This window comes from Mustela lutreola, chromosome 7 (genome assembly GCF_030435805.1).
Source record: "Mustela lutreola isolate mMusLut2 chromosome 7, mMusLut2.pri, whole genome shotgun sequence".
In the NCBI taxonomy this organism is placed as follows: Eukaryota; Metazoa; Chordata; class Mammalia; order Carnivora; family Mustelidae; genus Mustela; species Mustela lutreola.
The window spans coordinates 122,052,354-122,299,208 of NC_081296.1; the positions used below are offsets into that span (position 1 = coordinate 122,052,354).

Sequence of the window (246,855 nt, forward strand, 5' to 3'; positions counted from 1 at the left end):
GGTCCCTGCCAGAGATCTCTCTGCTGGCAAGGATAAGATCCAATATGGGAGAACAGGAGAATGATTAAATACTCACCCTTGGAAGACTTCATTTTCTCATAGCACCGAAAGAGGAGGATAAGAAGAACCCCTTCTCCAAGCTGGAAAATCATGTAGAGGAGAGGGAAGAAGAAAAGTGGTCCAATGTCTTCAGGGCGAAATGTCACATTGAGAATGGTGGAGCAAAGTTGAACATTTTGACATCCAGTTTCCATACTGACAGTGCGGCTGCACCTGTATAGGTTGAAAAAAAAACTATTACCTCAGACGGGACGTGAGGGTGCAAATTCACTTGTTCATCTTCCTCCTTCCCAAATTACTTAAGACATTTATTAATAAGACTACTACTTTGAAGGTTGAAGTGTGGTGACTAGTAGGTTCACTGCAGGGTTACCAAATTAGAATTTGGAGGGCTGTCTGGCTGAAGAGGGAGAAGTGGGAACCAGCGTCATTCATTGGCTTGTTCTGTGGTTTACATATGGGACAGTTGCAAGGTGAACATAAAGTAGAAGATTGAAATGCCTGGGGAACCTTGTCCTGTTACCTAGTTTCTGATTTGAACATCTTTAATTCCAAACCCATAATGACAAAAAACTCGATGGGGTGCCTGGGTGGTTCCATTGCTTGAGTGTCTTGACTCTTGGTTATGGCTCAGGTCATGATCTCGGGGTCGTTAGATCGAGCCCCACGTGGCGGCCTTTGTTCAGTGGGGAGTCTGCTTGAGATATCTCCCTCTGTCCCTACCCCCATGCTTGCAGACTCCCAAATCTTTAAAAAAAAAAAAAAGTTGATTCAGCCCCATTTTCTATCTATGGTACATAGAACATACTCTTGATCTTGTTTTACGGACTAAAGAGTGGGATGTTTACATTTAGTAAATACACATTTAATTTCGTTGAGTTGTGGTAGCGTTTTAAAGTAGTGATTAGAAATTCTGAAAGCCGTCTCACCACATTTATTATGGTTTCTCGTTGCTTGATAAGAGCTGAAGGCCCAGCCAGTCAGTCAGGATGACTGACCCTTGATTGGGCATTTATCGCTGAAAATTGACATCTAGGGGTCTTTGACAGTTTTAACTCTACTAAGTAGCCACATGCTACATCATATAATTTGTTCTTTATTAGTGTGATTCTTAAAATTGATAACTTTTAAAGCTGTACTTTTAAAGCAATTTAGTTTGGGTGGGGGGCAGAGGGAGGGCACTAGGGTGCTACTAATGATTAGACTCTGGCAGAAATAGTTGTCTAGCTGAAAAGAGGCCAAGTTTCTGAAACATAATGCCTGTCATACAGACTGTCAGGCTGACTGTCCCTGAAAAGAGCCCCTGAGTCTGTGAATTGGATTAAACTACAGCAGAGGTCCACAGCTGCTTTGACTCTTCCTGCCACTTAGCAGAGCTGTTACCCAGTGGTGTCCTTGTCAAGACTAAAGCCTTGGCAGCCAAGGAGGAAGCGTGGAAAAGGAAGATGATCGTCAACACTTAGCCATGATGACTTGGAGGCACTCCAGAGTTGTTTTAGCTACCAGATTTCAGCTCAGGAGGGAGCGCTTTGTCATGAGCTGTTGCTCTTTGGGTTATTAGATGCTTTTGTTCCCGAACCATTTAGTAACTTCAGTGTTTCTCACAGTCCAAAGTTTCTTGTTCAGTTGATGCATTTGTACATACTGCCAGGAAAATGCCTCCCCGGGGTTTTGGATCTTAGCCTTTTCCTGAGAGACGAAGAGGAGAATGAAGCCTGTGGGACATTGAGATCTAAAATAATACCTACCGTCCATTGAGGCGCAAGAGGGTAGAGAGGACGTAGCCCAGCAGGAAGCCGACGAAAGGCATCAGGGAGGAGGTGGCCAGCAAGTGTGGTGTCATGACAAACATGATACTCTTGCCCACGTTGATGACAGAGAGAGCTATGATGGCCACACTTAACAAGAGCATGATGATCATCCCTCCCTGTAAATGAGGACAGGAAGAAAAGGGAATTAGAAGGGTGGTAGGGGATAGGGAGGAACAAAGAGTCTGAGGAAGCATGGGTGGGTATTAAAGGTGGAAAACATGTTAATGAAAAATTGGTACTTGAAGGGAGTACAAAAAACTTTATCTCCCATCTTTTTGGAATTCTTACAGGTAGCTAGGAAGCATTTTTTTTTTTTTAAGATTTTATTTGACAGATCATAAGTAGGCAGAGGCAGGCAGGGGGCAGGGGGCGGGGGGGCGGGAAGCAGGCTCCCCGAGGAGCAGAGAGCCCAATGTGGGGCTCGATCCCAGGACTCTGAGATCATGACCTGAGCCAAAGGCAGAGGCTTAACCCACTGAGCCACTCAGGCGCCCAGCTAGGAAGCATCTTGAATGCCAAATCTAAAATTTTTGTTACTATTGACTGTTAACAAGATAGCCAGATAATTGCCAGCAAAATGAGTTTTTCTGGAAATAGAGGAAGTACAGCTTGGGACAAGTAAGCTGTGATGAACCACAGGCAAGTGCTCAGAATAGGCAACTATGTCTTTAGAGAGGACAAGCTGGGAGGGGCTGTTATACTAAGTCCTCACTGGCAGGGCTGTTGCTGGGCAAGGAGAAATTCTTCCTCCTGCTGTGTTATGTAAGGCAAACTTCTTTTGGCTATTGGTAGTGCAGGAGAGCTCTCCAGGGCTTCTGGGCTCTCCCCCGCCCCCCTTTTTTTTAAAGATTTTATTTGACAGTACAAGTAGGCAGAGCAGCAGGCAGGTAGGGTGGGAAGCAGGCTCCCCGCTGAGCAGAGAGCCCGATGCAGGGCTCAATCCCAGGATCTTAAGATCATGACCCAAGCTGAAGGCAGAGGCTTAACCCACTGAGCCACCCAGGTGCCCCCTGGACTCCATTTTAAATGAGGTTTTCTTTATTTTCACATTTCTCCCTTTTTTTTTTTTTTTTTAAGATTTTTATTTATTTGACAGAGATCACGAGTAGGCAGAGAGGCAGGCAGAGAGAGAGAGAGGAGGAAGCAGGCTCCTGCTGAGCAGAGAGCCCCATGCGGGACTCGATCCCAGGACCCTGAGATCATGACCTGAGCCGAAGGCAGTGGCTTAACCCACTGAGCCACCCAGGCACCCCACATTTCTCCCTTTTGATCAAGGTCTTTCTTCAAAAGCATTGCTGATCCAGAGTCAGGTTTTTTATATTTAGTGGCTCCATCCACTAAAGTGGTTTTCTTCCTCAGTGCCAGGAAGGACTTTCCCTGGTGGTCATGTCCCATGTTGGAAAGTGCATAGGTTGGAACTGTTGAGGCTACATTAGAGTAACAAGGAAGGGTATGCTGGAGAACTCTTCAGGCATTTTCTTTCTAAGGTCTATATCTTGCCAAGATTGTAAGCGTTGGAGATCATCTTGGAAGTCTTTGAGCTAACATCTCTCTATTGGTGTGTCATTTCTGTAGAGATTTGATAGTAAATAAGTTTGTGAATATCTAGCAGAATAATTTGTATGTGTAATAGTCCTAAACTAGGATTCCAAACCTTAAGGCATCCAACTAAAGAGGTCAAAGAATTGGGATGCCTGGGTGGTGCAGTCAGTCGGGTGCCTGCCTTCAACTCAGGTCATGATCCCAGAGTTCTGGGATCAAGTCCCACATCGGGCGCCCTGCTCAGTGGGGAGCCTGTTTCTCCCTCGGCCCGCTGCCCCCCTTGCTTGTATGCTCGCTCACTCTGACAAAATCTTGAAAAAAAGTCAAAGGATTGATGGTTATGGTTGGAGAAAGGTTGAAACAAGGTCTGAGAACATCTGGCCCTAAGAGCCTAACCTGACAAGTCTTGCAGTTATAATTTGGGATAAAAGAGAAATTGGTTACAGGTAAGGAATCTCTGACCTCATGAACAGATTGCAATTTCTGGTGACAGGTTGAACAGTTAGAAAGTTTCTCCCCTTTTACAATAGATTGAGCCAAGAAAGGGAGGAAATAAGGTTAAGAAGCAATATTGAAAAAAAGGAATACAGGCTTAATATCTTGGGAAAACTCTGCTTCAAGTGTCATCTGCTTCGATTCCTAGAAATCATTATTTTTATGTCATGAATTGGTGTGCAGGTCCAGTCAGGGTTTGATGCTTTCATTAGATGATCCAAAAGTCTGTTTGGTGGCACAAGAGTTAACAGTACCTGTTAGGGGCATTTTCAACAGGATTGAGGGGAATTCTGAGCTGTCTCTTCCAGTAGGTGAAATCTCTGGACTACAAGGTGTGATGGTTAAAGTCTTCATCTCCTGGGAGCACACTATGGAAAGATTACTAAAGCAAGTTGAGCAATAGATGATAGATTTTGAAGGATTATGGCAATGCCTTTGGCCATGGTATTTGAAAGGTCTCTACAAATTTTGCCAGTTGGGTCTTAATGATACTGTTAATGTGTTCAGCTAGCCCTGAAGATTGAGGGTGGTGAGCACAGTGAAAGTGCCGTAAAAGTAGCTGAACTCCACAGACTTGTCAAAGCCCTTGACTGGTGGAGTGAATTTCCTGATCACTATGAAGTTCCGGGGGGCATTGATGACCTTTAGTGGGATTTTAGCCGTAGAAGTAGCAGTAGCCTATCTACAAAGGAAAGCTTCAATCCAATGAAGAAGCATACAAACCATTACCAAAACACATTTATATACATGAGGTGGAGGAAGATCTATAAAATCCATTTATCAAACTTCAAATAGTCTAGTAGGTAGTTTGAGGTGTAGGGAGCAGTGTGGACACGTTTTCTTGAATTATGTTTTAGGCAGGTGGGGCAAGCAAAATAGGTACTCCCTGGGACCTTGTTAATATCTCTCCACCGGTATTGGTTCATGAAGGTTTTCCAGTTGTCAGTAATGAGAACCTTGTGTCTCGAGCAGGACTAGATTATTATTATTATTTTTTAAAATTTTAATTGACCATGCCATTTTTAAAAAAGATCTTATGTATATCTTTGTCAGAGAGATCGAATACAAGCAGGGGAGCACCAGGCAGAGGGAGAAGTAGGTAAAGGGAGAAGCAGGCTTCCCACTGAATGGGGAACCCAATGTGGGACTCGATCCTAGGACCCTGGGATCATGACCTGATCGAAGGCAGATGCTTAACCCACTGAGCCACCCAGGCTTATTATTTGGCCCAAGCCAAATAGATTTTTGGCCCAAGCCAGAGTTTTGTTTTGTTTTAAATTGACTAGCAGTTAATCGTTATTCTAATATTTTTCCTTTTGTGGGGCCAATTGTTAAGCATCTCTGGTCAGTTCTTCTAGATTATTATTTGGGGGAACATCCTTTTGAACATGACAGAGGTTTAGTTATTGGTTCCTTTGAAAGCAGCATTCTTTGCAGAAATATCCGTGAGGTGGTCTCCTTTAAGTCCCAGGGAATCAGGTTTAGGATTCCCAGGGACCTTGATAATGGCCAAGTGGCTGGCAAGAGTATGGCATCTAATAATTTCTGGACAGAAAGGCCATTTTTAGTTCTGTCCCCATTAGAAGTGAGGAAGCCTTACTGGTTCCATACCATTCCAAAGCCACAAGCTACACAAAAGGCATACCGATTCTCAGGAGAGTGGTAGTCCTTTCAGGGATTCCCAACTGCATTCTGAGTGAGATTTTCTTTATTTTCACATTACTAAGCCAGCACGGCTTCTAACTGACCTCTTTGGACTGCAGGTATTTCAGTGACTGCTGTGACTCTGAAGGCATGAGACTATTCAGTCCTCCCACAAGTGTTTATTTTCTTACAAAGTCATTATCTCTGGAGCCTGTATACACATATCTACCGTATTACCATCGCTCGCTCCACGTTATTTAGGAACTTGGAAGTTCTTGGAACCTGTCCTACTTGTCTCAAATACCTCCATTACATGTAGGGACTGCCTCTGTTTTCGGATGAATCTGATTTCTGGAAGTTGCTAAGAATCATCTGAAGTGAAGCTGGTAAAGGGTGGTGATTGAGCCAGGTAATATGATTTTAGACTCCAAATTGATTTATAACCATAAAAGGGCAAGCCTACTTTCCTGAGTGACCTGCAGATTGGATATGAAGGAAGTTACCAAAAGAAGTTTCAGGAATGTTCTGGGTAATAAGGCAACATCAGAAACGCTGCAGGTCTACCCTGCCCCAGGGGAGTGCCTACAAAAGCAATATTTGTTGGGAACAGTGGTATGTTTTCATTTATTTTAGAATTTGCTTTATTTTAAAATTTGATGATTTTATAGTTACATCTTACATATTATTTTATTTTTTATTTTTTGAAAGATTTTATTCATTTATTTGAGAGAGACCAGAGCACAAGCTGGAGTGGGGTGAGGTTGGGGAGCAGTGGGAGAGGAAGGAGCAAACTTCCCACTGAGCAGGGAGTCTGACACAGGGCTCAACCCAAGCTGGAGGCAGATGCTTAATCAGCTGAGCTCCACAGGCACCCTCATCTTACTTACCATTTTAACTTTTCAATAGGTGAATTTATGATGAAATTACAGTAGAACTTTTTAGCATGTAACATAAGAATGAAAGCTTTCAAACTGCACTCACATGTCTGTTCGTTTTGGAGAACGACACACCAAACTGATAAAATATATGCATAAATTTAAGGCTCTGTATCCCTTTAATCCTCTGGGTAAAGGAATATATAACAAACTTTTGTTGAACTTAACCATGTTATTTTCTAATATTTAGGTGTATTGCTTCCAGTTTCCAGTTCACTCATGTGACATATTTCCTAGTAATATTTAGAAAATTGTGGTAAGGGGTGCCCAGGTGGTTCAGTCAATTAAGCATTTGCCTTCGACTAAAGTCATGATCATGGCAGGGTTGGTGGTGGTGGGGGGTGCTTCTCAGCAAGAGGTCTGCTTCTCCCTCTCCCTTTGCCTCAGCCTCTGTTTGTGCTCTCACATACTCTCTGTTCTCTCAAATAAATAAAATCTTTTTTTTTTTTTTAAAGATTTTATTTTTTATTTATTTATTTGACAGAGAGAGATCACAAGTAGACAGAGAGGCAGGCAGAGAGAGAGAGAGAGGAGGAAGCAGGCTCCCTGCTGAGCAACGAGCCCGACGCGGGACTCGATCCCAGGACCCTGAGATCATGACCTGAGCCGAAGGCAGCAGCTCAACCCACTGAGCCACCCAGGCGCCCTCAAATAAATAAAATCTTTAAAAAAAAATAGAAATTGTGGTAAAATGTATGTAACACAAAAGTTGCCATTTTAACCATTTTTAAGTGTATAATCCAGTGGCATTAGTTACATTCACAAAGTTGTCTTGGTAACATTTTAACATTTATTTATATTGCTCAAATTTCAGCTGCACTGTTTTGCATTTCTGTGTTTGAATCCATATTGTAACGGATATGGCCTTTTAAAGATTTTTGTTTTTTATTTGAAAGAGAGAGTGAGTGCATGGGCAAGGGGGAGGGGCAGAGGGAGAGAGATAAGCAGACTCCCTGCTGAGCAGGGAGCCTGATGCAGGGCTGGGTCTCAGGATCCTGAGATCATGACCAGAGCCGAAGTCAGACGCTTAACCCATTGAGGCACCCAAGTCCCCTTTGATGTGAAAATTTAAATGTCAACCTGTAATGACTAGTGGTCCTACCCCAAGATAGGAAGGACTTACACAGACTTCATTGATAACCACATTTCAAGTTATATTGGAACACTTCACTGATGACCTGTTAGTTTGCATTTGGATTGACTTCTCTTTTGGACTTTTTCTTCTATTCAATGACCAAATAGATTTTGTCCCCATCAAAAGAGTGTAATGGGTAATATAGGGGTTACTGGGCTACTGAAATTGTCCATGAACCCAGATACCTTCTTCTCTGTGGGCATCTGCTCTCATTCTCTCACTCTGGTTCTCCTGGGGTTGTAGAGTGGTTTGGAGCATAGACGTTGGTGCGACCCTGGTGTGAAGGCTGACTGCCAGTCTCTAGGAGTGTAAACATTGCTCAGCCACTCCACCTTTCTGAGTCAGTGGACAGCACAGCACTAGGCATGTAAGAACTGACTCACTGAATTGTAGCCCCTCTTCTTATTCACGGGTTAAGGAGGGGAATTGAACGCCCCAGAGCTTCCTGTCCTCTTGGTCCTGCCACTTGTCCACAACCTCCTGCTGAGACAGGCCAGAGGTAGGTGCTTCTCTATATTTTCTGTACCGCCTGACTTTACTGCTCTGTTCGAGCTGACAGAAGCTGTGAGCAGCCTCCATTCATAGCCAATCCATCAGCGTGCCAGGGACGCAGGAGATGATTTGGCTTATTCTTCCCACAAAGGTGGCATACAGAGGTTGCTGAATGACCAAACTAAGATGATCCTCTCATTTAGAGGGTTTGCAGAACTACAGAGACGGAAGCAGGAGCAGAGACAGGCCTTGAAAGACAGCAACCATAAGCTGCAAGTTGGCAAACACTATCATAGGGAGGTGGGGCCATTCTCCTGTAGCAGCAGGTGGGGGAAAGCTTGGGGGAGTGGCTGAGGCACTGTAACAGCAGGACCCTTATTTAAGGGTGGTGGGTGGCTTGTGGTACAAGCAGACCAGGTCATGCTGGGGTTCATCAAACTGACCACATAGACTTGCATGGGTAATTTAGGGTATTTTACTTGAATTGCCATTCCAAATAGAGCATCCTTGAACTTGTATCTTGGCCTGTCTAGATGTGACCTCCCACAAGATAATGCAGGTGATGGAGCAGAATTTGAAAGGATACCTTCTGCCAGAGCTAGTTATCAGAAGTTGGGTAATTGTGATTTGAAAGTCTCTAGAAGGGTTACATGTGGAAAAGGGCAGGGGCGAGTATTTGCTCAAATTTCAGCTTACCACTCATTCTCTTACACAAGAGGGAGATCTCACTGGACTCCATTTCTGCTATTGAATTGAGTGGTGGGTATGCAACAACCAGCAACAGGAGACAGAGACTGGCTCTGCCAAGTAGGTTCCAGGGCTTCCGGTTATTCCATTGGAATAAGGCAGGAGACTGAACTTTATCTTGAAAGCCTTGCCAGCTCTAATATCTGAGATCATTTCTGCATCTTCAGGTGAATATTTTTAATTAAAGTTATTCTGAGTTAAAAAGACCTACATTCTAATATTAGTTGTGACTGGTACTATAGTCATTGGCTTTGTCACTTACAAAATGGGGAAGAACAGAGTTGCATTAAATGATATCAGGGTCACTTCCCATTTTTAATTTATTTATTATTATTATTTTTTTTGCATTCCTATACTTCTACAAACTATCTGGAGTAACATTAAATGATAGATGCAAACATGTCTAGGGTTTTTGCCCCTGCAAATGTGGGAAGTGTCCCAGGTGGAGGGGAGGACATGTGCGAAGAGAAAAGAGCTGGGACTGGGGAGGTTGGGGATAGCAAGTTGAGAAAGGCCTAGAAAGCCCCATTAGGGAGTTCAAAGTTTATCCTCGAGAACGTACAGAACCGATGAGGTGTTCTAAGAGTGGAGAGACACGGGAAGTGTTCGTACTGTCCATCTCCACCCTCAGGTTAAAACCGATCAGGAAGCCAGGTTAGAAGGCTGTTTCAGTTGTCCTGTGAGAGAGGACAGTGGCCCAAGTAGATGATAGTGTTCTCAGAGATGGGGTGGAGTGGATGGATCGAAGCGACACAAGGCAGAATAGACAACAGCTGGGTGGGAGAGGAGATGGAGAGGGGACCCTGAGAACGATTTGATGATTTTGTGGCTCCGGTAGCTAGGCACATGGAACGCCATGGCTTGAGATAATCACATAGGGGAAGAGCAGGCTTGGGGAGGAGATAGTTTGAGTTTAATGCATAATGAGCTTTAAATGCCTGACATATATTCAGGTAGAAATATGTGGCAGTTAATAAACGAATTCTGGAGTCAGGAGATAGTTGAGGGCTGGAGGTGGTGTTCTGGAAGTCATCAGCTTGTGGATGGTCATGGAGATGGACCAGATCTCACGGTGGGGAGATCCTGGGCTTAGGAAAATCTGGCAAGAAAAGCAGAAAGCCTGGGCTGAAGGCAGAGAAGTAACTTTTACCAGGGAAACTCACTAGGAAGTCCAAAAAGAAGTGCTCAAGAGGTGAGAGGAAAGCAGGAGTGCCTGGTCACCACAGCTGAGGGGGAAGGCTTTTGAGAGAGAAGCATCGTCAGTCATACCAAAGGTTGCTAAAAAAGTTAAGGATGAACCAAGAAATGTCTGTTGGATTTGGCAAAAAAGTAGATCATCATGCTGAGTGGATGGGAGACCAAGGAGGAGAGAAGTGAGAGATTCAAGGAGCTGAGACTAATTAGCTGAGACTAATTGTTGAGGGTCTGTCACTTGTGAGAGCTGCCCTCGTGGGTGTGGTGGGAGTGGAAGGTGTGGGGGTGACACAGGTGCAGGGAGGGGTGTTTCTTGAAGCATGGGTAGGGGAGGAAAGGCAGCTGTTGGAGCCCAGGAGGGATGGCTTTTGTTTGTGTGTGTGTGTGTGTGTGTGTGTTTTAATTTTATTTATTTATTTGACAGACAGAGATCACAGGTAGGCAGAGAGGCAGGCAGAGAGAGAGAGGGAAGCAGGCTCCCTGCCAAGCAGAGAGCCTGATGTGGAGCTCGATCCCAGGACCCTGGGATCATGACCTGAGCCGAAGGCAGAGGCTTTAACCCACTGAGCCACCCAGGCGCCCCTGTTTTTGTGTTTTAAAGAGAGGAGAGAAGCGAACCTGTATCAGTACTGATTGTGAAGAACCAACCAGCATGGAGACTTGAGAAATGAGAGCAGAGGTGCCGGAGGCTCGGGGACCGGGGGCCATAATCACTAAAAGCAGATCTCTGAGAAGCAAGAGTGGAGAGAATGGGTGGAGCCACCCAGAGCTGAGGCGGGGAAACTGAACATGGACGGAGGAGAAATGACTTTTCCAGGTCTGTCAACAGAGTGGGAAGGACAGCTGAAGCCACTGAGTTAGGACTGGGCCAGGACAAGGGCAAACCTACCCTGGGCGATGGTAGTGCGAAAACTGAAAAGTCCTGACAACTTGCAACTCCTTGGTCTCAGGCCCAAAGCTGCTGCCAAGACTTGAGCGTCTAAGCAGCAGGCCTCGCAGGCTGATCTGAGGCAGAGTCCTTCCTGAGGACAAGCACGGAGTCCAGGCCTTGGGGGGGTGAGCAGTGAGCTGGAGTGGGGAGACTTACAGGGACTGAGCTCCAGGGTTACAAAGTTGGTAGGGGTCCATCGCAGCACTCCCAAGAGTCTATGTTTCTTCTGAGGACAGGGCAGTGGCATGATGGCCTGTGTGTGACCACAATGCTCCTCCAAGCCCCCTGGGGCTAGTCATCTCTCCTTCCCATCCCACACCTGAAATGCTGGGAGTGTGCACAGTGCCTCTTCCCCTGTTCTCTTCTCCTCTGGCTTCTTGTAAAGTCAGCCAAGTTTGCCGTCATTCCCCCTGAGTTCCTCTACTCAGGCTACCCCCCGACCCAGGCTGACCCAAATCCTACCCTTCATGGTCTACCCATCCCGATCTTGCATTCAGCCAATACCTAGTTGTGCACTGAATTTGGTCTTATTTCTCATGGGTTCCTTCACTGTCTGCTAATATCAGACTCATTGACGACAATGAAGCCTCTGAGTATAGCATAAAACTTAGCATCTAGTAGGTATATGAGAAGTTTTTTATTATGAAAATAATGAAAATAAAAATTACGAGAAATAATCATCATATGATTGTGCATGTGTTCTACTTTTTTCTCCTTACTTTTCAAAAGTATTCTCACATACGTTACAACCCCACGAGGTAGGTGTACCAATAGTCGATCCTTTTACTTCTTCCAATAAGGAAGAAAACAGACACAGAGAAAGCCATGACTCTCCTCAAGCTATACACTGAGATGATCGTGGCATTCTTGCTCCCTGTGCAGGTCCCCAGGTCTTACCTTGGTGACATAGCGTACATATTGTGGCCGTTTGGCATTGAGATAGATTCCAATGGTGCAAGGAATGAGAACCAAGATTAGTGATATCACGATGCCTTTGTAGGGTACCTTGTCCTTCAGATCCCCATCATAGATCCCCCTGGAGTAGACAAACAGGAGGAGGGGCATCATTCCCAGAGCAAAGAAGGTGGAGCAGGTGGTCATCACGATGCTGGGAGGGAGAAGCAGAGAGAGTACAGAGTGAGCCCATTAACATAGACTGTTCTGTTGATTACCTGCTATGAGCCAGGCATTGTGCTAAGCATTTTACATACATATAATTTCTTTTTTTCCAGTACGCTTAGGAGATACAAGTTACAGGTTGATACTCTCAAGTTCTTTACTTTCTGTTTATCTTTACATTATTTTTAATAAGTAGAGTGTGAGTCCCAGAGCCTGAATAATATATCTCTGCTCTAATCTGTATCCTAATTGTACTATTACCGTTTCCATTTGGACTCCACTACCTGTTAGCCCTGTATAGGGAGAGGCCTTTTGGAAAGGCTGGTTGAAAGAATAAAGAAGCTAGAAAATATTGTTGGATTTGTGGATATTCATGTGACCATATATGGCTCTAGCTTCCATTCTTGTAGGAGGGTTGGGCATGAGGGGTTGGCAAGATCTCAGGAAAGCCCCACTAAGTGTGTGTTTCTCCTCCCCACAGCCCTATTATCTATCTACACTGGTTGTTTCCATAGAAGTGAAATACAGCTTCATTGCACATCAAGCATGGCCTAAGTCAAAGGGTCCAGAGTGTAGCCATCAAGGACAGCAACAGGTAGAGGTATCACTAGGAATAAGTAGCTGCCAGAGGTGAGGAGAGACCCTCAAAGCATATTGTGAACTAAATAATGGGAAAATCCTTCTTCCAGGAATATCTAAAACACTAAATACATATTTGAGCTTGTAGAAAAGTTAGGGAGTTTTCCAGATACCAGCAACAGAATGCAAAGGAGTTTGTGGGTGAGCTTATGCTGAAACGGCATGGTGTGGAGTGAGAAGGGAGTAGAGTGTTAGTCTTGGTAATCTGAAGGCTTTGGTTCTCATGATAAAGGGAGGGACCAGAACTGAGGTCATCTGGCAGATTGGGCGCCTGGGTGGCTCAGTGGGTTAAAGCCTCTGCCTACGGCTCAGGTCATGATCTCATGGTCTTGGGATCAAGACCCACATTGAGCTCTCTGCTCAGCAGGGAGCCTGCTTCCTCCTCTCTCTCTTACTGCCTCTCTGCCTACTTGTGATCTCTGTCTGTCAAATAAATAAATAATCCAAAAGAAAAATTCCAGAATTATTTTTTGTACATTGAGACCTAATCCCCCAAGCCAAATGAAGAGATAAGAGCAAGAATAGCGAACGTAATTTTCTTTTTCCCTTTCTTTCTTTTTTTTAAACAATTTTTTTATTTATTTGAGAGGCAGAGAGAGCCTGGGGAGAAGCAGAGGGAGAGGGACAAGCAGGCTCCACGCTCAGTGTGGAGCCTGAGGCAGATCTCCACCCCAGGACCCTGAGATCATGACCTGAGCTGAAACCAAGAGTTGGACGCTTCATTGACTGGGCCACCCAGGCACCAGGTATGGAGACTTAACCTTTCAGATATCAAGACTTACAAAGTCATGGTAATTAAGAAAACGTGGTATAAGGTGGCCACACAGACCAAGAGAAGAGAGATTCCTAGAAACAAACCCACACATACTGGTGAATTTTATCTACGTGAGAGATGGCATTATCAATTACTGGAGAAAAATTCATTCAGTGGTACTGGGAATTCTCTCTATTCATTTGGAAAAGATAAAATGAGATTGCACTATACATAAAAATGAGCAATTGAAAATCTCCATGTGAAAAGCATAACTTAAAAACTTTTCAGGGGCACCTGGGTGGCTCAGTGGGTTAAGCCTCTCTCTGCCTTGGGCTCAGGTCATGATCCCAGGGTCCTGGGATCGAGCCCTGCATAGGGCTCTCTGCTCGGTAGGGAGCCTGCTTCTCCCTCTCTCTGCCTGACTCTCTGCCTACTTGTGATCTCTGTGAAATAAATAAATAAAATCTTAAAAAAAAAAAAAACAAAACCCAAAAACTTTTCAAAGAAAGTGTAGGGGAATATCTTCATCATCTTGAGCATAGTGGATGATTTCTTAAAGGAACCCTCCCCAGACACAAACTGCCAAGGAAAAAGATTGGTGAATTTGAGTCCATTAAAATGAGCACTCTCTATTAAAAGACATCAACCTATGAAGACCAGTCCCAAACCGAGTTGACCGATGCAACACACAAAAACAACAAATACCTCCAATTCAGTGAGAAAAAACGTGCAAGAGGACAGTCCAAGAGAAAAAGCAGCAAAGGACATATTTCTAGCAGAGGACCGGTGGTGATCCGGTCATTGGCCAAATGGCCAATAAACATATGAAAAGGTGCTAAACCTCCCTTGAAATCACATTTAAAACCGCTGCGACCCATTCCACGTTCACCAGATGGCGCCAATAACAAAGGAGAAAAAAGGATCTTCATTACGCCGCTGGGGAAAGTGTGAAGGGCGAGGCAAGAACTACTCTGGAGACTCATTTGTAGGCGTGCGAACCCCACGACCTGGCAGTCCTGTTTTGATGTTAAGCACTTTCGCCCTGGGAGCATGGGACACAGGTACAAGACTGTTCACAGCAGCAGAACGTAAAATCCACGTAAATAAATGTCTGTCAGTAGAACAGATGCATTCCAGCAAACTACACTGTGGGTCAAGGGCCCTGGAGAAGCTGTTCTGCACATATGCCCGTATCTTAGAGAGGTGAGTTGTCAAGTGGTCTGGCCAGCAGGCTACTGTTGATATAACATTTGAGGACATGCAAGTTCAATGATGTGTCCTGCTTAGGGATCCATGCAAGGACGTAGTAAGAGTGTGTCTGGGACCGCCTCCAGCTGGGAAAGTCCCCGCCTTTACAAGATGGCGCTTGGCTCACTGCCAGCAAAATAGGCTTGGCTCACTGCCAGGATAATACTTTGGGGCACCTGCAAGTAAACAATGAACGTTCTGGTGAAGCCCGCCTAAAGGAGGACATAGTCATTGGCTGTTTCAAATTTAATCAGCATAGTAACAGGACTCTTATTGGCTCTCCCCATTGCTTGGCCCCTTATTGGTCACCCTGCCACATATAAGCTAAGGAAGTTGATGAAATAAACGGATGAAGCATTAACACCATACCAGGCTGATTGTCGGTCTTGCGGGCCGGGGTCGACAAATGGTGCCAAAACCCGGGAATCGTTAAAGAGTAGTAAACCTTGCAAGGAGAAAAACCGCAGGTAAGCGGGGAAGGGACCACGATCAAAGTGGTGGGAATCTTGTACAAGACCGCAACAAGAAGCGGGGCGGCCATAGAGCCGGGATTTTACAAGACCGCAACAAGAAGCAGGGCGGCCATAGAGCCGGGATTTTCTTATTGCTTGTGAAATTAACCTAAGCGGCCTGATGGGTTCTGAATTATCAAAATCTAGATTGGAGGGTTTTTTTTAAAGGACCTTCTCAAAGCCAACGGTGCACCTCTGAAATCAAAAACCATCAGAGCATTTCTAACTACAGTGGAAACCGTTGCACCTTGGTTTTTGGACGAGGGTTTGTTAAATATTCTGCAATGGGACCATTTAGGAGAGGATTTTAAGAAAAGAGATAAAAGCAAACCATTGCGGCCCGGAACATTAGCTATATGGACTCTGGTTAGAGGATGCCTTGGGGGACATAAGCCGAGATGTGAGTCAGCTATTCAGGAGGGAGCTGAGGCCCTTGAGGAAGTTAAAGAGGAACGGCCATCTCCTGCTTCAGAAAGAAACAGTTCTAGCAAAGAGGAAGAGGAAATGTCAGGGGAGGAGTTAGAGCAAAAACCTGAGCCCTTACAGTCTTTGCCCACAGCAACCCCTAGTGCCCCACCACCGTATAACACTTGTACGAATAGGGATATATGTGGTTATCATGCACCTACTACTGAGAGTTGGACAACTAAATGGAAAGAAGCTGGTCTCACCTCAACTTTCCCAGTTTTAGAGGACCAAAATCACCAACGATACCACCAGCCGCTTGACTTTAAGTTAGTCAAGGAATTAAAGGAAGCAGTTAGGCAGTATGGCCCTCAAGCGGCTTTTACTATCTCCTTAGTGGAGTCTATAGCAGGAATGAACTTAATTCCAGAAGACTGGGGGAATCTAGCAAGGGCCGCACTTTCCGGGGGACAATACTTGGTATGGAAGACAGCATGGCAAGAACACTCTCAAGATGTTGCTCGGCGCAACGCTGCAGCCAGTAACCCACAGTAAGTGAACAATTGCAATCAAAATATGACCTTCTCCCCAACGCCTGTTTGCATAGCTCCTCCTTTTCTTTTCCTCCTCTTTAATGGCAGCAATCTCGATGATGATCGTCTCAATTGCTCAAATGACAATTGCTCCTTATCCCAATGCTGGAACGGTACCAACTTTCGCTCTGCTGTTGTCATGCATATTCCCACTAACATTCCAGTCCCTGTTTCTATTACAGATGATTTATCCATAGTTCTTCTCTCACGACAAAAAAGAGACTTCGGAATCACTGCTGCCATAATAGCCGCTGTTGCAGCCTCCGCTGCGGCAGCTATAGCTGCCGCTGTGGCATTGGCCACTGCGGTACCAACAGCAGAGGCCTTAAATACTTTAGCTGAGGGTACCGCAGCTGCCTTACAAACGCAGTCGCAGTTGAATGCCCACCTTAAGGCTGGTTTATTAATTCTCCATCAATGAGTGGACCTACTGCAAGAACAAGTAGACATCCTGGCAGATATTATGAGTGTTGGTTGCCTCGTTCCCTACCCAGCCCTTTGTGTTACCCCTGTAAAATTCTCTCAATTTAATAAGGCCAGGAATTCCTCCCAACAGCTCTCCCAGTATTTGCAGGGTGCTTGGTCTGACGATTTTCAAAATTTCACTCGAATCCTTCTGGCTGAGATAGCTCGAGTAAATAGTACACGTGTGCAACCAGCTTCCCTCCCTGAGCTATTTCAAACATTCAGCAATGTTCCAGTTCACCAAACAATGGGCTGGCACAATTGGTCTTCTTGTCCTCCTCCTTATTGGCATTCTGCTTCTATTCAGAAAAGTTCGCCAATGGAGAACACAGCAGCGAGAGCAGAGCCGAGCTATAGCACAAGCCCCTATGTCAATAGAGGCTGGGACATCTCCCCAGATATGGCTAAGCATGCTAGATCGGTAGTCAAAGATGGGTAAGATCAGTGGAGAAACATACCAACCTAAGACGGGACAGAGATCATCGATATCTTGTGTCTGATGACGGGTAAGGATGTTTTCTGCTACTGACGACCTAAGACAGGCACGATCTCTGCCATAAAACAAAAAAAGGGGGAGATGTCGGGAATCGCCTCTGGCTGGGAAAGTCCCTGCCATTACAAGATGGCGCTTGGCTCACTACCAGGATAGTACTTTGGGGCACCTGCAAGTAAACAACGAACGTTCTGGTGAAGTCCACCTAAAGGAGGACATAGTCATTGGCTGTTTCAAATTTAATCAGCATAATAACAGGACTCTCATTGGCTCTCCCCATTGCTTGGCCCCTTATTGGTCACCCTGCCGCATGTAAGCTAAGGAAGTTGACGAAATAAACGGATGAAGCATTAACACAGTACCAGGCTGATTGTCGTTCTTGCGGGCCGAGGGCGACAAGAGTGTAAAAGGGTCTGTGCTCCCTTGGGGTGGGTAGAGCGGCCCCAGACAGGGGAGGGACACAGGGGGCTCTGGCACTAGCTATGGATCTCGTTTTGGGAGAAAAGCCACACACAACTTGTGTGCTTGTTTTGATGCCCTTGGGCAGAGGAGTCATGCTTACTCTGGCTTGGTACCATCAGAAGTTCTGGAATTTGCTCTGGAACGTGGTGTGCCTTGCGAACTCTGGTGGATGGAAACCATGCCCCAAGACCTCCGGGTACCTCCTATCTCACCAGTGTCTCTGACTGTCATGATCCTCCCTTTATCCTGAAGGATGGGGGAGGACTTGTCCAGCCTCTAGCTCTGAGATGGGGGCTTGTTTTGGCGGAGCAGTGTGGACCTGGCTGCCTCGGGGGAGGACGGGGAGCAGAGGGCCAGAGGGAAAGGAGTCGTCATTTTTTATTTCTCTTTCTTGACTCTCAGAACACTGCACATGCCCTGGTCTTGGACATCTGTACACCCTGGGTGGGGGGACAGGTTTGGAGCCCTTGTCAGTAAAGGCACTGGAGGCTGAAGCTGAGGGAGCGTGGGGGGACCCGACAGCTTCTGGGGGAGTGTGAAATTCCTGGAACACCTTCTGTCTCAGCCTGGTTAGGCTTCCTACCTCTGGGGTGGGGAGGGGAAGGCCTGCAGGCTGGTTGAAGGTGTGGGGCAGCAAAGGCAGTCCGAGGGGCTCACAGCCTAGAACGTGGCCTCTGGCCCGTGATGGCGGTGACCCCAGACTCACTCCAGCCGTGAGGAGCGGTACGAGTGGGAGAGGCTGGGACTGGCTCCAGGCGTGACTTTCCCGCACATTCTGGGAAACCTCTGGCAAGTGTCTGGACTTCAGTTCCTCATCTCTAAAGCAGAATCAGGGCCTTAAGATTAACCATAGCTCCGCGTGGGGAATCGTCCCGTGCTGGGCTTAAAGAGAGGTCCCACCTGGTAGCCTCCCAGCTGTAGTGGCTGGCTCCAAACAGGCTCCATTGGGCTTGCACAGGGTTTTAAAAAGATGTTAATGAGTTGTCAATATGGAAAACTTTGGGGCTTTCAGGTAAAAAAGGGAGATTCGACTTTTTCGGGAAAAGCAGGAAACATTCGGCGGCGGCTTCATGCTCCCATGGAACACCCATGGTGGGGACACCTGGGATGTGCCCTGTTCCGGACACCCGCACCTCACGGCTTGCAGGTCACTGCCAGTCACTGTGTTTCTTTCTATTCATGCCTGGCCCTGAAGGTATCTGAGTGAAAGGACAGCATTTGGAGCCTCGGACACATGTATTAGCCTCTCTGTGCCTCAGTTTCCTTATCTTTAAAATGGGATTCAGCCCAGCACCTCCTCCCAGGATGCTGTATGCAGGTTTCCTGCAAAGTGCTTGCCGCAGTGCCTGGCTGTGCTGTATTATCAGAATCATTTCTCTGTGATGCATGGAAGTTGTTGTCCCAGATGAACTTCGACTGTGATTTAAAGTCTGGCAGCCCATGAAGCTAGGTGATGTGGAATCCATGTTCAGCTGTGGGGGTCTGAGGCATGGTTCAATACGCAGGGAGGTCTGTCTGCGGGAATGGGCGTTATGGCAGAAGTTGGGCATCCCAGCATTTTCTTTGTGGGGTCTTGGGAGAGTTGAGGGTCCTCAGGAGCCCAGACCAAGAGGTCAAGCAGGAGAGCACAAGGGCTCATGCTCCTGTGTCTCTGGAGGCTGGGCTGAAGGCTCGAACCTCACAGAAACTTCACAGCATCCATTGGCCACTGAGGCTGGGACATCTGGTCACTCACACTTACGACACCCCTTTAACACTGGAATGAAGCTATAGTTCGGGTTTCTCGGGACACAGAGGCTGCAATGCGCCTTGTCCACAGGGCAGACTGAAGACGGAGGGCTTGCTTTGCGGCAGGAAGGATTTGGATCAGATGGAAGAATTTCCTCACAGGGAGTTGAACATTGAACATGTTCCCATGGGAGACTGTGCAAGCCAAACCCCTACTTTGTGCCTGTCTTCCCATCAACTGCCTCAGTGAGTGCTAAGTCACGTGGGTAGAGAGTCCAGAGCTCAGAAGGTAGGTCCCAGTAAAGACCCGCTCACTATTTGTTTTTCATTTAAAGTTCGGTGGCCTTCTTCTGCACCAGATTTCTTGGCTGGTGTGCTTAGTAATGTTCAGCCGGGTGCTGGCCAGCATGAGCAGCTGGACCGTCTGAGCCCACTGCCCTACCTGGCATGGAAGAGGGTCTCCACTGGGCACTGAACCTCAGAGGGGGGTTAGGCTGGACACGGAGGCTCACAGAGAGGCCGGGGCTTTTGCTGGTGATTTTCCCTCAGCCAGTGCGGGCTGCTGCTAGGGCTGGAGCAGGTCTGAAATGGCCTCACTCTGGCAGGCATTCTAGATCAGAGTCCCATTCAGCTGGCCCCTGCAGAAGTGAGCCCTGATTTCTGCTGCGATGCTTTGGGTGAGGGGATATGGCTACTCTGCCCCCTCCCAGTATGGCTCTTGCAGCCCAGCTGGGATCTGCCTAGTTGTGTCTTTGCACGGATATGTTCCTGTGCCTGGTAGGCCCAGCGGGGTTAGGAGAGGCCATCCCATAGGCCTGGATAGCTGGAAGGATCTTTTTTTTTTTTTTTTTTTTAAGATTTTATTTATCTATTTGACAGAGAGAAATCACAAGTAGATGGAGAGGCAGGCAGAGAGAGAGAGAGAGGGAAGCAGGCTCCCTGCTGAGCAGAGAGCCCGATGTGGGACTCGATCCCAGGACCCTGAGATCATGACCTGAGCTGAAGGCAGCAGCTTAACCCACTGAGCCACCCAGGCGCCCCTGGAAGGATCTTTGAAAAGATTTGTCTGTTCTACAGGGATCGGAAGGGCTCTTTGGTTCTAAGCCAACTTGATCTCCCTGAAGAAGTCTGGAACCCATGTGCACTCCCTTTCAGATCCCTGGCCTCAAGGCAGACAACTTGCCCACCATGGTTAGGGGGCAGAGCTCCCCAGAGGCCTCTCGGGTTTAAATAGTACTCCTATAAGTTGGTTTCTGTGGCCCATCTGAGACACCTCTGGAAGTAAGGGGGTCTTCAGGAGGACTCTGGACCAGCTGGTCCCCTTTGACTTGATGCTTAAACAAGGATGTATCCCAACTCCTGTCTGCAGCCCAGTGTAAGCCCTGACAGCAGTCTCACGCACTCTACCCTAGCCTCCACCTGGCCCCAACTCACTGCCTATCCTGACTTTGACCTTGACTGGGACATCTCCCATGCAGCTTCCATTCCCCAGGCAGCTCCCTCCTCACCTCCAGTCCTACCTGAGGTTCATGTCCCCCTTCATGGCCAGACTGAAGATGTTGGACAGGGTCCCGCCAGGGGAGCAGCCGCAGACGAGGATGGCCAGGGCCTCAATGTTGTTGAGCCGGAAGACCTTGCCCAGAGTAAAGGCAGTGAGAGGCATGATACCATACTGGGCCATCAGGGCGATGGCCAGTCCCTTGGGCTTCCAGAAGTGGGCCTTGATCTTGCTGAATTCCATGGTGCAGCCCAGCGAGAGCATGATAATGAGCAGCAGGAACACCAGGATGACACTCAGGGCCGTGTCGGTGGGGCGCTTTCCGAAGTGGGGCGGGAGGGTGAAGTTGAGAGGGGCCGTCCCGTTGTGAGCCTCCATCCTCCTGGGCAGCTGCAGAAGGCCGCGGGACCCAGCGCAGCTCTTGTTCGCTGAGGACTCCCTTCCCTGTCCAGTCTTTGCTATGTGCCTTCTTCAGTCCCCTCTAGAGCAGGACTGTGGCTCCGGGCAAATAGAAGGATTATGCAACTGGCAGAGCTGCTTCTCTGGAGGCGGTCCAAAGGGGAGAGAACCCAGAGCCTTCTCTGCCTGCTCCAACTCTGCCTCTGCAGCCTTCCCAGGGGGCCCTTACGCTTCCCTCTCAACACTTTGGCTACCCCTGGGACAAGAGAGCCGTGTCTCTCCTTCGCTGCCCACTGAGTGCACCCCACGGGCGTTCTGCCCCTGGGGACCTGTCCAGGGCCTGCACCGATCAGGTCTGGTCCTCCCTGTTCTCTGCTCAGTCCCTGATAGTTCCGCTCTCATTCAGGGGGAGACGCCCTTTTCATTCCCCCAAATCTGGGTGGTGAAACAGCTGAGTGACTCGTTTCCTTGTGGGACTGATGAGGGAGCAGGAGGCTGGCTGAGGACAAAGCAAGAGCTGGCGCCTTGCAACCCCCCCTTCATCCGCTCCCCTCCATAGGTGTAGCATTCCTCAGGCACCCCTGACTGCCATAAAATGATAAATAGTTAACTTGCTGAGATCACAATCCTGCAAGGCAGGAGTCTCCCTTGGTTTGCAAATGTCCTTGAGATTACAACAAAGAAGTTACCTTATCAATAGCCCAATTTCCAAAGACACAGAACTCAGTTCCTCAAGCCTAATGTCACCCTCCCCTCCATAAAAAACCGAAGGAGGTGGAAGTAGAAGGAAAAGTAAATAAAGTTAAATTTCTTCTAAACCTAAATCTCATTAACAAGGATGCTTGATAGCAGGAATGTAACATTCCACCAGACTTCCAATTGTCTTTACTTGATAGTAACCAAGGCTTCAATATCCTGATAGTATTCTTTGCCCCAATAGCCCTTCTGAACACCCCTTTGTCCTCACCTACCCAACTCCTGTGTATATAACCAACCACTCCTCACAACCCGGGGCGGCCGCAGCTCTTCCTGCCCATGGGTCCTGTCCCCGTGCTTTAATAAACCACCATTTTGCACCAAAGATGTCTTAAGAATTCTTTCTTTAGTCATCAGCTCCGAACCTCACCCCACCAAACCTGACTTAGGTTCTGGGACTTCATCAGGACCAGGACCGAGGTAGCAGATCTCAAGGGGCTGTGGGACAGGGGAGGGACAGGCGTGCAGCTGGCTTCCAGGAAGCGATTTGTCCGTGGCTCTTCTCCTGCAAGATGATAGGGCCCCATGTCCTTCTCGCCTGTTCTGGGAAAACTCTTATCTTATTCCCGCCTGGACAGAGCAGATCCTGAGAAGTGACTATGCTCTGCAGAGGGTAAAGCTTGCTGGGAGACGGTGAGGGCCTCTCAGGAAGGTGGGGAGGCTTTTTCCTTGAAAGGCAGCTCTCAGGGAAACCCTGCAGCAGAGATGGTTGTGCCCCGATTTCCCAGCCAGCAGCAGCAGGAGTGGACCCATCGCTTGGGAAACTTGCAGAGAAGGAAGCAGGAGCGCACAGGCTTTCTTCTCTGATGTCCTGACTGTTCTACTTGCTCTCTGCGCGTGTGTCTGAGGCTGGGAGTCAGGTTCTGCGTGGCCGCAGAAGGGCGGAAGGAGAAAGAGGTGGGGACCTGGGGCAGGGCGCAACGTGTGTGTGTGTGTGGGTGGGGGGCAGCCCTGAGCCTCCTCCGATGAGGGAACAGCAGGCTGGCTGCAGCCAGAACGCAAGCTGACACCCCACAACCTCCTCCCCTCCCCCGCCCCCCACTCCTGGGTGGAACCCCTGTGATGTTTTTCTCCCAACTACCTTAATGTTAATACCTTGCTAGAGGGGAAAACAACTTCAACAATGGCAAGACCTCATTATCTCGCATGTCCTCTTTAGCATATGAAAGTTCTTTTGAAACCTCCCTTTTCCTTACTTCCCTCCAACTCCCCAGTATATAATCAGCCACTCCACAGGCCCCCCCCAGTGCCTCAGCTCTTTCTGCCCATGGGCCCTGTCCCCAAGCGGTAATAAGACCACCATTTTGCACCAAAGATGTCTCAAGAATTCTTTCTTGGATTTTGGTTCTGGACCTCACCCCATGAAACCTCACCTGTATTCTAAAACCAAATCACCTCCGTCCCAGTGGCAGGGGTAGGACAGAACAGACCTCTTGGGTGGGTTGGAGCCCACAAGGCTTGGGCGGTGTCTCACAGTTTCATATTTGCAGAAATGGGATGTTAGGCTTTGGCGGGGGGGGGGGGGGAGACTCGAGAACAGGACAGGGACGGGTTGTGAACCCCTGCGGGTTGGGGGTGGGAACAGATTTTGGTTCGGTGGAATGAGGAACCACTTAAAAATGGTCGGGGGTGGGGGGGGGCCCTGATAAAGGCTGGGGGATCCATCCATGCCTTTTCCACCAGGAAGTTGCTGCTCCCTGAAGCAGTCTGTAGGCTGAATACCGTGACCTTGGGACAAGAGCTCGAAGCTGAAAGAGGATTTCATCCACCATCACTTTGACCTCAAATTTTCTAACTGATTAAGATCTTCCTTCCACCTAACGATTCACACACCTGTACCCCTGGGGCTAATAATACATTATATGTTAATAAAAAAATAATAATAATAAAAAAGATCTTCCTTTCAGCTCATCTCAGGCAAAAGACCCTGGAGTCAAGGCATCCCCAGATTACCCCCTCAAGCAGTAAGAGCTGCTCTCTGAGCCCCCAGGATCCCACCCGTGAGGCTGACGACCTGACCTTTCCTGCACTCCTGAACATACCCACCAACCTTGGCCCCGCCTTTTCCTTGTATAAACCTGGACAGATTTTCAGCCCTTCAGAGACCATCTTTAAGACGCTGGTCTGTGGTCCTCCCGGTGTTGCCTCACTGAAATAAACTCCTTTCTTGATTCACCACCACTACTCTCTCTGCCTTGGGATTTTGTCAAGGGCAGGTGGCCTAACCTGGTCTCTTTGGGACCCCTCTCGTGCCCCTGTGTCCGGGGCAGGATGTGGAGAATAAAGGCAAAGTAAATGTAGATAAAATTAAATTTCCTTATAACCTGCAGCCTGTTGACAAATACTTGAGGCAGACGTAGTATGACATTCCTCCAGAAACTCCCAACTGTCTCAGTCTTAATGCCTTGCTGGAGGGAAAAACAACCTCAGGGTGACAATACTAGGCCTCCAGGATCCTGTAAATCTTCTTTAGCATATGAAAATCCTTCTGGAAACTTCCCAGGTCTTTCCATCCCCCCAACTCCAAAGTATATAATCAACCCTCCTGTCCCTGTGCTTTAATAAAACCACCTTTTTGCACCAAAAATGTTTAAAGAATTCTTTCTTGACTCAGGAACCCTGCTTGCTACATCAGCTACAGAGCTCCTTTCCCTCTCAATGTAGGAAAGATATTAACGTTTGAAGCTGAGAGCCAAGAAAGAATTCTTTTTTTTTTTTCCCCCCAAGAAAGACATCTTTGGTGCAAAAAGGTAGTTTTATTAAGGATCGGGGACAGGACCTGTGGGCAGAGAGAGCTGCACAGGTTTCTAGGACCTCGAGGGGGCTAGCTGTTGTTGGGAAAAAGTCATTTGTTACCGTCTCATAAAACCGCAGTTGTGAGACCCTTCAGATGTGTATCAGTGGGCCACATGCTTGGGGGATGATTGCCAGTATGTACCTTGGGGGGTTTAGAGACAAAGGAAGTTTCCAAAGGAATTTTTATTTGTTAAAGTAGGCTTAGGATCCTGGGGTTCAGACCAAGATTGCCTTTTGCCCTTGGCAAAGTATTAACATTGAGGCAGCTGAGTTCCTAGAGGAATGTCACTCTGCCTGCTTCAGGGACTTGTCAGTGGGCTGTGGGTAGTAAGGAAATTTAATCATTTTTCTTCTGCCTTTGTTTCCCACATGACTTGGATTGAGTGTACCTGGAGGGTCAGAAACAGACCAAGAGAAGGCTGCTTCCTCTCATGGGAACAGGTCAGAAGAGGCCCCTAACAGAGTACTAGGGCAGAATGATCACAGGCACTCTGGGAATATAAAACACTCTAATACATGTTTTTGCCCTCAGGGACTTTTTAGTCCATAGAAGACCATACGTGACCAGATGATTACAATGCAAAGCAGAAAGCAAAAAAATGTCCCAGGCCCAAAATGTCACTTGGGGCCGGCCAAGTCAGGAGAATGGGGCTTCCTATCTAATCTAACTGCAGTTCCAACCTCCCCTCCAAATGTAGCCTTAAATGGTCAGTCAGGAATTTTCTGATAAGCATCAGTGAGGTCATCCATCACACCGGCCTTCTCCATCCCCACCCCCCTCCACAAGCAAAGGAAGATGATGTAATCTTCATAAAAAGACACCCCGCCCCCATCAAGGAAAGGTCATCTTGTAGGAACCAGTCTTTTGCTGATAACTCTCTCGTCTCGCTTTCCTTCCTATATAAACCTTCCATTCTGTACAACTTTTCGAAGTCACCACCACAGGGTGGTGCCTGATTCATGAATCACTTAATAATGCCAGTTAGATCTTCAAATTCACTTGGTTGAATTTTGTTTTGTTTCGTTTTTAACATGTGCAACCATACCTGGGACCCTGATGCCAAAACATTACTTTTTACACATCTGTCTGATGCCCAAGGCCGTGAGAGCTCATCAGTCAGGACCTGTTAGAAGATTGGTTAAAAGCTCCCCAGGGTGTGGGGAGTCATCTACTGATGGATTACACACCGAGAAAGGGCAGAGCTCCCACAAGCGCTGTAAACAGGATACTAATTCAGCTACTCCACATTTCTCAGGAACCTGAACTTCTGCCTCCCACTGTGGACTCTTCCCTTTGGGAGAACACACTTTATTGCCCTCCCCTCCCCCCAGCTCCATTCTGTTCTGTTTGTTCCCAGTTATGTGCCTTTGCACCGAAAGGAAAAAATCTAGGAAGCTAACAACCTCCATCCTTTTATCTATGTCTTCCCTGTACTTCCTCTGATGCCGTACCATTTGGGGGATGGAAGGGTCTTCTGTGTTACATTAATGACATTGGACAGTCTCCTCACATGCGCTCTGCAACAGACACTGTGACTGAAATCACGTTTCTTCTTCGGTTCTCACAATAACCTTGGACCTGTTAGGTACGGTTGCTATCCTCTCCCAGATTAGGAAAGCCTGGCTCAGAGAGGTTAAGCAATCTGCCCAGTTTGTGTTGCTATGGGTGGGATTCCTGTGCAGACCCCCGTCTGAGAAGCTCATCTTCCCAGCAGCCTGGCTCTAGGCCCCTAAGTGCTCTCTCATGTTGCTTTGTGCTGCTCCTTTCTTCCACCTCTGCCTTCTGAGATCTCCAATGTTTGAATGGAAAAACTCATTGATGACATAGTTTTTCCAAACTGAACTGGACCAGTTCTTTCACAGGCTGGTTGGAGCCAGCAGCGCAGCACCAGAACGACTTATGAGGGGTAGTGGAAGCCAGGAGAATCTGCTTAAGGGGCAATGTTGCTTCAGTTCCAGCAAAATGGAGCTGTTGCCCCATATTCTGCTGTAGCATTAAAAACCCTCCATCAATCATTGCCCTTGCCCGCCAAATCCTGCTTGCAGAGAATTCTCCTGCAGAAATACTTTTTCGAGTGCATAAAGGATCTAGGTAAAGGGATCCTCCCTGCAGCATTGCTTGAAACAGCGAACTGTTGGAAGCAACCCGAGTGTTAGCAGGTGAGCGGTGATGGTGATGGGCGCCTCGGTGGCTCAGTCAGTTAAGTGTCTGACCTTGGCTCCGGTCATGATCCTGGGGTCCTGAGATCGAGCCCCATATTGGGCTCCCTGCTCAGTGGGAAGCGACTTTCCCTTTCCCACTCCCCCTGCTTGTGTTCCTGCTCTCGTTGTCTCTCTGACAAATAAACAAAATCTTAAAAACTATATATATGGGCATTGAAAATCTAGTAGGGACTCATGATATGAAAGTGTTTGTGGAATATGGTGCCTAACAGGGATGTCTTTCGATCGGATGGGAGCCCCCATATGTGGGGTAATGATGGGATGGAGGCTAGTGGCCCTAGAGGTGAAAGAATTCACCTGAGGCAGAACAAAGGAGATAGAAGTTGATTCAATCCACCAGGGAGTGTGGGCAGGACAGCAGAGGCAGTGGGTGGGAGCTGTTTCTTTTTTTTTTAAAAGATTTTATTTATTTGAGAGAGAGACAGTGAGAGAGAACATGAGCGAGGAGAAGGTCAGAGAGAGAAGCGGACTCCCCGTGGAGCTGGGAGCCCTATGCAGGACTCAATCCCGGGACTCCGGGATCATGACCTGAGCCGAAGGCAGTCGTCCAACCAACTGAGCCACCCAGGCGTCCCTTGGGAGCTGTTCTTAAAGGGGGAAGATAAGGTGCCCTATGGAATCTTCCTTGTTCGGGACCCAGCCCATTGGTCACTTAGGGTCTGTGGCTATTTTGAGGTGTGTGGCCTGCTGGCCCCTGTGTATTCAGCCGGGGAGTGGGGGTGGGGAGATCACGGTGGCCCTTTCTATATTCCATTGCTCAAGCCTATTTGCCTAAAAGCGGCCTCTACACAGAAACCAATGTTTTCTTCTCTTTTCTTGGAAATCATTCAAAAGCAACAAGAAAAATAGAGGGAAAATCCCACAGACTATATATATACTTAAAGTTTTTATTCATTCATTTATTTTTAAGTAATCTCAACACCCAGCATGGGGCTTGAACTTACAACCTTGAGATCGAGCGTCTCATGCTATTCTGACTGAGCCAGACTGGCGTTCCCCCTCCAGACAATAGTTTTTTCATTTTTTTGGGGGGGTGCTAGATTTTATTCATTTATTTGAGAGGGAGAGAGAGAACGTGAGCAGGGTGGGGTGCAGCTGAGAAACAGTAGAGGAAGAGGGAGGGAGAAGCAGACTCCCCTCTGAACAGGGAGCCCGATGTGGGACTCAATCCCAGGACCCCGGGATCATGACCTGAGCAGAAGGCAGACACTTAATCCACGTGCCCTCAGACAATAGTTTTTAATGAAAGTAGGGGACAAATACAATTTGCAGGCTCCAAAATATGGGAAAAGGCTGCCCAAGTGCCTGAAAGCAGGCAGAAGTCATAAAAGAAAACATAACAGGAAGAGGAATGAAGAGGAACAGACAGGAAGGCTCAAAGAAGATAGATGTGAGAAAGTTCCAGAAATATATGTGCCCCCTGAAAGAGAAGAAGGCAATTTCAAGGGATATCCCTTCTTTGTAACAGCAGTTCTGGGGACCGGGTGAGCAAGTCTGACAGCAGAAGACATTTTAGAGCCCAGTGAGTTCCCAGCAACCAGTAGAATGTTTCTGTTATTCATTGCTGTGTAACAAACTCCCTCTGAACTTCATGCCTTAAAACACCAACTTAGAATCTTTCATAATTCTGAGATGTGGCAGTCTCAGCTGGTTGGGCTTCCTTATTATAATTGCTGTCAGAGGGGGCTAAGGTGAGCCACGGGCGCCTCCTTCGCTCACGTATCTGCTGCCTCGATTTGTCCCACTCCTTGCTCCATGCGGCCAGGATGGGTCTCCTCAGAGCTTTGTGGTCTCAGGATAGTCCGACTGCTTATGTGGTCGCTGACTTCCATCAGAGCAATTGCTCCAAGGGGCCTGAGCCAAAGCGACAAGGTATCTGTGACCCAGTTTGGGGAAACCCCACGCTGTCACTTTCACCACATCCTATCTGTGGTAGAGTAGCAAAGGATCTGCGGCCATCTTGAATCCTTCACGTAAAGGTATATAAAGCAACAGGCAGAAGAGCAGTAATTGTAGGCAACAGCCTGTGTCTCTAGTTGACGATGGTGGGGAAAACCAGCTAGCCTGGAAGGCTCCCCGGCCTCTTCTGCAGGAGCCTCAAGCAAATTACGAGCCCATTCAAAGATGAGTACTACCCAGCAGCAAATTAAATCCACCATAAAATGAAAGACGAAGAGAGTAGGAAAAATTCCCAACAACTGAAGAATACTCATCAGGAAAACATGGCCGCAGAGCAGAAGAAAGCAGACCAAACCTTACGCTGTTGAATTCTAAAAAGTGAATGCAGTCATTGCTATGAAGGAAAACCACAAACTAGAAATATGAGAACAAAGTTTTTTTGAGTCCCCATTCTGGAACCCTTAATGTAATAAGCTGATTCAGGTAAGAATTCTCAAGAGATGGGGCGCCTGGCAGCAAGGCAGAGGGAGAAGGTGGCTCAGTGGGTTAAGCTTCTGCCTTCAGCTCAGGTCATGATCTCAGGGTCCTGGGATCCAGTCCTACATCGGACTCCCTGCTCAGTGGGGAGCCTGCTTCCCCCGTTCTCTCTGTCTACTTGTGATCTCTCTCTGTCAGATAAATAAATAAAAATTAAAAAAAAAAAAAAAAGAATTCTCAAGAGGTGCCAAACCCTTTGGGTAAGAGGTAACTGGGGAATAAGATATTCATATGTGATAAAGTATCATCATACAGATTAATTAATAATTATATAGAGAAGATATGTCCTTTTACCTTGGTGAAACTTGGCAATTACCCACCTTAACCAAGTGATCAAACTGTGAATTACTAATAATGAGACAAGCTGAAGTCATATGTCTCCTGACAGAATGCAGTATGAAATGCACAATGTAATTACAGCAAATATGTTTAATATGAATCTAATTAAATCTTTAGACCTAGCTCATAGCTCATTGAAAATATAAGTGCTATAAAACAAATGAAATATAAAGAACTAACAAGACAAATCTAGAATATGGGACACTAGAATATGGGTGTATGTTTAAAAAAGTAAATGTAATGGAAGTAGGGGACCTGTTCTACATTAAAAGAGAATGAAGACACAGAACAACCAAATGCAATGTATGATTGGATACTGCTTAAAAAATATCTAACATGGGGCACCTGGGTGGCTCAGTGGGTTAAAGCCTCTGCTTTCAGCTCTGGTCATGATCCCAGGGTCCTGGGATCGAGCCCCGCATCTGGCTCTCAGCTTGGTGGGGAGCCTGCTTCCCCCTCTCTCTCTCTGCCTGCCTCTCTGCCTACTTGTGATCTCTGTCTGTCAAATAAATGAAAATATTTTTTAAAAAATCTAACATTTGGGGGCGCCTGGGTGGCTCAGTGGGTTAAGCCTCTGCCTTTAGCTCAGGTCATGATCTCAGGGTCCTGGGATCGAGCCCCATATCGGGTTCTCTGCTCAGTGGGGAGCCTGCTTCCTCCTCTCTCTCTCTGCCTGCTTCTGATCTCTGTCTGTTAAATAAATAAATAAAATCTTAAAAAAAAAATAAAAAAAATAAAAAATCCAACATTTGGAGGGTGATTGAGGACATTTTAATATGGATTACATATTAGATGATATTATGGGATTATTGTTATTTTTAAAAAAGATTTTATTTATTTTTTTGTCAGAGAGAGAGAGAGAGAGAGAGCACAAGCAGGGGCGGCAGCAAGGCAGAGGGAGAAGCAGGCTCCCTGCTGAGCAAGGAGCCAGACACAGGATTCCTTCCCAGGACCCTGACCATGACCCAAGCTGAAGGCAAATGCTTAACTGACTGAGCCACCCAGGCGCCCTTATGTCTGCAGTTCATTTTGAAATGGTTTGGAAAAATGTGTTTGTAAAGAGAGGGCAAAAGTTCAGAAAGATATGGGGCAACGCTGACAGCCGGTGAATCTATGAGAAGAATCTATGGATGCTCATTGTAGTGTTTTTCTAACACGTTGTCCGTTTGCAATTATTCAAAATAAAAAGTTGAAGAGAGAAAGAACACAGAAATGTTGAGATAACAGGAGGAGAGGAAGCATGGGCAGGTAGAACCCACAAAAAACAAAGTACCAGAGAAATAGTGATGAAATGGAAGGAGGCACAGGGCACCTGGGTGGCCCAGTCAGTTAAGCATCTGCCTTTGGCTCAGGTCATGATTCTGGGGTCCTGGGATCGAGCCCCACATCGGGCTCCCTGCTAAGCCGGGAGTCTGCTTCTCCCTCTCCTGCTGCCCCTCCAACCTGCTCATTCTCTCTCTCTCTCTCTCTCAAATAAATAAAATATTTTAAAAAATTTGTTTAGAAATGGAAGGAGATACAAATAAGGGGCAATTAAAAAAACCATAGTAAGGGATGTGGAGGAGAGACACCAGAAAGGCAATAAAATTGAGTGGAAATAGAGGATTTAAAAAAGATGAGAGAAAAAATTTTAAAAAGAGAGAAGACGATAGATCTAGAATACAGGCAAACAAGAGTCAAGACACATAATCACAGCCTCCAAAGAAGAACACCAGAACAGTGGAACAGATTGAATAGAACTATGATTTTCTGAAGTAAAGGAGACTTCAGTTTTTACCGTCTGAAAGGAGAAATTAGCCCAGGAGAGTCACCCTAGAGATACAAAGTAGTAAAGGTGTTAGACCTTTAAAGATGATTAAACAAAACCATCAAGATGCTTAGAGGGAAAAAAATTGGGCTGGCCTCCAGTCCTCTCCAGCAATGGTCAAGGCCAGAAATGATTTCTCAATACTTACAAAGGGAAAGAAAAGTGTTACCTAGGGATTTTATATCCAGCCAAATTACCCTTCAACCATAAAGCCTACAGATAGTCTTGAACTTGAAAAAAAATCAGAAAATATTGATTCTGTGGACCTGTCTTGAGAAAACTCCCAGAGGATGAATGTCAGCCAAGTCAGAGATAATCAGGGAAAATATGGAAGGAAGATTGGCAACAAGCCTTGAACACATTTACTGGAGACCACGCTAACATAATCCTACACATTACAGTGATTGAAAAGGGTGTAAGAATTATGCGTCCTGACAATATCAAATCATGTAACAAATGTTGGCAGAGGAAGGGGGAAAATAGGTGAGAGGTCAACTCTGTTTCCCTGATTGCTAGGTCTCTAACAACTGGGAGCCAAAGAACATTCCTCAAAGCTAAAAATAACAAAACAAAACAAAACAAAACAAAAAAACCAATCTCTGGGAAAGATACTATGGACTAAAATTGGATAGAAGAGGAGAAAAGGGGAAGAAGAGCAACGTGCTCATTTTTTTCATTGTTTATAGAAAGGTAATTGTTAGATAATAGAAAACAAGAGGTGTTACTAAAATTGTCATTATAAAAGTAAACGCTAGGGGGCGCCTGGGTGGCTCAGTTGGTGAAGCGTCTGTCTGTGGCCCAGGCCGTGTTCCCGGAGTCCTGGGATCAAGCCCTGCCTGACCGGCTCCCTGCTCAGCATCTCTCTCTGCTCAACAACTCCCAAACCCCCTCCACCACCTGTGCTCTCTCTCTCTCTCTCTCAAATAAATAAGTAAAATCTTTAAAAACTAATAAAAGTAAAAACTAGAGCAAAAATGAAAACCTGGAATTTGAGAGGAAATTAGTCATAGCAACAAAGGCGACAGATTAGTTAGTGAAAGCTTTTTAAAAACTTGAAGTATAATATTTTAATATGATAGAACTAAGGCTAACATGTGGCATATCAATAAATGTTGAAACAGGCTTCACTCATCTACAAAAAAAGAAAAAAGATTCAGACTGTTCTTTAGGCAAAATCCACCTTTTTTTTTTTTTTTTTAAGTTTCTTTTATTTATGAGAGAGGGAGAGATAGCATGAGCAGCAGGGAGGGTCGGAGGCAGAGGGAGAAGCAGGCTCCCTGCTGAGCAGGGATTCCCAATGCAGGGCTTGAACCCTGAGACCATGACCTGAGCCAAAGGCAGATGCTTAACCGACCGAGCCATCCAGGCACCCCAAGACCCACCTTTATACTGTAAGTCAAACAAATGACCCATCTAGGACACAGTGTCTTCTGAAAGGTCGAAAAAGAAAGTATGTAAAAGGTATATGAGGCATATACAAAGAAAACAGAGCACAGGTCACAATTATTTATTTTTTTAAAAGATTTTACTTATTTATTAGAGAAAGAATGAACATGAGAGGGGAGAGGGGAGGGGGAGAGGGAGAAACAGACTCTCCACTGAGCAGGAAGCCTGACTCAGGACTCAATTCTAGGACCCTGAGATCATGATCTGAGCAGAAGGCAGGTGCTTAACTGATTGAGTCACTGAGGTCCTATAGGTCATCATCTTAACACCAAGTAAAGTGAAGATGAAGAAAGGTACTTTATATGCTCAAAGATGCAATTCACGGTGACTACAGGGATTGTAGATATGTACCAGATAACAAAGCACAATATGCATAAAGCTACAATTACAGGAGACACAAGTCAGAAATGAAGAAGCAGACAAGTAGCAGGGGACTTGAACTCATCCCTCTCAATCATTTCTAAATCATCTAGAAAAAATTAATTGGGCTATAGAAGACCAAGTATTATATTTAGAGAAGCAGATTCAGGTCCATAATTTCTTATGAAATTTCCCACGACTTCTCAAAGTTTGCAGAGATGAGGTAGGGCACTGAGTGCAGCTATGTGACATCCCGACTGGGGTCTGGGGGCAATATCATAACCCAACACATCAATAGTCCTGATATTCTAGTATTTCTGCCATGAATCATACAATGGGACAACTAAAGGTCATAAACAGCTTCACAGCAGTTCAGAATAGGGTTTGCTGTTAAATGAATCACAAAACGAGCTTCTAGGTGGCAGAGCATTTTGGATTTGGAAATTGCAGCTTTGGGAGGGTGAATCTGTATTTGATACTAAGCTATAACTGTCATCTAAAAAAGGATCGAAGGACATTGAAAGTGCCTGTCCCTGGGGCTACGGTGGGTGGGGAAGTTTCAAGCAGAGAGGGCTTTTTCAGGGGACTCACATATCAAGCATCAATCTGACCTGAGACTCCAGGGTTAAGACCAGTTGGGAGGAGACAGACAGGTTAGCAGGGGCGGGGAATGAATGAAAGGTGTTCACAGTCCTCAGCATGGTTTGTTATACATCTACTGAGATTAAACCAAAATGGTACTGTCCAATGTTCTAGCCTGTGGTTGGGAAATGTGTGTACAAGCTACTAAATCAGCAAAGATGACAAACACCCTCTTTCCCACACTTTTAGAGAACTGAACCCAGTCCAAAATAAATATAAAACGTACCGAAATGGGGGATAGCAAAGCGGGCATTGACACACTGCCTGGCTTGTCCTGGAGCTTCCCGTGGCCAGAGATGCTGACCCACCCCTGGAGTTTTTTTTTTTTAACTCTTTCTGTTCCATGAGACACTTCTGTCAATGCCCGAATTGGATACTGCGAAGCTGGAGGCCTCAGCAGGTTGGCAGGTGGTTCCGAGGAGACCAGTAACGGAGAACTCGGTCCACCTCGAAGAGCTGAGAGGTCAGGTGGACGCTGAGCGGATGTGGCGTGGGCAGAGGGCATTAGCATGCTCCGCTGACCTGATAATGATGAGCTGATGCTGGGGGCTGGGGAGACGCATCCCAGGGTGTTAACCCTTTTCTTTTTTTTTTTTTTTAGATTTTATTTATTTATCAGAGAGAGAGAGGGAGAGCGAGCACAGGCAGACAGAATGGCAGGCAGAGGCAGAAGCAGGCTCCCTGCTGAGCAAGGAGCCCGATGTGGGACTCGATCCCAGGACGCTGGGATCATGACCTGAGCCTAAGGCAGCTGCTTAACCAACTGAGCCACCCAGGCGTCCCTGTTAACCCTTTCCTGAAGAAGTTCTTCCATCATCCTCCGGAATCACTCTGGCTGCGATTCCTGCCACGCCCCCTATTGTCTCTATACCGCTCAGCCTGGAAAATGGTGAGACTGGCCGAGGGGTGAGCCTCACCCCTGAAGCATTTCTTAACTGCCTGTAGATGTGAGCAAATATACTCATTCCGTGGCTGGGAGAGAGCGAGATGCACGGGAGGCTAAAGTCCCAGGGGCAGGGAGCTGCGGGACCCACAGGGTCAGGGGTCCTTTATAACATTGATTTCTTTTTGGCTTAAACAAAATTACACAAGCCACCTGGGCATATTTTAGAGGAGGGATAAAATAAAGATAAGCAAAAAGGACAAAACAAAAATCTCACCACCCAGAGATAAGTGTGGTTAATTTTTTAGCAGCTTCCATCTGGGTTCCTAGAGGACCCGAGACTCTGCGGAGGTGCTTCTAAGACTCCACAAACACTTGTTGGAATGTGATTAAGAAAGTGGACACCATCTGGGCCAGAAAAACTGTAGGGAGCAAGTGGGCTGATGAGCTTGGATGAGCCGTCCCCACCAGCAGGACCTTGCCTCTCTGGCCAGCTTCGCACACAGCCTCACCCGCTGTCCCTGGGCGCTTACTTGTGCCTGTCCTCCCTGTGCCTCGTGGGCAGGCTGGAGCCCTGCAGTCCTGCAGGCAGACCCACGGGAAATCCTATAGGAGCCACACAAGGGCAGCCTCCAGTGCAGTTCTGCATTAAAGGCCCAGAAGGCTCACGGCCTTCCGTTATGTACCCCTCACAGGGGAGTCACGGGCTGTGCTAACAAGAGGGACGTCCGTAACACACGGGGGTGGTGTTACATCACCCAGCGGGTCAGTTTAGCACTGGTCTTTTACTACTAGGTACAGCAAGGATCTTTCCATTGAAATACCTTTTTTTGTTTGTTTGTTTTTTAAAGATTTTATTTATTTGACAGAGAGAGAGAGAGAGGCAGGCAGAGGGAGATGGAGAAGCAGGCTCCCTACTAAGCAGAGAGTCCCATGTAGGGATGTAGGGCTTGGTCCCAGAACCCTGGGATCATGACCTGAGCCAAAGGCAGACGCTTAATGGACTTGCCACTCAGGTGCCCCTAGAAATATCTTTTAATAAGTGGCAAGATGATAATGCTGAATATTAACGTCCCCCATTCCTAAACACGACCGGCTGGCCCCTGGTCTGCCTGGCTGGTGAGTTCTCAGGCTTTTAGAGGAGGAGTTCAGAAATGCGAGAGAAACAAACATGTGGATACTCAGCTGTTTATTTGAAACTCAAAACAGAGAGAAGGGTCTTGATCACTTTCAAGACCAAGGTCTAAGCAGTAATTTCAGAAGACCTAGGGCAGGGAGAGAGGAGAACCCGGGGGGAAGGGGGCAGTGTACCCAATGTCCTTGGTGGCAGGCCAGCCCCCGGTCTAGATGGTTCCTGCAAGTTCAAGTCTGATCTGATCTCCAGTTCCCTATGACTTCTGTGAGAACCCCTAAGTTCTTTCAGCAATTCCCGTTTTTGTTTAAGATGATCAAAGTTGATTTCTATGGTTTTCAACCATACACTCTGGCCCAACCCACGTAAGATGCCAAAACATTATTAAAGTCCCTTTTGTTGGGGGAGAGAGATACAGCATACAGGCACTCAGAAGTCACTATCAGTGTTCTCTTTCTTGATCTGGGTGATCTGTACTTAGGTATATATGTTTATTTTTGGTGACATATATATATGTACATAGGCACATGTATGTGTTATTTAGATATAGAAGATACGTCATAATAAATATAAGCATTAAAATGATCACTGGAGGGGCGCCTGGGTGGCTCAGTGGGTTAAGCCGCTGCCTTCGGCTCAGGTCATGATCTCAGAGTCCTGGGATCGAGTCCCGCATCGGGCTCTCTGCTCAGCAGGGAGCCTGCTTTCCTCTCTCTCTCTGCCTGCCTCTCCATCTACTTGTGATTTCTCTCTGTCAAATAAATAAATAAAATCTTTAAAAAAAAAAAAAAAATAAAATAAAATGATCACTGGAATGAATTGGAAATCGAGTGCTAGCTAACTCAGGTGTCTACCTGTAACTCTATTCATATCTGGGGAAAATTAAACAGGTCCCGTTTTCATTGATTTAGTGTTCTAGGTCAGGAATAAATCACAGTTGTTGGCATGTTTGTACCCTCGAAGTGCAATCTGTTGGGGGCAGTGCTGGGTCAGACTACCAGCCCGAGAGCCACGGGGAGTCAGCTGGAATTCTGAAATAAATCAGTAGCAGTGTTATCAACGAGGGACGATTCATTATCTACATTTTAGAGCCTTGAATTTGCCTTTCAGAAAGTAGCCCCCGTAGGAAAACAGTGAAAGAAAACAAGAAAGAGAAGAAGAAACACAGGAAAGTTGAAAACATTTTGCTGATAGAGTCAGAAAAAGAATTTTTTAAGCACTTTTGGATGTTGTTTTCTATCTATATCATTACAAACGATCTCTTTTATTTAAGTGTGAATGATTAAAGCTTTATATGAGCACATGTAAGAAATTCCTTATTTGAACATGAGAAATTATATAATTTCTATATAATAGTTTGTATATATAATAATAATTTCTATGTATAATTTCTATTAGGTAATAGTTTTTTAATAACTAGAGCATCCCTACTCCAACTAAACATGTTAAAACAGATTTGAAGGGGTCTCAAGTTATCATCAGCTCCCCCAAAACCCAAATGTCTCTATCTAATTCTGGGAAGAGGTGAAGATTTGTCCTTCTGTACATTCTGCACAGCTCCTGGGTGCTGTTAAATAAATGGTTGCTTTGTGCGTGGTAAAATCACGTCCTGGGTTTAGTGGCAAAATCTGCGGACAAAATCCTAGCCACCCTTACCAATTCTGCCACCAGATGGCAGCAAGTCACCTCTGATGGGATTGCCCTACAACTAGGGACGGCTGCTGGGGTGGGTGCTGGGGAATAAATAGGGATGGAGAGGCCAGGGAAGGTGTAGGGATGGTGTCTTGATATGGAGAATCCTTTGCAGAAAAGGGAAAATCCTGCCAGAAGTATAACTCAGCTTTTCCTGCCCACAGCTTCATAAAACATTTTGTATGTACAATGTTCTCATTGATAAACACAATTTAAGAGTATCTTTCTACATATCTGTATTTCCTCTTGACTTTTTATCCACAGTCATTCTGAAATAATATAAGCTTATTTTGCTTTTATGGCCGGACTCCTCTTACAAACTTAGAGACTTCCAGTTGGTTCACAAAAGGCATGTAAGACTATGAAGTCGGCTTTCCTCCTCATTGAAGAAACACTTACGACATTTATTGGGGACCTACTTTGTACCAAGCATTTTACATGGCAAATTCCTTTTCTTTCTCACAATTGCCTTGGGAAATAGTTTCCATTAAACCCATTTTACAGGTGAGAAAACTGAGATACAGAGAGAAAAATAACTGGTCTCCTAATAAGTCAGTAGCAGACTATGGGTCTGAACCCTTAGACTGTTTGGGATCCACACTCATGCATGTGTCATAGGGGTTCTCAACATTGGCACTACTAACATTTTGGACCAGTTAATTTTTTGTTTGCAGGAGTGAGAAGGCCGTGGTTATCCTGTATATTGCTGGATGTTTAACAGCCAACTGGCCTCAACTCACTAGATGCCGGGACCACCCCATCTACCCTACTTGTGGGAACCAAAAATGTCTCCAGACTTTGCCAAATGACCCCGGGAGGCAAATGCATCACCACCGAGAGCCATTGATACATTGAAGCTTTGGCTGTAGACCAGTGCTTCCTCAGAGCAGGGAGATGGGGCTCTGCCCGGCATGGGCTTTTGAGAGTCCTGTTTTGCCTTCTTCCATCTTCTGTCTTCTCTACAGGGTGAGGGGTCCCCAGAGTCATGGAAATGCCCACCCAGAACAACCCTAGCCTTCCGAAACATATTCCATTTTTCCAGAGCCTGTGTGGGTTTCCCGTCAGTTCCCCCAGCTGATGGCATGTACACTCTGAAGGGTGGTTCAAGGTCTGCTGAGGTGGGAGGTAGTGGGCGGGGCTGGCCAGGCCAACTAGATTGTTTGGACCAAATCTGTGTATGAGCAACTTTGGTGAAGGGTGATGGTGTTGGAGATGGGAAGAGAAGGGTAGTGGGCTGTGGGACAGGGACCCCATGTTTTTTTTTTTTAAAGATTTTATTTCTTTCTTTGACAGAGAGAGAGAGACCAGCAGAGGGAGAGGGAAAAGCAGACACCCACTGAGCAGGGACCCTGATTTGGGACTTGATCTCAGGACCCTGGGATCATCGCTTGAACCAAAAGCAGACACTGAGCCACCCAGGCGTCCCTCCATTTGTATCTTGACTCAGTTTGCAAATTAGGACAGTCCTGCTCCAGACCCCAGCTGCTGGCATAGCTGGTGGGAGATGTGGTTGTGGGTCACACATTCTGATGTGTCTGTTTGAAGATTTTAGGCTTGCCATCTTAGGCAACATAGAAAGGCTCTTGGGGTTCCAGACTCTCCAGAATCACATTTTCTGGGGGGAAATGTTCACTTTATTTACATTTCACTTGGTGGTCACACAAAGAAACAGTTATTACCATATTTCTCCTGGAAAAGCAGCAAGAAGTCAAACCAATAGAGGCACTTGGAGAAGTGGGTGCATTCAGCTCTGCAGAGGAATAGTTAAAATCCTGGGTCCTCCCACCCCCCAAATTGAACAATCTTTACTATGTTCACATTGAAATGACTTCTTGATATACATGGTCTCAGGTGATGTAGGTGCAGAAATGTTTTAATTCATTTGCAATTACTTAAATCACAAAGTCTATCCATAATCTCTATCAATGCATATTTTAGTGTTGTTTTCAGGTTTTGTAAAAGATTTTATTTATTTATTTATCAGATAGAAAGAGGGAGAGCCGACATAAACAGGGGTAGCAGCAGGCAGAGGGAGAAGCAGACTCCCTAGCAGCAGGCAGAGGGAGAAGCAGACTCCCTGCCTAGCAGGGAGCCCGAAGCAGGACTTGATCCCAGGACCCTGGGATCAGGACCTGAGCCAAAGGCAGATGCTTAACTGGCTGAACCACCCAGGCGTCCCTGTTTTCAGTGTTTTGAACACTACAGGTAATCCATATCAGTCGGCAGAGGACCCCTTATTCATTTACGGTGGCTCTACATGCTGGAATCCAAAGCAAACATCACAATCAGGAGCAAGTTTAAAAAATGAGCCAAGATTAATTTCCTTATTTATTCATGTAACAAATATATTCTAAGCACATAGTAGGTGTTGGTGCTGGGTTAGGCACTGGGTAATAAAAATACATGTTTTGACTCGTGAAGATGTCCCTTATGGAACATCGAGCTTAAAAAACCATTTTACAGTGTACAATACAATCATAGACATGCTGTCGTGTATTTATGTAAGTGTAATAATGCTGGGACTCACTGTGCCTGAAAAATGAGGCTAAGCAGTCATACATGAGAATTTCACTTAATTCGTATGATGAGTGAGATTTAGGGAGGTTACGTCATACACACACCCTTAAGTTGCACAGTTGGCATCGACTCTAACTACAGAGTCCGAGATCGCTGTCGTTGTGCTTTATAGCTTTCTCCAAAACATAGACACACAAGGAAGAAGGGATCTGTGCTGTCAGGATTATGGAAAAATTGCACAGCTCCTTTCCCTGTTCTCTGAATTTTGAATGAACTTTGTAGTCAATTCGTCAACTTCCAGAAAAAAAAAAAAGGTGGTTTTGATTAAGATTGCATTTAATTTACAGAAGACTGGGGGTAGAATTACCTTCTCTACAATTTTCAGAATTCCTGTCTAGTAATGTGGCAAATCTTTCCATATACATTCAAGTTATCTCTGCCCTGCCCTTAAATTAAGTGTGGCGATTTCAAATGCATAGATTTCCACACCTTTCTTGTTAAGTTTAATTTCAGGTCATGGACTTTCTCTCCAGTTTCTTTTTCTAACTGAGTATTTCTGTGCTAAGTCAAGGTAATTGATTCTTGGGTGTTAATTTTTATTCAGCCACTGCATCGAGTCATCTCATTTGTTTTTAAATTGAGGTAAAATTCATACAACACTCAGTGAACCGTTTAAAAGTTCAACAATTCGGTGCCATGCAGCACGTTTATAATGCTGGGCAAGCACCGTGCCCGGGTCCAAAACACTGAATCCCTTGAAATAAAACCTCTGTCGGTTAAGCTATTGTTCCCCACAATTTTTTTTTTTTAAATTGAATTTTAGAAGCCAAGGCCGTGAAGCCCATGCGTATCTTCAGGTCAGGTGGCATTGCCACGGACTAGAAGGGGTTGGGATGACGCTGTGAGGAAGCGGGCTCCTCCCTCGTGGGAAATCCACAGATCCGGGATTTTTCCACTGCAGCTTCTCCCTCGGATTCCGCCCTTCCTTCTTTGCAGCTCACCTTCCCCACGTCCACGATCAAGAGGAGGCGTCTCGCTCAGCCGGGTTAGCTCAGTCAGTTAGGACTAACGCCTCAAATTCCCCGGATTTTGCCTGGAAAGCCCTGGATGGGTGTTTTGGGATGACCCAGGTGGGGAGATGAAACGATCTGAGGTTCCTGCGAAGGCTCGGACACCCTCTGCCTGGTCCCCAGCCTGCTTGAAAATAAATAGTCTGAGATATTGCTGCTGAAGTGACCCTCAGACCTCCGTTGGCCGGTCACAAGCCTGGCTCTGGCTGCCAAGGATAATTGGTGCTTCCGCACGGCTGGCGCCGAGCTACGTGCTGCCAGGGCGGCCAAGAAGCCCTGGGGCGTGGGGAGGGCAGCGCGGGTTGCGATCCTCCACTCGCGGGGACATTTGCATAATATATGCGTACAACCTGCATAAGCTGAAATATAGTCCCAATTCCATGTAGGTAAAATTCCCTGTTCTTAAACAAACAAACAAACAAACAAACAAAAAACCAAAGAAACAAAACAAAACAAAAACCCTTGTCTTAATAACGCAGGTCATGTATGAGCACCCTTGCGATGTTTTCACTGTTATTTTACATTTGTCTTTTGTTTTGTTTTTAAAGATTTTATTTATTTATTTGACAGAGATCACAAGTAGGCAGAGAGAGAGAGGAGGAAGCAGGCTCCCTGCTGAGCAGAGAGCCCAGTGGGGGGCTCCATCCCAAGACCTTGAGACCATGACCTGAGCTGGAGGCAGAGGCTTAACCCACTGAGCCACCTAGGTGCCCCTTACATTTGTTTTTTAATTTTATTTCTATCTCTGGGCACAGGGATGGTGTGTGTGTGTGTGTGTGTGTGTGTGTGTGTGTATCTGGGTGCCATGACCTGTGCTTGGCAATGTCTTTCATGTCTTCAATGAGCTCCCAGTAGGGATGATGAGAAACTCCCTTGGTCTCCCAGCTCCATGCCCTGTGGCTCCTCTCTCTCTTTGCTCACAGGCTGCCCCAGTGGGGTTGTAGCCCTGGGTTAGCCAGGGCGGGCGGAATGAAGTGTGGGGTGAAGTGGTCTTGGGGATGGAGAGCCAGCTCCCCCTGGGTCACAGTGGCCCGGAGACTTGGGACTTCTGCTGTGTGTGTGGAAACCCTGTGCTCTCTGAGCCTCTGCCTTGGGCTTTGGTATCTGTTGTACACTGGATGTTTGTGGTCCCCCCCACCCCCCAGAATTCCCATGTTGAAGCCCTACCCCCCCCCGTGCGCTGGTAATTCAGAGGTCCATAAACATGTCACGATCTTCTCTTGCCGTGTTCATATTTTTCCTTGCAAAACCCACAGTTTCTCCTTCCCGAAAGTGGTTGCTGGTGAATGATAAGCTTTATCATGATAAAATGCCCTTCTTTGTTTCTTTTAACATCATTTTGGGAGGTGATTAGGATTAGATGAGGTCAAGAGGGTGGAGACCCTAGCATGGAATTAGTGCCCTACAGTAGGCGGCACTAGTCCCCGGAGAGGCTGCTTCCCTCTCTGCTCTCTAGCATATGAGGAAGTCCTTACCCCGAAGAGTGCTTGCACCAGAACTCCCCAGATCTTTGTCTTCCAGCCTTCAGAGCTGTCAGAAATAAATTTCTGTGGATTGTAAATGACCTATTGCTGTGATACTAGCCCAAGTGAACTGAGCTAGGATCTAATGCTGGTGGTACTATGGGCTTGCATCTAAGCAGCAGTGGGTGAGGGCAGGAGACTGATCTAGAAGACATTCTAGATGACTCCTGGACTGGCTTATTCAGTTCTCCTTTTCATCCTCTCCCCAAGCAACCTCGGAGTCCATGCTCATGGCTCCTGCTGGTTGCACTCTCCCACCCTCCCTCTGCTATCCCCTCGCTTGCTCTCTTTTTCTGTTTCATGTTCTTCCGTGACCATTTAAATGAAAATTTCTGAAAGATCTAATGCGTTAATTAAGTATTCAACAATTTACCAAAGATCTTACTGTATTGTGGACGTAGCCATCAACAGCAATCGTGCTGCTCATAGAAAACAGAGCGCGACAAGGTTTAAAATGGGATCAAGCTACAGGGAGCTACCATGCAGGTAAGATGGTCCCTCAAGGGGAGGACTGGAACCCAGGACCCAAGTCATGAGATCTTAGACATGTTACCTCATCTTCATGTGAAGTCTAGAGCTCTACCTACATGTAAGCCAACAGGAAAATTCTGGGAACTTTTTTTTTTTTTTTTTAAGATTTTATTTATTTATTTGACAGAGAAAAAGCATGAGCAGGGGGAGCAGCAGAGGGAGAGGGAGAAGCAGATCCCCATGCGAGGCTTGATCCCAGGACCCCAGGATCATGAGCAGAGTTGAAGGCAGCCACTTAACCAACTGAGCCACCCAGGTGCACTCTCCTGGGAACCTTTTTGACCATGATTTTAACTGGAATAGATTAACCTTGTATCATAGAAGTGCGGTTGTCAAGAGATGTTGGCAGATCAATATTCTGTACTTCCCTTGCATTTGTATTCCTTTTCAAACTTTTATAATATATTTTTAAAATTTTATTTATTTATTTGACAGAGAGAGATCATGAGTAGGCAGAGAGGCAGGCAGAGAGAGAGGGAGAAGGAGGTTCCCCGCTGAGCAGAGAGCCCGATACGGGGTTTAATCCCAGGACCCTGGCCAGGATCATGACCTGAGCTGAAGGCAGAGGCCCAACCCACTGAGTCACCCAGGCGCCCCTCTTTTTAAACTTTTAAAATGAAATTCTCACCCACACTTCCCTGTAGCCTCACCAACAGAGTAGGTAGTTGTGGCAGACTGCAGGTGTCAAAGGTGGCTACAACATTGTCTAGTCACTATCCCACATGTTCTTCTGAAACCTACTCCTCCAGCAGGAGGTGAAACCTGTCTCTTTGCTAGAAACTGTGTCGGCCTTTGTCATTACCGTGGCCCATAGAGCGCGGTGCAAATGGTATAATGACTTCTGAGAATAGTTCCTAAAAATGTCATGATCTTCTATTGCCATGTTCATATTTTTCCTCGTAAAAGCTGCAGTTTTTCCTTTCTGAAAGTGGTTGCTATATATTAATAACTTTATAGCTCCACGGTAAATTATAAGCTTTACCATTATAAAATGACCTTCTTTGTTTCTTCTAATGTCACTTCTTTTTTTTTTTTTTTAATGGATTTACATAGTCCTGGTACACCTTTGTGCATTTCAAGATTGTTAACCCGTCCAAATCCCTGTTTAGGTATGTCTCTTACATAGTGTGGGTTTTCCCCTTTGCTTTGTTGACCAACCTAAACATTTTTTCTTTTATTAGGTGAAGTAAGCATATTTACACAATTGGTCACACAATGGTCAAAGTTCCGCTCAGTTCTGTTGTATATTGTATGTCATAAATCTATTTTATTGTTCACATATTTTGTCATATATCTTTAACTGCGTGGACTTTTTCATCTCTCTCTCAATATATCTTTTGGTATTTTGGAAGGTTTTACTTTTCTTCTAACAGCTATCTTTATTTATTTATTTTTCAAAAAGATTTTATTTATTTATTTGACAGACAGAGATCACAAGTAGGCAGAGAGGCAGGCAGAGAGAGAGGAGGAAGCAGGCTCCCTGCTGAGCCTGCTTCCCACCCCACCTGGGCATTATAGAAGAAATATTCTTGAGTTCTTGCATGTTATTCAAGTTTACCTGTGGCCTTGATGCCTGAAGGTCAGTTTAGCTGGATACAACAGCCACAGTGCTCATGTTCTTTTCCTGGGTGTCTTAAATATGTCATTCCATTGCATTTTGGCAAAAAAAAAAAAAAAAAAAAAAATTGCTGCTGGAATGTCCGATGACAACCTTATTTTCTTTCCCTTAAAAGTGATTTGATCTTTTTGCTCAGATATTCAAATATCCTTTTCTGTTCCTACTTTTTTAAGTGAGTGGAGTATTTTTCGAGAGAGGGTTGAGTCAAGAGTTTCTTCTTGGCTCTAGAACTCCTTCCTTGGTTGTTCTTTGCAAAATGATTAAAAAAAAAATGACCTGCTGTTTTTTGAGACTTGACTCCCTCTTCTGTTTTGATATTTTCTCTCCTTTGCTCCTTGTGTCCGGTCCTGTTCCAAACCAGGCCTTGCCAGCACTTCCGCTTCCTGGTGGGGCTTTCTCTGGAAGCGGGTGTGGCTTGTTAGTTTGGGGAGGCTGTGGGATCCCGTGCCATCAGTCACCGCTGCGCCATGGCGCCCTATCCAGACTCGTGAATTGGGTCCTCTCCATTTCAGCTACTTAGGCTTAGGTTAACTTGCTGCATTTCCAGTGAGTTTTGGGAATTTGGGAAGGGGGAGATTTCATGGTTTTTTGGGATACCTTGTCTGGTGCAGTTGCAGATGTTGTCTCTGGGTCTCTGACTTGGCTGTCTTGGTTATTACGTATGTCTCCAGGGGACTCATGGAAGTTTTGACAACTGTGGTTCTCCCATCATTTTCTCAGAAGCCCTTCTCTTACCCTCACTTTTTGTTTATTTATTTATTTATTTGACGGACAGAGATCGCAAGCAGGCAGAGAGATAGGCAGAGAGAGAGGAGGAAGCAGGCTCCCTGCTGAGCAGAGAGCCCAACGTGAGGCTCCATCCCAGGACCCTGGACCCTGGGATCATGACCTGAGTGGAAGGCAGAGGCTTTAACCCACTGAGCCACCCAGGCACCCCTTACCCTCACTTTCTAATAGTCCCCTTTATTCTTTAAGAAAGTTTCAGATTTACAGAAATATTGCAAAGAGAGTACAGAGAGTTCCCATATACTCTGCACCCTGGTTTCTCTATTAACCACATCTTACATTGGTATGGTACATTAATTATTGTTATGAAACCAACATCAGTGTATCATTATTCATTAAAGTCAATATTTTATTCAGATTTCCTCAGTTTTCCCCTAGCGTCCTTTTCCTGTTCTAGGAGTCCATCTAGGTTACTCTATGACCCATGGTCCTCACATCTCTCCAGGCTTCCCTTGGCTGTGACCCTGTCTTCCCCTGTTTTTGAGGAGAACCGGTCAGGTATTTTGTAGAATGTTCCTCACTTGGGATTTGTCTGATATTTTTCTCATGATTAGAGTGCGTCTATGGGTTTTTGGGAGGAAGACCACAGACATAAAGTGCCATTCTCCTCACATCAAGTCAAGGGTACCTGCTTCCCTGTTTCCTTGCTCATTCTGATTCCTCTGCCCCACTCAGAGAAGCCAAGACTCACCAAACTTAGATCGCAGAAGAAGAAAATGACGGAGCCAGGAGTTGAACCCAAACTCTGTCTGTCTGACCTTGGAGCCTCTACCCTTAATCACTCTACCACGCTAGGAATTGATTAATTAATTTAGCAAAGGCCCCCCCCACACCACCCTCTTCTTTCTAGTTGCACACGGTCTCCTCTCCCCAGAGCTCCTCTCACAAGGGGTCATGCATCCCTTTTATCCTTGCTTTAAATGGAAGACGTCCACTCTTCCTCCCCGTCCTGGGGCCAGGCCATTTCCCCCTTGCCCGCCTCCCCCCATCAGGTCACAAAGAGGCCCCGTGATGAATGGGAAGGGAAAGCGGAAGGAGAGGGAGGGGGGCACGCGGAGAGAGGGGGGAGGACGAGGGGGAGGAGGATGGAGCTGGGGGGGGGCGGGGGGCAGAGCGGCAGAGCCACAAACCTTAATTTAATCACAGGGCCCCATGCTCAGTTTAACAGACACAAGGGCTCAGAATGGGGTCCCTGTGTGGCGGTGGGGCAATCAGCCGGCTGCAGTTCCTGGGAAAGCATTAATTGCGGATGACAATGTGTAAACAGTGGGGATGAATGGAGTGTGCAGGTGTGAGCCGCTGGGGCCAGCTGGGGCTGTTTTCACACGAGCTGCGGCTCCTTCACTGCTGACCTGCTCCCCAGAACCAGATTAGCGGCAGCAGTCGGGAAACCGTTGAGGGTGTTGGGGTTTGGCAGGGGGCAAGTGGCCTGGAGCAGAGGGGAAGACGCGGGGGGAGGGTCTGGGAGGGCAGAGGCCCGGGAGAACCGCAGAAGGCGCGTGCGTGTCTGTGCACGTGTGCACACCCGTACGGCCTGCCTCTGGCCAAGCTCTACGCAGGCTGCCGGCTCTCTGGAAAGCCAGGCTGGACTTCTGACAGCTTATTGCGGTGGCCTTGGGTCTGGGCTTGGGGCTGCTGGCTGTCTGGGCGAGGAAGCTGGACATGTCTCCTTGAGGTTATGAGGTCCAAGGGTCCGAGGGTCCAGAGATGTTCTTGGGGGAAGGCTCTGAATCAGCATGGGATGTCCAGCCTGATTTGTGTGGGAGGGCGGTGGTTGTGGGGAACTGAAGTGATAATGAGAGGAAGATCCGGAGAAGCCTGGGCATTCCGACACCTTGCGTCTGAGCATCCCAGAGCTCCTTCCCAAAGCTGTCCCACCTGCCAGATACCAAAACAGAGGCCCCTAATGCATAGGACAGGAGTGAGGTCTCTGGGGGCCATGGCTGGCTCCTGGAATCGGCTCAAACATTGTGCCTCCATAAACCCGTGGGTCTGCTTCATAAGTGGCTTCGTGTAGCTTTCTCATCATCTCAGTTTTGTTGTGACTCTCTGGGGACAAAGGCAATGTCCCCCACCTCTCTTGTCTCTCCCATGATTCATAGAACTCAGTTGGGCCCCCAGGAATCCCAGGGGTTCAACCTTTATTCTGTAGGCAGAATAGGAGGTCCATGCCTGTTTTAGGGACTTGATTATCCCTACCCAGTGTGACAAGTCAGAGAGCAGGGGGATGGCTTGGCAGAAGGTTTGAATGGGTCATGAGAAACCAGGTGAGGCATGAGGACAGGTGAGGCAGTAGATTTGGGGAGGAGGGGGATGAGTGGGGAGACCTTGAGGAGTTGAATTTCCAGGACTTCCGGAGTGTGTCAGCCCAGGGTTCCGGTTTGAATGGCTGGCCAGGTGGTGGCAACAGTATCTGTGTCCCTGGCGGGGAATGGAAGTGGAAGAGGCTGGTAGTGGAAGATAACAAGTTGAATTTGGAATGACTTTCTTTCCGATGGTCACTGTGAACTGAAGATTGGTAAAAGTGAGGAACTAAGAGCCAAACATCAACCCCATGCTGATGTTTCCAGAAGGGCCATCAGCATGCAGCGCCCCCACGTCCAGTCTCAGCTGAGCATCCTGGGCCAGGCTGAGTCTCCAGCAGGGAGTGCTCCCGCTCTGGGGTGCTCCTGCTCAGGGGTGCCAAGCTCATTCTGAACACCTGCTGGAGCTGGGCTGGAGCCAGGGCACGGGCAGGGTAGGTTGGTGGTGCAAACTGGCGACGGGCTCAGGAGAGAGGGGAAAAAAATCAAGTTGGCATTGAAATATCTCATGCATCAGCCAAGGAAAACAGTACACAGATGCGAATTGAACTCAGAATCCTGAATCTGTGTTTTCTTCAGGTAGCCTGTTCAGTCCCTCCCTGCTGCTTGTTTTTATTGCTTTTTTGTCGCCCCTTTGATAGAGAAATTACTTTTTTCTCCTGCAAGGCCAGGCGCCTGAAGTGAGTTTGAAAAGTGAAGCAACTCTCCAACCAGAGGAAGGACAATGGTAACTATCTGTATTTTGGAGTCATTTTCCTATTTTAGTTTTAAAATAATGGTTTCTAGTATTTATTTTTTATTATTTTTTAAAGATTTTATTTATTTATTTGACAGACAGAGATCACAAGTAGGCAGAGAGGCGGGCAGAGAGAGAGGAAGGGAAGCAGGCTCCCTGCTAGGCAGAGAGCCCGATATGGAGTTTGATCCCAGGACCCTGGGATCATGACCTGAGCCGAAGGCAGAGGCTTAACCCACTGAGCCACCCAGGCACCCCAATAAACTACACTATTAAAGGCACATTAGTTAATGAATGATACTGATACATTTTCATTAAATAAAGTCCATATTTTATTAAGGTATTTCTAATTTTCCCGTTATGCCCTTTTTCTGTCCCAGGAGCCCATCCAGAACACCACATTACATTTAGTCTTCATGTGCCCTTGGGCTTCTCTTGCCTATGACATTTTCTCAGACTTTCCTTGTTTTTGGTGACCTTGACACTGGCGAGGAATACTGGTCAGGCAGTTTGGAAAATGTGCTCCCCACTTTGGGGTTTGTTTGATCTATTTCTCAAAATGAGATCAGGTTCTATGTTTTTAGAAGACCACAGAAGTAAAGTGCCTTATTGAATATAAGCAAGTGGAATTAACTTAAGCATTAAATACAATTAAAATTTAACTGATTAATGAAAGAAAAAAAAAAGAAGTAAAGTGCCATTCTCATCACAACATACCAAAAGTACTTACTGTTAACATGCCGTATCACTGTTAATGTTGACCTTGATCACCTAGCTTAGGTTGAGTTGGTCAGGTCTCTCCACTGTGAAGTTACTTTTTCAATCTCCCTTTCTATACTGTACTTTTGGAAAGGGAGTCGGCATGGGTAGCTCATGCTTAAGGAGTGGAGGTTTATGTTCCTCCCGTTTGAGGATGGACTATCTACATAAATTATCTGGAATCTTCTGTGTGGTAGATTTGTCTCTTTCCCCCATTTATTTAGTCAATTATTTATTTGTATAAATACTCTTGTATATTTACTTTATACTTTGGGATATAATCCCACACTGCATTTTGTTGCGCAAAATATTCCAACTTTGGGCATAGGGAGATCTGTCAGTTAGATCCCATCTTTGTGGTCACGTGGACTTTTTCAGGGACATGAGCTATCAATTACTTCTTAGACCAACCTTCAGTTTAGATCAGGGTTTCTGTTACTTGTAACCAAAAGATTCTTAATAAATCTTTTTTTTTAAAGATTTTATTTATTTATTAGAGAAAGTGAGAGAGAACATGAGACGGGAGAAGGTCAGAGGGAGAAGCAGACTCCCCGCAGAGCTGGAAGCCTGATTCGGGACTCGATCCTGGGACTCTAGGATCATGACCCAAGCTGAAGGCAGTTGCTTAACCAACTGAGCCACCCAGGTGCCCTAGATTCTTAACAAATCTTAAAAGAAGAGAGAGTCCTTAGGTTGCATTATGTGTTGAAAATCTCTCATGTTTCTTATGTCAGTGCAGCTAAAATGACAATATTACACTGGAAAGCACCAATCCTCCCCTGGGCTACGGCGGCCTCCTCGCTGAGCACTGTAAGAGAATCAGGAGGCTCGGGAGATTGGGGCTGTGTGTGGTTCAGGTTCCAGCCTTGTGGTCTTAGACAAGTCATGTAATCTCTGGGTTATAAAAACGGCGCAGAGATGAGAAGGGATTAAGTGACATCACATCATTGTGATTTGATCCAGAGGCCAAGACTGTGCCTCTCATCTGCTAATAAACCAGCTACTGGGGAGTATAAATGAAGCTCTCAAAGCAGGGCTGCCAGATAAAATATAGGATGCCTAGTTAATGTCATATAAATGATGAAGAATTTTTGTTTAAGTAGGTCACAAATAGTGCATGGGGATATTTTTACACTAAAAAAAAAAATTCACTGTTTATCTGAAATTCAAACTTAATTGGGTGTCCTGTAGCTTTATTTGCTAAATCTCTGGCAACCCTACCTCAAAGGCCCTCCCATTCTTAGGTTCCTCTGGGCATGGACTGCTGGAGTCTGCAACTCCAGCTCCACTGATGAAGGAACGAGAACTGCGTAGTGTGTGGGGAAGAGTAGGATTTTGCGGTCAGACCACCTCGAGTTCAAACCTCTGCTCCACTGCTTTGGGCAAGTTGCTTAACCCTTTTGAGCCCAGTTTCCATACTTCATTGTTCAGTGGGTTGATAATTCCTAGATGCCACGATAACCCTTTCCAGGAATGGAATGAGCCATGGGTCTGACACCTGTGGGCACTCCATCAAAGGTGGCTGCTACAGGTGTTACTTTTATCTGGACAAATGAGCAGAAAGTCCTGAGAGGGCAAGAGAGAAGATTCAAGGTCATGGTTATGCACCCTCACTCCCAGTCTGTGCCCTTTTCCGATACAGCAGGAATGCCAAATCCCAGAAGCAGAGGCCAGGGTGTCAATGGGATGTGGGGCTCTTTGCTAAAGATCAGCACCTCCCTGGGGTCCAGCTTTCCAATGTCTTGGGGTCCTTCAGGAGGGCCTGAGGTTGAAGGCAGGAGTCTGTTTTGGTAAGGATCTAGAAGCAGCTATCTGGGAAAACTAAAGAGAAAACTACTTCCTAGACGGGGAGGCTGGCCTTAACCATTCAGGAGCAAGGCTGGTAGGTAGAAATGATGATAGTTAAATTTATTGAGCACTTAGTATGTGCCAGGCACTGTTTTAACATACCCCCCCATTTTAAGATATAACTGGTAGATAACATGGTATTAGCTGAAATACACTTTAGCCAAATAATGACTTGATATATGTACATAGTACAAAATGATTATCACAAGTCTAGTTAACATGTATCAATTCACATAGTTACAATGTTTTTCCTTGTGTTGAGAGCTTTTAAGATTTATTCTTAACAAGGGTGCCTGGGTGGCTCCGTGGGTTAACGCCTCTGCCTTCGGCTCGGGTCAGGATCCCAGGGTGCTGGGATAGAGCCCCGAATCGGGCTCTCTGCTCAGCAGGGAGCCTGCTTCCCTTCCTCTCTCTCTGCCTGCCTCTCTGCCTACTTGTGATCTCTGTCTGTCAAATAAATAAATGAAATCTTAAAAAAAAAGATTCATTCTTAATAGGTTTCTGATATACATAGAATACCATATTAATAATGATAGTCACCATGCTGTACATAACATTGCCAGAACTTACTTATCTTATAAGCAGAAGTTTCCAGCTTTCGACCACCTTTACCCATTTTAACCCCCGCACCTTACCCTGCCTGCTGCCAGCAACCACCACTCCATTCTTCGTATCAATGAATTTTTGGTTTTCTGTAGATTCCCATGTAAATGAACTCATACAGTATTTGTCTTTCTCTGACTTCTTTCACTTAGCATAATGCCCTCAAGGTCCATGCATGATGTCACCAATGGCGGAATATCTTTTTTATGGCTGAGTAATATTCGTGTGTGTGTGTGTGTGTGTGTGTGTGTGTTTGTGTGTGTGTAAATCTTTAACAACTTAGGTTGTTTCCCATGTGTTTGTTATGGTAAATAATGCTGCAATTAACATGGGTACAGGTATCTTTTTGAGATACTCAGGCATGGAATTACTGGATCATATAGTATTTCTATTTTTAATTTTTTGAGGATACTTTTCTACTGTTTTCCACAGCGGCCGCACCAATTTACCTTCCCACCAAGAGTGTGCGAGGGCTCCCTCTTCTCTACAGCCTCGCCGGCACTGATGTCATCATTCTGATGACAGTCAGTCTGACTGAGGTGAGGTGTCACGTACTTGTCATGTGTTACTTCATGTAAATCTCACAATTTCCCCATTTTGTTGACAGGGAGACTGAGCCACAGAAGGATCAGGAAACTTGCCCAAGGTCGCACCGTAGATGGGATAGCGATGAAGTGAAGTGGTGCCCTTGCCAGGCGCTCTGCTCTGAGGGCAGGGTTTGGGAGGTCCGAGAAGGCCTACTCCTCGCCTTCCCCTTCCAGGCCCCACCAGCCTAGCAGGCCTGAAATTCACCCCAGCCTTTGGCCTCCGTCAACCAGGGGGGACTGCTGAGCACCAGGCATCAGCTAACACGCTGGGTCTCCTGTTTCACTTAGTTCCCACAATAGCCCTCTGAGGGGATGTGATTGTATCTTCATTGCACAGAAGACTGTGAGGTTTATGCAGCTTGCCCAAGGCTGTAATTTACAAGGGCCATGATTCACATGTGAATTTCCAACTTGCAGGTGCCTGGAGGTGTCAGGGAGGGAAGGAGGAGGCCAGGGATGACCTTTCCCCTCCGTGCCAGCCCTGGGAAGAGGTGGAAGTGCCTACCTTACCGCTTTTGATTTATAGTGGGGCAGGGGGTTTAGTTCTAGGGGTCAGCTTGGGAAGCCACTGGAGGATTCTATTTAAAAAAATGAATTTGTAATTTGTAATCGTGAAAACAAAACAACAAACCTCAGGCAAATAGGAAAACAACTTACATGTCCAACAATGGGGGAACCAGTTAACTCAATTATAGTACAAGCCCTTAATGGTGTATATTGCAGCTGCTTAAAAATGTTTTCAGACTTACATAGGAGAATGCTCCACATAAAGCAAGAGCAGGGGATCAAACTATTTACTAAACATGATCCCCTTCAGACAATGATAATTTTATCTACAGAGAAAAAGGCTAGAAGAACAGACTCTGGAACATTGGTAGTGGGTTACCTCCAGGCTGTGAAATTTTAGGGCAGTTTAAAATTTCTTAATTATACTATCATGTACTTGCCTCATAATTTGCAAATCAGTTCACTGACTCACAGCCCGCTGGAGTTGAAGGCCATCCAGGCGGTAGCCAACCAGGGCATTTTAACAACGGGGAAACTGAGGCCCAAGCCTGGCCAGGAGGTTCATGCTGGCGGGTGGTTCAGGGCGTCCGAGCCTCGAGTGGGGTGAAGCCCACGCCTCCACTACGCGCGAGGGGGGCTGCCGCTTGGGGGGAGCGTGGGGAGCCCCCTCCAAGGGGCACAGCTAGAGCCCAGAAGAGCAGAGAGGGGAAGGGTGAAGGTGGGTGGGGGCTGGGTGGAAGCGAAGATTGGGGACCTTTCAAAAATGGAAACCAGATGAGCCTTTCAAAGGGGAACCCATTCTCCACGGCGCGCTCCTTTGTTGCGGGCGTGTGAGGCTGCGGCAGCTGCGCCCTCGCCCCCAGCCCACGGCCCGATGGGGCGGACACGGATAACTGCATTAGATGCACTCAGCTCTTTTCAATGAAGCGCTCTTGTTGGCGGCACAATAGGGGGAACGGGGCAGCAACCCCGGGCCAGGCCGGGGGGGGGGGGGGGGCACCCTGCCCCCGCCCGCGGAGAGCCAAGAGCACTCTCATTTTTCAGGGCTGGGCTAATTGACGTTTGGCTGCCCTGTGGTTCAAACGAAAAGGCCGAGCTCCCTAAGTCCACTTCCACCGGAAATGAGTGCCCCCTCCAACGTGGGTCCGCCCCTGGGGGCACAGCCGGAAACCAAAACGCCGCTGGTCTGGGGTGGAGAGGGGGACACACGCCGCGCAGAATCCCTGCCCTGTGTTGCTTTGGCTCCTGTAGAAGGTGTCCTGAAGGTGTCTCCCGAAGGGCTTGGGCGCCCAGCCTTCAGTTTCTCTGGGAGAAATACACTTCGGGAAGGAGGCAGTTGACAGCTGCAAGTGTAAAAGACACTTTCAGGGCTGGAGGGCTCCACGCCATTAGTGATGACCAAATGCTACATTCTTTGAGTGGTTCTCCTAAAGATAGCGCAGAACGTTGTACGTTGGAGCGGTGGGAAAACAAAACAAAACAAAACAAAACGGAAAGCATGGTATTTCTTGTCCCCTACAATGATTTGTCGAGGAATGAACTTTTACAGGTGTGGAAACCAAGGTTTAGGGGGGTTATTGGTTTGCTGAAATGGCGCATATGAGAAATGTACACAGGGGAAGGCTGAGCTGGAGTTTGAACCCAGGTCTATTTGACTTAAAAGCAGGGTTTCCCAACGTGGGCACGACTGACTTTGTGGCCTTGAGAACTCTTTGCTGGGGGTGCTCTCTGGTGCATTACAGAAAGGCAGCGTCCCTTCTAGATGGGGGGTAGCACTCTCCTTCCAGTTGTAGCAACCAATGTATCTCCAGAAATTGCCAGATGTGCCCCTGGTAGGGGGCCGTTAGTCCCTGCTGAGAAACACCGATATAAAGCAACCCCTGCCTGCTTCCTGGGCTGGTCAGCTGGATTTCCTTGAGATCAGCTTTTCATCTGAGGATAAAAATTGGGGAAACCAATCCGATCAGCAATGTGGGATCCTTTTCATAAAGGTTAGCCCTGTGATTTTTAGAGAGAGTGGCAGAAGATGAGTTGGCATAATCAGACAAGGCCAAATTGCCTGGACACCAGAGCCCAAATTCACACGGAGCGCTGGAGGCATTTTGAATTGGCTGTTTGTCTGGAGTGGCCCTCAGCCCCCCTCAACTGCTCTCCTCCTTTCTTTCTGCCAAGACCGTCCCACAGAGGGGGAGCCAGTCTCCTTCCACCGTTCACTCTGCCAAAGAAGCGAGAGTAGCCTGGGTGGCTAGAAGGGCTAAACCATGAGGGAACGCAGCCAGGGAAGGCAAGAGGAAGAAAGGTGATGTCACCCATGCAAAATAGAGCCTGAGGCACATGGTGAAGTAAGACGGACCTTGTCATAGCCACCAGCTCCCCCGGTGCCCACTGTGATGAGAAGGGCCTTTGCCCTGATTTTCACAAGTAAATGATCACAGCCTTCTTAGCTGCGACTTGGGAGTGTGATGCTTCCTGGGCTTGGCGCTGCTTGAACTTACTACTAAATGGTTCAAACCCCCCACCCCCTGGGTCCCCAGAGCTACTCAGGTCTCTCAAAAGCCACTCCCCGCCTCAGGGCCACACTGAACCGAGGCCTGTTTCAGTTCAACTGCCTCCTTCTCGTTAGGTAGAGTTGATTCATAACTGGGCACCCTCCTATTTGTTTTCCTGAATCTGACCTTCCTCCTGCCCAAATGGCTGCATTGACTTTTTACTGGAAATGCCATTTGTAAATGCAATGTAAATGACCTCTGGAGGAGTGTCAGGTCCGCAGGGAAGTCAGAGGGCCTCTAGGCTTTAGGCTTGTCCCCGGCACCCTCCCGGCCTGCAGTTCCTGGGTGGCAGTGGCGGGGTGGGGGGTGGTGGGTGGCTCAGAGACTTGGGGCTTATCCTTTTTTGATTGAGCTCCATCAAGGGACTATAGAGGGTAAGGGTTTAAGGAGTTACGAGAGAAGAACAGGCATGTGGAAAGAAAGGAGGTGGGAAAGTGGGGTAGTAAAGAGCCAGCAACATTTCAGATAACAAAGGGCTGGGACTTTGGATAATTGAATTTTGTCTTTGTATCAAGTATTTGGGGTCAGCCTAAAAACACGCGTGTTTATCACCTGCATTCACACACACAGACTTAGTTTCGTTTGGCACAGGATCCACGCCCTTCTGTTTTCCTTTTTATGTTCCCAATAATACATATTTGGTGGCCACAGCTTCCTTCTAGAGGGACCATATCAAAAAAAGAAGATGGGAAAACAAGTGTGTGCGAACACGTGTGTGCGTGTCTCTACCATATGTAACCGCTTCTTTTCTTCGCATGCCGCCTCCCCCGGGTGGTTCACACTTGCCCTCCTTTTGCTGAGATAATTTGCACTCTCCAACTTCATTAGTTGCAACCCCCTCCTGCCCTGGAACAAAAAATGGGGCCAAACTGTTCAAAAGAACACATGGAGACCCCATTAATGCTGGCCCTAATTGTGCCAATTCAACCCCCTCAATAACTCTAATTAAAACCTGTCTTGTGTGGGGCGCTGAATGGCAACACAGCTGTCATTCCAAACAATTACAGAACAGAGCTATAGGAGAAAAAAAAAAAAGGTCTCTACATGCGATTTTTGGTGGTGGTTGTTATGGAAAGGGTCAATGGAGAGGATTAAGACAGGGGTGCAGAGTGGGGAACCTTGAAAAAAGTCTTCTATGTCAGGTCACAGTTTGAAATCTGAAGACCTTTAGCTTTTCCCCCAGCTCCCCCCTCCTTCTCCTCCCCGCAGGCAGGAACACCTGCAAACCGACTGGAAGGGGCCATGACCACCAGACACATGGATACCACAAGTCGACTCAAACATCTGAAAGAAAAGGAAAAAAAAAAAATCCAACCAACAAAACCGCACACCAAAAACCGAGAAGGAGTTTTTTTTCTCCGCTTTCACCCTCGTCATTTTAGTATCCAGCTGCACTTTGCTGGGCACCGTAAATAACTCTGCAATTACATTAATTGGCTGCATATTTGTTGACACTGAGGGCGAAGCCCTTGAGGTTGGGGGAGGTGGGTTTCAGCTACAACTTAACACTCCTCCACTCTGCCGTCCCTCTGAAGCTGATTTCCAACCACCCCGTTCAGTTTTTCCACATGGAGGAAAGCAGCGGGCTGACAGACCCATTTCTGAATAAGCTTTGACAGCCCCCATTGAGACTCATGTCCCCTCTGCTGGCTGTCCCAGGATCCGTTTGTTGGTGCGCGGGGTCAGAAGTTAGATCCCACTATGGGAGGACTTGAGGGACGGGTTTCTGGCAACACTTGATGGAGTTTAATTCCCTTTGGAGGCAGGGGGTGTGCTGGGTTCATTGTCAGCATGATAATATTGTTTAGATGGAATGAGAACCAGCTAGACCTTTGTCTGAGTCTGCAAACTCATCCGGGACTCTTCTAATGGGTTGTCCCACCCTATGAAAGTCTCTGGAATTCCAGTCCTTGGGAAGCAATAGGATCTTAGTTCTTTCCTTTTCTTTAGTCAGCGGGCAAGACTTGGAGAGTTCTGTTTGAAAACCTGCTCTGTGTTAGGGCTTCAGAGACCAGGATGGAGGGTGAACAGGACAAGACTGAGTCCCAGCTGGCAGCCCAGAGTTGGCTGAGGACCAGAGACTCAGAACTCATTTCCCCTCTTGCAGAGCAACAATTGAGGGAATTCCTCTGGAGTCCCAGCTGGGGGCTGGAGGGGGAGTGAGAGTGTGTCACACACCCTGATGCTGCATCTTGGAAGTGGCCCCTGGTCAGTCGGAGCCACCCTGGAGGGGAGGGGCCTTGTCTGTCTTGCTCCTCGCTGTATCCTCGGCGCCCAGCTTGAGCCGGACACACAGGAAGCCCTCCTCTCATGTCGGAGGCTGGATGAAGCCCTGAAGTTCTGGTTTCCAGGTGCTCTGAGCTCTCAAGAAGGAAGGAATTACCTCAGGCTGAAGTCATGGGCCTCACTTCTACATGGTATGGTAGAAAGCATGCAGGCTTTGGAGCCAGCAGACCATAACTTGGATACATTTACTTTTTAGAGCCATCGTAAGGATAGGTAAGCTCATGGAGGTAAACCCAACACAAGTAATTTCCTTTTCCTCTTTCTGTGAAGCCAGTCAGAAGAACTTTTTTAAAAGATTTAATTTATTTATTTGAGAGAGAGAGAGAGAGAGAGAATCAGCAAGGGGGAAAGGCAGAGAGAGAGGGGGAGAAGTAGGATTCCCACTGAGCAGAGAGCCCTATGCGGGGCTCGACCCCAGGACCCTGAGATCATGACCTGAGTGGAAGGCAGAGGCTCAACCCACTGAGCCACCCAGGTGTCTCAGGAGAAGGACTTTTGGATCAAGACCTCTGAGTTCCATATTTAAATATCAATAAAAAAAGACCCCACAAAATAAAGATAATATAGTCTTGCAAATTAGCAAAAGAGAAAGCAGGCTTGAGAACCAAAAGGCAGAACAGAACTGGCCTCCCTGGGGGTGCTTGCTCTTCCCTCTACCTGGAATGCTGTGAGTCTCTCTCCTTCAGATCCCTGCTCCGACACCCTATCCAAAACAGAAACATCCCCCTCCCATCACTCTGCATGTCCCTCACCTGTTTTGTTTTCTTTATGGGGCCTATTACCCCCTGACACATAACATAGTCATTGATTTGTTACCTATCTCCTCTTATGTCTTAAGTGTTATGAGAATAGGAACTTCTTTGTTTTGTTCATGGCTGTATCTGTAGTACTTGGAATGGTTCCTGACACGCCGTAGATGTTCCATCAGTATTTACTGAATGGTTGTATGGGGTAGTGACTCTCAGATCCCATAACAGGAAGAGACTCTCTGGCCCCAGATATTGGTTGGGTCGAGTTACTTCATGATAAATGCATTGTAGGAGGGTGGCCCCTCTCCCTCCGGTTCCCGACCTGGGGTTCCTAGAGCCGTGGTGAGGATCATGGTCATCAATCTGGATTCAAATGTTGGCTCCACTCTTCAATAGCAATGTGAACTTGGGACAATTATCCAGCACTTCTGAGCCTCAGTTTCCTCATCTGAAGATGGTCATGGTGGCTACCGCGCAGACTGTAGGGTGATTGGAGATAATGTTTGAGAAGTGTTCATGACAATTCTTGGCACCAGGTGTATGTAGGACAAATGCTGTACCGTTGGCATCGTGGTCATCACCATCTTGATTATTTTGACGCTGAGATTCCCCCATCCCCGAGAGTGGGGCTGACTTAGGCATGGCAACACCATGGGGTAATAAAATAGGGGAGAAGTGACAGAAAGGAGCGTCAACTTTTATTTTGAAATGACTCTCCCCAGCCAATCACACTCCAGGGTGGTAAGCCAAACCCCATTTTGCCGTTTTTTAAAAATTCCTTTGCTCTCTTGTTTTTAAAACTTGCACTTAGTTGCCAAGGGCATAGTCACGTAGATGTGGAAGGACCGCACATTCCTCACAGACTTTATTCTCTTGAACTTGAACAGTTGGTGCAGAAGTTCCCCACATGGTATTTGGGTCATTGTCACCTTGGCAAGGAATCTGATTCGTAGTCAAACCAGAACAGGTTTCTGTCCAAGGCCAGAGTAAATGCCATCCCTTCAACGAGGCCAAACAGAGGGGTCAGGACCAGACAAATCTGAGTCTTATTCCTCCGTTTCCCCAGGAGGTTGTGAGCAGGCACACCATCATTCTCTTACCAGCCACCAAGAGCTGATCTCATTTGTGGGCTAAGGACATTGCTTGCTCTGGGGCTCTCAGCTTTTGAACCTTTGGCTTCTCTAGGATGTAACAGCATTTCCCTTCTGTAGTTATTTATCTACCTGTTTGCCCTGTATCAATTATACCGTAGGATTGTATGTTCGTTTATGCATGCATGTGGAGACGTGGGGTACACACATAAAACCTGGACATTCCCCGCTTTGGGGGAAGTTGGAAACAATGCAGGTTTTGGAAGTATCTGGATCTCAACTTCAAATTCTAGTTTTGCCACCTGGTAGTTTGGTGACCCAGGCCAAATCATTTATTCTCTGTAGAGCATAACTGGGGAAAAGGTCCTCGTGGAAAGTCCACTCATGTTCCACCTGTGCAAACGCCTTATGCACAGCAGGAGGAGCTCTCTTTACCTTTCCTGGCTGGAGAAATGGGGTTTAAGTTTAAGCAGAAACTGTGTTGTGATGTCTTGCCCTATGTTTGGGCCTGTTTGTAATTTACAAAGCATATTGTTGAGATTTAACTAATACCTACCCTCATAAAATAATCAGGCAGCCTAAAGAGATTCCTGCAAAAAACCAAGTTTTAAAGATAGAATTAATCATATTCCATAAAAGAATCAAGCCAAAACAATGACAATGGCCAAGTGATACTGCTCTAGGTTCCACTTTTCAGCCAGCCCCATTATGAGGTAAAAACAATGATCTGGCAAGGAATCAGTGACAAAAACAAACATAAATTATCTTAAGTCTACTTGAAACGTGGATTTACAGCAACTCTCATTGAAGAGTCTTGTCTTAAGTAAATATTTTGCCTTGAAATATTAGCAAGTGATAAATTGAAGCCACGTGGTTAGTACAACATAAAAATAACAGTTATTTCATGCTTTTCCCTTTTAAAATATTCTCTGTGCTGTGTATATAATATAGCAGTGCAAATGGTACATTATAACTAGATATATAAATATATATAGTGGGGATGAATGCTCAAAACATTTTAAAAATTATTTATTTGAGAGAGAGAGTGTGCTAGTGGGGAGGTGGGAGAGGGGGGAAGAGCAGACCCCATACTGAGTGGGGTCACAGGGCTCTGTCCCACGACCTGAGGCCGCGAACTGAGTGAAAACCCAGAGTCACACATTTAAGTGACTGAGCCACCCAGGTGCTTCTCCAAACATTTTTACCGATAGAGGCATTCAGGAAAAAAAGACAGGAGCCCACCTGTGTTCCCTCGGTTGTGTATATCGCTGGAGTCACTGAGGGTGGAGGAGTAAAGGCATGTTTTCAGAGTCTGGCAGTGAGCTGGTCCGGGAGCACCACACAGCCACTGGGAAGCAGGTGTCCAGAACTTTTTAACTGTACAGGATTTTGTTGTTGTTCCCAAGGATATAGTGGTAGCACTTGCCAGCTGTTTACTATGCCTCATGGAAACAGCCTGGATGGTTTTCTCTCCCTCTGTAGTTCAGCTTAAATAAATAAGCAAATAAATAAATAAGTAAATAAATGGAGCGGTAAGGCCAAGGCCCAGATGTGTCCAGGAAGTGTTTCAGTCACCTCAAGAATGAAGGCCTCTAATGGTAACACTTGTACACTAATAACCAATACACTAATTACATTTAATTCATGTCCATTAAGGATTTTGAGTGTTAATCCTGTAACCCTCTTAGGAAGTAGTGCATATTCTAGAACCTAATAAAACTGAGTTTCTTTAGAATCATTCCACTCACCAGATATTTAGAAATATTCCATTAGTCAGGATTTTAAGAGACGAGGCTGCTTTTCCTGCAAAGTGGGGCAAGGAAGAGAAAATTGTCCCGGAGATCAGAAAGTGCCGGGCCCCCGGCGCAGCAGGCTGCTGGGGCCGAGCTGGAAGGATGGGGGGAAGCGGAGCCATGGGGGCGAGAACACCGAGAGGAAGAGAGGAAAGGCAGAGGAGGGTCTTAGGAGAGAGAGAAGCGCTGCAAAGTAGCAAGAAGGAGAAGGCGTGGGTGGAAATGGTGGTGAAGAGAGGCCTGGGCAGGAAGGGCCATGGGCTCACTGCACTCTCTGCTTCTATTAAAGCCAATTAAAGCGTTGAAAATCAGATCACATGTGAAGCTTTTAACATGAATTTTTCATTACAGCGTTGGGTGGGGGTGGGGGTGGGGGCGGGGAGGAGGGGAGGAAGGAAGCCCGCAGCAGGGAAAGCCCCAGTCTGCCCCATGTGGGGACGGGAGCCTCCTGCCTCTCCAGGACACTCGGGGCCCAGGCCTGTTTCCGTGCTGGGGCCCAGCAGAAACGCTAGCCTCCTCCCTCAATTACCTTCTATCCCGCTTTTATTTCCTTTCACCGCTGACAACCCCATTCTATGGGTAGGGAGCTTGGCAGGTGGGGTCAGAAAGAAGGGGTGGTCGCCAAAGGTCCTTTGCTGGGGTCTCAGAAGGGACACCCCTGCCAAGTCCCCCACGTTCTGCACTGGCATTGCCCATGGGAACGCAGTGTTCCAAAGCTGAAGGAGAAAATGTGTAAGATACAGGCGCTCAAGACCCCATCGTTAACTGCCATTTGCTTCAAAACTTGGTGTGAGATAAATAGCTCAGGGACCCCGAGCAGTCAAAAATGTCTCCTTTGGATCCCGAGGAAACATCACAAGGAAGAAAAAAGGTTTGCTCCGGTGGGAAGGGCAGCTCTCAAGCCCAGAGCCTCCTTCCGCCATCAATGCACCTGTTATACTTTAGTCAAAAACACTTCGGGAGCCTCAGCCTGATGCCTGGCTCTGCTCTAGTGACCATTTCTCCAGCCCAGAGCTTGTGGCTTCTGTTAGGTGATGCAGACAATAAACAAGTGAGCAAACACACTCTTTCAGGTTGTCCAGGTGGGGTGTAGGAACTACTCCGATCACACCTTTTATCTAGTTTTTGTCCTGGTTATAGCCTCCTTGACTGGAAAGCCCAGCAGCTGGCCGAGCTGTGGGCAAAGGGCCCCAGGTCACCCATCACCTGGCCCAAACTGTGACTCCTTTAACCCCCCCCCCCCCCCCCCGCCCTTGGATATCCTGCCCGGTGAAGTTCGTGGTGGAGGAAATAATTGCTTAAGTTCAAAAAGAAAGTCAAGAGGGAAGCGTGTTTGGCCGCACTGAGTACAGTGCTGATCTTTTCCCGTGGACTTGCCTTTGACCCCTCTCTTGTCTGACTGTGGGAAGGACCAGAGGCATGGCTGGAGTGTGGGGGAGCCTGGTGGGCCAGGAGGTCCCTCTCCTTGAACTGCCCTCTCCATGCTCAGCTCTCCTCCCGCCCAGAGGCCCTCCCCTGAGCCTGGGGTTTAATCTCTGCCAGGCCTCCACACACGCTGGGCCTGCTGGTGTGTGGTCTGTCACACTGATATGCCTCAGCAGCTGGAAATCCTGAGGAGGGAAGGGGGGCACCTCAAGCATAAAACCCTGGCACTTCTCAAAACAAAACGAATGACTCCGGCTTTTAATCAGTTTAGGGCCGAGACTGAGAATCGTGTTTGGTTTTGCACAGACAAAGCCCTTTTTAGGTCTCTGCTTTCAGAGGAATCTTCGATAGCCCTTTATGTAAATGGCCATGGCAGGCTGGGCAGGGGATGCTGGGAGACCAGACCGTCTGCGTGCAGGGTGTTGACTTGGTCTTCATGAACCGGACCTCAGTCTGCCGTGGCCCTTGGTATGACATATCCCCCCCCCCAACCCCCCCGCTGCCTGTCCTGGGCTCCCAGAAGCCAGAAGCCAGAACCACAGCTTTTGGGACTGTGGCCTTAAGCTTTGATGGGTGGGCTTCTTCAAAAATGGGCCACCAAATTTAAGCCTTAAGAACTAATTTCTGTGGTAAGACAGTTAAGAGAGCTTGCTATTTATAGAACCTCAACTGTGAAAGAATACATTTGCAAAGCAAAGAATCCTGTCCATCCTCTGTTCCCTAACAGCTGCCTTGACCAGATTTTCAGCTACCAGGATATCCTAGAAGCTGTAACAATCCTAAAAGTGACATAGTATGAAGGGCTGAATGCTAAGCCACGTCTCTGGCCCAGGGTTGTTAGATTTGGCAACAACAACAACAAAAAAGGACAGTTCACTGAATTTGAATATCAGATTAACAATGAATAGATTTTTAGCATAAGTATGTCCCATGCCATAATTCAGGGTTATGTGGCATTTGGGATGTACTTAAAAAAAAAAATGATTCGAGTGACGCCTGGGTGGCTCAGTGGGTTGGGCAGCTGCCTTCGGCTCAGGTCATGATCCCAGCGTCCTGGAATCGAGTCCCACATTGGGCTCCTTGCTCGGTGGGAAACCTGCTTCTCCCTCTGCCTCTGCCTGCCATTCTGTCTGCCTGGGCTCGCTCTCTCTCCCTCTCTCTCTGACAAATAAATAAAATCTTTAAAAAAAAAAAAAGATTCGTTACTTAGCTGACAGTCCAATTTTAACAGGGCCTCCTGTGTTTTCCTGACAGCCCTGCTCCAGCCCTCTTGCATAAGAGCCCCTGAAAATTCTTTTCTCTCTTGGTTTCTTCTAGGTCCGCCTCTTTTTTGTGCTGGGATGCCTTGGAGACTTAGGTCTTCTGGGGCCCTGTCGTCCTTCTACGTTTCTGCCCAGTGAGAATCCCCGGGGATCTCTGTGTGGGGCATCTCCCTGCTTTCCCTCCCTCGGTCTTACCTCTAGGTGCTGGTTTGTCAGGTCTCAGCCTCCAGTTCTGAGGACTAAAGCCAACGACGGTGTTATCCCCAATTTACTACTGCACTGCTATGCACCAGGCGCTGAGCCCCTTCCACCAATAGCCATTTTGTGCTCCCAGCGAGACTCGGACGAAGGCAGTTTTGTGTGGCAGAGAAGACAGAACATAAAAATTACCCTTTGAACCATTTCTAGGTGTACAGCTGGGCATCAAGCATACCATTGTAGTATAACCATCACCATAATTTATGTCCCAAACTCTTTATCTTTTATGTCCCAAACTCCGTAACCATCCGACGACACTAACTGCCTACCCCCGCCCCCTGCCCTCCAGCGCCTGGCAATCAGCATTCTGCTTTTTGTGCCTACGCCTTTTACTCCTCTAGATACCTCCTCTGAGTGGAATCTTGCAATCGCTGTCCTGTGCGTTAGGCTGATTTCACATAGCATCAAGTCTTCAAACTTTGTCTACGTGATAGCGTGTCAGACTCTCCTGCCTTTTTAAGGCTGAGTAACCCTCCATTACACGCATATACCACGCTTTGTGGATCCATTCATTGGATGATGAACATCTGAATTGCTTCCACCTCTTGGCTGTGGCGTGTAAGTCGGTGATGAGCATGGGTGTACAGATACCTGTTCTGGTGTCTGCTTCCCGTTCTTTTGGGTTCCTACTCAGAAGTGGAATTGCTGGGTCGCGTGGGAATTCTATGACGTTTCTGCTTTTGGCCAAAGTGCCAAGCTGTTTTCCACAGCAGTCATGCCATGTCACATCCCTCCCAGCCATGCACAAGCCTTCTAATTTCTCCACATGTTCGCCAACACGCCTTTTCTTTTATTTTCTTTTTCTTTTTTGTTGTTTTTTAGTAACATTCATCCTAATGGGCGTGAATGAGGAAGGCATTTTTAAAAAGATTTTATTATTTATTTATTTATTTGAGAGAGAGCGAGAGCAGGTGAGAGAGTGAGTGAGAGTGGTGGGGAGGTGCAGAGGGAGAGGTACCAGCAGACTCTGTGCTTAGCATGGAGCCCAACACGGGACTCGAAAACACGGCCCTGAGATCAGGACCTGAGCTGAAATCAAGAACTGGAGGCTTAACTGACAGAGCCACCCAGGTGCCCTAAGGAAGGCACTTTTAATTACTATTTCACAAATGAGAACACGGAGGCCCAGATAGGTGGAGGGGCTCCTCCATGGTCAGCCACTCACAGAGATGGAATTTGAATCAAGGCCTAACTCCCAAGTTGGAACGCTTAACTCGATGTTAAATTTCCTGCCTCTCATACACGCATCCAAATGCAAGTTTTTCTGTCTGTGCACAGATGTCTAATTGTGCAAGACATCTGGTAAAGGCACAAGTGTAGGAATGAAATATGTCCAAGGACTTTGACATGTTCTTATTAAAAATACATCTCTCCCGTGGGAACATAGCAATAACACTTAATCTGCATTTCATCCTACTTAATTTTAAAATAATTTATTCAGTTGGGCTCTCCCATAGTCCCTTACTTCGGCGTCCTCTAGCCTTTTATTTTATTTTTATTATTTTTTAAGATCTTATTTATTTTAAAAAAAGATTTTATTTATTTGAGAGAGCGAGAGCATTAGCTGCGGGAGAGACAGAGGGAGAAAGACTCCGACTTCCTGCTGAGCTGGGAGCCTGGTGCAGGGCTCGATTCCAGGGTCCTGGGATCATGACCTGAGCTGAAGGCAGAGGCTTAACTGACTGAGCCACTCAGGTGCCCCTCATCTGGTCATTTAAATGGCCGAACTAACAAGTGTGATTGAGCATGGATTTTGACCTAGTGGGGGAGGGTAGAGAAGCCACAAAATAGAAGCTATGAGTCGCAGCTTCCAGACGTCTGTGGTCTCACTGGTCCAAGAGCTGTGGTTGTCTGAGAGGCATCGTGCAGCAGCACAGACACAGGACCACAGCAGGCAGCAGGCTATCGGGAAGACACAATTCGGAAAGGGTAGGCCAATGGCAATGCCCCCATGGATGGTCAGGGGTGTGCCTGCCTGAGGGCGGCCTGCCTCCTTGGCTGGCTGCAAAACCTGGAATGCCTCCGTCCAGTGCCCCCGAGGGAAGGGGGCTGTGGTTGATGTTGCCCTACCTCTCAGACGCAGGCTGTGCCTGAGTACCTTTTTGTTCAGCAGCCAGAGCCCTCCTGCTGCACCATTATCCTTAAACATAGGCCCCACGGAGACCACCTGCCTCCTGCCTCCTGTGCCAGCCGAGCCCTCACTCAGTGTCATAGGAACAGTCCCATCGAGTCACCCAGCTCTCACAGGCTAGTGGGGAAGAGCATGGGTGGTGGGGTTAGATGTGCTCAGGGTTGGAAACGACTCTGCCACTGATGTCTGTTTAACCTCAGTATAGTGCCTTAGCCCCTCTGTACTCAGCTTCCTGATCTGAAAAAGGGGAATAATATTAGGGACAATGAGCTTGTCATAAAGATGGAATGAGGTGTGTTTTTGAAGTGCTTTGGATGATGTAAATGCTCAGTAAACACTAGCCATGAAAATACATATACAAGTAGGGCTTGTGGAAAAAACCCACCAGATTTATGTGTGTATCTTGTTGTTGGACCATTGTGCCAGTGACATCAGCACGGCCGAACTCTGTGGGAAGCCACCGGCTGGTGTGCTGGAGAGCAGAGAAGGCCGTGGGTGAGGATACTGTCTGAACGGGGAGGCGCGTGCCTTCAGGAGTGGTGCTCCCTGAGTGTTTGTTGGGCTGGGGTTCCAGATGCAAGGGGCCATGGGAGTGAGAGGCATGGAAGCATGTGCATTGGTGGGCAGTGAGGAGAGAGAGGACTGTATCGGATCTTGTCTTTTTGTATTATAAACACTTGCCCCTTATCACAGATACAAAGTTCATTGTAGAAGAAAGAGAAAAGGGACACCTGGGTGGCTCAGTCGGTTAAGTGGCTGCCTTCGTTTTAGGTCATGATTCCAGGGTCCTGGGATCGAGTCTCGTATAGGGCTCCCTGCTTGGTGGGGAGTCTGCTTGTCCCTCTCCTTCCGCCTGCCTTTGCTTACCTGTGCTCTCTCTCTGTCAAACAAATAAATAAAATCTTTAAAAAAAGACAAAAGAGAAAATACAGATAGCCAGGGGTCTTTGGACAGGTGTGTGTGATGGGGGTGGGGGGATGGTGGCTTGTTTTCTGGAAACGCACTACAGCTTGGGAAAATCAGACAGCCGTGTGATCGCTGCAGAGCTGTGGGTAAGCAGCGGGGTTGGGGGGAGGGAATTTGAGCCTGCAGGGCCAGGTGTCTGGAGGTGCCGTGGGTGGCAGCCCAGGCGTGGGCACCAGGTGGCTCTCAGGGTGATGAGGAGATCATGCCCCCTGTTTATGACAAGCAGGTGAGGTGCGTGGCCCGAGGCAGTCGTCTGAGTCACCAAAGCGGGAAGTCAGCCCTGAGGCTGTGACAGTAAACACACCCCACAGTGCAGGGACTGAACGCTGGGAGGCATGAACAGACGCCCTGGAGTTAGGGACACGTTGGTTAAAGAAGAGGTGTTCGGGAATCCGAGGGAAATGCGGTGTGTGGGAAGGGAGCAGCCTCAGTAATAACTGACCCCCAAAGATGTCCACATTCAAGTCCCCGAGACCTGTGAATATGTTGCTTTATATGGCAAAAGGGACCTTGCAGATATGATTGAATGAATCTCTTGACATAGAGAGACTATTCTGGATTATCTGGGAAGGCTCCTTGACAACACAGGGGAGTTTGTAAGAGGGACGGAGGAGAGTCTCTCTTCCGGGAGCGGTCGGAAGATGCTATGCTATGGCTCTTCTGGATAGAGGCTGGGGCCAAAGCCAGCACGCGCAGGCAGCCTCCAGAAAAAGGCGAGGTAGCAGACTCTTCCCTAGAGCCTCTAAAACGAGCAGAGCCCTGAGGATGCTTTGGTTTTAGCTCACGGAGCCTGCTTTTGGACTTCTGAGCTCTGTAACTGTCAGATAGTAAATTCGGGTTGTGCTTCAACACTGGTAACTTGTGACAGCGGCAATAGGAACCTGGTCCAGGGAGGGAACCAACATACTGAACAGACCCAGGCACTGTGCACGGCTTCTGCTAGACGCCTGGCACACGTGTCTTAGCACAGCCTGGGGTCTGGAGAGGATTCTCGAGATGGTGCTGCACACGCCTTCACTGCCCAGAAGCAGAACCGGCTTCCTTCTCTCCCCAGCGACCAGATTCCTCTAAAGGAGCAGAGCTCACAGCGCAAGAAAGGGCCTGTTGGACTCCTCTCCCAGGACACCAGTGCCTATTGACCCTTCATTTACATGACTAAAGGGACTCAGGTAGCTTTTCCAAAATAAGGCCATGTGCCAGAGGCAAGTGTCTGCTTCAGCCTGCACTCCAGGGTAAATGGCAAATATCTTGCTGAAGAAGACAAAAACAGAGAACGTGCTACTACACCCCATGGTTTCATTCATTCCTCCCAACGACTCTGTGCAGGCCTTGCTACCTACCTTTGGTGGTGGGAATGGCCAGAGAGGCCTGGATTGGAACCCTAGCCCTCCATCTCCGTGCCCAGGGATGATCCACTGCCTCAGGATGTTTCTTAAATGAGATCAGACTGTCCATCTGCCACCCCTGGGAGCCCATTCCAAGTTTTTGTCAAATGGATAAAACATTTCTGATGGTTTTAGACAGCTTCTTATTCGAATGACCTCTGAAGGCATTATTTCTCCTACACTGCCATCTGCCACCAGGAGCTAGTCTCCTCTCTGTTTGGCCTGTTTGGATCAGCCCACTCTTCTCATTTTGGGTAGGTAGCATCCAGGTTCTGGTGGAGCAAGGGTAGCCCTCCCAGTGCGTTCTGGGGCCACGGCTGCTCTACCGTGATGTGGTTTCACCCCGTGTCCTGGTTCCGGTTTGCTCAATGGCAGATTCTGAGACAAGGAATTTTTGGTCCAATAGTTTATCTGGAGATGATCTAAGGAAACACAGTAAGGGGATGTGGAAATGCAACAGGGAAGGGAGAGAGGCCAACTAATGGTTCATTAATGAGAGAGTCACCGCTGCAGGCAGCTGGGTCTTAATCCTGTTAGGGACCCACTAAAAGACTGTGGGATGCACCTCAGAATTGCCTTGCTGGGCAGTAAGGAAGGGGAGGAATGCGCCTACTAATTCTTGTTCTCCACTGGGTGAGGCTTGCTCCTGGTGGCATTACCTTCCAAGACACTTCTGGCTGCCCTCTGCATGGGACGAGCCGCCACCTGGAGCCAAAGGAAGTCCTCAGGCAGAAAGAAGAGGTACCTGAGGTTAGCTGCTGCATGGTGACTCAGTGTCTGAAAGGATGCGGATGGGACATGAAGAGCGTCTGCTTCAAGTCATGTCACTGGTGCCGCTTCTCCCAAATCCACTAGCTGGGTTGTGTTAATACCATACAGGGACCCCAGGACCCAATTTTAGCTGATTTTTAAAAGCACTTGAAACTTTGGTAAAGCATTGATATTTCTTGGCTTTGATGGCTTTGATGCTTTTTTCGATGTCTCCCAGAACACAAAGGTAAAATTTACCGATTTTTTTCAATATAGACTAAAACTCATTCAATCTTGCTGTTATGATTTGGGTACACAGGAACACTTTTATAAATGTAAGATGCATTGCAAGAGCCTCGTGGGCTTCATTTTTCCTGTGTCTTGAAACATTTATTTTGTCCTCCTAGGAATTATTTCTCATTACTCATCATTTATTCCCAGCGATGTTGAAAAAGACTAAAATAAGGAAACCGAAGGACGGCAGAGTTACCTAGAAGGACGGTGTAGCAGCATCATCAATCATTAGTTGTTTGTCATCCTTCAGTTTTCTTAATTCATTGCCTAAAGTGTTATATCATTTTTCAAGAAGATATAAAAGAGGCCTGGAGATACCATCTTTGTGATCTGCTTTTAGTTTTATTGTGTGCAATGGAAAACTCTGAATTTTTAATTTTCTACCTTTAGTGGCAAAGAGAAGTAAATTGATAGCAAGAGAGGTTTCACGATTACTGCATAAATCAGAAAATGAATGCAAAGAGTCAGTAGCACTCCAGAACATAAGCAAATGATGGTGAAATTATGTAAAAGAAATCTTAGCCTATGAATATTTGGATGATGATATCTTAGGGGATTTTCCTCCAGCTTGAATATCAATGAACTAAGAATATGGTTTTTAAAAAGATTTATTTATTTTAGAGAGAGAGAGTGTGTGTGGGGGGTGGGGGTGAGGAGAAGAGGGAGGGGGAGATGGAGAATCTCAAGAAGACTCCTGCTCAGAGTAGAGCCTGATTTTGTGGGTTCAGTCTTAGGAGCCTGAGATCATGACCTGAGCTGAAATCAAGAGCCACCCAGGCTCTGACTGAGCCACCCAGGTGCACCAAGAATATGTTTTAAGGACAAAAAGGAAATAATGTTATTTTCATAGAAATCAAGATGAACTTGATTTCATATTATTTCATGGGAAAAGCCTGAACCTTCCTATTTTGCTAAAAATATTGACAATATTCTTTAATATCTTAGACTTTTTGAGCCCCAAAATTTACTTAAGGTGGTTTGTGAGTAGACAAATATTGAAAGTAGGTAGACATGTGAAAAGGAAATAGATGCAGAAATGAAAATATTAGATTGAAGATTTTATTTTATTTTTTTAAAGATTTTATTTATTTATTTGGCAGACAGAGACCACAAGTAGACAGCAGGCTCCCCGATGCGGGGCTCGATCCCAGGACCTGGGATCAGAACCTGAGCTGAAGGCAGAGGCTTAAACCACTGAGCCACCCGGGTGCCCCAGATTGAAGATTTTAAATTAGGTTTGTAGACCTGGAAATGAAAATGTTTTGTAATTACAGAACAAAGAAGATGGCTATACTCTCTTCAACAAAATTATGCGTCATTGAGAATGAATGAATGAATGAATGAATGAATAAATTATGAGCCACCAAAACTTTCAAAAGTGTTGTGTTTTGTTGATGCAAATGCAAACAGAAGAATCATAAAGCATGGCAAGCTAGACCATTTAGAGATACAGTTGAAATCTGGAATCAGTATTTACATGATGAATGTGTTCCATGTTCATGACATTTGATACGTGGATATTTTCAGTCAAATTTATTTATTTCAGGTATGTTACTTTCAAAACTAGGAAAATATGAAATAAGATTTTGGGCTTGTTATATTTAAGTTCTTATTAACATTCCTAACAAAGTTGCTTTTAGCTCTCTGTGGTAGCCAGCATCCAAGATGGCTCCCATTGTTCCCCGTCTCCCGGTATTCAAACCCCTGTGTAGTCCCTTCCCACATTGCACTGGGGTTGATCTGTGTGACCAAAGAATATGGCAGAAGTGATGGTATGTCACTACTGAGATTAGGTTATCGAAGACTGCAGCTTCCATCTTGGGCTCTTGTTCTGATCATTTGTTCTGGAGAAAGCAAGCTATCCTGCTGTGAGGACTCATGTGGAGAAGAACCAACATATCTGTCAATGGTCAGCAAAAAACTGACGCTTGCTAACTACGATGAGATGAGCTAGAAAGTGGGTCTTCTAACCCTAGATCCTAGATGACTGTAGTCCTGGCTGGTAGGTTGACTTCAACTAGGACTGGCTACATAATTTATGCAGCATTAAAATGGAATTCCCTGGGGCACCTGGGTGGCTCAGTGGGTTAAAGCCTCTGCTTTCAGCTCAGGTCATGATCCCAGGGTCCTGGCATCAAGCCCCACATTGGGCTCTCTGCTCAGCAGGGAGTCTGCTTCCTCCTCTCTCTCTCTGCCTACTTGTGATCTCTGTCTGTCAAATAAATAAATAAAATGTTTAAAAAAATGGAATTCCCTGACCAAAAATTACTAAAAATTCCAAGACAGCAGCAGCAGACTCCTAGGTCAAGCCTGGGACTTCTCATTGTTGCCCAGGTCGTGTGCATGCCTGTGAAGCTAGCCCTCACTGCCACCTAATGAGAGACAATGAACCAGAACCACCCAGCAAGCCCCTCCCAGATTCCTGACTCATAGGAACTGTCAGATGTTTGTTGTTTAAGTTTGGATAGTTATTTCTAGGTAGCAATAGCTAACTAACACATTCTCCATTTGTTCCTACTTCTGTAAATTCTTTGTAAAATGACTTGGAAATATAAAAACATTAAATGAGTCTATCAGACCCAGATGATTAGTCTATGGTGATAATTATTTTTCCTGGGCTACTGAGAGTTGAAGAGATAAGAATGATCCAGTTAGTTCCAAACTTATTTCCATGGGGTTCCCTGCCTTGGTGTCTTTGCATGTGCTGTTCACTATGCCGAGAACATTCTCCCCCCTCTCTTGTCTAGCTTAAACTGGACATCCTTTGGATTGAGTTAGACGCTCTTTTATTATTATTTTTTTAATATTATTATTCATTTGAGAGAGAGTATGAGTGAAGGGTGGGGGATGGAGGGAAAAGCAGATTCCCCGCTGAGCAGGGAACCTGATGAGGGGCTCCATCCCAGGGCCCTAAGATCAAGACCTGAGCCGAAGGCAGACACTTAACCATCTGAGCCATCCAGATGCTTCTAGACACTCTTTTTAATGACTCCCCAAATCCCCTGTGCCTCTTTGCAGTACTGTAGACACTTGGAATTTGTAGACACTGCAGACACTTGGAAGAAACTGTCGATAATTAGACATTAGCAACAATTGGTTGCTTAATGTCAGTCTTTCTACTAAACTGTGGGCTCTGTGAGGTCAGTTACTTTCTTTGTTCTCACTGTATACCAGTGCCTAGTGCAGGACTTGGCACACTAGAGGGAAGCAAGGAAATTTGTCTGATTGAGTGGTTCAGCTCTTTGTCAATGGACTGGGAGTGCACGGCAGTGATCTGCAATGGAGTCGGAAACTCCCGTCTAAATGGGGTTTGTAACAATGCTTTCTCTGGGGTCCCCCAGGCATGGTGGATTATGGGTTCAAAGATATTGGAAAGGCTCCTTGCTTCATGGGCTCCAATACAAAAAACACAGACCAATAAAGCAGGCAAGTGAAAGATGAAGTAGGTGAGTGGAGAACCCATACCTGTGGACATAAGAGTCAGTCTTCAGTAATACACAAAATAGCACGTTGAATGTAGCATGTGCTTCTGACTCTTAGTACTGAGTAGTTAGTACTGACAGATTTAAGAGGATGCCAAAACTTAAAAAAAAAAAATTTTATCTATTTCTTTAACAGAGAGATAGCACACAAGCAGGGGGAGTGGCAGGCGGAGGGAGAGGGAGAAGCAGGTTTCCTTCGCAGCTGGGAGCCTGATATGAGGCTTGATCCCAGGACCCTGGGATCATGACCTAAGACGAAGGCGGACACCCGACCGACTGAACCCCCAGGTGCCCCAAGAATGCCAAAAGTTTTGAAGTTCATGCAAAATATAAGGACCACCTTTGGTGAAGTTAATCTTAGTGGTTAAGCCTCAATTCTTGATCTGCATAATGAGACTACTAATGCTATATTATATTTTTGAAGGTTGCTGAGAGTAGATATTAAAAGTTCTTATAAGAAAAAACTATAACTATTTGAGGAGACAGATGTTAACTTATTGTGGTAATAATTTCACAAATATACATATACCAAATCTTTGTTATAGATATACATATACCAAAACATTGTTAATACAATGTTATATGCCAATTCTATCTTAAAAAAAAAAAAAAAGAGTCTGGGTGTCTGGACCTAAGCCTATTAATGTTTTTGAGCATGAGGGAATTGGCCATGCAGAGGTAGAGAAAAGCCACAATTTAACATTCTGAACTCTATTGCATTGTTTATGGTTCTTTTGTTTGGCAACTCTAGGCATAATGATGATAGCCCCTACTGCTAGTTGTCTTCCAGGATTTTATTCTTCTTGGTAACATAAAACCTGATTTTTATCTGGACACCTGTTGCCACCTCCAATTAAGATGAAAATTTTTCAATCTTTTTTTTGTAGCTAGATGTGGTCATACAGATACAATGAAATGTGACTTCTTGGGAGATGTCTTTAAAGAGAGAGGCATGCTCCTTTTTGACCCTTTTCTCTCCCTGCTGATGAGAAAAGAGATGTGATGTCTAGAGTTTGAGCCGCAATCTTGGACTTTGAGGTAGAAGCTGCTTATGAAGAATGATACAGTATGGGGTGCCTGAGTGGCTCAGTCATTTAGACATATGACTCTTGGTTTCAGCTCAAGTCATCTCAGGTTTGTGGGATGGAGTCCCCAGGTTCATGGGATTGAGCTCCCTCTGGGGCCCCCCACTCAGCGGGGAGTCTGCTTCTCTCCCACGCCCTTTTGGTTGCATGCTCCTTCCCCCTGGTTGCATGCTTTCTCTGTCTCTCTCAAATAAATAAATAAATAAATCTTAAAGAAAGAAAGAAAGGAAGAAAGGAAGAAAGAAAGAAAATGAAATGACAGGGCGATACTAGAAGAAGTCTGGGTTAGAGGGAGCTACCCTTGACTTTGAAGGGAGTCTGTGTATAAAAGAGAAATATAACCTTTAACTTGCTCACTCTAATTATTTTTGACATGCATATTTTTTCAGCTTCATTGAGGTACAATTGACAAATAAAATTGTAAAATACTTGAGGTGCATGCCATGATGATTTGATATATGTATACATTATGAAAGGTTTTCCCCATCAAGTCAATGAACATATCCATCACCCCACATATTTTTCTTTTTTTTAAACCCAAGATTCTTGGTGTTCCAGGTTTCTGGGTGCAGGAGTATATTAGAAGGGAATCCAGGACCTTGGACACAACTCACCCTTTTCTGTTGGTAGCTGTTGTCACAAGTGAAGCAAACATAAATCAAAACATATTTATATTATAGAAGGACTTTTCTCCAAAGCCTCATTCTAGATCTACCTTCTTTATGAGGCCTTCCCTGGTCATTAGGTCTATAGTGGATCCCTGCTCTCTGAGTCCCCAAAATACATTGCTTTTAAGTAACAGTCTCCAAGAATCTGTGTCTTAGATTATAACCACTCAGAGGGCAGGGTGTGCACCCCAAATTCCTCATAATAGTGAGCATTGTGCCGGGCACAGAGGAGATGCATCAAAGTGCTTGTTAAAATAAATGGAAAGGTTCTATTTGTAATATGAGATGAGGCAAGTCTCCTTTGGATTATACAGAAACATATTCTTGAAACGGGCATTCCAAGCTAATACTAAATATTTGAGGCCCTCAGGCCTCAATATGGGATATAAAGTATTATTTTTCTTCTACTGAAATATCCCCTTGCAAATAGAAGTCCCACAGGGCAAGGAGTATGGCTGGAACTGGACAGACCAGATGCCAGAATAGCTAAATTTATTTTTGGACCATAAGCCTGGCCTCCAGGGAAAGAAGGAACTTGTCAATTTCACTTTTTGCTTGGATCAGAGGATTGAGCCTGGCAGAGACACGCTGTTTGGGACTAGTAGTTCTCTGGAATTTCTAACCTTCTCTGGGGTTGGGAGGAGTCGGGAGAAGAAAATGCATCATTTGAATGATGGCCATGGTTACGACAGGCCCTGCATGCCAACCAGAGGGAAAGAAAATACTTGCTGAGCAAAGTAACTGGAAAGCAGTTGCTCATATTTTAAACTAAGCTACATGGTCGAAATCCAGAAAATGTAGACTTTTGGACCAGCAACCAGTTGGAAATAGGCTTTTTGGCTAGAAAACAGCATGCAGTGTTATGGATGGAAAGGACGATTGCAATGCCTTTTCCCTGGGTGCGCGGAACTGCCAGATACTGGGGGGCCATCGCAAGCATATTTACTTACTCCAGCAGATTTCTCAATAATTCCAGCAACAGGAAGAAGTTGACCAGCTTGACCATGTGTACATGGCCAGGTGGTGGAGTCAGGACAGACCTGTCAGGCTGCGGAGCTCGGTGATAACATTTCCATCCTGCCTACCCCTGGTGCGTGAACACACAGGGCACACGGAAATTAATCTAAGTGCTGCATGAGGCGCAGTAGTATTGGGCCAGTGTCACAAGTCCAGCTGGGCGAATTCCCAGCATGCCAGATCATAGGGGCTGTTTCCACGCTCTTCCCCTGAAGCTCGGTGCCGCTCCCAAGTCTCAGTTCTTTTGCAGGTCACGGCTGAGATTCTCTGTGCACCTCACAGGGAGCATCTAACCCAATGGCATTTGAGATTGGACACTGTGGTCATCACACGACAGAGGCAGAATTAGAATCTGAAAACCTAGCCTTGAATCTCGGATGTCCTTTACCAGCCAGATGAGGAAAAGAAGTCAATCTCCTGGACTATCTGTTCACTTACCTGTAAAGGTGGATCTAACTCTCTACTTCACAGGATCATTCTGAGGATAAAATGAGATGAGCCATTTGCCTTGCCCTCTACTTAGCCAGAGGTGGTATTTCTAACTTAACCATCTCCTTGAATCCTGACCACTCATGAAGTAGAGACTATTTTTATCCCCATTTTACAGAGGGAAAGACTGGACCCCAGAGGAGTAAAGTGACTTGTGCAAAGTTATGCCACTAGGTGGCAGACCCAGGATTTGAACCCATCCTGTCTAGTTCCAGAAAGCAGCCTGTCCACTGTGTTACTTCTCAGCAGAGGAAGACAGGCACTCCCCTTAGAGATGGTCTTTGTTTTTGTCTGGAGAACGACAAGTACTTTTGTTATTGTACCAGCATCCAGTCTGGGCTCTCTTATCGGAGAGCACCGGGCAGAGTTTAAGTCTATTAAGTAGGGAGCAGTACATTCAGGTTTGCTCTTTTGGAAGGATGTAGGGTGGAGGCTGGATGAGGCAGGCAAGGGGAGTAGGCAAAGCTGAATGCAGGAGTTGGGTGGGAAGTATGTTCACACAGTCCAGAGGAGAAGGCATAAGGGAGCAGAGCTAACCTTTGGTAGGACCTCTCAGGCACAGACACGGGGGAGGAATTAAGTGCTGGTGCTGATGCTTCCTATCTGGTTGGAGAAAGGATTCCCTCCTCGTGTAGTGAGGGGTCCATTCAATGGAAGTAAACCCTAAGGGTTATAATCCACACAAAAAGGGAAGCCATGGTTCTCTTGGGTTGAATGCAGTGGATGGTGCTCTGGCCCAGGAGCTGGTGTGATGCAGCTGTGACCATTCCCAAGATGGCCCTTTGGAGACTATCCTGCACAGAGACCTTCAACATCCCGCTGGACCTTTTGTGGTGTTATCGTCTCCAGGTGGGTTGGGCACCTAGGAGAGGTCTCCTCTCCCTACTCTGACCCAACTGTGGGGTCTTTGCACCCACAGACCATCCCTCCCCATCAATATTTTTCTTCCACTCCCCCAGGTGTAGAACAGGTCCCCTCTGACCTCTCCCAGAACTCCTAGGCCACAGAGTGGCTGCCCCTTGGCCCTCCAGTCCAAGGCAGGGAGCCAGGATGCCCGGGTCCCAATCCTGGATTCCCACCCCCACCCCCTGCAGGGTTCCAGGTGGGCATTACCCCATAGCCACAGGGTCCCTCCCCAGCAGGTGGATAACTAGGACGTGCTTCACCTTATCTCCTAGCACTTCTCCCGTGGGAAATGCTTTAGGACTTGGGTTGTTATTCCCTGGAAGCTTCTTTACTAGAAGTGAACGCATGCACTCCCCACTCCCAAGGCCATTCACAGCCTGTCTGGCATGGGTCCCCCTTCTCAGTCGTGTTTGGTGTCGATGCGATGAGGAAACAGATTTCTTAACTCCATTGAGCCCTAGTATCCTCTTCAGAAAAATGGGGCTACAAATATTTTTCCTGCTTATTTTACAGGACTGTTGGGACAACTCGTGGAATTCTGTCGAAAATTACCCACGCTTAAGGAAGGCCTGATTTTTTAGCCGGGTGGGCGTTCCAGGAGTTAGGGCCGCTGGAGCTCTTCGAGGCTTCCTCAGACAGAAGGACCGCGAGAAAGTTCTTCTTCCTCCCAGGCTCTCCGGGAGCCCACTCCCGCTGAGCAAGCGGGTGTCTCTCCTCGGTGGGGTTGACCGCGAGCCGCCCCTCTGTCCGCTCTCCGATTGGCTTTCACCTGCCAGAGGGTCGGCTGCTACGGGCCCCTCGGCCTGTCAATCAGGGCCGCCCGGCTCCGCCCCGCCCCTCCCAGGGGTTTATAACGGGAATTCCCATGGCCTGGGCTCTGGCGTCCAACCTGCTGCAGCCGCGGCCCGGCCGATCCGAGCGAGCAAGCGAGCGAGCGAGCGAGCGAGCGCCGCGCGCAGAGCACACGCTCGCGCTCCAGCTCCCCTCCCTGGCGGTTCATGACCGCGCGCTCTGAGCGCAGCGCCGCCGCCCCCGCCGCCCCGCCGCCCGGCCGCAGCGAGGGCCCCCGAGGGAAGGAAGGCAGGAAGGCAGGCGCAGCCGTGAGCCCCGCGGAATCCGCGCCCCCCGCCCGCAGCCCGGCTGGCACCATGCTGCCCGCGCGCTGCGCCCGCCTGCTCACGCCCCACTTGCTGCTCGTGTTGGTGCAGCTGTCCCTAGTTCGCGGCCACCGCACCACGGGCCCCAGGGTAAGTGCGCCCCCGGCCGCGCGCCCACCTGCGGAGGGAGCCTGAGCTCGCCAGCCCCCATCCCTCGGGACGGGGGCGGGGGTGGGGGTGGGGGTGAAGGGGGAAGGGAGGTGTCAGACCTCGTCCCCCCCACCCCGCACCTACCGCCCGGTCCTCGTAGGCTTCTGGGCGAATAAAAATTTCTCCCGTTCTTCCCCCCTACCTCCCTCCTTTCTTGCAGTGCCGATCTGCCTCCCGCCTTCCCCCTCGAACTGTCACTGGGGTTTCTTTCCCTGTCTCTTCTCCTAGAGTATTTTGCTCCGAGCGGGTGCCTCCAGCGTCCGAAAAAGGCTCGCTCTCCGCTCGAGTGGGCTGCCCTGTGGTCTCACGCCGCGCCCGGTCCGGGTCCCGGAGCGACGGCGTTCTTGGCAAGCGGCGAGGGGGTGGGGGGCAGCTCTGCCTCCAGAGTTTTAGGTTACCTGAGAGCCACACAAGGACCTTGTGTTGTTGTTGTTTTAAAAAGTGATTGCTGCTCGTAAAACCCACGGCAGATAATTTTAATGCTCTCTCCTGCTGGGCACAGCCCCGGAGCAGGGGTGGAGGTGGGGGGCTGCGGAGAGGCGCTGCGCAGTGCTCAAGAGTCTCTTCCCCCTGACTTAGGGGCTGGGATGTTGAACTACTTGTTGAACCTTGGTCTGATTGGAGTTTCTGAACGATATGCGAACGTGCCAATTCTGTGCACAGGACAGGCTGTCCAGAGCGTTGTAAAATCTCCTGGAACTGAAGGCATTGTGTTCGTTGCTGGTCTAAATTATTGCTCCTCCCACCCCAATTGGTCTAAATGAAGGATTCCACTGCCTTAAAAAAAATGTGCTATTAAACCACCTGGTGGTTCATTTGACCGAACTTAATCCAGAGGATCTCTGGCCAAGAATCAGCTTATGTCAGGGCAGTCTCTCCGGATAGCTGCTTGCCTCGACTGGCAGCCTGAGAGTCCGTGTGAAGCAGCTGGAATCTTTGTGAAAACAAGGTCGGCTCCCTAAGCGCCGGGGGCTTTCCTGGGTATCTGCGGGCCTAGCCCCATTACCACCTGTTCAGACCGCAGGTTCTTTATTCGGAGCTCTTGCTCTAGGAGAGTCCTCTTTATAGCTGTCGTGTGTGGAGGAAAAGCCTTGCAAAGGCTGGCCAGCCTTCCCGACCGCCCAGATACTGGCTGCTGCTGACGTGGGAGCCCAGCTATCACTGGGAGATCAGATTTGCAGCCACTTAGGAAAGAAAAGTGTTTGTCCCCGTGTTGTGCCGGCCCTTGCTTTTATGACCAGATGTGCCACAAAAAGCAGTTAAGGTGCCGCAGATTAGATCCAGGGCGTGTCGTAAATCCTCGACAGCAGGCGTTCTAGAAGCTGGGGCAAGTGTGGGCTCCGGGAGGGACTTTTATGGATGCAGATGAGGATGCCTTTTAAATGAAGCTGCTTGGTTTGATATTAGGACTCCGCAGCTCTTAAACTCCGAGGTCAGGAGAGCCACAGCGTTCCCTCCAATAATTAGGAACAGTCAAGACAGAGATGCAGACCAGAGCACCCCGACTGAAATCTGGATGCCCGCCCACACGAGAGGCCCGGAGACAAATGGTGGGGGGCTCATTTGCTGCTGGGCATGTCTAGCATCTCAAGCCATATGGCTTTCCTTCTCTGCCTCCTGAAATTGGAGGAAGCAACTTTAGGGGAAGGCTAGAGGCTTTAGGGGAAAATCGGGACATTGGTTAGGTTTCCCTCTAGCTTCTTTAGTTTAATCATTTGATAGATCTGATGAAATAAAACAGGAGCTGTAAATAGGCTTGTGTGGATCTCAGCTGCATTCTCTCTTTCACACACACACACACACACACACACACACACACACACAATGAAAGTACCAAGGGAAAGCTGCTGTCTTGAGCATGTGCTTACTTGGGTGCATTTACAGGCTACAAGAAGAGCTGCCATTCAGGGACATGGGGGCTGGGCCGTTTCCATGACCACTTATGCATAGAACAACAAGGAAGGGGGTCTTGTTAGTGCCATTTTGCAAGTGAGACCCTGGGAAGCTAACTGGCTTGCTTGAAACACTCATGGTGCACATGTAGCTGTGAGACCCACGTCCCAGTTTATATGGATTTACAGGTGGTGTGCTCTCCCTGCCACCAAGCCGCGGCAGGGAGCGCTCATTCTATTAGTGGCGCTGTCCCTCTCACAGGAAGAGATGGCTCCTTGAGACAATACTGAACCTGGACGCATTAGGGGAGGCTGTAAGAAAGGGTTGATAATATTTTTTGGTGTCTGAATCGCTAAAGGGTGAGTTTGAGTTTCAGGCAATCCCCAAAGATTCCAGCTCTCTTCTGTGGCTTCTTGGTGGCCTGAGGAGTGTGGCTCTGGTGGCCAGTGGCCAGTGTCAGTGTCAGAGAAGCAGAAACATCTGGTTTGTTGCAGTATTCCCTTGGGCACCCTGGGTCTCTTCTGTTAATCTTTTGAGTGACAGAGGCTTAAGGATTGGCATCTTTTCCAGCTGGCTTTCTAGGAAACCGAGAGCATGCCCTTTTGGTTTAACTTTATCTGGCCCACTAATTGAGCTCCCCCGAGGCCTAGACCCCAATCCTCGCTCCCTTATTTGCTTCCTGCCTTCATAAAATTCCTAACATCTGTTTGACTCTGGAAACCCACAGCTATCAAGTATCAGATTGGAGGCTATTTTGTAGGAAGCACCTGATTTTTTGGTCTCCGAGCTCTGAGCAGCCACTTGGCTACCTGGGATGCTGGTCAAGGTCCTTTTAATTACTGAGGAGGCAGCCATTTCTTTAATTCTGTACAATTTACCAAAAATGTTTCAGGGAAGGGTGGGGTGGTGGAGGGGCTATCCCAGGCTGATGGAGTCTGGCTGACGGTCAGGCCAAGTCAACTGCCTGTCTTTGTCTAAAGCTATCTGCCCAGGAGCCGGGTAATGGCGGGAACTGACCCATCTTCTCTACTGGTGCATCCTCAGAGCTCAACACGGAGCCAGGTGCTGGGTGGGGAAGGACTGTGTTGTTGTTTATGGAAAAAATAAATTAAGGCAGACAACGCATGTTTAACAGCATTCTACGGGTTCCACTTTCTTAATGCTTTTTGCGACTGGAGGCCGGAAATAGATTTAAGAAATTTGAAAAGAGGCGAAAATGGGAAGGTCAAGAAGTCTGAGTAAGGAATTGGGTTTTTTGTTTTATGTCTGTTCTTTATTGGTTCTCTCTCCTCTTGCTGGCTGGGTTTGCCCTTCAAAACCCAGGTCCTGCACCACTCCCCAGGAGCTCTCCTGCAGAACACCCTTTGGGGGTGTTCTTTCTCCTTTGGGGAAGAATTGGTCACTCTTACCTTTGACCAGCTCCTGTATTTGGCTCACTTGCATTCTAACTTCAGCTGATCTTTCCACAATGAGCGTCTCGAGATCAGGCTAGCATCTCCCACCTTCTCTGCGCTAACGCTGGTGGCACATCATGTACAACCCTGTCTTGGGAAATGAACAAACTCACACCACCTTGAGGGCAGAATAGAGGGCTTATTTGTCCGTGTGCTGGGTTACACTGCAAAGCGTTCTTTGAATGTTTACTGAAATGGGTCAGAATCTGCAGTGATGTCCAAGCTAGACCCCTTGCTCTCATTTGAACCTGAAATTGGTTATTTCATAAATAATGTTCCCCCCACGTACAGGCTTTTGTTCTTTGTTTAAAAATTAGTATGTGTGGTGGTTATGGGAGGTGTGGGGGAGGTGGGACAGAATGAGCAAACTGGGATGGGGAACAGGTGTGAAACAGCTTCTAGACAGCTCTCTTTCTTTTGGCTAGTCTGCATCAGTGTCTAGACTGGGGTGGGTCCTTGAGTCTGTGTAGAAACTCTTCCTATTACCTGTGGGCCTGACAAGACCCTTCTTTTCCACCCCGGGAGATTTATCTGAAATGCTCTTCAGGTGTTATAGGCAAAGAACTTGGTTTAAACATTTTCATGGAACTGACATGTGAAATTTAGAGGAGCGAAACTGAGAAGGCCAAGAAGAGGAAATGATCATCTTAGAAGCTGTAGGAAATGCTATCAAATGGAAAACACTTGGATGTTATTTCATTTTCTCCCAAAGTTGAAATTCACATTTCTTATGGCCCAGCAATTACAGTCCTAAGTACATATGCCCAAGAGAAACTCATGTCCAGAAGGAGACCCATGCAACCATGTTCGTAATGCTGGAAGCCTGGAAAAAGCCCAAATACCTGCTAGTTGGAGGGCAGATTAGTTGATGTTTTCACACGGTGGAGGATCATACTAAGGCAAAACAAATGAGCAACACTGACATGCAAAAATATGGATAAATCTTTGTAATAGGATATTAAGTAAAAGAAATGTACTGGAAGACAGAGCATGGCATCTTACAAACTTAAAAAGAGCTAAAAATAAAGAAAGTATCTTCTAGGAATACATATAACTATAATAATGCTCTATGAGAAAAAAAGCAAAGTAATGTTAGAGGATTTAGGGCGAAGTTATGGGGGAGCAGATGGTTGGAACCACATGGTGGGGTAAACCATATGGTTAGTGTAAGTTAATGTCAATACTTTACCTTTTGGGGGAGGGAAGGATGGGTTGGAAAGTAGTTGTCCGTTAATAAAGATTAGTGGCTGATTAAATGAAAAATGAAAATGGGGCCTGGATAGACCCATGTTGAGTATCAGGAACCAAAGTTTATGATTAGTTCAATTCTTGGCACCCCATGCTCAGATAAATAAAAGTTCCCAGAGCAGGAACTCCTGTCTTGCCTCCTTCTGCTCCCCCTCTTCCAGATGTGCACGTGGTCCTACCTAAAATACCACGCTGCGGAGTGATTATTGGCTTTTGTTTCAGTTCTTGGCCGGTTCGACCCAGAGCAGGCCCAGGCCCTGGCATCAGTATCTACATCAGCTGGCCAAAGGGCTCATTTGTAAGGCTGAGTGGGCGGTGGGCTGTCTTCCCTCTCCCTTGCTCAGGGGGACCTATCCTGCACATCTGGGTCCCCTGCCCTGCAGAGTAGAAAAGTTCACTAGCTGATGCTTGGGTCATAAGACTTACTAGCCTGTTGGGGGTGGGCTGGGGGAGGGAGAACGGAGTACATCTGGTGTGATGCCTTTCTTCATCCTGGCCTCCTCCCTCACCACCCTGGCAGAGCCTGGGGGAAGGGAGCATGGCCTTCCTTAGCAGGTACAGGGCACCCTTTCTCTCCCAACCACATAGAGATCTATTGTTTAAGCAGCCAAGTTCCTGGCATCGCTGGTGGTGGAGGTGGTGGGGGAGAATGTCTGTGAGGAGGCCCCCCCCTTCCCCGTTTGTCACCGCAGAGCTGTTTGGGAGAGGACAAGGGTTGAGTTGCGGATGAGAAATCGATCGGAGCTGTTTGTGAGGCCTGCCAAACAGGGTTAGCATTGTACATATGTGCTCTGCACACATCCAGAGTTACTGAGGGGATAGAGAATTGGATCTCCAAGAACATTCCCAACAGCGCCATAAAGACCCCCAAAGCAACATGGGTCATTATAGCTATTAATTGGATTTCATTTTGCATCTGACATCATTCTAAACTCAATTGCTAGATCACAAAATAATCTTACCTTTGGCAGAAATCTAAGCTTGTTAGGTGTGGAGCCCTGCGCACTTCCCAGACATTGATTTCAGCCTCCTTCTTTTGGGAGCCAGGGTTGGGCAGCCTCTGCCGAGCGAGGGGAAAAGGTACTTAGGAGAGCTGGAATTCCAGGACAGCCCCCCCGCCCCGACCCCCCAGCTGGGAGGACCACACTGAGCGAGGTTCCAGGAGACAATGTGGCAGATGCTTTGAAACCTGACAGATACTCTACAGATGTGAGCAGCTCTGCCTTTCCTCTTTAATATCCGTTTCACAGGGCAGCGTCGATCTGGTTCAGATAAGGACTGAATGCTCTTCTCCTTCCTTTTTTATTTTAAAGTATTGATGGTGGAAGAAAACTGGACCTACTTCCCAGCATAGTTCATTTTTAGGACCAGATAAGCATCTCTAGGACACTGCTGGGAGTTTTAGGTATTTTGGTTGGGTGTTTAGTGTGTATGTGTTCCTGGAGAACCCGGCAAAGCCAGGAAAAGGACACGGAAGTAGATCATAAGAATGAGGGTGAGGTGGAGAGAGTTGCCAAAGCCCACGGACCGCTCCCTGCTCCTCGGGTGCCCAGAGCCACTGACCAGGTGGAACACAGGGCTTCACTTTGTCCACAGCATTGTCCGCTGGACCTTTTTTGGGGATGGTAATATTCTACATTGGCACTGTCTGATGGTAAACACATATGACTATTGAAGTTTTAAATGTGCTTAGCACAACCGAGGAACTGAATTTTTAATTAATTTGATTTCACTTAATTTAAATGTTAATGTTAAAATAGTCACATATAGCTAGGGGCTATCACACAGCCGTGTGCCCAGCCCTACCCCGTGGCAGATGCCTCCACCATGTGCCCCAGACTGTAGCCATGCTAAACCACATCACATTTCCTAACCTGTCTTTTCCTTCCCATCTCTGTCTCTCAAAATTCTGCCTGTCATTTGGATGGCTCCACACAGTCTCCCCAGACTTGCCCCAAGCAGAGTTCTCTCTGCACCCTGGGCTTTGCTCACCCTGGCGTCAGTGCATGTCTCATCTGCCCGGTGTCGCAGCCGACCATACGTAGGAAGGTGCTGGGGCAGCCTCAGCACAGGCTCTGGAGAGAGACAGACCCAGGTTTGACTCTGGCTTGGCTTCTGTGGTCCTGGGCTAGTAATTTAACTTCACGGACCCTCAGTTCCCTAATTTGTCCAATAGAGGTCATAAGCCTCTATGTCCAGGGTGGTGGGGAGGATGCACCTGGGATGTCTTAGCTTCCCATTCCTGCCATAGCCATTGACTTAAGTACCACAACCATTGGCTTAAAGAACACTCATTTCTGGAGATTGGAAGTCTGACACGGTGTCCATGGGTTAAAACATCAGCAGGGCTCAGTAGGGGAGAATCCATTTTATTGCCTTTTCCTGCTTCTAGAAACTGCCTACCTTCCTTGGTTGGTAGTCCCCTTCCACCTTCAAATCCAGCAGAAGCTGGTTAAGTCTTTTTCATGCTGCCATCTCTCTGGTTCCAGCTCTCCTGCTGCCCACCTTCTCCCTAAGGACTCTTGTGATTGATGAGCTCAGATGTTCTCCTTATCTTATGGTTAGCTGATCCATGGTTAGCAATCCTATGGTTAGCAATCTTGATTCCTCCTTGCCATGTAACATAGCATTATTAGGATTAGGACATGGGCATCTTTGAAGGGCCATTGTTCTGCTTACCATATTCACTAAGGGTCGAATATAGTGCCTGGCTCATAGAGGGTGCTTGATAAACAGGGGCCATTATAATGACCCACATCTATTAGTTTCTTTCCTTTCAGAGTGGGAGTCTCCTAATGGTGGAAATATTTAATTTTCTTTATAGACTTATCCTGGCCAAGAACAGGTGCTTAGTAAATGTTCACTGAACAATAGAATTTTTGAAACATAGATTGTTTCCTCCCTTATAAAGATATATTGAACAGTAAAAAAAAAAAAAAAGTTAACTGCAAATAAGAATATATGATCCTATTTTCTCAAAGCAAAAAAATCTGGTTTATGTACAGAAAAATGGGGTGGGTTATAAGTCATGTCATTAATGGTAATCAGCATGGGTGTTCCACCTCTATGGGATGTGTTTTAGTAAATATTCAACTAATTTTATGATGAGCATTTTTAAATCTTAGAGGACAATAATAAAGATTAAAATACACGTGATTTAGGGGCTCTTGGGTGGCTCAGTGGGTTAAGCCTCTGCCTTCGGCTCAGGTCATGATCTCAGGGTCCTGGGATCAAGCCCCATATTGGACTCTGCTCAGCGGGGAGCCCCCACCCTCTCTGCCTGCCTTTCTGCCTGCTTGGATCTCTGTCTGTCAAATAAATAAATAAAATCTTAAAACACACACATACACACACACACACATGTGATTTAAAAAAAAAGTTCCAAACCTGTCTGAATCCAGCCTGAATACCCTTGGATTCTGTCTACCTCTGACAGTTAGCCTGTCTCATGTTAGGCTGGGTTTCAGGTTTAGTAACTGTTAGCACCAGGCCTCCTACTCATTTCCAGCGTGCTTTGAACTTAGTTTGCTTTGAACTTTTAAAAAAGATTTTATTTATTTATTTAATGGAGAGAGAGAGAGCACAAGCAGGGAAAGCAACAGGCAGGGCGAGAGGGAGAAGCAGGCTTCCCATGCAGCAGGGAGCCCGATGTGGTGCCCGATCCCAGAACCCTGGGATCATGACCTGAGCGGAAGGCACTCGGTCAACTGACTGAGGCACACAGGCTCCCCAAACTCAGTTTGCCTTAAAGGAGAGTTTCCAATTAACCTTAGCAGGATATAAATGTAAAAATGTACTTATTGCTGCTGGTGGAAATATAAATTAGCACGATCACTTTGTAGGATTGACTTTTACTTTCACTCTGCTATATGCCCTAGAGAAATGTGCTTAAATATGTGCCAAGACACATGTTTAAGGATGCTCATAGCAGCATTTTTTGGTAGCAAAACTGTAAACCACCTATGTGCCCATCAGCAGGTGACTAGAAATATGAATTATGGCATATACAAAAGTGGAATACTACACAGCACCAAAAATGGCTAATCTAAAGCTATACCCATTATTATGGAGGAATTTCATTGTCAGAAAGTTGAGTGAAAGAAGGCAAAATGTACAAAAACACATACATTATGCCATTTATATAAAGGTTGAAAGCATGCAAGAGCAATGATTGTTTAGGAATGCCTGCATACGTAAAGAGTGCATGAGAAAATGAAGGGTAATGATAACTCTGAACCTCAGGTTAGTGGTTAATTAGGTGAGAGGGCAGGAAGGCCAGTGACAAGCTGGAGGGGACACAGAAGGTTTGCCTTGAATTGGTAATGTTTTATGTTTTTAAAGCAGGAGCATTTTTAAATTGTATTTTGTATGCACTACATAATAGATCATACAGTTTTCCGGAAAAGATAAAAATGGATTTGGGTAGGGGTGCCTGGGTGGCTCAGTGGGTTAAGCCTCTGCCTTCAGCTCAAGTCATGATCTCAGGGTCCCGGGATCAAGCCCTGCATCAGACTCTCTGCTTGGCGGGGAGCCTGCTTCCTCCTCTCTCTCTCTGCCTGCCTCTCTGCCTACTTGTGATCTTTCTCTGTGTTAAGTAAATAGAATCTTAAAAAAAATGGACTTGAATATATCACAACAGAGTTTTAAGAGCAAGCAATAAAAGTGATGCTTCTTTGAGGGGTCTGTACTGTTGATCACACTTTTCCTTTCCCCAGAAGGACACGTTCAGGGACATTTAGCCAAACATATGGCCTCCCCGCTTCCTTGCATTGCTGGCCACGTCTCTCCTGCCCTCCTGAGGCCCTGAGGCCATGCCTCCCCCCAGCTCAGGGCCAGGTGCAGGTATGGTACCGTCTCCCACATCTGCCTGGCAGTGCTGGGGCTCCTCTCTGCTCTCCTGGGCCTCTGCTTTTCTCCCTGTATTTGCTCTTGTTGCATGATTAGGAATGAGCTTGATTTATTGATCATTAATTTAGGGTTGTCAGAACTGGCAAATAAAAATACTACTATAAGATCGCCTAAATTGTAAATCGCATACATTTGAAGGATGTAAGTGAATAACATAATGTAGAAGAATGTAAATTACAGAAATTTGAATTCAGATAAATAACATGGTCTTAGTGTAAATATGGCCTAAATAAAAACTTGTTTGTCATTTATCTAAAATTATTTGTTAATCATCTGAAATTCAAATTTAACTGGGTGTCTTGTATTGTATCTGGCCATCCTATGTTAGCTCTTTTTCTTTTAGGAATCATCTATCCAGGTTTTTTGTCAATTTGTAAAGTAAGTGTGCTAGTTTTTTCTCCCTGGCTCACTGGCTGACTTGGAGGACTTTTTTGTTTGTTTGTTTGTTTGTTTTAATACTAAGGATATTAATCTGTTTTTTCTGTCATGTCTGGCAGGTGCCTTTCATTATAAAAAGACAATGGCCTCAGTCTAGTAAATTTTACATCTGTATGTAGTTAATACGTTATTATGGTTTCTCTCTTCAGTAACAGGGTGAGAAAGGTCTCCCCCTGCTAAGATGGTAGAAATTAAGGTGAATACATTTCTAAAGTTGCACAAGCTGGGTGACATATATCACACCGGCCATCCATTTCATGTTTGATGGGAATTTGTATAGTATTTTCTGTGAACTGAACTTCTTAATGTAACCCCATTGAATGAGTACTTGCCCTGTATTTAAGAAATTCCTGATAATATTTGGAAAGAAGATGTGTCAACTGAAAAATATTCCATTAAAGGTAATTACTTGGGGAGATTTATATAAAAAGTGTCACTTTGGGTAAGCAGGCTATCCTGGAAGAGATACTAGGACTTTGGCAAAGAATGTAGACTCTCCTTCATCTTTGGCTCTCTTCCATTAATCGAAAAAAACTTCCTTATTATGAAAACTTCCAAATACACACACAAAAAGAGAGAGTGGTGTAACAGATTTCCATGGAACCCTTGCACAGCTTCAATAATGGACAACTCCTGGCCAATCTCACTCCTTCCACCCATCCCCCAGGCCCCTGTTCAGATTATTTTGCAAGTCCAGACATTATATTTTATCATCTGTAAATATTTTCAAATATATCTCTAAAAGATAAAGACATTAAAAGAAACCTAACCACAATACCATATCACAACCAAGGAATACTGGTAAGTGCTTAATACAGGTATTTTGAAAGTTGGCATTCAGCCAGTTGGCTTTTATGAAAGATCTACAGTAGAACCAGTGTTTGCTACCCGACAGACATCCCAGGAGGAGTTTTGCCTTTACAAAAGGAGGGCAAAAAGCAAAAATCACATTCAGTGTTCACTCTGAAGTGAGCCCTTATGGGGCTGGGGGTGCAGCTCCTTCCCTAGGAACCACACTCAGCAGCATCTCAGCCTCAAGCCACCAGACCTTTGAGCTGTGTCTGTGAGCATCTCGCTTTCTCTTGATTTATTTTGTGCACCCATTAGCAAGCTGTGTCCTAAGGTATCAGAAAAGCCCACGAGGTTATATTTTGCACCTGGGAGTGCTAAAAAAATGCTTCCATATAAATTCATGGTAATTGCTTCTTCACTTTGTGCCTTTTCTGCTGATGAGATGTTTCATAGGACGGCTGTACTTTCAGACAACAGGGGATACCTCTATAATATAATGCAATCAACATTCAGATCTCCCTGATTATCTCTTAGATGTGGTTTTATGTGAGTTTGAAACAAGACCCAAATAAGGTCCACATATTGGTTAATCTGTATCTTAAATCTCTTTGAGTCTATGAATTTCCCCTCCACCTCCTTTTTACTTAGTGATTTATTTTTGAATAAACAGGTGGTTCTAGGGTTTTCTGCACTAGGTGTTATTGACTACATTCCTGTAACGTTGTGTACCACATTCCTCTGCCCTTCATATTTCTTGTAAAATGAGAGGTGGATCTAGAGACTTGATCAGATACAGATTTCATGTATATATATATATTTCCATTTATTTATTTGACAGAGAGAGCACAAGGAGGGGGAGTGGCAGTTAGAGAGAGAGGGAGAAGCAGGGTCCCTGCTGAGCAGGGAGCCCAGCACGGAGCTCGATTCTAGGACCTTGAGATCATGACCTGAACCAAAGGCACATGCTTAACGGACTGAGCCACTCCCGTGCCCCTAGATACAATATTTTCTTGGCAAGTATATTTCGTGGGATTCGGTCTGTTCTTCCACCAGGAGGCATGTAACATCTGTGCTATCAGCATCATTTGGGGATCCATTCGTTTTCTAGGAGTTGTCAATGATTTTTAAAAAATAATTTATTTGAGAGAGAGTGCACACTCAAGAAAGAGCACGAGTGAGGGGAGGGGTGGAGGGAGAGGCAGACTGCCCGCTGAGCTGGGAGTGCATCATGGGGCTCAGTCCCTGAACCTCAAGATTGTGACCTGAGCCGAGGGCAGACACTTAACAGGCTGAGCCACGCAGGCGCCCCTGTCAGTGATTTTTAAACAAGTAACAGGTTAAACTGAAAAGAGCTTCTACGCTTTGTGTGGCATTGCCATCTTTCTCGTCTCTGGTGTTTCCTCCAGAGGGCTTAGTTGCCAATGTTCTCTTTTCAGCAATGGCTTCCTGAGGGGGAGGCTGTGTGTGACTGCAGAGCTCTGAGAGGGAGACATGCTCCAAGTTCTTGGTGGGTGGCTGAGGAAGGAGGATCTCCTTGATTTCTGGGGGAAGCAGTAAGAACGTGAGCTGGTTTTACTCTCAAGTGCTAACCAAAAGGCCTCTAAAGTGTAATTGTAGATCGGCTTTGAGTGTGATCTTTGGTATGTACACATCAATTTATATCATGAGAGCAGAGACCACGTTTTGAACTGGCTTAGCCAATGAAGATACAAGGTGGGTTTCAGGTTTGGTTGGACTCAGCATCTTATTAATGCCATCAACAGTTTCCCTCTGCCTCTGTTTGTGTGGTCTTTATGTTTCTCCCTTTCTGCCTTTTGTGTTGTGTGTTTAATTTCAAGCCTAGCTTTTCATGGTGGTAGGGTTGTTGCAATGATTCCATACTTCTCATACCAACATCTTACTTTCTAGAATACAGAAGAGAGGTGACTTGAAGTTGTCTTTTCAGAGAAGCGACAACCTTCATTCCTAGATGATGTCAGAAAACTTTGGCATTTAGCTCATTGATCTAAACTGGATCAAATGCCCATTCTTTGGGCCAATCCCTTGGCCAGGAGAGTGCCATGCTGTGAGTGACTTAGGTCTGGATGCCTTAGGATGGTCACTGTGGCAGGGTTGGAGACAGGGTACCCATTTCTGGAGCTGTGGGTCAGGTGGTTCCTCCTCCCTCTGCTGACTGCATGGCCACACATGGTGGGGGAGAGAAAGGGAGAGGGTCTCCTCCTCTGTGTTTTGGGATTTGCAGTGTCTGTTTTGGGATTTGGAGCATCGTTTTTTTTTTTTGTTTGTTTGTTTGTTTTTGTTTTTGTTTTTGTTTTGTTGTTGTTTTAAATCAGTAGAGTGGTGGGGTAGGCTGTGTGGTAAGAAGTGTGCTGGACACTGATGGTCACAGTCTGGTGAAGAGGGAGCTCTCCTGTTACTGTGTGATCAGTTCCCTCCTGTACTAAAGGGAGAACAGATGACCTCCAAGGTTACTATCGGTGCAGATGTTCTGAGATTAAGAGCTGATGGGAAAAAAGGAACATGGGAAAAATTTGTACCCTTTCCAGGCAGAATAAATAAGCCAAATGAGGATGATTCCAGAAGGTCCCCCAAATGAGATAAGCATGAGGCATTATCCCACAGTGGGAAGCAATCTCAGGGACGTCTTCCTTGTATGCATGAGGTCAGATCTGTCTTCACTCCACCCAGTCAGGATCCAGAGCCCTGCCTCCTTGCTCTGTCTGTGACTTTCACATTTAAAGGTGCCCTGGAGAACTTTGGGAAAGGGGTAAAAGTCCTGCCAAGGGGAGGAACTAGCTTGAATTCTAGTAGAGGATCATATTTCTGAGTTGCTTTTGGCCAATTCACCAGTTTCCATGTGGCCCCAAAGTCAGGCCTTGTGGAATCCTGACCCTCCACGACACCTGACTACTGGTATTCTTTTACCTTCTGTTTCATAGGGTTCTGGTTTCTCAATCCCTAAAAGAGGTGAATTCCTGGTTTCTGCAAATGCTGAAAGCTTTCAGGTGGGAACGTGCAACAGAGCAGACACAACAAGTAGCCAGTGATACAGTTGGAAGTAGTAAAGGCTGATCTTGTCAGACGCTTAATGCTTGTTCATAGCAAGGCAGTGAGCGCAGATGTTCACAGAGTCAGATGACGAATGGTCTGGAGCACAGGGTGCATGTTTTATGGTTGGCGCAATCTTTTCCTGGAAGGCCTTTTAAAAAATCAATACCCAATTGGAGGGTTGAAGCAGAAACCCTTTGTATTTGTTGAAGAGGGTTTGAAAGTGTCCAGGACACTTGGATGGACACATTCTCCCTGCCTCCCTGGAAGTGACTTCAGAAAACCCGAGGGCAGGTCCAGGCCTGCGCTGGACCAGGCATTCTGAAGGCAGAGGCCGAATAGAGAAGTGGATGCTTCGTTTCTGTCTGTCTTGACTTCTCTTTGGCTTTGAGGGTCACGTACCCTCTCATGTACCTTCTCCCCATCCACGGAGAGGCCTAGAAAAAGATAGCACCCACTGCTGATCTCGGTTTCTAGCTTTTCTTTCCTGAAAGCCACAGCTACCTTGAGAATGAAATCCAGCTCCCCTGTATCATTGCTAGGAGGTGAGAGAGGTCAGAGCCAGAGCCATCTGACAAACTGTTTGCTTTCTTGCCCCTCCGGAACGCAGTGTGGCGTAGTGCTTTGGGACCAACGAGACCTGGGTTGAGTTCTAGTTCTAGTGCTTCCTCACCACGTGCTCCTGGGCAGATGGACTCTGAGTTTCCCCCTATCATCTGCAAATGGAAGATTTTATTTACCTCATTGGGTCACTGCAGAGCTTAAATGAAATAACATCAGGATGCTCAGTAAATGTTAACTACTCATACAAATAACGGATATAACAGGAAAACCTGAGAGATTCCTAGAAGAACCCGAAGTTCTTTTGTTTCCCTTAGTTTTCCTCCTTGGAATTAAGGCTATAAAGCCCATCAGTATGTGGAAGATTTTTAATGTGTTGTTCTGTTACCTATTACTTAAAATGAAGCTAGTTCCTGTGTGTGTGCTCAATCACATTCCTCCCCTTTCCCAACCAGATCCAGGTCAGGACGACTCTCTTAAATGGAGGAAAGATGTTCTTCAGTGTGATCTTCCTCCATTTGCTGTTTGACCATGTCTTCTCCAGGCAACACTCTGCTTCCTGAAATCTTCCTTCACTTTCTCTTTCCCAGGATGAGAGTTTGTCTTCCTGAGTTTAGCATCTGAAGGAAGCTTGAGTGAGCCTTCTCACCTTCGCTTTTTCCTCTAAGACGGTGGGAAGCAGTCTTGCTTTTAGGAGGCAACCAGAGGGCCATGTGACTCCATGCTGATATGCCTCCTCCTAACTTCTGGGCTCAGGGGTCAGGTGACTGCCCAGTATGTTCCCAGATCAGGTCACCAGGCCACTGCCCCCAGGAGGCGGGAGGAACAGTGCCTGAATCTCTGGTGCTCCTCCCCCTCCGATCAGCCTTCCCTTGGCCTTGTTTGGAAAGCCCATCCCAGCAGGTCCTGTGGGTGGGCCCAAACCCAATCTTCTAAGCTGCTTTTAGAACCACATTTCAGAAAGGAAAACTCCTGGCTCTTAGCATGGCTTCCTGAGGGATAGTTCTAGATAGGGTGACTTAGGCAACCGTATCCACATCTTCTTCCTTCCAGGTAGTTTACATTGGTAAATTTGGACCATTGACGTTTAAAGTGATTACTGGTGTAGTTGGATCCATTTCAGTCATATTTGTGTAGTTTTCTATTCCTTGTTCATATTCTTGGTTCCTATGCTTGTCTTCCACTTTTTCCCCATCTTCATGCTTGTAACTGAGCATTCTATGGAACTCAATTTCACTCCTTTCTTAGCGTATCAATCATACTTCTTTTTTTTTTTTTTTAAAGATTTTATTTATTTATTTGACAGAGAGAAATCACAAGTACACTGAGAGGCAGGCAGAGAGAGAGAGAAGGAAGCAGGCTCCCTGCTGAGCAGAGAGCCCGATGCGGGACTTGATCCCAGGACCCTGAGATCATGACCTGAGCCGAAGGCAGCGGCCTAACCCACTGAGCCACCCAGGCGCCCCTCAATCATACTTCTTTTTAAAAACTTTTTTTTAGTAATTGTCTTAGAATTTGCAATATACATTTACAATGAATTCAACTTCACTTTCTTTTTTTAAGAAAGCCTCTTTACTTATTGATTTTTAAAATTCCAGTATAATTAACATGCGGTATTATATTAGTTTCAGATGTACAACATAATGGTTCAACAATTCTTTACATTACTTAGTGCTCACCATGGTAACTGTAGTCCCCATCCATCACCAAACAACCTTATTACAAAAGTATTGATTATATTCTCTATGTTGTACTTTTCCATTTCTGTGACTTATTTATTTTGTAACTGGAAGTTTGTCCCTCTTAATCCATCTTATCCAAACCCCCTACCTGCCTCCCTGCTCTGTTAACTATCAGTTTTTTAAATTAATTTTTAAAATTTTTATTAATATAAAATGTATTATTAGTCCCAGGGGTACAGGTCTGTGACTTGCTATGTTTACATACTTCACAGCACTCACCATAGCACATACCCTCCCCAATGTCCATAACCGAACCACTCTCTCCCTAGCCTCCTCCCCCCAGCAACCCTCAGTTTGTTTTGTGAGATTAAGAGTCTCTTATGGGGGCACCTGGGTGGCTCAGTGGGTTAAGCCGCTGCCTTCGGCTCAGGTCATGATCTCAGGGTCCTGGGATCGAGTCCCGCATCGGGCTCTCTGCTCAGCGGGGAGCCCGTTTCCCTTCCTCTCTCTCTGCCTGCCTCTCTGCTTACTTGTGATCTCTCTCTGTCAAATAAATAAATTAAAAAAAAAAAAAAGAGTCTCTTATGGTTTGTCTCCTTCCCGATATCATCTTGTTTCATTTTTTCCTTCCATGTTGCCTCTCAAATTCCTCATATCAGGTATATCATATGATAATTGTCTTTCTCTGATTGACTTATTTCGCTCAGCATAATACCCTCTAGTTCCATCCACATTGTTGCAAATTGCAGAATTTCAGTATTCCATTGTGTGTGTGTGTGTGTGTGTGTGTATACACCACATCTTCTTCATCCATTCATCTGTTGATGGACATCTGGCTTCTTTCCATAGTTTGTCTATTGTGGACATTGTTGCTATAAACATTTGCATTCACGTGCCCCTTTGGATCACTACATTTGTATCTTTAGGGTAAATACCTAGGAGTGCAATTGCTGGGTCATAGGGTAGCTCTATTTTCAACTTTTTGAGGAAACTCCGTGCTGTTTTCCAGAGTGGCTGCACCAACTTGCATTCCCACCAACAGTGCAGGAGGGTTCCCCTTCCTCCACATCCTCGCCAGTATCTGTTGTTTACTGACCAGTTAATTTTAACATTCTAACTAGTGTGAGGTGGTATCTTACTGTGGTTTTGATTTGTATTTCCCTGATGCTGAGTGACGTGGAGCAATTTTTCATGTGTCTGTTGTCCATCTGGATGTCTTCTTCACAGAAATGTCTGTTCATGTTGGTAACTACCAGTTCTCTGTATATAAGAATCCATTTTCTTGGATTGACTCTTTTATTCTTTGTTCATTTGTTTTGTTTCTTAAATGCTGCATATGAGTGAAATCACATGGTATTTGTCTTTCTCTGTCTGACTAGTTTCACTTAGCATAGTACTCTGTAGCTCCATCCATGTTGTTGCAAATGGCAGATTCTCATTCTCTCTTTTGGCTGAGTAATATTGCATCATATATATATATGTATATGTGTATATATGTATATATGTGTATATGTGTACATATATATATACACACATATGTGTGTGTGTGTGTATACACACACATACATACATACCACTTCTTTATCCCTTTATCAACTGATGGACACTTGGGTTGCTTCCATATCTTGGCTCTTGTAAATAATGTTGCTGTAAACTCAATACTGTTTTTCACAGTGGCTTCAACAATTTGCATTCCAGCCAACAGTGTGTGAGGGTTCCCTTTTCGCCACATCCTCGATGACACTTGTTATTTCTTATCTGTTTGATTCTAGTGTACAGTGTACGGTGATACCTCATTGCGGTTTTGATTTGCATTTCCCTGGTGATGAGTGATGTTGACCATCTTTTCATGTGTTGGTTGAACATTTGTAGGTCTTCTTTGGCAGAATGTCTATTCAGGCCCTCTGCCCATTTTTAACTGGATTATTATTATTTTTTAAAATATTGAGCTGTATAAGGTCTTTACATATTTTGGATATTAACCCCTTATTGGATATGTCCTTTGCAAATAGCTTTCATTCCATAGGTTGCCTTTCTGTTTTGTTGATGGTTTCTTGTGCTGTGCAAAAGCTTTTTATTTTGATGTCATTCCAGTAGTTTATTTTCAACTTTTGTTTCCCTTGCCTCAGGAGACATATCTAGAAAAATGTTTCTATAGCCCATGTCAAAGGCATTACTGCCTATGTTTTCTTCTAGGAGTTTTATGGTTTTAGGTCCTATATCGAGGTCTTTAATAGATTTTGGATTTTTTTTTTTTTTTTTAACAGAGAGAGACAGTGAGAGAGAGAACACAAGCAGGGGGAATGAGAGAGGGAGTAGCATGCTTCCCACCAAGTAGGGAGCCTGATGTGGGGCTTGATCCCAGGACCTTGGGATCATGACCTGAGCCAAAGGCAGATGCTTAATGACTGACCAACCCAGGTGCCCCTTTAATCCATTTTGAGTTTATTTTTGTGTATGGTGTAAGAAAGTGATCCAGTTTCCCCAGCACCTAAGTCCACTTTGAAATACTACTCTACTGCTTCATGCATAGGGTAAGTACCTTATAATAACAAAACAGTCTTAATTCCTAGTCCTTCCATCCTGGTTTTGTTCCATCAAAGTAATTCATCTCACTTAAAAATAAGTTATAATCATTGAATGCATTGTTGTTATTATTGCTTTGAACAAACTTACATGTTAGATCAATTAAGAATAAGAAAAAAAGTCTTCCTTCATCAGCACTCTTGCTTTTTTTAGGTAGGTCTGTGTTTCTGACCTGTATCATTTTTCTTCTCCGTGAAGAACTTTTTTTTTTTTCTTATAAGGCATGCCTACTGGCAACAAATTCCCTTAATTTTTAATTCATCTGAGAAAGTCTTTATTTCTCCTTTGCTTTTGAAAGATAATTTATCAGGATACGGAATTCTTGGTTGGTGGGTTTTTCCCCCTCTCAACAACACCTGGAATATCCCAGCCTGCTGTCTTCTTGCTTGTGTGGTTACTGATGAGAACCCCAATGCAGTTCCCACTTTTGCCTTTTTACAGGTGAGGGTCCCCCCCTACCCGCCCCGCTTCTTTCAAGATTTTTTCTTTGTCTTTGATTTTCTGCAGTTCGAGTATGACATGCCCATGTATAGTTTTGGGGCATTTATTCTGCTTGCTGTTCTTTGAATTTCCCAGATCTGTGGTTTAATATCCGACATTAATTTTGGAGAGAATTCTCAGTTATTATCACTTGAGACATTTCTTTTCTTCCTTTCCTTTTTGTTCTTGAAATCCTGCAACATGTATATTACACCATTTGTACTTGTCCCACAGACCTTGGATATTCTGTTCTGTTATCCCTCGCCCACCCTATCTTTTTTCTCTTTGCTTTTCAGTTTGGAAGTTTCTGTCAACATATCCTCATGTTTATTTTTTTTAAGACATTATTTACTTAGAGAGAGAGAGAGAGCACAAGAGGGTCAGAGGGAGAAGGAGAAGCAGATTTCCTGCTGAGCAGGGAGCCCGAATTGGGACTGGATCCCGGGACTCCAGGATCATGACCTGAGCCAAAGGCTGTCACTTAACCAACTGAGCGACCCAGGTGTACCTACATCCTCATGTTTAGAGATTGTTTCCTCAGCTGTGTCCCGTCTACTAATGAGCCCATTAAAGGCATGCTTTGTAGTATACCTAAACCAATATAAACCAATTGTATGTCAATTATAGTTTAATAATAATGATGATGATGATGATGATAATAATAATAGAAGCATTCTTCATTTCTGTTGCAGTGTTTTTGACCTCTAACATTTCTTTTGGATTCTAAGAATTTCTGCCTCTCTGCTCACATTACCCATCTGTTCTTGCATGTTGTCTACTTTTTCCATTAGTGGTCTTAGCATGTTAAACATAGTGCTTTAAAATTACTGATCTGCTGAATCAGACATCTCTCCTTTATCTAAATCTGGTTCTGTTGGTAGCTCTGTCTCATCAAATTATGTTTTTTGATTTTTAGTAAGCTTTGTAATTTTTTGTTGAAATCAGACGTGATGTATTACATAGAATTGTGATGAAAAGGACTTCAGTGATGTTGTGGGGAGGTGTGGGGAGTGAGGAAGCATCCTATTGTCCTGTGATTAGGTCTCAGTCTTTTGGACTGTGAGCTTTCTAAGTATGTCTCAGTGCTTCCTTCCCTTAAATGGGATAGGATGGTTAGGGTGGGCCAGACTCAGGAATTTCTCTTCCAAGTCAGATTGACTAGCTTGGATAAAACCCCAATAAGTTAGGCTCTAATTAAATGGTTTCTTTTGATGGTAGGCCTTGTTAAAAAGAACTGAGTGCCCTGGTTGTTTCTCCCTCCCCCTGCTGGAAGCATGAGGAGACTTTTCTTTGATATTCCCTGTAGGACCCTGATACATTGTTCTTGCCTATCCCCAACACCCAAAAGCTCTCCCCTCACGTTAATGATGAAAAAACCAATAATCAGGTGCTCCCCAGTGCTGTGGTGAGTGAGTTAATGCATCACAGTGAAGAGTGTTTGCATGTTCCTGTGCTCACCATATGACTGGGCTAATAACCAAATATCACAATAACCTGGTTCAGCTCATGGAAACTTTAGTCATATCAGCCTATAACTGGGTGTCATTAACAAATTCTTGGCCTCTTCTCTGAGGAGTAAGACCCAGCAGTTAAGAATCTGTTACAGGGACACCTGGGTGGCTCAGTCGGTTAAGAGTCTGTCTTCAGCTCAGATCATGATCGGGTCCTGGGATCGAGTCCTATATTGGCCTTCCTGCTTGGCATGGAGTCTGCTTCTCTCTCTACCCATCCACTCTGCTCCTGATCGCTCTCTCTCTCTCTCTTTCAAACAAATAAATGAAATCTTTAAAAAAGTTTTTTGTTACATCCTATAGCTATGTGTTTTTCAAAGTGTGTTTCCTAAAGCATTGTGTGTAGCTCACCTGAGATGCCAAAGGGTCCAGCAACGTGCATTTCTCAAAAAGTAGTGCAGGTGATTCTCATGCATTCTGTAGAATGACACTTCTTTAGGCTAAAATTGTAGAAAGGAATACAATCTCCCAGGCAAGGCTTGGACCCAGGGCTTATGCAACTTTTGACTTAACATAAATGAATGCAAATTCATTTTGCTTTCACTAATACATATGTACATACATTAAGACTAGCTCCCTTGGAAGGAAGGGAGCCCCTTATAGCCTCTGGCTTCTGCTTTCCCAGATGTTATGTTCATGTTTGAGGGTAGAAGAGCATCTTGGTTTTGAGTTGGAGCCATTCATGCACTGGGTAGCTGCAGTTCTAAAAGGGTGATGTCCAGTTCTGTGGAAGACCAAGTCTTTAGGGCTACAGGAAACTGCTATGCGATGAGATGAAATTTAAGATGAAAATTTCTTAGGGTGCCTGGGTGGCTCAATTGGTTGAGCATCTGACTCTTGGTTTTGGCTCAGGTCATAATCTCATGAGTTACGGGATTGAGCTCTGTGTTGGGCTCTGCACTCAGGAGGGAGCCCGTCTGAAGATTCTTTCCCTTTGCTCCTCCCCCGACTAGCTCACATGTGCAGACTCTTTCTCTTTCTCAAAATATAAATAAATAAATAAATAAATAAATAAATAAATAGATTTTTTAAAAAGTTGAAGATTTCTTTTTCCAGCCCCTTGTCCCATACTCAGGAGATGTCCAGTAAGATGAAAATAAGTGCTCCAATGTAAATTAGTACATTGGAGTCCAAGAGCTTCCAAAAAGTTGGATTCCCACTTGGATTGTTCCATTGACCATCTTTGCCTCCTGTACTGCGGGGGAGGTTTGGACCTGAGCACAGCTCTAGTTAGGGACGGGCATTGTGGTTCATTCTCTAGTGCATTTATTCAGCGATGAGTTGGCCTTTGATAGGGCTGTAGGAGGTAAGAAGGAAATTGTTTGCATCTGATCTAGAGAAACCACTAAGTTAAAAGACAAAGCATTCTGATTCCTGTTACAGAGGCGTGTCTTCAGAAGCAATGTGACAGACGTCCGAGAAGGGACAGCTTTTGCCAGATGGAAGAATTGTGCAAGTGCTTGTTGCAAAAGGCTTTGTCCTATGTCTTTGTTTTTCAAATGCACAACAAGCTATTCAGTGGTGCACATAACACCCCACTGGGAAGCTGGGACTTGTCAGCTGGCAAAGTTGTGTGATGCATTGGGAGAGGGGAGTTCAGTGCGTTCCGTGGTGGCTCTTTGCCCTGCCACCATCCTGAGAAGTCTATTATAGTAAACATCTGTTGGTTTGGTCTGCCTCGTATCTATTCTCTCTTTTCTGGTAATAAAATCTCTACTTTCTTTTGGGGACAAAGAAAGTAGAAGCATAACAAACCACTCCAAAATTTAGTGGCTTAAAATACCTCCCTTTCCTTCCCCATAACTCTGGTGGACTATCCTACCTTCTGGGCTTGGCCAGTCAGTGTGTGCTCTCTCCCAGGTCAGGAGTGCTCCTGTGACCTGAGCAGGACCAACGAATCCCACTGTGGGACTCCAAGGTACAACTAACCACTGGGGGAGAGAAACTCTGGGGTTGGGACACTGTGAGGACATAGGCCAATGGTGGTTGGATGTCCCTTGGTCACTGTGAATGAAAAGCTCACCTGACCATAAAGACAACATAGAACAAAAACAAAGCTGAGAAGGAAAGACACTGGTTTCTGATAATATATTGTGAGCATCTGGACACAGTTATGCCTGAAGCTCCCTTGTAGCTTCCATTATACATGCCAGAAACATCCTGTGGTAGATTAAATATGGCTACAGTTTCTTTGTGACTCTTTTCATTAAGAGATGGTGTCTCTTTCCTCACCTCTTGAATTTGGGCTGGTCTGTGACTTGCTTTACCTCATGGAATGTGGTCGGAGCAACCCTGTGTGAGTTCTGGACATGGGACCTCAAGGAGCCTTGAGGCTTAGGCCTTCACCCCCTTGGGCCACTGCCCCACAGCCACCATGTAAGAAAGTTAATCTGCTGGAGGACAAGAGGCCACGTGTAGGAGAACTGAAGCACCAGTCGCTTCTCCAACTGTCCTTGAGATCATTTTGGACCTTCCAGCCAAATTGATCTTCCCTTTGATGGTAGCTGAGTGGGTGAGCCCAGGTGAAGCCAGCAGAGGAAATGCTCCGTGCAGCCACAGCATCAGAAATTGGTATTTTAAGCCACTAAATTTTGGAGGGGCTTGTTATGCATCAGTCAGTGGCTGATAACACTCCTCTTTTGGCTTAAGTCAGTCTGATTTTACTTTTTGTCATTTGCCGCACAGACTGCTTTGCAATGCTTCTACCTGATATATGATATGCGAAACATTATCGAAAGTGCGCCCATGCAGAACTTTCCACCTGTGCCACTGGGGCAAGGAGACCAGCTGCCTCCACCTACGTCTCCACTTGTCAGTGTGCGCGTGTGGACTCACGTGGTGGAATCCGTTTCTTGCTCATGTTTGTGTAACTTATTTGAATGATAGTGCCACTGTGCCTGAAAGGTGGGTTTGTCCAGCACATGTACCTGTTGGGAGACCATTCAATAGCTGGGCTTTACTGGTCGCTTATGTGATTTGACACTGGACATTCCTTCACCTCACTGGAGACCGTTCTCTCCAAGATGACTTCTTGAAGTTGCAGTTCCTTTTTATAGGCTCTTACACATCGCCTCTGGGGTTCCTGGTCTGTCCTTAAAATGCTTAGGAGATGTGAAGCACGTTATTTGAGACTAAGGAATGTACTAGAGGCAATCAAATAACACCAGCCCTAGAATTGGATGTATGTGGGCTCCAAGCCTTGCTCTGACACCTGCTAGTGGAGGGCCTTTTGCATATCACTCAATCTGTTTGAAATTTTGTTTCTTTACAGGTACAATGGGAGGTAGTAATACCTGTTTCATGGGGTTATGGGGCCCGTTTTGTGAGGGAAGGCATGGGCAGTCCCTGGCAGGGGGTGTTGGCAGTCTACATTTAGTGGTGACTTTCAACATTGTTTGTCTTGTTGAAGGCAGAGTATCACAGAACATATTTTTTTCCCACTCCCTTTATTTCACTGTTAACACTAGAAGGAATCATGTATTATTTTGTTTGGAATCAAGATTGTAATGGGTCGCCTATGATAAAGAGAACTTTTTCTAATAGTGTGTCTGTTTATTTCCTTTCAAATATGACTCATGTAGAGGGGATGATGGTATCAACAAATTTTAGCATCGTGCGATAATGTTGCATGTGATAAAAATACGATGATGGGGAGACAGCGGTGCTATGGCCAAATAAAGGAAAGACTGGCTACGATTCTTTTGGGAGCAGGATCAAAGAAACCCCACTTGATCTAGGTATTTAACCCTGAGTAGGAGTTTCCAAGACAGGGACTGGAGAGGAATTTCCAGGCAAAGGTACGGAGGTATGAGAGAGTGGTATGTTCCAGAGACTGCAGGAAGTTCAGTATGCCACGATGTGGGCTAATTGTAAGGGAATGTAAGGAGGAAGGCTGGGCAGGTGGCAGCCAATCATGAGGGTCATGATACCTCTATATTGCTAGGGAGTTAGACTTGGTCCTATAGAGAGTAGGGCATTGCTGGGGGACTTTAAGCAAGAGAGTGCCATCGAAGTCCAGGCAATGAAGTGGTTGTAGGGATGCAGGAGGCTGCAGGATCAGTTATGAACTGATGACGGGAGTCCATCTAGAGCTGATGAGGATCTGAGTTAAGGTGGTCGTTGTGACCATGGGAGAGACAAAGGACTAAACCCTCAATGAGGCAGTGTTGCAAGGAGTTGGTGGCCAGTTGGATGCGGGATTGTTGAGGGTGAAAGACAAGGAGAAATCGAGGCTGCCTATTTCTTATCTCACTTAGATTTCAGAAATTAGGTGGTGCCACAAATCCCATGGGGGAACACAGGAAAAGAAGCAGACTTGGTGAGGGGCAAGGGAAGACTGTTTTGGACTTGAATTTGAGGCATCTGGGGAGGTCTAGGTGAAGCTATCAGGATAGCATCTAGATCAGCAGCAGACAGAGGAACCACCAACATGTAGAAGTGTTAAAGCCACTGGTGTGAATAAAGTTGTTCAGGGAACATGTGTGCTCAGATTCTGGAGAATGCTACCAGTAAGCTGGGCTTGGAAGAGAATGTTGGCAGACTGCGTTTTCCAAAGATGACTGCAACAGTATTCTCTAACCCACATGCCCTCTTGCCTGTGTGACTGTGCCATTCCTCCCAGAGAAGGGAGGGTCTATGTCTCTTTTCCGTGATCTGGGCAGGCTGATGACTCCAGGAGAGGTGATGTTGGGTGACTTCCAAGCTTCAGTAATAAAAGAAGATGCAACCTCCACTTGTTCCCTTAGGACATCACCTTTGGCACCCTGAAAACCTGAGGTTTCCATGTTTTTAAGAACTCAGGCCATGGCAAGAAGCTATGCGTAGGCATTTTGGCTGACCGCCCTGCCTGAGATCCCCACTGACCACCAGGGTCAATGCCGGATGTGTGAGTGAGGACACTACCCAATTTTTCCTGCCCCTGGCTGTAAATTCACCCATAGCCTTTGAGCCCTTCATGAAGCAAAGAAAAGCCATCGCTAAAGAAAAGCCCTTTCTGAATTCTGACCCACAGAATCTGTGAGTATGACAAAATTATTGCTTTAGGTTGCTAAGTTTTAGGATGTTATGACCTGAATGTTTGTGTGCCCCCACTAAATTCATATATGTTGAGATGCTAATTCCCAATGTGATGGTATTAGGAGAGGGGTTCCTTTGGGAGACGATTAGGTCGTGAAGGTGGAGTCCTCAGGGAGGGGATCAGTGCCTTTATTATAGGGAACCCAGGGAGTTCTTTTACTTCATTTACCTTGTGAGGACATGGTGAGAAGATGGTTGTCTATGAGCCAGGAAGCAGGTTCTCACCAGACACCAAATCTTCCAGCACCTTGATCTTGGACTTGCCAGCCTCCAAAACTGTGAGGAATAGATGTTTGCTGTTTAAGACATCAGGCAGGTACCTTTGTTCTAGTAACCCAAGCTGACAACAGAATGGGGCAATGTGCTATACAGTAATAGATAATGAGATAACCAGGACAAGGACAACAAGGAAAGAATCAAAGAAGTTGGAAGTTAATGGAGAGTGAGAGAGAGAGGCCTAGAAGAGGTCCAGATGACTAACACCTAGGAGGTGTCCAGTGGGTTGGCCACTGGGAAACCACTGGTCACTTCAGCAAGAGCACCTTCAGGGCATCATGAAGGCCCACGTCGGATTGCCATGGGTGGGAACTGGAAAGGGAGTGCCGGTCTCTTTTTCAATAAGTTTGGCCATGAAGCATGGGACAAGAAGGGTGGGAATTAGATGGAGACGCAGGGTCAAAGAATTTTCTTTGGAAGATGGTGGGGAGGGATTTGAGAGGAGCCAGAGGCTGGAGATAGGAAGGGTTGGATGAGAACGAACACCCTATGGAAGAAATGGTCTTGAACAGCCTTTGGCGAAGAGGGAAGGAGGCTGAAAAGATGGCGGTGGAGAGAGTATCTGAGGCTGGGAATCGTAACTGCTTTTACTTTGGTGTCTGTCATGAGGTGCGTGGTGGAACAGGCGTTGGGTTAGAATTCAGGCATTGACAGCAACAGGAGGCCGTACATTCCATTTAATGTCTTATCATTGAGGAATTATAATATTGCTTAAGTAGCAAAACTTAGGTAATTTCAGGGACTCTTTATAAAAGATGAAATCTACCCTGGGAGATCTTATGTACCTTATTTGCTTCTACTGCGATTAAGAAATTATTTCTATAACATCCTTACTGAGGATCTGTTTTCTTAAGTACGTAAGTGACTGCTTTTCCTATTAAATGAAATTCTGCCTTTCTGAGACTTCTCATTGGTCCTGGCTCTCCCTTTGGAGCTACACAAAAGGGTAGGCACTCAGATCTGGTTTCATTTTGTAATTAACTACAGGTAGAGAGAACAAAAGTAAGGACGCAGAATTTAAGATGACTCTGCTGTGTGTGTTTTTTTTTTTTTCTTTAGCTATAAGGGCAGTGTACCTCTCTAATTCAGTGACATTCAGTAAAAATGAGGGTAGACGAGACAGAAACAGAAGAGAAGAATGAACTTAAATAGAAAGTAGGTGAGTAAGTTATGGCACAAATCTGTGGCATAATCTATAAAAATGAGCTCTCTGCTCATCGGGGAGCCTGCTTCCTCCTCTCTCTCTGCCTACCTCTCTGCCTGCTTGTGATCTCTGTCAAATAAATAAATAAAATCTTAAAAAAGATGTTATTTCTTTCCCTCTGGGTGGGGGGATTACAGAGACTTTTCACTTTCCTTGTTTAAAGGGAGCGTGCATTTCTTGTGTGAATAAGTACTATTAAGAAAAATGAAGCAATGGCTGAAATCTGCATGTCTGTTCATTTCAAATGTGAAAGCTGGCCAGTAGCATCGCTCACTTAGCTACGGTAAGAAGGTAAGTCCTGGCTCTTGCCTTTCCCAACGTTCCACTCCCTTGACTGAAGCTCAGAAGGCGGTGGGAACAGGACAGACTGGCCACAGAGCAGTCTGCTTTTAAACGCAGGAAGGGAAAGAACACAGCTACATCCCTGAGAACCTGCCGGCCAGGACTGGGAGGGCCTGGGGCTCAGCATCCTCTCTCCTCTGTCTCATGGGGCCTCTGTTCCATTTCTTTGAAAAATATGCATATGTTGGAGCTCTTCTTTCAGTCCCGACGGTGCCTCTTCTGTAGGGGCCATGCTGGCTTTGTGGGGCCCTGTGATGTTCTTCCTGTGAGTGCTGGAGGTGAAGCAGGAGATGTTCTGGCATGTGGCGGTGACCTCCTCGGCACAATTAGGAGCTGGGGCAGCTGGGCTCCAGCAGTGGAGGGAAGTGGTTTTTCTGTTTTCCTTCTCTTTCCTTACCCTTTTACTGGTAGTCCTAACTATTGGGTGTGTGTGTGTGTGTGTGTGTGTGTGTGTATATTTCTTTATTTACCTATTTTTTGGGAGGATTTTATTTGGGAGAATTCTACTTTCCAGACTGTCTCTTCGGAATGTCCCTCTCTTCTCCATGTCTGTCCCCTGCCACTTTGTGCTCCTGCCTGCTAATGCCCTCTGTGGTGGCGGATTCATTTGCTCACAGCACAGTGATCTTTTTGCCCATTAGACGGTGGGCTCCTTGAGGGCAGGAACCCCCAACCGCATCCCAAGAACTCAGCAGACCCTTATTTACAGTCTCTGTATTTCCAGCCACCAACACTGCCTCAAGTGCTGAACCCACTAGTAACGGCACCAGCCGGCATTTCGTCATCCGTACGCGAGTTTGCTGGGTCTCTGATCTACAGCAGGTGTGGACTCTCTGTGGTGTGTAATTTTACTTTAACTGGTGTCTGCAGAGTGTGCAATATGCTGTGTCTGCTCCAGAGATGGGCTAGCTCCTGTCTGTCTGTGGTAAGCCTCTCTAAGCAAACACGCGTCCTCTGACAGGCTTCACTTTGACTGTATAGACGGATACATCGAATTCTGCCTTACAGAGTTCCCGCGACAGTCTCTTGGCGGTGGAAAATGTGGCTGGGGAGGAAGACAGCTTCTAGTGCAGGGTGTAGCATTGGGGAAACATGATTTCTGGCAGGGGTTTATGTAAAAGCTTTTCAGAATTGTGACTGTATCTTTAATGAATGCTCCATCTCTTATTTTTGTGAGGAGCTATTTTCCATTGGAAAACAATCTTGGGTTTTAAGTTATGCTGTGTAAAAAGTTTCCAGAAAATGTCAGGGCATTTTCCAAGAGCACCCTAGGAGGTAGGAGCAGTTAAAACACTTAAAAAAAAATCTGTATTCTGATGGACGTTGGGCATTTAATTTGTTTTTCATTGATTCTTGGGCCAAAAAGAATTCCAGCTGGGTGTAAGTCAGGATAGTATGAGTGAGAGAGCAGTGGAGTCTTGGTCCCGCTCCCTGGGGAGGGAGCCACTGGGTTACTAGTCCAGGTGACACGAGTGGAGACCAGATTTCTTTTCATCATTCACATATCAGTCACTTCTTTGAACTAGGTTTCCTAACTTGGAGCACATGGCTTCCTCCTGCTCTCTGATCATTTGCTTCTGCTCCCTTTTCAGCTGCGTTTTGGGGCTGGTGTGGGGTAACTCCAGATCGGGGGAAAGAGAGGCTTAGATGTGATGAGCATGTTTTAGGAGTAAGTCCCACGTAGGTGTTCTGTACGGACACTCATTCATTTCAGCCAGCTGTCCTACGAAGGGGACCAGTTGTTGTCCTCCACATATAAAAGAGCACACCGAGGTACAGAAGATTTAATCCCAGTGCTCAGGGACCCTGGGAGGAGACTGGATTTGCATCCGGCTCTGCCTAGTTACATAGCCCTACGCTTTCCAGGACGCGATGGTGCGTTCATGGCACGGTGGGGAAAGGTTCAGGTTACCCAGCGCAGGTGAGTGGGCAGAAACCTTTCTGAAGACATTTACTATATTGCAAGCATCGAGGGTGGAGTTCACGATGGCCAGGCAGGAGGCTAGAAGCTGGCAAAGTTACCCTGGCACCTCCTACCCACAAGACAGGCTCCATTTATTTCGTGCCAGCTAATGTGGAGGGTGCCGTTAATGAGTTATGTTGGAAGGATTTGGGGGGGGTTGTCAACAAAAATACTCCTATTGCAATGAGCTCTGGCTTCTCGATTTTTAATAAGCCAGGCACAGTAGTTGCCTAAGGTCAAGAGCAACCGACTGGGGAGGTGTCAAGTCCGACGCGTTCCCGATCAGAGTCCACCCCTGAACAGAAGGGTTTTCCATGGCCCGACTCTCGGCATTTAACCCTGGACGTTTGCAGCTTTAGGGTGTCCTCTGCCGGGGGTCATCAGGGATAACTAGTAGGAAGCCCGAAACTGAGGGCCTCAGGGTAAAGGGCTCTGTTGTCGGTACCATTACTGGCAAGTTTCCTGGGACTGAGATGGTTCTGAACTATGGGTTGAAGCCTGACACATGGGGCTGTATCCAGACACTGTGTTACCCTGGGCGGGTCCTCAAGCCGAGTGAGCTGGGCAGCTGCAAAGGCCAGTGGCCGGGAGTCACCTTGGAACTTGTTGCTAATGTTTACTCAGTGGCCCGTATGGAGCTGCGTACAGTATGGCCATTGTTCCTCACTCTAGGGGTACCTCTTAGCAGCTGGTGTGAAGATGTGTTCAGGTTGGACGGAGAGTCCTCTCTGCTCTACGGGTTCCTGGAGGAATGTCTAGATGGTGTCTGGGCCTTGGGGCTGGGGCAGATTGGGATGGACACTGACACTGAGGCAGAAGGGGGATATCCCAGGGAAGCCAAGTGACCATTTTGCCCAATGCTTGGCATTGTAACCCCCATGGTAAAGATACAGAGCACTTTGTTTCCCCCACCCCCCATAGTTTTGCCTTTTCCAGAATGTCCTGTAAATGGAATTATGTAGTCTTTTGAGTCTGGCTTCCTCTGTGTATTATAGTACATTTGAGATTCATCCGTGTTACTGCACCTATCAGTCATTTCTTCCTTTTTACTGCCGAGTATGTACTGTGGTTGGTTTACCTGCTCACCAGCTGAAGGACATTTGAGTTGTTTTCAGCTTTTAGAGATGATGAATAGAGCTGCTAGAAGCATCCACGCACAGGTTTTTGGGTGAACGTAAGTTTTCGTTTCTGGGAGTGAGGTTGCTGGGTCATAAGTAAGTGTACACCCAACTTTATGAGAAACTGCCAATTTTTTCCCCAGAGTGACTGTAATGTTTTGTATTCCTGTCATCAACGTGTGACATTCTGGCTGCTCGATGTACTTACCAGCACTTGGTCTTGGATGTGTGTCTATATCTATATTTTGAGCATAGGTACCTTGCATCTCCTGGTGGTTTTTACTTTCTTTCTTTCTTTCTTTTTTTTTTTTTTTAAAGATTTTATTTATTTATTTGACAGAAAGAGATCACAAGTAGGCAGAGAGGCAGGCAGAGAGAGAGAGGAGGAAATCGGCTCTCCGCGGAGCAGAGAGCCCGATATGGGGTTCAATCCCAGGACCCTGGGACCATGACCCGAGCCAAAGGCAGAGGCTTTAACCCACGGAGCCACCCAGGTGCCCCTTTTACTTGCTTTCTATTTAAATGTTTCAAACATTGTTTCCAAATGAGGTTACATGTCCCAATTTTCAGGATCAAAAGAATCAAATAGCACAATGATACTAAATTGTATTTTTGTATGTAGGAAACAACCATTCTTTTGTGAAGTGTGCACACTTAAAGATATAGCACAATTTTGGTAACCTTGTTTTGGTGTTTCTCTATTTTCATATACCCTTGAGCCTATAGCATTTAGGAGTAGTGTCTGGCTGCAATTAAAACCGACTCAACTGTAGTTGAGGCTTAATTATGTCTGGCTTCATTCTCTCACGTAAAGGGATTCTAGATGCACCATGCAAAAGCACGAGGGACCCAGGTTCTTTTGTCTTTCCATGCCCTCATCCTTAGATTGTGGCTTCCTTTCTTAAAGTCACAAGATGATTTTTAAAGATTTTTTTTTATTCATTTGACAGCGAGAGAGAGAGAGAACAGAAAGGGGGAGTGGGGAGAGCGACAGACAGAAGGAGAGGGAGAAGCAGGCTTCCTGCTGAGCAAGGAGCCCGATGCAGGGCTCCATCTCAGCACCCAGGGATCATGACCTGAGCCAAAGGCAGGTACTTCACTGACCAAGGCACCCAGGAGCCCCCGAAGATGGTTTTTAGAGCTCTAGCTATCACAGTAGCTTCCATGCAGGAGGGAGGGAATGGGGAACAGGGAAGGGCTCTTTCAGCTTTTTCTCATGCTAGATGAACACACATTTCTTCACTACCCTGGCTGTAACCCTGCTCAGGCTCTAGTTGGTCCATATCCCTCACATGGGACTACTTTCTGCCTAGGAGAGCGATCCAGACTTTTACTTGGAACCTGTTTATTTCCACTTTAAACACAGTTTGAACAAGTCCATTACTTGTGTTCATCTGGAAATTGGAAGACTCAACTTGGAAGCATGAGAACATTGGAGGAGGGACGGCCAACAGCTAGTCTATGGAGACCCTAATCAGGACAGTTTGACAAGGAAGGAAGAGGCAGACAAAACCCAGGGGATAGCCTAGGGCCAGCTGGGGCTGGGGCACGTAGCTGTGTGTGTGGCTTCAAAGCCTCTGGCATCTTGATTGTGTCATTCCACCTGGAGGGTTGGCTTGCTATGTAATGAAATCATTTCTGTATCTCTTTCCTTTTTATGAGACTGTATCCCCCTGAGGGCAGGAACATGGTGGCTTTTCCATCTGTATCCAGTGTTTTATATACCTATACGTGAACATTACATATTTTTTTTTGCCAGCTTTCTAGGAGGACCAAATGAAATAAGATTGGATGCTCTATGGAATGGTAGAGTTCGGGCTGCTAGAGAAAGCACAGGACACCTATCAGCTTTGAATTCCAGACAGTGGTTTTTTTTTTGGTTTGTTTGTTTTTAGTATGAGTATGTCCCAAATAGCACATGGGATATACTTATATTAAACATACATTCACTGTTTATTCGAAATTCAGATTAACTAGGAGTCATTTCTTTTGGGTTATTAAACCTGGTAACCCTACTCAGAGTGTATGGGTGTCAGGAGAAGGCCTTGATTACCTTTCAGCCTGATAGAGCTGGAGGGGTAGAATTGATTTTAATGAAACACTCATTCTTGGCACAATGGTAGAAAATTTGTTGATCTAATTTTGCTCTGAGTGTGAGACTTCTGATGCTCTTATGAAGCAGAGAAAATAAATTTCCCTTTTCATAACTGCTAATAAGCTGACTGAATATAGCAGGCTTTAGAGAAACCCTAGCTAAGGTTTAAGAGACATAGGGATATGCAGCTTGTTATCTCTTTGACTTATCCCTTGCCTGTTTAGAGTTTTGTTTTTTTTTTAAGAGTTGTGTATGCTTTCCTCAAATATCCGTTTATGCATTTGGACCTAGAATTAGAACAGGAAAGCTCAGTTCACTGCAGAGTCATGAATAAGATCTTTTTGACATGAGCACAATAGGCCCATATTGACAGATTTGGGGCTTTCTCCAAACCAGTGATTCTCCAAGTGTGGTCCCTGGACCAGGAACATCAGTGCCACCTGGGAACTTAATTAGAAATGTAAATTTGGGCCTCACCCCAGACCTGCTGGATCAGAAACTGTTTGTGGTAGGCCCAGCAATATGTTTTTAACAACTCTTGGAGGCATCTGATGCATAGTAAACTTTTGAGAACCGTGGCTCTAAATCAAAGATTGATAATTTTTTTTAAATTTTTAAAATTTATTAAAATTTATTTTTAAAAAAAACATTTTATTTATTTATTTGAGAGAGGCAGTAAGAGAGAGCATGAACGAGGAGAAGGTCAGAGGGAGAAGCAGAATCCCCATGCTGGGAGCCCGATGTGGGACTTGAGCCCGGGACTCCAGGTTCATAACCTGAGCTGAAGGCAGTCGCCCAACCAACTGAGCCACCCAGGCACCCGATAATTTTTTTTTTTTTTTAAATCAAGGACCAGGGGTGCCTGGGTGGCTCAGTGGGTTAAAGCCTCTGCCTTCGGCTCAGGTCATGATCCCAGGGTCCTGGGATCGAGTCCCGCATCGGGCTCTCTGCTCAGCAGGGAGCCTGCTTCGCTTCCTCTCTGCCTGCTTGTGATCTCTGTCTGTCAAGTAAATAAATAAAATCTTAAAAAAAAAAATAAAAATCAAGGACCAGATAGTAAATATTTTGGACTTGAGAGCCATAGGGTGTCTGCTACTCTGCGCTCCACGATTGTGCAAAAGCAGCTACAAAGGCGTGCATGAGTGGCTGTGGCTGGGTTATAAAGCAAATGCAGCTTTACATCACAGGAGCAGGAGCCAGGCCAGAGATGTCTCTCCCGAGTAGCTTCCTGATGCCTGCAGGAAGGAACGACCCTCGGAGCAGGCAGACTTGCTTGTCACTTGCCTCTTCTCGTCATTGAGAGATGTGCAGTGCTCTTTAAGAAACAATCGGCAGGGAGAGCGACCAGAAGGAGAAAACAGTAGAACAGAGTTGCTGGGTCTGGTGCAGTAGCTGCTGTCCTTCGAGAAGGCTCACTCTTCACTGGCCTGGTGACTAGGATGGCGCTTTGTCCTTCTGGGGGTTCCACCCTGTTTGCAGCTCTCGTGCTCCCTAGTGAAGCCATTCTGACCGTTCTTAGTGGGGGTTTATTCCTCTGTGTCCCAAGTGCTCCCCGGCAGTCCTGTTCTGTTTCTCTAGCCCACTCACTCTCCCTTTGTTCTAGAGGAGGAGCTTATACACCCTCCCCTCAACCCTCAGCCCACCTTCCTCCCTCCCTGCTCTCAGCTGATGGCCTTGATGCTTCATCATTGAGATCATAGAGACAAGAGAAGAGGACTTCTGCAGGGTGCCATTACTAGATCTCTGAATCGACCCCCTTCTGTCCCCAGGACTCTGTCTGTCCTCCTCTCACAGCAGATGAATGGCCCCTGCCTCTGTCCAAGGCAAACGCCCCACCCTTGCACTTGACCTCATCTCCCTGCACCTGCTTAAGGACATTGATGTAGCAACCGCCTCCCTGTCTTCTGTATCGCTGTCCTTCCCACCCCCGATCACTTCCTCAGTGTCAAAACTGCTATGATTTCTCCCAAGTATCGTTCCTGCCACCACCCCATTTCTCTGCTGGCTCTGAGAGCAAAACTCTTGGAAAGGATTGCCGCTACATGTTTGCCCATTCCTTGTCTCAGTCTTCTCTTGATCTCACACCTATCTGGCTTTCGTCTCCATCACTTCCCTGAAACAACTTGTCAGTGTCACATTGACCTTCAGACTGGCTAATCCCATGGTCAGTGTTCATTGCCTACCTTACTAGGCTTTCGAGCAGCATTCAACAGGCTTGTTCACTGCCCCTTCCACGACGTGTTTCCCTCAGTTTTCTGGGACATCACTTTTTCAGCTCTCATCCTGTTTCCTGGATGCTCCCAGCTCATCTCATTTCCTGGTTCCTCCTCCTCTACCACACGTCTAAATGTTGGAGCTCCCCAGGACCTAGCCCTTGGACCTCCTCTCTGTACTCATTCCATTTCTGATCTCATCTAGTTTTACAGTTTAAATTGCATCTCTATGCAGAGCTATCACAGGTCTATGTCTCTAGTCTGCTGGATATATTCATAGCAACACATCCAACTTCCTACTCAGCATCTCCTCCTGAAAGTGTTATAGGTATCCAAAATGACAAGTGGCTAAAACCAAACTTCATATTTTTCCCACCAACTCTACCAAACTCATTTACCCTCAATCAGTCAAAACCAAACCTCATTTCCAACTCAATCAATGATGATGCCGTCTTTACCGATGTGACAAAGCCCTTGGAGTTCTCTTTGACATTTCTTTCTCTCACATTCCCAATCACAGCCATCAGCACATCCTGTTGACTTCAGAATGTGTCCAGAACCCACCCACTTCCTAATACCTCGGCTGTATACCCTAGTCCGAGCCACTCTTACCTCTTTGCAGGGTCACTACGACAGCGGCCATTGTGGCCTCCTTTTTCCAGCGTTGGCCCACCATACTCCATTTCAACACAGCAGCAGAGTGAGTCTTTTATAATGAGGATCAGACCAGTCCCTGCTTTGCTTTCCATCCTACAGTGGCTTCCAGAGCCTTCCATGATCTGCTCTTCTACTCCCTCTCTGATCTGACCTCCTAATGGTACCCCTTATGTTTAATTTTTTTCAGACTTCTAAAAATCAGCATAATGCTTTTTCCAGACACATTTAGAAGGCACCTCAGTTTGTAGGATGGATATAAATGGTATTAGAATTCATCTAATGTTAATCTTGCTTTAGTTGTCTTTTTTGTGAAGTGTTGAGAAAGTCCCAATTTACATTGCAACAGCAGAATACTCTCAAATTAAACTGACCCAGAAGTTTAAGGGGAGGATAGTCAGATATTTTTATTTCAGAGTTGAGTTATTAGCAGCATTTAGCAACTGGTCATTCATAATTGCATGTGCATAAGTGCCCACATGTCAGTCAGGGAAGAAGTTATCCAGATTTATAATGAATGGGCTGCTTTTATGATGTGATGAGTTACACATTCATGGGTTCTTTTTCTTTCTTTCTTTCTTTCTTTTTTTTTTTTTTTTAGAGATTTATTTGTTTATTTGAGAGAGAGAGAGCATGCGAGTGGGGGGAGGAGCAGAGGGAGAGAGAGGAGTTCAAGCAGACTCCCTGCTGAGTGCAGAGCCTGATTGGGGGCTCGATCTCACGACCTGACAAAAACCAAGAATCTAGTGCCCAACCAACTGAGCCATTTAGGCACCCCACCCATTCACAGAATCTTAAACAATTAATCCACATCCATGGTGAGAATAGTTGCAGAGTATGTGCCCGAGCGTTTGAACGTAGTACACATGGGCTGTTGCAGGGACCTTGCTTCTAGAATTTCACATGAACGACACATGTGGCCTAAATTTTAAAAAGCAAAGCAAAACACATAGACCTGCAGCTTCTTTCCTAGTCAATGAATGGTGTATTTAGAAAACATTTTAATAGGGACACAAAAATGGGCTGGGAGAAGTCTTGTTATTGGGTGTCACACAAAAACTTTGGGAGCACAGGACAGTGTATTTGGGAGCATGGGGAAATGATTTGGCAGTCTTTGGTGTGTTAACATTTGGACTTTCAATATGTCAGTTGGCCATTTAAAAATGGTGTTTTTTTATTTTTTAAATTTTTTATTTTTATTTTTTAAATTTTTAAAAAAGGTTTACTTACTTGAGAGAGAGAGAGAGCATAAACAGGAGGAGAAGGGAGAGGGAGAGAGAATTTTAAGCAGACTCCATGCTGAGCACAGAGCCCGACTCGGGGCTTGATCTCACAACCCTGAGATCAACCTGAGCTTGAAACCAGTTTCAACCTGAGCTGAAACTGAGAGTCAGGTGCTTGCCTGACTGTGCCACCCAGATGCCCCTAAAAATGGTTTTAAAGCAGATTCTTCTGATTTATTCTCTTTTTAAGCTATTGGAAAAAAAAAATAGCAAGCATTGTGTTTTGGTTTCTGTGTGAACAAAATCTACGGAGGCCAGTGAACTTGGGTGTCTTTTTTCCAGAAAGTCATCAGGAATGATTCCAAAGACAACTTCTAAGCACACAGTAGACATTCAGTTCATGAATGCTAGATGTTGGATGAACACAGTGGAAGTCAGAAGGGGAGGCACTATGGAGTGTCTTCTTCAAAAAAGCAAAGCCTTGCCTCACTGCCCGCCCCCACCACCACCGCCTTCCTTCCTGTATGATGCGGTTTTGACCAGGAAGCCTAGGGTCAGACAGGCTGGATTCCATTCCTGGTGCCATCAATCACCAGGTAGTGACCTTGGCCAAGGAACAGAGCTTCCCTGTGCCTCAATTTCTTCCTCTCTAAAATCTATCAAAAAATATGTATCTCACACAACTGTGTGGAGGGTTAAATGAATTAACATGTGAAAACACCTGGAATGATGCCCAGCAAGAAGAAAAATGTTTGCCACCCTCATCATTGTCATCATTATTATTATGAGAGGTGATGCTTTTCATAGCTGCCCATCTAGCAAAGACCACAGGCTATTGACCTCAGAACAAAGATTCTCTCTCTCTCCTGAACTTGTAGCATTTTGAGGCACTTCGGGTAATTCTCAGGACATGAGATACACCCAAGCAAATGGTACAAGGATGAGGACATGTCCTCTTCCTGTTAATATGCATAAGCAACGGGACTGTGGCTGTCTCTGATGACTGCTTCTCTGGAGTTTAAGGCATGTATTTTCTTTGCTGTTGCTTCTGCGGGCACACACACTTGGGGTGGGGTAGAGAAGTGCTGATTTAGGGTTGTTTTTTGTAGAAGGAGATAGAATCTTGTTTCCCATGGGGCTGGTTTCCCACTGGGAAACCCTGTTGTGGCCTCTCACAGACAGGTCAGGCCTATGGGAAGAGCCGGACTAAGCAACCGTCTTCCATTCTGGTACAGAAAGGATGCTTAGAAACCCAGAGGTTTCCCGTGGAGGTGAAGAATTACACCCATTTTCTTGGTGCAGCCCTCCCAGCCCCTTTCTCCAGTCTGGACTCTAGCTCCCCAGAATTGTGTCTTCCCTGTCCACTTGTGTTCTGGCCAAGAGGGAAGTTACTCTACTTCCCACACAGACCCTGAACCTCTGCCTTCTCTACTTTAGAAAATAATGATTATTATTTTAACCGCAGGAATTATGCCTGCTGCTGTTTACTGAGACCGAGAAGGAGCCAGGCACATGCAGTATCATAACATACCTGTGATTATTTACACTTCACGGACATGCAGACGAAACAGGAGTATGAAATTTGACCTAAGCCCAAGATCGCTTGGCTCGGGAACATGAGGTTGGGCTTCAAGCTCGGACCGTGATTGCATATCTTGTCCTCTTAACTCATAGTTGTCAGAGCTGCACCGGGGATCTGGTAAGCCTGGGACCTGCAGGGAAACCTGCTTTGTTCATGTTCCTGCCTTTGGCAAAGTTAGCGGAAACCTGGCCGAGGTAGATTTTTCAAGAAATGTGTTTTCGTTATACAATTATTCAACTTTGATTTGGAGATGTATTATTCATATAGGAGTAATATAACCATCTGTATTAAATCATCCTATCAACGTAAATGCCGCTTGTGTGCATGTACACACACACACACACACATACACGTGCGCACGTGCTCTCCCCTGGAGCAGGGATGAGAGGCACATCACATCCTACCTTTGCAGTCCCGATGGCCGTCTTCCATATCCAGTCTCCGGGGAGGTATGGGTGGTCTCCTGTCTCTTTCCCTGGTGGCTGCCAAGGCTGTGGGCATGGATTGATTTCAGTTTAAGGGATCCCATTGGAGTGAGGCCCAGAGCCTTTAGCGGGGACTGGATCTGCAGGCGGAGGGACAGAGTGCCTTCTTGGGAGCTATGAGAGCCCCCAAGCTCCTCTATTCTGTTGTGGGAAACTCTTTTTGTGATTAGTTTCTGCAGGGCTTTGCTATGACTGACTCTTTGCAAATGAATGAGCCCTAGTGTGATGATTCTGGCTATAATTAGTGTGGTTGCTGGCTCTGCGCTTGCCACCCACCTGGCTGTTGGGTTTATGGATATGCAGATCAGGCAGGTGCAGAGGAGCTGTGGGAACCCTCACTGGGAGCCCGCATAGCATCCGCATCGTTATGGATAAAGGGCTGTGGCCGGAGCTGGGACTCAGAGTCCTCATTCCCGTGCTTACACACGGCAGCAGCTTCTGCCACATGCAGACCGACACGCCACTGCTCCATCCTTCTGACTCAGTTCCGGTGTTGGTCCCGCACATTGATGTTGAGCTTCTGCTCTGAGCCAGACACAGCCAGACCAAGTGATGAGAGCAGAATGGACACAGCCAGTGCCATGTTAGAGTTTCTGTCTACCGGGGTGGGCAGTCAAATAACCACACAGATAGAATATGGTTTTGACATGGTGAGAGCTACAAGGCAGCTTCTTGGCCCACTGCTTTGCCCCAGCCTGGAAGGCCAGAGGGGCAGAGAGGGTCTCCCTGAGGATGTGATGGTCCGTGGGCTGTGGAGGAGGAGAAGGAGGAGGATTTGCTTGGGGAGGAGGGAGGGGCCGAACACTAGGCAGAACTCACGGACTGGGATAGACTTGGTGGCTGGAGGTACGCTATGGAGATTCTCCCCATTCTTTTTTTTTTTTTTTTTTTTTCAAGACTTTATTTATTTGATAGAGGGAGAGCGAGCACATGCACAAGCAGGGAGGAGAGGGAGAAGCAGGCTCCCCACTGAGCAGGGAGTCTGGTGTGGGGCTCGATCCCAGGATCCTGAGATCATGACCTGAGCTGAAGGCAGATGCTTAACCGACGGAGCCACCCAGGCGCCCCAATTTTCCCCATTCTTTAAGCCAATTCGCAGTCACTGTTCCGATGAGGAGCCCTGCTCTGTGCTCCTGAGTCCTGGGTTTCTTAGGGTGTTTGATATATCCAGGCCCCTGTGAGGGGCTAAATTCTTCAGGGGTGAGAGCCCACCTTTGGTTGCCCAGAAGGGCCACGAACTACCCTTTCTCACCCTAGCTTCCTGCCGCTGGGCTGGCGGGATGCCTCCCAAATTCTGCCTCCTGCCTGAGTCACAGCCTGGGGAGACCAGGGAAGGGTTAGGAAGGAGTGAGCCTGACTGAGCAGCCCCCAGCCCCACAGACTTCTACCTTGGTCTTTCCATCACAGCAAGACCTGGCAGACTGCGGCGGCGAAGGAGTGGCTGGCCCGGCCACCCGTCATGCCTTGCAGAGTATGTGTGACCCTTCCCAGGGCAGGCTGTCAGGACACGAGGCTCACAGCCTACTCTGGCTTTCCTTTCCACTTACTCACAGCAAAATTTAGAGTGATGAGTCCTTCTCTGTGCTGGGCCAAGTTTCCCAGTAGAGCAGGAGACATCAGTTCATTTAGCAAACATTTATTGCACACCCTGATGTGTCATGCCCTGAGTCCCTGGGCTCTGCGGTCTGGGGCCTCTGTCCCCCGTCCACAGGGGCTCCCAGCCCGTGGTAGTGCCGGGCCCCTCCACCTCTCTGAACTAGTCTGCAAGGTGGGGGGAGGTGAGTGAAATCCCATATCACACAGGGCTTTGTATTCTGGGGAGGGAGATGCGTGGCCAACCCCAGGAAAATCTTAGTAGTTTCCTGTGTGCAACGAAAGAGCATTCCTAGGGGCTGGGCTGGGGCCCTAACTGGGGTGGTCTCATTGCATCGTCCAGCTGGACAGTGAACCAGTGCTTCTCACGTATTTCTTTCCTTATAGAGGATGGCTCTGAGGGTCTTGAAGGTGGAGTGCTTTGCGGCGGCCACCAGAAACAGAGGGCTGGGCATCACGATGGGGAAAGATGGGGACCGAGGGAAGGAGCCCTCCTCTCTACCCCAGGACCCCTGAAGTGTTCTGGGGGAGTTTGGCTGTCTGTGGTCATGGGATGCCCACCTGGGACCACTGCTCCTATCTGCTGCAACCTTGGAGGACCCCTCGATCCATTGCAGAATGAGGCAGTGCTCCTGCTCAGAGTCACTGGGCTTTACATACTCCATGAGCTCATCTAAGAGGCAGCTCAGTTGTCATGGTGCAGAGCCAGGCTCTGGAGTGGGATTGCCCGGCTCTGTCGTCCTGGGCTAGTAGCAGAGCTTCTGGAGCTTTCTTGTGGGTAAGATGGAAGTGCACATACCACACGTTGTGCGGATAGAGCAGAAAGCGCACGTAATGTCCCTTGTGGAGTGGTTGGCATAAAGTTGGTGTCAACCGGGATGAATGTTGCTACCTGCGTCTGTTACTCTTCCTGTCATGCTCTAGGCAGAAAGGTTATGCATCATTCCATGCTCAGGCAGAGTACGTGCTGCTGCTTGAAATGCTGGAATGAGGCCCAGGGCTCTCTGAACCCCTCCTGCTACAGGAACTGGCTTTTCTAGGGAAAGTCAGGTTGACCTCCTGTTGTTGCCCTTGACAACTGCTGTTGGGTGAAATGTGTTCTCTACGCCCTTCATGTTGGAACTGTGGTGTGGTCTGCCCAGCCAGCATCGTTGGCATCACTAGAAGCTTGTTAGGAATACAGCATCTGGGTGGCCGCCCCCTGCCCACCCCCAGACCCAATGCAGGAGAACCTGCATGTTAACAAGATCCCAGGTGATTCGTATGCACCTTAAAGTTCGAGAAGCTTGCTTGCCCTTATATCGGCTCATGGGAATTAAGCTCTCACTATATGTTTGGTATGGTGGGTCAAGGGTACAGATGGGCAGAAGAGGGGGGAGGAATGAGCTGATGAGACAACTGGAAAACCAATAGAACTTGACCTGGGACTTTCTGCCTCCCATCAGCTGTCACACTGAACCTCATTCACCTATTGACTCCTCCCATGGGTGAGCTCCTGGGGCAGGGTCTCTGCTGTCCCTAGCAAATGCCCTCCTTGCCAGTTCACCCCTTGGCTCACAGTAGGACTCAATAAATGTCTGAGTAAGTGCAACGAAATGATTTCCATGGAAGTGTGAGTTTTCTCCTTGGTTCTGACAGCCAGGTGCAGATGGGGAGGGCAGTGGACCGGAAGGAGCGAGAACTCACTGGGTTTCCTTCTGTGTCTCCTTGGCTACCCCCTCTCAGTATGGGATCGCCCATGCCATTGTCCTGGACTTTCTGCCTTGAGCCGTACCGTTTCGCCCAGATAGCTTTAGATCCATGCCTTCGTGGTGCATTTACATCTCCAGCCCTGACGACTAGGCTCCTAGGACAGCTGCCTATTGGACATTTTCATTTAAGAGTTGTTTTGTTGGGTACCCGGTGGCAGACAGATTCTGAGATAGGGATTCTGGTGCGTGAGATTTTCTGAGAGCATGCTCTCAGGGGAAAGCGAGTAAGGGAAACAGGATAGGGTAGGAGAGGAGACTTGCAGAGGTATGGTGCCACTCCCTTATATCTGGAATCTAAAAAAAGTCAAGCTCATAGAGATAGTAGAATGTGGTTGCCAGCAGCTGGAGGTGGGGAATAGGGAGATACTGGCTAAAGGGTATGAACTTCCAGTTATAAGAGGAATAAATTGTGGGGATCTAATGTACAGTATGGAGACTATAGTTGGCAGTAATCTAGTGTATACTTGAAAGTCACCAAGAGAGTAGATCTGAAGTGTTCCCATTATGCAAAAGAAAGTAAGTATGTGAGGTTACCTTGTTAATTAGCTTAATTATGGTAATCATTTCACACTGTATACATATATCAAAACATCATGTAGTATGCCTTAAATACAATTTTTATTTTTTAATTATGCTTCAGTAAGCTGGGGGGAAAAAAACAGGTGGTGCCAGATAATCTCTGGCCTTGGCCTGATCTTGGCCTGATCGGGAGTGGGAGAGTGGGGGGGATGGGGGAGTGGGGGGGAGTGGGGGAGTGGAGATGCTGGGTGTATGGGGAAGGCAGGCACACACCTCCCTGTGTCCGCTGGTGGAATGGCTGCCTTCATAAGGCAGTTCTGCCCTTGCAGCAAACGGGTGATGGATGCACCAGCCAGAAAACAGGATCTGCGTGGGGCGACAGTGGCAGCTACTACCGACGTCCAGTAAACATCTATGACTTAATAAGCCTCAGATTGTTCTTCCCGTGCAAGCTGACTCCTCCCCAGACTTGCTTATCTCAGTAAATGGCACTACCATTCCGTTTGCTCAAGCCCAAAATCTAGAGATCACTCTGGGTCCATTTTTTTCCCCCTTAACTACTCACATCTGGTACATCAGAAAATCCCATAGACTCTGCCTCCAGACCTTCTCCCATCTGTACTGACTTCTGTCTCTCCAGCACTCTGACCAATCCTGTCCAGTCGCTCCCAAACCACTATCCTACTCTAAGCTGCTTCCCTCATCTCTTGGGCCTGGATATCGTCAATGACCTCAACGTTGATTTCCCTGCGTTTTTCTTACCCTCTTCGAAAAGTCCCTGGGGTGGATCTTTCTTTCTTTCTTTCTTTTTTTTAAAGGACTTTAGTTTTGAGAGCAGTTTTAGATCTGCAGCAAAATGAAAAGGAAGGCACAGAAATTTCCCCTACAAGCCTCTGCCCCCACACGTGCACCGCGTCCCTCATTATCAGCTTCCCCCAGCAGAGTCGGACATTTATTACAGCTGGTGAACCTACACCGACACATCGTAATCACCCAAAGTCCGATGTCGTTTACATTAGGGCTCCCTCCTGGTGCTGTACATTCTGTGGGTTTGGACAAATGTTGAATGGCCTGATTCTACCATTGCGGTATTGTGCAGTGTGTTTTCACTGTCCCCCAGAACCCCCCAGATTCATCCCTCTCCTGCAACCCCTGATATTTTTACTGTCTCCTTAGTATTGCATTTTCCAGGACGCCCCTGAGTTGGAGCCTTAGAATACATAGTCTTTTCAGACTTCCTTCACTTAGCAATACGTATTTCGGGTTCCTCCATGTGTTTCATGATAGCTTGTTTCTTTTTGATGCTGAATAATAGTCCATTCTCTGGATGTACCCCCAGATTATCTATCCAGCCACCTACTCAAGGACATCTCGGTAGCTCCCAAGCTCTGGCAATCACGAATAAAGCTGCTCTAAGTATCCATGGGAAGGTTTCGGTGTCGACGTAAGTTTTCATTTCCTTTGGGTAAATACCAAGGAGCACGATTGCTGGGTCATAGGGGGCAAGTTGGCTTACTTTTGTGAGAAAGTGAGATTGTTTTCCAGAGTGGCTGCAGCGTTCTGCCTCCGCACGAGCAGGGGATGAGAGCGCCCTGGATTTTGTGTGGGTAACACATCTTGACCTTCGAGTCTCTGCTCAAGTGTTTCCCCACCCCCAACTGTCTCGTCTTTCTTCGACCTCATGAGCCCGTCACTTGCTACTCTGGCATCACCTGGTTCTGTTTCCTTCAGAGCACATATTACTGTCTGAAATGGTTTGTCCTTTTATTTCTGTGTGTCTGTCCCAGCCCCCTAAGATGTCAAGCCTGTGAGAGCAGGGGCCTCATGGGTCCCACTCACTGCCGCATCCCCAGTACTAAGAACAGTGCCGGGCACATAATAGGCTCAAGTGTTTGTTGACTGAATGACTGCACCCCAGGAGACTCGAGAGCTGCCAGCTCTCTGGGCCCCTCTCAGGGGCCCAGTGAAGGTCAGGCCACTCCATCCATGGTAGGTTAGAAGTTGTTCTTTTTCCAACTTTCTTCTTATCAAAATAAGCAAAGCAGGAAATGAAACCCAGTTTCTTGCTTATACCTCAGACCACCAGGAAAGACAAGTTCTGGAAAAGTCCTGAGCACACCCTGGAGTGGTGCGCTGGCTCTTCCTGACTGAAGGTGCACCTCCCTGGGGCCCTGTTAGCTGTCCTCGAGGGGGGCTCATTTCAGGAGCCTCCGGCATGGAGGCCTGTGGAGCTGGTTAGTATCACGGCCTTTCACATTTTTTTCCCCCGACTCCTGACTTGGTATTCCCAAAGCTCTGATGAGGTCTGGACATTGCGTGTCTGGGGAACAGACACAAATGCACTATGTTCTCCTGGATGACACTTTTGTTTGAAAAACAAGAAGCAGCATTTTGCTGTTGAGAGATTCTTAGGGCACAATGAAGTTAAGCCATTCAGGCCTTTGAATCCTGTTCTGGGAGATTTCGGAAGCAGGAGGCCCAGTATCCAGAACAATCGCTCCCCTGTGGAGAGCTAGGTTGAGTCTTGGCTTTTGATTTTGTGCCCCCCAGGACTGAGCCATCGTCCCTGCCTCAGGCTGCGGGTCAGGTGACGGTCCCCATAACTTTGAAAGCACCAGGAAGGGGAAGTGGAAAGAATAGGGCTCTGGGGGCCGGGCTCTTGTCCTTTCTCCCTCTCCTGGCCTCCAGTCCTAGAGGCCCTGCGGAGGATCAAATGGCCTTTTCTTCAGAGACCTCGGAACCCAACTTTTGTCCCACAGCCAGCACTCTGAGCAGTCCTGTCAAATCGCTCCCAAACCAGCTTCCTTGATTCATACTCTGCGCTCCCTGGTGGGGCACAGTCAGGGACCACGGACACCTGCCCAGCTCACAGCTGCCGCTCCTGGGGCAGAATGGCGCATAGGCACCTAGTGACTGGTCTTGGATGTCGAATGGTGGGAAGTACATCGGAGTAAGAAGAGCTCACTGAAAGCTGTGTTCTGGCCGTTCTTTATGTGGGGACCTTGAGGATGTTCCTTGGCCTCTCTGAACCTCAGGACTGCACACCCATTGCCGTGTTACGACGTGGGCGACAATAATTTGTGAGCACTCACTTGGTGCCAGGCATGATTTTGCCTTCTTTACATGCCTTCACTTTGCTTGTGCATCCTTATGTACTGGGTCTGTCATCATACCCATTTCACAGCTGCGGGAACTGAGGCACGGAGGAGTTAAACAGCACGTCCAAGGCCACAAACAAAGAGTGAGGGGTAGAAGCTCTGCACTTATTTCCCCTGGCCACTTGAGATAATATATGCAGAATGTGTTTTATGAGTGTTGGCCAACTTACATTGCTTTGGTGTTACCCCCCCAGGCAGGCTTCACAAGGTCTGGGCCCGGGGCTTGGTTTTGGAGGTCGTTGACCTCTGAGCATTTGCTGCGTGTGTGCTGGGACCCACGAACGCCAGACAGGAAGGGCCTTGCGATTGCTTGAGAATGTGAGGGGGCTGGCAGGATGGGGAGCTGAGCTCAGTAACATGGTAAGAGGAAACCTCTCACCCAGGCCAGAAAACCTCAGAGGGAGTGCAGGATTGCATGGGGCGAGGCCACTTCTCCGGCCACTTCTCCTTGCTCTGGTTTTCTGGAGGGAGACTGGATGGGGCTGGTCCTCCGTCCTCGCTCACATCCGAACCAAGCATTTGGCAGGACTGATCACCCAGCAGGACTTCCAAGCCACCTTGGCCGGGAGTAATGGAGCAGAGTTCCCCTCCATCCAGTAACGTGAAGCTAAGAGGGAGGAAACTAGAAATGGAAGAAATAGAAGGCCGGGGTCTGTGTGCGGAAGAGAAGGTGACTGGGAACTGGACAAGGAGAGCCACTGGGTTTGGATGCACTTGGCTTCCTGCCGAAGAGAAGGGATGCTTCTCATAAACCCGGAAAGCTTCAGGCCTCAGGTCCCCACTGGATAAGAGACTTGCCCAAGGCCGGGAGGAGACCATGCACTCATAGACTGTGAGTGTTTGCTGCTGGCACCCAGCCTGGGAAACGGGAGGTCGGGCTGACCAAGGAGCCCGCCTCCTCCTCCAGGAAGTGGACAGGCTTCCTCAGCTGTGCTGTACCCATGTGCAGCTCTGATTTATTTCAAGATTTTCCTTGTGTGTATCAAAGATGGTTTTTCTTGGCAAATCAAGACTTTTTCAGAAAGCAAAAATGCAGTCTCCTCATAGTTTGGGTCATCGCAATCCCCTGTTGATGCAGGCTCAGTGTGTTTGAGGCCAGAGCCAGAGGCAGCCAGGGGGGAGGGTCCAGCCCAGTCCAGAGAGCTTTGTAGCTGGACTTGCGCACTCTGGCGTGGTCCCAGCTCTGGATCTTTCTGCTCGTTGGTGCAGGTAGTATGGCTGCATGCCCTGGGTTTCTTCTGTGCCCATCTTTGGGGGCGCTCTTCAGTGGGCCCTTTGTCTGCTTCCTGGGACCTTTATTTCAGAGTGCAACTGAAATAGGAACCCATCAAACATAACAATTTGGGAGAAAATCTAGATTAATCTGTTTTGCCCAATTAATGTGCTCCTCTGGGTAGAGTTACTAATATTACATATCTTCACAACCCAAATAGTTATATCCTGCATATATACATATATATACAAATATGTACATATATATGTGTAAACACATGTACGTGTGTGTGTTCACATACATACATACATACACATACTTCCTTTGCTTATGTCTGTTCTTATTTTCTACCTTCATCATAAATTCACTAAGGATGGGTCAGGAAAACCTACCTCTTTATCTCCCAAGTGATAGAGATGGTATAGATACCTTTCTGGAGAGGAAATGACCGTCTGGAAATCTGTCTACACTGGAGTGGCAACTCTCTGGAGGGTCTGGATCTCTCTGACAGAGGATCTCTTCAAAGGACTGGAGAGACAGTGTTACAAGCTGCATAGGAAGAGACCTTCTAGAGGGTAGGGTCTGCCACAGCCAAGGTCCCCAGGGGCTCTACACCAACCCACTGGAGGAGCAAGAGGAAGCTGGGACCATTCCACATGCTGAAGTCTTTCTCCTCCATTCCTTACTTCCTCTTTCTCCCCCATCGGATTTTGGTCTGAGGGCAGTGGAGTGGTCCTAACAAAGACAGTCAGTCACCCTTTATCTAGCATTTGTAAAGTGCCGGGTGTTGTGCCAAGTGCTTTATAAGCACCCTTTCAGTAGTTCTTGTGACAAATCTATGGAATGGAATTATTCTTATTTTACCAATGAAGAAGCTAAGGCTCAGAGAGGTTAGATGACTGTCCTGAGGTCACACAGCAAGTAAGTGGTGGTGCTGGGGTTTGAAATCCTTGTCTGATTCTAAAGGTCACGGTCTTAAATACTGTGCTACCTTGGCCACAGAAATGCCTGAGAAACCAAGTGCCTTCCAGGGTGCTGGGATGAGTGTGTTAGACAGATGTTCTGGAAGCCATTTGGAAAGTTAATCCCAGGACAAAGGGTACTGAATCTTGGAGGCTTCTTTAGGCATCCAAGCCCCCAGAGAGCGGGGGGCAGAGAGCCAGCTATGTGATCTCCAGTGGAAAGTACAAGTCAATAAGGAGTTTCTTGGGGCTGGATTAAACACAGGTGGGACTTCTTAGTAGTCCCTTGGATTTTGGCCAGACTCCATGGGGCTTGTTTCTCGGTGTGGACATGGGAGGAGGCAAGACCCGGGGTGGGATGGTGGGGCGGGGGTTGCTTCAGGCTGGCAAAGGAGGAAAGAAGCCTTCCTACAAAGAAACCTCTTTGTGGTATGTGTACCAACCTGGGGATAGTCACTTTTCTGGAAGTTCAAGTAAGGGCCGGGACACGACTCCCCAGGGAACTGCTTAGCTCTACACCCACTGTGGTCTTCATCTAAGGAGGTGGGGGCAGGCCAGGAGGGTGTCACAGACCCTGAGAGCAGCCTGAGCACTAGGTCTGCTTCTGGGTCATTCCTGGCCCTATTTCATCCACTGCCTCCACCCTGTCTCCGCCCCTGGAGATGGACTCCCCTGCTGGCCCCCTTCTCATCTCTGCACGTCTCTGGCCAGGTCACCGGACCACTACAAAGTTGGTCTCATGAGTCAACTGCTGGGCCACCTCACCTAGGAGGTCTGTGTGGCATTTGTCTTGTGCCCAAGACGTTTCTGAGGGAGGCTGGGTCTGTGCTTGGGGCGAGGGTCAGGGGCTATTGAGTGTTCTGTGGAACATTAGTTTCAATCGCCTGGACTGGGCTGTGGCTTTGGGAAAGGATCTTTCCCTTTGGCAGCCGACAGGGTGCAGAGTAACACCACCCAGCCACTTCCCCATGCTCCTGGGTAGGAGCCAGCAGCCGGGTCTCTGGGTGGAGTTGGGAGGGTCAGAGGTGTGAGGAAGGAGGCTCCCTGGGACACGAGCCGGAGTCGCTGGCCTCCAGGGTCTGGGCTTGGGAAAGCTCCCTCTCCAGGGGGACCCACAGAGACGGTCCCAAGAGGAGCCTGGCCGGCGACAGAGTGCTCCTCCCACTCCCTCCCTGACAAGGACACTCATCCAGCCCCGCAGTGCCTAAAGCAGCGGCTGTTGGCCTGGAGCAGGGAATGCAGGAGGTGACCTAATTACGTCGCGTTTACTAAGGCAGGCTGGAACCAGAAGATGGGGACAGCCATTTCCAGAATCTTCCTCTAAACCACCTCCCGTATTGATTCTTTCTTTCCATCCCCACTGCCACCGGGTAGCCCAGGCCCCTGTCAGCACCTCCCGCCTGGATTTCCGCCAGGGCCTCCTCACTGCCCATTCTGCGTTTACTCTCTCGGCCGCCAGCCCTTCTCCCCGCCGCTGTCCGAGGAGCCAGCGGAAAACACCAGTTTTATGAAGGGACTTTCCTACACAGGCCTCCACGGGGGCCATCTGGCCCGGTGGAAGGGGGCACCCCGCTGCGCCTTCATGCCGACCTTCCTAGGCAGCTTCCTGCGCACGCTCTCCCTTCCTCCTCTGGGCCGTGGGCGCGCACTGATTTACCCTTAAGGACCCCACATCCTACCCCCTTCCAGGGGTCCTCTGTGGCCTCAACTCCTCCTTCTCCCAGATCTCATGTCCCACCTGCTGTCCTGCTTCAGACGACCGGTCAGGGAGGCCCTAGGGTCTCCAGTGACAATATGTGGAACTGTGGAATGCAGTTTGAAAAACCCTGATTGAGCAGATAACGGAAGTAATAATATAGTGATATCTTAAGATTTACCAAGAACCTTTCATGAGCCAACCTACTCTTTCATCTGCAGATTAACCGTTGGCAGAAACGGCTCTTTTTCCTTGTCTTGACAGATAAGGATACTAAGTCTCACAGAGGACCTCTTAAGTAAGATCCACAGTCCAAGGATGGGATCCCGGGTTTGTCTACTCCAAGTCTATGCTTTTGACACCTGCATTTTCTGCCAGGGGTAGACGACCCTCCCCAACAACACCTTCTTGGCTGTGCCCTGTGAAAGGCTCAGATCTGGTTCCTGCTAAAAACATCACAGCTGTCTGACTTGGGGTTGGGGTTTTGAGCTAGTCTGGTATGCATCTTGCCCCCTACTCATAAATGAGGACAAACCCTTTTCCTCCACATCAGAAATAGAATGGCATGGACTCTGAGCTCTGTCCCTGATGTTTTTACCTGCTGGAAACAGCTCTCAGCCAGGTGAGACGGGAAGACGGAGTGGAGCTGGACCGCAGGAACCGGAAGTGTTGGGTCCTGGGAAACTTTTTTGCTGGGGACCAGGTGCCATGGCCTGGAAAGGATCCAGAAACTTTGTTTTGTCTCACTCTTCCCCACTGCCCGCCTGTCCTATTTTTTTTTTTTTTTAAAAGGGATTGGGAGGCAGGAGGTGAGAATGTGGTAGCTGGGTCATAGGAATCTGTATTTTCTTTATTCAGTTGTGCAAGGACATAACCATGTCAGACCGAATTTTTTAAAAAACTCTGAGACTTTATGTAGCCCAAAGCTAGATCAGGTGACTCTTTTTTTTTTTTTCTTAAAGATTTTATTTATTTGTTTGAGAGAGAGACAGCACATACAGAGGAAAAGGGAAAAGCAGACTCCCTGCTGAGCAGGGAACCAGATGTGGGGCTTGATCCTAGGTTCCTGGGATCATGACCTGAGCCAAAGGCAGATGCTTAACCAATTAAGCCACCCAGGGCCCTTTTTTCTCTTCCTTCCTTCCTTCTTTCCTTCCTTCCTTTTGTAGATCAGGTAATCCTGTGGGTCCTCACATGGTGTGTTGGCCTGTGATATTGTGGAGTCATAGGTCTGTCTCTGGGTTCTGACTGTGTGAACTTGAGCAATTGCTTGGCTTTCCTGAGCTTTGGTTTTCTCATCTGCAAAGTGGAATGCAAAATATTACATCTTGGGTTGTTGTCAGGACTGATGAAAAGAATTCAAATATGATGCCCAGCACTGTACCTGGCACACAGAAGTCATACAATAAATGAGAATTCCCCCCAAATTTATTTCTCCAATGCTTCTGCCTCTCCAACTTTCTCTTTCTGCTTTGAAAATGTAGCTGGGCAATTAGGTGTTTTAGTCTAGGTTAGATAAATATAGTCTTCTTTCTTGGAACTTCTGCACTAAAATATAGTGTTTTTTGGTGGATACCAAGACTACAACAGATTTAGATCTGGCATGGAGAATCTATTTAAAGCAAAGAAGCTTCTACTTTAAGCATGTTCTTCCAATATGCTTTAAAACGCATCAGGGTTTAAGAGTATATATCTATTGAGGTAAAAAGGGGCGATTTAGAAATCGTCTTTTTCTGCTTTCCCTACAAGGATAGTTTCTTGTATAAGATCAAATGTTCCAGCACATTACCCTTAGTGCTAATCCTCTTGGAGGCCAGGCTGGGAGGCAGTTATCTCTGGATCTTTTTTTTTTTTTTTTTAAAGATTTGTTTTTATTTTGAGAGAGCAAGAGCACCTGTGCAAGCAAAGTGGGAAGGGCAGAGGGAGAGGGAGAGAGAATCTCAAGCCGACTCTGCTCTCAGTGTGGAGCCCAATGCAGGGCTCGATCTCACAACCCTGAGATCACCACCTAAGCCGAAACCAAGAGTCATATGCTTAAGTGACTGCGTCACCCAGGTGCCCCTCATCTCCGGATCTTGATGCAGCCTGAGTACTCAGGCTAGCTGGAACTACACCGTCTTCCGGTGGGTTCTCTGGGTTCTCCTTTGAGTCAGTCTGTTTTTCTGGGTCAGCTGAGGAAGAGCATCATCTTTTCTGGGGGGTGGTAGCCATGTTGTGATTCAGACCGAGAAGAACCTTCCACAAGGTATCTGCTGCACATGGGAGGTAGGTGCTGCTTTGGCCCACCCTGTCCTTGAAGTCTGCCTGCGTCCCGACTTGGTAGCCTGGCAGCCCCAAGGACTTAGAAGGACGTCATGCGTATGTGATATACGAACTGCAGGGTTGTAGAGACACAGCACACTCCCCATATGTCATGTCAGAAAGCCAAAGAAGCCCAATTCCTTGCTTGGTGCGCCCCGCGGTGCTCCCAGATAGACTCAGCCTACCCTGTGCCCTATGGTTCCAGGCTTGCTTACCAGACGCCAGCTGCTCAGCACAAAGATAGGTTCCCTCTCCATCAGATTGTCTGGCCCGGTGCTTGAGGGAAATGTGGACGTAGGATTATGAATGTCTGGACTGAAAGAAAAAGATTCCCTAAAGTAAAATACAGGCTTTATCCTTCAAAGAAAGACTTTCTCTGTGCCCGGGAACCAGAAGGGTTGGAAAGCAGAGGAACCATTCTCTCTCTCCCACAGGCGGGGGCTTGCTTGGGTTTTCCACTAATCTTCCATTCCTGCCTGTAGAATTTGACATGGTTCTATTTACTTTTCCTTGGCCCAGTTTGGGTCAACAGGATTTCTCCCCTGCCCAGAACAGCCGCACGCTTGTGTGAAGTAAGACGTGAGCCTGGGCTCTGGACAGCAGTAATTAATCCTTGTCTGAGCGACGCAGTGGGGATTTTCAGCCCAAGATGGGCTGACAGCACTGGGGGTTTTACATGGCACATGGCCGTCCTGCATGGGCCAAACTATTTCTTTTTCTCTTTTGTCTGTAAGCGACTTTACAGGCAGTGTGTGTGCACGCATGCATGCGCATGCACCTGCACGTGTGGGTGAGGGCACATGTGTGTACGTGTGTGTGTATTTGGTGATCTGGAGCCCAGCCCCAGGACAGCAGGACCTCAAGATGACCATGGAAATAGCAGCAAAATGACACACACAGTGTGAGCACACACAGTCCACACAATTCGGGGACAGAGCAAGACTGAGATTTCCTCTTGTTTGTTTCACTCTCTGCTTGCTCAGCCTTCTCCCCAGGGCTTAGTGCTGGAAGAGGGTGGATTTCCCCAAGTGCCTCTTCCTCTGTTATCTCCCTTGTCTATAGATATTGCCCCACGGCATAAGCGGATATGAAAATGAGCCTGTATATATATATGTGCCATAGTATCTTGACCGAATGAAACAGGCATTAAAATGACAGTTTCCCTTCGTGATAATCCCATGGCACTCAAAGTACACTAGTTTCTGCATTTAGTTATGAGGGAAGCATGAAATAAGTCCCAGGAGCCTGGAGGGTGTACCACTCCTGCCCCTTCCTCCCGCCATGTTTAGACTTTGCCTGGGAGCGTTTTATCTCGGGTGGGCTGCAGTGGGGCTGGTGTTGATAACAAGAGCAGCCGATGGTCCTGCAGCTTACGTGAGTGGACACATACCTTCTAAGGTCAGAAAACTACAGCAGCAGCACCAAGAATCCCAAGCCATGGTCTTGGGAGGGCTCAAGGCGGCCCTCTGGCAGGATGAGAAAGGAGACTTGGCCAGTGTCTGTTTTTCGGGTGGAGTGAGTCAGTCCTAAAGGAAGCTTGTGGGTTTCTCCACCATCAAGAATGCTGGGGAGGGGGGTGCTATTCGTGTGAGGAGTGACAGCAGGAAGCACACCACAGGGGGTTGGGCTCAAATGGCCCAACTGGCCTATTGCAGGAGGAACCAGGAGCTTCGGGGCATGACTTCCGTGGGTGGTGGCAGGGCTCACTAAATGGGGTCTCTGTTCACTTCCTCTAGGGAACGTATTGTCATGCGGAAGGACTTAGATCTGAGAGTGCGAGGCAAATCTGTGACGGGAGGGAAATAGACTTCCGGTGCTGTTGCTTTCTTAAGTCACTTAGCTGGCAGCTATCTTCGTCAATGTGCTTGACCCCAGACTCTTGAACCAAAGCTAGTGATGGTGCCCACCCTCCACCCCAGAAGATAGTTCCGAGATTGTGTGTGTTTGTACACACGCACGTGCAGGTGTCCATACTGTGGATGCACGCATACTCCTTAGTCTTGAACAGATTCAGCTGACTAGCTCTTTTTGGGGAGGACTGCCCAACTCCCACCCACCCCAAACTCTCCATCCTCCTCTGGGCCAAGTGTCGTGAGCTTTATCTCTGCCACATCGTGAGCTACTGAGGGATTTTATGGACCAGCCCGGGAGCCTGACAACCGTATGCAGTGTCACTGTTGTGGAAAACTGATCTCCAGATTTTCAGTTAGCCTTTGCAAATTCTTCCTAAGCTCGGGGCTGCCCGTTTTGACTTCCACAGCCTGCGAAGTAGACTTCACTCCCTTTTGTCTCTGTCCTTACAACGGATATTTCCAAACCTCTTCTGTCTGTGTCTCACAAAAATGGCACCACATTTACCTTTACTCCCAAATGGCAATGACTTCAAGACCCTCAACTGCTCAAACGGTATTGGGGTGCTTTAAATATTTCCACAAATTAGTCATGATTTTCCCCTTTGCCCAAAGGAACCTCATTGCTGGCAGTGCCCACCATGAGAACACCAGAGTCTGTGCCAGTGGAACTCTCTCCAGCTGCTGCCAAAGCCGTTGACTCAGTTGCCAGAGCTGGGCTGGGTTTCACGCAGAGGTGGGGAAAAGACCTGTCTCCTTTCTGTGTCTCTTTGTCACCTAAGCCCTCGAGGAGCTCTGTGCATGCCTAGAATCTCTCCAAGTGATCTAGCGTCTCTTGAACATCTTTTTCAGGTTCTATGCCTCCCACTTTGCCCAGAGCCCCATCCAGTCTCCTGTGAAAACAATTCTGTTTCTGGGACCTTGTCCTTCCAACCAGAGGTTCTTAGTTACTGCCCAGCACCCAGCTTTATTGGGACTAACCCCAGACACCCACCACCCCCATAGTCAGTAGCCCCAATCCTGACCAATCTCCTTGCTCACTCCCCGAGTTGTAAAACCCATGTCACATATCCCTAGGCATACAAGGCTACTAGGGACAGTGGGACAGAGTATGGGGGCGGGGTGGGGGGAACAGGGCCAGGGTGTACAGAAGTCATGTCTGGGTCCCACTGCCACTGGCCAGCATGTTCAGTGACACATTAGATAGTCCCACTCATAGCGATACCCAGTGAAAATTTGGAGCATATCCCTGGGCAGAGCCTGTGAGAATGCTCAGGATAACCTCGTAAGGAGCCACTAACCTGGACAGAATAAATTGTTCCTGCCAGGTGGAGGGATAGTGCTCATATCGCAGATCCTTACCACCAGATGTGTGTGTCCCTGGGATACACACACAGCTGTTTGGTTCTTGGTGCTCTTGGCTCATCCAGTAGGCCTCCCCAGCCACTTCCTCGGCTCCCGTATGCCCCTTCTTCTTCGTTGCTGCTGCATGTGGCTCTCGTAACTTCCTGATCAGGCTCTGTGGTCTTTCCTGCCCCTGACAGGGATTTCCACAGCTCGGCTCTGACCTTTTCTTTTACTTCCTTCACTGGCTTCCAGTTCTTAAAAAGGAAGGAAGGAAGGAAGGAAGGAGGGAAGGATGGAAGGAAGGAAAGAAGGGAGGAAAGAAAGAAAGAAAGAAAGAAAGAAAGAAAGAGACAACTTGGCATTTTCAAGACCCTCTGTGTTCTTGCCCCCAACCTGGCCCTAGAGCCTTATTTCTCCCTAAATGGTAATTCCTAATCTTTCATTTATTTATTTATTCATTCATTTTTAAAGATTTTTATTTGTTTATTTGACAGAGAGAGAGACAGAGAGGGAACACAAGCAGAGGGAGTGGCAGAGGGAGAAGCAGGCTTCCCGCTGATCAGGGAGCCCCACGTGGGGCTTGATCCCAGGACTCCTGGACCATGACCCGAACCAAAGGCAGATGCTCAACAACTGAGTCACTCAGGTGACCCCCTAATCTATTTTTTTAAATGAGTTTATGGGGCGCCTGGGTGGCTCAGTCAGTTAAGCATCTGCCTTTGGCTCAGGTCATGATCGCAGAGTCCTGGGATCAAGCCCCGCACGGGGCTCCCAGCTCAATGGGGAGTCTGCTTCTCCCTCTCCCTTGGCCCCTCCTGCCTGCTCTTGCTCTTTCATGCTCTCTCTCAATTAAATAAATCAAATCTAAAAAGAAAAAAGACAAGTGTGCTTCTTTACTTCTGCATACCTGCACTGTTGCTCAGGATGCCTTTCTGACATCCCTCCCTGTTGATGGCGTCTTCTCTGAGAAATCCTCCTGGATCCTTCTAATCTGAATGGACTTCTTCCTCAGACCCGAAGAACAGGGGGGCAGCTGCGCTGTCCCTAGCATGCAGCATAGCCCAGGGGCATAACAGGTGCTCAGCCATTCTTTGCTGAATGGATGCCTCTTTCGTCTTTCTTTTCTTTCCTCTCCTCTTTTCCCTCTCTCTTTTTTAAAGAGTTAGCTTTCTTGGACTTCTTGGCACCCTATTTTCAAACACGCCACCCTTTTGTCTGAGACGTGGGCTTTGCTTCCTGGTTGCTGGTGTTGCAAATTCGGTCCCTGTGGAACCAGCTGTGTACATGCTAGCCTTTGCGACTAGCTCGGCTTTGGAGGACAGGGCCTTTGTTCTTGTTTTTTTTTTTTTTTCATAATCCCCAGTGCACCTAGCAAGATGCCTGGTAATCTGAGGCAGTGGGCAGAGAAATCTCCAGAAACCTCTTTTACAGCCTATAGGAGGTCCGGTGTGCCATTCAAAGCAAACATGCTTTGGCATTATTTTTCTTTAGTTTTTATGGTTATTTTTGGTTATTGAGATATAATCTACTTACAGTACAGTTCACCCTTTTTAGGTGTACACATTTTAATGATTTTTAATGGTTATGTAGTTGTGTGACCACCAACATAACCCAGCTAGAGACCCCCACCCCCATTCTCTCACGCTTTTCCTCCTCCCTCCAATCCTGGGCGATCACTGATATCTGAATAGTTTTGCCTTTTCCAGAATGTCATATAAATGGAGCCATGCAGTATGTGGCTTTTTGAATCTGAATCTGGCTTCTTTCACTTACCATCATGCTTTTTTTTTTTTTTTTTTTTGGAAATTTGATAACGCGGACCCTAACCCATACTTTGTCTGCTCCACATTTCTCGTAGACTTTCCGGGGGCACTCATGGGGAGTGGTCAGGTCTGTGCGAACTGCCAGCGTCTGAGTCCCCACCCCCCCAACTTGCAGTGTTGTTAGTACTTCTTTGGACCCAGGGTCCCAGCTGCTTTGTCAAACCCACTGACCCTCTGTCCCCTCCTGTCCCCCACAGTGGCACCTGGCCCAAGACAACCTCTCCCCTGGGTCCTGACTGGTCATCCCCATAGCTGTGGGGGGCACAGTGGAGGGGGAAAGCTGGGTAGATGGGGTGGGGTGACCACTAAATTCCTCCCTTGGGGAGGGAGCCGGGTGACAAAGGTCAGGCCTCTCCTGGCTAAAACAACAGAAGTGGTTCCAGCTGCGGAACAGCTGGAGGGGGACGTCTGCTTTCCTTCAGCAGCGTGAAAAGCCCTTTAATCGGGGTGCGTGCTGTTGTCAAGCCCGCGGTGAAGGTGTGTCGAAGAAGAGCAGACCCTGGCGAGGCTACAGACCTCCCCTTCCCTTTGACCTCCCTTATCTCCCCTCCTCCATCTTCTCGGCCCCACTCTGAAGCCGCCAGATCGAGACCCTCCTTCGCACCTGTGTAAATGCAGTGGCTGTGGGGTCAGGGAAGGGTGAGAGCAAGCTGGCAGAAATCGGGATGTGGCTTTTCCATGCAGATGATGGATTAGATAGCGGGTGGGTGAGTGACGTTTTAATGTGAAATGGCTCTTCATTCCCAAAGACGCAAGCCCCAGGGGAAAAAAACCAAAATCCAGTTTTGCAGCTGGTGAGGCAAGTGACAAGAGGCGGATAGTCCCTGCTTAGAGAGTCAGAGGCTGAGCTACAGCTAGACATCTGGAATGCGGTTCTTTACTGTTTGTTCCAGGCACTGGCTCCAGGAGCGGCTTTTTTCTCCTTTCAGTGGCAAAGAGTTTTACCTCCCATAAATGCTTTGTGGTGCCTGAGTTCTAAACCCTTGATCTAGGTTTTGACTTACAAACATGATGGGAAAAATAGTCCTCCCTGAGGAAAGCTTGCTTTGCCTGCGACCCTTGTCCTCTCCTGCCCACCGAAGAACGCTGGAGACCCTGGGCACCACTACCAGAGCCAACAAAAGAGCCCCCGCCCCCCCACCTCCCCCACTCCCAAAGGAGGCCCCTCGAGGTGTAGTAGGAAGAGTCTGGCCCTTCCGAGGCAGACATAGAGTGTGCTCGGCCACTCACTAGCTTGACCTGGCTGGGGGCCTTGGCTTCCTCCTCATCCATCAGCTCAGCCACTATTTCTCCAGTGCCCACTTTGGGTAAGGCTCCTGCTCGGTACTAGGGATCCAGCGGTGTGGCCCCCAGATCTTGGTGCCTCGGCAAGAAACATACAGTGGAACTGCTGGTCGTTGAAGGACAGTCGTGACACAGAAAAAAACTGTCAAGGAGGCTCAAGTCAGTGCCTCAAGGAAGCAGCATTTGCGCTGAGATTGGAAGGATGAAAGGAGGTATGAGGTTGGGGTACAGTCCACAGAGAAGGACCAGTAGGTCCGGAGGCAGGAAGGAACAGTGCCAGGGGGGCTCACTGGGGGCCCGGATGTGAGGGGCCTTCACTATGCTTGTCATCTACACAGCAGGCACACAGGTAGGGATCCCTCCCCTTCCCGCTCCTTCCAAGTGGGCATCTGCAGTCTGGGCCAGGAGACTCACCATGACTTACAATCTTAATTCTGTGGAAAAGTGAATTCAGGGTGTCAAAAACCTGACATATAATAAATGAATCATTGATACCATTTTATCATCTGGTGGTTGCTCTTAGTCAAGTGCTTACATAAGGCAGAAGCAGGAAAAAGCATAGTGCTCACGACGCTGGCTGTTAAATTAACACAGCTTTCTGCCTTGACAGAGACTCCTTTCAGACACAGCCACCCTGGGCCTCTCAGATTACTGCCTACCTTATGGAGGGGACAACTGATCTGAAGGGGAGGAGGAGGGCTTCTGGGGGCCTGCATGAGAAGCATTCCCACCGGGCCAGCCTCACTTGGCTGCTTCATGATGGCATCTGCCATGGAGATGTGGGTCCTGCCTCAGCCACTCTGGTACATTCCTTTAATGTCTTTGTGATTTCCTTTAATTCGAGGGGAAAATCCTGTGTTTAATGCATGGCTTTCCTTATCTAATAGATGTTCCTTAAAAGGAAAGAAGAGAACAAGCAGCTTATATTCCTCTGTATGTTTGAGAGTTTTAAGTGTTTGGTAGTGGTTGGCCAAAGATATCTCTTTCCAGGTGCCTGGGTGGCGCAGTTGCTTCCGCTCAGGTCATGATCCTGGAGTCCCAGGATTGAGTCTGGCATAGGGCTCTCTGTTCGGCAGGGAGCCTGTTTCTCCCTCTGACTCTCACCCTTCTCATGCGTGCTCCCTCTCTCTCTAATTCTCTCTCTCTCTCTCAAATAAATACATAAAATCTTAAAAAAAAAAAAAAGAATATCTCTTTCCATGGTACCTGGTTTAAAAAAAAAAAAAAAGGAGCTTCTTTTATGCAGGATATGTTTTCGGTAAGGTTTGACAGTCACCCCATTCCCCCTCAAACTGGTATCAAACGACTCTTGTAGATCAGGCACTGTGCAAGACCCCGCACAGCCACAGAGGGCAAGGCGGTCCTTTACACACACACGGGAACACACAGATGATGGTGCAGTGTGTTGAGGGCTTGGGTGAAAGGGTGAACATGAGGCCCCAGGAGCTCCAAGGGACTAATAACAGTGGTGTTTAAACATGAAAACGTTTGCTCTTTACGATGATAACCTCTGTGGGCTATGGAATTTGGACGGGAATGGGGAGGAAAGGTTGGAGGTTCAGTCAGACCTCTAGGCAAGAGAGAAAGGACTGAATGAAACCATCATGGATGAACAAGAAAAGCCTGCTGGAGAGGGAGGCCCAACCAGCCCTGATGGAGGCACCAGTGAGGGACCCCACAGCGGCTGTTCCAGCCCCAGCCAAGCTCCCAGCAGAGTGCAGCCCAAGTGTGTTATTTCAGTTGGCACCACGTGGAGCAGAAGAACCTTCCAGCTAAGCCCCGCCAACCCATGGACTTGGGAGAAATGATTAGTTGTTTAAAGCCAATGGGTATGGGGCTGGTTTTCTTTGCAGCGACAGATAAACAAAGGAAAAATATTGAAAGTGAGTGGCAGAAGCTGTGCTATGCACACACTTGTTAAAGAGAAACCTCAGATTAGTGGAGTCTGACCTGTGATTTTTGAACCTGATATCATAAAGGGGAATGCCCCTTGCCACAGTGTGGCCCCTTGCCACTCCACATTGTGGCCTTCACATTTCTAAGCCCCAGTGGGTGGGTCACCACCCCCACTTCTACACCTGAGAAAAACTGAGACATATGCATGTTACCAGGAAAATGCTGACTTGGAATTTCAGCTACTGGTTAAATCAGCATGGTACAGGTGGAAGTTAGGACTGCAAAGCCAATTCTATATTATAAAGGACAGCACTTTAGGCTGCCTCTGCTGTTCCCTATATCGTCATGGAAACCTGGCAGTCAGTCCAACCAAACATGGCTTGTGGTACTGGCGTGACCTCTCTGTGCCAAACTGTGGCAGTGTTGGCCTGCTACGCTGCTGGAACCTGAGGGCTAAGACGGGCATGCGTGCATATCAGGGAGAAGGGCTTGTTGGTCTGACTCTGATTTCGTCTACCTCCGTCTCTATGGAGAAGATGGCCCCCAGCCGGTGGCTTACTTTTCCACCAGGAAAGATGGATTGTTTATGTGTATTTCAAGGGTTTGTCCTACTTTACAAATGTGAGCAGAATACAAACTGCCGTGTGTTTGCTTTGGAATCATTCACTCCCCAAGGAGAGAGGGTGGGAGTAGCAGAGGATCGCAAACTCACAATTGTCCTGGCCCCTTTTGTTTGGTTTCCGTATTACACAATCATATTTAGCATAATTGTTTTGTTTTTGTTGTCTTTTGGTTAGGAAGAAGGAAGGGAATGTATGTGAGGATTTTTATGAAAATATTGTGCCCTATCCCCCACCACTCCCCAAGGGAAATGGTTCATGCTTTGTCTAGCTGGGGAGACAGCTTGCACCCGCCCAACACCAAAGTCTTCCTGCAACCGTGGCTGCTTTTGAGCCCACGACAGACGTTTGTGGCTCTGGGGTTCAGGATCCCCCAGGGTGACTCAGACTCCTAAGTTTGGTCTGTGTGTCTAAAGAACTGACCCAGGCCACAGGCTGGCACTTGGGACTTATAGCCTGAGCTCCTAACTCCCGCAGAAAAGAAGAAAAAGCCACCGTTGTGACTTCAGGTAGACTGAGGAACTTCTGGGCTGTGGTGCTGTTGGTCAATAAGTTACAAACTGATTTTATGTCCAGCTTCAAAATGTGGAACGTGCCCTCAGGCTCTGCTTCTCTTTTGCCTTGGTCCAGTGAGTCTTAGCTTGGCTCAACCAGGAGAAACTCCAGGGAGGATGAGCCTTTCTCCCTCCCCCTCAGTAGCCGTGCTCTTGAACACGACAGCCCATAGCCACATGTGGCTATGCAAATTTAAGCTAACTAAAATTAAATGCAACTAAAAATTTAGTTCCTCCATGGCATTAGCTACATTTTAGTGTTTAATGGCTGCGTGTGGTTTGTGGCCACCGTGTTAGACAGCACAGATACAGAACACGTTTGTCATTGCAGAATACTCTGTTGGATTGTGTGGCTTTTTGCACTGCAGAGTCCCTAGGATTCAATGCTCTCTAGGTCCTGCAGGATCCTGTTCCCTTGCTGGACGGCCACTGCCGGTTCACTTGTCTCCACCCCAGAGTGCAAGCCCAGTAGGGGCAGGACCCGGGTGGGTGTGTTCTGCCTGCCAGGCCTCCTGCAGGGCTGGGTGCATCGTACTGGCTTACTAAAGACAAAAGTAGATGAACGGGTGGGTGAATAAGCTGAGTTTGTGGACCCAAAGTGATCCCCTTGGGCCCTGGAGCTTTGGGTGATCCATTAGGGCAGTCATCCTATTAAAAGTCCATTTTATAGAACTCCTTGCCTTTTTTTTTTTTTTTTTAAGACAACCACAAATACGCACAGTTCCTGAAACAGATGAAAATAGAACACCACAGACCATGGAAGAGTCTTTTAGCAATGGCCCCATGCCGTCGCACAACTTTTGTCCTTGGCCTCAGGGACCAGTAATTTCTAGATAGAACTTTTTGGGAGCCCCTGTGGCGGTGGGAAGGATCTCCGTGGGTTGGGGTAGGTGGGGCTTCTTCTGAAGCTCTTTAACCTGTCTATTTGCAGACAGAATGTTCCCCCAGTCGTTAAGCTGGTCTCTGGCATGGCTGCCGCAGCGTCTCTGCTGGCCCAGAGCTAGCCATTTCCAAACCAAATTTATGGCTTGTAGTTCAATGCCACGGTGACGCCCATAGCTCTCGTCTCCCGTGCGCCGAGGAAGAGAGAACGGGGCAATCTCCTTCGGTTTGAAAAGACACTTTGTCTTTTTTGATCCCTGCTTTTTTAAAGTGAACAAGGGCCCTGTGAGGAGCTTCTCCCAGGAGGCCTCAGGTGCCCAGAAAGCAGGCCTGTCTTGTCCGGATCTTTAGTGGCTGGTGGCTGGCACACAGTAGGCTCTCGGTAAATCATTTTTGATGTTGTGAATTCCGTTTTGCAACTGGCTCAGAGCTCGTACTTGCAGCCTTGCTCTGGAATAATGAAGAAGTGCCTTTGGGTGTAATTGGGAGCAGAGCTCCGAGCCAGGCTGGGGGTGTCAGATCTGACACTCACACGTACATGCTTGGAGGGGTCACTGGGCTTTGGTCTCCTCATCTGTAAAATGAGGATTGTAACTTGCCCTGCTTCATAGGGTTAAATTCGTTAATGTATCATAAGTGAGACCTAATTATCAGCTTTTATAATTATTGCTCTTGAGGCTACGCCAATCCCTTTGTGACCAAGGATGAGTTCCTTGGTTTTCCCGGACTCTAGAAGATACAGATAGTTCTGGGGCTCCTGGGTGGCTTAGTTGGTTAAGCATCAGACTCTTGGTCTCAGCTCAGGTCTTGATCTCAGGGTCATGAGTTCAAACCCTACATTGGGCTCAGTGCTCGTGAGCTTCAACTCTTCTCTCTGCGTGGTGGCCTGGGAGGCAGCAGGCTTCCTCTGGATATGGCTCTCTGCAGTGTTGGTTTCAATCCCAGAACGCTGGACTCTTTTATGAGACACTCAGGGCATTTCCCTCTGGGCTAGGGCAGGACTCAGGTTGAGCCCATGCATGTGGGAGCCCCAAGGGTCTGCAGGGAAGGCAAGTTGCACTGTCGATCCTGAGGAGGCCGGTATGGTTTTAGCCCACAGCTGCTCCCGCCCTGTGCTGAGCAGCCAACACCCAGGTGGGAGGTCAGTCTAGCAGGAGGGACTGGTTTTATAGTTGAGAGACGGTCTGAGTGCTAGTGGATGGGCTTGGACTCACTAGGAATTTGGCCAGTATGGAGGGTGAAGGTGTTCCTAGTGCTCCCTTGAAGGGAGTGATGCTGCCTCCAGTCTCCTTCCACTGTTTTGGAAAAGGATCAAGTTCTCATTTATTTGCTTTGCACAGAGGGCCTCAAGATATACCCAAAACAGGGGTCGTATTCACACCTCCCCTAAACCCTATAAGCTTGGCATGATTATTCAGTCAACTCTAGTATCACCAATGGCCAGATGTGTGCTCATGGCATTGCCTACATTATGGTGAGATATGCATTGTGTCAGCTTGTGCTGGTAGAGAGCCTTGAGTGGGCCTAGAACTCTGGTATTTAGGGATGGCTAAGAATGGATCCAGTTCTCAATGCCCATGCAGCCTAATCATGGGTTATTCAACAGAAGCTCATTATTGTAGGATCCAATTATTATTTTCCTGCTGTATCCTATAGTTGCTAATAGGGGTTCACTGATAAAAGTGTTCATGGTCAAGTAAGTGGGAGATGCGCTGTCTTACATGCCCCTTGATCTGCTTCTCTCTTGCTGTGTAACCAGCTACCATAAAACTCGGTGGCTTAGTGCAACGATGTATTACTATCCCTTATAGCTCCATGGGTTGACTGGGCTCAGCTGGGCGATTCTTTTTTTTTTTTTTTTTTTTTTTTTTTTTAATTTTTTTTTTATTTTTTATAAACATATATTTTTTATATACATATATTTTTATCCCCAGGTCTGTGAATCACCAGGTTTACACACTTCACAGCACTCACCAAATCACATACCCTCCCCAATGTCCATAATCCCACCCCCTTCTCCCCAACCCCCTCCCCCCGGCAACCCTCAGTTTGTTTTGTGAGATTAAGAGTCACTTATGGTTTGTCTCCCTCCCAATCCCATCTTGTTTCATTTATTCTTCTACCCACTTAAGCCTCCATGTTGCATCACCACTTCCTCATATCAGGGAGATCATATGATAGTTGTCTTTCTCTGCTTGACTTATTTCGCTAAGCATGATACGCTCTAGTTCCATCCATGTTGTTGCAAATGGCAAGATTTCATTTCTTTTGATGGCTGCATAGTATTCCATTGTGTATATATACCACATCTTCTTGATCCATTCATCTGTTGATGGACATCTAGGTTCTTTCCATAGTTTGGCTATTGTGGACATTGCTGCTATAAACATTCGGGTGCATGTGTCCCTTTGGATCACTACATTTGTATCTTTAGGGTAAATACCCAATAGTGCAATTGCTGGGTCATAGGGCAGTTCTATTTTCAACATTTTGAGGAACCTCCATGCTGTTTTCCAGAGTGGCTGCACCAGCTTGCATTCCCACCAACAGTGTAGGAGGGTTCCCCTTTCTCCGCATCCTCGCCATCAGCTGGGCGATTCTTATTTGGGGTGTCTCACACAAATAAGTATAATAATATAATAAGAATAATAACTTACTTCCATCTGGTAGCTGCAATCAGAGGAGAGTGGGCGTGGGGTGGACTCATCAGATGGCTTCTTCACTCACTGGGTCTCTGTGCCTGGGTTGGTGGGGCATTTCTGTCTGCCCGTGGCTCTGGCACATGCTAGCCTGGGCTTCCACATAATGTGGCGCTTTCAGGGTTGTTAGGCTTCTTGCGGTGGGTGGCTGTGTTCCCCCAGAGTGAGTGTTGCGAGAGGCCTGGGAGGAAGCTGGAAAGCTCAGAAGTCCCAAATATCATTTCTACAGCATGCTGTTGGTCAAATTACTGAGGCCAGTCCAGATTCAAGGGAAGGGAAGTAGCTCAATGGAAAGAGTAGCACACATTTGGCTGCCAGCACGGTCCGTAAGGATGTACCAAAGGTGTCTGAGAAGTCCTACAGTAAAGGAACCTGTTTAACTCAGCGTTTCCCAATCTGATTATTATGATCTTTTAAAATCAGGAAATCCCTTTCTCATAGAAAATCACTCTTATTCTGCCAAAGAGCAGTGGGCAGAAATTGAAGGGTGATTGAGTTGGGTCTCCAAGCTATTTTCTAATACATGAAACTCTCCAAAGATGGAATGTAGAGATTGCTAGTGAGTTCTGGATTTGGGAAAGTACCCAAACAGAGGTCGTGTGGCCACGTGCAAGGATGGAGAGACTGAATATCCTGGTGGTGAAAGCTTTGATTTGATTTCTGACTGATCTAGGTTCAAGCCCATCACTTATAGCTGTGTAACGTTGGACCAGTTACCTCTTTCTGGCTGGAATTTCTTTATCTACAAAACAAACAGTTCCTACTTCACAGGGCCGTTTCGAGGATTAAGGAGATCCTGCCTGTGAATAACTTAGCACAGAATGCTTTCCTTGGTTAGGCTTCATGGCTGCTCCGCTCCCCGTCCCCTTCTAGGATTTAATAACTTTCTGGGTTTATTCTGGACTTGCTCCCCCAGGCAAACCAGTGTTGTGAGACATGGACTTACCCCTACTTTCCTTGCAAAAGTAACCTGGACACCCTTTCACTTCTCTCCACCCTAGTTCCTCATAAGCGACCGTGACCCTCAGTGCAACCTCCACTGCTCCAGGACTCAGCCCAAACCCATCTGTGCCTCCGACGGCAGGTCCTATGAGTCCATGTGTGAGTACCAACGAGCCAAGTGCAGAGACCCAAACCTGGGCGTGGTGCATCGTGGCAGATGCAAAGGTGAGTGTGTGCGCCCCGGCCCAGCAGACAGGAGGCTCCCAGGCAGGCGCCACCATGCCCTGCATGGGGCGCTGTCCGTGGGGGAGGCTCAGAATGAGTCCATTCCTTGTGTTTGCTCATCTCCCTCCACCCCTCCCCTGGGGACTAGGAGAAGGAAAGCGGGCCTACCCGAAGGAATGAGCCCTATTCTGTCTTTCAGATACTGCCACCAGGCTAGGGCTTAGCGGATGTACTGCTATCTGGCTAGAGCTATTTATTTTTATTTTTTATTTTTGTAAATGGAGATGCTTAAAATGGCAAGACATTATTGTTGGCTCCTGAATAGGGAAGGCTTCCAAATTGTTGGCCAACAGATGTATTTTGTTTGGGCTGCTCACATGTTTAAAAATATTAAAAACATTTGAGACAACATTTAAACGTGGAGAGATTCAACATGAAAATCTGGATTTTTAGACTTCTCATAAATAATTGGAAGCTCTGATCATATTAGGTCTGTGTTTCCTCCCACAGGGAGACACATGGTGAGACCTGAGTGGCAGCTCCTTCCTTTAGAGGGGGGGCCTGTTCTCCAGGTGCGACATCTCCAAGCTGAGTGCCATTCTTTGCACACCCGATTCAACTCCCTAATTTATATCACTTTCCTCCGCCCTGTAGATATTTGTGTTTGTGAGCCCTGGACTGCTTAGAGCTTTTGTAGGAATTGTGTGAGACCAAGCAGGCTGCCTTAGAGCTTCTGATCTTCCAAAGAAAGCACTTGCCATTCTTTTTCTTTTCTTTCTTTCTTTTTTTTTTTTTTTAAGATTTTATTTATTTATTTGACAGAGAGAGAAATCATAAGTAAGCAGAGGCAGGCAGAGCGAGAGGAAGGGAAGCAGGCTCCCTGCTGAGCAGAGAGCCCGACATGGGACTCGATCCCAGGACCCTGGGATCATGACCTGAGCCGAAGGCAGAGGCTTAACCCACTGAGCCACCCAGGCGCCCCAACACTTGCCGTTCTTGAACTCTAAAACATCTCTGAGACCCCTTTGGCTTGCAAGATTTTCAATAAACCCAGTGAAAAATAATAGAAGTGGGACTTTTTCCCACCCCCATGAGAGGGGCTGAGGGTATTTGGGAGAAAAAAATGAGCAGAATCTGGTATAAATGCACCTCCCTAACTTTTCTAAGAATAACACTAAGGGGAAGGGGAGGCTGAGCAGCATGTACTAGCCCCTGGCTTCGTGTTGTTAGAAAAGCCAGTTGGCGGTACGGGGCTCATCCCCCTGCAGAGAGGCTCTGTCTCCGCTTTCCTAGGCCTGGGCAGCCATTTTGCCTCATGTCTCCCGTGTGGATTCAAGGGACTTACAAACCTCGCTCCTCCTCTCCTCTTATAGACGCTGGCCAGAGCAAGTGTCGCCTGGAACGGGCTCAGGCCCTGGAGCAAGCCAAGAAGCCCCAGGAGGCAGTGTTCGTCCCAGAGTGCAGCGAGGACGGCTCCTTTACCCAGGTAAGGCCTTGGCCAAGTCTCTCAGGCCCATTTCCTGGACTGCGGCCGAGGGGAGGCGCTTGCGAGTGGGAGGGCCCCTCAGAGTCTTTGCTTTCTGGGAAACTGTGGAGGGCTCTTTGACACCCCTCTGTGCTACCTTCTGGTGCCTGCGTTCCCCCTCCTGGGCCCTCCGTGCTGTCCCTTGCCAGCTGGCAGTGGCTCCTGAGAAGGGGCATGAAGTCTGAGCCAGGAAACTGGCATTGCTTGGTCCCCGTCCTCCCTGCTGGCTGTCTCCATTTTTCTCTTCTGTTAAATGCATGCTGATTATTTTTCTTATCCCTGCCAGTTTCCAAGGGCAACCCTGGTAATCCCTTCACTGTTCATTTCTACCCCTTCTGCAATCCCATTCTTCCCACCTTTAGTCCTTGAACGAAGCAGGGCTCCTTTTGAGTACACGTTGTACCATGATTCTTGGAGTGCGTGTGTCACGTCACACGGGCGTGTGCATGCACTCACTCACTCAGATTTAGAAATTGCTTTCGGGCTGTCCCCCCTCTCATCCTGCACGGTCTTCTGGTTAGTGCTTTGTGTAGAACCGATGTTGGATATGTTGGTGTTGGCACAACTCTTTCTTTCTTTTTTTTTTTTTTTAAGATTTTATTTATTTATTTGACAGAGAGAGATCACAAGTTGATGGAGAGGCAGGCAGAGAGAGAGAGGGGGGTGGGGGGAACCAGGCTCCCTGCCGAGCAGAGAGCCCGATGTGGGACTCGATCCCAGGACCCTGAGATCATGACCTGAGCCGAAGGCAGCGGCTTAACCCACTGAGCCACCCAGGCGCCCCGCACAACTCTTTCTAAAACACAGGCAGTGCGGGACAATAGGGCACTCCTTCATAAAGCTTTCCGGCTGGATGGGGGATATAGTGTGCCGGGTGTGAGAAGCTGGATGAAGGCGTGGTTCAGGTGAACATAGGGGAGGTCACACTGGACCAGCGTGCATCAGTCCTGTGATTGGGGGTGGGCCTGGTGTCTGCTTCTCCCTGTGGGGAATAGAGCAGCATTTGGAGGAGTCCCACTGCCTCAGAGCTGGAAGAAGAGGCTTCCGAGGTTTAAAAGTTTTCCTGTAATTCTGAATCAAGGGGGCAGACGGTGCAGGCTGGCCTTTGGTTTCTTTCTGGGGCCGGGCCTGGGGATTGCTGATTTCGGATAGATCACTTGTTGGCGTGGAAATGCAGAGGGGTGGCGGGGAAGGGTTTGGGCATCGTACTTTTTAAAGTTCCCAGCTGATTCAAATGTTCAGCCAGGATGGAGAGCCTCTGGGTTAAACTGACCTTGACTGCAGACAATTCGAGAAGCACTTTTATTCCTTTTCTCACTAACGCCTCACCACAAGCCTGCAAGGTACGCATTGTTATCCCCACATACAGGGACTGGGGAGGCAGGGCTGGGCTTCAGAGTCAGACCCCTCCTGCTCCCAGGCCCTCAGTCGTCCCGGTTCTGCTGTGCCCTGCCCCGGCAGCTTTCCAGAAGGCTCTGAGGCGTGGACTGCAAGAAAGCAGTCTCCTGCTGTGGTTTTCCCCCGGGATCCTGAAGGCACCCAGCCCCGACCTCAGGCGAGTCATAGAGCTCTGGGCCTCAATGTCCTTCTGTGAAAAATGGAGATTATGGTCACCACTATTATCATACATAATCACAGTCATTACGTTATGTATGTTATTATATGTTACTCTTGTTATGACTATTATTAATGAGTATCACGATAGCTTACCTCATGGGACTGTGGTGAGGATTTACATACACTCGTGCACATCCAACCCTTGGAACGCATAGATGCTATTTAAATATCCTGCATTTTCCTCAGCATCCTCCGCGGATCTATGCTGGCGCTACTGCTCACGTCTTCCCAAGATATTATGGACAATGTCGCTTAAGGAAAGGAAAACCTTCTGTTGAACCTCTCCCTCCACAATTTCTTATTTTTCATGTATCCTGGTGAAAAGAAGGCAGGTGTTTGTGTCTGTCTCTGTAACCACACTGCTGGGAATTCCCGCGTAGGGGAGAAAATCAGACCTCTCTCGACTAAGTTTGGGGCCGGGAACCGTGGTAGAGGTCGTGGGGGGGAGGGTAAGTGGATGGTCGGCATTCTCCCCTTTCTTGAAGATTGTGTCACCCCCCCATGTGTTGCTCGTGAGAAGGTTGACTCCTGCCCTCCTGGCTCTCAGGGCTTTGCTGCCTGGCCACAGGCAGCCGCTGGCCGGCTTTGGCTTTGGTGAGGCCAGGTGGTGTTTGCCGAGAGAGGAATTGCTAAACACAGGGGCCCCTGAAGTTCAGCAAATGTTGGCTAGACAGTCAAGAACCCCTTCATTTGTCTGACACGCTAAGCACTGCCATGTGTCCGCAGGCCCGAGGCCGGCTCACCGCGGTGGGCAGCCGGCGGCCCGACAGCCCGCTTGTCCCGTTACCGTGATTGAAACGGATGTGCTTTTTGCCTTGATCAAAGACGCTGCAGTAACGTCACGAAATGAGGCTGCCTCTTTGAGTGTGCTTCAGGAGCGGGGACAGGCTGCTCGACGGCTGTGAGTCAGAGCGCTTTCTGCCTCTCCCAGCCCCCTCCTTCGCTTAGCCGGACTTTGTTGTTTTGTTTTGTGAGACCGGCCTCCAGAGGGGGGCTATTACTTCGGTACTCCTTAGAATACTGATAGGCACGCATCCTGATGTTATTACCATATTTCAGCCCTGTGAATTATTACCAGTAATGGGCTCTTGAAGTTTATAGAGGGAGCAAGGGCACCCTAATAGGACTAGATTTGTTTGGCATGGGACACAGCTTGGGACCACATGAGTGGGCTGGTTTTAATGGGGTTCATGTGGGATGCGGTGGTCTCTGTTCTCTTCTTTGTTTGCCCTGTCCTTTTCCTAGCCCCCACCCCAGCCCCCACAGCAGGGGGGCTGCGCCTTAGGTCATGTGCGACTTTGAAAAACCTTGATACCCAGTCTGCACACCGCATGCCGGGAGGGGAGTGGGCCCCAGGCATGGTGTTATTTTCAGCTCCCTAGGTGACGACAGCGTTTGGTCAAATTTTTGAATGACCCGCTGTTGTCATCACTCTTGTTCTTGATTGCATCCTTGGAATGTGGAGTTCAGGCTCTCTGGGGACCCGCTGAGTCAGGTTGGGAGTTAAGTGCTTTGTCCTTTCCTATGGCCTTATCTGTTTTCTCTTCTGGGTGTCGGGAACATAATTCCTGACATCTGTTCTGCCACGTCCTCTGCCAAGCGGTTGTCTGGTGCCCAAACCGATTAACTGAAAGCTCAGCTGCAGGAGAAGGGTATTGGATTAACACCACCAGGAAATGCTGGCTGGAGCTTGTCAGGCTGGTGCATCCCTGAATCATGATGAAGCCTCCTCTGCTGAGTGCCGGTGGGCGCAAGGCACTGAGTTTTATACCCGTTAATCTTCGCAGGAACCCTTTACTAGTGCCCTTCCTTATAAAGGAAAACTCGGTTTCAGAGAGGTTGAGAACTGGTTCAAGGTCACTGACACTAAAAAGGGTTTGTACCCAGCCCTACCTAATTTTCAAGGCCTGGGCTTTTAACGTTTTTATGTTATAAAAAGTGGCCTTGATATGTGTGTAGCTCGTATTCATCACCATTGTTATTCCAGAAGGCCGCACTGTGAAGCTGGTGGCCAATCCATAAGGGGGGGGGGAGAAAAAATCCTTTTGATTACAGAACTCTTCAAATATACAACAAGAAGTAATGGTATAAAGAACCCCTTGTACCCTTTACCCAGCCAGAGTTGACAATTACTAACATGTGGCTGATTTTGTTTTGTTTCTGTCTTGTTTTCATCTCCCACCCCGAACTGGGCCGTTTCAAAGCAAATCCCAGACACAGTGCTGTTTTCATCTCCAGCATCTTGGAGTTCTGCTCTGGGCTGTGGGCTGGTTGCCGTGGAGGGTTCAAGAAATGTCGCAATGTGTGCCTTCCTTGAAAAGATATGAAAACCAATGATAAAGTAGCGAATATACAGGGTTGTATTTCAAATGGTTGCATTTCACATCCCCATTGACAAATGAGTAATTTGGAATTCCAAGTGCATTTTGTTGTTCAAAAAATTTATACCAATGAAAAGTTTCTGAGCAGGGGCTCCTGAGTGGCTCAGTCGCTCATGTGTCTGACTCTTGCTTTCAGCTCAGGTCATGATCTCAGGGTGGTGAGATGGAGCCCCACAGCAGGCTCTGTGCTAGGTGAGGAGTCGGCTTGTGATACTCCCCTGCCCCCTGCCCTTCCTCCATGCTCCTCCTCCCTACCTTCTCTCTCTCTCTCTAAAATAAGTAAATCTTTTTAAAAAAGTTTGTGAACATAAAACCTAACCAAAACTAAAAGACAAATGACATTTATTAGCCTTAATGACAAAGAGCTGATAAATGAAGAATTCTTACACACCAGAAAAAAGATCCTAGTAGAAAAGCAGGCAAGAGATACCAACCAGCAAATCACACAACTAGCTGATAAATGAATATGGAACATCTCATTTGCCTTAGTAATTAAAGAAATACAAACTAAAAAAAATGTCATTTTGCTTACCAAATTGTTAAAAATTAGAGAAAAATTGTTAAAAATTGAGAATTACTAAAGGGAAAAAACTACCCCCTCCCCCCATATTACAGTTTGGGAAGTAAATCGGCATTGACATTTTATGGGACAATTTCGCAATGTGTGTCAAGAGTCCTTAGATGTGCCCACATCTTATGCCCACCCTTCCAATTCTAGGAATTTATTCTCAGGAAACATTAAGAATACGTGCAAAGGGGTGTCTGGGTGACTCAGTGGGTTAAGCCTCTGCCTTCGGCTCAGGTCATTATCTCAGGGTCCTGGGACTGAGCCCTGCATGGGGCTCCCTGCTCAGTGGGGAGCCTGCCACCTTACCTCTCTCTCTGCCTGCCTCTCTGCCTACTTGTGATCTCTGTCAAATAAATAAAATCTTAAAAAAAAAATATGTGCAAGTACTTAGCCACATGGATTTTCATCTAAGTTCTGCTGATAGTAGCAAAAGTTTGGAAGCAATCTAAACATCCAGTAATGGAAAATCACTTAAACCGATTAGATATCATTTATACTCAATTCATTGCTGCTGCACTCTGTAGCTAGTAAAACGATGTGTTACAGAGGCTCATTTTACATACCTGCATATCTGTCTGTTAAATAAATAAATAAAATCTTTTTTTTTTTTTTTTTAAGATTTTATTTATTTACTTTACAGAGATCACAAGTAGGCAGAGACACAGGCAAAGAGAGAGAGGGGGAAGCAGGCTCCCCGCTGAACAGAGAGCCCAATGCGGGGCTCGATCCCAGGACCTCAAGATCATGACCTGAGCCGAAAGCAGAGGCTTAACCCACTGAACCACCCAGGTGCCTCAATATCTTACACCCTTAAATAACATTTTCTTTGAAAAACATATTAATAACTAATACAATGTTTTAATTTATTTATTTTAAAGATTTTATTTATGTCTTTGTCAGAGAGAGAGCAAGTGAGCACAAGCATGGGGAGTGGCAGGCAGAGGGAGAAGCAGGGTCCCCATTGAGCAGGGAGCCCAATGCAGGACTTGATCCCAGGATCACAGGATCAACACCTGAGCTGAAGGCAGATACTTAATTGAGCCACCCAGGTGCCCCTTTTTGAATAACATTTTCTTAAACTAATTACATTGTGGATTTATTTCCATGTTATATGTAAATCTACCTAATTTAAAAATTTTTATTGACGTATAACTGACATACAATGTTATGTTAGTTTCAGGTGTACAACACAGTGATTCAATTTTTGTGTACAATGTGAAATGATCAGCATCTGTCACCATACAAATGTAATACAATAACACTGATCACATTCTCTATGCTCTACATTACATCTCATGACTTACTTATTTTACAGCCGGAAGTTTGTACTTCTGGTTCCCTTGATCTTTTTCACACCTACCAACCCCTCTCCCCACTGGCAGCTACCAGTCTGTTCTCTGTACCTGGGCTTTGTTTTGTTTTTTAGATTCTACATACAAGTGAAATCATGCAGTATTTGTCTTTCTCTGACTTACTTCACTTAACCTAACACTCAAGATCCATCTGTGTTGTTACAAATGGCAAGATTTTATTCTTTTTATGGCTAATATTCCATTGCACACTCACACACACACACATATACACACGCATACACAGGCCATGTCTTCTTTTTCCATTCAACTATTGTTGGACACTTAGATTGTTTCCATATCCTGGTTATTGTAAATAATGCTGCAGTGAACATAGGGGTACTTCTGTCTCTCTGAGTTAGTGTTTCCATTTTCTTTAAATCCAGAAGTGGAATTATTGAGTCATATGGTAGTTCTATTTTTAAATTTTTGAGGAGCCCCCATATTGTTTCTGTAGTCATGGCCCAATATACGTTACAGCCAACAGTCCATGAGGTTTCCGCTTTCTTCACATCCTTTCTAACACTTGTTATTTCTTATCCTTTCGATACTAGCCATTCTGACAGGTGGAAGGTGATATCTCATTGCAGTTTTGATTTGCATTTCCCTGACGATTAGTGATACTGAACATCTTTTCATGTGCCTTTTGGCCATCTGTGTGTGTTCTGTGGGAAAATGTCTATTCAGATCCTCTGCCCGTTTTTAAACTGGATTGTTTGGTTTTTGTTTTTAAGTTGTTGTTCTTTATATATTTGGATGTTAACCCCTTGTTGAATATATAGGTTGCCATTTCATTTGGTTGATGGTTTCTTTCTCTGTGCAGAAGCTTTTTGGGTTGATGTAGTCCCATTTGTTTTGTTCATTTTTGCTTTTGTTCCCCTTGCCTTTGGTGGAATCTTTAGAGTTCTCTCCATATAATATCATGTCAACTGCAAATAGTGAATGTTTTACTTCTTCTTTTCCTATTTAGATGAACTTTATTTCTTTTCCTTGCCTAATTGCTGTGGCTAGGATTTACAATATTATGTCGACTATAAGTGGGGAGGGTGGGGCTTCTTGTCTTGTTCCCGATCTTAGAGGAAAGGTTTTCAGCTTTTCATCATTGAGAATAGTATTAGCATTGTGTCTGTCACACGTGGCCTTTATTATGTGGAAGTACATTCACTCTATATCCACTTTGTTGAGAAGTTTTAATCATAAATGGATGTTGAATTTGCCAAGTACTTTTTTGCATTTATTGAGATGATCATATCATTTTTATCTTTCATTTCGCTGATGTGATATACCACTTGATTTGTGGAGATTGACCCATCCTTGCATCCCTGGAGTAAATCCCAGTTGATCACAGTGTATGATCCTTTATTGTTGGGTTTGGTTTGCTGACATTTTGTTGAGGAGTTTTGTATCTATGTTCTTCAGGGGTATCGGCCTATAAATTTTCTTTTATTGTTGTTGTCCTTATCCAGTTTTTGATCAGGGTGATGCTGGCTTCATAAAATGAGTTTGTGAGTGTTCTCTCCTCTTCAACTTTTTGGAAGAGTTTAAGAAGAATAGGTATTAAATCTTCTTCGAATGTTTGATAGATTTCACCCATGAAGCCATATGGACTTTTGATTGTTGGGAAGATTTAGCCTCAGTATCCTTGCTAGAGATCACTCTATTCACATTTTCTAATTCTTCTTGATTCAGCTTTAGAAGATTGTATGTTTTTTGAATTTATAACCTTTCTTCTAGTTTGCTCAATTTGTTGGTATGTAGCAATTTGTTGGTATGTAAGAGACTTATAGAAGTCTCTTATAATCATTTATATCTCTATGGTATCTCTTGTAACTTCTCTTTCATTTTTTATTTTATTTCTTTGAGTTCTTTCTTTTTTATTTTCTTGGTGAGTCTAGCTGAAGGTTTGTCAATTTTATTTACCTTTTCAAAGAACCAGCTCTTAGTTTCATTGATCTTTTCTATTGTCTTTTTATTCTCTATTTTATTTATTTCTGCTCTAATTGTTTTCCTTCTACTACCCTTGGATTTCATTTGTTCTTTTTTTTAGTTCCTTTAGGTGTAAAATTAGATTTTTTATTTGAGGTTTTTCTTGATTCTTGAGGTAGACCTGTATTACTATGAACTTTCCTCTTAGAACTGCTATAATTACATCCACAGATTTTGTTATGCCATTTTTCTGTTTTAATTTGTCTCTCAGTATTTTTTAATTTCTTCTTTGATTTTGTCTGATAGTTGTTCAGTAGCATGTTGTTTAGTTTCCAAGTGTTTGTGGTTTTTCCAATTTTCTTCCTGTAATTAATTCTTAGTTTCATACCATTGTAGTCAGAAAAGATGCTTGAAATGTGTTTAATCTTCATCAGTTTATTGAGATTTGTTTTGTGGCCTAATGGAGAGTGTTCTGTGAGCACTTGAGAAGAATATGTATTCTGCTGCTTTTGGACGGACAGTTCTGTATATATCTATTAAGTCCATATGGTCTAATGTCTCATTTAAGGCTGCTGTTTCCTTACTAATTTTCTGTCTGAATGATCTATCCATTGATGTAAGTAGGTGCTAAAGTCCCCTGCTATTATCATATTGCTGTTCATTTCCCCCTTTATGTTTGTTAATATTTGCTCTATGTACTTTGGTGCTCCAATGTTGGGTACTTATATATTTATAAATGCTGTATCTTTTTGCTGGATTAACCTCTTTATCATTACATAATGGTTTTCTTTGACTTTTATTACAGTCTCTGTTTTAAAGTCTATTTTGTTGCATATAAGTATTGCTACATAAGCTTTCTGTTGGTTTCCATTTGCATGGAAGATATTTTTCCATTTCTTCACTTTCAGTCTGTTTGTGTCCTTACTTCTGAATTGAGTCTCTTCTATGTAGGCCACATATATGGGTCTTCTTGTTGGTGGTGGTGTGTGTGTGTGTGTGTGTGTGTGTGTGTGTATGTGTGTGTATGTGTGTGTTTTAATCCATTCAGCCACTCTATGTCTTTTGATTGGAGAATTTAGTTCATTGACATTTTAAAGTACTTATCGATAGGTATGTAATCATTGCCATTTTAATTGTTTTCTGGCTGTTTTTGTACTTTCTCTGTGCTTTTTTTTTTTGTCATTAGTGTTGTTTTTGGATCCTTTTCTCATTTTCTTTTATGTATGACTATAAATTTTGCTATATGGTTATCACAAGGTTTACATACAATATACTATGTATATATACCAGTCTCCTTTAGGTTGAATTTGAATTTGAAACTTGAATTTGAATACATTCCCAAACTCTACATTTTTACTGTCCCCCTCAAGGTTTTTATGTGTTTGACATTACACTTTACCTCTTTTTATTTTATATATCTTATAACTAATGTAGTTTTAGTTAATTCTACTACTTCTGTCTTTTAACCTTCACACCGGCTTCATAAGTGATTTAACCACTATCTTTACTATATATATTTATCTCTTCCAATGAAATCTTTACTTTTGCATTTTGTTGTTGTTGTTGTTGTTAATTAATTAATGCCATATTTTTTTAAATTTAGAAGAAGTACCTCTGACATTTTTTTATGAAGCTGGTTTAGTGGTGATGAATTATTTTAGCTTTGGCTTATTTGGAAAAGTTTGTCTCTTCTTCACTTCTGAATGATAACCTTGCCAGGTAGAATATTTATGGTTGGAAGTTGCAGAAAAGTCTGCTCATAGTCTTGTGGGGTTTCTCTTGTATGTAACAAGTTGCTTTTCTCTTGATGCTTTTAAGATTTTCTCTTTAACTTATGACATTTTAATTATAATGTGCCTTGGTGTGGATCTTTTTGGGTTCATTTCATTTAGAACTCTTTGGGCTTCCTGTACCTTGATGTCGGTCCCCCCCCCCCCCCTCAGGTTAGGGAGTTTTTGGCAAATAAGATTTCTGCCCCTTTCTTTTTCTCTTTTCCTTCGGGGACCCCTATAATGTGGATGTTATTCTGCCTGATGTTATCTTACAGGTCTCTTAAGTTATCTCTATTTTTACAATTCTTTTTTCTTTTTAAGATTGTATTTATTTAGGGAGAATGAGAGAGAGAGGAAGAGCAGAGGAACAGGCTGAGAATCTCAAGCAGATTCCCCACCGAGTGTGGAGCCTGATGCATGGCTTAGCACTGGGCTTGATGTGGAGCTCGATCTCACAACTGTTCGACCATGACCTGAGCCAAAATCAAGAATTGGATGCCCAACCAACTGAGCCACAAGCTGCCTCTAAAATTCTTTTTTCTTTTTATTGCTCTGTCTGGGTGAATTCCAGTGCTTTGTCTTCCAGGTTGCTGATCCATTCTTCTGGTTCATCTAGCCTGCTGTTGAACCCCTCTCGTGTATTTTCCAGCTCAGTTTTTATATTCTTTAACACTGTGACTTCTGTTTGGTACTATTTTTTTAAAGATTTTATTTATTTAAGATTTTATTTATTTTTAAGGTTTTATTTATTTATTTGACAGACAGAGATCACAGGGTGGCAGAGAGGCAGGCAGAGAGAGAGGGGGGAAGCAGGCTCCCTGCTGAGCAGAGAGCCCGATGCAGGGCTTGATCCCAGGACCCTGAGACCATGACCTGAGCCGAAGGCAGAGGCTTAGCCCACTAAGCCACCCAGGTGCCCCTTCTTTTTGGTACTTTAAAAATATTTCCTATCTCTTTGTTGAAGTTCTCACTGGGTTCTTCCATTTTTCTCCCAAATTCAGTGACCATCTTTATGATCATTTGTATTCTTCACCAGCTTGATTACATATCTCTGTATCATTACAGAGGTCCTTTTCTGAGGTTTTGTCCTGTTTTTTCTTTTGGAACATATTTCTGTTTACTCATTTTGCTTGACTTCCTTTGTCTGTTTCAATGTATTAGGCAAAACAAGCTACCTCTCCCGGTTCTTAAAGCAGTGACCTTGTGTACATGATGAACCTTACAGTTCAACTTTGCCCTAGTTCTTGGTTGTCTCCTGAACTTTGGTGATTGTCCAAACAACCCGAGTTATTCTTGATATATCAGGGCATGTCGACATCTGTCCATGTTACAAGGGAAAGGATCTCATTTAGCATCTAGTTTCAGACCAACTGGAAGCCAGACCCTCAGGCAGCAGCTTTTAAATGCTTTTAAAGAATATGTATATGTTTCTATAGTTTTGTGGGGTTGCATTCATCATCCCTGCCAGCCTCCAGGTCAGGAGATCCGGAGGTGTTCCCTGGGTGACAGTTGCAAAACTCCGAGCTTCAGATGAATATATAAACTCCTTTCTAGGGGGTCTTGTCAAGCCATAGCAAGACCAAAGGTCATGCAAGAATGGTGTCTCCCTGCTTATGTTCTCTGGGAGTGCCTCACTAGCCTCTAGCAGTGTGGGAAACCTGAAGCCTGTTCCCCAGGCTGTAGCTCTAGGATTAGTAAATAGGCCTTTTTCACAGGACTGGGTGTGTGTTTCAGTTGGCTGTCTGGACTGTGCCTGCACAAGGTGTTGGCTTGCCGGGAACTGTCTTAGAATTTATAACTGTCTGTTATAGTCCCTGGGAGCTCAGGAAAGTCAGCCCCCTTGGCCACCAGGGCCAGGCAAACAAGGGGTTTCCCCTGTGCAGTCCGTGTGTGCTGACTTTAGCAGAGCAGCTGGAGAGAGCAGGGGTGGGGCCCACTGTCTGGCTTCAGAAATGCAGTGGGATAATGCCTGCTAGAGAGTGCCTTGCCTGCACTGGGCTCGCTGGCCCCAGATTGGGTGCCACAGAAAGCCATGACCACTCAAAGTCACCAGCCCCAGTGAGGGTGTGGGAGAGTATGATAACCACTCGTGCTGCTGACGTTAGCAAAGGAGTGGGAGAATGCCATGGGCATCGGTGACTATCTACCCCAGCTAGGGAGCAGGGTGGCTCTGTGTCCACCTATGGCTTCAGCAGGGCGGCTCTGTGACCGCCTATGGCTTCAGCAGGGCAAAGGGACCGTGCCAGGACCGTCCCATCCCCACCCTTCCTCCTGCCTCCCAGTGGGGCAGGGGAGGGTGCTGTGTCTGAATGGGCCTGCCTGCCCCAGGAAATGGAGAGGACCCAGATAACATCTGCTGGCACTGTTGTCTCTAGAGAGAACCCCGGCTGTCTACCGCCACTCCAGCAGAAGCCCCCAGACCAGGAAATGAATCTCCTTTGCGTACAGTCCAGGTGCTTTTCAAATTGCTTTTGGACTGGATCATTCAGTGATCCAGTGAATAAGTGAATAGGGTGAACAGGACCACCTGCGAGCCCTCTTAAGAGGGAAATCTCAGTTTCTTATAGCATTTTGGGTGCCTTGCACATCATCCCCTTGCTTTTCCAGGACAGGTGTTTTGGGAGGGCTCATCTCCCTGATGCAAACCCCAGGAGCTCTCAGACAGATGCTGGACTGGGGAGAGCCTTCCCTGTTGTGGGTCAGCACGTGGCTGGGTTGAGAGTGTGAGGTTTTTGCCAAGATGGCACCTCTGCCTCTCCCACCCATTTTGATGGGGTCTTTTTATCCTTCCCTGTAGAGAAGCAGTTTGTCGCACTTTGAGATCTTTTTCAAAGAGAAATGATCCGTATGCAGCTTTAGATCCAATGTGGCACGAGCAGAGGTGAGCTCAGGTTCTTCCTGGGTTGCCATCTTGGATCCCCCTGCCCTGCTACCTGGTTTTTAACAGCGGCAGTGTGTTCCACTGCATGGACTACATAGTGAATCCCAGAAGTTTGGGGATTCAATTTCTGGAAGTCAAATATTGGGTCAAGAGGACGCGTACTTTTTAAAGCATCTGATGCATACCACCAAATAGCCTTCCACAGCATCGAGGGCAACATGGCTGATCCGTAGCTATTATCAAATACATTCCCAAGCCACTTGAATTTTGGGGGGTAGCTGGATGGTTTTAACAATGCTAGAGACTATAAAACACCATTTGTGATGTTACTTCTCTGTGATAAAATGTATTTTGTTTCCCATCTTTGATTTCATGTTCCAGGAACAGTCTTCCTTAATAAAGATTTATCTGGCACTAACACTTTCCTCATTTTTACTTGTTCTAATCACTGCTCCCCACACGAATGCACACTTACACATAATTTTTTTATTTCCTGAGGGTTTTTTTTTTTTTTTTTTGCCTTTAGGGACCTGGGGAGCTGTCATTATTTTTTCCTTTGATGATGCTTTGTTCTGAAGTTGGAAGTGCAAAGAAAAAGTTGTGTTTTTTTGGCAAAGATGGTGGGCTCCCCTTGTCAGCACTGCTGTAGTTCTTACTGATATATTTCCAAATACCCAGGGAATTATTATTTCTGTAGTGCCTGGGCCAAGCTAGGAAGCAGGTGTGGATGTTCCTTTTTTTTTTTTTTTTTTTTTAAAGATTTTATTTATTTATTTATTTGTTAGAGAGAGAGAGAGCAAGTACAGGCAGACAGAGTGGTAGGCAGAGGCAGCAGGAGAAGCAGGCTCCCTGCCGAGCAAGGAGCCCGATGTGGGACTCGATCCCATGACCTGGGATCATGACCTGACCCGAAGGCAGATGCTTAACCAACAGAGCCACCCAGGCATCCCTGATGTTCCTTTTTGAGCTCCTCCCTCTCCCCACCCTGTCGTGTAGAACTTCTGTTCCTGAAGTTGCCCCTGTGGGCCTGAGATGTGACTAGCTTGCCCCGGGATCACCCGGGCTTACCAGCTGGACCTTCCTCTTCCAGGTCCCCCGCAAGTACGGAAGGTATCCGTGCCGTGCTGACCAAGGTAGATTGAACATCAGCAGGCGGGAATGCCGAGCACTGTCCCTAGGGGAAGGGTCCGTCCTATCTTTGATGAGTCTAGGAACTATGTCTTTTTGTCTTCATGGGAAACTGTCTTACCTAGAGCAGCCATGTGGGTCTCTGCTCATAGCAGAGGCCTCTCTAGGTAAAGTACTAAAACCCTGGCTGCATCCAGAAGCTGGAGTATTCGGAGCTTCTCTAGCTATAAATGGCTCCTTTGGATGCCCCTGGACAAAGCCGGTTCTGTATGTTTTAGTGCATGGTGGCCTGCTCTAGGCTCCCCAAGCCTTCTGTGGCGTGTACAATGCCAACTTTTTTTTTTTTTTAAAGCAGTTACACTGTGAAGAAAAAAAAAATCAAGCCCGTTCTTTATGTATAAGTGGCATAATGGTAAATAGATCCACTGTCAGTCAAGTTGTTGCTTTTCTTATTCCTTTTTGGTTAAATAAGCAACAAACACATTATTATTGTTACAACTTGAACATCTACCATGCCCAGGGCATCCTATTTCTTGTTTTACATGTGTTTTTCATTGTGTTGCTTTTGTTCCACAACCAGATACTGCATACAATAATTTATATGGGAATACCCACTATTTAGCACAAAATGGTGAGTTTTCTTAGATGTTAGTTTTCTTCCTCTTCCTCAGTTTGCTTATCTGTAAAATGGGAGAGCTGGTTGAACCGTTTCAGAGGTCAGCACACTGTGACCTGGGAGCTGGCCGCCTGGTTTCGTTCTTTAAAATAACAGCTTGAGGGGCACCAGATATGGATCTATAGCTGCATATGGTTAAGCTAAGTCAAGTCCAGTCTCAGCTCAGGTCTTGACCGCAGGATCATGAGTTCAAGCCCCTCGTTAAGCTCCATGCTGGGTGCGGAGCCTACGTAAAAAAAAAAAAAAAAAAAATTAAAATAACAGCTTTAGTGAATGAAATCCACATTCCATGACATTTATTCTTCAAGTGTGCAATTCAGTGCCTTTTAACATTCACAGAGTGGTGTGCAGCTGTCTTCATGGTCTCGTACCAGAGCATTTTCATCAAATCCTGTAGCCGATCATCGGCTGTCCTGTGAAAGTGAATTTTTATGATTGAAGCCCACCACCTCTGAGCCTCCCTGTCCCCATGGGCTGCAGGAAGGCTAGAGAAGCAGGCCTCCGTCCTTCTCTCCCTCCCAAGTACACCCCCCTGCAGCAGCAGCACACACTGCCCAGAGCTGGCACCTTGCATTTCCATGATAGACAAATGTAGGGACAGACTTACCAGGGGCCGTGGGGAGTTCGGACACCCAGCTGGGAGCACCCAGACCCTGCATGCTTTCCCAGGAGCCAGACATGTTTGATTTACAGGTGGAAGAACCAACAGATGGGATGGGGGGCAGGGAGGAGATGACCAGGCGGATACAGAGAACCATCTTCCAACCTTTGTGGATGACAATAGCTTTTTACTGAATAGTCCCAGGGAGCTGACTCAGGATCACTGAGTAAACTTTATAGTGACTCAGATTCTGACTCAGAACAGGGAGAGCTTTTCACAAGTAGAGCAATCCACAGATGGAATGTCTGACTCAGAGAGAGCTTACCTTCCCATCCTGGGAACTGAATTGGCATCTAGCAGGGCTGCTGCTGGGGAGAGGAGGGAGTGCTCCTGCCCTGGGAGGGAGGTTCACTCAATGGCCTCTGGGAGGTGACCTCCACACTTTTTTTTGGATTTTACAAGACTGTAGCTAACGTTCAGTTGGGTGGGGAGGCACAAGTTGGTGTGCAGCACACACTTAGGAACCTTCCAGGCTCAGCCGTTCATATACATGCACTTAGGACTTCTGCCGCGCTCCTGTGGTCACACACGACATGCCAGGAGGTGACCCTGCAGATCAGTTAGCTAAGTGATTCTGCAAAATTAAAGGGGTAGGATTTTTTTTTTCCCCACCAAAGTAGGGAAAGGCAGTAAATAAGAACACAGGAGGGAGGTATATGAAGGTGGAGAAGTCTCATTAAACGTGAAGTCCATTGGAGAAACAAGAAAGAGTGCCCACTCCTGCAGACCATCCCTGTCCCTCCCTAGCTTCTCCCCTGGCCAGACTTGCCCAGTTCTGCTCTGAATACAGCTCCTACCCACAAGCAGCTTTATTACCGGGTACCTTTTTTTAAAAAACAGCAAAAAAAAGCATATTTGATTCAACTGTACTAAAATTAAAAAAGAAAAAAAAGCATATTTGATATTGCACCCCCCCCAACAACCCCAAAAGGAAATAAAAGCAAGTAAACAAGAAGTGCTCTATTTGCTACTTACAAAGCCTAGGCCATTCTAGGCATCAGACAGAGGGAATGGGGTTAAGGAAAGAAGGTCCTCTGGGTCCCTGAGAGTCTAACACTCAGGTTTTTAAAACATCCCTTATGTGTGTGTTGAGGGGATGGTGTTTATATTTTTTGAAAAAATACAAAAAAATATTCATCAGATACTTGGAAGCGTGGTCCTAACTGATCATTAGGGTCCAGTTAGTAGATTCTCACTGTACTCCTGGGTAGCAGACGTTCAACTTAGAGCAAGGTGTAGAATCACAGAGCTTTTGGGTAAAAGGAGACCTCAGAGATATCTAGTTCATCTTCCCCTTCTGCTCCCTACCCTGTCTCAGTCGAGGGCTCAGGACCCAGTCATCTACCTTCTTCTTGATTGCCACCAGGGACAGGAAGCTTATCACCACCAAAGACAACAGACATAATGTATTTCAGGACAATTTATTAGGAAAGTCCTTCTCTACCTTGACTGGAGAGCTGTCACTGGCCACAGATGACCCCCGTCCCAGCTATGGGACTTACTGAATCTGCAGAAATCTCACATTCCTCAGGAAAGTCTGAAGATAGACATTATTATGTCCCTGTGAAATTCTCTCTTTTAGCCAACAAATCATTCCTTTTTGCCCTGGCAAAAATCCTCATTTCTATCAGTCATTCCCATATCATAGGGATTTATGTCTCTTTTCCCCCTGAATTCAATCTGCCACGTTGCCTCTTACAAAGTCTTTCCCAAAACTGGGGTGTGGTCATAAACAGCCTAGGAAAGAGAAATTCTGGCTCTCTTTCTGAATTCACCTCTTCTAACAAATATCATGCCTGCAGCTTCATTACACCATCAACACATAAAAATGTGTCAACAAAGACTTTCAAATTGAGGAGGATATTTCATATTTGAAGTTGTAAGATCACCTTCCTTTCCTGCATCTCCTCCATTAAACTCTAGAGGTTGAGGTAAATATTCTAAAAGGAAAGGCCCATGGGGCGCCTGGGTGGCTCAGTGGGTTAAAGTCTCTGCCTTCGGCTCAGGTCATGATCTCGGGGTCCTGGGATCGAGCCCCGCATCGGGTTCTCTGCTTAGCGGGGAGCCTGCTTCCTCCTCTCTCTGCCTGCTTCTCTGCCTACTTGTGATCTCTGTCTGTCAAATGAATAAATAAAATCTTTAAAAAAAATTTAAAAAATAAATAAATAAAAAAGGAAAGGCCCTCATTCCCCAACATACAAGCTTCCCTAACCTGGCAGAAGACAAGAGACAATGTCTACAGCCAATAAGAAGATGGCGCTCTGAAGTGATGACCTCCATCTTGCCTGCGAAGGGAAGGGGAAAGGACAAGTGCAGCTTGTGCGGAGTGCATATGCTACAGCCCACAGCATTTTAGATGCTTTATCTATCTCGTCTCATTTTGTCTTCTCAGTAACCTTTTCGGTGGGTGCCGGTAGCTCAGTATCCCTGACAGGTCAGAGAGGTTAAGTGACTTGGCCAAAGTCACACAGCTTATGGCAGAGATTGGTATTCAGACCCCTGTCATTTTGACTCCTTCTGCATCTTGTTGCTTCTGAGCCAAACCTGACTAAAGATGAGGGGGCCGTTTGCGGGATAAGTTTTCCTAAACCGAGGGGAAAAAACAGCTCCTGCTAGTCAAACCAAAAGAATTACACTATTCCTTCCCTCTTCCCCCTTTCTTCTTACCACAAGCAAACTCTTTCCCATGAGTAAAATCACCCAGACGATTTAATGCTGCAGTCACTAGACCCATGAATCAGAAGACCGCGGATGTCATCAAAACAACAGGAACATAAAAACTTGGGAGGGAGGTATGGTCATAGGCTCCTTGTTCCCAAATTTTCACCTGGAAAAGGACTTGTTTCTTGAGGAGCTCATGGTAAATGCCAGAAAGGGCGGTTTGGTGGAAGTTTCCTTTAAAGCAGTAGCTCTTGAACTATGGGGTTCCTGCAGCAACAGCACCTGGGAGCTTGTTTGAAATGCAGATTCTCCCAACTTATCCCAGACCCAAGGAATCCCGAAACTGTACGTGTGGGGAGCACACCCGATAAAGCACGTTCTCCGGCAGCTTCAGATGGAGAGAGATGTTCTAGGGCAACAAGCGGCTGTCTCAGATGGCCCGAGGCCTCATCATTCTTCCAGCGAGCGAGGGCCTATGGCACCCATGGAGGCACACAGTTTCTCCAAGGTCCCGTAGGGAATGCGGACAAAGGGAAAGTGGGGCCGCCGGAAATACTGCCCCGAAACAAAGTTATCAGTTGGACCAATAGCAAGATGCTGAACTCTCACTGTGCATTAACTTAATCCAGAGTACCTGCTAACTGATCTGGGGCAACTGGCAGATAAGAGAGGAAAAAAAATCTCTTACTCCCACTGCCAAAAGAGAGTCAGACAAATATCCACATGCCTTCTGCTTCGTAGTTTCCCTTTTTCCCACTGGGAAGTGTTCGTGTGCATGATAGGAGTTATTTCATGACAGATTTGGGGGTTGCTGCGAAGAAGGCTGCATCAAGCCCGACCCTTTGCATATGACTCACGTTTTCTATTTTACAAAAGAGGCACAAAGAAAAGAGAGGGGGGGAGAAGAAACCGCGGGGTGAGAAGGTGCTGTGCTTTGGAGGGGATCCAGTTGTCCGTGAAGGTCCGAGGCTACTCAAGATGGATTTTGTTAACGGATACAGAGCTTGGGAAAGTGTTACAAAAAGGCGGTGGGGGCTTGCCGGAGGGAAATTATTTCAGGAAGATTGAGCTAAAATGAGAACCCGATCTGGGGCTGTAAGAAGGACAGACTGGGAAAAGCAAGAAAACGCAGCAACGCCTTGTAGCTCATTACGTTGTCTTTTTCTAAAAGCACGTTTCAGAGACCACCAGTCCCACGAAATGCTCCCCACACAAAATTAAGGGAGGGTCCCCCTGTTAAATAAGTTTAGGGGTTGCTGCAAACACTATCTTCCTCTTCGATCTAAATCATGATCTGACTTCTCAGAGTCTTAAGTCAGATAATCAAGAAATCTTTCGATTTTATTTAACCCAATGTTTCCAAAGTTATTTGGCTAGAGAACTTCACCCCCGGTAATTCTTGGTCACACCTTCTGGAACACCTGCGGTCTTCACAAGCATCTCAGTGTGGCAGGAGTTAGAAGCAGGAGAGACTGGCCTAGGGCATCTGGGGGCCCTTGGCAGCAAGGAGAGCAAATGCCTAACAACAGAGGAGCTACTCTGGGATGTGGGGTCCCACCCTTGTCACAGAAGCCCTCCAGGAACAGCCAGAGGAAAGCAGGCCAGCCAGGGGCCACAGTGGAGGCCCCCCCAATACTGTCACCTGAACCACACCGGAAGCATCCTCTCACCCAGCTGGAACAAGAGACTTTTCCAGCCGCCTCCTTGATTCGAGTATTTATCCTATTTCCATCTCCACCCCTCCCTTCATCTCCCCCAAAAGAGTTCCATATGCCAGAGAGTTACAAGGCACAAAGAGACCCTGTCAGTTCCCTCAAATGCCGGCACAAGGGGCCATGCCTTTCTCCTTCTCCCTTTCAGTTCTGAGGGACATCCAGCTGCCAGAACTCAGGCTGTGTCCGAGGACTCAGACTCGGACCTGTTTCCTCCTTTGTGAAATGTTTGCATTAGACTAGTGATCATTACGGTTTGTTTTTTCTTTTTTCCCCAGCTCTGTCAATTCTGAAATTTTATGGCAGTTTGAATCCAGGGATCCACATTCTTCTTCCTTTTTTTTTTTCTTCTTTGGAAGTTTTTTTTATTTTATTTTTTTATTTGAGAAAGAGAGAGAGAACAAGCGGGGGTGGGTGGAGGGGTGTGGGGCCGAGGGAGAGGGAGAAGCAGACTCCCCGCTGAGCAGGGCAGGGAGCCTGATGCAGGGCTCGATCCCAGGACGCTGGGATCATGACCTGAGTCAAACCCAGATGCTTAACCAACTGAGCCATCCAGGTGCCCCAAGGATCCAGATTCTCAAGCTGTTAAGAACTAGCTGTGACATTTAAACACATAACCTCTGCTCCACGTGCCTGTCCTATAAAGGACTTGCATACAGCATGACTTGGATGGTCTGGTGGGATCATGGGTGGTGAGTAAAAAGCTGCTGTGAAGTAGAAGAGGTGTTTTCCATTTGGGGCGTGGAAGCAGTGGGGGGCAGTTGTCTACATGCGTTGTCTGGGAGTCTCCTTTGTTTTTCTCACTTCAGTCCTTGCCTTCAGTCCCTGCTCTGCTTTATCCTGGGAGCTGGTGTTTGCTCTGCTCCCCGCACTCACGAGTTACTCACTGTGTTTGTTGAGAGTGCTAGCCTCCCACATTCTTCCAGATGTCTGGGAGTTGGGCTAATGTTGAACAGGCTTAAAGTAATTTCACATTTGTCTTAATTTGGACAGAGGTTGACCTGAAATATACCATTGGGCTGTTGATACAAAGGGCTTCTTGCCAAAAATATTTAAGTGTATGAGTCAGAGATGAAATGTGCTTACCTAAAAACACACTGTTTTAAAGTACGTTTAAGTGATTTTTCTACCCGGATGGTCTCCCCTCTGATGCAAGTGGGGTGTTAAAGTCCCCTACTATTATTAAGTTACTATCAATTTCTCTCTATGTTTGTCAGTATTTGCTTTATGTGTTTAGATGCTCCCATGGTGGGTGCATAGATATTTGCGATTTTTATATCTTCTTGTTGGGTTGATCCCTTTATCATTATGTAATGTCTTTCTTTGTCTCTCATTATAGTCTTTGTTTTAGTGTCTGTTCTGTCTGCTATTAGTGTTGCTACCCTGGCTTCTTTTTTCACTTCCGTTTGCGTAGTAAATATCTTTTCATCCCCTCACTTTCAGTCTGTTTGTATCTTTAGGTCTGAGATAAGTCTCTTTGTAGGCAGCATTAGGATGGGTTTTGGTTTTTTAATCCGTTCTGCCAGCCTATGTCTTTTGATTGGAGCATTTAGGCCATTTACATTTAAAGTAATCATTGAGGGGCGCCTGGGTGGCTCAGTGGGCTAAAGCCTCTGCCTTCTGCTCGGGTCATGATCTCAGGGTCCTGGGACTGTAGGGCACATCGGGCTCTCTGCTCAGCAGGGAGCCTGCTTCTCCCCTTCTCTCTGCCTGCCTCTCTGCCTACTTGTTATCTCTGTCTGCCAAATAAATAAATGAAATCTTAAAATAAATAAAATAAAATAATCATTGATATGTATGGATTTATTGACATGTTATTAATTGTTTTCTATTGTATTGTTGTTCTTCTCTGTTCTTTTCTCCCTTTGTTCTCTTTCTTTATGATGGTTGGGTTCCTGTAGTTTATGTTTGGCTTTTTTTCTCTTTCGTGTGTGTGTGTATGTGTGTGTGTGTGTGTGTGTGTGTGTGTGTGTATCAATCCCAGGTTTTGGATTTATGGTTACTGTGAGGTTTACATACAACGTCCTCGGTGTATAAAAGCCCATATTAGGGGCGCCTGGGTGGCTCAGTGGGTTAAAGCCTCTGCCTTCTGCTTGGGTCATGATCCCAGGGTCCTGGGATCGAGTCCCGCATTGGGCTCTCTGCTCTGCAGAGGGCCTGCTTCCTCCTCTCTCTCTGCCTGCCTCTCTGCCTACTTGGGATCTCTCTCTGTCAAATGAATAAATTTAAAAAAAAAAAAATCTTAAAAAAAAAAAAGCCTATATTAAGTATGCCAGTCATATTCAACAGTATAGTTAAGCAATGAGTAATTTCACTTAGGTTGATATATAAACACTTTTGCCTCTGAAGGAAGACCCATCAGTTGACATTTCAGCTTTCCCAACATGCTCCAGATAGAATAGGAGCAAACTCCATGGTTTGTATCCATACCCTTGGGCCTGGATCAGCCCTGAGCTTTGACAGCTGCACAGGGAGATCCTAGAAATTGCTAATTACCTTTGCAATTCCTCATGGCCCATAACTTTCCCATTAAATTTGAAAGTTGATTAATTTGAGGCTGGTATTGCGGGAGGTAGAACAAAAGGGATTACTTATTAATTTAAAATGTTAAATAAGTTGTCAAGGTAGGAAACCAAACTTGGTAGAATTTGCATTTTGATTATGTGTATGTAAGCCATCAATTCTATAGAATTTATAGCCTGACTGCTTTTCTGCAAGACGCCTTACTTCTCTCCTCTGAGAGTAATTGAACTACTTCTGTATGAAAACAAAATTTCCCTTCTCCCACTAACTTTTTCGAACTGTTTGCTGAACTTAGACTACCCCCTTCCCCTGGGACTGGTCAGAATAGTATGTTCTTTGGTTTCCATCAGGGAATCTGGCTGTGCCCTTCTTGAGTGTACAGATAGGTTGCTGAAAAATAACATGATAATAAAAATAAATAGCTAAGCTTAACTGGGCACTTACTGTGTGAGTTCAGTGCTTTATTTACATTATCTAATTTAATCCTTTCAACAACTGAATGAGGTAAGTATAATTATCTCCTGTTATTTTTCTAAAGATGTTATTTATTTTTAAAGAGATATAGAGAGCTTGAGCTGAGGGAGGGGCAGAGGCAGAGGGAGAGAGAGAATCTCAAGCAGACTCCACACCGAGCACAGAGTCTGATGTAGGGCTTGATCTCACGACCCTGAGATCATGACCTGAGCCAAAACCAAGAATTGGATGCTTAATTGGTTGAGCCACCCAGGCGCCCCATAATTATCTCCAGTTTTTAAGTAGGCAGGGGCAGTCTGAGGCTTGGTTTGATTAAGAACGTTTCCAAGGCTGCAGAGGGTTGAGAGGTAAGTGGCTAACTTGACGACAGTGGTAGAACTAGTTAGTTAAGTGGGCTGCAGTCTGACTCCATGACCCTTGCCTTCTTTCTCCACCTAACTTCTTTTTCCTTTAGAAGAGGTCTTGGAAACTGCCCCCCCAAAAAGCTTACAAACAGCCTCTTGGTCGAGAATCATGGGCAAATAACATGGGGCTCCTTTGGCAAAGGGAAGTGCTTGCTGGTCATCTGCTGGGTTCCTGTAGCCTGAGACCTTACCTGGGTCCTCTGTGAGCCCATTACTACATGCATGGCAATAATTCCTCCAATCAATTCTATTTCTCTAGGATTTGGAAGCACCTCCCAGCAGAGGATTTTGTAATCTGGAGTCTACTCCTTGGAGCCTGGTCCGAGGAAAATGCTGAGAGCCCTGGGGAAAATGGGGCTGTGTTTGGGCCTGTGGGCCTGGCTGGGGGCTGGGAGGCAGCGTCCACATGCCTGTAGGGATACAATGGGCACACTCAGTGAGCTTGTGGCCCCAGGGACCTGCTTAGCCCAGAGGTCAGATTATAGCCCCTGAAACAAAGCGTTGGGTTTAGCCTCGTACTCGTGCATTTAATTCCCTCTTCAGTAGCTTTGGCTGGGACTCTGTGTGCCTGGGTGGAGGAGGCTTTTGTCCAGCTGTTCCCGCAGGCTGTGTGACCATAGCACCCAGCCCCAGCAGGCAGCACTGGGCCAGAGGACTGCGCCAGTGTTGGACTTGGGAGGGTAGAGTCCTCACGGAGAGGGAAGCTGGCTCTGGCCACAGGAGCCAAGGGGCCTGGGAGTGAGTCAGTGTGGCCACCCAGCCCTGGGGACTGGTTTCTCCACAGGTGATTACTGGCTGGGGAGGAGAAAGCAGCCAGCCAGGCCCCATTAAAATCTGCCGCTGGTGAGGAATCATCTAGCAACTATCCCCTGCAGGGCTGACAAAATCTGAAGGGGGAAACTCCCAAGTTTCCAGGAGCGTTTCCCACCCAAACCTCTGGAGGTTACCAGGGGAGCTCTGGCCCGGAAGGGGGCCAGCTTGCCAGGTGTCTGCGACACAGCTGGGAGCAATCATCACCGTGGTCACCTTGTACCCGGCTCTCTTCCGTGCCAGGCTCTGGACTCACCCTGTCTGTTTCCCTTGCCAGGGCCCTCCAGGTTTGGCAATGTTCTCCCCATTTTATAGATGGGGCTCAGAGAGCTAAGGAACATGCCTAATTTGTAACTGGCTGGATCCAGATTCAAACCCAGGTCTGTCTGGGTTTCTTCCATTCCGTCATTAGGCTTTCTCAGAAGGTAGCGCTGACTCAACCCAAGATACTGATCTTGGGTGAGCATCTGTGGCAGCAACCATAGCCATCAGGTTTACAGATGTCTCCATGAGATGAAGTGGGACAAAAATATGGTACCGGAACAAGGGCACTGAATGTAGTTTCTTTACATGGAGCAGTGGAGGTAAATGCCTCGTTTATACCCAGTCATCATATTGGTAAGATGCCCCCATCTTGTTCTTGTCCTGATTTCTATGGGTAGGTCTATAGTACAACACCTTGTCTTGGGGAAAACTATAGCTTCTGGTACCCATAGAAGAGCAGAAGCCATTGTGGAGCTTTTCTGCCTTACCGATAATTTCTGGATTTCACCCAGACCATCAGACCTCTCTTGCCTTACCCCTATATACTTTACTAGTCAGTTTGTATGCTGTTACTGTCTATCCTTGATTCCAAAATGTCCTTGATCCCAAGAAGCACTTTTTTTTCACATGTTAATGTCTTTGCACTGGCACCCATCCTGTCACTGAGGTCCGTGTTTAATGCGGTGGGGCTGTTTAAATGGATGCTACATTTTTAGAATTGATGGGGACCAAGAATTGAGAAAATATGATAATGAAGCACTTATTCAACTCATCAAATGCCTACAGTAAATGTCAGGCATTCTGCTAGATGCTTAGGAGGTAGAAAATAACCAGCATGCAGTCCCTTGCCTTAAGAATGTCACAGTCTTGGTGGGGGAGATAAGGGCTCTGAATTCAGAGAGCCAGGGGATGTGGAGGGTCAGGAGAGGAGAAGGGCGGGGAGGCTGGGATTGCTTTGCCCAGAAAGTGTATCACAAAGTGGGCGGGAACACAAAGGGACAAGGAGGGGGTTGGGGATGTGTTGGGGATTGGTATCCCGGACCACTGGATATTTGGAGCAAACAAATGTTCAGAATCATAAAATCCTAGGATGTGTTTGCAGGCTTGGAAAGGTTCAGTGTGGTTCCACTGGAGGGTTTATGTGAAGACATGGGTGTAAAATGAGGCTGTGGGGGGTGGGCAGGGGGCAGATCATGGGGGATTGAGCTCCACATGCAGGAGCTTAATCTCTATCCTAATCCAGTGGCAAATCATGGAGTGGTTTTCAGCAGGCGAGTGATGCCTTGATTTGTGTTTAAAAACTCCGCGTTGCAAAATGGGTGAGAGGAGGTGAGCAGAGTGATAGCTGTTGGGAGAGAGAGAATAGTTACCCAAATGAAGCAAAAGCCTCATTTTTATTTACTATCCCCAGACGGGGTGGACTCAAGTATGGAGGCTTGAGGATGATCACACCGAGGGGCAGCAGGGCATCTCGAACTAGAAGCTGCAGAGTCAAGTGACGTTGTTCTTACCTTAACCCTGTCATCTCGTGGGCAACTGCTAGTGTGTGCCCTGGTCTCGCGAGAGCCACTGAGCAGTAGGCAGGCCGACTGACCAGATGCTGGGAGAAGCTAGAAGAAGCTAGAAGAAGCACTACTTGCACTGCTTGTTAAGGAAGGGTCATTTTAGCCCCCCATGGTGACATTCCCACTTACACTTGCCAGATTAGTTCACCAAACCAAATTTATTACAGATGGATGGGAGTGCATATACTAATGCTTGGCGGGGGGTATGTTCAGGTCTTGGTGAGAACCCTCACGGGAAAGACAAAGTGGACCTGTCGATAGGATATAAGATGCTCAGCATTAAAAGTCATAAGGAAGACACGTAGGTAGGTTGCTGTGGTTGGACCTGGGGGCTCCCACAGAAGACACGTATCCATGTTGTCGACTGACCGAGCCACCTGCAGGAGGTAGTTGGGACAGGTGTTGGGTGAGAGTTAGAAGGAGCTCCTTCGCCATGGTGGCAAGGCTTTGGAAGGGGTGAAAGCTGACTGTTGATATGGTGACCCACGACTTACAGTTCTCTTCCCCCTCCCTGCTTCCCTGAACAGGTGCAGTGCCATACTTACACGGGGTACTGCTGGTGTGTCACCGCAGATGGGAAGCCCATCAGTGGCTCTTCTGTGCAGAATAAAACTCCTGTATGTTCAGGTACCGTAGGGAGGGGCGGGAAGAAAGAAAAGAGTTGGAGAGAGACCCCTCTGGGGTCTCTGGTCTCCTGCATCTCATGGGGGAACCTTGGAAACATGGTGGAAAGATGGCAGGGGGTTATGAGCCCTCTTCCAGGTCAGAGAGCATTCCACGCTGACACACCTGCTCGGTAGTCAGCTGGGCGACAGGCTCAGTATATGCCTATGGGTATATATTTCTTTGTTTTGAGTTGAGGTTTCTGGTTCAACGCTCTCTTCCCAAGCATCGGCTGGAATTCCTAGAGAATGGCATCTAAGCTTTCAGCTGGGGCACTCTGGCTGCTAGCAGTCTTGGGAGCACTTTGTTGAGACAGATTTTTAAAACTGAATGGGAGTTCAGCATCAAAGACTGGGGGATCAACAAGTGATGTCCATCACGGGCACATGAGGAGGACGTGGTGCCATATATTTGCTCCTCCTCCCTCCAACAACGTAATGTAGAGGAATGGAAACTTTCATCCCAGTGGCCCTCCAAGCTGGCTGTTAGCAGCAGCGCCCGGGGAATTAAAAAGAGCCCAGGTGTCGAGGCTCCCTGGAACAGTCTGATCCAGCAGGTCTAGAGTGAGACCCGGAGTCCACCTCTCTGCGAAGCTTCTGAGGTGGTTTTGATAACTGGATGACGGAGGGGATCATTGCTTCATAGCGACCCACTACACCAGTCCACTGAGACATTAAGTCCTTTCTCTTGCCGACTCTACGAGCATAGAGAAATTCTGCTCTTAGGTCAACCCACAGGATCATGGATTTTGGATTTACACAAGCCCCACACTTCCTACTTCCGTTTAGATGGTAAGGGACTTGGGGGTCCCTCCCTTAATTCACGGTGTGGCTCAGCCCTCACTCAAGAAAGCCCGTCCAGCCACCAGCCACTTCATATTTCTTCATATCTGTGTGTTATGAGGTTTTATTTATTTACTTATCTTTCATTTTTAAGTGCAAGCAAAGGATAAAGCATTGTTCTAAAGCCTATCGGAAATGCCTAGGGCCAACAGCCCTGCTATCCTAACATTTTTCTTTTTTCACAAGCTTTATTCATTTTTCTACCGGCCCTGCTATATAAGGGAATGGTAAGAAAGGCAGTAAGCATCTACATTAGGAAACCAAGATTCGCAGGCCAAAATGGAAAGTTTACTTTATTTGTGGTTTACGTGGAAACTGGAAACCTTAATTGGGGTTGGTGTGGGGAGAAGCAGGAATGAGCCCTCCTTGCAAATGTCCTGGAAAGTTTCATGTAAGGCAAACAAATGCACTAGAAACAAGCCATGCAGAGTAATATAATTGAATTCTCACAAAACTAATATATGGAGAAAGAGGTATGGTACAGAATGAGAAAAGAGGGAATCCTCTTTTTTTTTTTTTTTTTTCCCTCTTCGTGGCCAGACCTCCGCAGATGTCCTTACGTGGGTGTGCGGACTCTGGCCTGCATGTGTGGGCTTCAGGGAGAAGACAGGTGCCACAGAGCCCGGACCGCAGGATGGGTGCACATGGCGTCCTCGCAGATGCAGGGCAAAGCCAAACACACACACTGTACCCTCTTTGAGGAATAGGCTGCGTCTAGAAAATTGTTTCCATGCCTCAGACTATTTTGGCCCACTCAATACAATTGTGCCAACAATTTTCTACTTAATGCAGATGGAAAATCGCCGATTTCCTGCCCTAACCAGCAAGGGATGTCAATCATTGCATTTTCAGTAAGAGGGGCTTCTTTTCAGTTGGCCCTACTGACTGGATATGGCTCAGAGCACGGCGGTGGCGGCATGTGGGGGAGATGGGGAGTGGAGGTGAGGGGCAGTGACTGGAACCTTCGCCAAGGGAGTTCTGTGGAGGGGAAGTTTTGTAAAAATCTGGTCAGGATTATTGCCAGGAGATCATGGTTCATCTCACTGGTACTACGATATCAGTGACATTGACACGAAGCAAACACCACTGGACGTGTATGTCCGTTCTTTGTATATAATGTCCCCAGACATGTATACAGTGCATGTATATACACAACCATATGCTTATAGCTGCAGGCTTTGCCAGCTCTTTGAAAGAAACCAACCACGATACATTCTGAATGTCTGTGTTTTTGTTTCCCTTTTACCCAAGGTTCAGTCACCGACAAGCCCTTGAGCCAGGGTAACTCAGGAAGGAAAGGTGAGTAGAGTTTTACGCTCTATCCAAATGTTTGCTTCTAAAGCCAGTCCAAGAAGAGTTCTAGACAAGATGGAAGGAGCCTGGGTGTAGGCTAAAAGTCCCCCCACAGAAAATCTCCATTCCTATTCTAGGTTTCTTCCTAGAAGGACTGGGAGGAGGTAAGTAAGGCTCATACGGCGGTGGGGGTCCATGCTTCCAGAATTTCTGAGGGAGGTGAGTGAGCACAGCATACAGAGCTGGCAGGGACCCTGAGAATCTTGGTTCCTGGGCCGTTCAGGCAATCAGCTACCAGGTAGGCAGCAGGCAACCGAAAAGGACACGAAGGCAGTCATGTCCAAGTCTGCCCCGACCCTTTTGTTTTGGACACTGGCTTGAACATCTTTGGTTCCTCGCTGATTCTCCCTAATAACTGTTCTAGTACATCAGATTTTCTTCACTAAGAGGAAACTGGCTTCACAGGCTTGCAACCCATGCTGCTATTGTTTTGGAATTCTTAATCATTCTGTCCTCGAACTTGTGTTCTTTTACGGAAAGCCCAGTGGGACCAGGCAGCGGGCGTGTGCGTGCCCTCGTCACCCTGTTGGCATATTGCTTTTGTGGTGCGGGTTGTGGGGCTTCCACAGGACGCTAAAGATTTTAATCCTTCTTTAGGTAGAACAACATTAAATGGAAAAATTTAAACCACCACGACAAGTCAGGAGAGAGACCATGGAAGAGAGGATCAAACTGTGCAGTTCGGTGTCCTTCATGGCACTATTTTCCTGCTTTTTGAACAAAGGGCCTTGCATTTTGATTCTGCACCGGGCTCTACAAATTATGTGGCTAACCTCAATTAAGGCGTCTGTCTGAGTGCTGTTTAGTGGAGCAGCCAACATGAGGACTAGGTCCCTGGGCTGTGCTGACCACAATTTCCAGTGTGAGGCACACTGAGCTTCACCACCGGGATAATGGAGAGGGAAAGAGGGGGTGGGAGCGCGCATGCGCTCTAGTAGCTGCAGGGAACCAATACCAATGTCATTGCGTGTGCGAGCACTCCAGAGCCCCTGTTTCAGGCTCTTGGGTAAAAGCCCAGCCAGGAGACGGTAGCTGAGTTTGAGGCTTTGCACCTGTGTCTGGGTCTTGGGGACTTCATGTTCTTAAGTGTCCACATGGAGCATCAGGCCTGGGTAGGATCAGTGTGAGGTACATGGGCTTGACCTGCACCCGTGGTCTCAGGGAGACTGAGGCAGGGCCTTGGAGCCCGCCCTACATGCTTATCCCATGGGAATGGGAAGAGGAGGCAAAACCACCCTGCCCGAATGCAGGAAATGAGACTCTGGAGAAGCTGCTGGCCTGAGTGCAGGTGTTCCAAGAGGACGTGGAAATGGAGCATCAGGATCCCACTAGAAAACATGGACTAATGGGCCTTCCTGCCAGCAGGAATGCATATGGAGGTAAAAAGAAGGGAGCAGATGCCTTTCCAGGTCCTTCCCAGGACAGGGAGAGGCAGCCGTGCCTGTTGGCGGTTCCCTTCTAGGTGGCAAAGTGGGAGAGGGGTGTGAATGTTTCTTCCTGCAAAGATCTGAACTCCTCAACCCTGTGCATGGCTTGTGTGTCTGTCTGCAATTTATTGAAGTTGTGATGGGGAGCTGCCTTCAGTTTGACTTGTTGCAACTGAAGACTTCAGGAACATCGCCTCTGCTCTGGGGCACGAGATCGTGGCGGTAGTAAAAGGCAGTTGGCAATCATGCAAAACCGACAGCCCAGATTTCCCCCACCAAAGGGAACTGAAGGCGTGATGCTGAATGGAGCACCCACACTGAGAAGTGCAAACCGTGGGGTCTGGGATCTTAACTATATAGAGGAGTACTTCCCAGGTTGCTGTGGCTTTGCACCCTGTGGACAAGAAAAGAAACAGACCCGTAGCCATTGCAGGCTCCTGCTGATACAGCTGGGAGAGGACAGGACACCTGATTCCTCCAGGGACAGTGCGCAGAATAGGGGCATAGAGTCTGAAGCCTCATCGCAGAGATAAGTTGCTAGTTTCCAGAAGCTTGCTCCCCTACACCAGATGGGCTCCTCCCTCCCAGATCGTTCTACTGAGCCTCTCTTTGGTGCAGAGGCCTGGAGGGGCACACTCGCCCCCGGAGACTTGACTTTTGCCCAGAGCCTCTCCTTCCTTCTACTTTGGAAAGGATCACCTTAGGTGCTAATCCTCTTCTCTTTGTCTGCCACGGGCAGTGCGGAGAAAAGCAGGCTCAGGCCACCTGTAGGAAGGGCCACCTGAAGCCACACCTGTCCAGGAAGCTGGAGCTGGAAGGGAGACAGGGTGCGAGAGGGCATTTGTAATATCCTGTGTCGGCCGCTGAGGTCCCTCTCTCAGCTGCCACTTAAGAATGGAATGTGCTCCGGAGGGCAGCAGGTGGGAAGACACAAAGGCCCCTTGTCCGAGCTGGTGCCCACACGTGGGGTTTCCTAGACCGGATCTCCCTAGAGCTGGGGCTCACAGCCCCGAGGCCCGCTGCGGCCCCGGCCCTGGGGCAGGTTGAGAGGCACACCCAGCAAGGACGCCCGGGGTCTGGGTGTGAGAGTGGTGGTGGCCGCCGGGGGTGGTGGTTGGGGGGAGCGGGCCCAGTCTTTCCTCTCCCCCACCTTCTTGCCTCGGGGAGCCCGCTCCACTGACAGGGCTCAGAAGGATCGGTTCTCCCTGCCTGCAAGGAATGAAAAGGTGTATTGTGCGCAGACGGAGGGTCTGGTTGCCAGCCAGGAATTAGGCCTGCGGAGGAGCGGAGGAGAAGGCTGAGCAGAGGAGGCTGGGGGAGGAGGCTCCGAGAGATAGCCGGAGGAAGGGAGGAGGGAGAGAAGCCAGGCAGTAGCAGGTCACAGGCGGCTGGCCCAGACAGGAGGCCTGGCTCGAGGCTGAGGCTCGGGGTCCACAGGTGTGCGGCCCGAGGGGAGACGTGGGGGGAGGAGGGAGGGAGGTGCTGTTATCTTACCCAGATGCACGTGCTCTGCGAGGGGAGGAGGGTCAGAACTTCAGACTATTTACTTAATCCCTTGGAATGTCCTTTCCTCGCTCTGTTCTTTGGGCCCCTTGTGTTTAACGGACCCCTTTATGGGAACATGTGTGGTAATTAACACGTGCAGCGTAGGGCCCGGGCCATGTGTTTGAGTTTCAAATATCCATTGATCTGGGGCACTCCCATCCCCTTCTTTTCCTTTGGTCCTTGCCCTTGAAGAGAGATGCAAGGTGGGGGCTGTCTTTGGGGAGTTGGGGGGGCACACGTGCCTCCACATGTGTTTTATTGATGCTTCAGAGGACGATCAGAGGAGAGGAAGAGGGCTGCCAGCAGCCCCTTGAGCTCTGCCGATCTGCTGCTAAGAACAGTAGAAGGCTGAAGAAGCTGAGGTTAGAGATGGATTGGACAGCTTGGGACATGGCTGGGGAGGAAAATGTGTTTTGAGATCGTGAATTTACCCCAAGTGGATTTTCCTGAGGGGCCTGTTTTTGTGGTCTTGATGAGAAAGAATGTGGACGATTTGGGGAGCATAGGAGCAAAGTCAGGGAGAGCTCCTGGGTAGGATTGCTTGTGAGGTGCTGGAGGGGAGTTCTCAGCCTCCTGGGGAAGACCTCAGGGTGTAGAACTATGAAGTGGGAGAATGGGTTGAGAGCACTTGTGAAATTCTTTCCTGGCCCTTCTCTGGGAGCTTGCTTCTTCTGAGCATCCAGGACCCTGGAGCTCCCCGGCTGATGCTTCAGTAATCGGTGAGGGAAGGTTGAGGACCATGAGGGGTTTTCTGTAGTTTGCATATTTCCTATTTGTAAGATGTCTGGTATTTAGTCATTAAAGGAAAGTGGGAGAAAAACAGAAACCTTAGCAGACTCTGCTTGCATTTTCTGCATGGACTTCTGTATTCGTTGAGCCAGTGGTGGAGAGGGGCAGAGCTCCCCAAACCCAGCCCACCTTGAATCCCCCAAGAGCTGCTCTGTATCCTGTGCTCTTAAGTAAAGAGTGAGTCACAGTTATTTGTCTCAGGATCTCTTTTTCTGTCTCCATTTTTGGACTCTCTCTTAGAGTCTGGTCTACAGGTTGGTGCCAGCTTGGACGACCTGTCACTTGGGTGATGGGTTCAGCAGCATGCTTACTGAGGGCTGAGGGATGTGCTTCGGGCAGGGGTGATGAGCCGCAGGCATCCGGGACGACGGGGACAGTATGGCTTCCAGAACCAGCCCTCCTGTGGTCAGCACACCCGGGTGAAGTTCACCTCACTGCCCTGAGTTGCACTTCTCCGGCTGTCTCAGGACCTTCTACACGAGGCCCTCCTGCTCAAATGACTCTACCCTCTTCCCAGTGTCCCCTCTTTCCTCTCCCCCAGCACAGAGGGAGAGGTGAGCTCAGTAGCTGACCTGTTAGCGTGGTCGTCAGATGGCAACAGTCTGATTCCCTACCATCTGGGGTTGGACGTAGTGGGCGTGGGCAGCTGACGACCTCGACGGGTCGACCTCTGCTCACACTGGATTTCCCCAGGGAGACGCAGTCATTCGAATACAGCACCTGCTGAGACAGGAGCAGGCCTAGGCAGCTCCAGACCCATGGGAGGCAGCCTTTCGCTGTCTGCATGTGTGTGGCTGCTGCCTGCCAGGACCCCGAGCCGTGCTGACCAAGCCTGGCACATCGGGGTACCAGCTTTGCAGTGTAGACAGGTGTGCGTGGGTGTGCTCGAGCACACGTGCAAGTGCCCTGTCTCCTTCCTTCCTCACTCCCCAGCTTGGCTCCATGTGCTCAAGCCCTGCCCTCCACCCAGTCCCTATGCTGGGGTCTCTGAAAGAAAGTTATGCGTGGAGGATTCTAAATGAAGAGTTTGAATCCCATTTCCAAGGACTGGAGAGGAAAGGGGTTTTAGGGATCTGGACAAGCCTCCTAGTCGTGGATTCTTTTGAGTCCCTGGTGTTACGTGTAACCTCTGGTGTTTCTACTTGGTTTCTTATTCTTTCATTCAACAAATATTTACTGAGAGTCTCCTAAGTGCCAGGCTTGTTATGATCACTGAGGACCCGGCGACAAGGAACACGATAAGAGCTCAGCCTTGCCTTGTGGAACTCACATTCTAATGGTCCTTAGCCTCTTTCTTAGAGAGGTTCCCTTCAGGGGGAGGGAAAGCCTCCCCAGGAGGCACAGGTTTCTAGGTGCTGGGAAACTGTCACCTCTGCTGGGAGGCAAAGTAGGTGGCCCCTCCACCCAGCCCTGGTTGGTAGTCCCCATGGCCAGAGCCTTGAAGGAAAGACTCTTGGGGAAGGTGCCTGGGATGAGCTTGGCCCACTGGCAAGTTCTTTTTTTATTTTTAATCTAAATTCAATTAGCCAACATACAGTACATCATTAGATTCGGATGTAGAGTTCAGTGATTCATCAGTTGTGTATCAGTTTTGCTCATCACATCACGTGCCCTCCTCAGTGCCCATCACCCGTTGCCCCATCCCCCACCCACCTCAGCAACCCTCCGTTTGTTTTCTGCACTTAAGAGTCTTGTGGTATGTCTCCCTCTCTGATGACTTGCCATTCACGTTCTTGATCCCATTGCCTGGTACCTTTGTGGGGTCCCCCAGGTCCAGGTGAGGACTCAGATGGTCAGGCCACTGAGAATTTGTTCATTGGCTCGCTGTCCCTTGAGTTCAGTTCCAGGCATGGTCCAGGAACGCAGCTGGAAGCAGAGATTTCCGCATGTGCACACAGAGGTCTCTGGGCCACATCTGAGCCCCTGTCTCCAGCTCAGAGCACCACGCAGCTCCTGGGGGAGAGGCCAACGAATCCCCACTCTCGGGTCCTGCCGTACCCAATTCTGTGCCAGCTGAAGGAAAACAGAGATCCAAGAGCTGCTTATTTGAAAGTCTACATGGAAAGGCAATGGAGCTAGAAGAGCTACGACATTTTGAAAATGAAAAATGAAGTGGGAGGTATCACTCTGATTTCTTTTAAAAACAAAGAGAGCTTTCATGCTTTACTCCCCCATGACCCTTGATAAAGTTTCAATTCACGCTTCCCTGTGTTCTTCCGAACAAATGCTGTGACCTTTCCCTTTTTAAAAATGTTTGTTTCATTTCTTTTTTCTTAAAAAAAAAAAAAAAAGACTTCTTTTTTTTAGAGTAGTTTTAGCTCCACAGCAGAATTAAGAGGAAAGTACACAGATCTCCCATACAGCCCCTGCCCCCACACAGGCAGAGGTGCCCTACTATCAACGTGTACGCCAGAGTGACACATTCATTATAATCAGTGAATCTTCACTGACCCGTTGTCATCACCCAGGACCCATGGTTTACATTAGTGCCCACTCTCGGTGCTGGCATTTCTGTGGAAATGGACAGGTGTATAATGGCACATGTCCACCATTTCAATATTACACAGAGTATTTTCGCTATCCTAAAAATCCTCTGTGCTCTCCAGTCCTGGCAACCCCTGCTCTTTTTACTGTCTCCATAATTTTGCCTTTTCTAGAATGTGACGAAGTTGAAATCATAATACCCTGGTGAAGACCTACAGTGCTCTAGTACTCAGTACAGTGTGGTGTCGGCCAAGGGATAGACACAAAGATCAGTGGAGCAGAGTAAGGAACCCAGAGAAAGGCCTGCCCAAGGCTGGCAAACTGATGGGACAGAGACAGAAAGCAGTTCTGAGGAGGATGGCACTGTAGCGACTGGATATCTGTAGGCAAAAACAAAAACAAGAAACCCCAAACCCCATTTTCTTACACAAAAATGAATTCAAAGTGGATCTTGGACTTAAATGTAAAATGTAAAACTATTAAAACTTTTAAAAGAAAATATAGGAGGAGATTCTCAGAAATCATAGATAGATGAGTCTAGAGCTTTTTTGTCTTAGAACTATAATCACATGATCCCCCAAATTTAAAATTTGTGAAATCTGACCTCATCAAAATTAAGAACTGGCTCTGAAAGATCTTGTTCAGAGAACAAAAAAAGTACAGACTGGGAGGAAATACTTACCAACCACATATCCAGTGTAGGACTTCTATCTGGAACATGTAATGAGCTCTCAGAAACTCAACCTGTTGAAAAGCAGTTCCATTTAAAAATGGACAAAATCCATGAATAGACATTTTACCAGAGCTCAGATGCAGAAGGCAGATACACACATCAAAAAGATCTTCAACATCATTAGCCATAAAGAAATGCCAATTAAGATCATGAGAGGATATCACTACACACCTACTAGAATAGCTAAAATTAAGAAAAAAAAAAATTAGGGACAATACCAAATGGTGGTAAGGCTGTGGAGAAACTGGATGTTTCACACATCGTTGGTAAAAATGTAAAATGATACACCCTCCAGGAGATATACTTTGAAAGTTTGTTTACAGAGTGAAAAACAAAACAAACAGTTATCCTATAATCTAGCCATGGTACTCCCGAGCCTTTATTCCAGACAAATGAAAACTTGTGTGTACTCAAGAACCCAAATGTGGATGATCACGGTAGCCTTATCTGTGGTAGCCGAAGAGGAAAACCACTCAGATGTCCTTCTGTGGGTGAAACACAGCTCAGTGCCTCCACCCCGTGGAACACGATCTAGCGGTAAGAGAGCACAAGCCATCCGTGTGTGCAAACCACGACTTGGATAGACCTCAAAGGCATTATGCAGAGTGAGAGAAGCTCGTTTCAAAAGGTCACTTCCTGCATGATTCCATTTAAATAACATTCTAGAAAAGACAAGATTGTAAAGATGGGGAAAGGATCAGTGGTGGCCAGGGTGAGAGATGGGGTGGAGGAGGGCACGTATGATGATCAAGGGGCCGTAGAGGGAGATCTTCATGGTGATGGAATAGTTCTGTCTTTTAACTGTGGTCACACGAATCAGCACGTGGATAAAGTTGCATAGAAATACCCCCCTCCCTGACACACATACACACATGAGTACCCGTAAAACTGGCGGAATGTGGATGAGGTCCATGGATGACCCCCCTTCAAAGTCCTGACTCTGATATTGTACAACAATGAGGTGACCTACATATTTGTAGGTTCGCTATGATGATGTTACCATCAAGGGAAACTGGGCAAGACGTACATGGAACTTTCCTGTATTATTTTTGCAGTTTCCTGGGAATCTATCATTTTTTTCAAAATAGAGTTAAAAAAAACTAGCCCACTTCTCTTTGTGAACCCAGCTCGGAACTGACTCTGCTGCTGGTGGTTTCTCATCTCCCTTCCTCCCCCCCTTCCCCCCCTCCTCTCCCTCCTCCTCCTCTTTCTTCTCTTCTTCTTCCATGTCTGGTCTATTTTTTTCACCAGCATCATGTTTTTGCTCTTATTCAGGGGAATGTGGAGCTTGAGGATGTAGGGAATTGTTTGCAAAAAAACAGCTTTGAGCTTGTTTCTACTTCTTTGGGGAGGGAGTGTGCAGGTGGGTAGATGGAATGTAAAACACTGATCTCTTGCTCTGGAAAGGACCCAAGGTGCCCAGATAACCGCTGTTCTCAAAGGTCAGGATTAGGAAAGCTCATACTACATGTCTGAGCCTCATTGTTCCTGGGACGTGCATCTCAGGAAATGTTGACGAAAATTCCATCCTCCTCCTCACATGATTTGGGTCAGGGTCTTAAGGGACTTTTGCAAAAGGCACCGGTGTCTCCCTGTGATGCCCAGAATACATCACTCCAATTTCCACACTGGGTCCCTGAGTCACAAGCTGAGGGGGCTGGTGGCTCTGGCATAAATGTGGTCCCGTCAAAACCAAGAACCTTCCAGTACTTCTGCCAGGCTGAAGTTTCTCTCCATGTCTTTGTAAAAGACGACCAATGGCGGTCTAAAATAATTCACGAGGGAAGTGGCTGGTGATGGACATGGCTTGGGCAGAGCCCAAGAATCGAAGGGGGCTTGGGATCGTGGAGAGACCTTCCGAATCTTGGGAGGGGGGAATTTCTTTTTTCCTCATTCTCCAAGGCTCCTCAGTCTCAGAGACCCCAAGAGCTGCCATTAATACAGATTCCTCCTCTGGCCCCTTTGACACATTTGCTTTTGAAGGACCTGGAAGAGAAAGCTCTTTGTATGTGGTCAGAATAAACTCATTGTATACTCAAACAATTAACTCCTCGTGGACTCGCCAGCCCCTTGAAAGGCCAGGCCCTGCTTCCCTGGACCTCTTGGGCTCTATTCAGTCCCTTAAGCACACCAATGTTTTTGAGTTTTTGTTTTGTTTTGTTTGTTATTCTGAAAAGTCTTTCGCTGAGAATAGTCAGAGCGGATCAACATTTGTCCTCAGCCTGCATTTATCTCCACTTGCCAGAGAATGTCAATCAGGAATCAAAAAGCCAAACAGAGGAGGCTTTGAACGGTGTCATCAGGGGTCGAAGTGACTTCCAGCTGTCTGTGCGTGGGCCAGACCTTCTCGCAGGGCAAGGAATTGTGCTGTCACACAAACCCACTGTCTGGACAGGCTCGCGGAACCCATGCGGGGGGTGTGGCTTTGCGGGGCTGCACCTTAAGGAAGAGACAGGGTTGGGGGTTGGAGAAACTGGAAGGCCAAACTCCAGGATCCTGGGCCTGGGCAGTTTCCAGAGCTGCTCCCTGCCTCTGGGCCCGGAACAAATCACTTTCTTCCTCTGTGACGCCATCTCTTTTTATCTGCCCAGTGACGTCCTCTGTGCTGGCCATTGGTGAGACTAGATGAGGAAAGCCACCTGCCTCAAATGGAGTGTTGCAAAACCAAAGTGGTCTCATTATTGCAGATCTTGACATCATCCTTGAGAAATTCTTTCAGCTTTGCCTCATTCATTTAGTCATGAATGTAAGCTTGCCTTTTTTTTTTTTTTTTTTTTGCTTTTATTCCCCCTCCCCGCCACTATTTCCGAATTTACATTTTTCTCCCTGTAAGGAAAACGATAATCTTCGAATTGGCGTTTGCAGTGGCCTCTCCTCTTCTTGTTCTGGAAGAGTGTAGTGGTGTTAAAGAGGACTAACATCCTACTATGTGAGGTCCAAAAGCACCACCAACAATGAGCACGAGATATTACATCACCATGAACTTATGTGTCAACTGAGATTGAGATACATTTTTCTTTAAAATATGTGGGAGTCTCCCTGCCAATTAAGGATCACTGAAATAATTTAGCAGCTGCTGCCTGAGGTTGAATCTGAGAGGACATTGGTACTCTAACAGCTTTACTGAAGCATGATTATATACCATAAAATTCACCCATCATAAACATACAGTTCAATGAGTTTAGCACATTTAGAGCATCGTGTAGCCATTACCAGTGAACATTTCCATCACTCCAAAAGGAAACCTTGGACCGGCTTCTGGTTACACCCCACTGCGTCCTCCAGCCCTGGGCACCTGCAGATCTGGACTCTATAGACTTATCTTTACTAAGCTTTTCATCTAAGTGGAATCCTACAATATGAGCATTTGTACATGGCTAATCTTTCATTTAGTCTAATGTTTTTGAAGTTTATCGATAATGTCACTTGTATTCGGAATTCATTATTTTTCGTCGCTGCGTAGTATTCCATGATAGGGCCCTATCCCCATCTGTGGCCTGTTCACCAGTTGACAAACATTTGGGTTGTTTCCAGTTTGAGGCTTTTGTAAGTGATAGTGCTATGGATCTCTGCACACATGTCTCTGGGTGGACATGTTTTTCTTTTTCTTGGACAGATTCCCAAGAGCGGAATTTCTGAGTCGAATGGTAAGTTTATGTTTCACATTTCAAACAAATTGCCAAACTGTTCTCCAGCATGGCTACTCTATTTTCTATTTCCACAGCAAGGAATGAGGGCTTTTGTCTCTCCACACCCTGGCCAACATTTGGTATTTCCTATTTTTAAAATCTTAGCTATTCTAGTAGGTACATAGTGGTTTTAATCTGTATTTTCTTAGTAACTAATCATGTTGAGCATCTTTTCAGGCATCCTTCAGCTGTTCGTGCATCTTCTTTGGTGAAATGTCTACTATAGTATTTTGTTCATTTTAAAATCAGGTTGTTCATCTTCTTACTGAGTTGAAAGGTTTACTTTTTTTTTTAAATTTAAAAACTTTGATAGGATTTTAATTTTGTAAATCCAATTTGAAAAATAAGCACTTGGTTAAGATGCTTTATACTCATAGCATTCATACCTTTAAAGTCCTTGCTCCTGAGCTTTTAAATCTTTAGTCCTGCACCTTGTCCCAAGACTGGGGCACCCTTCATTTCAGAAGAAGCTATCACTACCCAGAGAAGAAAAGTGAGGGGCTCAGGTAACCCAGTTTTTTGGATGTAAAGCCAGGATGTGGAGTGTGCCCCCACTGGAGACAGGGAGACTAAGCGGAAGCTTTTCTCTTTCCCCAGGGCTCAGTGTGGGGCCCGGTATTGTCTCAAGGCCTGCCAGGAAGCTGAACTGATGTGGACCTTGGACCCAGGCCTTGGACCTGTGTTTGGTCGAAGGGTGTGCTTGTTTGCTGGGTTGGGAGCCAGGGGCCCAGGTGCCCGGAGATGATGGTCAGAGGGTCCTGTTGGCTTTGGCTTGGCTTCTCATCCTTTGGGCAGCTGAATTTCACAGGTGGTTCTCCTGGCAGCGGGGCACCTTGTCTTTTCTCACTTCATAAAGATTTCTGTCTAGGGCCTCCACTGTGGCGGTCTGGCTATACCTCCTTACCCGTGGTGACCCCGCCCGGCAGGAAGATTCACTGCCCACACGTGCCTTCAGGTGCTTCGGGCCCTGGGCCTGCGTCTGGGCAACTGTGGAGGTCCTGGGCCCGCACAAGTGCCAAACTTTCCCGGGAGACTGGAAACACTCCTTCCTCCCCTGGGCAACGGAACGTTGCTAATCGCTACACCAGATGGGCCGCCCGAGACTGTCATTGGATTGGTGGGAGGAAGCAGCAGAATGTTCTCTGTTACCCTGCTCCTGAGAGAGCTACGGCTCTTGGAATATGGGGGGATTTTTAGTTGAATATTAAAATCTCGCAGGAGCCATTTTTCACTTGGGTTCTCACCATTGTCCCTCCGGGAATGTTTGATTTCTCCCTTTCCCTCTGTGGCCCTGGAGGCCCCTAAAGTGAAGCCATCCCAGGAGGAGGGCCTGAGCCTGTGGGGCCGGACTCCTTAGACTGTGAACTCTGCATCCGGAGGAGCAACCAAATGCGCCTTGCAGCTGCCACAAGCCTTCATTCAGTGGCTGATTGAATTCAGTGGAAAGAGATGTTAATAGAGTCAGGGGAAGTGATGCTATTAAAAAAAAGTGACATTGTGCGGTTCTGCTCTGTGTTTATTCTCCTTCAGTGACTTTCAGATCAAACTTACATGGTTGTGCATCAAAAGATGCCTGTTCTGGACTCCGGTTGGAGGCAAACGAGCTATCCAGCAAGTTCACTCCTCTCCCCCTGCCCATATCTTGTTCCTAGGGATGATTGTCAGCTGGTGCAGGGTCGCCTCGGCCCCGGTAGGAGCTGGGTCTTGGTGTCAGCCGAGGAGAATAATAGCAGAGTCATGTGTCACCCGACGGTGGGGCTGCTGGCCTCAGCCTCTGGCCATGATTAGGGTCTCTCTAGAGCTCCAGTCTGAAGATCCCAAGGGTGGGGTGTGAGTCTGACGCTCAAGAAAGGGATCAGAACTCTGTGTTTTTCCTCCCTCCCTGATAAGATGCAGGGAAGTCGGCCAAAGGTTTTGGGAGCTCCAAATGGCGGCGGGTGGTGGGGGGTTTGTTATTAAGGCTGATCTGACTGGCGTCTCAGAGACTCTCTGAGAACTTGCTTTCTCCATTGTTAATGAACTCGGTGGAGGGGATTAAGAGGTATAACCTTCCAGTTACAAAATAAATAAGACATGGGGATGTAGTGTGCAACACAGGGACTATATCCAGTAATACTGTGACACCTTGGTGCGGTGAGAGAGGGAACTAGACTTACTGGGGTGATCATTTTGTAACAACCGTGAACACCAGCTCACTATGTTGTACACCTGAAACTAATACCATAGTGTATGTTGATTATTCTTCCATTAAAATAAATAAATACCAGTTGTTATACCAATTATAATAACTGGTATTTATTCTTCTTAACAATAAGAACTGTTGGTAAAACAAACAAATAAATATAAATAAATACATAGCAGTTAAATGAATAAAATGACCAAAAAATAGTTAGTGCGTGGAGAATGTAGTGTTCAGTTGTACAAGATCTCTGGGGGATGGTGTAATCATCCCACTGCCTGAGACCACGGGGCTCTTCTTCCCCTACCCCACGCCCACCCCCGCCCCTGCCCAGGGAGAACACAGAGAAATCTCTAAACTATGCATTCTCACTGGAGGCAGAGATATCAAGAAAGGGAAGTTGACTGGGGGTGGGGGGAGGCAGGGGGACAAAAGAACTCTTGTTCTTTTTTCATATAAAGAACAGATACACATACAGTACAGAAGCAGATACACATGCAGTGTCTGTGTTATGAATATTTCATTAGGAAGGCGATTAGGAAGAAAAAGTCTAAAAATGCTCTTTAGCTGGGCAGTGATGAAAAGTCGAGAGACACTGACCTGCACTGAGATTTGGGGGGATCTTGGTGGAAGTAACCCAGCGTCTTGAAGGAAGGCAAAGTCTACACTCACTCCTCCGCTGCAGGCATTCTCGCTCTGCGAAGAGTGGCCGACTCTCTGCTGGGACCCTGTGCATTAGGACTTGTTCCTGGGAGCTTTGTGCTCCCGTCATCTGCTGTAGAAATTTCCAAGCCAGTCCAGGCTTCAGTTTCTCACATCCCCTTCTATCTTGCTTGCCCCCAACCTCTCCCTGGGAACAGGCGGGCACGGTGTTTCATACTTAGAAGTATTCTAGGGATTCTGGATTCTCTCCAGTTCAGCATACTGGAGAGAGGATGGTCCTTCCTGCCTTTTCTTCCTTTTTAGGGGAGGATAGAGAAATAGCTAGGTGTTTGGGAGGGAATAAGCACAGCCTCTTGTTTGCCTGAAGCTCTTCAATGAGGACCACTAGGTACTTGGCTGGTACCTTTCACAAAAGGGCAGGAAGGAACTGGGGACACCAGGATTTGAGGCCACGAAGTATGCCAGCCTTACCCTAACATGCCTGGCCCAAAGCTCAGGACTGCTAGGGAAGGTACACACCCACCCCCACACCCCAGCTTTCCTGCAGGGAGGACCACGGCTGATAGTCATCCTGCCGGGTCATGTGGGTTGATGAGGAAGGGCCTTCCAAGACCATGACAGTTGAGTTCCCTTTTGTCCCACCCCTGGGATGGTGAACATACACCTGGATTTGTCTTACTGTTGGTGTCTCTCTGTGGTTCTTTTTTTCCTTCCTGTTCTTTCTTTCTTTCTTTCCTTTCTCTTTGGTCTTTTCATTGGGACTTGGCCGGGCCATGTGCAAACCCCAATCATTCAACAGTGCTGGAGAGTAGATAGTATTTACCTCAATAATGGTAGTCTCTTTTCGATTCTTTTTAACTCTCAATTCAGATGACGGGTCGAAGCCGACACCCACGATGGAGACTCAGCCCGTGTTCGATGGAGATGGTAAGCTCTTGTATCACTTCCGACTCGTATACTCCCAACCATTTTTAGATCTGAGGAACATCTTTCCTTTGGATGTTTGTATAAACTTTATTATTATTTTTTTCTTTTTTAATTTCAGTTTTCCCCAGGTTAGGCTGGGTTGTTTTAACCTTTAAAAAAAATGCAGATCCTCCCAGGAACTGGTACACTCTCTACTTCTGGAAAGGCCCTCTGTTCTAGCCAGGCTTCCTGCCTAGCTGCTGATGTCCAATAATAACACAGCCTGGATGGACCCTTTGAGCTGCCAAGACCAAAGAGCCATGGCTGAGAAAGACAGGCCAGCACTGTCCCTTCAGTAGATGAACCAACACTTACAAGTCCCTTCTCTGTGCCCACCATTGTGGTAGGCCTCTGGGGGACCAAGAAGGAGTAGTTGAGATGAAGCCTTTGCTCTCAAGACAATGGCAACTACTGGAGAGCTTTAGATGTTAAATTATAGGGTCTTAGTTTTTATTGTAGTGGACATTTTGGGGAGAAAGGAGATCATAGTGGTCTGGGGGAAGACTATGTGAAGAGACAGTACCCGGGCTGGATTGTGAAAGGGGAAGGGAAGAATCAGGGCAGTGGGGGGACTGATATGGACAGAGGGGGAGAGTATGGTGAGGCTGAGGTATAGTAGGAAAGTAGGAGGAAAGAGATTGGTTAGTGGACCTGGTTTGACAAAGTTGGACCTTGAGAGCATTTGAGAGGGAATTCTAGGACAAGAGACATAGTATTGCTGGTAGGTAGATAGAGGCTGAATGTCCCTGGGGGTATGAGGGCTAGACAGGAGGAGTGTGGGGTGCAGAAGGCTGGCCTCTATTTTGAGTTTGAGCTGCTCATGGCCTACATTCTTCAGTGCACTTTGCCATATACTCCAGGCTCCCATGAGGGGAAGTAGGAAGCTTGGCAAAATGCAGTTTCTAGAAAGTCTGACACCGGGGTTCGGCTGTCAGTGCAATACGCAGCAAACTTTGAGCAGCTTTCAGCTGAGTGTATCCAGACCTGGATCATGAGACTGGACCGGGAGACGGGAATAAAAAGAAATTATGCCACTGGTCAGTACTGTGCCTATGGATGTCCCGAGCAGAGGCCCACCTCTAGGTAGAAGGACTGACATGTGAGCTCTCCTTTACAACTGGTTATTTAGTGGAACATACATACATGTGTTCATGCCTAGAAATTCAGATGTTTCTGTGATCCACAAATCTCCTGGATTTTTGGCAAGTTGGGGATCTCGAGGGATCAGATGGGAAATGGAGACCATGTCACCTTGGGAGATCGCCCCAGCAATTTCACTGAAGGACTCATCACTCTTGAGTTCAGGGTCCTCCCGATTCTCATACCACTTGTCCATCATGTGACCCAAGCCCCAAAGGGCCTAGAGATCCCCCGCAAGCTCTCTGGTTGGAGGATTCAGCCTGTGTCCATGAGAAACCATTAGGAAGGATATTGATGCACACATTGGACTCACCACTTTCCTTCCCATGTGGAACAGAGTCTCAGCAAGCTGAAATCTGTTGTGGCTCAGTCATTTCCTCCAAAATGGTCTCTGTGGTTTGTTTGGCATTCATTTGTTGATTTATCCCCTTTAAATCTTCTTCCAGGGAAGCAGCTGAGAGAGACTTGGCTTGGCCCATGCTCCTCACCTCCTGGGATAATATTTTTATTCCTGGATGGAGCGGCTCAGCGCCTCTGGACTTAGACCACTCTGCCTCTGAGCAGGGGAGGCCCTGGTTGGCTCCCATGAGCTGGCGGGGAGAGGAGCTTCCGTAGTGAGAAGGGAGAGGTGTTGGGACAAAGTGGATGTGAAATGAGGAAGAAAGCTCAAAGCCTTGATGCCTCAGGCTTTAGAAAAAGTTCCTGAAGCCTGGGGGCTACCCTCCAAGTTAACCACTCCCTTTGCCCAGATTTTCTCACTACTACTTCTTCTTTTTTTTTTTTTTGCCCCAGAAATTACAGCTCCTACTCTGTGGATTAAGCACTTGGTAATCAAGGACTCCAAACTGAACAACACCAATGTAAGGAATTCAGGTAAATAATCTGCCTGGGATTGTGTTTGTGCCCGAATCGCCTGCAGTTGCCCCACAGTTGCCCCACAGTTGCTCCGTGACTACCCGCAGTATGGGCTTGGGCAAGTCATCTAACGTGTCTTGTCTTCAACTTCTACAGCTATAAAGCGAGATTAGATGAGTGAATCCCTTCCAACTTTAATTTTCTTCAATTAGTAGCTCAGGTATCATCTTTCATGAGGAGCTGATCTTTTAGCAAAAAATCTTTTGACTGTATGTTTTTCTGTTTTAATTGACTCTACATGCCATGCAGAAGAATTTGAAAAAAAAAAAAAAAAATGACCTGGCATGGAAATGTTGGACCACAAGGCTTAAGAGACTTGGTTCTATGTATTTTTTTTTTTTAAGATTTTCTTTTTAAGATTGTATTTATTTATCTGAGAGAGAGAGAGCAGGAGAGAGAGGTCAGCGGGAAGAGCAGACTCGCTGCTGAGCAGGGAACCTGATGTGGTACTCTATCCCAGGATTCCAGGATCATAACCTGAGCCGAAGGCAGTTGCTTAACCAACTGAGCCACCCAGGAGCCCCGGTTCTATGTATTTTTTTAAGGCTCCAAATAGTTGCTTACAGTCATGTCATTTCTGGTCTCATCTTTTGAGGGTCTTGTGAGTGGTCAGGTTTGGTACTGGCTGAGCTCCTTGTAGAAGGGTGACGAGTTTTGGAGGGTGATCAGATTCGTAGGACTCTTTCATAGAGTTCGTTTATCATCAATGAAGACCAAAGTCAATAAAGTTCATTTCACCATCAGTGAAGACTGGATGTCCACCGACAGGAAAGTGTATTAACAAAGCCAATCTGTATCTCCATCGTGGGGAAATCACCCTTCTATTCGCCTAAGACTTCATTGTGAGAAATGCCCCTCTGCATAATTTATGCCTGCATAAATGTGGTGAATTTCATTTCAGCCATATCATTTTCTCCCTATGGATATCAAGGTCTATAAACAAAAGATCCATCCCTTTGAACTGATGGGTAGTTTTAGAAGACCTTTAATTAGTAAGTGGGCTGTCATTGAGCCCCTTTAGGTGTATCCATCTGCCAGCTCTAGCCTAAAGGTGGGAGTGGGAGAACTCAAGTGTACCAAGGAAGTTACCCATTTTGATGACCCCATGCAGCATCTCTGGATTTTCTCTGTGATGTGGGCAGGTCAGTACCTCCGCATGTGTCTGGTTCCCTGATTGACAAAAGCTGGAGATAGGGGATGATGGGGTTGGAAGAAGACCATGTGAGTCCCATGGGCCAGGGTCTTGGACAGAACAGTGCCGTGGTTAAAGCACAGGTGTTGGAATCAGCAAAACCTGCAATGGCTTTCAGGCTTCTGCACTTAGTGAGAAATCCAGGCAAGTGAAATAATCCTTCCAGAGCCTCAGTTCTCTCTCTGGGGGTCATGATCTTTCCCTTGAAGGACTTTGGGTAAAGGTTAACCAAGATACTGTCTATCTGGTACTTAACCAGTGCCTGGCTAAGTGGTAAACAGTGAGGACAAGAGAAGCTGAAAGTACATTAGTTATTGCGATCATCATTGCGGTAGGAAAAATGGGAATGTTAATGATACCACATACAGTGAGAATTCTTCAATTCAAGCTTCTTTGTAGACCCTCCTTCCACCTCCCCTCTTGCTGTTAGACAAATGTGATAAGTCAAAGTGACATGGTTTTGGTGCCAGTGGTCCCCCTATCCCTGGCCCCCACCTCCTCCCAACAGATCTGCAAAGCCTTTATTTAGAGGCTTTATTGTCACTCTGTGACCAGTGGCAGCTATGACAGTCAGTGCTCTCTGAAATCCTGCATCACCCTTTGCCTGGAACACTCACTTGACATTTAGCAGTTGCTTCCAGAAATTGCTTTCATCTACCAGTGGTTAATTTCTCTACCAAGGCTCTAAACTCTGTGAGGACAAGGGCTTTGTTGCCTGCCTATTATATCTATTATAGAATCTAGCTCACTGTGTTTGAGTGCTCTGGGGGAGGACAGAAAAGACCATCATCACCATCATCATCCTCATCATCAAAATCGGAATCATCCTTTCGGATCCTGCACACCTTACAGGTGTTATCTCCTTGAAGCTTCACCACCACCCAATGAGATAAGTGTTGTTATCGCCTCCATCTGACAGGTGCAGAGATGGAGGCTGAGCGAGAGGAAGCAACTTATCCTGGGTCCCAGCTAGTAGGGGTGGGGCTGGGGAAAATGATTTATCTTTGTGAATTGAGTTCTTGTGTTCTTGGGCTCTTTTCTCCGAGCGAAGTGAAGTGGTGATATGAAGCTATCTGATGTTTGCTTCCGCTCAAGTTCTTCAGCTTTCCATTCCTACCTGTCCTGGATAGTTGCCAACTGGATGACTACTGGGTCTTCATGGAGAAATAGTATCCAGGAAGGTACAACCGCCCTCCTTTTGTTGGTGTGACCCAGCCATCTTCATTTTTTTCCTGGTTGGACCCAGTGATGTCTGGAGGGTTAGTGTGTAGAAGAGGAAAGTTCAAGGATAGCCAAAGCCTCCCTGGGAGAAATTGAGGTCAGCAATAATTATCAGAGATCTAGACCTTAGGCATTTTCTGGTAAACTGAGAACTTTCTCCATCATGATCGAGTGGTAATACTCAGTACCTGTTGATCCTTTTGATGGAATTATGTATAAAAAAACATGGTGTCACAAAGGCATTTAGGCAGGGATTGGCAAATGGCCAGCTGCCTGTTCATGCAAATAAAGTTTTATTGGAACACAGCCACACCCACTTATTTACCTATCACCTATGGCTGTTTGGGGGCTGGAACAGCAGAGCTGAATAGTTGTGACAGAGACTGTCTGGCCTGCAAAACCTAAAATGCTTTCTATCTGACACCTTACAGAAAGCAATTTGTTGGCCTCTGGTCTGTGGGTCGGAATTAGAAGAATCTGGACGGGAATGTGTGCATGGGGGTGTCTTTCTCCTGATGCCTGGCCCCTCTCATAGACCAGGCAGAAGTAGGGGCCATGCCTTGGGAGATGTTTCCAAACATGCCCACGGAAGCCTGCATCATCAGCTCAGGAACTTGGGGCAGCTCACATGGCCCTGCCCTGTCCAACATGAACCTTTGCCGAGCTTTGGCATTCTGTCCTGGTGTAGTCTCTCACAAATGGATGCCGGGGAGGCTTCCTGCCGTCTGGCTTTTGTGGGCAGAGCTAGGGATCATTTTTATACAGAAGTGGTAAACCTCGTAATGGCATCAGCATGGGCTTTGGTATCAGACAAACCAGGAGACCTGGCTTCCCGTGCTGGCTTCCCGTGAGAGGCTGAGTGACCTTAAGAAAGTTCATTAGTTGTGAAACAAGGTTCTGAGTGCCTTGCAGGGTTTTTCTGAGGATTCAATGATATATGTGAAATGCCTAACACAGAATTAGGTATATCATGAATGATTTAAAAAATAATGGCTACTCTTGACAGAATATCTTTAAATCTTGTGCCAAGTGCTCTTCGTTTTATCTCATGTGGGTTGATGAGAAGTCAGATAACATGTTAGTGATAACTCGTGTCTGGGCAGCTGGCTCTGGTACAGAGTGGAACCTCTGGGTCAAGCGCCCGAGGCAGTTTCCCATTGGAGTTTGCCAGAAGATTCTGGGTTAGGAGAGCTTCACGCCCCACCCATGAAAAGGGTGAAGCAGGACTCAGAAGCCAGTCTAGGTGAGCGCTCTTCCCACTCTCTCTTAGAGGCAAGAAGGCCATCCTAGTCCCTTCTACCACCCCAAACATCCTTCTTTCACACTCAGACCCTGTGACGCCAGGTTTGTTTTCTGGCCTGGGGACTGTTGATGTTGGAAAGGTTCCACTGGGCAGCTGAAGCTTTGCAATAACATGACACATATGCCTGCAGACTTATCCTGTCTCCTTCTCTCCTCCCGGGGGTGTCGATCCTTGTTTTTAAGGCTTTGTCTTGTGTTCCCCGTGGTCAGTATTGCCTTTTGAGGACTTGGCAGCCTCAGTGTCGATGGGTTTGCCCCTCTGGGCTCCTGTCTCTGATTCTGGTCTCTGTTGCACCAAGAGCTCTCTTGCCTTTGGGAAGACCTGGCCAGCCGACACCCTAGAACTTGACACCAGCCATCCTCTCACACACGAGTGTTGGCCAGAGACTGTGTTCTGCTTTTAGGACCAAATATGAACTCTTGCGGAGCTTTTGGTATCAGAAGCTGGCTACCAAAGCATTTCTTAACATAACTAGAGTATAAGAATCTTTTTAATCATCTGCATTTTATAGAAGAGAACAAAGAGATTAAAGAAATGATGAAAACTAGGCTTTGTCTCATTCTTCTTCCCATATTTCATGTCCCACTGCTTCTAATTTTACTATGTGCAGACACTTTCCTACAGCTATGATTTATAAAAGTCTCTCTCTCTCTCTCTCTTTTTCTGTATGACAGAGTTCTGTGCTTTCTTGTCTGGGAAAATACTCTCAGGAAATAAGGTCGTGTGAGCCTTACCTCTTCTCTTGGAGCAGCACAGTGACGCCCTCGTGGCACATAGGCCCTTTCCCTCTGCTCCGCCGTGGCTGGCTACCTCTTGGAGCCACTGGTGGGGTCCTTCTACTTCTCTTCTGCCTTCCCCATCTCTTTCTTTTCCTTTCCTTTCCTTTCCTCATTAACTTCCTTCATGATCTGATCTGGGATTTTGAGAAGGCCCTAGAACTCGACCCTGGGGGTGAAATCCAAAAGCACTTGCTTTTCCTCCCTTGCCTCTTTGCCTGGCAGAGCTTCCTTCCAGACGTCCCTGAATGTGGGAGCGTATGGGAGCTCTGCTTCCCTGAGACAGAGCCGTCAGCAGGGTTACAAGGTGAAAATCATTTCTTGTAAGTTTTGCCACAAACACAGCCCCGTCTCCTCACACGTGGGAGCGTTTGCCTACCTCACCGTCCGCATGGCCGGTCAGATGTCCGCAGCACCCCTGCTCCTTCCTATCTGCTGGCGTCAGAGCCCTGCTCCTCTCGGCCCGGGGTGGGCCCCTGGGCTGCCTTTGGACCGCTCCTTCCTCACCAGGGAAGCTCCTGCCGGGACAGCTGCGGTGACTGGGATGCGGGGTCACTGAGGCAACGACACCTCCTGGCCGGATCCCCCATCCCCCAAACCAGCACTCCTGGCCTGCCCAGAAACCGCGGGGTGATGTAATGACCTGAGGCCTGGAAAAATAAACAGCTCTCAGGGAAACCAGCGGTAGCCGTTGTAAGCAAATACCCCGCAGCCACCTGGAACCTCACACATGACGTGATTGGAAGGAAGAATGAGTAATCCGCTAACGTTAGCAGCCGAGGACGGGTCTGGGCTTGCGAGCATTTAAAATATCTGTATAAAAACAAACCCTTGAAGTTTATTTCTATAACTGGCCTTCTGGATGCCTGCCCATCTATCTATCTGCTGCAGGTGTCTTGGTCCGTCATAGCCAGAGAATAGAGCTGGGGACAGGGAAAGGTGGTCATGCCTTTGGCCCTCTCCGTAGCAGCAAAGGCCTTTCTCAAGCTTTCCCTCTGCAGACAGGACCCGTATGCACATTTGGAGGCCCCAGAGAGCCCAGCCCCGCATCCATTTTTCCTCGTTTTTTAAAATTAGTTTTCCCAGTTGTCTTGCTCCTTTGCCGCACCACATCTGCTTTGGACACAGGGGTGTGTAGTGACGGGCCAAGGTGAGGTGAGAGTGTGATCGGCCTTTGGGCCTAGCTTGAACAGCAAAAGTTTTGTTTTGTTTTGTTTTCACTAGGTGAGTTTGTGCAGTTTTTGGTGCTGATAGCAAAACCATGTGCCCTAGCACTTTCTTTTGGCCTCTGCTACTAAAAACCTGAAACTACAGGTCCCTCTAAGGTATTGTAACTGGCTCCTTCCCATTTGCTAGAAGTCAACTATGGTCTCCGCTCTGAGGATCCTCATTCTGTGTTTATTTGTAAAATGGCTTTGCGAGAAGGCGGAGTATATGTCTTATAAACACACTCCCACGTAAGTGTTTTTGGGAGATGAAGAGTGAAGTTAGACACTTTTTAGGACAAATTAAAAACTCTCTCTTCCTCCCACCAATCCCTGCCCCAGCATGTGCCCCCTTCTTCCTTCTTGCCTAAATGTGTATTTGCTAGTTTTTGTCCTTAAAGGACAGAGCTTGTCAGATCAAGGTCAATGAAGTTACTGAGCAAAACTAGAAAGAAGACTGCTTGCCACTTCTCAGTACTTGTCATTGCAAAACCACTGGGAAACATTTCACATTCTTGTTGGTGGAAGGGTCACATGAGCTCACTTAATAGCGTGAGGCAGGAGAGATGGAGCCTTTTCTAAAATTTGAGGGGATGTGAGTCAGTGATGCTCTGGGGGAAAAGTTAAAAAAAAAGTGCCTATATTCTATATTGGGATGATCCATCCTCGAAGAAATATCTGCTGTAGAATTTATATCTTGTTTTCCTCCACTCCTCAGTTTCTTCTGTGTGGGAAGGCAGAGGTCGGTGCTTCCAACAATGGTGAACCATGCCTGGTCATTTTAGGTTCCACAGAGAGAAATCATTTGGACAGGCCGGTTGGTTTGTAATTTTCCCTTCACGTCCTCACCCACAATGTTTTGTCCCAGCAGCATGCCCTATTTCCAGAGCCGACTGCAAACACCCCTGTGAGTAGGTGCCCTGAGCCAGCTTCGGGAATGTGGGATGGGCATGGTGACTTTTGTTCTGGGGATGGGGCCTCTGAGCCACAGGATGGCTCTGAAGGTGTTGAGAGGAACAAGGGAGAACCTGGGACCAATGCAATAGCCTTGCTTAACCCCTTCCTAGTGCTTGGGTTCCCAGGGGACGTGGGAGGCGGAGTTTGGGCCGTGGAGGTGGAGTTTGGGGGTGTGGGAGGCGGAGTTTGGGTCGTAGAGGTGGAGTTTGGGCCGTGGAGGTAGAGTTTGAGAGTTTGAGAGTTTGAGAGTTTGAGAGCGCCTCGTATCGTACCACCACTTCATTTTCAGTGACCGAATAGAGCCCAGGCTAGTCAAGGGCCTTGTCCAGGGTCACAGGCCCATCCACTTGGTGCGAAAGGTAAGAAATGCAAGGCATGTCTAAGCAAGGAGCTGGCTGTTGGGTGGGGGCATGCCAAAGGGAGGGGGGCAGTGGTACCGTCCACTCCAGTGCAGAGAAATGTTCTATCACTGATCTTGTTTGGTGTTGCCGGCACGGCGGTCATAAAGATCTTAGTTCCATTATTATCTGTTTAGCTGGCCTACCGCCAGCGTGTCCCCGTATCACTGAGCCTGCGTGGACTGTGGCCACTGCCCACCTGTGGTCCATCCCTGCAGTCCAACCGAGGAGACTAGTTATTCACAGGGATGGGTCCGGAAACTCAGATTCCTTCCACATTTGCTGAGAATACTGCTACCTTAGACGGGCTAAGACTCTGGGGCCAAGGGAAATGCTTGGCCTCTACTTCTTCATTTAATCCCCCAGGGACCCTAAAGTATGTGTGCTGTCATTACCCTGCTTTCATTGATAAGGAACCTGGGACTTAGAGAGCTGAAGCAGACTGCCCAAGGTCACAGAGTAACACATGGTGGAGGCGGATCCATCCAACCCCATGTTCCTGGCCCCCACCCTGTGCGGCCTCCAGCTGTTGTTGACTTCCATGAAACAGCCACAGAGCCTTTTCTGTGCCAGGCCCGGGGGTGGAGTGTGCAAACTGGGAGTGCTAGGCTCTTACTCGTGCTTTCAGCCTTGCCAAGGAAGCCCAGGTGTCCCCACACCACGCCCACTCCTGTTCCTCTGACTGCCCTGAGTTCCCTCTGGTGTTTGGGACAAGCCAGCTCCCTGAGCCTTGCTGCCATCCTCACCTGTTCTGGGCCGGGGGGAAGAGCATCTTTTGGTCAGTTCATCCATCAGAAGGGGTCACCTCCTCCAGAGACCAACCTCCTCCAATGGCCCAAAGTCCATCTGTAGGTTAAGATTGGGTGATGGTACATTTTCACTTCATTTGGCTGCCCAAATGAATGAAATGCCCTTCAGATTAAAGAGATGGGAGAACCCATCCCAGGGGCAGGGCCACCGTTTTAAATGTGTGCATATTCTATCTCTGTTCTCTCTCCTCCCCCCTCTCCCCCCCGCTACCTGCTGCACCCCTGAACACATTTTCAGGGCTTGACTCTGTTCTCTTTGTCGGTGAGGCTGCTTCTTCTCTGACCTGGCAGGGCCTCTCCTCTGGGCCTTTCCTTTTCTAGGCCTGTTGTCTGTCCTCAGATCTGAAGGGAGGCCTGAGCAATGGTTCTCTGCATTCCCCTCTTCTCTTGGGGGCTCTTGAAGCCCCTAGACAAGTACGCCTCGGGAGTCGGCACTGGCCTAGGGGCAGCTCAGTGCTGGATATGACAGAGGGCCCACGGTGGCGGGGCAGAGCCAGCCCAGTACCTGGTGCTTGGAACCGTCCTCCGGGGGCCACTTGGCCCAACCTGTGAAAAAGTGCAAAGTCCACAAGTGGGAAAAATAACCTCTTCACATAGTTGGCTTGAAGCCATAGGTGCTAAAACCCTGTGTGGCCAAGTAAACAAAAAGGGCCTGCTTGGCAATGTTCCATTAATCATTCCTGAAGACGGTGGGTTCCAGCTGCTTGTCCTTCCCTAGAGACCACACCTCCCGCCCTTCAAGACCCAGAAAGTCACTGCCTTCCGACCTGGTCCTACCTGTCCCTCCTCCTGCCTCTGCCGCGTCTCTTCGGCTGGATTCTGCACCCCGAGCCTGCAGCCCGCGGTGTAGGTGACTGCCACCCTCACTCGCTGACTCAGGGAACCCGGAGTCAGGGGCCGCCAGAGTTCTTCCGCCTCTGGAATTTCAAGTTGTGATTTCGGAAAGGTTGTTTTTAACACACGGTTTGTTGTTTTGGGTTATCGGGCAGCATTGCATTCATTTTTGATAAGAGGCAAGGTGGGTGTGTGGTATTGGAAGAGGTTTCGGGCAAATTGTGGGCAATACAACACTAGTGTTTTCCTTAATGTTCTTGGCCTGCTGGACAATTCCGTTCACAGCGAAACATAAATAAGCTGCTCTCACTTTCCAGGCGGGTCACCTTTTATGTTTTTTTTTCCCCCTAAGAAAATCCAGTGGTTGATAGTCTGAGGGTGGAGTGTAGCATTTTCCAGGATGAGTCCAGGGGATAATTATTCTTATCTTGGTCTCCGCAGTCTCAGCCCCCCCCCACCCCCCACATTGGGCATTTACTCCGCGGTGCGGGGCCCCATGTATGAAATGCCAGGCTAGAGCAGAATTCTGCCGCTGGAGATGGCACATAGCAGGGATTCAAGCAATAGAGGGGTTCTTGGGCTCTTTCTGTATCCTTTAAATAGAGACTCCACGGTTGTGCTATGAATAAGGAGCTGGGGGCCAGGGGTGGGGGTGGGGAGGATAAGGAAGAGAGCCATCGAGTCCTCGCTCTCGGGAACCTCCAGTCCAGACAAGTCATGGTCCCCAGTCTCCTCGAGGGGAGCAGGTCCTCAGTCCTACACTCAGGAGAGGGAGACATCACTAAGATTGCGGCCCTCAGGGAAAGCTTCACGGATGGAGGAAGGCCTGATGTGAGGATAGGTTAAGACCTCAGGGCTAGTTCTTTCGTCTTACTATGTCTCCCAGAACTTCCGTGGCCTCTCCAGAGGCTGACTCGGTGCCAACCTATGCCCAGTACCAGACCATGTGATAACGTGCGTCCACCAAGGCCCCTGACCTCTACTGCATCCTATGAGCCCTAATCTCATGGGTCACTCAGGATCCGTGTTAGGTCCGATGCTCTGGGGACACCCTCCTCTCTTGGCCCAGTGTCCTCCATTCTGTCATCTTCCCACTTCCTTTCCTCTTATGGAAGCAGTTCTGGGTCAGGATGGCCTGGGCGGCTGCCCTTCGTTACCAACCGTGCCTCCACTAGGAGGAGAGCCTCTGGTTCTTTCTCCAGGAATATTGCCTCAGTCATCAAGACACCTTCCCAGTGCACATTTCTATGGCCCGTGACTCTTCTTGGTTCTTCTGAGTATGGTTTTCTCTAAGACTGGGTTTTTTTCTTGCTCTCATTTTTCATATGGACCTTGTGACGGTTCATTTGGTGTGTGAACTTGGCTAGGGTACAGTGCCCAGTTTCTAGACCGATAGACTGTTTCTGCACTAGTCTAGACGTTGCTGCAAAGGTTGTTTTTTGTTTTTTGTTTTTTTAGAAAAGATTAACATTTGTAATCAGTTGACTTTAAGTAAAGCAGATGACCCTCCACAGCGTGGGAAGGCGTCGTCCGATCCATTGAAAGTTTTCAAAGCAAAATCTGAGATTTCCTGAAGAAGGAATTCTGCCTCCAGCCTGCAGCATAGAAATCCTGCCTGAGTTTCCAGCCTGCTGGCCTGACCTATTGATTTTGGACTCAGGATTGCAGGATCACTCCTACTTGAATTTCTAGCCTGCTGGCCTACCCGGCAAACTTCCCACTTGCCAGGCCCATGATCATGTGAGCCAATTCCTTAAAATAAATACCTCTCTCTCTATGTATATATATAGATAGATTGATAGATAATATATTCATATACATATTATCTCTCTATATAACTCCATATATATGTGAACTTGGCTAGGCTATAGTGCCTATACACACACACACACATGCATATATGTATATATATTAATTTATATAGAAAGATAATATATATATGAATATATATATATAGAGAGAGAGGGGTCTAGATACAGACAGATCTAGATATCTGGGTATAGATATAGGTCTTTTTTTTTTTCTTCTTAAAGATTTTATTTATTTATTTGACAGAGAGAAATCACAAGTAGATGGAGAGGCAGGCAGAGAGAGAAAGGAAGGGAAGCAGGCTCCCTGCTGAGCAGAGAGCCCAATGCGGGACTCGATCCCAGGACCCTGAGATCATGACCTGAGCCAAAGGCAGCAGCTTAACCCACTGAGCCACCCAGGCGCCCGTAGATGTAGGTCTTTAATTGGTTCTCTTACTCTGAAGAACCCTGATTGCTACTGCCCAGCCCTGACTAACTGCCTTCTTCCCCCCTGCCTCCATCGCTATGAGGCTCCCCTGTTCTCTCTCCAAAGAGTTCACGACGTGACTGGCTCTCGGATACCTGCAGGCCTGGGTTACGCAGTGTCTCAGCTTTTCTCTCTGCTCCTTTCTTTACCAGTTCCTCTTCTGGAAGGCAGCAGCCAGAAAGAAAGACCAGCCCAAGGACCTGAAACTTGAATCCTCTAATGTTTATGTTTGTTGGCCATTTTTGTTTAAAAAAGAAAAAAAGGAAAGAAGAAAAAAAAGGGGGGGGGGGAAACGATAAAGGAGAAAAAGTTCCCAGGACAGAAGGATAAACTCTGGGCTAAAATCAGGATTGGGGATTAACTGAGGATTTAGGTTGTCCATGCTCTCCTTTGCTCCTAATTACCACAAGTAATTGAGAGGCGCAGAGGCAGGGGCTAGCCACAGCAGACAGAGCTGTTCTCCATGCTTATCCTGTCTTGGCGGGACACGTGAGAACCTGTGCCCTGGGCCTGCAGACGGGGTTTAGGTTTTGTCTGGTTCAGCCTCATCTTTCCCTCCCCTGTCCCCCTCCCTGCCCCTCCCGCCCCGCTTCAGGCCCGCTTTGCCCTGGTGCTGGAGTAAGTGACAGCTTAGAAGGCCGTGTTTTCTGAGGGCCAGAGCTGGGCCGTGTCCTCATTTCTTCCATGGGACAGTATTCTGTCATATTTCTTCTCTCAGGCAGACAGCGGTGTGTTGATGGAACTCAAAGCCCCCACTGCCGGGCGAGGAGTGACATGGCTCTCGTCTCTCTTCCGTACCATCCTGGCACTGGATCATGGGGCGGGGGGTGCGTGAGTATGTGAGAATGTGTCTTCCTGTCTCCGCTCGCCCCCTGGCCGGCCCTGACTGCTCCCCTCTCTGTCAAGTGTTCGCAGATGGGCCTGGCCCTTCTCACCATCAGGCCAAACCTTCTGATGTTGTCATACTTCCCTGAAGTTTCTGAAGCAGGGACAGAATGTTATAAAGCAGGGGCGTCCCCATCTGGGCACCTCCCTCTCTGAACCAGAGGTCAGGAAGAGACCCTTGAAGGAGACCACTTGTCTTGAGTGATTGCAAAGTGATTTCTTGGTACCTGGGAAAATGGATAGTTGTAGATTTTAATATTCCTTTGGGAGGTGGCCCAGAAGGGCAGAGGGTGACAGCAGCCCTACGGAGGGGGCTGGCTTTTGTCTCCTCAGATACAGAATGAGTTTTGCCCCTTGATACATTCTGATTTATATTTGCATGACCTCTGGAGAAGCACTGGAGGAATAATCCATTGATTGAGCTATTATTGATTGATTGACTGAAGGGTGTGAGAACCTACAAAAGTCCTTGTATAAGGAGTAAATTGATCAATGTGGAGTTGAGCAAGTCAAGGTGTTTCACATGCTACTGCTGTGTAACAGTCCACCCCAAAACTTAAATGGCAGACAACAAAAATAATTTATCCTTTAATTTATCATGTTTCTGTGGATTGGCTGCGTGTTTCCCTGGCTGGCTCTGTCTGAACTCACTCCTGGACTCATCCAGCTGGAGGGTCCATGGGATTGGGTGGCCAAGATGGCCAAGGGCATGCCTCTGGCGGTCGGGCTGGCTGCAGACTGAGTGACTCCTGTTTTCTTCTGTGCCTTTCATCTTCCAGTGGGCTGGCCTGGCTTCCTTCTGTGCTGTTCTCAGGGCAGCTTCTAAGAAAGTGGAAAGTGAGGTTGCAAGGCCCCTAAAGGCCTAGGCCTGGAAGGGACACGCTGTACCTCCCACCTGCCCTTTCCCTTGGTTCAGGCCAGTCAGCGTCTGGGTGAAGGGGTCTGAGGTGCGATTCACCGGAGCCCCTTTCTAACTATTTGCCACACCAAGGAAAAGAAGAATTGGGAATCGAATGAAGATCAGACTAGCATCTGGCAGTGAGAGATGGTGTTGAAGAGGGGTAGTAGGGAGCAAAGCCTGGGAGCAGACTCCCAGGGGGGCTCCCCCGCTCTGCTACTCCCTAGTTGTATGACCTTGAGGAAACCCTGCAGCCAGCTTGCGTTCTTGGGTCCTTCTCTGCTCCCTGAGGGTAATAATAGCACCTATCTTGAGGCTTGTGGTGAGCTTGAAGTGACTTAATATAAGCCAAGTGCCTAGTTCTAAGCTTGGCCCCCTGTAAACCCTGAAACAGGTGTGAGCTCTTCGTCTTCGTTTTGTGTCCTCTGATGGCAGGTGAGTGACAAATGTGGCTTTAGGTTTTCAGTTCCACAGCAAAGAGGCAAAAATACTTGGGTACAAGAAGTGTGGTATGTTCAGGCTGAGAAAAACCATTGGTTCAGAAGAAGCTGTGCCGTGTTAATGGACAAATGCATGCGTTTACACACTTGGTTTGGAATGTGGCAGATATGGGGAGTCTGCAGAGTGACTGACCCAAGAGAACGTCACGCTAAAGATAAATTCATTTTTCTCCCAGCGCAAATTATTAGAGGCAGCAACCTGTGTCTAAAATTTAGCAAGACAGGCTCAACTGTCAGAAGCTCTTGACTGGGGTCCCAGCTCTCTCCTCTGGCTGAGTGCACTTGGGAAAATTCATGAATCCCCCCAAAGCTCAGCTCAGTCTACAAAATAGACATAGTCCTAGTGCCCCCCTCAGATGGACAAAGAGAATAAGCAAGCAAAGCCCTTCGTCTATCACCGGGCACGTACTACTCAATGAATATTTGCTTTGACTGTTATTCATATAAAGATGGTCTTAAGGGAGATCTCTTTTGGAAGATAAATTTTCTGGGTACTCTTCACAAATGGTTAGTGGTTATTATTATAAATTTCTCCTGTCTCTTTCTTAGAGGGGCATCTGGAATTTTCAGGGCCTGTCCTAAAGTAGCAAGCGAATGTGCCAACAGGCCATCACCCCTAGACATAGCCTTCTCTCTAATTCCATGCCAGGCCCATGTTTCCAAATTAGCAAGAGGTGTCCCTTGTGAGGTTTTTATTCTCCATCGAACTCCATGCAGCTTCTGTGGAGGCTGGCAGCACACCGTTCAGGGCAGCCTTCAAGGACTTCCAGAAGTCTGTCGACAGCCCCCAAACCATGGGATGCTGCCTCCTCTTAAATGACTTCTCTCCTCATTTCTGCAGTTTCGGGATCCCCAACGGTGTGAAGTCAGGTGATCGTTCCCCCTGCCCCTGGGAAAGTTTCCCCCCGCCCCCACTCTCTTTGCCTCTCGCTTTTGGGCTGATTTATGGCTTTAGAATGTTGGCCCAGAGGATCTTAATTTAAAGCCTCTGTCGGGGTTGTTGCATGAACATGGTGCCAGTAAAAAGCTGTTTTCCTTTGGTTTTGCTCCTCCGTCGCCTTTCTCAAGGCATGAAATATGAGGTCGGGAAGTAAGGTAACCAAACTGGGATGGTGGGAGCTCTTGAAAAACTCTTGCATCATCCAAGCCAGGGGCCCAAGGCAGGATTCTAGGCCTTTAAGCCAACTTCATGTCTCTGGTAAACCCATCAATTTCTGTCTCTTACTCATCAATTTCTGTCTCTTATTTGAGCTGCCTCTAGAGTCTCTTCCGCTGGTAGTTCTAATTAGGTTCAGAATCCCTCCTCTGGAGTCTGTCTGCTCTTACAGACTCCTGTTCCTCTAGCCATAGGAGTTCTGTTTAGTTGTGCTGTATTTACTTTATAAGAACAGTAGTATTTTTTTTTTCATTTTCCAAATTCAAAGTTATATTTTGATTGTGAATGTGTTTTGCTCACCTGCCTCCTCCCCCTGAGATGTCTTTAGGGCACTAAGCAGACATTCCCTCCCCCACCCCCGCAACAACGGAGAATCAAGGGACTGTCGCTTTTCCACGTTTTTTCTGGGAGAAGAATCTTTTGCCCATTGTGTGACTTTTCCCGGAGACCGCGTGGGACTGCTTCGCGGCTCCGCGTGCACCTGCTTTGTTGAAACACCTGTGCTGCTCGTCTGTGGGTCACTGATGGAGCTGCGGTTCAAAGGTTTGGCTCCTGTTGAGTTCAGTGGCTGTGACTTGGACCGTTTGGGCTCTTCAATGAGTTCCGTGAACCTCCAGGCTGCTGATACCGGCTTCCTGACTCGAAGAACATATTTTTATTAACACACTGTTAACATTTCATGGGATGCTCAAGACTATTCCTGTCATCTTCAAGAGGAAAGCTGTGGCCATCACGTTCGTGAAGGAAATAAAGACATAATAAAGAAATAGACAAAAGAGAGTAATAGTTCAGGTTTATGATGTGACCCCTTTTACTATTAAAAAAAAAAAAAACAAGTGGATGTGGGCACATGTATTTTTTCATGTCATAGGTGCAAGACAGAAGGTCTAGGGCAGGCGGTGTTTAATTTCCATGGGATTCTGGGGTTTTCACAATTTTTTTTATACCAAGAAAAGAAACCCAATGCTATTTATTTTTTAATAACAGCAAGACAAATGAAAACATAAGAACCACCCAACAGGAAAGGGACATCAGGCAGGTCATAGACTGGTGGGTGGGGTTTTCAGGCCAGGGACCCGGCTCGGGGCGCCGCACACAGGCTGGGCCCGGCTCGGGGAATCCAGGTTGGGCTGTACAGACGTGTTCATGGGCTGCCCGCAGCTGCTGAGCACAGACACTTCCTGTGGGCGTCTTTCTCTCCCACTGGATAGAGCAGCACCATGTCTTGGCCTCGGGCCTGTCGAGCCTACTTTGCCCAGCCCTATTGGAGCCTGGGAAGGAGTGGGCTTGGGCTGTGTTTCTGCTCCTGTTGGGCGCTGAGCGTCGTTCCCCCAAGGCTGGCGGCTGTGGCTCAGTCCTGCTGGGTCTGGGCTTGGGAGAGTGTCTGCACACGGGCATTCCTGCGTCTGCTCCTCAGCTCTCAGGGGTTAGGCTTCTGCACCTCTGCCTCTCCCAGAGCCGGGAGAGGAGCCTCAGCGGGAATCACTCTGAAAACAGTCAGGAATTCCCCCCCCCCCCCCCCCAGGGCAAACTGCTGTTCAGATAAGGAGCGGCCTTGCAGCCCCCAGCTGGCTTGTGGCCCTGCTGGAAGGAACTTCTCCAACTACGTGTGAATGCTAACGAACCCTGGCAGTGGAGAGGCTTTGGGGAGGTTCTGGGCCTCCAAACCCCCACTCCATCCCCACCCCCACTGTGGGGGCCTGTGCAAGGCCCCTGCGGGAGCCACAGCTCTCTGCCGGGTGATTCCCCAGCCATCTGTTTCTTGGGGCCAGGCTGGATCCTTGCTGGGAAAGCAGCAGTGAGTGATATGCTGCAAGAGTGCGAGTCACCACAGGCTGCCTCTTCTCTTGCAGAGAGAGTCCATTCATGTGACCAGGAGAGGCAGAGCGCCCTGGAAGAGGCCAGGCAGAATCCCCGGGAGGGCATTGTCATCCCCGAGTGCGCCCCCGGGGGGCTCTACAAGCCTGTGCAATGCCACCAGTCCACTGGCTACTGCTGGTGTGTGTTGGTGGACACGGGGCGCCCACTGCCCGGGACCTCCACGCGGTAAGCCCTCCCCACCCCACACACCCGGAGCCTGTCCAGTCCCTGAGATGGACCCCGGGGGGAGGAGCAGAAGCTTGCTGTTAGGCTAGCTCCACATTTCCCTGCTTGCCTGGCCCGGTGGGAATCAAGGCACTAGGAGAATGTTTCTGCACTGTGTCCTGGGTTCTGGTCACAGTTCTATTCCTTCTAGCTGAGTGACCTTGGAGAAGCAGGTTGGAACCTCAGTGCACTAGTGAGGAGGTTAAGGCCCTGCCTGAGTCCCTAGGTTCTGTAGATCCCAAAAGTCCTGCATGCAGACACAAGGTGACATCGCTCTGCTTGAGTGACAACTGGGGACATGCCCCAACATGTCTCTGTGGGAACATTGCTACCAGGATTGGGCAGTTGCTGGACAGCGCAGGAGATAATCCGCAGCCTGCCCTGGGAGTTCTAAGCTCAGTGGCAACAGGATGGTTGCTACCAGCTGTGGCTCCAGCGGGCTCATGAGGTTCCTGGCCCCTCCTCACCCCTCCCCCCACTCCCGTGTCTCTCTTCCCAGCTACGTGATGCCCAGTTGTGAGAGCGATGCCAGGGCCAAGAGTGCGGAGGTGGACGATCCCTTCAAGGACAGGGAGCTGCCAGGTGGGAGACAAGGCTGCCCCTTGCTGATGCCCTCCTCTCTTCCTATTCCTGCACCTCCCATCATGCCCAAGCAACTCCTTCCTCTGCTCTGGCTCTGTCTCCCCTTTTGTAGGATGGCATGGGGGTTGGGGGGTGGGGCAAAGCCTCCCAGGAGCCTTGGGACCTGCATCCAGGCTGGGATTCATCCCTAAGGACGCCGGTGCCCTTGAGCCATTTGTTCCTCCTCCTTGCTCTTAGCTTTTATCTTCATAATGTAGCCATTGGGTTAAAATCATATTCTTGCGATCCTGCAATTCTTTGTCCATCCGGGGTGATTGGGATAGTGTTCCAGGGGCTGAGAGGAGAGCTTTCAGGGAGGGGCTGTCCTGAGGGGTATGGGCAGTGTCCGTGGCCAGCCCAGTACTATGCTTTCACAACCATCCCAGTAGCACAGCACTGTCACTGGGATGTGACACAAGATGCGCAGGTAGGGGGCCCAGAGCCTCCAGCTGGCTGCTGTGAGGGGTTTTTCATATTTACAGTGTGCTCTGCCAGCGGGTGACAGGAAGGTCACTAAATTTTGGTGGCTTGGAACAGAGTAGTCTTTAGCAAGCACAGACTCCGACCTGCGCTGAGGGGAGCTGGGCCCCCTCCCCACTCCCTGTCAGGACTCCACCCTGAGAACTAAAAGCAGAATCTCCTGAAAGTCCTGTTGTGAAAACCAGTCTGTCCCGAGAGATTGGAGTTGTAGAGGCCAGAGTACCCGCTTCGGGTCCCCCCCACCCCCAACAGCATGAACTGAAATTCCGCCATGTGCCGGGCACGAGGGTGAGATCAAGGGCTCTGAACAGCACGAGGCTCCCACAGCTGAGGACACAGATACAAATAAATGAATACAAGCTGGTATAAAGAGCCGTGGCAGGTGCTCTGAAGGGGAAGAGCCGTGAGCCGTGAGCCGTGAGACGTGAAGGGAGACTGTGGTTCCAGGTCCGGGGCTTCTCTGAGAAGGTGGCGCTTCACCAGAGACCGAGTGGGTTGCTGGAGGGAAGACAGAGCTGTCACCGCAGAGAGGAGGGTTGTGGGAATGACCGTAGGGCCCAGTGGGGGCCAGCAGTCATGAATATACAGGGATGCCCACCTATCTGGTTGTTCACACCAGCAGAGCTAATGCATGGGGGAGAGACTGGGGTTTTGCCGAAACCAAGCAATGGAACAAACTAGAAAGGAAGGGAGGTTTTATCATCATCTGAGCTGGATGAGACAGAAGTGAAGAAAGGAGATGGTTCTTGGACAGATAAACTGGTAGGGCTACTTGAGTCACCTCCGTCCACTGGGGGACATCTTCATTCCTTGTGCCCCCTCAGCACCTGCTCGTTCTCAGGAGAGCAGTGTTTGTGACGCTCTAGCGTGACCACCTGGTCAGACTCTCCCCGAGCTAGCTGGCGTTCCCAGCAGACTCTGAACTTGGGCGGATAGGGACCCTGTGTACCTAATCCCTAACATTTGACATAGCGCCTCAGTTGATACTCAGCAAAAATTTGTGGAACGGAAGAAAAGTAAAAGCATGATTTTCCATTTGTTCTGCGGGTCCCTTGTGGGCGGTGGGTAGAGGAACTGTGGGGGTTTATGAGACTCATCTGAGCCATAAATAGTTCCCAGAGTGGATTTGGCTGGGCAAGAAGGACCTGGGGAGGTTTGGGAAATGGTGGCAGTTGAAGAAACCGTTTGCTTGATTACTTACCTGGAAGCTGCCTTTAAATCTCACTTTATCTTTCAGGCTGTCCAGAAGGGAAGAAGATGGAATTCATCACCAGCCTCCTGGATGCTCTCACCACTGACATGGTGCAGGCCATTAACTCAGCAGCGCCTACTGGAGGTGGGAGGTGAGAATGTGAGCAGGACTCAGGCCTAGTGGGGGAGGTGTGTCCCTGACTTTTCAGAAGTGGGGAGGGGCTAGGCAGGGCAGGGGCCTGTCCCACCTTCTGCCAAAGATCTTCTGATCCTCTCTCCTCCCGGTTCTTGGGGACTTGCCTGCTTCTGCCTTTTAGTTACCTGATGACAGGCAAGCTCAGGGCGTCTGGAGACTTCCAGCACCTTAGTCTCAGGAGTGGATGCATTGGGGTGAGAGTCCTCAGTCGCAGGAAGGAGGAAGGGGTATGTAACAGGAGCAGAAAGGAAGGACAGAGCACTTAGTGAGTTTCTTCTCTTCCAAGAAGGCAGGCATCATGAGCTTTTTTGACTTCCTGAAAATCCAAAGGGCTCCAGCTGGGAGGTTGGACATTGTCATACCCAAATCCATCCTAGTTCAAGGGACGATATGTAGGTGAAGGCAGTTCTAAATGAGGCTGAAATGCACACATGCACCATGACCAGCATCCCAGCACTCACTCATTAGCCCATTAGGCCAGTGGTTGGAGTACACATCCATCCATCCATCCATCCATCCACCCACCCATCCATCCATCCTTCCATCCAACCACCCATCCATCCACCCATCTATCCATTCAGCACCTGGTGAATGTACACAGCATGCCAAGCACTGGTCTAAGGCCTGGGAATGCAGGATGTGAGGCATATTCCTGTCTTTAAAGTTTGCAGCTTGGTGGGCACCCTAGACTGTAGATAGATATTTGCAAATTGCATCCTAAGTATGAGAAATGAGGTGGAAGAACAGGGAAGGATTTGCCAACTCAGTCTGGAAGAATCAGAAAGGCTTCCTGGAGGAGGTGATAGCTGGACAAGTAGGACTGAGACAGCAAAAGAAGGGGAGTCATCAGGAAAAAGGAAAGAATACTGGGGCTCCAAGAAAGAGAGTATCCGTAGTCCAGGAGGCCTGGGCCAGGAGGACAGGGTGAGGAGGAGAGGAGAGTGCAACAGATGAGACAGAAGGGACAGTTGGGAGCATGGAAGCCAGAGAGGAGGCACAACAGGGGATGAATGTGGAGGGGGTTCAGCAGTGGAAGAAGTAGCCAGGCTCGGCAGGGTTGGGCAGCCTGCCTCTGGGCTCCGAGGCTCACCGAGGGGGAGCAGGGCGAGTCCCTTCACCTCTGCCCAGAGGCAGAGCTGTCGTCAGCAAGGCAAGGAGTGCCCGCATGGTGACAGGCCCAGGCCCGTAAAAGGCCCTGGCATGGCTGCCTGGCCAGCGAGCCACAGAACCATAGGGCATGTGTCCGGCACAGGGAAACAGGGCTGTCAGTGATGCTGCCACCTGAGGCAGGTGTGGGCGGCTGTCCAGGAAGCCCAAGGTTAGGTCATGTCCAAATGAATGCAGAGCTTGCCACCTCCCGGGTGCCGCTTGGAAGCTGCAGTCCAGCGCATGCAATCTCAGCAGCCCCACGGGCCTGTGAGCTCTTGGGTTGGTTTCTGGTTTAACACACCCTGTGGATGGGATCAGCCTCCCCAGGAGGCCCAGCCCTATGTCTGAGACGATGGAGAGGGCCTGACAGGCTGGCGGAGGGGGCTGCTTGGGGGCAGCTGCAGGCGCTCGACCACTGAGCAGCTATGGTGGAGAGAACCATAGCCAGACTTCCGAGAAGGGTCGGTGGGAGAAGATGGTGAAAACTTACTTAGTAGTCCATGCCGTGGTGATTTATGCTTGGAATACCTGTTGTTTCCGGCAAAAATGGGGATGAGATACTTGTGTTTATTAGAAGAGAGTGGAAAAAGTATCCAGGAGGGGGCATGGGCTTCAGAAGTCCAGGTCTGGGCGCTTTGCCCCCACAGCCCCCTGGAGCTGGCGGCCCTGACCAGCCACTTGGGGAGCCTGCCTGTGTTTCCACAGCGCTCCTGAGGAGGCAAGATTTCAAGTGTGTCCCACTTGCTTCTTGGGAGCCGCCCCTTGAGCATGGTCTGGCCTGGGCCCCAGGTGGACTAAGGGCATTAGGGAAGTACCAGAACTAAACGGGTCCTGGGCCAGTGGGTAAGGGACCCACAAGGGACTGAGGGCACAGGCAGGGGCCCCTGGCTAGGGGACATCAGGACTTGATGCCTTGCCCTCAAATTGCAGGCCAAAGGGATCTTTGCAGAAAATAAAAACTAAGAAGTGTATGATGTTTTTAATCACAGTTTTTAATATCCATGTGTCTTTAGGGAAGAGATTTTCTTTTTTCTTTTGAAAAAAAAAAAAAACCCTCTCTTTAAGGTGTAATACAGATATAGACTTGGGAAAAGATGAAAAAAACATTCTTTCCTAAACATGTTTTCCATTTTAAGCTCCTAATATGCCAGATCGTATTTTGTTTTGATGGGAATGAAAGGTTTGAATCACACGGGGAATTGTGTTACTTAGAGGCTGTATTCATAATCATAATACAGGCGAGGGGAACCAAGAAATAGACTAGAAATCTAGGCGGGGGCAAGGGGACACAGGATGAAGGAGAGAGAAGCACTTGTACAGGAGGCCACTTCCTGGATTTCAAGTCCTCCAAGGTCTCTCTCACTATATTTCAGGCGAGTTCTAGCTCTGACCTGAGCTGGCCCTGCAGGAGGGTCTCACTGGCCATGTCCTCCCTCCCTTCATTGTGCTCCAGCCGCTGTCTTTCTCAGTACCTCCAACAGACCTTGAATCTGAACCCTCCAGGTTCCTGCCTGCCCCCCGGGCCGCCATGCCAGCTACTGCTACAGCCTGGAATATCAGGCCCCTTCTTTCTGTGACCAGCCCCGACTATCCATTTTAATGTCACCTTCTCAACAACCAGCCAGTCTAAAGGAGCTGTCGGTCACCTTCTATCTCCACACCTCTGTTTAATTTCTCAGCTGAGCACGTACACTAGCTGATATTTTGCTGGTTTATTTATTGTCTGTTTCACCCCTACTGAATGAAAATCTAAGTTCTATAGAGAAGAAACATGGGTTGCGTTCTTCCCTGCTGTGTTCCTAGCACTTGGAATAGTCCTTGGTACATAGTAGATGCCCAATAAAATATCCGTTGAATGAATAAGCAGCTGAAGGTACCTTTTTATCCTACCCATCAGAGGGTTCTCCACCTGCTGCAAGACTCATCATGAGGCCATCATCCACCATGGCCCTCCTTTGTCACCAGGGCCCTAATGCACTCTGCGCAGGCCCCAGAGACTTGGGGCACTGTGTGGATGGACCCTAGATAGGCACCTTTGTATGAAGAAAGCGCCAAGGCACAGGGCAGCTGAAGGTTGGGCGGCACATCTGGAAGAGGACTATGGAAGAGAAGTTGGGAATCCAGGCTGCCTGGGTTCTGGCCTTGGCCCTGAATATGGGCAACATTGGGACTGTAGGCATAGGAGGCTGAAGTCAAGGAAGACACATCCGATCCCTCCTCCCTCCTCTCAGGGTCTGGTAATTAAGGCTGGCCATTTGCTGGGGCCAGCGGGAAGAGGGGACAGAGCAGTCCTATCTTCTCCCTGACCTACCACCTGTTGGGTCTAGAGATTCAGGCTTTGTACAGACTATTACATCTCTGGCCTTCCCTGGTATAAGCTCTGTGTGGAGTTCTGTGGGCAAACAGGGACAGAGGCAAAGTCCCTGGCCTGGAGGAGCTTCGGTCTGGTTGAAAGAAGAGGTATACAATCCCGGGATTGTGCTATGAACTCAGGGGGCAACAGAGGGCAGGAAAGTGCCTCAGGGACTTGGGCGTGGGAGGGTCGGAGAGGGAGGCTTCAGAGAGATGACATTTGAGCCACATCCTCAGTGTGAAGGGGAAATGTCCAACCTAGAGGGACTGGGGCAGAGGAGCCCTAGGAGCCGTGAGATGGGGCCCCGTGCAGGGAGCCGTGAGAAGTGCGGCTTCCATCTGGGAGGCAGGCAAAAGGTGGAGCTGTAGTTTGGGCAGAGGCCAGATCATGCCGGACCTGGGGATTCATGCCAGGGCAGCACGACGCCCGTGATTTAGGTGAGTGTTTGGAGGAATCATCCTGAAGGCTCTGGTGATGCGGGATGGGGAAGGGAGCAAGATGGAGTGTGGAAGGTTACAGCCATCATTGGAGGGGCAGGTGAGGAGAGGCCGCACTACAGCTCTGGGGGAAGGGGGTGGTGGTTTGCTGAAGCTTTAGCAGCGAAATTAATCCGATTTCAAGATGATTTGTTAGTTACAGGACATGGCAGGGAGCGGAGATAGCTGCTTCCTTTTCTGGCCTTCCAGACTGATTTGGGTGGGGGAGCGGTACTGCCCAAATCTGAGAATAGGCAGAGTGCAATGGGGTGTCCACAGAACCACCTGCAGTCAGTGCTGGGAGGGGTGGCCGGCAAGTATCGTTGGAAGCTGGCAGTTCTCAGTGAAGGTTTCGGGATGATTGAATCATCCTCGTGGTCCTTCCCACTGGGGCTCCAGGGGGAGAGCTGCCCCAGATCGGCCCTCCCATGGTGCCCCATTAACATTTATCAGACCCCAAGGAAGAGTTCTGAGATCCCAGCTGGCAGAATCTTCTCGAGCAGGGAAACCCTCCCCTTTCTCCATCTCACCCTAGAGAAAGTCAACTTTGAGGGGAGGTGGGATGGGCTGTGTGAGCCTTCTGGTGAGAGACCGTGCGCGCAGTGGCTCCCCCCTTCCTGCCCAGTGCAGCTACTTGTCGATGGCCTTGCAAGGAAGAAGCTGGAATGTGGCTGACTTGGCATTTCCCAGCCCCACCCGCCCACACAGCTGGCAGGGTCCAGACTCCTCTCCAGATGGGGCTCAGTTGGTCTGCTTGGCTTGGCTAGTGCTTCCAAGCCGTCCTGCCTCACCTTCTTTAAAACTGCTTGGGACAGCAGAGCAAGGCCCGAGATGTTGGCCAAAGCAAGTTTTCTCGGGGCGAATGGGCCTGGCTCTCCAGCTGTGCGTTGCTGCCAAGGCAGGCCTGGCAGGGTGCTGCAGAAGCAAAACTGAAAGCATTGCAGGACAAGGGCAGCACCTGTCCCCTCTCCATTCGGGAGACAACTCAATGGGGCCAGACCAGGGAGGCGCCTGGCTCGAGTGGGTTCCCTCATCCATGGAGGTGGGAGTCAACAGGACAGCCACCCAAACAGCTCAGAGACAGAGTTGCCACCAGTCTTACGATTTGTTTTTCCAAAATCTGGGATTTGGTATCCTGTGGGTGTGACTTTCCATACCATATCCAAGGAAGCTTGGATAACTCTACACATGCAATGAACCCTTTCAGTAGAGTAGAGCCTCCCCTGCAGGGAGGCCGGTGGCACGGACCACCAACGTGGAGTGATGTAAGGGACCATCTCGCCCTCTGATGCAGGGTCCCCAGCCCTCACCTGATGAGCAGATTTGAAATCCAGCAACTCTGATCTCTAGGGGCTGCTGGGTGCACATATGGGAGAGAACGGTTGGAGCTTTGGTGCCAGTGTAAGTCAGCCTGGAGCTAGGAGTGCAAACTGCCAGTGTTTTCAGAGGATACTTCTGGAAGGCTGCAAGAGCTGGAGGGATCAGTGGGGTATGGTTTTGAGGTCAAGGATAAGTTAGGGGGAATCTAACTGTGATGGAAGGGACTCCAATAAGACTGAGAGATTTCTGGAAACTCTGGGGGGAGGCTCTTTTGCCCCACTCAGCCAGCACTCCCCTGGGAAAATCTCAGCTTCTCCTTAGCTAACTGAGACCTCTCTTTGAGTCTTTTGCGCATGCGCGCCCACTGCCGGTTTGACCAAACCCAGACTCCTGACCCAACTCAGTCTTGACTTGATTTGGTATGACGCATGGTATGGACTTAAAGCTGTTATAAACCCAGAAACCTGGTTTTCAGAGTTTTAGACTAAATATCTTCAGTAGTTTTCCATTATGTTTTGTTGGAAATACTTGTTGGAAACAGCTTTCAAACCCGTCCAGCTACTGTCCTCTATCTCGCCCCATCTTCTTCCAGAAGGCTTATGGTTAAACATTCTTCTGGGGCCATGGCTGCAGTGTCCTTCCCTCTAGATCAAGGGTTCTTCAGCTGAGTGCATGAGCTTGGATGAGGTTTAGGGAGTCCAGTCAGCAGAGTGCTACACGCATATGCATTTTTCCAGAGAAGACCATAGCTTTGTTTAGGTTCTCGAAAGGGCCCGTGATCCCTCAACGCTGAGAAATTCTTGCTTTAAATGCACTTGGAGTTTGGCCAGGGTAAAGCACTGGGTTCCAAAGTAGGACCCTAGAGCTGTCACTGTCACACATAGAGCTGAGCTCTGTGATCAGCAGTGTGGATGGGATGTGGGTTTCTGGAAGTCAGAGGAGGTCAGAAGCAGGGAGCCCTAGGCAAGCTGGGGAGGAATGAGGAAGAGGGGTGCCCCTCGGGGCCCACAGGACAGGCTGAGGGTGTGACAGGGTCAAGGGACCCAGAGGCACTGCTTGAAGGGGCCTCAAAGGACTTCCTCCTGGGAAACGAGCATCCTCAGAGCCTCCAGGGCCAGGTCAGGCCAGGGGTCATGGCTGCAAGATGCTGGGGGGAGTGAGGAGGGCAGGACCAAGCGGACAAGGGTGACAGGGCAGGGAGAGAGAGTCAGAAGACAAGGAAAGAAGAGGGAGCAGGAGCCAAAGGATGATCACTCCGTGTGGGGGAGGTTGTAAAGTGGGGCGAAGAGCTGCTTCTTGCGTGGACCGGCCCAAAGGAAGGTGGGGGAGCTCCCTCGGTGCAGTCCCTGAGAAGCGGACAGGCGGGAGCCCCAGCAACACGTGTTGGAGGCAGTGGGCCTCTCCTGGCAGGGCGGCTGGGCGGGATGACCTCATGCCTTCCCGGCTCAGCGACTGAGGTTTTATTATTCCAGCCTCTAGGTAGACATGACGCTATGCGCTATGCGGAGCCTAAAGGTTAAAGAAAGAGTCGCCTTTGCCGCCACAGGGCTCCCATGGCCCCTGGCTGGAGGGGCCCAGACAGAGAGCGCTCAGTGGGAATGCAGGAGTGCCTCCCTGGGGGCTCGTCCTGGCTCTTCTCTGCAGCCCCGGGCGCCTCCCTCGCATTTCGGGGAACACAGGCAGACAGGGTGCCCCAGAGGGAGCTAGCCACCCTCCCTCCTGTGCCTTGAACATCTTGAGAGAGAATTTTCCGCTGCTCACCTGGTCTGCCCTGCAGGCTTGAGAGTGAATATGGTGGGTATAGTAAAGGAAGTTTTAAAACCCCAAAATACCATGTGCCAACAGAAACAAAAATCTGAGTTCCACAATGAGTAACTCCATGTCTGTTTCAAAGACCTTCTGAGCCATGACAGACCAGGTAGATCCCCAAAGAGCCAGGGGGGGACGGTGCCTCGCACCTTCCCAGGTACTTCCTGCATTAAACCCATGGGGGTGACATTCTGCTGGCAGATGCGATAATTGCGCTGTCTGGGAATCAGCCCAGGATGCCCAGGGGTGCTGGCCCGGGACTGCAATCCAGTTAATTAGCAACGGGCATTTAGCAGGAATGCCTGGCTTTTTGTGGTAATGAAACTTCTTTTCCCCTAAATGTTGAGGTCACCTGTGGATGGGAAAGGGAAAGAGTTTGCTGGCTTGTTTGTAAGGGTGGGGTCAGAGATGGTCTCCTCCCTTCTGGAAAACTCAGGAAACCCCAGGGAAGAACCCCAAGGTATTGGCAAGTGCCTTGGATATTGTTCTTGCCAGAGATGGTTTCAGAATGTGCTGGCAGCCCAGAGCCCCTGGTCTGGAATCCCTGTGTGACAGTGACCCCCTCCACCTCCATTTCTGATCCACAGCAGGGCTGTAGTTCTGCTCAGGGCTCTGCAGACAACTTGAAGGTGTTGGCCTCCCAACCTGAACCTTCCTCCCCCCTACAAAGGGAAAGGTGCCCAGGATTTTGAACACAAGGGCCTGAGCCATATTTACTCAGTGCCAAGCCCTGGGAGCAGAAGCTACAGTCACCCGGTCTGGAACAGGCTTGTCACTGGCTCTAAAAGTTTGAACTATTAGCTAGCATCCTGAATGGCATCAGTAAATCAAATGGATGGGTAGGGCGTATGTACTGTTACACATAAAAACACTGGTCTTTCCACTTTATGTGCTGTGTAGACAGGACGGTGTTAGATGTGTGGTCATTACTGTGCACCTTGACCCCAGGAAGCCTTCTTGGTACTAAGCAAAATCTCCAGGGGTTCCAGTATACCTTTGGCTTCCCAGATCCATCCCAGACCTCCAGTCTTAAAATCTCTGTGTGGAGAGACACACCCCTAGCAGGTCTGGGACTTGTCAGGTTCAGAACCTCTGTGTCCATCACAACTGCCTTCTCTCCAGTTCCTACTGTACTTGGTGCCTGACAGGCTCAGGCCCTGGGAGCTTCACACCGAATCATTACTGCCTGGTGTTAGCATATTGGGTTCTGTCCCAGCAAGATGCTGAGGAGTTTGAGGCCAGGGTTGTTTGTCCCAGAACCTGGCCTGGTGTTGGGTGTGTGCGCATGCTCAATCATAGTCCTGATTACTGAGTGTTCATGTTCCTATGGGAACAGCAGCTTGTCCTGCAGAGAACCCCAGGCCAGGAGGACAGCTTGGATGCCAGCTGCATTTTACTTGGGTGAATTAAATCTAACCAGTGTATCTGGAGCCCCCATCTTGTACAGGAACACTCCTGGCTATGGTAGAGGGTGAGACAGGCTGATGTAATAAGAGGGATGTGCTTGGGGACCCTGGAAAAATAAAGTGTCCAGTCTTGAGAGTCAAGCTGGAGAGGACAGCTCCATCCTGCTGCCGGCTGTGTGGGGCTGGGAGGTCTTTGGCTCGGGGGAGCCATTTCTCCCCGGCCGCAGGCAGCGCAGCACAAGGACCCCGGCATCTGACCTTGTGGGAGACACCTGTGGCAGGACGGGTGGCTCCAGCAGGATGCTGAGCGGGGATCTCGGGGCGGGGCGGGGGTCTGCCTGTGGCCCAGGTTTGCAGAACCGGACCCCAGCCACACCTTGGAGGAGCGAGTGGTGCACTGGTACTTCAGCCAGCTGGACAGCAACAGCAGCAACGACATCAACAAGCGTGAGATGAAGCCCTTCAAGCGCTATGTGAAGAAGAAAGCCAAGCCCAAGAAGTGCGCCCGGCGTTTCACTGACTACTGCGACCTGAACAAGGACAAGGTCATCTCGCTGCCCGAGCTGAAGGGCTGCCTGGGTGTTAGCAAAGAAGGTGAGTGCTCGCTCCCGGGCTCCTGGGCCTTCCAGAACTTGGCCTACGGGGGCAAAGGGACAGGGGGCTCCGGAGAGATGCCTGGGGCAGTGAAGGAGTCCACAGGCAAAATCCTTGTCCTCCCATGGTCTACCAAGGAGATAGATAGGAACGTATTTACAGACATTGTGCTGAGTGCTGGGAGAGTGCGTTCGGATAAACCAGCTGCGTAACTAGCAGACCCACGCATGTAATGGTTCAACACAGGAGAAACTTGTTCATCTTGCCCATGTGATCGTTCAGCATGTGATTCTGGGTCATGGGGTGTGTGCGTGCGTGTGTGTGTGTGTGTGTGTGAGTGTGTGTGTTTCCAGGAGGACAGATAGGAATGGAGACTGCTCTGTGCACTCGCTCTGAGATCTTGGCCGAGAATGATTTGTCATTTTTATTATGGGCTTCCAGGTCACCGTGGGGGTCATTTCCATTCCCAGTCAGCCAGAGGGAGTCAAGCACAAAGCAGTGCACGTGCCCGTGCGGGAGTTTTATGGGCCAGTCCTGAAGTGACACATCCCCTCTCCTATCCCCAGGGTTGGAAAACGGCCTCCAGGCCACACCCCACAGTAGGGAAGGCTGGGAGCCCAGGAAGAGGAGGAGAACATGGATTTGGGTGGAAACCTAATCATCTCTGTCATGATAGAACAAGTGTGGAGTATTGTAGGAACACGTGTAGGAGCACTGAAATTAGCTCAGGGGCAGACGGCCTTGGAAAACCTGGTGCAGGAAGTGATGTCCAAACCAGCCATGGCCCTGGGGCCCCATCTAGTCCGTGGCCTATTTTTGTATGGCCTGTGAGCTAAGCGTGGTTTTTATATTTTTAAAGGGATGTAATTTTCAACCAAGAAGAACAAATGACTGTCTCTACTTGGCCCACAAAGCCTAAAATATCTACTACCTAGTCCTTGACAGATACGTTTGCTGAACCCTGGTCTAAACGGATACCCGAGCCACGGGTACAAGACGGCCAAGCCAGTGCATCAGTGGAGGGTGGGGGTTCTCAGCTACGGCAATTGAAGGCTGCAGGCGTGGAGGCGAGGACGGGTTGTAGAGGAAGATGTTAGTGGGGCTGAAATGCGTATTTGAACGTGGCAGCCGCCCGGGGCTGAGGAGGCAAGCGGCGAGTCTCAACTTCATAAGGTCCGCGGAGAGCTGTCACAGGGGCTCGGGCAGAGAAACGACTGGATGGGTTTTGCTTTAAAAAATCATTCAGGGGGTGCCTGGGTGGCTCAGTGGGTTAAAGCCTCTGCCTTCAGCTCAGATCATGATCTCAGGGTCCTAGGATCGAGCCCCACTTCTGGCTCTCTGCTCTGCAGGGAGCCCGCTTCCTCCTCCTCTCTCTCTCTGCCTGCATCTCTGCCGACTTGTGACTCTGTCTGTCAAGTAAATAAATAAAATCTTTTTAAAAAATAAAAAGAAAATAAAAAATCATTCAGGCTGCAGTGCAGGAAATGGGTTTGCAGACGAACAAGGCACCCACCGGAGGCTGTGGCGGGAGATGACAGAGGCACAGCAGGGGTGAAGCGAGTGGATTCGAGATAGTTCGAGCTGTGGTTCTGGTGACCAAGTGGATAGAGCGATGAAGGTGGGCTCGGGCAACTGGAGGGGGGGGGTCTGTTCACAGAGTTGGGCGACGTGGAAGGAGGAGCAGAGCACGTGGGGCAGCAGGGAGACAACCAGTATGGTCTGGACATGTCAAGTTGGAGGCACCTGAAGGATGGGTGGTTCTCTAGTGCAGGTGAGGGGTCTGGGCAGGTCATACCAATTTATTTGAAGTAGAAGCTTTGATAAAGCTGAGCTTGCCCAGGGAGAAAACACAAGGGCTTTCCCTGGCACTAACCCTCAGTTGTCATTGAACCCAATGGGTAGCCCAGGAAGTGGATGAATGACCACTAGGGACCCTGTCTCGAGACCTCCCCACTCCACAGCTGGTTCTGGCCCTGCCTCTGGGGCCTGTGACCCTGGAGGAGTGAGCTCGTTGCTCCAGCCCCTCCTGTGTGATCGAGGAAGCTCTGTGTGTTCCCCCAGGATGCAGGACAATGTCATGGCTCCAACCCTGCCTCAGCTACAGACTCGCTCCTTCACCATATACAAACCACACAACCGTTCTGGCTTTGGGTTTCTTCATCTGTACAGTGGGTATAACCAGGGTATTTACCCCATAGGATTATTGTGCTGATTCAGTGGGACAGTGAGTGGAAGCATTTATTCAGCCCCAGGGACAGTGAAGGAACTGGATACAAGTTCAACATTCCTGTTCTTACGATTATTGCCTGGGGAAGCGGCATCCCCACCCTGTAGCCGGGCCTTTCCAGTGTCCCCGCCAGCACCGGGCATGGCACCGTTCCGTTCCTATCTGCCCAATGACCTCATGGGTGAGGGGGCCACCCGCTCTAGTGAAGCTTGGAGTCTGCGCTCATCTCCCAGAGCATGGGCAGGGGTCCGTACTGGAGGAACCCACCCAGTGTTAGTGTGCAGCCCAGCCCCAGGAACATGGAGGGACCAAGGGGGTACGGACTCACAGGAGTCTGTAATGACTCTGTCCTCAGTCCGCTCTAGTCTACGCACCACACAGAAGCCAAGGAGAGGCCGAGGGTGGGGACCTCTTGTCTGCAGAGCAGAGTGGGGCTTCCGGGCCTTTCTTGGAAGCCTTGCCAGATGCCAGGGTCTGCCAACGCTGGCTGCTGCCTAAGACCTGAGGGGAGCACCCAGGAAAACTGTCCCCTGGGATGTGATACTTAGGGAGCCCTGCTCCTCCTCACCCAGACTCGGCCGAGGCTTTCGTGTCAAGTTGCCCAGGGATGCCCCCAGAGTGCTTTCTCCTGCCAGAGAAAGGACCATTAATGGGAGGCGTAGGGGAGGCTGGGACCAGGTTTGTGGGTGAAGAACAGAAAGGCTCTGGAGCCGGACAGACCCGGCTCTGCCACTCGCTAGCCCTGTAATTTCTGGCAAGTCATCTAAACTCTCTGGCCTCAGTTTCCTTGTCTGCAGAATGGAGGTGATAGCATCTACCTCATAGATTTGGTGTGAAGATTTAACAAGATGGTGCCTATGAGGCACTTAGCCCAGTAACCCAGTAACCCAGTCTGTGGTGAACGCACATAAGAAACCGGTAGTAGTAGATGAGCGCACCCACGGGCTGAAGGCAGCTTCCCTGGGGCCCTCTGCTCTGGGGAGTGGCAGAAAAGCCACTTGGGTAGAAGGTTACGTGGGGCCTGAGCCCCGCATTGGCCATCTGGTGACACACGGTGCCCTCTGGTGGGCTGAGAGGGGCTTGCAGGCCCGGTGGGGGGGCTCCAGGGGGCTGGGGGAGCACAGGTAGTTTAGGAACCAGTGTCGCTTTGGGTCTCAGAGACCACATTTTCTGGAAATGCCTTGTGAACACTGGTAGTTTTACTCAGCAGACTGTGCACTGGGGGGCCGAGCTGTCGGCACGGCATGAGGGGCCAAACGTTCGGAGGGCCGGGCCTTCTTTCTTGGCTTGTCCTCCCCAGCGAATAAACCGTCTTCGTCAGGCTGATGGTCACCGTCCTGTGAGGCCGGCAGACGGGAGACTAGTTCCTGCATTTGTGAGACCTCCCAGCCCTCCTTTGGCATTGCCCAAGGATGCGCCGGGTTCCGGCCTTTCCTCCCCCACACCCCCATGCCCCTAAGAGCGTGGTGCTGGGGGGGCAGAGCCAGGCCTGAGTTCACTTCACACATAAAAGCTAAGCCTCAGTGGCCCCATCATAACATGGGGATGATTGGATCATTTCGTAACTATCATATAAAGTGGCCCCGCAGGGTAAATGACGAGATTTAGGTAAAGGATTAGTGCCTTAAGTCTCCCCAAGTGAGGGCTGGGTCCTCCCTGGCCAGCGTTTCCTTTCTCCAAGTCTCTGCTTGGCCCGGTGGCTCAGCTAAGGCACCTCCCGCCACCTCTCTCTTTCTGTGAATCTTCCTGCTCTCAACTGAGAGAAGCGGCCACTGGACAGAGCCGATGAATGATGGGATTCTGAGTCACGTGGGATTCTGTCCCTGCCCACCTGCTGGTTCCCGAACCCATCACTCTCTTCCCAGGCTCGTTTCCTCATCTGTAAAATTGGACATCTCAGTTTCTGCCCCTGGCCCGCCCCCCAACTGGGGTTCTGTTGCTCTCAGGTCTTAGGAATGTTAGCGTAACAGGGAGAGGGGAGCGTCGAGCTGTGGGCCCGCATGGCCCATGGGTGGGTGTGGGTTCCCGCAACACCTTGCGCTCTTCAAAGCCCTTTCTCCACTTTATGAATTCAGTCCGTCCTCAAGGCAGCCCAGCGGCACAGCTGTGGCCTCAGTTCCCATCCTGTAGACTGGCCCAGCGGGGTTATGGTACGTGTGCAATGTCACATAGCCTCCCGGGGTCACGCGGAGCTGGCCCAGCTCCCACTCCTCCTCAAGGAGCCCTGGGCCCTGCAGGAGCCTTCAAGACCCATCAGCACCCTATGGGGCAGAGTGGGTGTTAGCAGAGTGAGACTTGGGCCTTGGTTAACTCATGCAATTGCTCCAAGCCTCAGTTTCCAGATTTGCCGGGTGAAGGGGCAGGACCAGATGGTCACTAAGGTTCCCTCCATCCCTGATGTTCTGTGACATGGAGAACCGGGACCCAGGAAGGTTATGCAAATGTCCATTGGCATCAAAGCGCTTCTTAGCTAATAGCTGGGGGATTTCAGAGAGGCGTTCCAGTGAGGGCCTGGCCTTATGGAAAAGGGACTTTGTTTAAAGGTGTTGGTCAGCGATGGCTTCACCCAGACAGAAGAGGGACCCCACCCACAGAACAGGAAGCACGGCCACACAATCTCTCTCTCCTGAGTCCATTCTTCATTCCAGGGGCTGGAGGAGACAGCCACCCAGGTACAGAGGAAGCCCCGCCCCACCAGTTCTCTGGGTCAAGGCCCCCTGAGTGTCATATGTTCCTGTTTGTTGCAGGTGGTAAGCTCAGCAGCGTCCCCCAGGGAAAATGGGCCAGTCCAAACCCATTCAGTAAGTTGTCTTCTTTCTGGGGTCCCCTCTGTGGGCCCCCTAAATGCAGCACTGGTAGTCTGGCCCAAGTGGAGGAGCTGGCCAAGTTACCTAGGCTCCCATTTTCCATTTTTGTTTGCTGGGGACATAGGGAAAGATTGGTTCGTTCTACAAGGATCTGTCATCCCTGAGTATAAAGCCACGCCTGCCTCTCCCAGGTTGAACAGCTAGTGTCTCCGAGTCAGATGGCCCATAGGGGGCTGCATTCCCCCAGCCGTGCTTCCTGGGCAAGGCATCATTCTCTGGAATGCCAAACTTGCTTCAGGGGTCACAGTGGTGCTCCATGGGGGCAAAGGATGGGTTGGTAAAACAGGGGCTTACCTGTAAGTCTGGGCTCCCTGCGTGCTGCCCAGCCCGTCTCTAACAGGCTGCTCTTGTGAGGAAATGAATGTGTGCGGTTGGCCCGCCTCTGACCTCTTGCTTCTCTTTTTTCCCTTTCCCAGTAGGACGCCTGGTCTAAGGAGCAGAAAACCAAAGGGCAGGTGGAGAGACCAGGGAGGCAGGACGGACCACCCTGCACCCAACCTTCCCCAGCTCCCCTGGCCCGGCCGCATCCCGTGTGACATAAGTGGTGCCCACCGTGTTTGCACTTTCAATAACTCTGATTTGCGTGTTTTCTTTTGGGTTTCATTTTTAAACACCAGTATCTCATACCAGTGGGAAAAGGAAAGGGAAAAAGGACTGTTTATTCTCTCTCTTATTGTAAGTTTTTGGATTTGCTACTGACAACTTTGAGGGGTTTTGTTGTGGGGAGGGTGGGCAGGAGGGTGTTTGTTGCTGGGACTGAGAAGAAAGAGATTTATATACTGTACATAAATATATATGTAAATTGTATAGTTCTTTTGTACAGGCGTTGGCATTGCTGTTTGTTTATTCCCCTCCCTCTTCCTGCTCTCCTTGTGGGAGCTGTGGACACATGGCCCCGATTTCTAGACCCCAGGACTGTAACCCCAGCCCACCTGGATTCCATTTGGAGGCTAAGCCCTGTGTGCATCAAGACGGGAGCCCTACGATGATATTATAGACTCTGTTGGTTCTTTTTTGGGGGGAGAAGGGTCCTGCCCTTGCCTTAGCTGTCAGATCTGGCAGGTCACTGGGCATTTGGCCTTCTCAAGGGAGGTTGGGTTGGGGGACAGGTGGAGATGCCCCCTGGAGGGAGGGCAGTAGCCAGCCCAGGCAACCGTTCTCACATGCCCACATGGTCCTACTCTCTGGACCCTCAGGCGGCCCAGAACAGAATCCATCCGTGGGTATGCCAGGGTCCTCATGACCCACTGAGCAAATGATCCCCAGACGATTTGCATGAGGTCCTTTGAAACATTTTTGCCCGTGTTTAGCGTCTACTCTGTAAAGCACGGGAAGGGAGGCAAAGAAGAAAAAGAGAGAGTGGGGCCTTCTATTTGGTAGATGTTTGATGTTTAAGCCATGGAGGAAAGAGGACAGAGGCCAGCACTGATGAGTGCGCTGCCAGCCCCCTGCAAACGCACAAGCAAGGCTTCCCAAGACCGGCCCTCTCAGCAGTGGGGTCAGACGGGGTCTTCATCTCCACCCCGTATCTCCCCTGCCATTCTGTCTTCAGTGGTGATGACAAGCCTGAGGGAGGAGCTCAACTGGTCATCTTGTTGGTGACTCCGTGGTTTATTTGTTTCTTAACCTAATACTGAAGAGTGTTCCTTCTTCCTCAAATGCTCCTAAGGGCTTCTAGGCTCAAGGCCAATTCCAGAGCAAAACTGATCCTGGGCCTTCAACTTCTGCCCCCTCCTTGGAAGTGTAGGGCTAATAACCCAGCTAGGGGGGAAATCCAGGCCTCACCTTCCACAGACATGTTTCTGGGATTCCATGGCAGCCCGCCCAGCCTTCCTCTGCCCGGTGGCCATGCCCATTCAGACAGCCATTAGACAGCAACAAGTGACACCGAGTGTCTCTTCCCATGAGCAGCCGTGGCAGCATCAAAGGAGGACAGGTGGCCCAGGACCGGTGCCCCTATCAGACTGGTCCTGGAACTCTGGCCTCATCTTGTATCCCACCCAGCATTCCCATAAATGCACCCAACTCAGCAGACGGTGTATCCATTTCCGGTCTGGAAGGCATTGACACCAGAAGCACGAGCCCACGCAAGGCCCTCCTCAGGGAGCGCCCAGGGTGGAGTTGGGGGTCAGCACAGCCTTCTCAGGACATGCTCTGCTGGGGCTTCATGCTAGAGAAGGTTCTTGAGCAAGTCCGAGAGGTTGTCTCAGGGGTGACTGGAGGCCCCGCCCCAACATGGTAAGGAGGAAAGGGAGCACCCCCCCAACCCCCGCCCCCAGCATTGGCCTGCACAGATGACACAACGCGTCAGAGCAGGATGGACCTTCCAGGAGGCCCCAGCCCCTTTCCCGGGGCCTGGAGGAAGCATGAAAACACAGAGAGGGCGCCCCCCTGTGGAAATTCAGAACTCCTCCTCCCCAACCCTGGATCTTCTCTCTCACACGTGTGGGCTGTGTTGTGTGGCTTGCCTTTGTGAGGACAGAGGGAGGTATTTGTAGCTTGTTTTATAAAAAATAAAAATGAGTAAACCTTGGTAGCTCTTGCCTCTTTCTTTGGGTGGCTTCCCCGCATGGAAGGGTTTCTTTTTCTTGAAAGTTTGGTGGCTTTCCTCGGTGCTCTGATTCTAAGAAGTCCGAGTTGTCAGATGAGAAGGGAACCCTGAAGTGGCTGAGGGGTGTCGGCCTGCTTTGCTATGAGGACATTGATCCCTTTGGCCTTCACCTGCCATGTTTGTACATCTTTGTACAGCTGCCCACCCTTCCCAAAACCATCACCGGAAGGCCGTGCTGTGGGGGCAGGCCTCGGGGGTGGGGGGTGGGAGCCCGATCCATGGCTTCAGGCTGGCGGGGCTGGGGACATCAGCCATACTTCCGGTCTCAGGACCTCAGGTGGGAAGCAGCTGCAGACAGGGTGCAGATGCCCAAAGGGGTTCATGCCATCTCTGGGGTACCTACTCTGGTTGAGGCTGCTGGCCTGGTCTCCATTGCTGGGGGGGGGGGGGCTTCGACTGGCAGCCAAGGGGAGGCTCTAGATATTCTCCAGTATACTGGCACCTCTTCTTTTCCTCCCCTCACCACACAAAGGGGCAGGCTGTCCCTCGAAATGGCTTCTCCACCACCCTCTAAGAACCTTCTCCAGAATTTCCTCTGCCACACTCTGCCCTTCTGTTCTTTGCCAGCAAACAGAAAGAAGGTAATTCCTCTTGAAAACCCTCCCCTACCCCTTTATGCAGCTAAGTGCTTCTGGGAAAGAGGGTCACCCATGCTTGTCATCATGTGGGTTCAGCGCTGACACTGAGTCTCCGGGCTCACCGCCGGCTCCAGCGCGCTGTCTACGCGCCCTATCCTGTTTATCCCCACAGCCCAGTGAGATGCGTCTTTCTCTCCCTTTCACACGAATCGCACTCGGGAGTTCAGTGACTTGCTGGTGGCATCACCCGTAGCTTTCCTGCCCACTCCTGGCTGCCCTCCTCCAGGCGCTAGAACAGCAGCCTCTCCCCTCCCCGCCCCCAATCCTCTCCCCAGGGGGACCCCGGGGGACCACGTGGTTGCATTCAGCTCTGAGCGTGTTGTACTCTGAGGTGTTTAGAGTCTCAGTAAACGCCCCATGATTTGCTGAGGCCTCCCATAGGTTTCAGGGGTTTGGCGGAGAGAAAAAGGGGAGGCATCTGCCCATGTGGGACGTCAGTAGGAGACTTGGGGCAGACCAAGCCTCCGGCAGAGACGCCCAGCCTGGTGTGGGAGAGGACGAGTCTGAGCTCGCGTGTGAGTGCGGGGCCCACCTGCAGCCCCGTTCAGCCTTTCTCTGCTTTCCCCAAGGACAGGAGGACCATTAGCAGTAGCAGTCAAGGAAAAGATAGACCCATCCTGTTTCCTCCTTCGCCAAGACGCTCCTGAGCCACACCTAGCCTCTGAGGGGAGAGAAAGCATGAGGACATCTTTAGTTAGGATGTGAGGAGAGGGGTGTCTCTGGGCCTGGGCTGCCGTCTGGGGAGGGACCTGTAGGCTGGCATACACCTCTGGTTCTCTAGGGGACTCAGGGAAGAGGGGAAGCGGGCAGCACCCATGCCTTGTAGGAAAAAAAACCCAGACAGAGCCCCGCTGGTCACCTGGCCGTTTGCTCCCAAGTTCCTGAATGACCCCCAAGGCCACAAGTGTGGTTGCAGACCTTCTCAGCAGGCCCATCTTCTGCTCTGTGGCACTGGCCTTCTGTTCCATTGTGCAGGTGGGGACTGGGGAAACCTGACCTTTTCCGTGCGGTGCCATGAACTCCAGCCCGCCTCCCTGCAGCCTGGACCACTACCCTCCTTTGCGTGACTTCCATGAATCCACACAGAGAACGCTTTCGGCCTTAGCTGCATGCCTGCCCTCTGAATGGGGTGCAAAAGACGTGACACAGGTTTCTCCTGTTATTTCTTAGCAAATCTGGGTGAGCACTCTGGCCAGTTCCTTCTACTCTTCCACGTCATCCCCAGCCAGTACCTCCGCAGTGCCGCCTCAGTCCTTCCCCCACCTGCACCGCCCTTTCCCCTCCAACAAGGGACACGCTATGAAGGCCCCCTTGCGGGGAGCAGAGGTCTTCCTAGCCACAGCTTTGACATCGAGGAGAGACCACCATCAGCTGCAGTAACAGACACCCACAGCCCTCAAGGGATTCAATCCCAAAGGTGTTCTCATTCCTGCAACTTATCCATGAGATGTCAGCAGGGGGCGCTCCTCCTTCTTGTCCTCACTCAGGGACCCAGGCTGAGGGAGGCTCCATGCTCCACGATGGTGGTGGCAGAAAAGGGGGAGGTGGGGGACACATGGTAAATTGTACGCTGGTTTCTAAAGCTTCCATCTGGAAGTGACATGTCACTCGGCCCACATTTCATTGACTAAAAGCAAGCCACATGGTTCCCACCTAACTCCAAGACAGCTGGTAAGTACCCAGAGTAGAATTAGAAATACTTAGTGAACTCCAGTGACTATCACAACATAGATTATCTCTGTGTTTTCTTCTCCATATGGAGAAGAATTTGCAATTTGCAATTGTCCCATGGCTTCCGGTAGACCACGTTTGTGATGCAACAGGAATATACCTTCCCTCCTGTGAGCACTCAACGCCCCCTCCCCCACCACCTGGAAGCTGCATCTCTGGTGACTGAGGCTCCCAGGTGCTTGAGAGCTCAGCGAGGGTAGACAGCCCCCCTGTGAAGAACCCAGGGGACAAAGGTAAAATGTGAGCTCTGGGCTCACTATTTTCTGCCCCTTCTTTCCACGGTGCCCTGGATCCCTTATGACAACTTCCTGGCCACTTCCCTTCTTTATAAGCTCGGTTCTGCCCATTACCAAACCTCAATCTCCAGCTCGATTTAGATCCTGCTCCCCCACCCCTCCCTGCTGCCCCAGCAACCCCTTGAGCGGGCATGTGACTGCTGGCTGGAGAGCAGGGTCCCAGCAGGCTCTGAGACCACGTCCCCTGGGCTTTCATGGGACTCAGCTCTTCCGAGGGATGGGTAGTGGAGGAGGGAGAGGAAACCGGTAAGAGCTCCTTAGCAGAAAACAGGTCTTCCTCTGTTCCCGGTGGAGGCCTCTCAGAGGTTACTGTGGGTAACCCCCCACCTCTGTGGGGCAGGTGCCCCAGTGCTGGCTCTTGGAGTGGGGCCCATGTCAGGTCCTAAAGTGGGGGCCTCCCCGATGCACAGGACCTTTCCATGGGACAGTCAGCCCTGGCTTGACCTCTTCCATGCCGCCCTACCTCATGTCCGCTTCCTTCTCAGGAGCCTGCCTGCGGTTTTGAGGGTTCAGGCCTCGTTTGCCTCTGTGGTGCCCATTCACCCCTGGGGAACTCACATCTCATTTCCCTGGAGCAGGTTGACCCTCAGGGCCTCCTGTCTTGGCTCTGCCTCTCCCCGCCTCTCCCCTGCCTCACTGGGGAGATGCTGGTCAGCAAGCCTGCTACCTCACAGACTTCTGAAGGCCAAATGAGGTGTCCGGCCGGCAGCTGGCCTAGATCTCCAGGGGCAGTTCCCCAGGAGTCTCCCAGCTTCTCCAGCTGCGAGGAGGAGAGCAAGCAATGCAGGGACTCCCACTCCCCCTCTCTCGTCCCACACCCTTTGTGGACTGGAGGGGGAAGGGTGGCTGGTCGCAGGGTTGCTTCAAGTGTCACGCTGTCCTCGGGGAGGGCGCTGAGCTCCAGCTGTGGCTCTTCAGGACATGGGATACTTAGCATCTTTTTTTCTAAGTTATGCATCCTAATCACGAATTCTGGAAATAGAAATGCGTATCGCCCCTCCCACAAAATACTGTTAATGGTGGGTTTAGTGATAGATGCAAAGGGAAATTGATCCCAGGGAGAATTCCCCACTTGCTCCAAGCCCAGGACCAGGGCTCCGAGGTTCTCACCCTCTGAGAACCCTAATGGGCACGTGACCCCAGATGGGTCTGTCCTTGGGGCATCTGCCCCAGGGCAGGGTCGGCCCCCTGGACACCCACTTATCCTCACTCCTCACACGGCCCACTGTGCTGTATAAAAACATGGTCTAAATTCCTACCAGTAAGCCCCAGCAACACTGGCGCAGAGGAAGGAGGAGGATCTCTTCAAAGGGAGTCCTTTCAGAGGCGTGACCCAACACCACACGTGGAACCCCCCGTCTTTGAAGTGTTCTCATCCTCCCCACTGCCCAGCGTTAGCAGTTCTTTCCCACAGGCTACCTCCTCCCTGTTAAAGATGGGAACTCTGCTTTTGGAGATCCCGAGCGACGCTGGGCTAAGCTGAGCTGATTCCAGGATGCTGATCTGACCTCCCTGAACACAAGTCCCTTCAAAAACCCTTGACTGGGTGTGGAAGGGGCCTGGTGGGGACCAGGACGGTGCACAGCGGGAGAGCAGGGCAGGACCACGGGCTGGGGGCCGGAGGGCAGGAAAGCTTGGCGGCCTGATTCTCAGGGAGGGTGATCGGGCACAGGCAGGACATGGTGAGGAGGGCCCCAGGACAGCCCGGCTGAGGTGAGAGAGTGGGGATCTGTGTGGCCCTAGATGCCTGTGGTGTCGGTTCCCAGGTGTCTCGGGACGTGTCCTGGACTGAGAAATCAGCTTCTGTGGTTTAGCCACCGAGCCACCACCTTTGGCTTTGGGTTGCTCCCTTTGCCCACACGGACCTAGATTCTTTCTGACCAGACTGTGCTGTGCCGCGCCCAGGGAAGCGGTCCTTGCTTGCAAGGCTCCTGTGTTCCAGGGAAGGGAGAGACGCAGGTGGAGAAGAAGGGTTGTAGTCCCGAGGGAAGAGGGGCTAGTCCCGACCCGGAGACGTGGCAAATACACCTTCAAGCAAGTGGGGCGGGTGTGGGAAGGCCCCTTGGACGGGCTCCACATGGTGGGGACCATTAGCAGGAAAGAAAGAAGAAAATGAAGTGCGGAGATGTGCATGCGGAGGGGGAGGTAAGATGCAGACCGAGGAAGAGGTAGAGGTACATACGTACATACGCAGGAGAGGGAGGAGAAAGGCAAGAAGTGATCAGAAGCATGTCGGAGAGAAGCTGATGGGCTCGCCCCAGGGGAAAAGCACGGGGGGGGGGCGGTGGGGGTGGAGGAAGAGGGGTGGGAGGAAGGGGGCACCTCAAACTGGAAAAACAAACTAGAGCTAGGCTAACGGGCTTCTGCACTAGGCTGTTGGTGGTTGAGGTTTTCACAGTTGTGACTAGAAGGTTTTGCAGGGTGGCGTGTGGGCTCTTTCCCGCCCGGAATAGATGTTCAGGGGACTTGTGATTGCACTCGGCATCTGCTACTGAGATTGTTCCTGTCTCAGACCCCAGCCTGAGTGTCTGCGGAGTCTGGGCTCCTGGCCGCTTCCCCTTGGGTGCCCACCAGCCCGACAACTCGGCATGCCTAGAACTGGACCCATTAGCCCCGCCCGCCTTTCCCTGTCCCTCCTGGCAGTCACATGTCCTGTGAGTCCCCCTTCTAATTCTCTGCACCCTCCTTTCCACCCGCATGGCCGCCAGTCCATCTGCCTCCTGCTAGTCCACAGCTTGAACGGCGCAGCTCTCCACTCGCCACCTCTACCACCCACCGTGTGGACAGCTAAGACGGACTCAAGGGAAAGGCAAACCGGATCATGGTACTCTTGTCCTTAGAGTCCCTCTGTGGGAGAGCATGGAATCGCGTCCCCCGACATTCACGTATGGAAGCCCTAAGTTCCACTCTGACTGTGTTTGGAGATGGTCCCAGAAAGGAGGTAATTAACGGTAAATGAGGTCATAGAGGTGGGGCCCGGATCCAACAGGACTGATGTCCTTAGAAGAAAGAGAGGAGGTGGTGCGCCTGGGTGGCTCCGTGGGTTGTGTCTGCATTTGGCTCAGGTCCTGATCTCAGGGTCCTGGGATGGAGCCCTGTGTTGGGCTCCCTGCTCAGTGGGGAGTCTGTCTCTCCTTCTCCTGCGCCCCCTGCTTGTGTTCTCTCTTTTTCTCTGTAAATAAATAAAATCTTTAAAAAAGAAGAAGAGGAGGAAGAGACACCTGAGAATGTGTCTGCGCAGAGAAAAGGCCACTTAGACACAATGAAGAAGTGGCCATTTGAAAACCAGGAAGAGAGGCCAAACCAGAAACCAACCCTGATGGCACCTTGACCGTGAATGTCTAGCTTATAGAACTGGGAGAAAAAAAACTTCTGTTGTTTAACCCACTCGCCTGTGGTATTTTTTTTACGGCGGCAGACTAGAGCAGAGTAACACAGTAGCTTCTGGGGTAAATCCAGTTGCCTCGGTTAAGCCCGAGAAACTAAACTTCTTGGTCTGGCCATGATCTTCTGTCCTTCCTCCCACACACACTTTCCTGCAAAAATAGACAACTCCATTGTTGTGATATTGCCATGCTGCCCTGGTGTGCATCTGGTTAACCCTGCTTGCTGCCCTGGTGTGCGTCTGGTTAACCCTGCTTGCTGCCCTGGTGGGCGTCTGGTTAACCCTGCTTGCTGCCCTGGTGGGCGTCTGGTTAACCCTGCTTGCTGCCCTGGTGGGCGTCTGGTTAACCCTGCTTGCTGCCCTGGTGGGCGTCTGGTTAACCCTGCTATTTCCACATCCCACAAACTCCACAAGTTGCGTAAATGGCCACGCTCTGTTCCACCTGCTACTTAAGGCCTTCAAATTTATGTCTTCTCCTGGAACAATAGCATTGTTAGTAACAACATAAATAATCACAGAATAATGCATAAATTACAGCAGTTATGTATTTTAACCCCACCCCCGCTAAACTCTAAAATAGAGAACAGTATCTTCAGTGTGTAACTGAGTGAAAAATACAACACTTGATCTCCTTGGGTGACATAGTCAGGGTCAATCTGCTAGTCAAATGAGAGCAGGACTTGAACCCAGTTCTTCACAAATGTACCACTCCCTGCTCTCAATTGCTTCTCCCTATAGCATTGCTAAACTGCCTGAAATGGGTGCCCTCATCTGTCTTTATTGATGCCTCATCCTTCAAAACTTGGTTCACCCCATCTGATTCTCAACGCTTCCTCCTGAATGCTCCCCAACCCCCCATTCTTACCTCAGCCACCTCCCTGAGCTTTCAGAGGGGAGTTGGTTAAAACTGGAGTCTCTATTTTAAGGTCTTTTCTTAATTTATCATGGCGGGGGAGGGGGCATTAGCTAAAATCTCTGACTTGCTGAAAAGATTTTCTTTCTGTTCGATTTTTTTTTCCCCCAAAAAAGAACTAAGATTCAAACAAAAATATCCCCACAATAACAATAATTATTCTTCTTGCTCATGTTGGAAACTCTACCCAAGCATTGCTTCTATATGGAAAAAATCCCCACCTTCTTTGTTCATTTCGCGCTGCTTCCTACATCCCTCCAAGCACATATCCTTGCCTGGGTGTGATCATTCATGTCTCTTCCTTCTGCTAGACGGGAACCACCACCTTAAGGCTTAGAATAACTTGCAAACCTGAGTGAAGGCAGTTACAGTAAAGCATTTAAAGGGTGTATGAGAGGGGCCCCTGGGTGGCTCTCTCGTTTAGCCTCTGTCTTCGAGTCCTGGTCCTGGGGTCCTGTCGGGTCATGGTCCTGGGGTGCTGTGATCGAGCCTTGCACTGGGGCTCCCTGCTCAGCAGGAGGTCCGCTTCTCCCTCTCCCACTCCCCCTGCTTGCGTTCCCTCTCTCGCTGTTTATCTCTCTGTCAAATAAATAAATAAATAAATAAAATCTTGAAGAAAAAAAAAAAAGGGCGTATGAGAGATACTGAGATGTTTCCATGGGAAGAATTATGCAATCAGCACATTTGAAGGTAGAATTGGAGACACAAATAGAAAGACACTGAGGCTGTGTTTACAGAGTTGTATAGCTATCTGCATATTTGAGCATGTAATGAGATGTATATGATGAAAGAATCGGGAAGAGGAACAGTAGAGCATAATGGTTTGCAACATTGGACTTCACCTTTGAACAGGAGTCACATACACTTGGAGGGCTTGTTAACCACGGTTTGCTGGGACCTATCCCCAGTGGTCGGGAGTCAGGGTGGAACCTGAGAATTTAAATTTATAATAAATTCCCAGGTAATGCTGTTGTTGCTGGAGCTATCCTTTGAGAATCACTGGTTTCGAGCTTGGTTTCCAGTATCATCTGATTCCAGTATACGTTCTGATGCTGCTAAAAAGTACTTGGATGACTGGGCAAATCGCTTGTCTGCTCTCAGTTCCTTTGTCTGTAAAATGGGGCTAAAAATCCGTTCTCACAGGGTGGCCCTGGTGGTTCAGTGAGCTCATGAGGGTAAAGTACAGGGCACAGTGCCTGGTACAAACACTTCTGCATGGAAAAGTATTCTTTTCTTCCACATTCTCTGTGAGCCCTCCCCCTCCCCCTCTTCCTCTGCATCATCAGTGAACTTTGATGCTAGGAGGAGCCTGGAAAATCACCTGCTCTAATGTTTATGCATGAAAAATGTAAGACCAATTATGTGAAGGGGCCTTCTCCAGAGCAGACACTTAGCTTATGGAAGAGCTGGAATTAGAATCCACTTTTTTGTGGCCCTTAATTTAATATTCTTATAGCACTTAATATGGTAATCTATAGAGGAGTATGATGTACATTAATGGGGAAGTCCATTATCCACGTAAAAAGGAGTGTGTCTACTGCGATGTTGAGTACTACATAATGTCCGTATCTAAAATGTAAGATGTTTAGGGAGTTAATGAGATATATTTGCTGAGGCAGGGGAATAAAGCAGAGGTACCATGAAGAGATGTGTATTCTGTTGCAAAAAGGTGTGGTGAGGAGCTGTATTGTAGGGAGTTAACTCTTTGAGGAGAGGCTAAGAGTGAAGGGACAACAATGTCAGTAGCAAAGCCATGTGGAATACAAGGCAAGGAGGGGCAGTGGAGAGAGCTTCAAGTATGGGAGTCCCCAGTTGGCTTTGCTAGGAACTGGCTGTGTGTCCTTGAGCAGTTAGCATCATCTCTCTGGGCTTCATCAGTGTCTTCACCTGTGAATGCTTACTCTCTGTCAGGTACTTTGCTAGGTTCGTTCTCGCATAAAATCATTGCAACAGCTCTATATGGTGTGCCAGAAATCACCTGCCTGACTCTCTAGTGGTACTCTTTCCCCTTCTCCACCCACTGTGTGCTCTACCATGGGAGGCAGCTTGTATGAACTGCATCTTTGGAGCTCCTCTCTCCTCTGGATAACCAGGAGTCCAGCAGGAAACAGGGATGGGGAGTTGGGAAGGAAGAAGGACAAAACACGTATTCTCCTGGTTCTTCCTGTGAGGTTGACTTGGGCTGGTTCTGTTTTTCCACTTAAACTGCTCCCCCCGTAAGGAGGCTTATCTGCGTGACTCTCCTTCTCATTCCAAAAACCTCTTCCTTCCTGAAACGTGTGCCAACAGGTGGTAACAGCTCCAGTCCTGCTGGTCCTGGATTTCCAACACTGTCCACAACTTTGGACTATCGTAATTTCAATGTTCTGTTTGCTTCTATGGGGATTCTAGCTGATACAGAAGGGATGGTGGAAGTGACCCCAGGAGACAAACTCGTACAGTGGGACTCTGGGTTTGGATTGGTCATGTGGTCAGGGATAGCTTCCTCGATGAGGGCAAAGGGGACAATGATAGCTTATGGTAGATGGTGGCATCATATTAATCCAAATTATCACTGAAGTTAGCATGATAAAAGGTGGAGGGAAAGGTACTGGGAGAGCAAGTGGTTCTAGCACCTAGGCACCAGGACTATAACAATGATTATAAAAACTGTGGCTTCACCTGAGTCTCCTATGACCTTAGACATAGGAGAAAAAGACAAATGAAAAGCTATGAATATGCACATGGACAAGTGGATGTTCCCCCAGGAAACTCTAAAGCAGTCCCTCCTCTCCTTCTAGCTGATACGGAATGGTGCTGGGAGCACAGGAATATGGACCAAGCCCAAGACTCTCTGTTAAGTAAATGCTCAATATTATTAGTTCTCTTGAGGACACAGGTGGGGAAGAAACCAAGTGACATGTGACTTAAATTACCCATGGACGACTCGTGCCTTACCCAGAAAACCACAAAATCAAGGCTTATAAGGCAGCATTCTATTATAAAATGGAAGGTACAGGTATTGAGTCCAGGCCATTCAGATCAAGAGGGTGCCAGTAAGCTGCAAAAACAGGTGACTTACACTCCTGTATCTGCAGCTTAGTAGCCTATCCGTCAACCACACTATGGTTTCACAGAGAATTCTCTGCAATCAGTTTATAAATAAGGACAAAGCACAAACCCAGTTCAGGATTGGATCTGCACAGCACGCCAGCACCAGCCAGAAGTGGACAGCACCATGCTGCAGCCCCACTTGGATGGTCCTCAAAGACTGGTGAATGGAAATCCTCCCAGGGGACAGAACATCAGGCAGTGTATGTGATTGTCCACTTTGAGCTGGAACTATGGATCTCCACTGACTCATGCAGTGGATAATGGGTGTCTGGATCATTGAAGCGTTTGAAGATACTAGTGTTCTACATGAATGCCATCCTAAAACCAATTATGGCTGTGGAGGCTCTCAGTAATCAAATGGACAAGTTGACTCATCCTGTGGATCTTAGCTGGCCTTTTCCCTAGTCACTCCGATGCTTGCTCAGTGGACCATGTATAAAATGGTCTTGGCAACAGAGATGGAGACTACAGTTGAGCTCGAGTACATGGATCCCATCAACAAGGTTCATTTGACTCATGCATGGATGAATGGGCAACCTGCTAATAGTAACTGATAAGCCCTTCATACAATACTATATACCACAATGATCAGATAGTTACTTGGTATGAGGTTGATTACATTGGATCATTCCCATCATGGAGGAGGTAGCAGTTTGTCTTCACAGGTAAGGGACACAAATTCTGGGTGTGGATTTACCCATAGAATTTTTGCTAATGTCTCTATTCATGGACTTCAGCATGCCTTATCCATTGCCATGATACCTTTCACAATATTGCCTCTGATCACAGGCTTTAGTTTTAGCACATTTCCCATTATGCAAAGGTAGCTGACTTTACATAATATTGGAGTGACCTGATGTAGGCTCAAATACAGCACCAGATAGGAGGTAATAATGCCTTAAGTTGGGATGCTATCTTACTGAGTGCACTTGAGCTTTAAACTGGAGATCAGCGGATAGTGCTGACTGCCCCTAAACTGGATACATAGGCCTGGAGACCAAGAGGTAGAGATGGGGGAGGGAGGTGATCCTTCTCATTATCATGCCTAATAAATCCCTTGAAGAGTTTTGTTTTGTGTCCCTACAACCTTGGGCTCAGTAGGTTGGGAGGCCCTAATGCCCAAGGGAGAAGTGCTTCCACCAGAAAACAAAGTTATGGCTCTGATGGCCTGCCCCCTACTCATTTAGGGCACTTTATGCCAATAAACCAATAAGCAGAGAAGATCACTGCAGTGGTGAAGCGATTGTCCCAATTACTTGGGGTGGGGGGCGGGAATTGGTTTGTTGCTACACAATGAGATAAAGAAGAACTATGTTTGGAGAGGAGTCAAGATGGCGGAGAAGTAGCAAGCTGAGACTGCTTCAGCTAGCCGGAGATCAGCTAGATAGCTTATCTAAAGATTGCAAACACCTGAAAATCCATCGGCAGATCGAAGAGAAGAAGAACAGCAATTCTGGAAACAGAAAAACAACCACTTTCTGAAAGGTAGGACCGGCGGAGAAGTGAATCCAAAGCGACGGGAAGATAGACCCCGGGGGGAGGGGCCGGCTCCCGGCAAGCGGCGGAGCAACCGCGCACAAAATCAGGACTTTTAAAAGTCTGTTCCGCGGAGGGACATCGCTCCAGAGGCTAAACCGGGGCGAAGCCCACGCGGGGTCAGCGTGGCCTCAGGTCCCGCAGGGTCACAGAAGGATCGGGGGTGTCTGAGTGTCGCAGAGCTTGCGGGTATTGGAACGGGAAAGCCGGCTACAGAGACAGAGCCGACAGTAAGCTCGCAGCTCCGTGTTACCTTGAACCGGTCGCAGGCTCGGTGAGCTCGGAGCGCGGCCGGAGGTCAGGCAGACGGGAGTAACTGGGCGCTGTTCTCTGAGGGCGCACTGAGGAGTGGGGCCCTGGGCTCTCGGCTCCTCCGGGCCGGAGACCAGGAGGCCGCCATTTGTATTCCCGTCCTCTGGAACTCTACGGAAAGCGCTCAGGGAACAAAAGCTCCTGAAAGCAAACCCGAGCGGATTACTCACCCCGGCCCCGGGTAAGGGCGGTGTAATTCCGCCTGGGGCAAAGACACTTGAGAATCACTACAACAGGCCCCTCCCCCAGAAGATCAACAAGAAATCCAGCCGAGACCAAGTTCACCTACCAAGGAGTGCGGTTTCAATACCAAGGAGAGCAGCAGAATTCCAGAGGAGGAGAAAGCCAAGCACGGAACTCATGGCTTTTTTCCTGTGATTTTTTTTAGTCTTGCAGTTAATTTAATTTTTTCTTTTTCATTTTTTTTTTCTCGCCTTCGGGTAAAATTTTTTTTTTTTTAACTGTTACCTTTTTCTTTTTTAACGATTTTTTACTAGTTTATCTAATATATATATATATTTTTTTACATTTTTCTTAGGTGTTTTCTTTTTTAAAAAAAATTCTTTTCTTTTTTTTTTTTTTTTTTTCTTTTTTCTTTCTTCCTTTTTGAACCTCTTTTTATCCCCTTTCTCCCCACTCACGATTTTGGATCTCTTCTAATTTGGCTAAAGCATATTTTCCTGGGGTTGTTGCCACCCTTTTAGTATTTTACTTGCCCCTTCATTTACTCTTATCTGGACAAAATGACAAGACGTAAAAATTCACCACAAAAAAAAGAACAAGAGGCAGTACCGAAGGCTAGGGACCTAATCAATACAGACATCGGTAATATGTCAGATCTAGAGTTCAGAATGACAATTCTCAAGGTTCTAGCCGGGCTCGAAAAAGGCATGGAAGATATTAGAGAAACCCTCTCGAGAGATATAAAAGCCCTTTCTGGAGAAATAAAAGAACTAAAATCTAACCAAGTTGAAATCAAAAAAGCTATTAATGAGGTGCAATCAAAAATGGAGGCTCTCACTGCTAGGATAAATGAGGCAGAAGAAAGAATTAGTGATATAGAAGACCAAATGACAGAGAATAAAGAAGCTGATCAAAAGAGGGACAAACAGCTACTGGACCACGAGGGGAGAATTCGAGAAATAAGTGACACCATAAGACGAAACAACATTAGAATAATTGGGATTCCAGAAGAAGAAGAAAGTGAGAGGGGAGCAGAAGGTATACTGGAGAGAATTATTGGGGAGAATTTCCCCAATATGGCAAAGGGAACAAGCATCAAAATTCAGGAGGTTCAGAGAATGCCCCTCAAAATAAATAAGAATAGGCCCACACCCCGTCACATAATAGTAAAATTTACAAGTCTCAATGACAAAGAGAAAATCCTGAAAGCAGCCCGGGAAAAGAAGTCTGTAACATACAATGGTAAAAATATTAGATTGGCAGCTGACTTATCCACAGAGACCTGGCAGGCCAGAAAGAGCTGGCATGATATTTTCAGAGCACTAAACGAGAAAAACATGCAGCCAAGAATACTATATCCAGCTAGGCTATCATTGAAAATAGAAGGAGAGATTAAAAGCTTCCAGGACAAACAACAACTGAAAGAATTTGCAAATACCAAACCAGCTCTACAGGAAATATTGAAAGGGGTCCTCTAAGCAAAGAGAGAGCCTACAAGTGGTAGATCAGAAAGGAACAGAGACCATATACAGTAACAGTCACCTTACAGGCAATACAATGGCACTAAATTCATATCTCTCAATAGTTACCCTGAATGTGAATGGGCTAAATGCCCCTGTCAAAAGACACAGGGTATCAGAATGGATAAAAAAACAAAACCCATCTATATGTTGCCTCCAAGAAACACATTTTAAGCCCGAAGACACCTCCAGATTTAAAGTGAGGGGGTGGAAAAGAATTTACCATGCTAATGGACATCAGAAGAAAGCAGGAGTGGCAATCCTTATATCAGATCAATTAGATTTTAAGCCAAAGACTGTAATAAGAGATGAGGAAGGACACTATATCATACTCAAAGGGTCTGTCCAACAAGAAGATTTAACAATTTTAAATATCTATGCCCCCAACGTGGGAGCAGCCAACTATATAAACCAATTAATAACAAAATCAAAGAAACACATAAACAACAATACAATAATAGTAGGGGACTTTAATATTCCCCTCACTGAAATGGACAGGTCATCCAAGCAAAAGATCAGCAAGGAAATAAAGGCCTTAAATGACACACTGGACCAGATGGACATCACAGATATATTCAGAATATTTCATCCCAAAGCAACAGAATACACATTCTTCTCTAGTGCACATGGAACATTCTCCAGAATAGATCACATCCTCGGTCCTAAATCAGGACTCAACCGGTATCAAAAGATTGGGATCATTCCCTGCATATTTTCAGACCACAATGCTCTAAAGCTAGAACTCAACCACAAAAGGAAGTTTGGAAAGAACCCAAATACATGGAGACTAAACAGTATCCTTCTAAAGAATGAATGGGTCAACCGGGAAATTAAAGAAGAATTGAAAAAAATCATGGAAACAAATGATAATGAAAATACAACGGTTCAAAATCTGTGGGACACAACAAAGGCAGTCCTGAGAGGAAAATATATAGCGGTACAAGCCTTTCTCAAGAAACAAGAAAGGTCTCAGGTACACAACCTAACCCTACACCTAAAGGAGCTGGAGAAAGAACAAGAAAGAAACCCTAAGCCCAGCAGGAGAAGAGAAATCATAAAGATCAGAGCAGAACTCAATGAAATAGAAACCAAAAAAACAATAGAACAAATCAACGAAACTAGGAGCTGGTTCTTTGAAAGAATTAATAAAATTGATAAACCCCTGGCCCGACTTATCAAAAAGAAAAGAGAAAGGACCCAAATAAATAAAATCATGAATGAAAGAGGAGAGATCACAACTAACACCAAGGAAATACAAACTATTATAAGAACATACTATGAGCAACTCTACGGCAATAAATTTGACAATCTGGAAGAAATGGATGCATTCCTAGAAACATATAAACTACCACAACTGAACCATGAAGAAATAGAAAGCCTGAACAGACCCATAACCAGTAAGGAGATTGAAACAGTCATTAAAAATCTCCAAACAAACAAAAGCCCAGGGCCAGACGGCTTCCCGGGGGAATTCTACCAAACATTTAAAGAAGAACTAATTCCTATTCTCCTGAAACTGTTCCAAAAAATAGAAATGGAAGGAAAACTTCCAAACTCATTTTATGAGGCCAGCATCACCTTGATCCCAAAACCAGACAAGGATCCCACCAAAAAAGAGAGCTATAGACCGATATCCTTGATGAACACAGATGCGAAAATACTCAACAAAATACTAGCCAATCGGATTCAACAGTACATTAAAAAGATTATTCACCACGACCAAGTGGGATTTATTCCAGGGCTGCAAGGTTGGTTCAACATCCGCAAATCAGTCAATGTGATACAACACATCAATAAAAGTAAGAACAAGAACCATATGATACTCTCAATAGATGCTGAAAAAGCATTTGACAAAGTACAACATCCCTTCCTGATCAAAACTCTTCAAAGTGTAGGGATAGAGGGCACATACCTCAATATCATCAAAGCCATCTATGAAAAACCCACCGCAAATATCATTCTCAATGGAGAAAAACTGAAAGCTTTTCCGCTAAGGTCAGGAACACGGCAGGGATGTCCATTATCACCACTGCTATTCAACATCGTACTAGAGGTCCTAGCCTCAGCAATCAGACAACAAAAGGAAATTAAAGGCATCCAAATCGGCAAAGAAGAAGTCAAATTATCACTCTTCGCAGATGATATGATACTATATGTGGAAAACCCAAAAGACTCCACTCCAAAACTGCTAGAACTTATACAGGAATTCAGTAAAGTGTCAGGATATAAAATCAATGCACAGAAATCAGTTGCATTTCTCTACACCAACAGCAAGACAGAAGAAAGAGATATTAAGGAGTCAATCCCATTTACAATTGCATCCAAAACCATAAGATACCTAGGAATAAACCTAACCAAAGAGACACAGAATCTATACTCAGAAAACTATAAAGTACTCATGAAAGAAATTGAGGAAGACACAAAGAAATGGAAAAATGTTCCATGCTCCTGGATTGGAAGAATAAATATTGTGAAAATGTCTATGCTACCTAAAGCAATCTACACATTTAATGCAATTCCTATCAAAGTACCATCCATCTTTTTCAAAGAAATGGAACAAATAATTCTAAAATTTATATGGAACCAGAAAAGACCTCGAATAGCCAAAGGGATATTGAAAAAGAAAGCCAACGTTGGTGGCATCACAATTCCGGACTTCAAGCTCTATTACAAAGCTGTCATCATCAAGACAGCATGGTACTGGCACAAAAACAGACACATAGATCAATGGAACAGAATAGAGAGCCCAGAAATAGACCCTCAACTCTATGGTCAACTAATCTTCGACAAAGCAGGAAAGAATGTCCAATGGAAAAAAGACAGCCTTTTCAATAAATGGTGCTGGGAAAATTGGACAGCCACATGCAGAAAAATGAAATTGGACCATTTCCTTACACCACACACAAAAATAGACTCAAAATGGATGAAGGACCTCAATGTACGAAAGGAATCCATCAAAATCCTTGAGGAGAACACGGGCAGCAACCTCTTCGACCTCTGCCGCAGCAACATCTTCCTAGGAACAACGCAAAAGGCAAGGGAAGCAAGGGAAAAAATGAACTACTGGGATTTCATCAAGATCAAAAGCTTTTGCACAGCAAAGGAAACAGTTAACAAAATCAAAAGACAACTGACAGAATGGGAGAAGATATTTGCAAACGACATATCAGATAAAGGACTAGTGTCCAGAATCTATAAAGAACTTAGCAAACTCAACACCCAAAGAACAAATAATCCAATCAAGAAATGGGCAGAAGACATGAACAGACATTTCTGCAAAGAAGACATCCAGATGGCCAACAGACACATGAAAAAGTGCTCCATATCACTCGGCATCAGGGAAATACAAATCAAAACCACAATGAGATATCACCTCACACCAGTCAGAATGGCTAAAATCAACAAGTCAGGAAATGACAGATGCTGGCGAGGATGCGGAGAAAGGGGAACCCTCCTACACTGTTGGTGGGAATGCAAGCTGGTGCAGCCACTCTGGAAAACAGCATGGAGGTTCCTCAAAATGTTGAAAATAGAACTGCCCTATGACCCAGCAATTGCACTATTGGGTATTTACCCTAAAGATACAAATGTAGTGATCCAAAGGGACACATGCACCCGAATGTTTATAGCAGCAATGTCCACAATAGCCAAACTATGGAAAGAACCTAGATGTCCATCAACAGATGAATGGATCAAGAAGATGTGGTATATATACACAATGGAATACTATGCAGCCATCAAAAGAAATGAAATCTTGCCATTTGCAACAACATGGATGGAACTAGAGCGTATCATGCTTAGCGAAATAAGTCAAGCAGAGAAAGACAACTATCATATGATCTCCCTGATATGAGGAAGTGGTGATGCAACATGGAGGCTTAAGTGGGTAGAAGAATAAATGAAACAAGATGGGATTGGGAGGGAGACAAACCATAAGTGACTCTTAATCTCACAAAACAAACTGAGGGTTGCCGGGGGGAGGGGGTTGGGGAGAAGGGGGTGGGATTATGGACATTGGGGAGGGTATGTGATTTGGTGAGTGCTGTGAAGTGTGTAAACCTGGTGATTCACAGACCTGGGGATAAAAATATATGTATATAAAAAATATATGTTTATAAAAAATAAAAAATTAAAAAAAAAAAAAAGAAGTTTAATCCTTCCATCCCATCTTAAAAAAAAAAAAAAAAAAAAAAAGAAGAACTATGTTTGGACTCTGGGGATTCATGGGGAGTGCGTCTTCATAGTCCCTTGCCTGAAAGAACTGGTCATTAAAAACTAGAGCAATGCATCAAGAATTCAAATTTTATGGGAATGAAGTTTTGAGTTATCCCACCAAGTGAAGAACCTCACCCAGATGAGATTGTGGCTGAGAGTGTACCATCAAAAGTGTAGAAATGGTAGCACCAATATGTGAAAAGCCAAAATGCAAGTACCTGAAGCCTTGACCCCATAGCAGGTGTCACTGCACAGATGGTTCCAGGGGCCAGGTGAGTCATGTGAATGAGAGAGGTGAGCTGGGTAGGAGCTCTTGTGAACTGAGAACATAAACCCTCTCTATATGGGGTGGCCACTTATCAGCTCCATTGGATTGTTGCCGCATGAGAATGCCCATAGAGTATGGCCAAAGAAACCCAAGTCCACATTTTTACACAATATATTTTTGTTTCAAAACATTAACAATTATTCCATTAAAAAAAAAAAAACCACTTCATTGATCAAACACATCAAGCTTCATGGCCTCCAGGTTTTAACTGCTGCCTTACAGTCATGGAAGGAGAAACTGATTGAACGAGGATCCAAGCCAGAGGTGTTGACCATAGCAGAAGAGTGAATGGTTACCAAGGCAGAAGCAACTCCATTCATGTAATCCACAGTTCTAATAAGGGGGATGGCGGAGAAGTGGAGTGACAACCTGCTATGCTGATGTGGTCAGAAGAACGTGAGACACAGCAAAAGGACTAAGACTAGACATCAGAGTTTAAGCACTTTGAAGCACCAGAAGAGTTTCCCTTGGGTGACCTCCTTTCCAGATATTTAAGAAAGAATGATGAATTCCTTTGAGTATGAGTAAAGGCTAGTCTCTTTTCTTATAGAGTTTGATCAGCTGTTCTCTTCTACACATGTCATAAATGTCACAGGATTCACCTACTAGGGCAGTTTTCCAGGGATCTTTTTCAGATACTCTTTCCCAAGATGGTATCTTTTGAATCACCTCTTTCCTGGGGCCAGATAATTCTCCATCATGAATGGTGGTTAAACACCTCAACCCAGCTCACTTGACCATTGTGTAATTTTCTACCATTTGGAAATTTCTACCAGTTTGGCTCTTACTGGAACATCAGTCCATTCAGCTGCCTCTAGAGGAAGCTCCTTGCTCAGCAAGGATGGAGTCAGAGGAGAAGGAAACTGAAGGAGAATGAGAGGGCCAGTTGCTGGCTGGTTTCTTCTGCCTTCCCTCCTGGCCCCTGTCTGCTTTTAAGGAGCTCCTTCACTGGCTAGACCTGCCTCCTGGGATCCTCAAACTCTGTTCTGGTGTTTGTCATCAGAGGTTGTAATATGCTGGTAAGAGCTTAGATTTGGAATTAGAAGACCTGTGTTTGTGTCCTGCCTCTAATAACTAGGTGCTCCCGGCAATCGTTTAGCCACTCAGGCCTTCAGTGATAAAGTGAGAATAATATCTATTTCTGTGGTTTTTATCCAACTCAAACACATGTATATAAAAGGCTTTTTATAACCTCTAAAACCTCACATAGATATAGGTCAGATGGCTCTTGCCATTGATATTAAAAATATCTATGTTTAAGCACAGAGGGGTTGTGGTGAAGGCACACGTTCATAAAGGTTCCTTTTTTTGTAAAATAGAGTGGACACTGGGAAGTGTCTGCCCAGCCAGGTCTGTATTTCTCAGTCTCCTTTGCCATGAGCG

General features: G+C 47.7%; 2 protein-coding genes and 1 long non-coding RNA gene across 5 annotated transcripts in view; 1 reads left to right on the plus strand and 2 right to left on the minus strand.

Moving 5' to 3' along the window:
• The window catches only part of SLC10A1 (solute carrier family 10 member 1), a 24,848-nt gene extending 3,437 nt beyond the window's left edge, over positions 1-21,411 (minus strand). The window contains exons 1-4 of the mRNA XM_059182440.1: positions 20,925-21,411; positions 11,884-12,094; positions 1,809-1,987; positions 77-273 (exon numbers count right to left, since the gene is read on the minus strand). Coding sequence (XP_059038423.1) covers positions 77-273; positions 1,809-1,987; positions 11,884-12,094; positions 20,925-21,280 — 943 coding nt within the window. The 5' untranslated portion in view covers positions 21,281-21,411. The remainder of the gene's footprint in view (positions 1-76; positions 274-1,808; positions 1,988-11,883; positions 12,095-20,924) is intronic.
• A 57,261-nt stretch (positions 21,412-78,672) lies between these two features.
• SMOC1 (SPARC related modular calcium binding 1) lies at positions 78,673-227,247 on the plus strand. Of its 3 annotated transcripts, XM_059182450.1 has the most exons (13): positions 78,673-79,034; positions 145,076-145,241; positions 146,615-146,727; positions 172,666-172,765; positions 174,895-174,942; positions 189,343-189,432; positions 191,404-191,484; positions 207,791-207,983; positions 208,522-208,604; positions 210,361-210,466; positions 219,373-219,617; positions 224,592-224,645; positions 225,128-227,247. In XM_059182450.1, the coding sequence occupies exons 1-13, from the start codon at positions 78,786-78,788 to the stop codon at positions 225,142-225,144; spliced, it is 1,545 nt and encodes a 514-aa protein (XP_059038433.1). In that variant the 5' UTR covers positions 78,673-78,785; the 3' UTR covers positions 225,145-227,247. The 3 variants fall into 3 exon arrangements, with proteins under 3 accessions (XP_059038433.1, XP_059038434.1, XP_059038435.1); XM_059182451.1 differs by lacking the exon at positions 224,592-224,645; XM_059182452.1 differs by lacking the exon at positions 224,592-224,645 and having other exon boundaries at positions 225,131-227,247.
• On the minus strand, positions 180,229-196,652 carry LOC131836743 (uncharacterized). Its single transcript, XR_009355744.1, has 3 exons — positions 196,398-196,652; positions 181,924-181,985; positions 180,229-180,770 (listed from the first exon to the last, which is right to left on the minus strand). It is a non-coding gene; the product is annotated as an uncharacterized LOC131836743 (long non-coding RNA).
• Positions 227,248-246,855: the final 19,608 nt, after the last annotated feature.

Coding starts and splice junctions, on each gene's coding strand:
- SMOC1 (XM_059182450.1), top strand. CDS start 78,786: ATGACCGCGCGCTCTGAGCGCAGCGCCGCCGCCCCCGCCGCCCCGCCG. Junction 79,035..145,075: donor ACCGCACCACGGGCCCCAGG/GTAAGTGCGCCC, acceptor TCTCCACCCTAG/TTCCTCATAAGCGACCGTGA. Junction 189,433..191,403: donor GCCCGTGTTCGATGGAGATG/GTAAGCTCTTGT, acceptor TTTTTGCCCCAG/AAATTACAGCTCCTACTCTG.